Source organism: Aquarana catesbeiana, linkage group LG13, assembly GCF_042186555.1.
Source record: "Aquarana catesbeiana isolate 2022-GZ linkage group LG13, ASM4218655v1, whole genome shotgun sequence".
Taxonomy (NCBI): Eukaryota; Metazoa; Chordata; class Amphibia; order Anura; family Ranidae; genus Aquarana; species Aquarana catesbeiana.
Window position 1 is genome coordinate 197851264 of NC_133336.1, and position 288358 is coordinate 198139621.

General features: G+C 44.4%; 4 protein-coding genes across 6 annotated transcripts in view; 2 read left to right on the forward strand and 2 right to left on the reverse strand.

Moving 5' to 3' along the window:
• KIRREL1 (kirre like nephrin family adhesion molecule 1) overlaps positions 1-82906 on the forward strand; it is a 281642-nt gene extending 198736 nt beyond the window's left edge. Inside the window, exons 2-16 of one of the 2 annotated variants that reach the window (XM_073610343.1) lie at positions 11605-11751; positions 18773-18922; positions 23143-23303; positions 26392-26542; positions 37564-37669; positions 40535-40683; positions 45703-45830; positions 52775-52901; positions 56715-56815; positions 62590-62788; positions 64814-64921; positions 67384-67523; positions 72585-72656; positions 76661-76735; positions 79336-82906. In XM_073610343.1, coding sequence (XP_073466444.1) covers positions 11605-11751; positions 18773-18922; positions 23143-23303; positions 26392-26542; positions 37564-37669; positions 40535-40683; positions 45703-45830; positions 52775-52901; positions 56715-56815; positions 62590-62788; positions 64814-64921; positions 67384-67523; positions 72585-72656; positions 76661-76735; positions 79336-79806 — 2285 coding nt within the window. In that variant the 3' untranslated portion in view covers positions 79807-82906. The remainder of the gene's footprint in view (positions 1-11604; positions 11752-18772; positions 18923-23142; positions 23304-26391; positions 26543-37563; positions 37670-40534; positions 40684-45702; positions 45831-52774; positions 52902-56714; positions 56816-62589; positions 62789-64813; positions 64922-67383; positions 67524-72584; positions 72657-76660; positions 76736-79335) is intronic. The other variant, XM_073610344.1, reaches the window with a different exon arrangement.
• A 36745-nt stretch (positions 82907-119651) lies between these two features.
• Positions 119652-141779, forward strand: APH1A (aph-1 homolog A, gamma-secretase subunit). Of its 2 annotated transcripts, none has more exons than XM_073610387.1 (7): positions 119652-119838; positions 124673-124843; positions 127850-127923; positions 128884-129006; positions 129443-129570; positions 131909-132032; positions 139150-141779. In XM_073610387.1, exons 1-7 carry the CDS (start codon positions 119726-119728, stop codon positions 139212-139214), a joined length of 798 nt encoding a protein of 265 aa, XP_073466488.1. In that variant the 5' UTR covers positions 119652-119725; the 3' UTR covers positions 139215-141779. The 2 variants fall into 2 exon arrangements, with proteins under 2 accessions (XP_073466488.1, XP_073466489.1); XM_073610388.1 differs by having other exon boundaries at positions 119653-119838; positions 139197-141779.
• Positions 141780-145800: 4021 nt separating this feature from the next.
• On the reverse strand, positions 145801-242109 carry CA14 (carbonic anhydrase 14). Its single transcript, XM_073610386.1, has 11 exons — positions 241897-242109; positions 226069-226089; positions 197787-197966; positions 178805-178947; positions 158453-158548; positions 158246-158312; positions 156695-156852; positions 154714-154843; positions 152697-152708; positions 151157-151241; positions 145801-149099 (listed from the first exon to the last, which is right to left on the reverse strand). The coding sequence occupies exons 1-11, from the start codon at positions 241982-241984 to the stop codon at positions 149069-149071; spliced, it is 1011 nt and encodes a 336-aa protein (XP_073466487.1). The 5' UTR covers positions 241985-242109; the 3' UTR covers positions 145801-149068.
• A 35918-nt stretch (positions 242110-278027) lies between these two features.
• LOC141117471 (uncharacterized) overlaps positions 278028-288358 on the reverse strand; it is a 17271-nt gene continuing 6940 nt past the window's right edge. Inside the window, exons 3-6 of the mRNA XM_073610360.1 lie at positions 284813-284915; positions 283846-283936; positions 281748-281831; positions 278028-279350 (exon numbers count right to left, since the gene is read on the reverse strand). Of these exons, the coding sequence (XP_073466461.1) occupies positions 279285-279350; positions 281748-281831; positions 283846-283936; positions 284813-284915 (344 nt within the window). The 3' untranslated portion in view covers positions 278028-279284. The remainder of the gene's footprint in view (positions 279351-281747; positions 281832-283845; positions 283937-284812; positions 284916-288358) is intronic.

Sequence of the window (288358 nt, forward strand, 5' to 3'; positions counted from 1 at the left end):
GGGGTTTACAGGGAGGGTTGGTTTGAGGATTCTAGAGAAGATTAGTCTTAAGGTTAAATGGATGGGTAGTGTTGGGGTTACAGGGAGGAATTGTGTTGGGGTTACAGGGAGGGTTAGTTTGAGACTTATGAAAAAGATTAGTGTTAGGATCACAGGGAAGGCTGGTGTTGGGGAGTTACAGGGAGAGTTCATGTTAGGGTTACATGGGAGGGCTCGTGATATGGGAGGTTAGTGTTAGGGTTACATGAAGGGGTAGTGTGCGGATGCTTTAGGATATAAGGCATCACCAGAAGCTTTGTGTGAAGCTTACCATTGCTGGCGTCCCAATGCTGAAATCCAATGTATAGACCTATTATTGATCAGATGTTGGCCCAAACTTTTCCTCTACCATGAAGCATTGGGAAAACCATGTTTAGCCCCTCATTTAGGAACAGACAGATATCTTCCTAGCCCTGGTTCTGCAGACAAGATGTATACTATATTACCAAAAGTATTGGGACACCTGCCTTTACACGCACATGAACTTTAATGGCATCCCAGTCTTAGTCTGTAGGGTTCAATATTGAGTTGGCCCACCCTTTGCAGCCATAACAGCTTCAACTCTTCTGGGAAGGCTGTCCACAAGGTTTAGGAGTGTGTCTATGGGAATGTTTGACCATTCTTCCAGAAGCGCATTTGTAAGGTCAGGCACTGATGTTGGGCGAGAAGGCCTGGCTCGCAGTCTCTGCTCTAATTCATTCCAAAGCTGTTCTATCAGGTTGAGGTCAGGCCAGTCAAGTTCTTCCACCTCATCCATGTCTTTATGGACCTTGCTTTGTGTACTGGTGCACAGTCATGTTGGAACAGAAAGGGGCCATCTCCAAACTGTTCCCACAAAGTTGGAAGCATAAAATTGTCCAAAATGTCTTGGTATGCTGACGCCTCAGGTGTTCCCTTCACTGGAACTAATGGGCCAGGCCCTACCCCTGAAAAACAACCCCCACACCATAATCCCCCTCCACCAAATGATTTGGACCAGTGCACAAAGCAAGGTCCATAAAGACATGAATGAACGAGTTTGGGATAGAGGAACTTGACTGGCCTGCACCTCAACCCGATAGAACACATTTGGGATGAATTAGAGCGGAGACTGTGAGCCAGGCCTTCTTGTCCAACATCAGTGCCTGACCTCACAAATGTGCCTCTGGAAGAACGGTCAAACATTCCCAATGGTTTGGCTGATGATACCATTTAACGGTGGCCTTTTAAGAACCTTCCTCCAAAGCATAAATGACTATGTTCTACCTTGGCCTTTTAAGGACATTTTTTACCAGGCCCAGAGCACAGCTGAATACTCATTGTTATGGTCAATTATATTTTTCTATGGTGGCCTTTTAAGGACATTCTTCACCAGTTCCACAACATGGCTAATTACTCAATGGTTTATTCAATAACACTTGTTCTATGGTGGCTTTTAAAGTCATTCTTCACCAGATCCACTACATGGCTGGCTAAACAATGATTAAGCTAATGGTACTGTTCTATGGTGGCCATAAAAACATGGACGAGTGCGTCTGGGGTGGAGGAACTTGACTGGCCTGCACTGGCATCAACCCAATAGAACACATTTGGGATGAATTAGAATGGGGACTAGAATGGGGACTGAATGAGTGCCTGACCTCACAAATGCGCTTCTGGAAGAACGGTCAAACATTCCCATAGACACACTCCTAAACCTTGTGGACAGCCTTCCCAGAAGAGTTGAAGCTGTTATAGCTGCAAAGGGTGGGCCAACTCAATATTGAACCCTATGGACTAAGACTGGGATGCCATTAAAGTTCATGTGCGTGTAAAGGCAGGTGTCCCAATACTTTTGGTAATATAGTGTATGTGCGAATTTGTATATATACAGTATATGCTGTAAATGTACAATATGTAAAGCACTTCGTAAACTGAATAAAATTTAGAATAAATAGACCTTAGTTTCCCTCTAAGCTTTGCTGGCTTTTTCTGCTTCCTCTGTCAACCCTTTCCCCCATAAGCATGTATGAAAGACCTGTAATTAGATTGTCAGCTTCTGTGACGAGAAGCTGATTTGGCTGCTGCGTTAATCTCTCCGGCTCTATTGTCTGGTGCGATGCGCGGCTTCCAGCAATATGCAGGTATTAGGCTCTCTCCCAAACCTGCGCTGCCTCCCGGCCTCCTGGGACCGGGGCCCGAAACAACGGGCCTGAAAACTGGCATCTCTGCCTATTTAAAAATGCTAATGAGGAATTCAGAGGTGCCAAACAATGGAACAGGACAAAGAGAGGGGGGGGGGGCTTCACGTGGGCGATGTGGTGTAATATATCTCCGCCAGCTGACGGAGAATTTGTAAGCCTTATACGGCGATGCTGTGCTGTGCATTCTGTACATTTACAAGTCTGGCAGCTTGTCAGAAAACGGATTGGCTCAGCCGCCTCTGCCAGAAGCCGTCAACGCATTAGCTGGGCAAGTGGACCAGGCACACGTATCTGCGACCAAAGCCGCGCCGGAAAGCTTTTGTTGTCAGTTTGGCGGCTTCCAAGCTTGCCTGTTGGAGTGCGACTACAAATCCCCACCATCCTAGATGGGACTTCATAGCGTTCCGTCACTCTCCTACTACGATTAAAGGGAACGGGTCAAATCAACCTTAGCAGACATGTGCAGAACGGAAAAAAAAAAAAAATTGTTGCATTTCGATTCGTTAATTAACAAATTTTGTTTACTTAAATTCGTTTTCGGAATTTGTTTAGTTTCTTTTTTGTTTATTCATTTTCAAATTCTATTTGAATTTTCCGAATAAGACGCAATTTAATTTAACCACTGCAGCTGCGATACGGCGCTGCGTTACTTTAACTGACAATTGCGCAGTCGTGCAACGCTGTACCCAAATAAAATGTCCTCTTTTTTCCTACAAATAGAGCTTTCTTTTGGTGGTATTTGATCACCTCGGCGGTTTTCATTTTTTTGCGCTATAAACAAAAAAACATAGACAATTTTGAAAAAAAAAAATATACGGTACATTTTTTACTTTCTGCTATAAAACATATCCAATAAAAAAAAAAAATTAAAAAAATCAACTTTATTCATCAATTTAGGCCAATATGTATATGTAATATGTTAATTTTTTGCGCTATAAATGAAAAATTACCATAAAAAACAAACAAACAATAAAACATATCCAATAAAAAAATTGAAAAAAAAATCAAATTTCTTTATCAATTTAGGCCAATATGTATTCTGCTACGTATTTTTGGTAAAAATAAAGTCCCAATAAGCGTATATTGATTGGTTTGCACAAAAGTTATAGCGTCTACAAACTATGGGATATTTTTATTTCTTTTTTCTTTCTTTTTTTTTTTACTAGTAATGGCGGCGATCAGCGACTTATAGCAGGACTGTGATATTGCGGCAGACAAATCAGATACTAACTGACACTTTTTGGGGACCAGTGACACTAACCCACCAAACTGGCGTTGTTGAGAGGAGAACGTTGTTCTTTTGTTTTGTTTATGCAGTGATTAAAAAAATACTATCTAGGAGGGTTTGTAAAAAAAAAAAAAATAACACTTATGCTCAAAAAAGCTCAAAGAAGCCTAAAGTGACCCAATAAAAACATGCACAAGAGCAAAAAAAAAGACCAAGCTTCTTCAAGCTGAAATAAAAGCTCAAATGCCCGTAAAAGCTGCAGTGTGCATGACCCTAATACAGTGATCAGCGTTTAAAAAAATGCACTGTCACTGTACTAATGACACTGGCAGGGAAGGGTTTAACATCAAGGGCGAGCAAAGGATTAAATGTGTTCCCAGGGTGTGCTTGCTGACTGTTGGGTAGGGGGGGAGAGGTGCTTTCACTGGGGGAAGGTAAAAGATCTGTGTTCCTTGTTTACATAGGCAGACCGCCATTCTGCCTGTCTCCTGAATGATCTGCGCCTTGTGGGCGGGATCACGCGCATGCGCGCCCCTGACCTGTAAGTGCCAGATCATGTGCTAGATTTGTGATCTGGCACAGAGGCCACCTTGCTGCAGTATATGTGCGCAGAGCCACTGATAAAGTACAGCCAGCCCTCCTGTACTGGGCCGGGCACCATTAGTTAAAAAGGGGGGCCCGGGCACCTGCTCAGCAGGAGGGCCGGCTGTACTGTCTTATTGCAGATACTGTTCCTCTTCTTACTCCCCCTTCAGCGCTGCCAGCTTTTATTCCTCTTTCTCCCTCCAGCTGCACTGCAGGGGGATTGGTCCTAGCACATGTGCCCCTTCCATCTGCTGCCCCCCCCCCCCCCCCGTTTGTCCCTTCACCCCGCAGCACTTCTGGCTTCCCTCCTCTCCTCCCCTGCCGGCAGCTACTGCGGGCACAAAGGGAGCTGATTCAAGAGAGTGGGGGAAGGGGCTAGTAAACATGTAATTTACTGGCCCCTTCCTTTCCTGAATGAACACAGTGAGTGATCGGTACCAATCACTCCTGTGTCCATTTATCAATTAGGCATAGTAAACTGTGTTTACTATGCTTCAGTTTGTGAATGAGCAGGAAGCTTCAGAGCGTTTCCTATTCATTAATCTGTGCTGCCGAGGATGCAAAGAAAGGGACTGATAAATCTATGTCCTCAGTCACTTTCGGCCGGGAAGGGGGGGAATCAAGTTTAAATTCCGTTATTTCAGACCAATTTTTGTTTCGTTATTTCGGAGGATTCGGTTACATGCGATTTTTCGATTTGGAATGAAACGTATGTCTAAGCCTTAGCATCTCTTATATTTTTATCCTGACATCCTTTCCTGACCAAATCCTGCTGGATAAAAGAAGGGGGTGCATAGTTCTTTATAAATTCCAAACTTAATTTTAATTAGAAACTTGAATCCAGAGGAAGGCAAAAAAAATGTATTTATTATTTTTTCTCCTGGTTGAACGAGATGTGTGTTTATTCAACTTGACAGTCTAAGTGTAGCATCCTCATAGCTAGGTTACTACTGTCAGTACTTTTTTTCTCGGGTAATAGGAGCAGGTACTCCCCCCTTCCAAATTACCCCTCGTCTCCGCCTCCTACCCACCTCTGAGCACCGTCCCTTGGTTCCACCCCCTACCCACCTCTCAGTACCGCCCCTAAGGAATACAGAACCAAGTAATTTGTATGGAATTTGACACTGATAAAGCAATAAAATAGATCCTCTGCAGCCAACAACAAAAGACCCTCACATGAACCATAGCCCCCCCTCCCCGCAGCAACAAAAGATCCACCCATCAACAATAGACCCCCCCCAGAAACCTTAGAGCCCCACTCGCAAGAATAGACACTCCAGCAGCCAGCAACAATAGAGCTCTCCCTCAACAGTAGATCCCTCCCAGTAGCAATTGACCTAAGCAACAGTAGATCCTCCACCAGTAAAAATAAACCTCCCAGCAACACTAGACCCCCCCCCACAACAATAGATTCCCCCAGCGACCATAGATCCCCCAGCAGCCAGCATCAATCGACCCTCCAAAGCAATCTAGTAACCCCTTGCCATTGCATACATTCTGTGCTGGAGGTGCCGGAACTGTGCCCCCCTGCCTTCCTACTACTGTTGAGGCAAATTTTCGTTTTTGGCTCCTCTGTAGCAGAGGAGTAGTCTTTAGTTGCTTTCGGCTGTTCTGGTTTCTGCTGGTTGCAGGCTCTGCTGCTTTCCCCTGGAAGGTTCCAGAATTTAGTGGGTGAAGAAGGTAGACCCTCCCAATCTCCCTGGCAGGGAGAATGGCCAGTAGGGGGCTGAGGTGTGTATAAATAAGCTGGGGCCTGGAACAGCAGGGTCTTTGTCCTGGGTAGAAGTCCCAGCATACGGGATGTGGCTCCCTGGAGCACATAGCTGCAGTTGAGAACAAGGCTATTTGGGTCCCAGCTCCAGCTCGGGACAAATAGCGAGACCAGTCTTAGGGCCTGTGCGCTACATATATATCATAAAAGGGTCCTCTTTCATCAAAGGCTTGTTATCATTGCATGAAGCGTGTATTGGACTGATGAAACTAGAGGGACCCTGAGGGGGGAAATCGGATGATCAATGCAGATTTTGGTTAAGCAACCAAAAGTTTTTATATTAAAGAGGAACTTCATCCCTACCTAGCTAATTTTTTTTATTCCCCGTTAATCGTAATTTTTTTAACAAAAATACATATTTCCTAGTTTATGGAGTCCAGTGTTTTCTTCCAGCCCAACTTTCGTCTTTATCATTCAACTCTGGGCTCAACATCTTACTCATGCGCAGACTTGCTATGAGTTTTTGCCAGGTCTATGAGACCCGGAAGAGCTGCACAGCATGTCTGCGCGTCTGACGGACGAAACATGTTGGATGTTTTTACAGCTGTAATTCAATAAAAGGAAGACCGCTTTGGTTATGAATAAGCGCTTATGAGCGAAACATGTCAACCTTGTTCTTGTTCCCCCGCTACATGTGATTCTGCCTGTTTTTTCATATCAATAAAGCGGATCTGTTGGGGGGCGGCCGTCCGGGATCTCTATTGTTTACTGTGCAGTTTGCAAGCTGGGTGAGCACCCTCTTGGCAGGTGTGTGGGGTGCATATACTGTATATTTTGGCGTTGGGAATGTTTTTTAGGCAGATTTCTAGAGTTACTGAATGTTCCACTTTAAGTGATATTGCCGCTTGATAAATCAAGTCCTTAGTGTATCTGCATATGAAGGTTTGTACTACTAAGCTTGATCCCCAATGTATCATCCTGGGCAACTCTAAGAGGCCATACTTCTACAAGAGGTTCATAATGTTCCTCTGAATTGTTTTAAATGTTGCAATAACAGAAACTATATTCCCTCCCTGGTGTCCCTAAGTTCCCTCTGATGGGGGTTTCTGCTTCCCCTAATGCCCCCTCTGGGTATGATCCGAGCGGCCATTGTAGAACATAGCCCAATCAATAACGTGTTAGCCTCCAGGCAGCCGAGCAGTCGTTCCCTTTTTAACCTCGGAGACTGAATCAAACTGCAGCTCTCTGGAAACATGACTGCTATCGATCGGCCTGAATGTTTTCCGACTGGGAGGGGGGGTGACCCTGTTAAGGCCTACAGTTAAAGGCAATTACTCCCCATGGGCAAGACTTTGACGAGGGTTCAGTTTGATGTCTCAGCATGCTATCTGGAATGAGGAGACAGAAGGTTGATGGGGGGAACAGGACTCCTAGATGTGCTCCTTATCCGCAGTACTTTCTTTATTTTTTCTAATATTGATCATGCTAAAGTCTCTGTGCACGCTTTCATGAACATTATCAAGGCATTGCTTTCTTCTGTGTCAGTGGAAGATAAAAACTGCGGGGGGACCCTTGCATGATGAGAAACATTCTCGGCATCTTTGATGCAAGTTCCATACATATGGACAGCTGACCACTTGTCCTGACTAGGGGTCTAGATGAGCTTGTTGGAAGTCCAGTTCCAAAACCCTAGTATTATGTAGTTGGTTTCTCTTTGTAGCTATAGCAGTGTCCACTGTTCCACAAAAGCTTTTTACAAAATTTTGGAATGTGTCTGGGGGAATTTGTGTCCATTCAGCCAAAAGAACATTTGTGAGGTCAGGTACTGATGTTGGATGAGAAGACCTGGATCACAATTGGTTTTCCAGTTCAGAAAGGTGTTCAGTAGGGTTGAGGTCAGGGATCTGTGCAGGACACTTACGTTTCTTCACACCAAACTCACCATACAATGTTTTTATGGAGCTGGTCACCATTTATGAGGTCAGGTACTGATGTTGGATGAGAAGACCTGGCTCACAGTTGGTGTTCCACTTCATCCAAAGGTGTTCAGTAGGGTTGAGGTCAGGGCTCTGTGTAAGACACTCAAGTTCCTCCACACCAAAATCATCATGTCATGTCTTTCTGGAGCTGGCCAATATTTGTGAGAGCAGGTACTGATGTTGGATGAGAAGACTTGGCTTGCAATCAGCATTCCAATTAATCCCAGAGGTGTTTAAAGTGTAAATTCACCTTTACAGAAAAATATGTAAGGTGAACTTACACATGACTCCCTCCTCATCACCCCCAGTCCCCCTGACCTGTTGCGTGGCGATCTCCCGTTCTGAGCCCCGGTATAGCCGCCTCAGGGGTCTGGGGCTTAGAAATCCCCTCGGCATTCATGCATCTTCTTCCCCGCTGACAGGACAAACTACGCGGGTTCTGATTGGTCAGTGCCGACAAATTAGAATGCTCCAAAATGTCCCTCCTGACGGGCTACGTTTTGGAGATTCAGCTGCGTGATTTCTAAGGGCTGAACCTCTAACGCGGCTGTACCGGGGCTTAGAATGGGAGATCGCTGCAATCCAGGTCCGCGGGACTGGGGGTGAGGAGGGGGTCCTGTGTAAGTTCCCCTTACAGATTTTTCTGTAAAGGTGAACTTACCCTTTAATAGAAGTTAGGGCTCTGTGCAGACTTAAGTTCCTCCACAGAGTCCACCACACAAAACTGGTCACACCATGTCTTTATGGAGCTGGCTTTGTATACCAGGGCACAGTCATGCTGAGAGAGAAAAGGGTCTTCACTAAACTGTTACCGCAAGGTTGGAAGAACACAATTGCCTAAAATGTCTTTGTTTGTTGTACTATTAACAGTATCCTTCACTGTAAACACCCAAACTCAATATGAACAGGGTCTACAGCTGGGGCTAGAGCCCATAGCAGCATAGTAAAGAAAGTCATACGCTTGGGTGGGCATACACATGTATATACAGTAATATACGTGTGTGTGTGTATATATCCCCAGAGAGCCCCCCACTTACATCAGGGTCCCCAGAGAGCCCCCCCTTACATCAGGGTCCCCAGAGAGCCCCCCCTTACATCAGGGTCCCCAGAGAGCCCCCCCTTACATCAGGGTCCCCGAGAGCCTCCTCCTTACATCAGAGTCCCCAGAGAGCCTCCCCCTTGCATCAGGGTCCCCAGAGAGCCCCCAACTTGCATCAGGGTTCCCAGAGAGCCCAACTTACATTAGGGTCCCCAGAGAGCCTGCCCCTTAAAATCAAGGTCCCCAGAGAGCCTCCCTTGCATCAGGGTTCCCAGAGAGCCCCCCCTTACATTAGGGTCCCCAGAGAGCCTTCCCCTTAAAATCAGGTTCCCCAAAGAGCCTCCCCCTTGCATCAGGGTCCCCAGAGAGCCTCCCCCTTAAAATCAGGGTCCCCAGAGAGCCTCCCCCTTGCATCAGTGTCCCCAGAGAGCCCCCCACTTACATCAGGGTCCCCAAAGAGCCTCCCCTCCCCCTGGGGACCCCTGCAGAGACTCGGCAATGGGCCCCAGATTCTGGGCTATAGCCCCAAAAGCCACCCCCTAGTGATGCCACTGGTCTACAGACATTTGGCCGAATATTGTGTGCTTTACTGTCAATGTGCCTCCTGGGCAAAGTCTATCTTTGGAAATATGGAGAAAAATCATAACTTCAGGATAGCAGTTATAGGTCCTACATAAATGTCTTCCTTTCCTCTTTTAACTGCAAAAGGGACTGGGCTGGGGGGTTGGAAGAAGAAGCAGCGGCCTTGGGCACTAATGCGCTCAAAGGGCAGAACCTGCAACCCATGCTGCTGAAATATTTTACAACTTGTATGCATAGAAGGTGCTCTTTGGTCTCTTTGCCTTGGGTTCTAAAGGACCTCGTCCTGCACACTGACTGTAAACCTCCTGCGCGTCGGCAGGCCTGAGAGAGCTGAGGCAACTAGGGAATCCAGGAGGGGACTGAAGGGATTCTGTAAGTCTTCAAAGAGTGAGAGAGTCTGGGGTGCCAGGCGATCCCCTATCTAGGGGTCAGGAGGGGGCCCGTGCAACAAGGTGCTGTGTAACTAAGGCTGAGTGAACCAGGAGAGCCAGAGAGTTGTGTCTGAAGGACCAGAGCCAAGAGCAGCAGTGCCGCGAAACCAGTATAAAAAAAAAAATCTATATATATTAAAAAATCTATATATATATATACTGTATATGTCCATTTTCATTATATCTGACTGTTTAGAAATCTCATGTTTGTAACTTAACTCAAACAGCTCAATTTCCAGTACCATCTCTCTGGACATGAACAATTCTCTATAGAGTCTTAAAGGGACGTTGGCGTGACACATTAGATTTAGCGGTCTTCTGGCGAGCGCGCTAATTTCATGTGTGACTGTGTTGTGTAGGGGAGCGTAGAATACGTTAACAACTTATTAAAACGCGATAAGAAGATCAATCATTTTCGCAACACTTGGTTTACCTTTAATTCGCCGGCGACCTTAGGTGCCCCTAATTCAAAACTTACGGCAGAGCGTGTGTCACGATATGGATTATATATCCGCTGAAGCGCTTGGTTTGCTCTGCAGGCTGCATCGTCTATTATTTATCATATGAAACGTGCCACTTTTTCCCCACGGCACGGTACATTAGTTTTCAGCTAAGTAAAATTGGCGTGATCGTTTTGGGTACGGTAATAATATTAAAAATAAAGGAAGATGATCTTATCATATCGAGAAAAAAAATGTAATTATTAGACTAATACAACCTGATGCTAATATATTATCCCAAAAACTAATCCTCATCTGCATCCTAAATTAAAGCTGAACTTCGTAAGGCCTGGATGGGGCCTAGTTGACTGAGTCAGCCCCTGGCTTCTTATAGGTCTTTGATACACCAACAGCCAGATCTCCCTGTCAGAAGTCTAAAACTTTGTTCCTGTCCACATTGGAGTTTTGGGTAACCCTACTCAACTTAGTGTGTTCCAGCTTCCCTTGTTACATTTGCCAGAATATAAAATGAATAAAAAAATATCCAACAGGGATGGAGGAACCCCTCATAATGGTCATAGCAAGTGTACAGACCTGGGAACTCAGGATTAGGATGGTGGGAACCCCTCATACTGATCACAGCAGGTGTACAGACCCGGGAACTCAGCACAGGGATGTAGGAATCCCCTCATAATGGTCACAGCAGGTGTACAGCCTTGGGAACTCAGCACAAGGTTGGTAGGAACCCCTCATAATGGACACAGCAGGTGTACAGACCAGGGAACTCAGCACGGGGACGGTGGGTACCCCTCATAATGGGCACAGCAGGTATACAGGCCCGGGAACTCAGCACAGGGATGGTGGGAACCCCTCATAATGGGCACAGCAGGTGTACAGACCTGGGAACTCAGCACAGAGATGGTGGGAACCACTCATAATGGGCACAACAGGTGTAAAGACCCATGAACTCAGCACAGGGACGGTGGAAACCCCTCATACTGGGCACAGCAGGTATACAGACCCGGGAACTCAGCACAGGGATGGTGGGAACCCCTCAAAATGGGCACAGCAGGTGTACAGACCCAGGAACTCAGCACAGGGATGGTGGGAACCCCTCATAATGGACACAGCAGGTGTGCAGACCCCAGATCTCCAGATAGATAGATAGATTTTGGTGACTACTGTATATGGCCTAAAATTGGGAGGTTCTGCGCACACTCTGATGGCTCTGGAAGTCTCTGGTTCCCTTTCTGCGATTTCCGGCATCTCATTCCTGAATTATAGAACATTTCACATCCTTCTATTATTAATCAAAACTCATCATTAATATTCATTACAATGTCAGCCTGTTTTAATGAAAAAAAAAAACGGCATAATTGACCCTTCCATTTTTCTTCTTTAATTACAGCCGTGCAGTCTCGTTTCCTCCAGGAGCCAGCTGACCAGACGGTGGTGGCGGGGCAAAAAGTGGTTTTGACGTGCGTGGTGCTGAACTACTCCGGAATCGTGCAATGGACGAAAGATGGCCTGGCCCTGGGATTGGGGAACCTAAAGAGTAAGATTTCTGTTCTTCCTTCTATTGTGTGTCCCTAGGGGGACCTATTCAATAAAGCAAAGGGCAAAGTCTAGTGATCCACGATTGGCACCCAGTCACAATTCATCCTCATTTGGTTTTCTCATTAAAAATTGATTGGCTGGTGGGTAGCAACATTTCTCTTATTGTCAACGCTGCTTTGTCATCTTACTCAAAAGCATTGCAACCAGTGGCGGCTGGTGCTTAATATTTTTTTTTTTGGGGGGGGACTGCAAACAATGCTCTAATCATGTGCTTCCAAAAAAAAACCCCATTGAAATTCATGCGTCCGGCACCCTGCATGGAGATTAGAGGCCGGCGCATGGATTGGGGGGGCGACGTCCCTGCGCCCCTAATGGACTGGCCGTCACTGATTGCAACGCTTATGGAAGCCATATCATCTAAAGTGCTTATTCTGTACCTTTGATACCAATGATGGGACACTATTCCTCACACTGATACCAATGATGGGACACTATTCCTCCCACTGATACCAATGATGGGACACTATTCCCACCACTGATACGAATAATACGAATAATGGGACACTATTCCTCCCACTGATACCAATGATGGGACACTATTCCTCCCACGTATACCAATGATGGGAAACTATCCCTCACACTCTCCCACTGATACCAATGATGGGACACTATTCCCCCTACTGATACCAATGATGGGACACTATTCCTCCCACTGACACCAATGATGGGACACTACTTTTCCCCTAATACTAATCCTCCCACTGACGCCAGGACATTTTCTACTCCTACTGACCACAGTCTAGCCCCCCCTAATGTCTGAAGGACAATGTACTGGCCATTTTTTTTAGAAAGTTTGGAGACCCCTGGAGTAGAGTATAGCCCCTGAAACGAGTTGGCTTTTACACACATTTTTACAATTTATCTTGTGGACTTGAATATTATGTGACGCTTCAGTTCTAGATTTACCAATCTCTACCCAAGGTTAATTATGGACATCCGTTGACGTGTGGAAGGTTTCTGCCCAGTATTCTCCACAGTCACACCAACATCTTGGATGGCATCATTCGACCAAGCCTAAAGTTTTCAGCGCTTTCAATCCAATCTTTGAAATTTTTGACTAAGCTGTGTGCTTAGCTAAGCTTTTATATACTTCTCAATCAATAGGCTGCCTTGCTGACTACACTTGGAAGTGATAAAACATAACAGGGAAGAAGGCTGAGGATGCCTTTGAAGATGGTTTTAAAAAGCAAACAATATATCAGCCGGCCAACTTTGTTATGAAAAGGGGACAATATTCAGCTTCATTTTGTGTGTGGCACCATATAATGGCTCCCATTTGCTACCCATAAAGGTAATATCAAACATTCCCTTACACAACCCATTGCAAACCGACATTACCCTCCCACCTGCGGTTATTTGTCTTGCGTGTGGGCTGATTGCTGACGTCACCCTTTAGACCGGCTGTCCTTGTAAGCCCCCGTTACCTATCTGCCACATCTGGACAGCCTCTTTAAATCTTCTGCATCCATCCATCGTAGGCCTCTGCCACCACTCTGGAAACTACAGGCAGCAATTTATTCCCCAGTCTCGCAGGCCGGCCCGGATTCTGCTGACTAACCAAGATCCCTGCAAATACTTCATTTTGTTGGCATTCTATCCACACGTTGATGGATGTCAAGCAGGGCCTGGCTGCTCGAAACTGAGGAGGTGGCCAACGGGGATAGCAGATAACAGGAGCGGGTCAGACACGGGGGGGGGGCGGGCCCTGGCTGATCACTGCCAACCTAATAGCACACTTGAGGCGTCCACCCTTGTTTCCCAATCAACGTCACAGTAAAAAAAAAAAAAAAAATTGTCTGAGGAGCAAAAAGTAAAAATCAGCTTCTGAGGGCCCCATTTTTGCTGTCAAGTTTTGGTGAGGCTTTTTATGATTTTAAATTTGGAAATTAGTTACCTGCCCATTAAGTGTGTCCATGGACAAGGCGAGGTGGGCAGGAGGGGCAGCTGCCCTGGGCACTGTGGTATCATGTGAAGTAGGAGGTTATTGTGAGGAGTTTGGGAGGGGGAGGGATTTGTGTTGGAAGGGGGAATTTGGGGGGCAGCAGGGGGTAAGAAGAATTGTTCTAGGAGGTGAAATTTGGGAGTAGGTTGCTGGGAGTAGTGATTTAGGGGGATCTGTGTTTGAAGGGGGAATGGGGGAAGAGGATGTGTGCTTGAAGAGGTGATATGGTAGAGGGGAGATAATTGTGATAGGATGAGATTTTTTTTGGGGGGGTGGGGGGGGGATTTGTGCTAGTAGGGATCATTGGGGGGGTACTTGTGCTAAGAGGGGGGATTGGGGGAAGAGGATGTGTACTTGGAGGGGAAATTTTAAAAGTGGAGGATTTGTGCTAGGAGGGGTGTTTTTTTTTGGGGGGGGGGGGCATTTGTGCTGGGGGGATTTAGGGGATGGGGGGGGAAAGATTTGTACTGGGAGGGGGGATTTCAGCAAGGGGGCGGATTTGTACTGAGAGGAAGAGGAATTAATGCTAAGGGGGGTTATCATGCAGATTAGTGCTCAGTTTTGAGCAGTTGGGGGATTTTTGCTGACACATAATGCTCATGCATCTTGGGGTGGGGGCACAGTTTGGCATGTTCGCCCTGGGCTCTAGATGACTTTGTCCCGGCATGGAGTGTATCTAAAGCACAAATGTTTTTTCTTAAAGCTGAATTCCATGAATTCAGGTTCTTTGTAAAAGGTGAATGCACATTATTTAAGTCTAAGAAGGTGCATGACATCTCCTGGGCTTATCTCTATCATTTACATCTGACAGTTTTATTGCACTCCCAGTAGATGGCTATCACTGTATTTCCGGGAGCCGGACTTTGATGCTTCAGGTCTAAGCATCTTCAACAACATTAGAGCAGCTCCTCCTGCCCAATTACAGAAGCCTTTGTATTATGTGAACTCATTCACATAATACAAAGGCTTCTCTGAATGGGCAGCAGAGGAGAGGGAAAGGCATAGCAGCTCTTTGTGCCTCTCTCTCCTCTCTCACAGCCCCCAGTGTCAGTGTAGGCTCAAAGAGTCACAAACCTGTCAGATATAAATAATAGAGATAATTCTAGGAGATGGCATGCACCTCCTTGGACTTAAGTCATTGTGTGCCAGCACTTTGTACAAAGTGGCTGAATTCCTGTAATTCAGCTTTAAGTGTAAGAGTGGGGAGGGATTAGAACCACGTGCTTTCTGGAAAGGTTTACCTTCTCTATTTGTCCTGGTGACTGTTGTCATCGAAGGGATTGGAAATCCAGAATTTTACAGAGAGAAATCGTCCAATGGGGACATCTATGCGGGTGACAACTATGATGATATTTACACCACTTTGGAGACCTTTGTTCTAAATTCGTACTGTGTCTACAGGACTTGGACACAGATGGTTGATGGGGTTTTAACTATTTTCTACACTATCCAAAACAAAAAGAAATGTTTGGGCTTTGAATGCACCTTAAGGCAGCCATTTTCAACCAGGGTTCCTCCAGAGAATTCTAGAGGATCTTTGAGCTGTCATTGACCTCCCATTCTGCCACTTGGCAGAATGACACCAGAGATCTTTTTGGCTGTCTGTAAAGATGGCATTTAGACCCTCACCGTAAGGGAGCCGGGGTGGGGGGGGGGGGTGTATTCTTCCAACTGGCCAGGAATATATGGGCATTTGTTAATTGACACCAATAGATTGGTTTTAGCAGGGGTTCCTTGAGATCTGAAAATCATTTCAAGGGTTCCACTGGGGTAAAAAGGTTGAGAAAGCCTACTTTAAGGGCGTTGAACAGAATTGCCCAATGAAGGAACAAGGCAATTTGCATGAGGTCCTATGGCTTCAGTTCACACCAGTCCAGCTGCTTCTGCTGGTCTTCCATATTAAAAAATCCACCATTTAGCTATCCTTCTATAAAGTTGGCCATACTTGGGCTGACTAAAAAAATCCATGCTTTCCTTCATCCATGCATGGATGGAGGAATTTCCTGCTGCCAGCTGTGGGTATTGGCTGTCAGAATATGTGAAACAGTAACTTCATCTGATTGGATATATTAATTTCTTTTTTCCACCCGACTTCTTCGGTTTCTTGATTGAAATTTGTTTGGGCTTTGAAAATACTTTAAGGGCTTGTTAAGACCAGTCCTGTTGGGTTGTGTTAAGCAGCATTGCTTAACAAACGAATAAGGAATGAAGGTCTTATGGTTTTAGTTCACACTGGTCCTGCTGGTTGTCTGGGTTGAAGGACTCACCATTCAACTCTCCTTCTGTAAAGTTGGCCATACTTGGGCTGATAAAACAAATCCATGGATTTCTCCACCCATGCATGGATGGAGGAATCTCCCGCTGCCAGCAGTGGGTGTCAGCTGGCAGAATACCCAAACAGTGACTTCAGCTGATTGAATATATTAATTTATTTTTCCACCCGGCTCCTTCGATTATTTTGATGAGACAAATGGTGTTGGCAGGTCCACCCACGGATTGAATTGGCTGAAATCCGAGCCACTTATGGCCAGATTAAGTTGAAGGTGTCTCATTCCCGTCCACTGTGGGCACATCATTGTGTTGTCCTATGCTCGCCCCTATGTCGGCCCTTTTCAGTACAGTATCAAGGGCCCCCCACTGCCAGAAAAAAGAAGTGGACCTTGTCCATCATCCAACCGAGGAGAAGACATCCCAAAGAGGGACAGGAGGGGAGGGAGGGCTTTAAAGTACCTCACCTACAATTTCAAGGCCAGAAACTAAGTTCCAGTGAATAGTCCTTGGTTGACCTCAAACACGGTATATGACAATAAACTATTTGTGAGTTTATATTTGACGTGAGCGCATTAAAATTTGGTGAACATCTGAAGCCATCAATGAACAGGTATTGCTGCATTGTTACACCCGAGTTTCTAGTCTACATTATTTTGACTTGTGTAGGAGCATCCACAAGCCCCAGAGGGGAGTTTCCCACGCCTTCTTTTTCACTTTGAAAATATTTCCCACATGAAAGCTTTGGAGGTGTCACCTCGGTTAGGGGTATTCCTGACGTCCTCCCAAAGGGCGTCTCGTATAAACATCCCGTCTGACTCATAGCCTTGAGTAAACACTTTGAATGCTGGTGGACCCAACCATGTTCTGAGTCCACTTATCAACCTACGCCATCAGACAGGAGGGGGGGGCTGTTGACAAGAAAGCTTCCTGAGTATTCACTTAAATTCATTGGTGTGCCACGTGGATGGGCAAGAATGGTCATACAATGACTAAGCTGGCCAGAACTGTGACCGACAAGCTCATGGCCAACCAAGAGCCTGTAGGATAGGCTCCTGATTACATCATAACTGTGCAGCCAATCGCAGTGGAGGATAATCCGCAGCCTGCCCTAATGGCTTGTGGAGTCCTGCCCTATTGGCCTTCCTGAGTATTAACTTGAATTCATTGGGATGGCACATGGATGGGCAGAAATGGTCATACGATGGCTAAGCTGGCCACAACTGTGACCGATAAGCTAATGGCCAGTTGGGAGCCGGTAGGACAGGTTCCTGATTTCATCATCACTGTGCAGCCAATCACAGTGGAGTATAATCCGGAGCCTGCCCTAATGGCTTTCGGAGTCCTGTCCTAATGGCCTTCCTGAGTAGTCACTTGAATTGGCCCACTTAAAGGGCCAGCGGCATGGGGTTAAAAAGAAACATTGTTATACGTTGTAACAACACACTTGCACTGCCACTATAGAAAGCCCCCCAGCATGTTACGCCCCCTTTAAGCTGGCCATCACTCTGGAGGCCATTAGAACAGGCTCCCGGTTATATGCCACTGTGATTGACTGCAGAGTGGTGATGTAATCAGGAGCCTGTCCTTCTGGCCCTTAAGGGCTTATTCACACTAGTGGTTGAGGGGAAGTAGAACCTCATGCTTGAGCCACATTTTTGCTAGCCTCCAACTGCCCTCCTTCAGTTTTATAGGCTGCGGCAGTGGGGGAGGGGGTTAAACAAGCTAAGGCAGGAATTATACCCCCCACCGTTGCTTTCAGGGGGCATTGTGCCCAACAAAGGTGACCTATTCAAGAGAATTGGGCCATTCTGCAAGCACCCCACCTCCCTGGTTTGTTGGAAATTATTGGCCTCGATTGGCTGCACTATCACTTATGGCATGCTAAAATGACCCACACTAATGTTTGAGAGCCCACTTTAGCATGCCGGTCAGCATTATCAGGAGGAGGTTTACTACTGACACGTCAATACGTCCTCAGTTACTGACAACATGGCGGAGTACTTGTCGCAGGCAGGATGGCAAGGAGTTTGGGTGAACGGACAGGTATTGACATGACTATTAAATGTGCAATAAAATCTCAGGATGTTTCCCAGCAGCCTCGGCCAGATCTCACACTATCTGGTAGATGTCGGTTGAATGTAAAACCTCATCCTTTCCTGACGTCTGCAGGATTGTTCTGTCCCCCCCCCCCCCCGGTCAAGTAACGGGGATTGTATGTCAGATTGGAACAACACCATCACCTATGGGAGCCGGAGAGAACTGCAACCTATGAGAGCAGATACAGGAGAGATGAATTCCGGGCAGATATATATATACAGTATATATATATATATATATATATATATATATATATATATATATATATATATAAATATATATATATATAAAAATACCATCTGCTACAATGGAGTGTTCCTTTAAAAGAATGAGAGAGGGAGGGGCAGTACTTTGGACTAATTAGCTGCTTTGCATGCACATGCTTAGCCAAAGAAGAGAAAGCAGCAGGATGACCCAATCTGCCTCCTGCTGCTCTTTAACTGTCCAATCATGGGCTGGGGGCGGGGAGGTGACCAGACTTTGCTGTGTAACTGTAGCAGAGAAAAGTCTGGTCACCAGGCTGGCTGGCAGTGTAAATCATAGGACTGGATGGACAAAGATACAAATCCAGCTCTCGTATATGTATTTGACCTGACATTTTAGAATTTTGTGCAAATTCTGTCTTTTTTTTTTTTTTCTTTTTCTGTAGTCTGGCCTCGCTATCAGGTGGTGGGAAACGTGGATTCTGGCCAGTACAACCTGGAGATCACCAATGCCAGCATCTACGATGACGCCAACTTCGAGTGCCAAGCAACGGAGGCCGCCCTACGGTCCAAAGGAGCCAAGCTGACCGTGCTGAGTAAGGATTCCATTATTTCTATTGGTATTGATGTATTGGTACTGATTTATTGGTACTCATCTATTGGTATTGATAAGAATGTATTGGTATTGATACTGATATATTGGTATTTGTACTGATGTATTGATGTATTGGTATTGATACTGATATATTGGTATTGATGCATGGGTATTTGTTACTGGTGTCTTGGTACTGATGTATTGGTATTGATGAATTGGTACTGATGTATTGACTTTAATGCATTGTATTGGGACTGATGTACAGTATTGGTATTGATACTGATGTATTGGTACTGATACTGATGTATTGTTATTGATGTATTGGTACTGATGTATTGGTATTGATGTACTGTATTGTTATTTGTACTGATGTATTGGTATTGATACTGATGTATTGTTATTGATGTATTAGTACTGATGTGTTGGTATTGGTGTACTGTATTGGTATTATTGTATTGGAATTGTTGTGTTGGTACTGATGTATTGGTATTGTTGTATTGGTATTAATGTATTGGTATGGGTACTGATGTATTTGTATTGGTATTGATGTATGTGTATTAATGTATTTGAATTGATGTATAGGTATTGGTATCAATTAATTGGTATTTGTATTGATACTGATTTGTTGGTACTGATGTATTGGTATTGGTATTGAATGATGTATGGGTATTAATGTATTGGAATTGATGTATGGGTGTTGGTATTGGTACTGATGTATTGGTATTGTTATTGATACTGAGATATTGGTATTGGTACTGATGTATTGATGTATTGGTATTGATACTTAGGTTAGAAGCCGATTGGCTACCATGCACAGCTGCACCAAATTCTGAGTGCTCCAGTTTTAGTAAATCTCCCCCTTAGTGCCATCCAGTGGCAAAAAGCAGTATTTCCACATTAAATCAATGAAAAGCATTCGGCCGGCACAGGAAATCGCCCAATAACATTTGTTCTTTTTGTATTTGGCCACTGGATGGTGCTGGGTAACATGGGAAATATGATACTTGGGGGGGGGGGGTTGTACATTGGAAACTTGTGAGATTTTTTAGATGCATAGTAAATCAATAGAAAAAATGTATTAAAAGATATACATTTTATAAATGCATAAAAACAACGCAATTGCATTAGAAAAGACTCATACAGTACAGTCCTTAAAGGTAAAGCACAATGGTGTGGCTCCCAACATGTTTTGCTCTACAATGGGGCTTCCTCAGGTGACGCTGTCATAATGAATATCATAGCCTTCCCACGATACTGCATATTGCAGTTGATAATGGTTCAGGGGGTCAGGCAGACACCATAAGACCAAAGAACCGGACTGCAGGCAATCATGGGAGGCATTAAAGGATGTTTTGGAGGAGCCCCCAATTGTTTTTCGGATGAGCCCCCAATTGTTTTTCAGACGAGCCCCCAATTGTTTTGCTTGCCTCTATCTAGTTTAACAAATGCAACACAAAGGACCAGAGAGTCTAGTTTGCAAAAAAGATGAATACAAAGATGAGAGACTCCTATTTGGGGACACTCAGCATGATCTGAAGTCCTGTAAGGAATGTGTGTCCCTCCTCGTGGTTTCCATCTTTTTCTATTTAAAACAGAAAACACCACATTTGGCCAGTAGATGGTGCTAAGTATCCTAGAAAATAGTGTCATCTAGCGGCAAAAAGCTGTATTTCCACTTTAAGTCAATTAAAAGCATTTGTGCAGCACAGGAAATAGCCTAAGAACATTTGTGTTTTTATATTTTTTGTGCACAGAACATGCACTTTCGCTTGTCGAAAATTTTATAAATATAACTCTTACATTAATTTAATTACAAAAAAATACATTTAATGATGCATTAATGAACACAGAGCTGCATAAACATAGGCCTTTTAGATCTGGCGTCTTGCATAAGCACAGTGGTGACGGGTTCGCTTTAATCAGTCGATGCTTGGTACAAAACCTTGCTGGGTTCTCACACTGTGGAGTTTATACAGTGGAGGTGCAGCCTCCTCTATGCGGAATGTTTATATACCATTGTTGGGAGCAGCGGCGGACTTGCAGCAACCTGTTAGCAGGCAATCAGCAGCCAGCCAGGCAGGGCGAGCTGGGAGTGCGTGTCCTCCAGATTACAATGGAAGGATAGAGAGGGAGACAATTGCGCTCTTGTGAAAGCTTTCTCCTGCGTGAAATCCCTTGATTTTGTTTTCTCACCTATTTGGCTCCGAGCAAGTCCCAGCAGCCAGGAGTCTAATTACCGGCACCTCGCTGCCCTGCGTGATACTAATGAAGGCAGAGCTTACCCGCTCCCAACTACGGCTCCTCCGCCGCACTGCCCTCCTAATAGATGCCACTGATGTGCCTGGTGATCCCAGCCGCATACTAATGCCCCGTACACACGATCCGATTATCGGACGAATGATCGGCCGTTTTTTTTTGCATGCTGATCTCACGTCGAATCTGATGAGTTTACTAAAGTCACGAAAATTCCCGTACGACAGAATAAAAATTCGAAAGTGATGTCATGTGTTGTAATGCATTTATATTGCATTTTCGAACGATAGGTGTACTGATGAAACGAAAATCGTGCGATCTGGCATCGTACGAAAAAAATTTCCGTGCATGTCCGATAGAATAATATCGGATGAACTGTCCTGATCAGCTCTCGAAAGCTCTGTACTAACGATCCGATTATCGTACGATCGATTCGAATGCGGCATTTTTCGTACGATTTTCGGATCGTGTGTACGGGGCTTAAGAGGTCTATGAAGGGCCAAGGACTATGGAATAAACAGACCGCCCTCCCAATAAAAAAAAAAAATATATATATATATATATATATATATATATATATATATATATATATATATATATACACACACAAGGTCTTGTTCACACAGGTGGTAAAAACGGGCGATTAAGTCTAGTTTTTACTGCCCCTCGATTAGCCGTGGAAAGCCTAAACTCTAAAGGGACATACGTATACAGATTTAGAGCTGCAACACACAGTTGTGGCACCGTTGTGAATCATCAAAATACCGCAATATGGCTACTAGATGGCGCCGATGACCATAGTAAATAAGTATCATCAGCTCCATCTAGTTGTCATAATGGGCTATTTTTCTGCATTCATATTCTCTAGGTATACGTACGTCACAATACGAGGCCTCTTTCACATGGGGTCTTAGGGTCTTTCATATGGAGTCTTAGGGTCTAAAATACTCAGTTACTGCATTGTGAATCAGGAAAATACTGCAATATGGCCACTAGATAGAGCCAACGACCATAGTAAAAATTACTCCGTTACAAAATACTGCAATATAGCCACTAAATAGAGCCAACTATCATAGAAAAAAAATACTCAGTTACAAAATACTGAAATATGGCTACTAGATGGAGCCAACGATCATAGTAAAAGTTTCTCAGTTACAAAATACTGCAATATGGCCACTAGATGGAGCCAACGATCATAGGAAAAAATACTCAGTTACAAACTACTGCAATATGGCCACTAGATGGAGCCAACGATCATAGGAAAAAATACTCAGTTACAAACTACTGCAATATGGCCACTAGATGGAGCCAGCGATCATAGTAAAAAATTCTAAGTTATAAAATACTGCAATATAGCCACTAGATGGAGCCAACGATCATAGTAAAAAAATACTCAATTACAAAATACTGCAATATGGCCACTAGATGGAGCCAACGGTTATAGTAAAAAATACTCAGTTACAAAATACTGCAATATAGCCACTAGATGGAGCCAACGATCATAGTAAAAAATATTAAATTACAAAATACTGCAATATGGCCACTAGATGGAGCTAGCGATCATAGTATCATCAGCTCCATCTAGTGGCCATAATGTGGCTAATTTCCAGACTCCCTTTATTCTGGATGTATAAGTATATCACAATATCACAGCGCACGTTAAGGCCTCATGCACATGGGCACATGAGAGAGCCGACTACGGCTGTATGTGCATTTACATTGCTATTTGTGAAAACCCGTGCATGCGTGACATGGTGCGCCCCCCCGGACACAGACTGGCTGTGCGGCCCTACGCATGCGCTGTTTTTTGCAAGTAGCAGAATCAACCTGCGTACAGCCCCATCCAGCCACACATGTGTAAACGCAACAGAGCAGGGACGTTGGGGTATAAATTGGCCTTGCGTATTCTCTACATTAACACTATAACTATCTGATAGATGTGTAATCCTCTCTTCTTTCCATCCCCAGTTCCCCCGGAGGATCCCGTGATAGAGTCTGGCTCGGACACCCTACTCCTGAGAGCCGGGATCCCCTACAACTTGACCTGTCGAGCCGAAAAAGCCAAGCCGGCGGCCACCATCGAGTGGCTCAGAGATGGAGCCTTGCAGGAAGGAGCCGTCACCAGCACGGTGAGTAGCCCGGGGCCCCCCGCAGATCTCAGCCTGTGATCTACTCTCTACCTGTCTTTGTTCTTCCTCTTGAAATCCGGCCTTCCAGGTTGTAGCTGAGCCCCCCGGGCGTGCCACGCCGGCCCCGGTGAAACGACAGAGAGTTTTGATCTTTCTCTCCGCCGCTTCGACATGAAAGGCCTTTGTTGAAGTGCCTGCCTTTTCATTCTTCCACCCAGACACATCTGAGGTGACCAGAGCCTCTTTGCTGAACCTTATAACAGTGACTGCATTATTCCTGAAGAAGAAAACCTTGGACGCGGCTCTTTGTAGCAGATCTGAGGCGGGAGGGACGCTGCTCACCCGTCCTGCTCATACTAATGGATTCTGTACATCCATAGCCTGAATGCTTCCATGGTATTTTTCTGGGGCTATATTAAAGTGCGACCCCCCCCCCTCCCGGTGATAATTAACTGCTTTCTAATAAATGACCTCTGTCATCGGGATTCTATCTGATCAAAAGGTGCTTAAATAAGAGTATTACAAGGGCTGAAATATTCATCTTTCCTGGAGAAAGTGCTGCACCGTGATCCCTTCAAGTGTTAGGAGTGCCTACAAACTTCGGTTTGACTTGAAATCCATTTAAAGGCTTTATTTGTTAGGAACAACCAATACAGCCAACACGTTTCTGGGGAAGGCCTTCGTCTTCAATGATTTGCTGTGCAGTCAAGATTAAATAATACAGGAAGACCAAATTGAGGCTAGATTGAGGCTAGTGTGTTCTAACAGCAGTACTGGTCATATAGCCAGATAGGCAACCTCAGCACTCCAGCTGAGGTGAAGCTACAAATCTCATCATATCTCTGCCTGTGGTAGACAAGCCTGTGGCCATCAGAATCTGGCAACACCTCATGGGGTTTGTAGTTTCACCACAGCTGGAGTGCCATGGTTGCCATCTATACCCTCGCTCAGAAAATTCTGGGTGCCAGCTGTATGTCTTTGGACATGATGGTGACCCTCTTGGCATGTATGGCTCCCGTAGAGTCATGGCAGCGGAGCTCTGGAAATTGCAGGTCAGTCTTGAAGTCCTGGGCGATCTCCCTGACAAGTCACTAGAAGGGCAGCTTTCACTATAGTGGATTTCTCGTAGCACCTTGGAGAGCCACCATGCTGGGCCTGTAGTGGTGCGGTTACTTAACTTCGCCGGTGGCAAGGGAGGCTTTGGTGGCCAGCTGCTTCGGAGAGCTTTTCCATCGGTGAACTTGTGAGCAGTTTGCTTGGTTCTTGCCATAGCATGCCCTCTCTCTGCAAATCCTGCATGCCAGCTGTATGTATTTGGGCATGGTGGTGACCCTCTTGGCATGTATGGCACAGAGACTGGTGTCCTCAAGAAGTCCAACGGGATAAGCCCCTGAGGCCTCCTGCAGAGCCATGGCAGTGGAGCCATGGAAGTGCAGGTCAGTCTCAGGCTTGATTCAAACCTATGCATTTTTAGTGCTTTTTGCATTTTGCAGATTTGCACTGCAGAACGTGTTCCATAGGAAACCATGTTGAATGGACTGTAGTGCAAATCTGGGAAATGCAAAAAGCACAAAAAATGCATAGATGTGAATCAAGCCTTAAAGTCCTGGGCGATCTTCCTGACAAGTCACTAGAAGGGCAGCTTTTGTATAAGCAGTTTGGTGGATTTCTGGTAGCATAGTACCTCTTGGAGAGCCATCATGTAGGGCCTGTAGCACTGAGGCTTCCAGACTCCACCAGAAGCCAGGGCGCCCTTGAGGGTAGCTTTGTTGGCCAACTGCTTTCTGGAAGCTTTCCCACTGGTGGACTTGTGAACAGTCTGCTGGATTCTTGCCATAGATCAGACTTTCTCAACCGTTTGAACACAGAGGAACCCTTGAAAGAGCTTTCCAGCCAAAGGGAACCCCTGCTAAAAATGACTATATCTACATCTCATGATACATTAATGAAAAGAATGCGCCTTACACTAGTGATCATTGGGAATAATTACCTTCCTTACAGATAGCTAAAAAGATTACTGGTATCAGTGGGAACTTATCTGAAAGGCAGGAGTTGGTCATTTCTCAAGGAACCTCTAACAACCTCTGGAGGGACCCTTGGGTTAAATCAAACCCTGTTTGAGAAACCCTGATCTATGCCCTCTCGCCATGAATCCTGCGTGCGATCTGTATGTCTTTGGACATCACAGTGACCCTCTTGGCATGTACTGATGTCCTCCAAGAGTCCTACAAGATAAGTCCCTGAAGCCTCCTGCAGAGCCATGGCAGTGGAGCTCTGGAAGTGTAGGTTGGTCTTGGAGTCCTGGGAAATCTCCCTGGTGAGTCGCTGGAAAGGCAGTTTTCACAAGAGCAGTTTGGTGGATTTCTGGTAGCGATTCGGAGAGCCACCGTGCTGGGCCTGAAGGCATCTTGACTTTGCCGTTGGTCGGGGCGCTCTTGCAGGCAGCATTGGTGGCCATCTGCTTGCAGGGAGCTTTCCCATTGGTGGACTTGTGAGAAGTCTGCTTAGGTTCTTGCCGTAGCTCAACCTTTCTCAACCTTTCCAACACAGAGGAACGATTGAAATAACTTCCCGGTCTCAGGGAACCCTACTAAAAATGACGATCTCTACAATTCATGGTACATTAGTATGATGGTCTGTGGGAAGAATGGTCCTTACACTTGTAGTCAAAGAAAGAATTACCTTCTTACAGAGCGCTAAAAAGGTCAGTGGCGTCAGTGGGAACTCATCTGAGAGGCAGAAATTTCTCATTGCTCAAGGGACCCCTAACAACCTCTGAAGGAACCCTAGAGTTCCATGGAACCCTGGTTGAGAAACCCCATAGGTGATATCACTGCTTCTACTCTTCAAAAGAGACAAAATAATGTAATGTCAACCCCTGCACTAGAACCTGTGGTCCTGCTAAGAGGAGGACTGGTCTTTACACTGCCTGATGCTTCCCTTCAGATGGGATCTGGTGCCTAGGTCTTAACCCATGTGACCAGCACTAAGAGGAGCACACAAAAGATGATACGGGCTCCTTATGATTTAAGCATGCACAGGTCCTCTTTTTAGAAAGTTCATTCTTATCATGAATCTTGTTTTGCAGATGGTGTTGGCGGATGGAAAACTTGAAACCACCGTGAGCTACCTGTTGATAGTCCCTACGGATCAAGACATTGGCCGAATGTTCACGTGTAGGACATCGAACTACGCTATTCCGACCGGCAAGGAGACTACTATCAAGCTGGACGTCCATCGTAAGCCATATTGCCAATGATACTTCCTGTTTTATACTGTCTGTTGTTTATACAAAGAGAAGATAACCCAGACCTTTAAAGTGGATGTAAACCCGATTTTTTTTTTTTTTTTTTTATGTCATAATGTAGAGTATAAGATTTCCTAAAATTTGAGCCCAGTCTTGCCACAAAGAGTTAATCCATCTCTGAGCAATCCTCTTTTATTGTTCAATGAGAAAAAACTTGACAAACTTTGTCAAATCCTCCCCCTTGCTGTGAGTGACAGGTCATTTACATATCTTGTGCACTAGCCTAAGACATTCATTATTTTTTAATTCCCACCCCCCACTCCTTTCTTCAGCAGCTCTGCAAGGATTGGCTGTTCCACACCTCAGCATGATTTGGCATGCTGAAGTCATGTGGTTACTTTCCTGTCTTTTCACTGGATGTTAGAGATCATAGCAGAAGTTCAGTGTAAGAAATACACAGGAGAAAATGCATATTGACAAGGGGAGTGTAGAGGTGGGCGGGGAGTCTACTGACATCATGACTCCACCCACCGAGCTCCAGACAACAAACCCGCCCACAGAATCTGCAGTTTTTTGGGTCTCATAACAGACAGAGGGGAGACATTTGACAGGTGAAGATACATGCAGGAGGCGTGTATATCCTTATAGATAACCCCTATGGCAGTAGTTTAGAAAGGATGACATTGGGTTTACATCCACTTTAAAGAATAAGCCCAAATTCAGTGAAAAGCCCTAAATAGATAAATAAGGTGCCCTAGCATATTCGAAAAGGACAATAATATAATGTCAGTGCATGAGTCTCTTAACCACACCCCAAGGAGCAAAAGAAGGAAGTGATATAAAATATGGCATCCTTAGCAACTCTGTTGTATGGCATTTCTTATTGGCCATAATCCTGCTATATACACAGCACCATCTAGTGGTGGAACAAGGATAAGCACAGCCTGTATACTTTCTATATACACAGCACCATCTAGTGGTGGAAAGGGGATAAGCACAGCCCATATACTTGCTGTATACACAGCACCATCTAGTGGTGGAAAGGGGATATGCATATCCCATATACTTGCTATATACACAGCACCATCTAGTGGTGGACAGGGGATATGCATATCCCATATACTTGCTATACACATAGTGCCATCTAGTGGTGGAAAGGGGATAAGCACAGCCCATATACTTGCTTTATACAAAGCATCAGATAGTGGTGGAAAGGGATTTTGCCTAGGCTGAGATGATGTCATCCATCTACTGCAAGCAAGAGGAACCATTGCCTCAGTCTCCTCTTCCCCAGCGATCACTCAGACTGTGGGCCAAATACTTGCTATATACACAGCACTGTCTAGTGGTGGAAAGGGGATATGCACATCCCATATACTTGCTATATACACAGTGCCATCTAGTGGTGAAAAGGTGATATGCACATCCCATATACTTGTTATATACACAGTGCCATTTAGTGGTGGAAAGGAGATATGCACATCCCATATACTTGCTATATACACAGTGCCATCTAGTGGTGAAAAGGTGATATGCATATCCCATATACTTGCTATGTACACAGTCCCATCTAGTGGTGAAAAGGTGATATGCATATCCCATATACCTGCTATATACACATCACCATCTAGTGGTGGAAAGGGGATAAGCACATCCCATATACCTGCTATATACACAGCACCATCTAGTGGTGGAAAGGGGATAAGCACATCCCATATACTTGCTATATACACAGCGCCATCTAGTGGCGGTGAGGGGATATGCAGATCCCATATATTTGCTATATACACAGCGACATCTAGTGGTGGAAAGATGATATGCATATCCCATATACTTGCTATATACACAGTGCCATCTAGTGGTGGAAAGGAGATAAGCACATCCCATATACTTGATATATACACATCGCCATCTAGTGGTGAAAAGGTAATATGCACATCCTAAATACTCGCTATATACACAGCACCATCTAGTGGTGGAAAGGGGAAAAGCACAGCTTTTCCCTTTTCCACCACTAGAGCACTTTATACTCATATACTTGCTATATACAGTACAAATTGCCATCTAGTGGTGGAAAAAGAGCTTTGCCTAGGCTGAGATGATGTCATCAATCTGCTGCAGGCAGGAGAAACCATTTTCTCAGTCTCCTCTCTGCCAGGGATCAGTCACTCAGACTGTACATTGTAACTTTGTAGCAAGGTGAGAGGCTCCAGCAGGGGCTTATCTTTGTCAGACATTTGGGAACACAGCTAAGAACTACAAAGGTTTATGTCATTTCTGGGCTGGAATCTCAGTCCAGGAAGTAGATAACCCTAGCTGATGCCTGAAAAATATGGTACCGGTATTCTGGGGAGAAAAGCAGACTGTCAAGGGGAGTTCTGTGATCTCTGTGAAAGGTAATAAATACCTGGATGTGTGACCCTAATGCATTACTTGACACGCATTGCACTGAACATGATAAAATCTGATGCTAGCTCCGCTGTAATCTTGGTGATCTGACAGATCCGTATCTGATTTACGTGGCCAGCTGAGCCATTATTTATATCTTGCTTTGATAAACACTTTTAAACAATTCTCGTAATGGCTCCCCCAGTGATGTCATGGCATTTGCATTCATCAGATACTCTTCGGCGTAAGCTTCATTGTAATAATTGAAAGAGATAATGGACGGTGCGGAGGGTTTCCGCCATTACCATTATTCTGCTTGATTAAGGAAGCTAAGTAGATTCGTTAAGTCATAGTGAAGAAAAGAAGGGGGGGGGAGGGGGTTGGCGCATCTTATCTTAATACGATAGCAGGAAAGTGCTGACTATCTGATAGCGGAGCCAGCAATAATTCTCCCAGGGAGCGGGCCAAGCTGGCCAGCCTCCTATTCTCCATTGCTGTTTTCATCGATTGCCACTGGACGGCCAGATGTATCACCGAATGTTAATAGGTGGTCAGGTGACAGGGTGATTGAGACCATGGCTTCACCGCGATTCCTGCAAATAGATGACTGCATGCTGGGATACATTGTGCCATGGCAGATGGAAAGCCGCAGGATGCCTATAATGGAACCCAGATATACGATACAGTCGCCTTAAAGGCATACACCCAAATTTAGGATGTAACTTCAAACACAATCACATTTCTGAACTCCTCACCCTGAAATTGACCCCTTCTTACCTTAATCGTGGGACGCTGCTCCCTGGAGTGTCCTGTTCTTTTAAGTCAGCGCCCATCCGCCCATTCCCAATCGGAATACTACAAGTCCCATCTGCCACCGCGGCAAAAGGACTGGCAGAGCACACAGGCAGTAGTCCATCGCTATCTTCTCCTGCCCCATAACAGAAGGTCCATAGCTCTGTAAAGACCTGGGCCTGGTTGGTGTTCCTTTAATTTAGCGCCCATCCGCCCATTCCAAATGGGAATACTACAAGTCCTATCCACCCATTCCCAACGGGAATACTACAAGTCCCATCCGCCCATTCCCAACGGGAATACTACAAGTCCCATCCGCCCATTCCCAACGGGAATACTACAAGTCCCATCCGCCCATTCCCAATGGGAATACTACAAGTCCCATCCGCCCATTCCCAATGGGAATACTACAACTCCCATCCGCCCATTCCCAATGGGAATACTACAAGTCCCATCTGCCACCGCGGCAGAAGGACAGACGGAGCATGCCAGATGTAGTCTATTGCTATCTTCTCCTGCCCCATAACAAAAGGTCCAAACCTCTGTACAAACCTGGGCCTGGTTGGTGTTCCCTTAATTTAGCGCCCATCCGCCCATTCCCAATGGGAATACTACAAGTCCCATCCGTCCATTCCCAATGGGAATACTACAAGTCCCATCCGCCACCACGGCAGAAGGACTGACAGAGCACGCTGGGCAGTAGTCCATTGCTATCTTCTCCTGCCCCATAAAAGAAGGCCCATACCTCTGTACAGACCTGGTCCTGGTTGTTGTTCCTTCATTTTAGCTCCCATCCGCCCATTCCCAATGAGAATACTACAAGACCCATCTGCTACCACGTCAGAATGACTCATAGAGCACACCGGCAGTAGTCCATCGCTATCTTCTCCAGCCCCATAAAAGAAGGCCCATACCTCTGTACAGACCTGGGCCTGGGTGTTGTTCCTTCATTTTAGCTCCCATCCGCCCATTCCCAATGGGAATACTACAAGTCCCATCCGCCCATTCCCAATGGGAATACTATAAGTCCCATCCGCCCATTCCCAATGGGAAATCTACAAGTCCCATCTGCCCATTCCCAATGGGAATACTATAAGTCCCATCCGCCACCACGGCAGAAGGACTGACAGAGCATGCCGGCAGTAGTCCATCGCTATCTTCTCCTGCCCCATAACAGAAGGTCCGTACCTCTATACAGACCTGGGCCTGGATGGTGTTCCTGTAATTTAACCCCCCTCCGCCTATTTCCAATGTGAATACTACAAGTCCCGTCCGCCACCACGGCAGAAGGACTGACAGAGCATGCCGGCAGTAGTCCATAGCTATCTTCTCCTGCCCCATAACAGAAGGTCCGTACCTCTATACAGACCTGGGCCTGGATGGTGTTCCTGTAATTTAACCCCCCTCCGCCCATTTCCAATGTGAATACTACAAGTCCCGTCCGCCACCACAGCAGAAGGACTCGCAGAGCATGCCAGCAGTAGTCCATTGCTATCTTTTCCTGCCCCATAACAGAAGGTCCATACCTCTGTACAGACCTGGGCCTGGTTGGTGTTCCTTTAATTTAGCTCCTATCTACCCATTCCAAATGGGAATACTACAAGTCCTATCCACCACCACAGCAGAAGGACACACAGAGCATGCCAGCAGTAGTCCATTGCAGACTTCTCCTGCCCCATAACAGAAGATCCATACCTCTGTACAGACCTGGGCCTGGGTGTTGTTCCTTTAATTTAGCGCCCATTCCCAATGGGAATACTACAAGTCCCATCCGCCACCGCAGCAGAAGGACTCACAGAACACCAGTTGGATTATACTTAAGTGTCTGTCCAACACCTTACCAACACGTTTCACAACTATAAGGCTACTTTCAGACTTTTGCGTGTCAGTAAGGTGCGTAGACATGTGTGGTTCGTTTCGTTCTGAATCAAAATTCTGAAGAAATTTTCGTTATTCAGATGCATTCGAATCACAGTAGTAATGAATTTAAACTAAACCAAAAATCTGAAATTCTAAAGCAACTTTGAAAAAAAAAAAAACATATTGCTGATTTCCTTCAAAGACTGTGTTTATCAGTGTTAGAATAGAGCCGTCTTCCGAAATTTGAATTTAGAAAAGAATAGAGTAAAACAGAACGGAATAGAATAGAACATGAAAGAATAAAATGGAATATAAAATAGAGGAATAGATTTGGAAAGAATAGAATAGAAAGATTATATACATCTTCTTTTAGTTTTGAAAATAATAGAATAAAATAGAATAGAAAAGAATACAGTAAAACAGAACAGAATAGAGTAGAAAATAAAAGAATAGAATAAAAAATAAAGGAATATAATAGATAATAATAGAATGGAATAGAATAGAATAGAAAAGAAAATAATAGAACAGAAAAATTGAATAGAATACATTTAAATTTGAATTTCAAATAGAATAAAGAAAAAGAATAGAACAGAATTAAATAGAATAGAGTAAAACAGAACAGAAACAGTAGAACATAACAGAATAGAAAATAAATAAATTGAATAGAAAGATTATAGCCGTCTTTCGACATTCTAATTTTGAAAAACAATAGAAAGAATAGAGTAAAACGGAATAGAATAGAAAATAAAAGAATAGACTAGATTAGAACCGACTAGAGAAGAAAATATAGTAGAGAAGAAATATAGTAGAAAATATAAGACTAGAATAGAAAGGAAAATAGAACAAAAAAGAATAGAATAGAATGACTGTAACCGTCTTACGAAATTTGAATTGCGAATAGAATAAAGAAAAAGAATAGACTAGACTTAAACAGAGTAGAATATAATTAAACAGAATAGAATAGAGTAAAACAGAGCAGAAACAGTAGAACAGAATTGAATAGAAAATAAAGAGATAGTATACAATAGATCTGAATAATTATAGTCGTCTTTCGAAATTGGAATTCTGAAAAGAATAGAGTAAAACAGATCAGAATAGAATAGAAAATAAAAGAATAGAATAAAATAGAATAGAAAAGAAAATATAAAGCAATATACTAGAATGGAATAGAATAGAAAAGAAAATTATAGAACAGAATAGAATAGAATGTAACCGTCTTCTGAAATTTGAATTTCAAATAGAATAAAGAAAAAGAATAGAATAGAGTAAAATAGAACAGAAGCAGTAAAACAGAACATAATAGAATAGAAAGTAAAGAGATAGAATAGAGTAATTATAGCCTTCTTTCGAAATTCAGATTTTGAAAAGAATAGAAAAGAATAGAGTAAAACAGATCAGAATAGAATAGAAAATAAAAGAATAGAATAAAATAGAATAGAAAAGAAACTATAAAGCAATATAGTAAATGGAATAGAATAGAAAAGAAAATTATTGAACTAAAAAAAAATAGAAAAGAATGTAACCATCTTCTGAAATTTGAATTTAGAATAGAATAAAGAAAAAGAATAGAAGAGAGTAAAATAGAACAGAAGCAGTAAAACAGAACAGATAAGCATAGAATAGAAAGCAAAGAGATAGTATAGAATAGAATAATTATAGCCTTCTTTCGAAATTCAAATTTTGAAAAGAATAGAAAAGAATAGAGTAAAACAGAATAGAGCAGAAAATAAAAGAATAGAATAGAATAGAAAATAAAGGAATATAATAGAAAATATAAAAATGGAATAGGATAGAAAGGAAAATGATAGAACAGAAAAAAAATAGAATAGGCTAGAATGTAAACGTCTTCCGAAATTTGAATTTGAATAGAATAAAGAAAAAAATAGAATAGAACTAAACTGAATAGAATAGAGTAAATCGGAACATAAACAGTGAAACAGAACAGAATAGAACAGAAAATAAAAAGATTGAATAGAATGATTATAGACGTCTTTCGAAATTCGAATTTTGAAAAGAATAGAAAGGAATAAAGTAAACCAGAATGGAATAGAATAGAAAATAAAAGAATAGAATAGAAACAAATAGAATAGAAACAATATAATCGTCTTCCGAAATTCAAATTTAGAATAGAATCGAACCAGCTATTCTTCACAATGAATTTGGATCCATTCAGTATTTTCAATTTGAATCGAATACTTTTGAATACATTGGAAAAACCCGGTCAAAAACAAATAAACTAAACGAATTTTGTAACAAATATAACAAAAAGAAATGTAATAACTTAAATAATCGATCTGAAACTACAGCTCCACAGGCCTTAAGGGGAAAAGATCGACTTCTACTATTCGCAAACATGATTTTTGTTTTTTATATGTCCCCAGTCGGCCGTCAGCGTTGTTTCTCTTGATGTGCTGTCAGCTTGTCTCTGACGGTCTCGGGGGCCTGTCTCTGCACTGACAGCGGCGCGCCACTCTATTTGTACGGCGGTGCGACTTAAAAGACAATTTAGTTAATAGCATTTACCTAACCCAGGCTGATTTTATTTATTTTTCATGCATGGAGCCCCGACAACGCCGGCTGAATGCAGATGAGGCCGGGAAGACAATACGCCTCTTTGATGGTGATTTAAGAGGTCCCCCCCCCCCGCTATTTATTACTGACGGATCGGAGCCGGCCTCTCCTGAGCTCCTCTGTAGATTTACACCGGCGGATCTCTCTCTACGCCTGGCGTACGTGACGGGAGCGCGTCCATCGTTACAGCGGATCAGCAAGATCTTCATTTCTCACACAGCCTGAGCTCCTAAATCAAACGGCGGCGGAAGTCTGAGGATTTCATACTGGGAGCGCCTTTTGTGGTTTCTGTATAGGAAGAAGAAACGCGTTGGTTTCTTAAAGAGGACCTGTCCTTATAAGCTGGTTGGATGCTGTGTTGAAAGCCTATTCACACCTTGCAGCATGTGGGATGACATGCGTGCGTAGATGTGAATGCGCCCCCTATACATGTGCTGTTGTGCACTGCCGAAAAATGTGTGTTGTTTTAATTTTTATTTTGTTTTGTTTTGTTGTTTTCTTCTAGTCATTCGTTATTTGCAATTCGGAAATGTGAAAATTCGTAAATTCGCGAATTCAAAAATTCGCAAAAACGCAATTCGCAAATTCGCAATTTGTAAATTCGAAAATTTGTAAATTCGAAAATTAAAAAATTCGCAATTCGAAAATTCATAAATTCAATAATTTGTAAATTATCCACGCCTGGCCACCTCTGTGGGTGTGAACCAAGCCTTAAAAGCCCATTTATGTGTTTTTAACCTGGGAACTTTTGTAAATCAGGGGAGACAGGGGCAGAGTAGGGGGGAGGGGTCAATAGCGGCAGGCATAGCCGAAACTTATTTAATGGTAGCCAAAATAATGTCGGAGGTTGTGGTGCGCCACTGCGCATTGAAAAGTGGTGCAAAATATGGGGCTAAGAGTTTGGAAGGAAGAAATGTACCGAGATTCTTGCGAGCCATAAAGCCCATTCAGCAAGGAGCCGGCAACTGGAGCGAGAAGCCAGAAACTGGAGTAAGAAGCCGGTAACTGGAGTGAGAAGCCGGTAACTGGAGTAAGAAGCCGGTAACTGGAGTGAGAAGCCGGTAACTGGAGTAAGAAGCCGGTAACTGGAGTGAGAAGCCGGTAACTGGAGTAAGAAGCCGGTAACTGGAGTGAGAAGCCGGAAAGTGGAGTGAGAAGGCGGAAACTGGAGTGAGAAGCCGGTAACTGGAGTAAGAAGCCGGTAACTGGAGTGAGAAGCCGGAAACTGGAGTGAGAAGACGGTAACTTGAGTGAGAAGCCGGTAACTGGAGTGAGAAGCCGGAAACTGGAGTGAGAAGCCGGTAACTGGAGTGAGAAGCTGGTAACTGGAGTGAGAAGCCGGAAACTGGAGTGAGAAGCCGGTAACTGGAGTAAGAAGCCGGTAACTGGAGTGAGAAGCCGGAAACTGGAGTGAGAAGACGGTAACTGGAGTGAGAAGCCGGTAACTGGAGTGAGAAGCCGGAAACTGGAGTGAGAAGCCGGAAACTGGAGTGTGTAGCCGGAAACTGGAGTGTGTAGCCGGAAACTGGAGTGTGTAGCCGGAAACTGGAGTGTGTAGCCGGTAACTGGAGTGTGTAGCCGGTAACTGAAGTGTGTAGCCGGTAACTGGAGTGTGAAGCCGTTAACTGGAGTGTGAAGCCGTTAACTGGAGTGTGAAGCCGTTAACTGGAGTGTGAACACAGTAACTGGAGTGTGAAGCCGTTAACTGGTGTGTGAAGCCGTTAACTGGAGTGTGAACACAGTAACTGGAGTGTGAACACAGTAACTGGAGTGTGAACACAGTAACTGGAGTGTGAACACAGTAACTGGAGTAAGAATCTGGCAACTGGAGTGAGAAGCCAGGAACTGGAGTGAGAAGCCAGGAACTGGAGTGTGAATCCGGCAACTGGAGTGTGAACGCGGCAACTGGAGTGTGAACGCGGCAACTGGAGTGAGAAGCCGGTAACTGGAGTGAGAAGCCGGAAACTGGAGTGAGAAGCCGGTAACTGGAGTGAGAAGCCGGTAACTGGAGTGAGAAGCCGGAAACTGGAGTGAGAAGCCGGTAACTGGAGTAAGAAGCCGGTAACTGGAGTGAGAAGCCGGAAACTGGAGTGAGAAGACGGTAACTGGAGTGAGAAGCCGGTAACTGGAGTGAGAAGCCGGAAACTGGAGTGTGTAGCCGGAAACTGGAGTGTGTAGCCGGAAACTGGAGTGTGTAGCCGGAAACTGGAGTGTGTAGCCGGTAACTGGAGTGTGTAGCCGGTAACTGGAGTGTGTAGCCGGTAACTGGAGTGTGAAGCCGTTAACTGGAGTGTGAAGCCGTTAACTGGAGTGTGAAGCCGTTAACTGGAGTGTGAAGCCGTTAACTGGAGTGTGAAGCCGTTAACTGGTGTGTGAAGCCGTTAACTGGAGTGTGAACACAGTAACTGGAGTGTGAACACAGTAACTGGAGTAAGAATCTGGCAACTGGAGTGAGAAGCCAGGAACTGGAGTGAGAAGCCAGGAACTGGAGTGTGAATCCGGCAACTGGAGTGTGAACGCGGCAACTGGAGTGAGAAGCCGGCAACTGGAGTGAGAAGTCGGCAACTGGAGTGAGAAACCAGTAACTGGAATGAGAAGCCGGCATTGCCAGCTGAGATCCGGCAAGTTCCTAGGTATGCACATACATAGGTTAGCTATTATTTTAAATGGCGCTCGTTTCATTGGGGGCGTACCTGTAAAGAGTAGAAATAAGAGGGGAGGGGGGCAGGTCTCAAGCCGGATAAGAGGGGCAGCAGGGAGCCAAGGCATGTGGTCATGTGACCCTTCGGAGGATCAGCGCTCCAACTGGTTGCCCAGCAGAGGTCACGTGACCAAGTGCCTAGGCCACTGACGAGCCTGAAGCAGTGTTCCCTTTAAGAAAGGTTAGACATCCAGCCCATTAGGTTGGCCTCACACATAGGGGTATATTTGTAAAAAAGTATTCGCATAGCTGTTCGTCCATCGAAAACTTCATGCTAATTCGTTCTGAGCGAATGGGGCAAAATCAACTGTTCAAAGGCTATACTCTCTATAGATTGAATGTGTGAATGGGGAAAATACCTCATTATAACCACTAGATGGCGCCTCACTAGCATAAGAAGTAAGTATGCTCCTCTAGTGGCCATAATGCCATCATTTTCACACATTCGATCTGCAGGAAAATTTATCTCGAGAACATTCGATTTTTGCCCGATTCACACAGAAAGAATTCAGGACAGTGTGTTACTGGCAGGATCATTGGGTGAAAATAAAGAAGAAAAAAGCCCCCCCCCCAAAAAAAAGAAAACAAGTGCAGCCGCCGCACCTTGCAAACTTTAAAACATGACATTTTGGTGAGGTTTAGGAACGCTTTAAGGTCACCTTGGGATCCTTGTGTAATGATTTTCTCTCTCTCCCTGACAGATCCGCCAACGGTCACCCTATCTATCCAACCGCAAACCGTGCTGGAGGGAGAAAGGGTCCGCTTTACCTGTATGGCCACCGCCAATCCCACCATTAAAGGATACAGGTTAGTATATCAGCCAAATGACTTTCGTAGGGAACAGTTATACACAGGTGGCCAAAAAGCATGCAGGCGTTGCTGGGCTCCTTGGTAAATCCTTTATTAACTTTTTATTTTTTTAAATTTCGTATGTATAATCAAAAAACTTGCATAGCGTTTAATGTCAACATGGATCCTGATGGGCATCGCCACGCTTGATAAGGCTCACTGGCTTGCACTGATCTCAATGACGAATGCATCGTGAAAAAAAAAAAAAAAATCAGTTTCAAAGTTGTGAATGAGCCCCATTTTATACTTTTTTGTTTGCAAAAAGTTATGGGTGGTGAGCGGTTTCTGAAAATGCTGGATACCTGGCTCTCATGTATGATACCGCTCACTGCTGCTCTCCCTCCTTGTGCAGGGTGACTGGTCTTGTCTCCGCCCCTCCTGTAGTTCTCTACAGTGGGTGGGGCCTGCTGGGACCCTCCCACAGCTCTGCTCTCTCTCTCCTTGTGCAGGCTGACCGGTCTTGTCTCCACCCCCTCCTGTAGTTCTCCATAGTGAGTGTAGACCACTCACTGCTGCTCTCTCTCCTTGTATAGGGCGACTGGTCAGGTCTCCGCCCCCCTCCTCTATAGTGAGTGTAGACCACTCACTGCTGCTCTCCCTCCTTGTGCAGGGCGACTGGTCTGGTCTCCGCCCACTCCTGTAGTTCTCTATAGTGGGTGGAGCCTGCATCCACAGCTCTGCTCTCTCTCTCTCCTTGTGCAGGCTGACCGGTCTTGTCTCCACCCCCTCCTGTGGTTCTGCATAGTGAATGGAGACCACTCACTGCTGCTCTCTCTCCTTGTATAGGGTGACTGGTCTGGTCTCCGCCCCCTCCTGTAGTTCTCTTTAGTGGGTGGGGCCTGCTGGGTCCCTCCCACAACTCTGTTCTCTCTCCTTGTGCAGGGCGACTGGTCTGGTCTCTGCCCCCTCCTGTAGTCCTCTATAGTGGGTGGAGCCTGTTGGGCCCCTCCCACAGCCCTGCTCTCTCTCCTTGTGCAGGGTGACTGGTCTGGTCTCCGCCCCCATCTGTAGATCTCTACAGTAGGTGGGGCCTGTTGGGCCCCTCCCACAGCTCTGCTTTCTCTCCTTGTGCAAGGCGACTGGTCTGGTCTCTGCCCCCTCCTGTAGTCCTCTATAGTGGGTGGAGCCTGTTGGGCCCCTCCCACAGCTCTGCACAGGCTATGTACGGCATTGTGATGATGTCACCGCTACTTTTACAAGGTAATATCTGGTGTTGCAGAGGCCTTTGTGGCACGCAAAGCGGATTTATATCCTTTGTGGCTATTGAGGAATAGATTTTGTACCCGGAGTTCAGCTTTAAAGGCCTTCAAAGCTCAAAAAAAAAAAATCAATCTCGCTTTTCCCGTTACGATCGCTCGTCGACGGATTTACAAGTGTAACAGTGGCAGGCCTGGGCTGTCCATTAAACACCTTATCTGAGGAATTTAATGCCTTTTTATTTTACGATCCTGTTTACTGCCAACTGCTTCTGTTTTACAATCATGCATATTTAAACCAAACGGGTGTATTAATGTTTTATTTATCGCTGCCTTCAAGAGCGCCTAGTTATCCGCCGCGTGTTTGTGTAGTGCGGGCTACGAGTAGGAGACGGGCTCAGCGGTGGAGGGGAGGGAGAGACGTCCTACGGGGATATTGGCGTGCCGCGCTATAGGACGGCGCCGCTCTTAACTCCGACAACCCCGACTGCAGGAAGATGCGATAAAGCATTCAGGGCCCATTCAGGCTCGTCTGTACCTGTGCGTTGCGCCGCATTAGGACTGCAGTGATGCAACGCGCTTCAACGCCTGACACGACGTGCCTTTAACGCAACGCACAGGAACAGATTGATGCAGCGTACCGCGGTGCACAGTAGTGTGTTAGGCTCTGTATATATGCCATGCAGGTATGATGGCACATGCGCGCACCCCTCTGCGCGTTCCCGCGCATGTAATTTAGGGTGGGCTATTCATTTCAAAGAGTGAGAAATGCAAGTCCCTGACCCTTTTTTTTGCAAACGCCATGTACCCTGCGGTTTGGCGCACACATTAGCGGATGTGTGGCAGTGCCTTGGGCCCCATTCACAGCTGACGCGTTGCATTTTTTTATCTCTTTTTTAGCTCGCTTTTATAGGGCAGTTTTGGAGCGCACCATATTTACCCCCCCCCCCCCCCCCCCACCGCTCCAAAAATGCGCTAAAGAAGCTCATGCACTAATTATGGCAATTATGAGCCAAGTGCATTCTGCGACTGGAGTTTTTACGCATTTTTTACGCATTTTTGCTGTGCGGAAAATGTGCATCAAAGCGAAGTGCATGACTGCTACCCGAGATTTGGGTGACATTAAAAATTAATGCTTGTGGCGTGTTCTTTAGTGTGTTTTTTTTTTCACGCGTTTGCAGAAACGCGTGCAGAATTGTGCGTTTCTGACCATGTTTCTGCTACTCCCAGATGTGAACGGGGGCTCAACAATTATCGGTACCGCCCCATGGCTACTAAAGGCCATTGCGTTTCGTGTCGGGAAAGCGTGAAAATTTGCGTGCACACCCTATAGCAGCAAAAGTGCGTTTCTGGCCTCTTTGCTGACTTGAATAATCCCTGTAATCTGTCTAATATGTGTATTTTCTATGATCATCAGCTCCATCTAGTGGCCATAATGCAGTATTTTCCTAAATGCAGTATTTTTACAAAAAATACTGCATTATGGCCACTAGGTGGAGCTGGTGATCATAGGAAATACACATATTAGACACATAATGGGGACTATCCTTGACAGCTTATAAATAGAGCCCTAAGTGTGCCACTAAAGGATGCCACTTATTCTAATTATTGTCTTTGGTTTTTATAGGTGGGCCAAGGGAGGTGTGATCATCGAGGGAGCCAAGGAAAGCACATACGAGGCACAAGTGGATTTTACTTTTTTCACAGAGCCCGTCTCCTGCGAAGTACACAACGAAGTTGGGAGTACCAATGTCAGCACGTTGGTGGATGTACAGTGTAAGTTTTCAGTATATTATACTTGGCAAAAGAACTGAAATCCAATGAATGAAGGGGGTGGGGCCAGGGACAGTCAGGCTGCAAAGGGACAGCCAGGGACAGTCAGGCTGGGAAAGGGTGGGCCAGGGGCAGTCAGGCTGGAAAGGGGTGGGCCAGGGGCAGTCAGGCTAGGAAGAGGAGGGCCAGAGACAGTCCGGCTGGGAAGGGGTGTGCCAGTCAGACTGGGAAGGGGCGGGCCAAGGGCAGCCAGGCTGGGAAGGGGCGGGCCAGGGGCAGTCAGGCTGGAAAGGGTCGGGCCAGGAACAGTCAGGCTGGAAAGGGGCAGGCCAGAAACAGGTTGGGAAGGGGTGGACCAGGGGCAGTCAGGCTGGAAAGGGGTGGGCCAGGGGCAGTCAGGCTACGAAGAGGAGGGCCAGAGACAGTCAGACTGGGAAGGGGCGGGCCAGGGGCAGTCAGGCTGGGAAGGGGCAGGCCAGGGGCAGTCAGACTGGGAAGGGGCGGGCCAGGGGCAGTCAGGCTGGAAAGGGGCAGGCCAGAAACAGGCTGGGAAGGGATGGGCCAAGGGCAGTCAGGATGGGAAGGGGTTGGCCAGGGGCAGTCAGGCTGGAAAGGGTCGGGCCAGGGACAGTCAGGCTGTAAAGGGGCAGGCCAGAAACAGGCTGGGAAGGGGTGTACCAGGGACAGTCAGGCTGGAAAGGGTCGGGCCAGGGACAGTCAGGCTGGAAAGGGTCGGGCCAGGGACAGTCAGGCCGGAAAAGGGGCAGGCCAGAAACAGGTTGGGAAGGGGTGGACCAGGGACAGTCAGGCTGGGAAAGGGCGGGCCAGGAACAGTCAGTCTGGGAAGGGGTAGGCCAGGGGCAGTCAGGCTAGGAAGAGGAGGGCCAGAGACAGTCCGGCTGGGAAGGGGCCTGCCAGTCAGACTGGGAAGGGGCGGGCCAAGGGCAGTCAGGCTGTGAAGGGGCGGGCCAGGGGCAGTCAGGCTGGTAAGGGTCGGGCCAGGGACAGTCAGGCTCGAAAGTGGCAGGCCAGAAACAGGCTGAGAAGGGGTGGACCAGGGGCAGTCAGGCTGGAAAGGGTCGGGCCAGGGACAGTCAGGCTGGAAAGGGGCAGACCAGAAACAGGTTGGGAAGGGGTGGACCAGGGGCAGTCAGGCTGGAAAGGGATGGGCCAGGGGCAGTCAGGCAAGGAAGAGGAAGGCCAGAGACAGTCCGGCTGGGAAGGGACGTGCCAGTCAGACTGGGAAGGGGCGGGCCAGGGGCAGTCAGGCTGGGAAGGGGCGGGCCAGGGGCAGTCAGACTGGGAAGGGGCGGGCCAGGGGCAGTCAGGCTGGAAAGGGGCAGGCCAGAAACAGGCTGGGAAGGGATGGGGCTGGGGCAGTCAGGCTGGGAAGGAGCGGGCCAGGGGCAGTCAGGCTGGAATAGGTCGGGCCAGGGACAGTCAGGCTGGAAAGGGGCAGGCCAGAAACAGGCTGGGAAGGGGTGGACCAGGGGCAGTCAGGCTGGAAAGGGTTGGGCCAGGGGCAGTCAGGCTAGGAAGAGGAAGGCCAGAGACAGTCCGGCTGGGAAGGGACGTGCCAGTCAGACTGGGAAGGGGCGGGCCAGGGGCAGTCAGGCTGGGAAGGGGCGGGCCAGGGGCAGTCAGACTGGGAAGGGGCGGGCCAGGGGCAGTCAGGCTGGAAAGGGGCAGGCCAGAAACAGGCTGGGAAGGGATGGGGCTGGGGCAGTCAGGCTGGGAAGGGGCGGGCCAGGGGCAGTCAGGCTGGAATAGGTCGGGCCAGGGACAGTCAGGCTGGAAAGGGGCAGGCCAGAAACAGGCTGGGAAGGGGTGGATCAGGGGCAGTCAGGCTGGAAAGGGGTGGGCCAGGGGCAGTCAGGCTAGGAAGAGGAGGACCAGAGACAGTCCGGCTGGGAAGGGGCATGCCAGTCAGACTGGGAAGGGGCGGGCCAGGGGCAGTCAGGCTGGGAAGGGGCAGTCAGGCTGTTAAGGGGCGGGCCAGGGACAGTCAGGCTGGAAAGGGGTGGGCCAAGGACAGTCAGTCTGGAAAGGGTCGGGCCAGGGACAGTCAGGCTGGAAAGGGGAAGGCCAGAAACAGGCTGGGAAGGGGTGGACCAGGGGCAATCAGGCTGGAAAGGGGTGGGCCAGGGGCAGTCAGGCTAGGAAAAGGAGGGCCAGAGACAGTCCGGCTGGGAAGGGGCATGCCAGTCAGACTGGCAAGGGGTGGGCCAGGGGCAGTCAGGCTGGGAAGGGGCAGTTAGGCTGTTAAGGGGCGGGCCAGGGGCAGTCAGGCTGGAAAGGGGTGGGCCAAGGACAGTCAGTCTGGAAAGGGTCGGGCCAGGGACAGTCAGGCTGGAAAGGGGCAGGCCAGAAAAAGGCTGGGAAGGGGTGGACCAGGGGCAGTCAGGCTAGGAAAAGGAGGGCCAGAGACAGTCCGGCTGGGAAGGGGCATGCCAGTCAGACTGGGAAGGGGTGGGCCAGGGGCGGTCAGGCTGGGAAGGGGCAGTCAGGCTGTTAAGGGGCGGGCCAGGGGCAGTCAGGCTGGGAAGGGGCAGGCCAGGGGCAGTCAGGCTGGGAAGGGGCTGCCCAGAGTCAGTCAACCTGGGAAAGGGCTGGTCAGGGGAAGTCAGGCTCGAAAGGGGTGGGCCAGGGACAGTCAGGTTGGGAAGGGGCTGCCCAGAGTCAGTCAACCTTGGAAAGGGCTGGTCAGGGGCAGTCAGGCTCAGAAGGGGCGGGCCAGGGACAGTCAGGCTAGGAAGGGGAGGGTCAGGGGCAGTCCGGCTGGGAAGAGGTGGGCTAGGGATAGTCAGGCTATGAAGGGGCAGGCCACGGACAATCAGGCTGGGCAGGGGCGGGCCACGGACAATCAGGCTGGGCAGGGGCGGGCCACGGACAGTCAGGCTGGGCAGGGGCAGGCCAGGGATAATCAGGCTGGGAAGGGGTGGGCCAGGGACAGTCAGAATGGGGGTGGAAAGGACTAGAGGATATTGGGCACCCTCCAGCCAGGAAATGAGGCGGGCTCTATCTGACTGCAGCTTCTAATGTACATTGTGAGAAGCTCACAGTGTGCAGTGAAATCAGAATAAGCAATACAATGGATATACAGGCATTTGCATTTAAGGGATTTTATAGTCTATTGTGTCACCTTTTCTTGCTTGGAAAAAAAAATAAAAAGGTCTAAATAGACTTAATGGGGTCATGCATTGGGACATGACAGGGGTGACAAGACAAGGGGAGGAAAATGAAATGCGATGGTGATGGATGAGGGGGGAACCTCTGTAATGGAGGAGTATTCACATCATTAGAAAAAAAACTAAAAAAATACCAGGAGTGAAGAATACGTGTCAGGAAAGACACAGCGAGCGCGCTGTAATTCCACGTCTTGCAGCTTATTCTACATCAATCAGCCAGCGAGCCTCACTCTACACCATGCCTGCCAGAACAATCCCCACATCACAGCCAGCACAGCCTCATTAGCATGACAATAATTATGCGGCAGAGTGGAAGGAGAGGAATTGTTTCACTTTATTTGCTGCTGAGGAAAGAAGAATTGCTTCCTTGCGTGCCGCCAACATCGTTCCTTTTGTGTCATGTGATCAGCGGTATGTCATTATAACGGCGGCTATATACTACATTCAGGAAATGCTATAGCTGATCACATACTACGCCCATGTGATATATATATATATATATATATATATATATATATATATATAGTATATCATATCTTTTTTATTAATTATATATCATTTTGTATGTATACTGTGCGTGTGTATATATATATATATATATATATATATATATATATACACACATTATCTCACAAAAATGAGTACATCCCTCACATTTTTGTAAATATTTTATTCTATCTTTTCATGTGACAACACTGAAGAAATGACACTTGTCTACAATGTAAAGTAGTGAGTGTACAGCTTGTATAACAGTGTAAATTTGCTGTCCCCTCAAAATAACTCAACACACAGCCACTGATGTCTAAACCACTGGCAACAAGTGTGTACACCCCTAAGTGAAAATGTCCAAGTTGGGCCAAATTAGACATTTTCCCTCCCCGGTGTCATGTGACTTGTTAGTGTTACAGGGTCTCAGGTGTGAATGGGGAGCAGGTGTGTTAAATTTGGTGTTATCGCTCTCACTCTCTCATACTGGTCACTGGAAGTTCAACATGGCACCTCATGGCAAAGAACTCTCTGAGAATCTGAATAAAAGAATGGTTGCTCTACATAAATATGCACAGCCACCACGAATAATCCCTGTAATTTGCCTGTTTATTACCTATGATCGGAATTTTCATCTAGTGGCCATAATTAGGTATTTTCTTGACTGCGGTATTTACCACATTGTGGCTACTAGACAGAGCTGACGACTACAGGAAAGAAACATGTTAGAAAAGGGTTAACCTCTTGTTTTGCCTAGGAATGATGAATAATGACGATATGTTCACCTTATTCCTCGCTCCTGCAAACTTCCTCCACTTCTCGCAGCCAGTCCTCTTCCCTTCGCTGCCCGAACAATCGTGACTCTCTGATGTCCATCTCATACAATGCAGGACCAGCAGTCCTGTATTGTACTTGAGAATGCCCAGGGTCGGCCAACATTTTGGAGCAAAAGATAGTGAAGGAGAATGCTGGCTACTGGGGAGCGAGGAAGTTCAACCTTATTTATGACCCTTACAGGAAATAAAAGTACGGCTTAAAAGAGGAAATTAGAGTTTTCATCTTTTTTTTTTTTTGGAGTTCTTAAGAGAAAAAAAATCTTCTAGATTAGAAAACACATTCCTTATTCTTTTGAAGACGGTGAGGGAATCCATCTCTCTAGTGATCAGCTTTTGATATATAACGTGTTCTCGCCTCGGTAATATAGAGGGGTATGAATAAGTAATGCTCAATACCCCTGACATGGAACGGGGAATTCTATTTTAAGAGCCGGCTCTCGCCCCAGCCTCTCTTCCACTCAATGTCACTGCCTGGGGGGGAATCCTACTAATGAGGCTTCTCCTCTCTACAGTTGCCCCACGGATTGTGATCGAGCCCAAGCCTACTGTGACGGATATGGGATCTGACGCCACGCTGACCTGTTTTTGGACCGGAAACCCTCCTCTTACCCTGACGTGGACCAAGAAAGGAACGGATGGAGTGAGTAGACCTTTCAACCTTATCTACCATGGCTTCAGTCAAGGTGGGGACACCAGAAAGAGGTTCTTCTATGGTCTATACCGGGGGGTCTCCAAACTTTCTAAACAAAGAGCCAGTTTACTTTCCTTAAGACTTTAGGGAGGTCGGAGTGTGGCCAATGGGAGTAGAAAACACTCTGGCATCAGTGGGAGTAAGCAGTCCCATCTTTGGTATTCACAGGATTATTACTGCCCCATTGTTGGTGTCAGTGGAAAGAATATTGCCCCATCTTTGGTGGCAGTGGGAGGAATTGTTGGTGTCAGTGGAAGGAATAGTATCCCATCATTGATGTCAGTGGAAGGAATAGTGCCCCATTGTTGGTGTCAGTGGAAGGAATAGTGCCCAACCATTGTAGTCGGTGGAAGAAATAGGTGTAAGTGGAAGGAATAGCACCCCATCGTTGGTGTTAGTGGGAGGAATAGTGCCCCATTGTTGGTGTAAGAGGAAGGAATAGTGCCCCATCGTTGGTGTACGTGGAAAAAATAGTGCCCCATTGTTGATGTAAGTGAGAGGAATAGTACCCCATTGTTGGTGTCAGTGGAAGGAAGAGTGCCCCAATGGTGACCGTGGAAGGAATAGTGCCCCATCGTTGGTGTCAGTGGGAGGAATAGTGCCCCATTGTTGGTGTCAGTGGGAGGAATAGTGCCCCATTGTTGGTGTCAGTGGGAGGAATAGTGCCCCATTGTTGGTGTCAGTGGGAGGAATAGTGCCCCATCACTGGTGTCAGTGGGAGGAAGAGTGCCCCAAGGGCCGGACAGAGGAAAGCAAAGGGCTTCATTTGGCCTCTGGTTTACAGTATGACCAGCCTCTGGTTACATCATAGCACCCTGAGTTGTATGGGTATGGGGCCCCGAATTGTGTTCACTTGTTGGGATTATGATTGAGATTGATCAAAGCTGTAACATTGGAGGTTCCATATCTTGATACGTGAAAGTAAGTGAATAATGTGAAGGTAACGCAAGTACTCCCCTCCTCCATCTTATTTCGCATGAAGGATGTATTCCTGGAGACCCCTTTAAAACAAATCTTCACATCAACCAGAGAAAAGAAACAACATATTCAACCTTAGTATTAGGTCATTTTCCAGTTTTGTGAGGTTCCTACAGGCGTTTCAGGTCTTGGATACCCGAACGGTGGGATTTTCGTACTGTGTTCCTAGATTCTGCTTCTGTTCTGTTCACCTTTGTCTCTTCCAGCTTTTCCTGTTAAGTTGTCCATTATACAAAATACATTAAAAATCCAGCAGGGATGGTGGGAACCCCTCATAATGGGCACAGCAGGTGGGCAGACCCAGGAACTCAGCACAGGAATGGTGGGAACCCTTCATAATAGGAACAGCAGGTATGCAGACCCGGCAACCGAGCACAGGGATGGTGGGAGCCCCTCATAATGGGCACCGGAAGTGTCCAGACCCGGAACTCAGTGCAGAGATAGGGAAGTCCCTCATAATGGGCCCAGAAAGTATACAGACCCGGCAATTGAGAACAGGGATGGTGGGAACCGTCATAATGGGCACAGCAGGTGTGCAGACCTGGCAACTGAGCAAAGGGATGGTGAGAACCCCTCATAAGTGCCACAGCAGATGTGCAGACCTGGCAACTGAGCACAGAGATCTCACCAATAGAGCCCCTTAAAGATAGAGGAAACTACATTATACTAAACTAAATTAAAAGACTATGATGAATGGTAATTTCTTTCTCATCCATTGAGGAACACAGTCAGAAAGTCATATACTGTTGGGTAAAATGGCCACCTGACAGTATATGATTTCCTGAGTCCCTCTATAGATGCTAAGAAACAAATACGTTAGTACTATTTTAGTGACTTTTATTCTTGTTCACATAAAAACATTACTAGCTTACTTAGTGAGATGAAGTGCCATTACAAGGATCCTCTTTACGTTCTGCAAAATATATCAATGAGTACAATATCCTCCCATCGTTTCAAGTCCTACTGCTTGGCTTACATACAATACACCTACTTGTTGATATCCAGATTCAATTACCTTCACGTTTTCAAGTCAATATTAACAGAGGTATGAAACCACTTATCAACAGGTTTCCCAGATATTAAATCTGCTTCTTTAGGAGATGAATAAGAGGTAATAAATCTGCAAAATCACATGATTATCAGAATATCTAAAGCACACATGTACATCTAATAAAAGATGTCACTTATTTAATAACCCAACTTACAAACCTTTTTGTGCAATCCGCTAATCAGGCACTCATTCCAACAGCATCCCATGTGTTGGGTCGGGGGGTGGAAGTTCCACAGAAGATAGGAGTCTCCAAGGTTCTTCTTGTGTATTGATACCCATAAAGTCCTGTTCTCTAAATAAGTATGTTTGTAGCACACCATGCCACCATACCTCACCTTTCTCAACTAGGGCCCCCCCCCGGTCACTAAAGGTTTCTTAAGCAATTTATGCTTCTCGGAAACCATCTTTATCGCACTTACCACTGGTGTAAAGGGTCCTTCTCCAACTAACCACCCTTGTAAGGTGGACCTTCTCCCAGTGACCAAAAATCTAAAGGGGACTTTCTACCAATGACCACAAATGTAAGGTGGACCTTCTCCTACTGACCGCTAATGTAAGGTGGACCTTCTCCCAATGACCACAGATGTAAGAAGGCCCTTCTCCTATTGACCATCATTTTAAGGTGGACCTTCGCCTACTAACCACCAATGTAAAAGGGTCCTTCTGCCAATGAACTTCAATGTAAGGTGGACCTTCTTCTATTGTCACTAATGTAAGAGGGCCTTTTTGACAATGGCCGCCAATTTAAGGTGGACCTTCTCCTATTAACCAACAGTGTATGAGGGTCCATCAACTAACGAACCTCTGAAGGTCACTAGAGGTTCCTTAAGCATTGAGCAATTTTTGCTTCTTGGATATTTAACCATTCATCTTTTAAGCTGTTTCTAAAGGGGGCATTCTTCCTATAGACCACCAGTGTAATGGGTCCTTCTCCAACTAACCATCATTGTAAGATGGACCTTCTCCCAATGACCACAAATATAAGGTGTACCTTTTTCCAATGACCACAAACGTAAGGTGGACCATCTCATACTAGCCACCATTTTAAAATGGTCCTTCTCCCATTGACCACAAATGTAAGGTGGACCTTACTGACCACCAATATAAGGTGGGCCTTCTCCTAATGACAACAAATGTAAGATGGTCCCAGTGACCGCCAATGTAAGGCGAACATTCTTTTAGTAACCATCAATGTAAGAGGTCCCTTCTCCCAATGACCATCAATGTAAAGTGTAAAGTAGACCTTCTCCTCTTAACCAAAAGTGTAAAAAGGTCCTTCTCTCAGTGACCACCAATGTAAAATGGACCTCCTTCTACTGACCACCAGTGTAAGAGGGTCCTTCTCTTAATGATCGCCAATGGAATGTGGAGCTTCTTCTATTGACCACCAGTGTATGAGGATCCTTCTGCTAATGACCACCAATGGAAGGTCTACCTTCTCTTGATGGCCTTCATTGTAGAAGGACCCTTCTCGTAAGGATCGGCAATACTTCCGCTCATGTTCCCTGTTAGCAAATAACTACTGAAGACAACGAAGTCCTGTTGAAAAACATGAAATCATTTGTACTAATATATTGGGGGTAAATCGAAGATAAAATCGATGTGGTCTCTAACCAAACACTATAAGATTTCTATCTTTCTCACACATTGTTGGCTGGCTGCTGTATTCCATACGGTCTATAGTCTACACTCCCCCTCCCCCATGTTTCTGTTTTCGTTGTACAGTATCCTTGGCAGAAAAGGAGCTCAGTGATTAAAATACCTCCAGTAACACTGAGTTTGTAGACAATGCTGAGAAAACTGTAACTCGCTCACTAAAATATTGACTTTTGGAAAACTACTGAGCATTTTTGAATTTGCAGACACTGCTGAGAAAAACTCATATCTCTCACCAAAAATACTGACCCTTAGAAAACTCCTGAGCATTTTCCAACTTTGTTCACTCAGCTACTCTAACAGCTGCTGCAGAATACAGACTTGAAATATTAGGTCCTCAAGCAACCGGCAGCTTGCAACATGTTCTTGTGTATTGTTTGCATTTATTTTTAATGAGACGCGTACATCAATTTTCAGTCGCGGGAAAAAAAGAGGTCAGCATCCAGCCGCATCTTCAATAAAACCTTTTGGAGTTTCATTAAGTTCGACAAAGCAAGAGCTGTTTTTTTTTTTCTTTTTTTTGTATCTGAAATGTCTCAAGTTATGTTTGCGTTGAACTTAATAAACTTGCCCGGAGAACCGGCTAGATAATGAGCTTTTTTTGGTCCATGACTTGCTGGTCCAAGAATTGCTGTTTGAGGAGTTTCAAGTGCATCTACAAGAGAGTTTTCCCAGATTTGAGTTTGATTATCCACAGTGCAAACTAGGCAAAAATCTAAGGCAGGGTTTCTCCACCAGGGTTCCTTGGAACTCTAGGGTGCCTCCAGCGGCTGCTAGGGGTTCCTTGAGTAATGAGCAAGTTCTGCCTCTGAGATAAGTTCCCACTGACACCATTGATCTTTTTAGCTATATGTAAGGAGATAATTCTTCCCAGTGACCACCAATGTAAGGAGCATTCTTCCCACTGACCATCACACTAATGTATCATTAGTTGTAGATATCATAAATTTTAGCAGGGGTCCCTTGAGATCAGAAAGCTATTTTTAAGGGTTCCTCTGTGTTGAAAAGGTTGAGAGAGGCTGATCCAAGGCTTGGTGTATGTCCTACCATAGAACAATGGAGGATATACAATGGAGGCAGTTGGTATTTGATGATCTGATGGATCCGTGATATTATGTAGGCAGGGCCTTTCCAATGTGGGCAATACTTGCCATACACAAATAGCACTAACAGGCCTTGCTGCCACAGGGAGCCATTACGTGTACCACTTTATCGCTTATCCAGTTTTCAGCTCCACACTCTGCCCCACAAGCTCCCAAATGAAATGGTTAACCACTTCATGGGTCTACAACTATCAAGAGTTGTAGATATTGTAATTTTTAGCAGAGGTTCCCTGAGACTGGAAGGTTATTACAAGGGTTCCTTTGTATTCAAAAGATGGATAAAGTCTGGTATAAGGTCTGGTGGATGTCCTACCATATAACAATGGAGGATGTACAATGGAAGCAGTTGGTACTTGATTATCTGATGGATCCATGTTAGTTTGTAGGCAAGGCCATTCCAATGTGGGCAATAGTTGCCATACACAGACACCACTAACAGACCTCACTGACACAGGCAGCTATTACGTGTACCTCTTTAGCACTTATCCATTTTCATGCCCCACACTCTGTCCTACATGAACTGGTTAACCACTTCTTGGGCTGGCCACAAGTAATAATGGAGGTGAGTCCATTTGTAAAGACTTTACTTTTCAATGTCAACGGGGCTAACAACAGGACATACTGCATAGCTGCTAACTGTCTTTTGCTGGGACAGTCATGGATTTTAAACAGCTATCCTGACATGACTTTGTCCCAAAGAGCACAAATGTGAGGAGCATTCTTCCCATTGACCATCACACTAATGTATCATGAGTTGTAGATATTGATCTGTGATAGTATGTAGGGAGGGCTATTCCAATGTGGGAAACACTTGCCATACATGGGTACCACTCACAGGCCTTGTTGCCCTTTTTCACCTTAGTGTGTCCCCAATTCCATAGGGAGCCATTACCTGTACATCTTTAGCACCTAATCACTTCTCAGGCCACAAGTAATAATGGAGATGAGTCCATTTGCAAAAACTTTACTTGCCAAAGTCAAGGTGGGCAACATCAGGGCATACAGCATAGTTGCCAACTGTCCCGATTTTGCTGGGACAGTCACAGATTTTAAGCAGCTGTCCCAACATGACCTTTTCCCTGGCTGCTTCCCGGAAATCAAGGCCAATCGCAGACAGTCAGTTATGACACTATGTAAGTTCAAGGCATCCAATTCCAAAATACACCATGAGGTTACATATCACCTTTTTATTGGTTAAACTGGATAGACTTGTGAACTATGTAACCTCAGACTTGTAGGTTCCATATTTAGCTTCTCACCTCCAAGATTGAATGCAGTCAGAATGCAGTCAGAATGCAGTCAGAACTTTTCCCACTCAGGTCCTCTGCTTGTCCTCTGCTTGTCCCTGTCCCTCACTTCTCACGGTGTTAGGACCTCTCTAGGTATTCCCCAGCCAGGGAATACCAGACACTGGAAGGCTACACCTTTTCAGGAAGGGCCCCATCAAGTCCCATGGGGGACCAACTACAGAGCTGAGCTCCTATATCCTTGAACTCCCCATCAGAACTCCTCCCACCCTGTAAATAACTCACTATGTATTTCCTAAGGGATGGCGCCACCTAGTGGCCAAACAGGTAATACACTAACACCGCCTTATAAGTATAGACAAGGAAAATGGGATGTCTTTTCTGTGCCTATTGCAAACCTTATCAATTTCAATCAAAGGGATGAGGTGGGGAGGCAAAGCTTCTACCGTGGCTAGGGCCCTATTCTGCCATAAAGTAGATGTAAACACCAACTGAATGACAACAGCAGGCCATTTCTGCATAGTTTGTGCTGAAACGGCCACTTGTAGTCTACATGTGACCTGTAGTCTACATGTGAGCAGGAACACAGTTAATAAACAGGGACAGAGCGTTGTCACCCTTTCACAGGAAGTGCCTGAGCAAAGACCTCCATGCCAGGATCTCCAAGGAATATTTTCATTGAAGCTGCAGATTTACAAATACTAAAATAGAACTTTGCAATGATATTTACATGTCGCAGTGTATAGGAGGTCTCAGTGATTGGGTTTACATCTTCTTTGATCCGTCTCTGCTTTACATAAGTTAGTTCTGTTGGAAATTGATTCTTTTTTTTTTTTTTTTTTTGCTCTTTGCCTACAGGTGTTAAGTAACAGTAACCAGCTGTTTCTGAAGTCTGTACGTCAGGAGGATGCTGGGCAGTACATATGCAAGGCCATCGTCCCGCGTATCGGCGTGGGAGAACGAGAGGTGACGTTGTTCGTCAATGGTGAGTTGCATTAATAACTGATGTCATCAATGGGTCTCTGTGCTCCTCTATGCAATGCAGGCAGATCATGGCTGGTGGGAGGGGCCTGTACAGAGCTTCCTGAACACATCACAGCACCCTGACTCAGTACTCCTCTTAAGAGCCCTTAGCCCTGATGCAAGCAGTGGGAGGAGCCATGCAAATATCAACATACCTTGATGGGTGGGTGTCAGCCTAGAGGAGTGGGCGTTCCCTAAGGAGCCTGTATTTACATAGGTAACGCCCACATGTGATGCATGATTGAACGTACTGAAATCCAATGAATGAAAGGGAAGGCCGGAGGTCAGATTTGCAAAGAACAAATAAGGGTCAGTTCGCGAACCAAAATTTTGGTAGTGTAATATCTCGGATCTCTTCCGTCCAAGTTGTCTCTGGAAGCAACAGCAAGTTGTCCCCTGACAACAGACCGAGCTACATCTGTCAGAACTCTGGTGTTTTGTGGCAGCAACGTCCAATCACAAAGTGTTGAGAGTAAAGGAAGTCTGGCCATTGCTCCAATGATTATCGAGAGAAGACTTGCGTCTGCTTCTAGAGACAGCTTAACCTGGGAGCAGAGGAACATGCAGCTGGCTAGACTTTCTACCCGTAAGCACGTAAATCACTTTACCGCTGCCGCCGCCTCTGATACCTAACAAAATCACATCTCTCGCTGGAATTTATTAATCAATATATATTTCACTCACTCGCTGTTTAAAGGATTATGAATGGGTGAATAAAATCTATTTTATGGCGCCAATATTTTTTTTATGACATTTTTCTTTTTATCCTCCATAATATATGAGCTCTCGTGACCGTACGGCGAATGAAGATATATGATGGCTCCGTTTCTTCATCTTTCCGAGGTGTTAGTGTTTAGCTGCATAACAAAGCGCCGGTGCGGGGATTAAAGGGGCATGCCGCGTTTTTCATGTATTTTCCATTATTTAGTAAATGTATTATTAGTGTAGCAGTGGTGGTCCGTCCTTCACCCTGCCCAGCCACGCACGTGGTTTTCAGTCACTCCTCAGACATGTGGTGATCCTACATACTTCCTGTCCTAGGGGACAACAATCACTCATAGTATTGTATCTGTAGAGAATCAGCGCTATCATCCTAGGATAGGACTACAGCCCCCCCCCCCCCACCCCCACTCCCACTGCTCTATAACAAAGACGGAAGGTGTTTTGAAGTTGTTGGGAGCACACAAGATTTCTGTCAGGATCAGCAGATATTCTTTCCACTTATCGAACAGACCAAAAGAGACTAAATGCGAGAAATTCATTGATAGGCTCTATATACACTTTGACAGTCCCTTCAATCTATAACAGTCACGCCTTTACACTAAGTAGTCGTTGATCAATCTAAGGTAGGTTGTACAATAAGATCACAAGGTCTATGGCCAAATTGAGAGTTGTAAGTAACTCCATTGACTGTACATGTGTTTATCTGGTATGGCAAGTGTAAGGTAGACCTTCACCTACTAATGAGAAATGTAAGTGGGTCCTTCTCCCAATGACCAGAAATGCAAAGTGGACCTTCTCCTACTAAACAGCTATGTAAGAAGGTCCTTCTACAAATGACCACCAAAGTAAGGTGGACCTTCTCTTACTAAGCAACAAAGTAAGAGAGTCCTTCTCCTAATGACCCCAAATGTAAGGTGGACCTTCTTCTACTAACCAGCTATGTAAGAAGGTCCTTCTCCAAATGACCGCCAAGGTAAGGTGGACCCTCTCACTAGGGGTTCCTTAAGCAATGAGCATTGTTTGGTTCTTGGATATTTAAGCAATCATCTTTTAGGCTGTTTCTAAGGGGGGCATTCTTCCTACTGACCACTAGTAGTGTAAAAGGGCCTTCTCCAACTAACCACCATTGTAAGATGGACCTTCTCCCATTGACTGCAAGTGTAAGGTAGACCTTTTATCACATACCACTAATGTAAAGTGGACCTTCTCCTAATGACCACAAATGTAAGATGGACCTTGTCCTACTGACCAGGAATGTAAGGTGAACCTTCTCTCAGTGACCACAAATGTAAAGTGGACCTTCTTCTCTACTGACCACTTATATAAGGCGTAAACAGAAAAGTCATTGCTACTACCCATACACCACATAGATAGCAGAGCTCCCAGGTGCTCGATCCAAAGTCGCTGACTGAGTAGAGTAGTGTAGAAAAAATGATCCACACTCCGGTTGTTGCTCTTAAAATTTCTTCATTTTATTGAATAGCCACAGTGAACAAACGCAGATTAAGTCAGTTGATGCATTTCAGCCTATAAGGCCTTAGTCATAACTGAGGCCTTATAGGCTGAAATGCATCAACCTACTTAATCTGCGTTTGTTCACTGTGGCTATTCAATAAAATGAAGACATTTTAAGAGCAACAACCGGAGTGCGGATCATTTTTTCTACATTACTTATGTAAGGTGGCCAGTGACCACAAATGTAAGGTAGACTTTCTCCTAATACCCACCAATATAAGAGGGTCCTTCTCCCAATGACCACCAAAGTAAGGTGGACCTTCTCCTATTGACCAGCTATCTAAGGGTGTCCTTCTCCCAATGACCAACATACTAAGGCAGACCTCCTACTGACCAGCAATGTAAGAAGGTCCTACTCCAAATAAGCACCAAAGTAAGGTGGACCTCCTCCTACTGACCACCAAAGTAAGAGAGCCCTTCTTCCATTGACCACCAATGTAAGGTGGACTTTTATTAAGTGTACAGACGTCTCTCTGGTCTGGCCACCATGGCTGAACTGAGTCGGTAACCTCCTCATGTGCTTAAAAAAGTCAGAAAGAGGAAACATTTTTTTAAAATCTACTCAATAGTCTAAAATGTCTTTCTATACAGTAACAGTTAACATACTTCAGTCTTGATGCAGCGCATTAATCGTGCTGGCAGGATGAGTCCCAAAGTTGCCTGTTAATTTTTTTGGTGCCCAATTCCCCCTTCGTTGACCTCTCCAGAGAGCCTGTTTACTAGCATCCTTCGACGCGACCAAAAATATATCCGGCTAATGCGCACGCTTCACTTCTAACTGGCACGGGTAAATTATCCGCAGCCATAAAACGAGCAGATTGCGCGATAAAACAAAGAAAGGCATAAAACAAACAATGCATATTATGGATAATGTGGTAGAAAATGTGGACGGACCGCATTAATTCCTCCTGATGAGATAATGGGCAGAAAATGCCGCGGTAATCTGTCTCACAAAGACACGACTGTCTGTCCAGGGGACGAGCGTAAAGAGGCCCTTTCATCAGATGAATGGCTCCAAAATAGAACGTCCAAATTCGTGAACTAGAGCAAAACTTTCAGCTATTTTCTTTGTGCATTCAGAAAAAGAACATAAAAAAAAAAAAAAAACCTTAAAGGTATAATCTGGTTATAATTTGCCTTCCCCACCTCATCCCTGATGCAAGCAGTGGGAGGAGTTATGCAAATATCAAAATGCCTTGATAGGTGTAGGAGTGGGTGTTCCTTGGCAGGCTGTATTTGCATACAAGCCATGCCTACATGTGCAGCTGAGCCTCCACGATCGAAAAATAACGACTTTCTGCTTAGTAGTGCTGCACAATGGTTATGCCAAACGGGTTATCTTCGAAAAACAAGTGGTCTTTTTACATTTGTAGAGATTTCCATCACTTCCTGTTGCATTTTGCAGCACAGGAAGTGTTGTAAAATCTCCCCAACCAGAAACTGTTTTAACTCATCCCTACTTTATCTCATGCCATACAGACATTTGTATGGTTACATCAAGGATTCAGTGTCTCTCTTTCTCCCGGTCATCTTGCAGGTCCCCCGATGATCACCAGCGAGGGGTTGCAGTACGCAGTGCGCGGCGGGGTTGGAAAAGTCGAATGTTTCATTGGAAGCACGCCACCTCCAGACCGCATTGTAAGTAATTCTGGTTTATAATGACTTGCTGGGTTTTTTTTTCCTCCAGGCTTCGCAAATATAATGTAGACTATTCCTATCACAAAGTGCCTGCAGCTTCTCATGTGAGCAACCATATTGTCACCTGTATTAATATTAGTGAGAATGCGCCTTACGGTGGACCTTGGAGGAAAAAATGCTGTTTTGTTCCAGCAAACTATTTTAAATGTATTGAAACAACGTTGGGTGTTATATCAAGAGCCTGACCCTGCCCACTCCATGCGTTGCTCCCAGCGCGACATTCACAAAGTGCTGTTTCTGTGTGTCTGTAGCCCGCCTATACAACAGATGTTATGGAAGAACATGACTGCAGTCTCAGCATGACAACTACAGAATACAATCTGCACAGGCAAAGTAGGCTTTATGTGGCATATCTGGAGTATGGGCTGCTGTGCCTGGGCAAATGCATACATACAGGCCTGCACAAGTGTGAACCTAGACTAAAATACCATTACCATAGATTGTAACTTGAATCCAGTCTATATACATTGTTTCCACTCTAATAGCCCTGATGAAGAGGGTGAGTTCTGGTCCTTGAAACACTGTGGCTTTTTTATATAGCCTGCTACTTGATCTTACAAGTAGAACAGACCCCCACACTTTTATGCTAACCCTAGACTCTTTTTACTGTCCAGTATTATTTCAGTCACCACCCCGTACCTAAGCCCTGGTGAAGGGGGAGGTGAGTCCCTGAAACGTGTTGCCTGTACCTTCTGATTTTTTTTAGCAAGACAAATACATCTTTAATGGGCTCACTGATAACTTGTGATGCTCTCATCCTTTGCATCTGTGCAATATTACTTTAATCACTACTAGTACTCAAGCCCTGATGAAGGGGGAGGTGAGTCCCCGAAACGTGTTGCCTGTACCTTCGAATTTTTTTTTTTTAGCAAGACTCATAAATCTATAATGGGCTTACCGTTAACTTGTAATGCTCTCATTCTTTGCATCTGTCCAGTATAACTTCAATCACTGCCAGTACTCAAGCCCTGATGAAGGGGAAGACGACTCAGTAAAACACGTTTGTCATGCCTTCTGATTTTTTCCTAGCAAGACTAATAAATCTATAATGGGCTTACTGTTAACTTGTGATGCTCTCATCCTATGCATCTGTCCGGTCCTCAATCACCCCCAGTACTCAAACCCTGATGAAGAGGGAGGTGTGTCCCTGAAACGTGTTGCCTGTACCTTCTGATTTTTTTTTAGCAAGACACATTGTATTTTATGTTTTTTTTTTAGCAAGACTAATAAATCTATAATGGACTTACTGTTAACTTGTGATGCTCTCATCCTTTGCATATGTCCAGTTTCACTTCAATTGCCGTCATGCCCTGATGAAGGGGTAGGAGAGTTCCCGAACCACATTGGTCACGCCTGATTTTTTTTTTTTAGCAAGGCTTAGAAATCTATAATGGACTTACTGTTAACTTGTGATGCTCTCATCCTTTGCATCTGTCCAGTCCTCAATCACTTCCAGTACTCAAACCTTTAGAAAGGGGAGGTGAGTCCCTGAAACGTGTTGCCTGTACCTTCTGATTTTTTTTAGCAAGATGTGTTGCCTGTACCTTCAGATTTTTTTTTTTTAGCAAATAAATCTATAATGGGCTTACTGTTAACTTGTGATACTTTCATCTTTTGCATCTGTCCAGTATCACCTAAAGTACTTAAGCCCTGAGGAAGGGGTAGACGAGTCCCTGAAACTCATTGGTCGTACCTTCTGATTTTTTTTTAGGAAGACTAATAAATCTATAGTGGACTTACTGTTAACTTGTGATGCTCTCATCCTTTGCATATGTCCAGTTTTACTTCAATCACTGCCAGTACTCAAGCCCTGATGAAGGGGGAGGCGAGTCCCCAAAACTCAATGGTCGCATCTTCTGATTTTTTTAGCAAGTCTAATAAACATACAATGAGCTTACTGTTAACTTATGATGCTCTCATCCTTTGCATCTGTCTAGTATTACTTCAGTCACCTCCAGTACTCCAGAAACGTGTTGCCTGTACCACCTGATTTTTTTTTTAGCAAGACACATTGCCTGTATTTTATTTATTTTTTTATTTTTTTTTTTTTTAGCAAGACTAATAAATCTATAGTGGACTTACTGTTAACTTGTGATGCTCTCATCCTTTGCATATGTCCAGTTTTACTACAATCACAGCCAGTACTCAAGCCCTGATGAAGGGGTAGGAGAGTTCCCGAAACACGTTGGTCACACCTGATTTTTTTTTTTTCTAGCAAGACTAATAAATCTATAATGGACTTACTGTTAACTTGTGATGCTCTCATCTTTTGCATATGTCCAGTTTTACTTCAATCACTGCCGGTACTCAAGCCCTGATGAAGAGGGAGGTGAGTCCCTTAAACCCATTGGTCGCACTTTCAGATTTTTTTTTGCAAGACTAATAAATCTATAATAGATTTACTGTTAACTTGTGATGCTCTCATCCTTTCCATCTGCTTGATCTTATACTGGAATAAATTTAAACCTGGACTAATAACTGGTGTGGCGCTTCAATCTCAGATCCATTTAGCTAAAAAAACCTGGAAGAGCATCTAAGCTCCACGTTCTGCCCAAAAGAAAAATGAGGTTTGGTTTTGGGTTCCATCTTAACAACTCTGCTGTAAAGTCGAGAAAATAAGCAGTGATTTTGCTGAGGGGGACCAATTGAGTGACTAAATTCTGCTAAATGAGGGCAACCCCTTTAAATATCGGACATCAATAGCAGTTCTGGCCCTCCTGACCTGGATGGCATTATCGGCCGCCGTGCTTCCAATAAAACTCAGACCACCCCATGAGAAAAACAATATTCCGAGAAGCCGACGTTACCGTTTTTTTTTTTTTTACAGCCACTCTGATGAATGATTATTTCAATAATCACCCGTTGCTGAGGAGACAATAGCTCTCCATAATCACTGACACACCAACGGCGTTAACCAGTTAGCACAGCGACAGTGCCCCCTGCTGGTCACTGCTGTCATTACCACCCTCTGGTGTCAGCTGTGTGAGAAATGGCGCTGTCGCCGTCTGACTGCAGATGAGGTTGGGAGTTTGATGGAAGAGGTGGCATAACCACTTATAAGGAGCCAGTAGATGATATGTGAGTAATTTGGAAACCCAGAGCCCAGGCCAAAATGAAATCTGAAGACCTAGTTCCTTTCTCAGGAGATATATATATGTATATATATATATATATATATATATATATATATATATATATATATATCCTTATTCTACGCTAATTAAAGTGGAGATTTGTGCGGCATCCACAGCTGCTTCTCCGTGGAGTCCCGGGGGAGACAAGTTCTCTAAACAGCATCCACTGCGGCTGAAATCATTTTATCACAGCTTACAGAATGAAGTGTTTAGCAGAGGAAGCGACTGAGGAGAATTGATTACGGGCTTTTCAGAGATGTTAACTCTAGCCACTCCTCGCTGGCTCTGCCTAGACTTTGGAGTTAAAGGGACCCACCAGCCAAAAAAGTAAAAAAATAGGAGCATGAAATGTGTACAGAAGGCATCTAGCTGCTCAGGGTTTAGGTGTAATGTACAAGGGCACCACGCTTCCACAAATGCTCTCTGGGGTATATTGGAATAGTTTATCGTGCTTGGGTCTGTTCCCAGTCTCAACTATAACAATGTTATCCATCCATCAGGACCAAAGAGGGTTTAAGATTTGTTCCCAGTCTCAACCATCACAATTTTATCCATCCTTGAAGACCAAAGAGGGTTTAAGGTTTATTCCCAATTTCACCAATACAATGTTATCCATTCTTAAGGACCAAAGGGGTTTTAGGATCTCTTCTCAATCTCAACGATCACAATTTTATCCATTCTTGAGGACCAAAGGGGGTTTAATATCTGTTCCCAATCTCATCCATCACAATTGTATCCATCCTTGAGGACAAAAAGGGTTTAAGATCTGTTCCCGATCTTAACCATCAGAATTTTTCCATTCTTGAGGACCAAAGGGGTTTCAAGATCTCTTCCCAATCTCAACCATCACAATTTTATCCATTCTTGAGGACCAAAGAGGGTTTAAGATGTGTTCCCAATTTCAACCATCACGTTTTTTACCCATTTACAAGGACCAAAGAGGGTTTAAGATCTGTTCCCAATCTCAACCAATACAATTTTATCCATTTTTGAGGACCAAAGGGGTTTTAACATTTCTTTCCAATCTCAACCATCATAATTTAATCCATTCTTGAGGACCAAAGGAGGTTTAAGATCTGTTTCCAATCTCAACCATTACAATTTTATCAATCCATAAGGACCAAAGAGGGTTTAAGATCTGTTCCCAATCTCAACCATCACAATTGTATCTATCCTTGAGGACCAAAGAGGGTTTAAGATCTGTTCCCAATCTCAACCATCAAAATTTTATCCACCGATGAGGACTGAAGAGGGTTTGAGAGCTGTTCCCAATCCCAACCATCACAATTATATCCATCCTTGAGGACCAAAGAGGGTTTAAGAGCTGTTCCGTTCCCAATATCAACCAACACAATTTTATCTATCCATGAGTACCAAAGAGGGTTTAAGATCTGTTCCCAATCTCAACCATAACAACTTTATCCATCCTTGAGGACCAAATTGGGTTTAAGATCCTCCAGTATCTGCCCAATTTGTTTGCTATCCTCCTTCTGCCCCCATGCTTTGTTTGCTGTCTACCTCAAATCCCTGTTTCCAAAGCCTTCCCATCCAGGCCCTCTGCCCCCAACCATGCCTCCCTAATTTTCTATTTGACCTAAAGCCAGCTGTTGGTCTATCTGTCCCCAATCTTTACACTTATTATTTGGTGACAAATATTGCCTCAATCTCCCATCTTCATGAGACCCACTATCTACCACTTAGGGCTACACCATTCGAGAGCATCTGCAGGGCGTACCACATTCTACAGGCCTCATCTACCTGATATGTTCCTCAGTAATATTTACTAAGAAACCCCCTATACGATTTTTTAGATCTGATAGATTCCCACCCTGTCTCTTTGTCTTTATTGCCTTGGCTCCCTCCCTCATCCCGCCCTACGTCCTTGAACCCTATTTTGACCCATACACTCCAGCTATGGGACTTGATATCATCCCACTTACACCTGCTTTGTCTACTACACTGTCCATTGTTTCCACCTGGATTGGAGAATCCAGCGCAGCTCCTTTGGTAGTCTGAGTATGAATTTGTGGATGTCCATTCCCTTCTTACCCCTACTAGGATATTGACCTTTGAAATGCTCAGATCTTCTCATGAGATTCCATTGCAAGAACATTACTAATATCTACAGCTCCATGACTTTATTTTTTTATCTCCTGCGGTCTCAACCTTCCCCATACAGACTAACGCCATTCGAGAGCATCTGCAGGGTGTACCCACATTCTACAGGCCTTATCTCCCTGATATATTCCTCAGTATTATCTACTAAGAAACCCCCTATACCATCTTTTCACCAGCAATGGGAAGCAGAATTGGGGGTGGTGTTGGCTCCGGAGAACTGGCAGATCAATGGTATTTTTGTTTTTCAAATATTTTTGGCTAAGTGTTTCATTCACGTGCTCTATTACTATAATGGCACTTGTTACTGTTACACTGTGTAATTATTTTACTCACAATTTCACCCGCTTTTTTTTTTTTTTTGTGCAATCTGTGTGCCTACTGTATGCTTATTGGCTCTGTTTATTCTGACCAATAACAATAAAGCCTTTTGTAAAAGAAAAAAATATTTTTTCTGAATTTTAGGCCTGGGCGTGGCCAGAGCGGACCATGGAAGCGGGAACAGTGGACAGGTATACGGTAGAAAGGGCCAAAACGGAAAGCGGCGTGCGCTCCACTCTGACCATCAATAACGTCATAGAGTCAGACTTCCAGACCACATACAACTGCACAGCGTGGAACAGCTTTGGTTCAGAAACTGCCAATATTAAACTAGTAGAGGAAGGTAAGGAACTGGAAATCTTGACTGTACTCCCACATACTATGAAGTGAACCTGTGGCCAGGCTATGGATATTCAAGTAATTCCATATTCTTGAAGCGGAACTTCAAAAGGGGAAGTTCTGTTTGTTTGCACCCCCCTCTTTAACCTATTGGCAGATTTTGGAGTGGTGGAGGAGTGTATACCTGGTTTTGACAAGTACCCGCTCCCACTTCTGATGAGATCAAAACATCACAGGTCCCAGAAGAATGAGGGACCATCCAGTGGGAAGCCAGCTGTGAAGCCGCAAGGCTTTACTGCAAGTTTCCCTTAGTTAAGAAGGCGGCGCCTGGGCCCAAACCCGATTGCAGAATCTGCTCGGGTGATTACAGCGCTGGATCCCTGGTCAGGTAGGTGTACTGTATTTGTAGCTGCTGACTTTAAATTTGTTAGGGGGAGACTGTAGCTCCTCTTTAACAATCAGTAAGTGAGCTTTTAAACAAGCCCTCGATGATCTCTGTAGATGTAGGTGCTGCAGAGAAATTGATCCTCAACATTTATAAGAGGTGCATGAAAGGTTTTTAAGTCAGGTTTCTCAGCACTCTTCTGCTTCTTTTTCCCAGAGTGCCTGCTCCATGTTTACAAAGCTGCAGGCTCCTATGTCCATACTTTGCAGGGGGACCAGGGGGAGCTGAGCTGCTCAGTCACTTCCAGAAAGAATAGCAGGTGGAGCTAAGCTTCTGAATCACTGATGAGAGGGGGGAGCACGGTGAGTAGTGCTGCTGACTTCATACTGGGAAGGGGAAGCACTCCTGCTGGGAGTGGGGGGGCAGGGGGACCTGAGCTGCTCAGTCCCTGTTGGAAGGGTTTAGCATGGGTAAACTAGGAAAGGAAGCACAAGGCACCACTCTAAGTGCAGTAAGTTATGCAATTTTAATAATCAAATGGTGCATATGTACTCACAAGAGTAGGTTAAAAACAAGAATGTCGAAAATGTGGGAACAGCCGTGCGGGAGGGAGTCCATCCGTGGCAGAACGCTGGTAAAGTGGAGCGTGTTGCGCTGGTGGTAGCCGACGTTTCCTGGGCCTCAAGCACGCAGGATGCCGGGGGATGACGTCACTGACGGTGGGTCAGTAGGCAGGCGTTTGCGGAGGTCAGGCCTGAAGAAGGAGCGCATGCTCCACAAATGCGTCGCCTGCCTACTGACCCACCGTCCCACCTGAAGTGACATCATCCCCTGGCATCCTGTGTGCTCAAGGTCCAGGAAACGTCGGCTACCACCGGCGCAACCCGCTTCACTTCACCTGCATTGTACCACAGATGGACTCCCTTCCGGACGCCTGTTCCCACATTTCTGACATGCTTGTTTTTAACCTACTCTTGTGAGTACATATGCACCATTTGCTTATTAAAATTGCATAACTTACCGCACTTATAGTGGCGCCTTGTGCTTCCTTTCCCAGCCTTTTCAAGAGTTTGCTTCTCATTTCCACTGGGCTGCCTTCAAGTGCCATAGTACTGACTTTTATGGACTTTATACAGTCATTTATTTGCAATTGTTTTTTTCCATTAGTCCCTTTCATTTTAGGTGTGTAATAGTCACACCACATTTCTTGAGTTATTTCCTGGTTTCTGGCCTAGGCAAATTATGTAATGCATCCCAGGAGCCTTCAGGTGGTCCTCAGTTTTTTTCCACTGTAAACTATGTGGTCTGCAGCTTGGTTGACCACTGGAAACTGTGTGGTCCATAGCTTTGTTGTCCACTGGAAACTTGGAACCCCACCAAGGTAGATGCAAGGGCCAACTTTTTCTTTATAAGCATGGGTAAACTAAGTTACTGATTGGAAGTGGCAGAAGGGGGGGGAGCTGAGCTGCTGAGAGAACTACCTGCACAAATTTGGTGCTTCTGCTGTGAACTTTGAGAATGAATTGCACCATAGTGCCCACTCTCACGTGTGTCCATAATCTGGGCCCAGGTTAACTACAAGGTGGTCAGCATCATCAAACACGACTATGCACCTAACACAGCTTCCTTTGTCCTTTATTCCAGAAGTTGTCCCGGTGGGAACCATTGTCGCAGCGATCATTGGGTTAGGCATCCTGGTCATCATCTTCTTTGGCTTCTTCATTTTCTTCCTGTACAGACGTCGTAAAGGCAGTAAGTACCAACACAAAGGGCGGCTGACAAATGCATGAGCAACTTGCCGGCTTCCCCAGAGGAGCCAATTAGGAGGCTATGTCATATCTTGTGATAAGCGATGGATGCAATGGCTGCACAAGCTCTCTGCTGGTAAACACTTCTTCATGAAAAGGCAAGACACTTACATACTTCCCATCTTCAATGTAGCACAATGATGTGCAAATAGTTCCAGCTAATGCAGAAAAAGTCTTGGATGGAATTCAAGGTGGTTAATATATGTGATTAATTGGCTGGGGCCTTTCCAGTTTCCAGATCCTGTGAGATGAAAGTATTGATCAATGAAGAGTGAAGGATCTCCTGACTTGAGTACGTCATGGAGTATGCGGAACCCCCCATGGTGCCAAGATTCAAGTGATTTGTCAAAATTAGGGGAACCGATGTTGGTTATGTCTAGTCTGGTAACAGATAAAGAGTGTGTGCTCTGTGATATGGGTCAGAGGGAGTTACGTTGTCCCAATCTTTACCCAATATTTTCTAGAGCCGTGGAAAAAGGACATATCAACAGTGTTCTTGTTGAGTAAGATCATGATTATCATTACTGCAACATCAATGATGACTAGACATGTGCAATTTGTTTCATTGCAAATCAATCCAGGGGAAATTTGATGTATCCTCTGATATTCCGAATTACAATGGTAACGAATTTCAATGAATCCGAAATAAATTATAATGAAATGACGGTAATTATACGTATTCAAATTTGAAAGTTTATTTAAATTTAAAAATGAAGTCCAGTTCGAAAATGTGTTCAAAATTATTAAAGAACGAATCTGAAGCGTATTGTTCCGTCGTGGACGTCTCTAATGGCAGCATCTCAGTGCTGGATTGGATCATGTAAATTAAAAGTCTAGAAAAAAAATCAGAAAAGGGTTCCTATAGTCTTGACAGGGGTCTCCAAACTTTTCAGTACGAGGGCCAGATCATATATTCTACAAATATTCGCAAGTCAAAACGTGATATGATTCAAAACAAAAGATAAAGACCTTCAGGAGGACAAAGCAGTCCCACCTTACATCAGTGTTTCCATCAGAACTCCCCCACCCCCCCAAAAAAAATCAGGATCCCCATCAGGGCTCACCTTACATTAGGGCCCCCAGAAGAGCCCCCTTTACATAGAGTTTGCCTAAGGGACCACCTTTCAACAGATTCCCCATCATTAGAGCCACTCTTACATGAGGGTCCTCATCAGAGCCCCCTTACATCATGTCCCCATCAGAGGAGAAACCTGACCCTAGCTGCGTGTAGGCTGGTGCAGTCTGTTCTCTTCACTGCAGGTTGCGCTCAAACATAGTGGAGAAAGTCGGGGGAACTTGATTCCTCTATGATTTCCTTGGTCACAAGGGGGGCTGCTGTTCTATTAGATGTGGGCACTTCATGTGACTCTGGTGGCCATCATGGGTCAGACAGTCTATTTTAAGACTCTGGTTCCTTTATGTGAGTGGCTAGCATACAGGGACAGTTCTTAGAGACTGGGAAAGGTTCTAGAGAAGTAGGGACAGTGCAGGGACTACGTCTACCTCTTCTGGGAAGCCTTCCCTTTTGGATGTGGACAGGCCAGGCCGCATTCTGCTCCTCCATGGCAGATGCTGTCGGCGGCTTTTATTCTTTAAACCGCTGTTCCATTGCTATTGCCAAATTTGGACTCTGTGTGTTCTCTGCCTACCAAACAATGCTGCACCTAGCCCACATGTGGGCCAGATGCAATCCTGTAGTAGGCCTGGATTTGGCCCTCAGGCGTAGAGTTGCCACCTGTCCAGGATTCACCCGGACAGTTCGGGTTTTGAATGATGTGTCCAGGTTTCAGTCCACCTGAAACCCGCACACATTATTCAGACCAGGCTGTGGCTCCCCAATTAACCAAGATAGTCATACACAAATCTGTTGCCGCTTTGAGGTCAGGTTTGGCATCACTGAAGGGCGGGGTGATGATGTCAGCAAGAGCAATTTGGCCACACCCACTGGCGCACTCTGTGTGCTACATTACTACTCCCCTTGGGGCACCCAAATGTGTCCCAAGTCTTTTATAATCCTATAATGTTTACTGCAAAAATAAAAAAAAATTGCCCTGTGCCGCAAAAGTGTTCGGGTTTAGCTTCAAGAAAAGGTGGCAACCCTACTCAGGCGTAGTTTGGAGACCCCTGGTCTTGAGAATGGTAATCTGAATTCTGATGGGTTACCTCCAATAGTACACCATCATTGGTCCATGCATTGGCTCACTGGATGAGTCTAGTGGAACTCCATCCAAGATATAAATTTTCCAACTCAATGGATTATGCTTACCACCAACAAGCATCCTCAAATATCTATTTAACGGAGGACTTTAAACTGATCTCTGGGCATTAAGTTCAATTGCTGAATTGGTTCATAACTTTTTGTAAGTTTCTACATTAATTCAATAATGAATCCCATTGTCCCACCAGGTCGTAAGGACGTGACACTGAGAAAACTCGATATCAAGGTGGAGACAGTAAATCGGGAACCTTTAACCATGCACCCAGACAGAGAGGAGGACACGTCAAGCGTTTCCACCGCAACAAGGGTCATGAAGGCCATCTATTCAGTGAGTAGACTTTGCTTGACACCCCAGAACACGATAGCGGACATCACATGAAGTGTGAAGGTTATAATCCCACATTTATGACAGATCTTTCAAGTTCCTCAGAAATATTTTGATGTGTTTTGTAGAGTGAAGAACGTGAGGAACCATTCTTGTCTCTGTCCACCATACTCAACGTTGGTACAAAAGTTTCTTTTAGTCCATCTAACGTCATAAGTGCAAACAGAGGTGGTTGACAGACAGAGGCCAAATTCTGTACATTGTTCATATTCAGTTTCACCTTCACTGTTACGGTGAAGTTAGCAAGTCAGTCCTCTCCTTCTTGGATCAATCACATTCCAAAGACATAAATGACCACATTTTCTATTAACCTCTTCAGCCCCGGAAGGTTTACCCCCCCCTCATGACCAGGCCATTTTTTTAGCGAGACGGCACTGCGTTACATTAACTGACAATTTTGCGGTCGTGCGATGCTGTACCCAATTAAAATTGATGTCTTTTTTTCCCACAATTGGAGCTTTCTTTTGGTGGTATTTGATTACCTCTGCGGTTTTAATTTTTTGCGCTATAAACAAAAAAAGAGCGACAATTAAAAAAAAAAAAAAAAAAAACTATACTTTACTTTATGCTATAAAACATACCCAATAAAAAAATGTAAAAAATCAAATTTCTTCATAAATTTAGGCCAATATGTCTTCTGCTACATGTTTTTGGTAAAAAAAAAAAAAAAAAAATCCCAATAAGCGTATATTAATTTGCGGAAAAGTTTTAGCGTCTACTAACGATGGGATATATTTATTACATTTTTTTTATTTTTTGCACTATAAACAAAAAAAGAGCAACAATTTTGAAAAAAAAAAAACCCAATACTTTATGCCATAAAACATACCCAATAAAAAATGTAAAAAATCTAATTTCTTCATAAATTTAGGCCAATATGTCTTCTGCTACATGTTTTTGGTAAAAAAAAAAAAAAATCCCAATAAGCGTATATTAATTTGCGGAAAAGTTATAATGTCTACAAACGATGGGATATATTTATTACATTTTTTATTTTTTACTAGTAATGGGGGCGATTAGCGATTTTTTTTTTTTTTTGCGGGACTGCGACGAACAAATCTGACACTAAGTGACACTTTTTGCACTGTCACTGTATGCAATATGCACTGTGACTGTACTAATGCACTGTCACTGTACTAATGACCCATGTGTTCCCTAGGGAGTGATTTCTAACTGTGTAGGGGAGGTGCTTTGACTGGGGGGAAGGCAGAGATCCATGTTCCCGCTTAGCAGAAACACAAGATCTCCATCTTCCCCCCTCTTCACAGAACGGCAGTCTGCCTTGTTGACATAGGCAGACTGCCGTTCTGCCTCTCCTGAGAACGATTGCGGGGTGTTGGCGAAACGTCGGGGTCTGCCAGGCCCGCTGATTGGCTCCCGCTGTGTCCAATCACAGCGGGAGCAAGTTGACGCCGGCGACGTGTGTGCATGCCCCAGACCCAGTGCACAAAATCACATATAGGCGCAGAAGGGCCGCAGTATATCTGCATGGGGTGGTCCAGAAGGCGTTAAATCTAGCCTATTAAATTTTTTTTTTAAATTTAATTCTGTTGTTCCAAACTTAATTTACAGCTAAATTCAGATATTAAAAAAAAAAAATAAAAAATTTGATGCAATTATAAAATTTATTTCAACCACTTGATGAAACTTATTTTAAAAGGTAAATTCAGATAAAAAAATAAAATAAAAAATTTGATGCAAATATAAAATTTATTTTAACCACTTGACTAAACTTAATTTAAAGCTAAATTTCATATATTAAAAAAAAAAAAAAAATTGATGAAATTATAAAATTTATTTTAACCACTTGAATAGCTCAAGTGGTTAAAATAAATTTTATTTTTGCAACAAATTTTTTTTTTTTTTATCTGAATTTAGCTTTAAATTAAGTTTCGAACAACAAGGCTTCACCCCGTTTATGACCAGGCCATTTTATTTTGCTATTTACCCCTGCGCAAACGTTAACTGGTGATTGCAAAACTGTTACCCAAATGAGATTTTATATAATCTTTCCCCACAAATAGAGTTTTCTTTTGGTGGTATTTGATCACCTCCTGCGTTTTTTTTTTTTATTTTTTTGCGATATAAACGAAAAAAGACCAACAATTTTGAAAAAAAAAATTTTTTTTTTTTTTTTTTTACTTACTGCTACAAAACAATTCCAATAAATAAATAAAAAATGTAATTTCTTCATAAATTTAGGCCAAAATGTATTCTGCGTCATTTCTTTAAAAAAAAAATCCCAATAAGCATATATTGATTGGTTTGCGTGAACGTTATAGCGTCTGTAAACTATCGTATACAGTATATATTAGAATTTTTATTTTATTTTATTTTTTTATATTACTAATGGCATCGATCAGCGACTTATAATGGGACTGCTATAGTGCGGCGGCCAATCTGGCACTAACTGATGCCTGGGGGAGGGACTGACTAACTGCCACTGACATCACTAGTGACACTAATACAATGAACAGTGATAATAATATACACTGTCACTGTACTGATGACACTGGCTGGGAAAGGGTTAAACATCTGGGGGCGATCAAAGGGAGGAAAAAAAGCGGCGCATCACTGCTGTCTATAGAGAGCTCTGTATTGTTTACCTCTTTTGTCATTCGCTGAGCCGATCAATGCGTTTCGGCCATTAATCATTGGCTGGGACACGCTGACCGGCTTGTGCTGCAGCGAATGACAGCACAGCCGGGGCGTCGGCTGTCCCATCCAGCAACAATAGATTCCCCAGCGGCCAGCAACAAAGACCCCTCCCTCCACAGTAGACGCCTCCCAGCAATGATTGACCCCCCTGCAACATAAGACCCACCCCAGCAACAGTAGATCCCCCACCAGCAACAGTAGTCCTCCCCAGCAACAATAGACCCCCCTGCAATAATAAATCCCATCCAGCAACAATAGATTTTCCAGCAGCCAGCAACAAAGACCCCTCCCTCAACAGTAGATGGCCCCCGCAATGATTGACCCCCCTGCAACATAAGACCCACCCCAGCAACAATAGATCTCCCACCAGCAACAATAGGCCTCCCCAGCAACAATAGACCCCCCCTGCAATAATAGATCCCATCCAGCAACAATAGGTTCCTCAGTGGTCAGCATCAATAGACCCCTCCCTCAACAGTAGTCACCCCTTGACTCCACCCCCTACCCACCCCCGAGCACCATTCCTTGGGTCCACCCCTTCCCAATACCGCTTCTTTTAGAGAAGACAGAACCAAGTATCATTTTGTGGTGCTTTTGTATGGAATTTCCCAGTGGCCAGCATTAATAGACTCTCCCTCAACAGTAGATCCCTCTCAGCAATGATTGACCTCGCAGCAGCATAAGACTCGCCCCTGGCAACAATAGATCCCCCACCAGCAACAATAGACCTCCCCAGAAACAATAGACCCCCCTGCAAAAATAGATCCCATCCAGCAACAATAGATTCCCCAGCGGCCAGCATTAATAGACCCTCCAGCAGCCAGCAACAAAGACCCCTCCCTCCACAGTAGATCCCTCCCAGCAACAATTGACCCCCCCAGCAACATAAGACTCACCCCAGCATCAATAGACCCACCTGCAAAAATAGATCCCATCCAGCAACAATAGATTCCCCAGCGGCCAGCATCAAAAGACCCTCCAGCAGCCAGCAACAAAGACCCCACCCTTAATAGTAGATACCAGCAACGACTGACCCCCTGCAACATAAGACCCACCCCAGCATCAATAGATCTCCCGCCTGCAACAATAGACCGCCCTGCAAAAATAGACCCCATCCAGCAACAATAGATTCCCCAGCGGCCAGCATTGATAGACCCTCAAGCAGCCAGCAAAATAGACCCCTCCCTCCACAGTAGATCCCTCTCAGCAATGATTGTCCCCCTGCAACATAAGACCCACCCCAGCAACAATAGATCACCACCTGCAACATGAGACTCACCCCAGCAACAATAGATCCCCCAGCAGCAAAAATAGATCCCATCCAGCAACAATAGATTCCCCAGCGGCCAGCATCAAAAGACCCTCCAGCAGCCAGCAACAAAGACCCCACCCTTAATAGTATATACCAGCAACGATTGACCCCCTGCAACATAAGACCCACCCCAGCATCAATAGATCTCCCGCCTGCAACAATAGACCGCCCTGCAAAAATAGACCCCATCCAGCAACAATAGATTCCCCAGCGGCCAGCATTGATAGACCCTCAAGCAGCCAGCAAAATAGACCCCTCCCTCCACAGTAGATCCCTCTCAGCAATGATTGACCCCCTGCAACATAAGACCCACCCCAGCAACAATAGATCACCACCTGCAACATAAGACTCACCCCAGCAACAATAGATCCCCCAGCAGCAAAAATAGATCCCATCCAGCAACAATAGATTCCCCAGCAGCCAGCAACAAAGACCCCTCCCTCAACAGTAGATCCCTCCCAGCAACCATTGCGCCCCTGCAACATAAGACCTACCCCAGCGTCAATAGATCCCCCACCTGCAACAATAGACCTCCCCAGCAACAATAGACCCCCCTGGAAAAATAGATCCCATGCAGTAACAATAGATTCCCCAGCGCCCAGCACCAATAGACCCTCCAGCACACACCAGCACCCCTTGGCATTCAGTTCTGGAAGTTTCCTTCCTTAAAGGCACCTATATGACAGCCTAAACACCTCCCACCTCTAGTCATTATATGATGAACATGCCTCATAAAGTGGGCAAAAAAAAAAATGTCCCTTTACCTGCCCTTACTGAGCGATATTCTCCATTTGTGTCTCACACGCTTCCCCTCTCAGACACTGCAGCTCACCGTAGGAGGGTTTCATCCACCAAACAGAAGGCTGTGCTGCCAATCCAGAAATCAGTGGGTGGGGCTAGGTGGGGTCAGGTTGACAAGTTACAGTCTTACCAATCAGCAGTGACAATGCTGTTAGCCACACCCCCACAGCAAGATCACTGTAAGGCAAGCAGGCACAATCTACATTAAGGTGACAACTCTGCTCTGATTTCAGGAGCAGTGCAGCATCTTTGCCGCCCCGTCACAGGAATCTGCATTAGGTGGACTTCACTGGCAGGCTCAACAGGTATTTGTGGGACATTGCGGGGGTGGGTGGGGTTCTAACTGTAAGTGAACATGCACATATTTTTTAACCCCCTGCTGACTGCTCACAGTAAATATACTGCGTGTGGTCAGCAGGTACAAGCACAGTACAGGACCAGCCTGAAATTTATGAAGAAATTCGATCTTCTTTTTTTTTAATTGGAAATGTTTTATAACAGAATGTAGAAAATATTGTCTTTTCAAAATTTTCATTTTTTTTTTTCTGTGCACGCACAGCACATGTTTGGTGGCAGATTTCTGCTAATGATTTTGACTGAAACCTGCTGATCGGCTGTGTCCAATTACAGCACAGGGTTCTGTGTTTACAAACACACAGAGCTCCATGTACAGAGAACAGCGATATGGCTGGTTCTTCTCCCTGAAAAGCAGGGAGGAAAAAACAGCCGGATCAGTAAGTAGAGGCAGCACACATCACACATTGTTAGGCACACAATTAACCCCTTGATCACCGTTAAATGTTAACCCCTTCCCAGACAGTGTCATTAGTACAGTGACAGTGTATAGTATTATCACTGATCACTGTATTAGTGTCACTAGCGATGACGGTGTCAGTTAGGGACCCTCCCAGCTAGTGTCTGTTAGCACCAGATTGCCCGCCACCCTATCACAGTCACACTATAAGTCGATGATCACCGCCATTACCAGTATAGCGTCTGTAGCTGCATAAATTCCAGTATATACACCATCGGTTTTTGTAACGAATTTCGACAAATTCGTTAATTCGGAAACACCTGAATTAACGAAAACCCGTTTAACAAATTTTTCCAGATATCTGTAAATTTAAATATTCGAAAATTCGTAAATTTGAAAAGTTGAAAATTCGTAAAATAGTTTTTTTAACGAATTTCAACAAAATTTGTTAATTCGGAAACACCTGAATTAACGAAAACCCGATTAAAAATTTTTTCCGGATATTCGTAAATGTGAAAATTCAAAAATTCATAAATTCATAAATGAGAAAAATTCAGAAATTTGAAAATTAATAAATTTGTAAATTCAAAAATTTGTAAAATAGTTTTTTTAATGAACTTCGAAACATTCGTTAATTCGGAAACACCGGAATTAACAAAAACCCGTTTAACACATTTTTCCGGATATTTGGAGATTTGAATATTTGAAAAGTCGTATATTTGAAAATTCGTAAATTTGAAAACTCGTAAGTCCTAAAACCTAACAATTTGAAAATCTGAAATAATTAACTATTGAATTATAGGTATTGGAATTTCCTTTCAAATTTGGCTGTTAGTGAACGTAACAAATACGAATTTATCCGAAGTTACATATTATCTGAAATAATGAATGCTGTATCTAAACAAATGGAACTTAACGCATTAATAATAATAAATAACAATAAGGATAAAGAATACTTTTTATTATTATTTATTATTCGTTCCGTTCCATTTTTTTAGATACTGCATTCTTTATTTCAGATAATTTCCTAACTTCCGATAAATTTGTATTCGTTACGTTCACTAACAGACAAATTTGAAAGGAATTCCAATACCTATAATTTAAAAGTGAGTTTATTATTAGTTAGTTATTATTTAGAATTTTCGGAGTTCGTTCTTTCAAATTTTCGGATTTTCTTTCTTATTTTTGGATTCTCGAATTTACGAATTTTCGAAATTACGAATTTTCAAATTTAGGAATTTACGAATGACCCGAAAAACGAAAAAAAAAAACAACTAACTATTAAATTATAGGTATTGGAATTTCCTTTTAAATTTGGCTGTTAGTGAATGTAACAAATACGAATTTATTCGAAGTTACAAATTATCTGAAATGCTGTATCTAAATGAATGGAACGAAACGCATTAATAATAATAAATAACAATAATAATAATAAAAATTTTTTATTATTATTATTTATTATTAATTTGTTCCGAATACTTTTCACACAAACTAATTAATATACACTTATTGGGTTTTTTTTTGTTTTGTTTTTTAACCAAACACATGTAGCAGAATAAAAGCTTAAACCTCATAATTAATATAAATATGAAAGGTGAAAGGTGACCATCATCCAGAATAATTGAGAAGATTGGGACAAGGAAACCGTTCTTGGTGACCTGTTGGGGACAGGTTTCCTTGTCCCAATCTTCTCAAAGACATGTAGCAGCGTACACTTTGGCTTAAGTTTATGAAGAAATTATATTTTTTTAATTTTTTTTTTTATTATTGGATATGTTTTAGAACGAAAAGTAGAAAATTGACGACGGGCGGGATGTGCTCCCATCCTGGGAGGATGTCATATGACGGCGCCCCAGAACCGCAGCTCTCGCGAGCCTGCGGTAATCGCGGCCTTGCCGTGTTCCTAGGACACGGCGTGACCCCCATCTCGGTAAAGAGCCGACGACGTGGCTCTTTTACCCATGTGATCAGCTGTGTCCAATTACATGTAAACAAGGAAGTGCCTTTTATTGGCTCTCCTTGGCTCACACTGATAGAGTGTGAGGAGAGGAGAGCCGATCAACGGAATCTCCTATCAACAGTGCCCTGATTACAGTACAGCCCCAGCAGTGCCCATCAGTGACACCAATCAGTGCCCATTAGTGATGCCAGTCAGTGCCCATCAATGACACCAATCAGCGCCCATCTGTGACACCAATCAACGCCCATCAGTGACACCAATCAACGGCCATCAGTGACACCAATCAGTGCCCATTAGTGATGCCAGTCAGTGCCCATCAGTGACACCAATCAGTGCCCATCAGTTATGCCAGTCAGTGCCCATCAGTGACACCAATCAGTGCCCATCAGTGACACCAATCAGTGCCCATTAGTGATGCCAGTTAGTGCCCATCAGTGACACCAAACAGTGCCCATTAGTGACACCATTCAGTGCCCATTAGTGATGCCAGTCAGTGCCCATCAGTGACACCAATCAGTGCCCATCAGTGATGCCAGTCAGTGCCCATCAGTGACACCAATCAGTGCCCATCAGTGACACCAATCAGTGCCCATTAGTGATGCCAGTCAGTGCCCATCAGTTAAACCAAACAGTGCCCATCAGTGACACCAATCAGTGCCCATTAGTGATGCCAGTCAGTGCCCATCAGTTAAACCAAACAGTGCCCATCAGTGACACCATTCAGTGCCCATTAGTGATGCCAGTCAGTGCCCATCAGTGACACCCATCAGTGCCCATCAGTGACACCAATCAGTGCCCATTAGTGATGCCAGTCAGTGCTACCTTTCAGTGCCGCCACATCAGTGCCCTTCAGTGCCGCCTCATCACTGCCCATAATTGCCACCTCATCAGTGCTCATCAGTGCCGCCTCTTTAGCACACATCAGTGAAGGAGAAAAGTTACTTATCTACAAAATTTACTGACAGAAACTAAGAAACTTTTTTTTTTTCAAAATTTTTGGTCTTTTGTTTTTCATTTTTTTATTTTGTAATTAACAAAAAAATAGCAGCAGTGATTAAATACCACCAAAAGAAAGCTTTATTTGTGTGGAACAAAAATGATTTACATTTTTTATTTGGGTACAGTGTTGCACGACCGCACAATTATTATTCAAAGTGTGGCAGCGCTTATAGCTGAAAATTGGCCTGGGCAGGAATAGGGGGTAAATGTGCCCTAGTAGGCATGTGATTAAATAATAAAAAAAAACCCAGGGGTGATCAAATACCACCAGAAAGCTCTATTTGTGTGGGAAAAAATATCAATTTCATTGGGGTACAGTGTTGCATGACCGAGCAATTACCAGTTAAAGTAGCGCAGTGCTGAGTAGCAAAAAAGTAGCCCTGGTCCTGAAGGGGGTAAAACCTTTTCGGAGGTCAAGTGGTTAATAGTAGGATATGAGTTATACTCAAAGTTTTTGCTTGTTTTGTTTTTTTTTAAGATGTGTGTTATTCAGTATTTAGCATGTAAAGTGAGTTTTAGGTGTTTTGGCAACTGGCCTTATAAGTAAAAAAAAAAAAAAAAAAAAATGTGTCTCAAAATATTCTCCTATTTCTCAGTCTTTTAAGGATGACGTGGACCTCAAGCAAGACCTGCGTTGTGACACCATCGACCGAGAGGAGTACGAGCTCAAGGTGCGGCACCCGGCTCTGTTCAACCAATACAAATAAAAACCTAAACTAAGACTGGTCAATCACAGGATCTAGAGTTACCACAGGTCCCCCCTGGGTGGGACGCAGCATGGTGTAGCACTGACCAAATGATGCTGACAGCCTACTCGGCATCATCTAGTCACTAAACTAAACATCAAGTCACTAAACCAACAGTACTCCCAACTTGCACCTTGTCTTAAGCACGAAAAAAGAGTTGTCTGGCATGCAGGATAATCAAGTCATGTGTACTATTTAGTGTAATGTGTAAATTATTATACAAGACTCTATCTATTTATTATCTCTTTTCTCTTTTGTCTTTCTCTATCTCTTATGAATATGGGGGTGAAGCAAACATTTACTATACAGTTGCATACCTTTTTAGAGATTTGAGAACAATGTTTCGAAATGTGATTTATAAACTGGTCTGGTGAAGATGATCCAGAACCCCAATTACACTTCTGTGAAGTTAGGGGAGATGGTGGCAACAGATTTGTTGCAGAGAACAAAGTGGACCGCATCAGATATGGGACACTGCCGCCTACCTCGGCCTGGTGGTGGTACATAAAGCTACACTTGAACATAGCCCAGTATCCGGTGGAGACCAACTAACCTGATGGATTTCATACTGGACAGACATCAGAAGAACATATTATTCCGCGTAGCGTGCAATTGTTCGGACAGTTCCTCCAAAATGGATTGAGATGGCCTTCATGTTAACCAAAGCTTTCCGTGGATTTACAAAATATCTAAACGGACATATTGGGCTAACTCTGGTGCTCTTGAATGTAGTTTTGACTTTACTCTTGTGGACTTTTTTTTATTTATTTATTTATTTATTAGTATTGAGGACTGGCCAAGTGCTACTTTTACAGATGGACCAGATTTTGGATTCTGACTTAACCTCAGCCTTCTGTTTCAAATACCATGTAACCATCAGTGCCAAAACTAAGGGTCGGTCATCAAAGTTATATCTGCTGAATGTACAAGCGTATTTTTCCTAACCAAACAGCGACAATAAATTGGAGGGACTCACAAACACATTGTTGGTAGAGTAATACAAATGAGGGTCAAAATTTTTATTGGTTGAAATAAACTAAACACAAATGTTATCCCCAACACTTTCCAGGCTGGAGCTTGGTTCAAGAGAGAGGTAGTTTTAGTTTGCTTTCAAAAAGTTGGCAGATATTACAACCGTTTGTTTTACCCCCTCGCAGCTTTGATGACCAGACCTCATAACCATCACTTATTTTTGTAACTCTGTGATTGATGAACATCAGCCACAAGCTAACATGTTAAATAAGATGTGTTTTTTTTGTATATGTCTGTAGTCGAAAAAACATTTTTACTTGACTCTCTTAATAAATGTATGCACCTGTATAGTGACTGTTGCTTCACTTTTGTATTTAAATGCACATGCCCTATACGGCCAAAGGTTTGTGACACGCCTGACAATTACACCTATACAAGCTTGTTGGACATTCCATTCCAAAACCATGGGCATTCATATGAAGTTCACCCACTCCCTTTGCATCTCTAGACCAGCTATTCTCAACCAGGGTTCTGTGGAATCCTAGGGTTCTTCCAAAGTTTGCTAGGGGTTCCTTGAACTGTGACTGCTTGACTTCCCATGTGATGGTGCTTGCATAGGTCCCGGAGTCCACTTGGCAGGGCCATCTGCCTGAACCCATTTTAGTTGTCTGTAAGCGTGACATTCTGACCACCACTGTAAAAGGGCATTCTTCCCACTGACCACCAATGTAAGGGGCATTCTTCCCACTGACCACCAATGTAAGGGGCATTCTTCCCACTGATCACCAATGTAAGGAACATTCTTCCCACTGATCACCAATGTAAGGAACATTCTTCCCACTGATCACCAATGTAAGGAACATTCTTCCCACTGATCACCGATGTATGGAGCTTTCCTCCCACTGGCCACCAATGTAAGGGGAATTGTTCTAACTGACCTCCAATCAATTGATTTTTGCAAAGGTTCCCTGAGACCTGAAAAGTATGTCAAGGGTTCCCCTGGGGTAAAAAGGTTGAGAAAGGCTGCTCTAGAAGCTTCCACTCTTCTGTGAAGGTTCCCCAAAAGAGTGTTTCTTTGGGAATTGATAGCCATTCAACTAAAAGGGCATTGGAGACGTCAAGTATAGATGATGAATAGTCTGCATTTAAATTCATCCAAATGTGCTTAGTAGGGTTGAGGTCAGGACCCTGTGCAGGGCATTCGAGTGCCCACACACCATACTTAACAAACCATGTCTTAATGGAGCTGGCTTTGTGCACGGGGACACAGTCATTCTGCAACAGCAAAGGGCCTTCCCCAAACTGTTACCACATGGTTGGAAGAGCACAATGGTCTAAAAATATCTTTGTTATGATATAGTCATATTAGTAGCTGTGATGGTCAGGTGTCAACAAACTTTTGGGCATATAGTGTATATATTTAATTAGAAGTCAATACGCTCTTCATATGTTAGCACAGACTCCACTAGTGTTTCCTTTTTCTTTCTAATTCTATGATCATTTTTCCATCTCCATCACTGTCTGCCATTGATCATACTCCTCTTCTTCCCTAGGATCCAACCAATGGATATTACAATGTCCGAGCTCATGACGACAGGCCAACATCCCGATCTGTGTTGTACGCAGAGTACCGTAATCCTGGACCGGCACGGTTTGATGCTCGCCCTTCGTCTCGTCTTTCTCACTCCAGTGGCTATGCCCAGCTGAACACCTATAGCCGGGCTCCTACATCAGATTATAGTACAGACCCTACTCCCACAGTTACATCCGCTACTACAGATACCACCAGTCAACTTTCCTACGATAACTATGAAAAGTTTGGGACACATGCTTTCTCAACTAACGCTGGCTACCCCACATACAGGCTTGGTTACATGCAGCCAACCACAACAGGTATGGATCGAGGACCTTATGATACTTTTGACCCAGTTGGGAAGTTCACAGGAGCCACCCGTTTCTCATACACATCCCAGCATTCTGACTATGGACAGAGGTTTCAACAAAGGATGCAGACACATGTCTGAGGACTGACTTAAAGTTAAAGCCGGTGGGCAAAAAAGGGGAAAGTCAATGGGGAGACGTCTTTCAGTTATGCCTTCTCTGATACAATATCAATTCATGAGACAGCACTCTTGGAAGGGAAACAACCTCTTACCGTATCTTCTGATACTCAGGGACCTTATTGTCTTGATCTCAGAAGTCCCCAAGAAAACAGTCGAAGTTGCCCGCCAGGCAGAGCCTCGAAGTCTTGATATGGAATAAGATGCCAAACAAAAAAGCTGGCCTTTTAGCACCTGACCATTCCTTGAATACCACTGACTTTGCCGTCTGGTGTATGGCAAACACTTATGACTTAGACCTCAGTTCGGTACTGGTGAAGTTTTTCATTCCGCCAATAAGTTCCATGAATCACTTTGGTCTTTTTTCACACAAACTCATTTCTGGTTTTTAGCCATCTCCCTAACTGCCAGGAATGTCATGCCATCACCAATGAGAGGCATTTGGTCTTGCTATTGCAAGGTCTTTTGTAGGTATACATTCCAGCTGTTGGATTTAAGGAGAAGAGGAAAATGCTGATTCAATGTTAGGCCACCACCACTTTTTCGGTCAATAGTCTTCACCATCCTGGTATTTTGAATAGCAGCTGTTGGCAAAGTGGAGTGGCTAGGATTTGGACAATCAAAACACCACAATTTGGAACATTTTGTGGGTCAGTTTATAAATTCCACTATTTTTTGGGATACTGATGTTCATCCTGCTTCAGGAACACATGATCTAGAATTACTACCACGTGCTATGCTGTAATACACCTACCTGCCTGCCCTTTGGAATGGGTAACAGTGTGTGAAATTACGGAGCACTCCTTCACCCCTGTTTGTATTGTACGTGTACTTTACGAAGATCTCTGTGAAGAGACGTATACACCATTTTTATAGTTATTTTTACTTTATATTCTTGCTGCATATTTTTGCACATAATTTTTTGGGCTTTTTATTTGTAACTCGACTTTTTGACCTGTCTCATATAAAGGTATTATATTGGGCTTGTATAGGCAGTAAGAATTACCGGTTTCACAATTCCAAAATCGCCACCATTAGAGTTTGAGAAAAATACCCATGATCAAGTGGTCTAAGATCTTGGTAATATGAATGGTCATACTTAGATCTTGGTGATACGAATGGTAATACATTATACTGTATATAGCCAAAGGTATGTGGACATCCCTCAAAATGATGGGCAAAGCAAGTTCCATAAAGTACTTTGTTGAATTTGGTGTGGTCTGCATAGAGACCCACCGAACACCTTTGGGTTTGATTGGAACACCAAGCCAGGTCTTCTTCTCCAAAATCACCTGACCTGACAAATATTCTTTGGCCTGAATGGGCACAAATTCCTACAGATACACCAAAATCTTATGGAAAGCCTTCTTAGAGGAGACTGGAGACTGTTATAACCGCAAAGGGGGCCAACTCCATATTAATGGCCATGGTCTTAGAATGGGTTGTCCAACAAGCTTGTTGTTTTTGCAGGGGGACTGATTTGATACTATTACCCAAGGTTTTGAAATGATAATCTTCAACAAGCTTTTATACACGTGATTGTCTACAGACTTTGGCCATATACAGTGTACACACTAAGCAAATTCGATGGTTAGACAGATCTTTATAGTAGAATTCTGGTAGTCAATATTGCTTAGTAAACATGACTATTCATAGCAAACAGTGGATGCATGTATTGGAGAATGAAAGATGAGTTGGTACCAGCCAGCTAAAGATATGGAATCCAAAGTCTACAAGGGAACATAGGTAGGTCCTACTGAGTTCATGGTAAAAAGGCTGAAAAGTCTACAGACTACTTGAGTGTTTTTCAGCCAAAAACTATTTATTGATCACACTGAATTTTAATCCAAATTTCTAAACACTCCTGTGTAAAGGTTAGTTCCTTCAGATTAATTTATTATCCAACATACATGTTTGAGGGAACCCATTCTGCTATATGTATTAATTCCCATCTCATGCATCTCATAAATTCATTTTCTGTTGTAATTATGAGAAGACGTAGGAGACAGGAGTGGTGACACTGCCCATCCTGACGCTGATTGACTTTCAGCTAAAAATAATTTTAGTTTTTCCACAATTTGTCCTTCTCTATGGTTCCTTATGATTCTTAAACCTCAACTCCAGGCAAACAAGTAAATATACAGATGACATACCTGTATTTTACAAGAAGGGTTGGTTTGACATGAGATTTGTATTTCTGCCCATCCAGTCCTAAGATGTACACAACACAGTCCTGTCTGGCAGGACAGGAGACTTCATTTTTGGGGGTAACACTTAAGCCAGCCATAGAAAGAGCGATTTTCTTTCCTGCAACCCCTGCGTTTGTCCCTACCAGGAGAACACAGTGATTACTGCTAGCAGCTATAAAAGCTGCTAGCAATAAGCCCATGTAAAATCCGACAGGCTGGTTGTACCCAAGTTGATCAATTGATCAGTGAAATGAATAGTGATCCATCATTGGTAGCAGTGGGAGAAATAGTGCCCCATCATTGGTGTCAATAGGAGGAACAGTGCCCCATCATTAGTATCAGTGAGAGGAACAGTGCCCCATTATTGGTGTCAGTGGAGGAATGGTGCCCCATCATTGGTGTCAGTGGAGGAATGGTGCCTCATCATTGGTGCCAGTGGAGGAATGGTGCCCCATCATTGGTGTCAGTGTGAGGAATAGTGCTCCATCATTGGTGTCAGTGGGAGGAATAGTGCTCCATCATTGGTATGAGTGGGAGGAACAGTGCCCCATCATTGGTGTCAGTGGAGGAATAGGGTCCTATCATTGGTGTCAGTGGAGGAATAATGCCCCATCATTGGTATCAGTGGGAGGAATAGTGCCCCATCATTGGTATCAGTGGGAGGAATAGTGCCCCATCATTGGTATCAGTGGGAGGAATAGTGCCCCATCATTGGTATCAGTGGAGGAATGGTGCTCCATCATTGGTATCAGTGGGAGAAATAGTGCCCCATCATTGGTGTCAGTGGGAGGAACAGTGCCCCATCATTGGTATCCATGGGAGGAACAGTGCCCCAATGGCCAAATAAGGGTGAGAAAAAGGCTGCATCTGGCCCATGTGCTTTAGAGCTTTAGGAGCTTTAGATACACTTTAAATCTTTTCTTTAGTCCTAAAAATGCTTATACCAAGTGCTCAAGATATTCAAGAAGAAACATCACAAGTACAGTATGTTGACCAGCATTTAAAACTCATAACCCTACTTTGTTCCCATTATATCCAATTGTTATTTAAACCCATAGTCATGACCAGTTCAGTTACCTTTTACTTCAGGTGCCTTAACACTTGTAATGGTTAAGGGTTTGTATTTTTTACAAAGCATAAAAGAAAGAAAAAAAGAAAGAAAGAAAAAAAAAACACCTGTGTTTGCTAAGACTTGTAAAAGCATGGTACTTATTAATCCTATGGGATTCTTGATGTAAATCAATTTTATATGCTGAGCCTACCCCCCCCCCTGTAAATGGCCTTGGAATCTTATATACATGAAAAAAATACATTTACTGTGACTTATGTCTATTTAATCTGTTCCCCCTATCTTGATTTTTGCTTAGAATGAGAAAAATAAGAGAAGCTCCAAGCCAGTAGCATAACGTCCAGAAGTTATGAGTTATTTAATTAAAGCCAACACATTTTAGGGGCTTCAAATTTCCCCTTCTTGGGGCTTTAAAATAATGAAGGTAAAGGATGCTGGGCCTTCTGGTTTAGCAAAATTTTTCCAGCTGTAGAAATTTTCTGGTTTGAGATACGAGCCTGCGTATGACCCTCATCCTCTGAAAAAGCTGCCTAAGGGCTAGTCCTTCCTAATATTTGACCAATATTTTACCACAATATCTACCAAGGAACCAATGGATCTTGCGTTAACTATATAGATAATGACAAGCTTAAAAAGAGACTATAAAAAGTTACGGTAAAATACTACAATCTCATTTTTTGGTGAACAGCAAATTATGAAAATGAGGTATAAAAAAATTCCAAATATTATAGAAAAAATATTTAAAATACATTGTAAAGTTATATTAAATAGTGGTGATTTCAACCTCATAAAATTCCTTTTTTTTTTTTCGTTAGTAGAATATAGTGTATCATATTTTAACGTATATAAAAAGTCAAAACACTTTTTTTTGTATTTTAGATAGGAGAATGGTTAAAACTCCTGTCTTTTTTTGCCATCTGGGTCCCATTGGGGAGATTTACTAAACATTTCCTGTACAACAGTTGTAAAAAAAAATTGGAAAAATTGGAAAATTGTATCAAGTACTTACCGTAATTTCCCTTTCCTGACACCAACATGGCAGCATACTACCACCAGAAAAGGGAAATCACGGTAAGTACCTGTTACAGTTTTCCAGTTTTTCCAATTATTTTTAGAAATGTTACCATTTTCAATCTATTCCTGTTCTGCTGACTACTCAAAATTTTGGGATTTTCCCTCACAGTGGTCACCAGGACAAATAGAGAGGGTATATCTCCTCAACGGGGACACGGACACTAATCCTTCAACACCCCGTCCAAAATTTGCAAACAAAAAAAAAAGATTCACTTTAATATCTTGTTGCTTTCCCAAAGAGAACCTACCTGATTTCCAAAGTCTGTTTCATAAGCTTTCTGAGTTTCAGTGGCTTCATAAAAACTGTACGACCCCTTTTAATCTTCCGGAAAATCTGTTTAAAAATGTATAGTTATTGTTTTTTGTTTTTTTGTATAATTTCAACCAAATTTCTCTTTTGTACGATATCTGTTCCTTTTGCAAACAGATGCTCGTAGGCAATCATTTTTGTACAGTACGTGTGTAAATATACATATATATTTTTTATATAATATCTGTAAAATGCGAAAAGCATACACGAGTGACATTATCAGTATTATATATTTTTTGTTTTCTGAGCACACCTTTTTTTTTTTTCGTTCATTGACGTTTCTTGAGACTTTTTTTTCTTCAAGAAGAAATCTCTTCTGTTGTCCTTTCTATTAAGCCCCTTCTATTTGGGCAAACATGAGTGACGCATTCCACGGCTGGCCGTAGACTTTTGATAATAGTTGTTTTGCCTCGAAAGCAATTTAACTGCCGAAAAAGATCTTTTGTACAAAATGCAGATGCATTTTGGCACATCTGGTGAGTTGGGGTGTAGGCTGTGTGCACAGGGGTTGGGTTTCATGCTACCATCACGTAGTAAGAAAAAAAACGTTTGAAATGTTTGAAAATTTTAAACATTTGACTTTCCTTCCAGGCTTGGAATTCTAAATTAAGTTTTTCGATCAACTGAACATACTTGTTCTAGAACTGGACGCTGACCATGTACCTGTTTGTTAACACCTGACCATTACAACTACTGTATGGCTAAACATGGGTGGACATTCCTCTAAGGCAGTGGTTCTCAACCCTGTCCTCAAGTACCTCCAACGGGCCATGTTTGCAGGTTTTCCATTATCTTGCACAGGTGCTTTAAATCAGAGTCAATGGCTTGGTATTTTGGACAGCTATTTTATCTAAGAGAAATTCCCAAAACATGGCCTGTGGGGGGTATTTGAGGACAGGGTTGAGAACCACTGCTCTAAGGGACTGAGTTTGGATATTTTCAGTGAAGGGTCCTGTTACTACTCTAAGCAATTTAGACAATTGTGTGCTTCCAACCTTTGCCAATCCAGCATGACTGTGCCCAGAAAAAAAAGCTCCATAAAGACATTGTATGATAAGTTTGGTGCGGAGGAACTTGAGTGGCCTGCACAGAGCCCTGACCTCAAACCTACTGAACACCTTTGGAATTTAATTGAAACGTTGATAGCAAGCCAGGTCTTCTCATACAACATCAGTACCTGCCCTCATTAATGGTGACCTGCTTCTTAAAAACATGATTTGACCAGGTTAGTGTGGAGGAACTCAAGTGGCCTGCACAGAGCCCTGACCTCAACCCTACTGAACACTCTTTGAATGAATTGGAAAACTGAGTGTAAACCAGGTCTTCTCATTCAACATCAGTATCTGACCACATAAATGGTGGCCAGCCCCAATAAAGACATTTTCTGACCAGTTTGGTGTGGAGGAAATTGAGTGTTCTGCACAGAGCACTGACCGCATCCCTACTGAACACCTTTGGAATCAATTGAAACCACCATTGTGAGCCAGGTCTTCTCATCCAACATCAGTGCCTGCCCTCAAAAATGTTGGCCAGCACCATAAAGACATGGTTTGACCAGGTTGGTACGGAGGAACTTGAGTGTCCTGTGCAGAGCCCTGACTTCAACCCTACTGAACAGCCTTGGGATGAATTGGAATATGGACTATGAACGAGGTCTACTTGACCTCAAAAATGCTCATTTGGCTAAATGGGCATTCCTTCAGACACACTCCAACAGCCTACCCAGAAACAGTAAAGGCAGTTATAGCTACAAATAGAGGGCAAATCCATATTAATGCAGATGGCTTTGGGATTAGGTGTGATGGTTGGGTGCCAACAAACATTTGCCCATATAGTGTCTTTGAATGTTGAGAATTGGAAATCCAAGGTTTAAAGGTCAGCTCCATAGAAATCCAAAGGTCAGCTCCATAGAAATCCAGCATTTAGATGAAGTGTGAAGTAGGGGGAGGATAGCAGTCTGTAAGTTGAGTAAAACATGTTATTAGAGAATATGTAGGCCTTCATTGCTTCAAATTGCGGTTGCCTGATTGTCATTTTGCATCTCGTCCTCAATGCTTTGGGTCACCAACCCAAAAAAAGTAAACCGATAAAGGCTCTTGCTTTGTCTGAAGTTTGATCTTCATACTTGTCCACGGTCAGTGATTCAGAAAGTAATAAAGCCAGTGAATCAACATAACAATCAGCCAGCATACACATTCAAAAGCAGCCTCCATTTTTTTTCCTAAGATGCACTTAACTTAAACTCATCTTTGTGCCACCATTTCTTCCATTGGCTCCCTGAACCTTAAATTCTGATTGACTTGAATTTCCCCGGTAATATCAACTGAGTTGACAATTGATGTAGCGGAGTTTAAGAGTAGAAGAATAATACCCAGATACAGTGGAGATTGGAATACTCACCCTACATACACTATGTAATTCTTGGTGGCGTGAACCAATGCCAAAAATTGCCCATATGGTAAACAAATTACGAAATTTTTGAAGAATCATAGCACCACACAGCGGCATTACGAATTTCAACATGTCTGGACATTACAGAAACGTTTGACATTTAACTAGGTGATAAACAAAACGACCCGATAATTAGAAGGTTGAAAATTATCCGGGTGAATCAAGCTATTTTCCAGTCTGCGGAATACGCTCCATTCAGATCCGCCAAGATTTATTCTACAATTATATTAACGAATTCACAGTGTGGAAACGGCACGAATCCTGATTTGCATAAGGCCATCATTTGAACATAGCGGAGCCTTTCATTATTGGAGCAAGCCTAAATAGCAAAGTGAATAGATCAGTCAGTCTTCTAGCAGCTTACAACTGTAGCAGTTTGAACATATAAAGGAGGAATTCTCTGTTCTATAAATGAGTTACGTTCAAGGACTGCTAATCCTAAAAATGGAAGCCACTTTGAAATAAAACTCCAGATTAGCTTAAGGTAGAAATGAAAATTCCCTCTAGTTCAGTCTTTCTCAATCTTTTTTTTTTACCCCAGGGGAACCCTTGAAAAAAAATGTCAGGTCTTGAAGAACCTGTGCTAAAACCAATTCATTGGAGGTACGTAGGGAAAATGTCCCTTACATTGGTGTCCAGTGGAAAGAATGCCCACAATACAGTGGTGGTCAATAGGAAGAATGCCCCCTTACAGTTGTGGTCAAAATTCCTCCCTTACAAACAGCTAAGAAAATAATTGGTGCCATGCAGCTGGCTCTGCCAAGTGTCGTTGCCCCCTGAGCTATGCAGGCACCATCAAGTAGTAAAGCTTAAGGAACCCTTGGCAACATCTGGAGGAACCTTGGGTTCCTCCAAACCCTGGTTTAGAATAGCTACTCTAGGTCCTTTGGTCCCCTTATCTTGAACCCCCCATGTAAAAAAAAGTAACTGAAAAGATTAAGCACTGTGAGTATCATCTATACTTCTATACTTGACCTCTCCAATGCCCTTTTGGTTGAATGGGCATCAATTCGCAAAGACACATTCTTGTGGGGAAGCTTCACAGAAGAGTGAAAGCTTCTAGAGCAGCCTCTCTCAACCTTTTTACCCCAGAGGAACCCTTGAAATACTTTTCAGGTCTCAGGGAAGAAAAAATCTTTTTATTGGAGGTCAGTGTGAAAAATGCCCATTATATTAGTGGCCAGTGGGAAAAATGCCCCTTACAGTGGTGGTCAGAATTCCACCCTTACAGACAACTAAACAGGTTGAGGCAGATGGCCCTGCCAAGTGGACCCCTGGACCTATGCAAGCACCATCAAATGGTGGGAGGTCAAGCAGCCACAGTTCAAGGAACCCCTAGGAAACTTTGAAGGAACTGACATGGAATCCTAGGGTCCCTCCAGAGGTTTTTAGGTGTTCCTTGAGCTCTGGCTAATTGACCTCCCATCCGATGGTACAAAACGGGCTGGCAAGATGATATGAAGCAAAAAAGTCCTTTTCTTTCATATATGCCCATCAAAGCTAAAAGGATCCAACACAGAAAAAGGTTGATGTGTTTCAGCCCGGGTGGGCTTTAGTGATTGTTATGACTAATAAAGCCCACCCAGGCTGAAACACGTCAACCTTTTTCTGTGTTGGATCCTTTTATCTTTGTTGGGCATAAAATAAAAAAAGACTCTTTAGCTTTATACTGTGTTGCTGGCCCTTATTTTTACAGATGATTGGAACAGTCGGAGTGGCTGTGGTCCATGCACAGGTACAGCTCTCTCACATTTTTTGGATGGAAGGGTTGTAGCATCACACTCATGTATATTATACTTCCTATCTCACAGTGGCTGCAAAGTTCCAGGGACAACATCATCATATTAGATTGATAATTTGATGTCCAGTATAAGAGTGCATTCTTTCAACTGGCCACCAATGTAAGCATTCTTTAAAATGAATTTCGTAGGGGTTCCCCAAGACCTGAAAATTATTTCAAGGGTTCCTCTGGGTAAAAAAGGTTGGGATCAGTTCCGATATGTTCCCTTTACCAAAAATATGGCTTCTTTTAGCAACTTCCTTGGCACATGTGGAGTAGGAGTCAAAGGGCAGAAAAGAGGAGACTAGAAATAGCTGAATGGTGGTGTCCCCGTGCTTACTTATTCCACACACGAAATCATCGAGAAGCATCAACTTCCGATGCCAGACTAAACTTTACAGCCATAAAAAAAGCTGCTGTATGTCCCCCTCCCGAGGGGGGCCTCGGTGAACTTAAGGGGTGGTCGCCAGAAGCTGTAACAATGCAGACATCTAGTAGAATCTTTCCATAGCTTATTACATTGCAGCCTAATGTGTACTTAGTGGCAAATTCTAATTACAGAGCTGAGGAACGTGCCCTGGGGAAATCCGGGTGGCTGTGATCGGCATTAAGCGGTCAGCATTTCTCTGGATGACCGTTATCGCGGCCTCAATTGTCGTCGTGAGCCACCTTATCTCTTCTCGACGCTCGGTTAATTTAATGCTGATAACGCGCACTACGGGGGTGTACGTTAACCGCAAATATTATTAGCTATTTAACAGTGCAGACGTTTCAAAGATTGTCTTTTGAGAAGGAAAATGTCTAAGTAAGAGATTGTGTGCATGGCCTTTCTTCGTTGTTCCCTTGCTGTCATTGTTTTCCATGGCAGTCCACGGCCTCTCAATATTGAATCCCATTGGGTACACAGCTGTGGTCAAGGCATGAGTATATCTATAATCCCTAACTATACTCATATTTTAACACACATTGATAAGGTCATGCACATCCAGCTGATCCATTTTTATGCCTATGCAATAAAAAATTGAAAGGGCTTCACGTTCCCAGCAGTAGTTTGGATTTTTCTATTTATACCAATTATGGCCACTAGATGGAGCTAATGATCGTAGGAAATAAGTATTTATGTTCTATGGTCATCAGCTCCATCTAGTGACCATAATGTGGTATTTTCGGGATTCATTCTGTTGTTTAGGAATGAATACCATTCAACCTGGAGAAAAAAATAGTAATAGGATGATTAATTCTACAATTTGTTAAAATAAATGCACCCCCTACGGTCTGCTTTCACTTTGTTCTTAATAAGACTTTCAATGCATCATCTATAGTCAGAATAGAGGCTGAATGAAAAAAAATGCAAATTAAAACAAATTAAAAATTGACCATGCATTTTTCAGTTTAGCTGAGAAAATGGGAACCATGGGTGCAAGTTGTATGAATCTTGGGTGAAAACAATAGACCCGTATGTAGGTGTTGATGAATCTAAAGTCGATTGTACAATCAGATTGAAAAAAAAAATTGTATATTCTACAGCACTCATCACTGGGGCACTCAGTAGAATATCATATGGCCACTAGATGGAGCTGATGATTGTAGTAAATAGGTATTTATGTGGTTTGATCATCAGCTCCATCTAGTGGCCATAATGTGGTATTTCCCTGATTCATTTTGTTGTTTATGAATAAATAACATTCAACCTGGACAAAAAATATTTGTAACATTCGATTTTGCCCCCTCCCCCCCCCCCCCATTCCCACAGAATGAATAAAGGTGCTGTTTCACAGGATGACTAATGCTCTAATAGCACTCATCACAAGGGGCACTCGGTTGAATATCATACTCATTATTAGACAAGAGCTAATTAACCTACCAGCACATCTTTGGAGTGTGGGAGGAAAGCCACACAAGCACAGGAAGAACATGCAAACTCCAAGCAGATCGTTTCCTGACATACCTGACCAGAACCTTAACTAAGGGCCCCAGTGCTGCCTTTTGCACACATGCGTGGGGGTGCCATTAAGGGTGCCCACGCATCTTCCAAAAATTGTAATCAATAGGCTGCCCTAAAACGCGACATGTGGAAATGCACGTTGGGTTAATGCTTTCTAAAACTGGAGACTTCCTTTAAGACTTCAAGGTGTTACAGTATGTAATATGACTGCTTAGCTGGCCTATTCACTAGAGTACAAAGGGTGGAAATTGCGAAGTGCATCAATACACTAACAACCAATCACATTTAACCGTAGGCACGTTAAACAGGTAACAAAATTATTGGCTTCTGTACTTTGCATATTAGAAGAGTTCTTTAAGCCATCTGCCTACTGTGCCAATACTGTGTTGTGCAATAGGCGAGATAGACAACTGTTCACCTTCAGGCAAAATGATGTTGCCGGAGGGTTGCCCCAGGAAGAAACTGTCTATGATAAGGTTATTGCCTTCCATTAAAATGTATGTCTAGTCCATTTCTTTTCATTTTGGATAGAGTAGGGAAGAGTAAAAACAACTGCCCCCTTTATTATTTTCCTGCCTGTGCCCCATTGGGGAGATTTTCCTCCACCTCCTGTTCTAAAGATACAACAAGAAATAGGAGGACATCTCTACAAAGTGAGGAAAGTGTCCTCTTAGACCAGACATTCTCAATCTTTATAGCTCTGAGGAACCCCTAAAATAATTGTCAGGTCCTGGGGAACCCTTACGAAAATCGATTCATCAGGGGTCAATGTCGAATATGCGCCTTACATGAGTGAGAAGAATGCTCCTTACATTTGTGGCAAGTAGGAAGGATGTTCCTTACATTGGTGGTCAGTGGGAAGACTGCTCCATACATTGGTAGCCAGTGGAAAGAATGTTCCTTACATTGGTGGCCAGTGCAAAGAATGTTCCTTACATCGGTGGCCAGTGGAAAGAATGTTCCTTACATTGGTAGTCAGTAGAAAGAATGTTCCTTACATTGGTGGCCAGTGGGAAGAATGTCCCTTACAATGGTGGCCAGTGGGAAGAATGTCCCTTACAATGGTGGCCAGTGGGAAGAATGCTCCTTACATTGGTGGCCAATGGGAAGAATGCTCCTTACATTGGTGGCCAGTGGGAAGAACGCCCCTTACATTGGTGGCCAGTGGGAAGAATGCTCCTTACATTGGTGATCATGATCAGTGGGAAACATGCCTCTTACATTGGTGATCAGTGGGAAGAATGCTCCTTACATTGGTGATCAGTGAGAAGAATGCTCCTTACATTGGTGATCAGTGGGAAGAATGCTCCTTACATTGGTGGCCAATGGGAAGAATGCCGCTTACATTAGTAGCCAGTGGGAAGAATTCTCCTTACATTGGTGGTCAGTGGGAAGACTGTCCCTTACATTGGTGGCCAGTGGGAAGAATGCTCCTCACATTGGTGGTCAGTGGGAAGAATGCTGTCCTTATAGCAGTGGTCAGATGGCCTCCAATACAGACATCTAAAAGAGAAAATTGGTGGCACGGCATTTGCTTTGCCAAGTGGCATTGGTTCTAGAGTTATGAATGCACCATCAAATGGTAGGTCGATGAGCCAAAGCTCATGGAAACCTTTGCAACCTCTGGAGGAACCCTGGTTGAGAATGGCCATTTTAGACAATTGTCATAGAATCAGATGTCCCCATTAGAAGATTTTCACTCACCTCTTAACTGTCCAATTTTGGATTTCCACATTTTTGATCTAAGGCACTGATGCTTATGCTGGCTAGCCTTACCAGATTTGGAGTGTAATTTTGTTTTTATAGCTAGATACTGTATCTGCAGCTTGAGATCTAAAGCTGCCATGGATGGACTAAAATTTAGCCAGTTCGGTAGGGACCGACCAAATTTCGATCCATGGGTGGCCACTCATGACAGACAGGAAACAATCTAACCTTCAATGTCTGTTGTTGCAAAAATGTTCCACTGTCAGAATACAATGTCCCAGTGGGCAGGATTCCCCCATACACCTCACTTATGCTCATGGAGGAATCTCAATATATTTTTTCATTCAGACCTCTGGCTGATTGCAAAAAGAAAAAAAAAAGATCTATTTATGACCAGTTTAATACACCACTGCCTTTGTTAGCTAGCTCTACTAGATTTGGGTTGAAATTTGGCTCATTGTTCTCCTTACCAGAGGGAAAGCTGTCCTGGAGGACCTACAGTGCAAGGATCTCCCTACTTCTGAGGTTACTCCACCTTTCCTGTTGCTTCTTCATTATTACCCCACCATCATCTAATCACCAGTGACCACTAGGACAAATAGTGAGGGTGAATCTCCCCAGCAGGGACACAGACAGTAATAAAATCCCAAAAGAAGTTCTACCTAAACTCAAAATAAGTTTGGCCTATATGTACTCTTCAAAGAAAAAAAATGCAACTATGTGGTGCTATGAATGATCCCTCTCACCTGTACAATGCTGCTTTGTTTTTTCACTGGCTTTAAGTTAAAACTATACATTCCGATTGGCTGGCTGTCTCAAATGGTAGCTTATGACCCAGATCCCAACCCTGACCTGCCAATCAAACATTTCTAGGAATGTTCGGTCGAGTTCAAGTATTATATTCTGTTGCCAGCACTCCTCGTTCTTCTAAAATGATTGCAAATCTTTTTCCCCACACACTTGTTGTACAACACTCACTTCTGTTTTTTTTTTTCTTTTTTTTATATTATGTACTATATTTTTTAGTCTTAAACACGATATATGATATATATTTAATTTTTTTATATATATAAATATGAATAAATATAATGTAAAAAAAAAAATACCAGGTGTGTTGTGTATTTTTAAAATGATTGGTGGTGGCAATATGTCATTGTGTGAGCTTTCCCATGGACCAAATATTGGAGATGGATGGTGAGTGTGCTAATAATAACAGGTACACTTAAAGCTTCTAAAGAGGACATGTACTGTATAAATTGTGCCCAAAAAGGTAAGCAGAGGACAGAGGGCTAGTCGCTGATATGGAATGTGGCCTCCCTGCAGGTGAACCTTCCCCTTTACTGACTTACAATGCCTTGTTCTGCACTGTGTCTCTGTGTGAAGGTGGCCATGGTTTTAAGCATGAGGAATTTTATTTGAATTATATTTTGGATATATGATTGTTTCATTGGATGTTAAGACCTAGGAGTGAATTATATTCTCAGCTGCACATTTTTAATTTAGAGTGTTGCACACAGTGTCATTTGTTTTATTGCAACAGGAGTTGCATTTTTTCACCAAGCACTTATATATATTTTTTATTTTTAATTTGGATGTACATCAACACAAGGAATCACATTAATTATGATGCACTGATTGCCATAGGGTATTATGTTTTATATGCACACTCGCACTTTAAAGAAGAAGTCACTATTTATTTATTTATAGTACTACAGTACTTTGTGGTTCGTTTTCGCAGTTGGAATTGAATATAAGATACCATCATCATAGATGCACACTTCACTTGTAAAAGGAAGCTTTTATATTATATACAGTAGTCTGTGATTTTCTCCGTATCTTGTTATTGGTAAATGAGGATTGATTAACACCACATACTTTTCTTTATTTGGGTATACACTGTTCAGGGTGTGTGAGTACACTCATCTATGTTGGCAGCTTGTCATCTGTTACCACTTGTATTTGAATCTTCATTTAAGTCTATTGTGCTTTTGCGCACTAGTTCTTATTATATTTATTTTAGGACACTAAAGATGGTACTAAAGATGATTAATGGGGTAATGAAAGAGGTAGGGCAATCACAGATCTACAGAATGGATGTAGCAGAAACAGGGATATCCTTGCGCTGCAGGTCCTCGTTTACAGCTTTCCCTCCAGCAAGGAGAACAGTGAACAGGACAGTAGTGGTATCATCTGATGATTAATGGGGTAATGAAAGAGGTAGGGCAAGCACGGATCCACTGAATGGATTAAACAGAAGCAGGGAGATCCTTGCATTGCATGTCCTCAGTTGCAGCTTTCCCTCCAGCAAGGAGAACAAGGAAAATAACTGTATGACATCATCTGATGGCTGGTGGGGTATTGATAGACGTAGAGCAAGCGTAGATCCACAGAATAGATGAAGCAGAAGCAAGGACATCCTTGGACTGTAGGATTTCAGGTACAGCTTCCCCTCCAGCAAGGAGAACAGTGAGCAGGACAGTAATGGCATCATCTAATGACTGGTGAGGTATTGATGAAGGTAGAGCAAGCACAAATTTAACGGAATAAATGAAACAGAATCCTTGCACTGCAGGTCCTCAGGTAGTTTCCTCTCCATCAAGACCAAGGAAAATAACTGTAGTGACATAATCTGATGACTGGTGGGGTAACGATAGAGGGAGAGCAAGCACAGATTCACAGAATGAATGAAGCAGAAGCAATGAGATCCTTGCACTAACAAGCAGAGGCAGCAGTTCCTTGAATGATCTCACACTGCAGATATACAACTATGAGGCTCAGGCGTGCCTACAGGAACTGCATTATTTTCTTTCAAGAAGAATCCAAGACAAAAAAGAAGAGTCTTCTGGCTGGTACTGCTTAACTACAATTAACATTTCCTGATGTTCCCTCTCACATCTCATCACATCTCGCAAATCTTCACTTTTTGAGTTCAAGATCCATTTGAATATACGTAAGTGCATCAAGCAAGTTAGCACATATGTTCACCTTTTTTCTTTCTCCTGCTGTCCTAGGAGTATTAGGTATCCTACCAGTTTGAATTTCCTTCTGTTCTAACGCTATGGTGAGGTGGGCCTAAAAGTATCAGTAAGCCACAGTGCAATACAGCAGAGTAATCCTTTGGCAAAAGGACCTTTTAAGTCATCAAGTCAGAACTCCTAAAAATTGGGTCTCCTTCATGTCAGAAGTGATTGTGATTGAAGCGATGAATAAGGCAATACTGTACTGAGTTCCGATAAATTTGAATAACAAAGGGTTGTTGGTTTTAAGAAGATGCACAATAGAGTTTTCTTCAAACAGAAGGTATGTGCATGGGTCATTAGCATCACAAATCCCAGATTTATGAGGTTTGTTCCCCTATTTACGATAATGGACAGTGACATGCCAAGCATGCCTTTCTACCCTCCAGCCAACTACTGTATGCATCCAGAATGGCTGATGTACAGCACAAATACAACCTAATGTTATCTACAAACTGCACACAACTGTTCCGGGCAGGACTGTCTTTACTACTGATTGGAACCTTGGCAAACGTACATCTTCGCTCTCCAACCCATCATCCCATAAAACACACACATAGACTTATCTCAAAAACCAATACACAGGATCCCTCTATCATATTACCCCCATCATTACACAGGACCCCCCCCCATACATGTCTCCCAACTTTTTGAGATGGGAATGAGGGACACCTATCAGCAAAATTATGCAGGGCATAGGACACACCCTTTGCCACTCCCCCTTAAAGGAGAATTGTTCAAAAAATAAGATCTGTTAAACACACCAGTGCTTTTTTTTTTACCACTACTATTCGTTCATATTGGCTTTTGGAATTTACAAATGCAGCAATTTAGAAATCAGATGAAAGGTTTAGACCTGGAAAACACTTTATGACTTTATGATGGATAAAAAGTGCATTTTATATACATCTATATAGATCAGACCAAAATGAGGGACAAATGAGGAGGAATGAGGGACAGAGGGACATTGCTCCAAATCAGGGACAGTTGGGAGCTATGCCCCCATACTATCCCATCATTACACAGGACAGACCTTCTCCATCATTGCACAGGACCCCTCCCCCATACACCCATCAATACACAGGACCCCCTCCCCCATGCTACCCCCATAATTACAGAAGACCCCCTCTCCCGTACAACCTCCATCATTACACAGGATCCCCCTCCCCATATTACCCAGGACCCCTCCTCCATACTATCCCCATCATTACACAGGACCCCCCCTCCTCCACCATTAAACAGGCCCCTCCCCCATACTACCCTGATCATTAAACAGGACCCCTCCCCCATACTACCCCATCATTACACAGGATCCTCTCCCCCATACTTCCCCCATCATTACACGGGACCCCCCTCCTCCATCATACACCCATCATTACACAGGACCCCCTTCCTCCACCATTAAACAGGCCCCCTGCCCCATACTACCCCATCATTACACAGGACCCCCTCCTTCACTATTACACAGGACCCCTCCCCAATACTACCCCCATCATTACACAGGACCCGCCTCCTCCGTCATTGCACAGGACCCCTCCCCTATACATCCATCATTACACAGGACCCCTCCATCATACTATCCCCACCATTACACAGGATGACTCCCCCATACTACCTTGATCATTAAACAGGACCCCTCCCTCATACTACCCCATCATTACACAGGACCAGTTCCTCCATCATTACACAGGCCCCTCTTCCATACTATCCCTATCATTATACAGGACCCCTCCCCCATAATTACACAGGACCCCCTCCCCCATATTACCCCCATCATTACACAGGAATACCTACCTTTTTACTTACTTCAATACTTTGAGCCACTGAGCCTGAACAAGCATTTCTGATCTGCATACTCGTTTTGTATTGGTCACATACAGTAGAAAGTATTGAATCCAGAGAGTCAGCTTAAGACCCAACTCTGGGAAATCTAAAAATTCCTACTTGCAGTGGGGTTCTATCTGCACCGCAGGGGTTAACCACCTGTTTAGGAGTAGGGGAGAGTAAAAGTATTTTACTTACCGGATCCTCCACTCCTGCGGTAGATGGTGCTCCCCCCATGCTCCAGCGGCGGACTGTCCCTTGGCATCATCATGTCCAATGCAGAGCTATGGACTCTGCAGTGGTCTTGATGACCTCACGACCCAAGGAGCTACGAGGACTGGTCTAGCAGTGCAGAGGCGTGGAGGATCAGGTAAGTAGATCTTATGTTCTATGCCCCCTAGACCTAAAGCAGTTAACCAAAACAATGCAGGCACACTCAAGTTTAATATTCAGTCAATTTAATCCTAATTGTCGGTTTAAAACCAACAGATGCCGACAACCAGGATAAATTAGCAGGCGCTCAAAGATATTCCAGATGTGACTGGCTATACCCCCCTTAAAAATGGCATAGTCTGGTGATAAACACGTTCTCTGGATAAAATATATAAAAATTACACGTGTAAGTGTAAAACAAGTTAATAATGTGCAGTGATGGTGATACCTTTTATCAAAGACTCAATTACCCATAAATGGCATAACTCAAATAATAAGAATAAAATAAATCAATATATGTGTATATGTATAGTGTGATTGTATACCTTGCAGTATGCAATAATGGTGACACCCTCTAATAGTGTTACTAGTCTGAATGTGACACACTGAATAACCAACATTCCTCAGAAATAAATGAATGAGAAACAGTGATGTGATCTAACAAGTGAATCTCTCATCTGCGTGTATCACATCCCTATATAGCCAAGAGATTGACTAGATGTAATAGATCAGGGTGTGACTGGTATTATATTAGTGACACCCTTTAATAATGGGTCAATTATCTGTGTATGGTATACCGCATGAGTAGCGGACCACACAAATAAGAAACCTGCAAAATAAAGTGTTAGAGATAAAACCTCTTATAATGCAAAAATAGTGGTGGAAAAGCATATGTGTAAGTGACAGCAATAAAAAATCTTAAATATAAGTGACAGCGAATAAACAATCGTGCATAAGGTTCAATTCATGCTGCTAAATTCAACAATTCCAAAGAATAGTTCATGAATGGAACTAGCCCTTGATAGAGGCTATAAGTGATTAAAGCTGGTGACGAAAAAATATTCAATCAAATGTCCCACACAAATGATTCCTCAGTGGTAGATGTCAAAAAATGATGAGTAACTCCGTGCTCTTCCCACCTCACCACTGTGCTAGTGAATCGCACTCTCCAGACATGCACTCACCAAAATAAAATGCCAGCAATTTTCATGCAAGGCTAAACAAGCTTTCTTTACCACACTCCTGGGTAAATATTGCATCCGAAGCTCACAAGAATGATGTTCAATGGATCCACATAAAAGAAAATGAATGCTCCAATAGTGTAATTCCGCAATGAAAATTTATTAAAACTCATGCAAACTTCACACATAGCACTCACATTGTGTAAACCTTAAAACAAGCTCAAACCGTGTAATGCACAGCAAACTTCAACTTAGGTGGATTCAATAATAACAGTGGTCACGGCGGACCCGAGGTGTACAGCTGCTGGATGTCTCACCCCTCCCCTCGGGAAACCTCCGTCCCTCCGTGCGCTCGTATCCTATTCTCCTGTGTGGCCGAAAGCAAGTACGTCACAACTCACAGCCACGCCCCGACATGTTTCGTCATGGAACGACTTATTCATGGGATAGGCTGTGTTTGCTGCCACTCAACTTATATCTACTCCAAAGTATCCACCCACTGGACTACGTCATGCGCAAGCGCACACCTCGCGTCCCCGTACGCTGGATACAATGATGTTTTACATAGCAGAAAAAACTCACGGACATCAGGCACTTATACAGTTCCATTATCGAGAATGCAGTTAACAAGATAATGGATATCAGATCCAATAGTATACTTATATAAATATAACATACAAGGCTCTATAAATATACAGTTGCCGATAGTATACTTGTACAAATATAACATACAAGGTTCTACATGTATGCAGTTGCCGTTTCTTTCATTCAGCAGTTACGGTGTGTGATAGCTAGCCCACTGGTGTGTGATAACCCCCTTATAGGGCAATCTGGCTTTGCTCATTTGTTGGTCATAATCCCCAAATGATAGGGGAATATATAAATTGAAATAAGATTAAAAGATCCGTTCTCATATTTTATACTCCGTTCTGGCTATATGTCATAACCACATATAAAAAGTCAGACTGAAAAGGACAAAATATTGAATGTAATACAACTTTTATCATTACTACAATATCTAAAAAGACCTCTAATCAAACTAAATTAAAAACTAAATAAGCTCCGATGCTGAATATTGATACCAGGATAAACACCAGAAAAAGGTGAAAAGTAGTGAATATATAAACTCTATAAAATCTATAGGGATACCAACTCTAGACTACTGGCGATAGCCGGCGATATTACCTAATATTCCACACAAGACTCAATGATAACCAGGGGGAAAACGCCATTTTAAAATCATTGAGCATACCATGCATCAAAAACATATTCCCCCAGATACCAGAAAGGAGGGAAAGGGAAAATGTGTATAAAGTACACTCCCTTAATGCTTCCCTAACATGCATGGAAACCCTGGGTATAATGTCCCAAGACTACAGGGCTCTCCTAGGTGAAAAACCAACATAGGTTAGAACCTCGTATTGACATCATCCTCCCAATTATAGTATTCACAACTAAGATGGCGGATCTAGAAATCATTGATGAAGCAGTTTAAATCTAATTCAATGTTCAAACCTCTAGGAGTCAAACTCTTCATCAAAAATATCCATCTAGTTTCCCGCTGGGACAGGTCCCTCACTCTATTGGACCCTCTCCAGGAGGGATGTACAGTATCAATCCCACAAAATTGTAATAGTGATGGATCTTGCTGATGTTTCTCCTTAAAATGTAGGGAGACACTATGGTACTTGTAACCATTCTTGATGTTGGTTAGATGTTCCGAGATTCTAACTCTCAGTAGTCTCTTCGTTCTCCCTACATACAGAAGGCCACACGGGCACCACATAAGGTAAACCACATGCGTAAAGTTACATGTGACAAACTCCTTAATTTCAAAGGATTCTCCATCCCTATTGGTTACATGAGTTATTCCCCTGTGGTTGATTCTAACAGTCTTGCAACAAATACATTTTCTACAACTGTAGAAACCTCTAAAGTCAAATTTCAGCAGGTTCTTCCCAGGTGGATCCAAAATCCTTTTGACCACATGGTCCCCAAAGTTAGGGGCTTTTCTATAAATAAAGGTAGGCCGACTCGGTAACACCTCTCCCAAATGCCTATCTTTACATAAAACATGCCAATGTTTACTAAAAATATACTCAATGTCTTTATATTGGCAATGGAATCCTGAAATAAAGCCAAATTGGTGCTTGCCATCACTGGGTGCATGATCAGATTTTTTTAGGCATTGCTCCCTAGGTACTAATGCTACTTCCTGAGTGATTCTATTTAATTCATCCTCCCGATACCCTCTTTGTATGAATCTGTTTTTAAGGACATCTGCTTGCTCAAAAAAATCTTCTAATTCTGTACAATTCCGACGTACACGTAATAACTGCCCCTTTGGAATGTTTTTTATCCAAGCCGGATGGTGGCCACTTCTAATTGATAGGTAGCTGTTTCGATCAGTCGGCTTGAAATAAACCTTGGTTTTCAGTGAGTTGCCCTGTCTCTCAATGGTCACATCCAAAAAATTGACCGATATATTACTGATCTGATGCTCCAATTTAATGTTGTTAGAGTTGTTATTAAGCTCTAATACAAAATCAATGGCCGATTCCTCTGTCCCCTCCCAAATGAACAAGAGGTCGTCTATGAAACGACGGTAGAATAACAGTTGGGGTCTTCTCTGACTGAACACTTTTCTATCCTCCCACTCTGCCATAAACAGGTTGGCGAGGCTGGGAGCATATTTAGCTCCCATCGCCACGCCAACCTGCTGGGAGTAGAAGTGTCCATCACACCAAAAATAACTATGGGACATGCAAAAATCCAATGCATGTCCCAAAAATCTCTTCTGTACATCTGGGATATCCTCTCTCTTACTTAAGGCCCAATTCAGGGCTAAGGCAGCATCCGCGTGTTGAATAATGGTGTATAGGGAGGCTACATCAGCCGTTACCAAATACACTGTCGATGAGGTCTCCAATTTGATATCACTAAGCAATGTCAATAAATCACTAGTATCTTTCAAGTAAGCCCTAGTGTCCTTGACACTCGGTTGAAGAAATGTGTCAAGATATTCACCTAATCTCGCCGTGACAGAACCAATTCCATTCACAATTGGCCGAGGCGGAGGACACTGTATATTCTTGTGTATCTTAGGTAGGGTGTAGATGATAGGGATTCGACACGCGCTAGGGACAAGATATCTCTTTTCTTTAACGTTCAATGCATCCATCTTAAAACCCCAATCTACAAGAGCAGATAATTGCACCTTATAAGCGTCCGTTGGGTTTGCCGGTAATTTTCTATATGTAGTTCTATCTCCTACCAATTCCAACAATTGGTTTAGGTAGAATGTCTTGTCCAACAGAACCACACCACCCCCTTTATCAGCCGGGCGTACTATCAAATTCTTTTTTTCTTCTAGGGATCTGATGCCGTCCCTGATATAATAGGGGTTCACACCCTTACGTGGTGCTAACTTCTCAATATCACTTAGCACCAAGCTCTTAAATACCTCTATGAAATGATTGCTTGGGTTTTGGGGATTAAAGATGGATTTATTCTTTAATCCCGTGTCTATCTTATTTGTGGGTACCCTAGATCTCTCAGAGGATTCCACCGGATGACTCAGGAAGTATTTTTTAATGTTCATCTTTCTGATAAACTTGTGTGCATCAATATACACATCAAATTTATTCATTTCCCTTTTAGGGGCGCATTTTAGACCCAGATTTAGGATGTTAAGTTCCTTGTGGCTAAGCTCCATACTGCTTAAATTATAAATCCCAGTTTTTACACATCCCTCGGTCTCTTCCTTGGGTTTCTTGGATCTTCCTGCCCTACATCCTCTTCTTCTCCTTGGTTTGGCATAATTCCCTTGTCGATACCTGGGGGGGGCACCTGTTTCCCTCCCCCTCTCTGGTAGGGGCTCTTGGGATTCCTCCTCGGTGTTCCTCTTCCCCTCCCCCGTTGTCCTAAAAAAGGGGGATGGCTAGGGCGTTCTTCCCTTTCCAATGGTGAAAATCTATTGTACAAGGGGATATGGCCATACCCCTCAGAGTAATGATAGGGTGGTTGATCATATTGCCACTGCCTATATTCTTGTGATGCACTGCTCCTATGATCTCCAGAGGGTGGGTACTGGTTAGAGTATCTAGATGGGTATCCGTCCCTCCCTTGATAAGGAGGTCTGGGAGAATGATAGTTTCCTCTCCCTCCTCTCCCACGTGATACGGGTCTAGGGGAACGATGATATTCCCTTTCATACTGGTCACCCCCTACACTACGTCCTCTCTCTTTAGGTTTTGGGTTCGTAACCTCATTGTTATTTTTTACTTTATTCAATGAGTTCTTCCCAATCTTAGATTTAATCTGGGATGTGCTAGTCCCCCCAGTCGCATCACTGTTGGCACCTGGGTCAGCACTGTTGTTCTCCAGTGCGACCTGCCATGCATAAATTCTATTGGTTTTAAAATCATTGGCATCCCTATTATGCTTTTTTACCTTTTTCTTTTGAGTTTCTCGATCGATTTTTTCTAGTTTCTTCTTAATATTAATATTGAAATCCTTCATCTGGTTGGTGTCCTTCATTGGTTCTAATTTATCTTGTAAATCCTTAATTTTTTCATTCAGCATCTTCAATTTAATTTGTTTCCTTTTCAGGACCAATGCCTGTAATTCCTTTCCTGCTTTATTAAAAAATTCCAGCCATTCCTTCATGAATGACTGGTCATTAAGACCATCTTGTGGGGATACCTCCCATCTTAAACTTCTAAAGATGAGGTTCTCCCTACAATAGTGCTCAAAAGTAAATACGTCCCACCACGTTTTAATTTGCTTCTCAAGTAGACCATCAAGAGTCTTTAATAGTACTGAAAGGTCTTCCTCTTCTTCGATCATAGGTTGATCGTTAGAGAAGATAGATTCGGGGTTAAGTTGCCTATTTGTTAAAAAGTTAAACACATCCATGGCTGCGAGTGGTGAAATAAAGATAAAAACTATGACAACCAAGTGTCCTAAGTGCTCTCACCCTCTGCACGAGGAACACCTCCACCGCGCCAAAATCCCCTAAAAACTATAAAAAATAAATAAAATATGTATATAAACACTGGTGAAAGTGATAAAAATAATATGCATAAGAAATAAGGAGCTGCCCACTATAATAATCAAAGAGTAATATTCAGTCAATTTAATCCTAATTGTCACTCAAGTTTCCCAGAATTTGGTTTTCACCTGGTGATTAGTATTACATACTTACCAACATTATGGTCCCAGATCCCAGGACATTGTTAACCCTATCCATGGTCTACATTTAGTTTGCCCACTTTTTTTGGTGAGCGTACCCAAATCATATTTACTTTAAAAGTTGGTTTTGCCCAAACCCCACTTCTAAATATGCAGGGACAGCCCATTATGCCCACTTTAGGAGTTGGTCCCACCCAGAGCTTGCTTTTAAAAATGTTGGGACCTCCAACTTGAGGTTTCGATCCCATACAACTAATGCCTTGTTTGTTACTGTGCATGTATAGGGATAATTGTAGCCACGCATTCACACTCACTCAGGTTAAAATGGATGGACTGGTGTCTTTATTCAACCTTACAAATAGGGATGAGCCGAACACCCCCCGGTTCGGTTCGCACCAGAACCCGCGAACGGACCGAAAGTTCGCACGAACGTTAGAACCCCATTGACGTCTATGGGACTCGAACGTTCGAAATCAAAAGTGCTCATTTTAAAGGCTAATTTGCATGGTATTGTCCTAAAAAGGGTTTGGGGACCCGGGTCCTACCCCAGGGGACATGTATCAATGCAAAAAAAACTTTTAAAAACGGCCGTTTTTTCGGGAGCAGTGATTTTAATGATGCTTAAAGTAAAAAAAAAAAAGTGAAATATTCCTTTAAATATCGTACCTGGGGGGTGTCTATAGTATGCCTGTAAAGTGACGCGTGTTTCCCATGTTTAGAACAGTCCCTGCACCAAATGTCATTTTTAAAGGAAAAAATCTCATTTAAAACTGCTTGCGGGTTTAATGTCATGTCGGGTCATGGCAATATGGATGAAAATCAGTGAGACAAACGGCATGGGTACCCCCCAGTCCATTACCAGTCCCTTTGGGTCTTGTATGGATATTAAGGGGAACCCCGCACCCAAATTAAAATAAGGAAAGGTGTGGGGCCACCAGGCCCTATATACTCTGAACAGCAGTATACAGGCGGTGCAAACAAGACAGGGACTGTAGGTTTGTTGTTAAGTAGAATCTGTTTGTAATTTTGAACATTTTTAACGTGTTTAGCTCCAGCCAAAAAATCTTTTCTAAGCTTTTTGGAAAACATAGGGAAGGGTTATCACCCCTGTGACATTTGTTTTGCTGTCTTTCCTCCTCTTCAGAAGATTTCACCTCACTTTTTTGTCCCAATGAAAAATGTTTTTTGAAAATTTGGGTTTTTTTGTGGAACAAGGATTGGAAAGCATCAGTGGAAAGGAGAACTTGTTTTCCCATATTAACTCTTACAGGAGAGAATTTCCCTTCCTAGGGGTAGATTTCATCTCACTTCCTGTTGTCTCCTTCCGTTTACAAGTAGGAGTCGTTTGTAAGTTAGATGTTTGAAAGTAGGGTCCTGCCCTATATACTCAGCAGAAATTTGGGCCTTAGGTGTTGCTGTGGCCACAACACTGTAAGCCCTCACAGGGCCCTGCTGTGAAATATTAGATCAAGAATTGTAATTACATGCCCCTGTTGAACAGGAGCTGAAAAATTAGGCCTTAGGCACTGGTGCTGGTGCCACAACACTGCAACCCCTCACAGACACTCTAGTTGGAACGCAGGAACGAGCCCTGCTGCAAATTATTGCTTCAAAAATTGTAATTACACGCCCCTGTTAGACAGGGGCAGAAAAATTGGGCCTTAGGCACTGGTGCTGGTGCCACAACACTGCAACCCCTCACAGACACTCTAGTTGGAACGCAGGAACGAGCCCTGCTGCAAAGTATTGCATCAAAAATTGTAATTACACGCCCCTGTTAGACAGGGGCAGAAAAATTGGGCCCTAGGCACTGGTGCTGGTGCCACAACACTGCAACCCCTCACAGACACTCTAGTTGGAATGCAGGAACGAGCCCTGCTGCAAAGTATTACATCAAAAATTGTAATTACACGCCCCTGTTAAACAGGGGCTGAAAAATTGTGCCTTAGGCACTGGTGGTGGCGCCCAGAACCAAAAATGTTCTTACAAGCTATCAGCGTGATGATTGAGGAGGAAGAGGATAATTACTCAGGGATAGTCACTCAGCATCAGCATAGGCAGTCTTTGAAGGGATCTGAGATTTCAAAAAAAATTATTCGGTTACATCAGCATCAGGTGCTTGGTAGCTGGTGGTGATCCAAGACTCATTCATTTTTATGAAGGTCAGCCGATCGACCGAGTCGGTGGACAGACGCACCCTGTGATCGGTTACCACGCCTCCAGCAGCACTGAATGTGCGTTCCGAAAGAACGCTGGATGCAGGACAGGCCAGTAGCTCAATTGCATACTGTGCAAGCTCTGGCCAGTGATCCATCCTCAAGACCCAGTAACCCAGAGGATTTTCGGTGGGAAAGGTGTCCAAGTCTGATCTTGCCCCTAGGTATTCCTGCACCATGTAAAACAGACGCTGGCGATGGTTGCTGGAACCGATCATACCTTGGGGCTGCGGACCAAAAAATTGTCTGAACGCATCGGTCAGACGGCCACCTTCTCCACCGCTCCTTCTTTGACTGACCGAAGCCTCAGCAACACGTTGTCCAGAAACAGGAGTTTGTAACCTCCCAGTCTCTGGGAACGCGTTGCACAGACCTTTCTGCAAGGCCTCCCGAAGATGTTTCATCCTCTGCTCCCTCTGCGATGGCAAGATAAGGTCCGCAACCTTACCCTTGTAACGTGGATCAAGGAGGGTTGCCAGCCAGTATTGGTCCTTCTCCTTGATACCACGAATACGAGGATCCTTACGCAGGCTTTGCAGGATCAGGGAGGCCATGCAGCGTAGGTTTGCTGAGGCATTCGGTCCGGAGTCCTCTGGGTCACTAAGAACGACATGGTCCGCAGCCACCTCCTCCCAGCCACGTACAAGTCCATGTGTTTCTTGGGACTGATCCCTTAAAGACTGCTGCTGATGCTGAGTGCCAGGCTCCACCTCCATACTGACACAATCTTCCTCCTCCTCCTCTTCCTCCTCGTCCTCTTCCTGTGTGATCGGCGGGCACGCAGGAACACTGTCTGGATAAAGGGGGCCTTGAGAGCTAAGGAAGTCCTCCTCTTCCTGCCTCTGTTCTGCCTCAAGTGCCCTGTCCATTATTCCACGCAGCGTGTGCTCCAACAGGTGGACAAGGGGGACAGTGTCACTGATGCATGCACTGTCACTGCTCACCATCCTCGTGGCCTCCTCGAATGGTGACAGGACAGTGCATGCATCCCTGATCATGGCCCACTGGCGTGGGGAAAAAAAACCAAGCTCCCCTGACCCTGTCCTGGTGCCATAGTCGCACAGGTACTCATTGATGGCCCTCTGCTGCGTGTGCAGCCGCTGCAGCATGGCCAACGTTGAGTTCCACCTGGTGGGCATGTCACAGATTAGGCGGTTCTTGGGCAGGTTAAACTCCTTTTGGAGGTCCGTCAGCCGAGCACTGGCATTATATGACCGGCGGAAATGCACACAGACTTTCCTGGCCTGCCTCAGGACATCCTGTAAGCCCGGGTACCTGCCCAAGAACCGCTGCACCACCAAGTTAAGGACGTGAGCCAAACAGGGCACATGGGTCATTTGTCCCTGTCGGAGGGCAGAGAGGAGGTTGGTGCCATTGTCGCAAACCACCATTCCTGCCTTAAGTTGGCGTGGCGTCAACCACCTCTGAACCTGCCCCTGCAGAGCTGACAGAACCTCTGCCCCAGTGTGGCTCCTGTCCCCCAAGCACACCAGCTCAAGCACCGCATGGCATCTTTTGGCCTGCGTACTTGCGTAGCCCCTTGAACGCCTACGGAGCACCGCTGGTTCCGAGGAAGAGGCCATGGAGGAAGAAGAAGAGGAGGGGGTGGAGGAGAGAGGTGTGTCACAATCAGCATTTTGGAGGCGTGGTGGCGGAACAACCTCCAACACTACTGCACCTTGTCCTGCATCCTTCCCAGCTGCCAGCAGAGTCACCCAATGCGCCGTGAAACTTAGGTAACGTCCCTGTCCATGCCTGCTGGACCATGAGTCAGCGGTAATATGCACCTTACCGCTGACCGCCCTGTCCAGCGAGGCATGGACATTGCCTTCCACATGCCGGTAGAGAGCCGGAATCGCCTTCCGTGAGAAAAAGTGGCGTTTGGGTACCTGCCACTGAGGAACCGCACATTCCACAAACTCACGGAAGGGGGCAGAGTCTACCAACTGAAAAGGCAGCAGTTGAAGTGCTAGCAATTTTGCCAAGCTAGCATTCAACCGCTGGGCATGTGGATGGCTGGGAGCAAACTTCTTTCGGCGGTGCAGCAGCTGGGGCAGGGAAATTTGCCTGGTACAATCTGACGTCGGTGTACCAAAAGCAGATTGCCCACAAGTACTTGGCTGTGACACACCTAATTCTACACCTTCATTCCTCTCACTGCAGGTCTCAGAGAGGACTGAAGGTCTAGTGGGGTTGGAAATCTCAGCTGATGAGGAGCAAGGAGAGATCCTCTTTGTTCTTTGGTGTGGGTCTTTTAGATACGCTTGCCAACGAACTGCATGGCAGGTCAACATATGTCTGGTCAAGCATGTGGTACCCAAGCGGGAGATATTTTGGCCACGCGAGATACGCTTGAGACATATGTTGCAAATAGCAGCGGTGCGATCTGATGCACTCGTCTCAAAAAAGGCCCACACCAAAGAACTTTTTGAATAACGCGCAGAGACTGCAGCGCCCTGCACATGTGGAGCTTTGGGGTGTGATGCAGTCAATGTGCTGCCCTTAGGCTGGCCCCTGGAGGGCATCCTGCCTCGTTGGTGATGTGCTGCCGCCTCCTCCTCCTCCTCCTCCTCCTCCTCCTCCTCCTCCTCCTCTCTCCTATCAGGCACCCACGTTGAGTCAGTGACCTCATCATCCCCTCCCTCCTCATCACTGGAGCAAACCTGGCAGTATGCTGCAGCAGGGGGAGCATGACTGCCAGATTGCTGTCCTTCTTGGGCACCCCCTCTGTCCGCGCTCATGTTACTGCCTTCATCGAGCTCAGTATCGTCATCAGAGCCTTCCAAACGCTGGGCATCCTCCTGGAGCATGTACCCAACACTGTGGTCAAACAGTTCGAGGGAATCCTCATGAGGACATGGTGGAGCTAGGGAAGGAGTCACTGATGACATTGAGCTGAGGGAAGAGGCCGCTGCTTTGCCAGACAAAGCACCCTGGGCATGGGTGAGAGAGGATGAGGAGGATGAGGACGGCTTGGTCATCCACTCGACCAAGTCTTCCGCATGTTGCGGCTCAACATGGCCAGCTGCCGAAAAAAAGGCCAAGCGTGTCCCATGGCCACGTGCTGATGAGGATGCACCGTCTCCACGACCAGCACTAGACACAGAGCCTGCTTGCCCTCTCTTATTGGCTTGTGACTGTCTGCCTCTCCTTCTTGGCCTTCCAGACATACTAATGGCCTGTAGCTGCACTAAGCTGGGATAGAACACCTGTAATTTTCTTCAAGTAGCTTTATATACTGTAACCAGACAAGCCTGCCTGTCAGTAGGAAGATAACAGGAACGGATCTAGCTGAACACTGTGAGCAGGACGCACTGTACTAAATGTAAATAGTCTAGCTGCCTGACCGTGGTACTAATAGGATCAAATAGAACACCTGTAATTTTCTTCAGGTAGCTTTATATACTGTAACCAGACAAGCCTGCCTGTCAGTAGGAAGATAACAGGAACGGATCTAGCTGTACACTGTGAGCAGGACGCACTGTACTAAATGTAAATAGTCTAGCTGCCTGACCGTGGTACTAATAGGATCAAATAGAACACCTGTAATTTTCTTCAGGTAGCTTTATATACTGTAACCAGACAAGCCTGCCTGTCAGTAGGAAGAAAACAGGAACGGATCTAGCTGTACACTGTGAGCAGGACGCACTGTACTAAATGTAAATAGTCTAGCTGCCTGACCGTGGTACTAATAGGATCAAATAGAACACCTGTAATTTTCTTCAGGTAGCTTTATATACTGTAACCAGACAAGCCTGCCTGTCAGTAGGAAGATAACAGGAACGGATCTAGCTGTACACTGTGAGCAGGACGCACTGTACTAAATGTAAATAGTCTAGCTGCCTGACCGTGGTACTAATAGGATCAAATAGAACACCTGTAATTTTCTTCAGGTAGCTTTATATACTGTAACCAGACAAGCCTGCCTGTCAGTAGGAAGATAACAGGAACGGATCTAGCTGAACACTGTGAGCAGGACGCACTGTACTAAATGTAAATAGTCTAGCTGCCTGACCGTGGTACTAATAGGATCAAATAGAACACCTGTAATTTTCTTCAGGTAGCTTTATATACTGTAACCAGACAAGCCTGCCGGTCAGTAGGAATTTAACAGGAACGGATCTAGCTGAACACTGTGAGCAGGACGCACTGCACTAAATGTAAATAGCAGGAACGGATCTAGCTGAACACTGTGAGCAGGACGCACTGCACTAAATGTAAATAGTCTAGAAGATAACAGGAACGGATCTAGCTGAACACTGTGAGCAGGACGCACTGCACTAAATGTAAATAGTCTAGAAGATAACAGGAACGGATCTAGCTGAACACTGTGAGCAGGACGCACTGCACTAAATGTAAATAGCAGGAACGGCTCTAGCTGAACACTGTGCGCAGGACGCACTGCACTAAATGTAAATAGCAGGAACGGATCTAGCTGAACACTGTGAGCAGGACGCACTGCACTAAATGTAAATAGCAGGAACGGATCTAGCTGAACACTGTGAGCAGGACGCACTGCACTAAATGTAAATAGCAGGAACGGATCTAGCTGAACACTGTGAGCAGGACGCACTGCACTAAATGTAAATAGCAGGAACGGATCTAGCTGAACACTGTGAGCAGGACGCACTGCACTAAATGTAAATAGCAGGAACGGATCTAGCTGAACACTGTGAGCAGGACGCACTGCACTAAATGTAAATTGCAGGAACGGATCTAGCTGAACACTGTGAGCAGGACGCACTGCACTAAATGTAAATAGTCTAGAAGATAACAGGAACGGATCTAGCTGAACACTGTGAGCAGGACGCACTGCACTAAATGTAAATAGCAGGAACGGATCTAGCTGAACACTGTGAGCAGGACGCACTGCATTAAATGTAAATAGTCTAGATAGAAGATAACAGGAACGGATCTAGCTAAACTGAATACAGTGTATATATATATATGCAACACCTGGGATGCATATATATACACAATACACTGTAAGTGCAGCTAACTGACTGACTGTTCTGCCTAATCTATCTAACTCAAATCAAATGACACTGTCTCTCTATCTCTCAGCACACCGGAACACACACTACACAGGGCCGCCGTGCAGGCGGCCTTATATAGTGTGGGGTGTGTACTAAATCCCCTGAGCCATAATTGGCCAAAGCCACCCTGGCTTTGGCCAATTACAGCTCTCTCTACTGACAGCGCTGTGATTGGCCAAGCATGCGGGTCATAGTGCATGCTTGGCCAATCATCAGCCAGCAATGCACTGCGATGCCGCAGTGAATTATGGGCCGTGACGCGCCACACGAATTTAGCGCGAACGGCCCATAACGTTCGCAATTCGGCGAACGATCGAACAGCCGATGTTCGAGTCGAACATGGGTTCGACTCGAACACGAAGCTCATCCCTACTTACAAACTATGTAACTATGTATAATACCTTATATAAGGTTGATGCTGTGATCCCGGGACATGGCTCAGGACACAACATCAGTGGGACAGAGGACCAAGATGTGGGATTGCCCTGGGACACTTGGCATCTATGATATGATTAATATGGAGCCCCTGCTATAACATTCTGTACTCTTCTGGGAAGGTGTTACACAAGATTTTGGAGTGTGTCTGGGGGAATTTGTGTCCATTCATCTAAAAGAACATTTATGAGGTCACATACTTATGTTGGATGAGAAGACCTGGCTCACCATCAGTGTTCCAGGTATGGAGCTGGCCACCATTTTTGATGTCAGATACTGATATTGAATAGGAAGACTTGGTTCATAACTAACATTCCAACTCATCCCAAAGGTGTTCAGTAGGGTTGAGGCCAGGGATCTGTGCAAGCAACTTGAGTTCCTCCCACCAAACTGGTCAAACCATGTCCTTATGGTTTGGCCACCATTTCTAGGGTCCAGTGCTGATGTTTGATGAAAATTCCTGGTTCATAGTTGGGGTTCCAGTTCATTTCTATAGTGTTCAGTAGGGTTTGAGGTTAGGGCTCTGTGCCGTCGACTTGAGTTCCTCCACACCAAACTGGTCAAACCATGTCCTTATGGACTTGGGCACCATTTATAGGGTCAAGTACTGATGTTTGATGAAAATATCTGGTTCACAATTGGGGTTCCAATTTATCCCAAAGGTGTTCTGTAGGGTTGAGGTCAGGGCTCTGTGCAGGCAACTTGAGTTCATCCACACCAAACCCCTCAAGCCATGTCTTTATGATTTTGCCACCATTTCTTGTTCAAATAATTTTTATTGGAAATAAACAAGCAACTGTTACAAGCTTTTCAGTATGGGGTATTATGTACATATAGAGCAGTATGCATCTTAACAAATTAGAATAACGATGACATAAGAAGGATAAAAGCTTACAAACATTATATACTCTGTCAAGTAGCTCAAGATCCAGTAAAACTGAGCATGCTAACATTAAGAGGGACCGAGGTCCCTAATTTAGTCACAATATATCACTGGTGATTATAGACATGGGGTTGGTCTTGAAAAACAACCGAGACCAACTCAACGAAGAAAAAAGAAAAAGAGACAGAGTATAATACCCAATGTTATCAGGGATAAATAGGGGGGAAGTGAAAAGAGAGTGAAGGGCATAGAGAGAAGGGGAGCAGAAAGGAATAAGTGTGGGAGTGCTGAGAAGGGGTGGTGGGTTGGCCGAGTCGCGCGGGCACCGGTGTAGTTTCAAAAATCATAAGTGGTTATTAGAACTATCTCAGGGTTCCAGTAGGCTCTTGTCGATATTTGGGGGCAAGAAGTGTTCTATCCACGGTTGCCAAATTCTGAAGTGCTGTGGAACTTTATCTAGTATTGTTGCTTCAATTTTGCTGTGTATCATTGCCTGGGTAATCCTATTTCTCATTTCAATTATGCTAAGTGCTGGTGTCTTCCAAGCTTTAGCTATCGTTTGCTTGGCTGCTGTAAATAGGTGGAGAAGGAGACGGCGTTGAGCTCTGGTCTTGAGGTATAAGGTTGAGTAGAGCTATAGTTGGGTTAGGTTCTAGGGTAACATGGTGGAGAGTAGAAGCCATCTGGAATGTTGTTGCCCAGAAACATTGCACTAGTGGACATGTCCACCAGATGTGGATGTGAGTTCCTTTATCTTTGCAGCCCCTGAATCAGGTCTGGGGATACTCAGGTAGGAATTTGGCAATTCTGGAAGGGACCAGGTACCATCGCATAAGCACCTTGTAGTTTGCTTCTGAGGCAACAACATTTTGAGATGAATTTTTCGTGTTTGTCCATATGGAGGACCAGTCCTCTGTCTCTAGATCGATGTTTAAGTCTTTAGACCATTGCTGCGCGTAGGTGGGGAGATTTGTGGATGGTGTCGAGAGGTGGGTGTAAAGGCGAGAGATGATACCTGGTGCGTGCGGGTCTGAATCGCACATATTCTCAAACTCATAAGGGTATCCAGCCCAGAACTAGATTTTACATTTGTTTTGACATAATGAGCAATTTGGAGGTAACGAAAGCACTCTCTAGATGAAAGATGCGCTTGCGCTTGTATAACTGGAAAAGATTTTATAGAGTTACCACTAAGTATGTCACATATACGAGTCAGACCCGCCTGGGCCCAGGTTTGGAACAAGGCTGGTTCAGTGTATGCTGGGTAGAACAGTGGGTGGCCTAAAAAGGATAAAAGTGGGGAGTGTGGAGAGATCAGCTTAAAGGGGATTCGCAATCTATCCCAAAGTTTGAGGGTGCATTGTGTTATTGGGTTGGTTATAGTGCCACGTGCTGCTGGGGGGAGCCACAGTAAATTGGTTACTGTAATTGGATGGAGATCTATGGCCTCAAGGCTGACCCAGAGTGGAGTTTCAGTCTTAGAATGATATAAAATAGACTGGGCCAGTCAGGCTGCGTGGTAATAATGTAAGAAGTTGTGTATACCAAGACCTCCGTTAAGCTTGTGGCGGAGTAATACCGGCCTAGCCACTCTAGGTTTAGTGGGGCCCCAAATGTATTTAAAAACTCGGTTTTGTATGGTCCTATGATAGTAAGGGGGGATCGCTATTGGGAGTACCCTATATAGATACAGTAATTTCGGTAGCAAGGACATTTTCACAGCTGCCACTCGTCCAAGCCAGGAGACACATAAGGGCTGCCAGGAATTAAGCAAAGAAGAGAGTTGGGTTAGCATTGGGAAGTAATTGGAGTGGAATAAGTTCAGTGGATCACTGGTCAATTTAATCCCCAGGTAGGATATGGATGTTGTGGACCAATTAAAAGAGTAGTTTTGGTGAAGTAACTTGATTGCCACCATTTCTAAGGTCTGGTACTGATGTTGGATTAGAAACCTAGCTTATAATTGTCATTCTATTTCAATCCTAAGGTGTTCGGTGGGATTTAGGCCAGGATTCTATGCAAGTGACTTGAGTTATTCCACACCAAACTGGTCACACCATGTCTTTATGGAGCTTTCCACCATTTATGAGGTCAGATACAGATGAGAAGACCTGGGGGTTCTAATTCATCCCAAAGATGTTCAGTAGGGTTGAGGTCAGAGCTCTGTACAGGAAGCTTCAATTCTTCCACACCAAACACATCAAACCATGTCTTCATGGATTTGGTTTTGTACACAGGAGCACAGTCATGGTTGAACAGAAAAGAGTCTTCACCAAATAAGTTTACTAAAATAGCGCAATTGTCTAAATGTCTTTGTATACTGTGGTAATAATGGTACCCTTTAATGGAAACACCTGAACTCATTGGAAGGATGTCCACATACTTTTCCCCATTATAACGGAACGATAACCAGACATGGAAAACAAATATGGTTTGTGATACAAGAGCGCCATCTTGTGTCTATATCACTGTGATGTAGAACTTTTTCAATGCTTTAATGGGGATAACTGAAAGAAGTAGCAGGAAAGAGGTAGAAGGAGAGTTGCAGGGGTGTTCAAATACCTTTTCTTGGTGTAGCGTCAAGGAATTTAAATCTTTAGGATGAAGGTATCCTCAGTTTAGGATTAAATCTTTGCCTGCCCGGATAGGTTTCTCTCACTGACCTAGCAGCCGGAACGCAGCACGAACAAAAAGTCTCTGCCACAGACTTTGGTGGAACAAACTCATACGATCCTCTGCCGCAGGATGTAGTAGTTTTTGATGAACAGCAAACACAGTACCAGAATCTTTAAGCCGACCCGGCAGTACTTGTGTGGTAGGGCAATCTAGGATGCGTCCTCCAATTGAGTCACCAGGCCCCTCTCCAGACCAGCGCTCCGCATGGTCCCTTCCAAGACGGGTCCTCCCCTGGATTCTTCTCAATTGTCCAGCTTCTTCCCGCAGGACAGACAGCACAGAACCATCCCAGCAGTAGCAGGCCCCAGATAGATTTCTGGGCCTACCCGCCCGGCTGCAGCGGTGTAACCCTCCAAGCCGGAGGGCTACGAGATAGAACTCACTGGCACATACCTCTAGGCCAGGAGGGCCACAAGGCAAAAAGCTCCCCGAAACATGGCCTCTGCCCCATAAATACCCTCTCCAGGGATGCAACTCGGAGGACCACCTCCGCCGAGTTATCTCCGGGACAGAAGAGCACTCATACACTTCAGATTGTTGCTTTCCAACATTGACCCACGATGACAACACCCACAGGTGCAATGTGGAACTGCACGCAACACAGCCAAGCTGGAACAGAGGCTAAACTAACCTTAGATTAAACCTGAACAAAGTATAGCACAGATGATCCATTAAATTTACCTATAAGCGGTAGATTAGAAATCTACCAGCGCTACATCTATATATAGATATATACAATTTATTTTATTATTATATTATTGTTTATCATCAGACTGAGGACATCTACTGGCAGAAAGAAGTCCTGTGGGAGGAAATCTCTGGATTGGAAATCTCTGGAAAGGTGCATATTGTAGCAAAAGCTGCCTTTGTTCTTTCAAAGGGCTACTCATGGCTGCAGCTCTAAGGTTGCAGGATCATTTTCTTATGTATTATGTATTTAGTTATGTATTCTTATGTATTTATTCTTATGTATTTATTTATTATTATTATTTATTTATTATTAAATATGTATTTATTTATCTATTTATTCTTATTTGTTTATTTATTTATTTATTTATTATTACTTTTTTTAATGTATTCTTATGTATTTATTTTTTATTATTTATTTATTATTACTTTTTTTATGTATTTATATTCTTATGTATTTAGTTAAGTATTCTTATGTATTTATTCTTATGTATTTATTTATTATTATTTATGTATTTAATATTATGTATTTATTTATTATTATTATTTATTTATTATTATTATTATTATTATTATTATTTATTTATTATTAAATATTTATTGTTTTATGTATTTATATTCTTATATATTAAGTTATGTATAACTTACATATACGGTGGCAAGGCGGCTCTACTGCGCAGGATCATGTACCACCTGGTGCGTGACTATACACAGTGGGAGCTGATCGGCGGGTACCGTTAACTCGATGTCCGCCGGAAACCCGCTGATCGTTCGTTACACGGGTGGAATGGCAGTCTGGCGGAATAAGGAAAGGGATTGGTCGGCACTCAGGATGAAATCCAAAATAGTATTTTTTTTTTATTTAGTACAACAGCCATGTAAACAAGGAAGATCGCCGTTCGGTCAGGAGGGAAGGCAATGGATTCTGTGTTCCTGCAAAGCAAGGACATGGATCAATGCCTTCCCCTAGTAAAAGCACCTCCCCAAAACAGTAAGGAAGCACGGGCTAGGCACACAGTTAACCCTTTGATCGCCCCCTGATGTTAACCTCTTCCCAGCCAGTGTCATTAGTACAGTGACAGTGCATATTATTAGCACTGATCACGGTATTAGTGTTACTGGTTCCCAAAAAAAAAGTCTCAGTTAATGCCCGATTTGTCCGCTGCAATACCGCAGTCCCGCCAATAGACATGTGCAATTTGTTTTGTCCTGAATTAATTTTTTTTAATGAACTTCGACAAATTTGTTAATTCGGATATACCCGTTTAACTAAATTTTTTTTTACGAATATTCGTAAATTCGAAAATTCATAAAACTAAAAATCTGAGAAATTTGGAAATTCAAAAATTCGTAAATTTTGTAAATTCGAAAATCTAGAAATTCGGAAATCCAGAAATTCGAAAATCCAGAAATTTGAAAAAATTCGAAAAATAAGAACGAAAATTCGAAAACCCGGAAATCTGAAATAATAATTAACTATTATTAGCTTAACTGTTACTAACTATTAAATTAAAGGTATTGGAATTTCCTTTCAAATGTGGCTGTTAGGGAACGTAACAAATTATCCGAAATAACAAATTTCGCATCTAAACGAATGGAAAGTAATGAATTAATAATAATAAATAACAATAAGATAAATAATTAAAAAAAAATGTATTATTATTATTATTATTTATTATTTTTTTTTCTGTTCCATTTGTTTACATGCGGCATTTGTTATTTTTGATCATTCGTAACTTGGGATAAATTTGTATTCGTTAGTGAATGTACAGCCAAATTTGAAAGGAAATTCCAATGATAACAATCATAATAATAATAACAATATCCAAATTTTCAGGTTTCCGTTCCTTCGACTTTTCAGATTTTCTTTCTTATTTTTCAAATTTTCAAATTTTCGAATTTCTGGATCTTCGAATTTTTGAATTTACATATTTCGATCATAACGACTGACCCGAAAAAACTAAAAAAAAAAACAAAGAAAAGGAATGAAACAAAAACGAAAACTAATGGATTTTTTGACAGTGCGCGTCTAGTCGCTGATTACCGCCATTACTAGTAAAAAATCGACACCATTCGCAAGGAGATATCCAACTTCCTCCCCAACTAAATAAAAATATATTCCATCGTTTATAGACGCTACATCTCTTGCGCAAACCAATCAATATATGATTATTGGGATTTTTTTTTTTTACCAAAAATATCTAGCAGAATACATTTTGGCCTAACTTGATGAAGAAATTAGATTTTTTACATTTTTTTTAAATTAAATATGTTTTAAAGCACAAAGTAAAAAATATTGTTTTTTTTTTTTTGTTTTTTTTTCAAAATTGTCGCTCCTTTTTTGTTTATAGCGCAAAAAATAAACACCGCAGAGGGGATCAAATACCACCGAAAGAAATTTCTATTTGTGGAGAAAAAAAGGACGTCGATTTTTGTTTGTGTGCAACGTCGCACGACCGTGCAATTGTCAGTTAACCACTTCCGGACTGCCTTACGCCGATATACGTCCTAACTTTGAACAGGGATATCTTTGTTATGACAGCAGCTAGCTGCCATAACCCCGGTATCCTCTTCTTCGGCGGCCGGTCCGGTTTCCGATAATGGTGGTCTCTGCGGCGGATTCGCCGCAAGATCACTTTTATTGGCGGCGGGAGGGGGCCCCCCTTCCCGCCGCGCTTCGGTGCCCTCCGCCACTGCGCAAATACGGTGTGATGTCGGCAGCGGCGGAGGCGATCGGATGTTCTTCCTTCCTTGGCATGGAGACGAGTGAGGGGAAGAAAGATGGCCTCCACCCGTCTCCATGACAATGCAGGCCGGAAGCAATGTCATAACGTCGCTTCCGCCCATAGCTCTTAAAGGGCCATTTTTTTTTTTTTAAAATGACAATTTTTTTTTTATTGCATTTTAGTGTAAATATGAGATCTTATTTAATCATATTTAAGAGGACCTGTCATGCTTTTTTTTCTATTGTAGGGGATGTTTACATTCCTTGTAATAGGAATAAAAGTGACACAATTTTTTTTTTTTTTTAAAGAACAGTGTAAAAATAAAAAATAAAAGGTAAAATAAATAAGAAATTTTTTATTTTTTTTTAAACGCGCCCCGTCCCGCAGAGCTCGCGCGCAGAAGTGAACGCATACGTGAGTAGCGCCCGCATATGAAAATGGTGTTCAAACCACACATGTGAGGTATCGCCACGATCGGTAGAGCGAGAGCAATAATTCTAGCTCTAGACCTCCTCTGTAACTCAAAACATGCAACCTGTAGAATTTTTTAAACGTCGCCTATGGAGATTTATAAGGGTAAAAGTTTGTCGCCATTCCACGAGCGGGCGCAATTTTGAAGCATGTCATGTTGGGTATCAATTTACTCTGCGTAACATTATCTTTCACAATATTTATAAAAAAATTGGGCTAGCTTTACTGTTGTCTTATTTTTTTAATTCAAAAAAGTGTATTTTTTCCAAAAAAGTGCGCTTGTAAGACCGCTGCGCAAATACGGTGTGACAGAAAGTATTGCAACGGCCGCCATTTTATTCTCTAGGGTGTTAGAAAAAAAATGTATAATGTTTGGGGGTTCTAAGTCATTTTCTAGCAAATAAGAATGTTTTTAACTTGTAAACAACAAATCTCAGAAAGAGGCTCGGTCCTTAAGTGGTTAAAGCGACGTAGTGATGTGTCGTAAAAAAATGCAGTGTAAGTATAAGGATTACAGGAAGTCTATGATGGACTCTGACATGCTGGGCCTTGTAGTGCTCCCTCCATCAGCCACTTGCTGAGCTCCATGGAGCCTCTAGTGGCCTCGGCTTGTTAAGCAGGGACTGGCGCTTCCTCCCTTCGCCAGCAGAGGTCACGCAACACACACACACACACAGCCATACCAAAGAGCGCACGTGATCTCCCGGCGTGCGTCGGTGGGCGGAGTCGTGCGTGGCCGCTCAGTCCCTCCCTCCCCCCGGCCGCCGTAGCGGAAGGCGGAAGTGTCCGGTGTCCGGGAGATGGGGGCGGCCGTGTTCTTCGGCTGCACCTTCGTGGCCTTCGGACCGGCGTTGTCCCTCTTCATCCTCACTATCGCCCGGGACCCCCTCCGGGTCATCATCCTGGTGGCCGGGTACTGTCTCAGGGGGTTGTTATATATAAAGGGAGGGGAGGGGGGGGGATATGTTGGGGTCCCATCATGTGGGGGAGGGGTAACTGATGAATGGGGAGGGGGATATATATATATATATATATATATATATATATATATATATATATATATATGGGAGTGACTGTTGTATGAGAGGTTGGGGTGTATTGGGGGGGATATGTTGGGGTCCTATCATGTGGGGGAGGGGTATATATATATATATATATATATATATATATATATATATATGGGTGACTGGTGTATTGGGGGCTGGGTATCATGTGGGGGAGGGGTAACTGATTAATAGAGAGAGAGTATATGTGGGGGAGGGGTAGATATATATATATATATATATATATATATATATATATATATATATATATATATATATATATGGGGGTGACTGTTGTATGAGAGATTGGGGGTGGGGATATGTTGGGGTCCTATCATGTGGGGGAGGGGTATGTATATATATATATGTGCATGTATGAGAGGTTGGGGTGTATTGGTTGGGGAGGGGGGGGATATGTTGGGGTACCTGACTAATAGGGAGAGAGTATATATGGAGGTGACTGTTGTATGAGAGGTTGGGGTGTATTGGTGGGGGAGGGGGGACCGTGTTATGTGGGTGAGGTGTGTATATTGGGGGGCTCCTGTCATATGGGGGCGCTCTGTGTTGGGAGTTCCTGGGGTATCGGGGCTGAGTGTATATGAGGACAACTGTTAAATTGGGGTATATATGGGGGTCCTATCAGGGGACTATGTATATATGTATGTGTGTATATATATATATACACACACACACACACACAACTCTATACCCCCCAAGTACATACATGGGGGTCCCCAGTTATATAAAGGTTACTGGATGTCCAGTATATTGGAGTGTATAGAGTCAGGCTGGGTGTATAAAGTCACGTTGGATATATATGGGGCCCCCCCAATCATGTAGAGGGGTACTGAATATATATTGGGGTGTATAGAGTCATGGTGGGTATGTATGGAGCCCCCCCTAGTCCGGTAGAGGGGTGTTGGGTGTGTATTGGGGTGTATATAGTCATGTTAAAACTATATCAAAACCCTCTCATCCAAACCTCGTCAACTCTTTTCTACCCTTAATTCCTTACTTCAACCCCCCCACTGCCCCCCCCCCCCCTACCAACTTGCTTACCGCTCAACAGATGGCCATCCATTCAAAAAGCAAAATCAATACCAATCGCAAGGAGATATCCAGCATTCAAATTCCTCTCCAACACATCGGGTCCAACACCACACTCAATACTCTCCTCTTCCTGCCCAGTTACCACCGATTAAATTGATAAACTCCTCCGTGGCCCACCTGTCCCCTCACAATTACTGCGACCACCTTCCCGCTCTATCCAAAACTCCCCACTAATCAAGTGGTCATCAACCCTGTCCTCAGGGCTCACTAACAGGCCAGTTGTCCACATCTTCAACCTCTCCCTCTCCTCCGGAACACCTTTCCTTCCCCCGCTCAAACATGCACTGGTTACCCCCATACTTACAAAAAATAAAGAAAACCCTCACTAGACCCCACCTGTTTGAATAACTTAAGACCCATCTCCCTGCTCCCGTTTGCCTCCAAGCTCATCGAGTGCCTTTGTCCACGTCTGAATGAGTCGCTACCTCACGGGCAACAACCTTCTCAAACCCCCCCCCCCCCCCTACAGTCCGGCTTCTGTCCACAACATTCCACTGAAACTGCCCTACTAAAACTCACCAATGACCTGCTAACACCAATGGCCATTACTTCGTACTCTTAGAGCTCTCAGCTGCCTTCGAAACAGTTGACCACCTGCTCCTCTTCAGCAAACTACACTCCCTTGGCCTCTGTGATTCTGCTTTATCCTGGTTCTCCTCCTACCTATCTCAGCACACTTTCAGTGTCACTTACAACTCCATCTCCTCCGCTCCTCTTCCTCTCTCTGTTGGGGTACCCCAATGCTCCGTCCTTGGGCCCTTCTTATTCTTGCTCTACACCTCTTCCCTGGGCCAGTTGATAACCTCCCATGGCTTCCAATACCACCTCTATGCCGACGACACCCAGATCTATCTCTCCACTCCTCAACTCACCCCCTCGATCTCCTCACGGATCTCAAAATTACTGAATGACATATCGATAGGGATGTCACACCACTTCCTCAAACTCAGTCTTTCTAAAACTGAGCTTATTTCCTCCTTCCCGGTCCCCCCCATGACTTTACCATTAAGATCAACAGCACAACCATTGGTCCCTCCACACATGCCAGGGTCCTGGGTGTAATCCTTGACTCTGATCTCTCCTTCAGCCCCCACATCCAATCACTGGATAAATCCTGCCACCTTAACCTCCGCAACATCTTCAGAATTCAACCCTTCCTGACTAATGACACCACAAAGCAACTTATTCACTCCTTGATTATTTCCCTCCTCGACTACTGCAACTCTCTCCTTAATGGCCTACCCTTACACAGGCTCCTCCCCCCTTCTGTCTATTATGAATTCTGCTGCTAGACTAATACACCTCGCTAACCAATCCGTGACTGCTGCCCCTCTCTGCCAATCCCTTCACTGGCTTCCCTACCCCACCGTATAAAATTCAAAATGCTAACCATAACATACAAGGCCATTCACAACATCGCCCCCATCTACATCACCAACCTCATCTGCAGATATCGCCCTAATCGTCCCCTACGCTCCTCCCAGGACCTCCTAGATATGGATGTAGATTTATATATGTGTATGTGTATATGTTTTAACATGACTATATACCGCAAAACACACCCAACACCTCTTTACCGGACTAGGGGCACCATACATACCTGACATGAATCTACACCCCAATATATATTTAATATATATATATATATATATATACACACACACACACACACACACACAGAAAAGTGAGTACACCCCTCACATTTTTGTAAATATTTTATTATATCTTTTCATGTGACAACACTGAAGAAATGACACTTTGCTACAATGTAAAGTAGTGAGTGTACAGCTTGTATAACAGTGTAAATTTGCTGTCCCCTCAAAATAACTCAACACACAGCCATTAATGTCTAAACCGCTGGCAACAAAAGTGAGTACACCCCTAAGTGAAAATCTCCAAATTGGGCTCCAAAGTGTCTATTTTGTGTGGTCACCATTATTTTCCAGCACTGCCTTAACCCTCTTGGGCATTCACTTCACCAGAGCTTCACAAGTTGCCACTGGAGTCCTCTTCCACTCCTCCATGGGGACATCACAGAGCTGGTGGATGTTGGAGACCTAGCCAACCTCCACCTTCCGTTTAAGGATGTCCCACAGGTGCTCTATAGGGTTTAGGTCTGGAGACATGCTTGGCCAGTCCATCACCTTTACCCTCAGCCTCCTTAGCAAATTAGTGGTCGTCTTGGAGGTGTGTTTGGGGTCGTTATCATGTTGGAATACTGCCCTGCGGCCCAGTCTCTGAAGGGAGGGGATCATGCTCTGCTTCAGTATGTCACAGTACATGTTGGCATTCATGGTTCACTCAATGAACTGTAGCTCCCCAGTGCCGGCAGCACTCATGCAGCCCCAGACCATGACACTCCCACCACCATGCTTGACTGTAGTCAAGACACACTTGTCTTTGTACTCCTCACCTGGTTGCCGCCACACACGCTTGACACCATCTGAATCAAATAAATTTATCTTGGTGTCGTCAGACCACAGGACATGGTTCCAGTAATCCACGTCCTTAGTCTGCTTGTCTTCTGCAGACTGTTTTGGCTTCCTTCTGGGATGACAGCCATGCAGACCAATTTGATGCAGGGTGCGGCGTATGGTCTGAGCACTGACAGGCTGACCCCCCACCCCTTCAACCTCTGCAGCAATGCTGGCAGCCCTCATACGTCTATTTCCCAAAGACAACCTCTGGATATGACGTTGAGCACGTGCACTCAACTTCTTTGGTCGACAATGGCAAGGCCTGTTCTGAGAGGAATCTGTCCTGTTAAGCCCTTGTATGGTCTTGGCCACCGTGCTGCAGCTCAGTTTCAGGGTCTTGGCAATCTTCTTATAGCCTAGGCCATCTTTATGTAGAGCAACAATTCATTTTTTTCAGATCCTCAGAGAGTTCTTTGCCATGAGGTGCCATGTTGAACTTCCAGTGACCAGTATGAGAGAGTGAGAGCGATAACACTAAATTTAACACACCTGTTCCCCATTCACACCTGAGACCTTGTAACACCAAGGAGTCACATGACACCCGGGAGGGAAAATGGCTAATTGGCCCAATTTGGACATTTTCAATTAGGGGTGTGCTCACTTTTGTTGCCAACTGTTTAGACATTAATGGCTGTTTGTTGTGAGGGGACAGCAAATTTACACTGTTATACAAGCTGTACACTCACTACTTTACATTGTAGCAAAGTGTCATTTCTTCAGTGTTGTCACATGAAAAGATATAATAAAATATTTACAAAAATGTGAGGGGTGTACTCACTTTTGTGAGATACACTGTGTGTGTGTGTATATATATATTATTGCCCCCAGAGCCATGTTGAATATATACAGTCCCCCCAGTCATATAGAGGGGTGCTGAGGGTAAGTAGAGTATTGTGGGGTGTTTAGATCAATGCTCAGAGTATTTTGGGGGTACCCAGGACAAACAGTTACCGAGTCTGTACACTGTGTACAGGAGGTAAAGACTCATTCTGATTGTGTTCAGTAACTCGTGTATGGGGGTGCTAAGTAGGTTTTTCTGTCGGTGACCCCCCATATAGTACAATCATTGTGCAGTCTGAGCTCAGTATGTGACCTGTCCTTTGTTCTTCTCCTGCAGATCTTTCTTCTGGTTGGTGTCAGTCCTCCTGTCCTCTCTGATCTGGTTCATATCGGTCCAGGTCAGCAATAAGAATGACTCCAGCCTGCAGTATGGATTGCTTATATTTGGAGCCGCCATCTCTGTTTTGCTTCAGGAGGCCTTCAGATACGCCTACTACAGACTGCTCAAGTGAGTTTCCACGTTTCCCCTTCATATGTAGGGGTGTGTGTATATGTAGCGTGAGCTGGAGTTTGGCTTCAATTTGTTAGTGTATCTAAATCTGCTAGTACATTGAACACTCCCCCCCCCCCCCCAAATGACAATGCTGCCTACCAAAGCTGTCTCCGTTGCTCCTTCACCCAGAGTGGGGGCGCTTTAATACTTGTGGTGTAATACTGGCCAGATCAGGTGAAAACAGAGGGGGAAAATTGCCTAAAAAAAAAAAAGAAAACAAATGCAGCCTCCACATCTAATTATTGGTAATCTGTAATATATGATATTTTTGGTTTTGGGTTTAATACCGCTTTAAGTTGATGATTGTGCCGCAATTGCTTTACTCTTCATACCATCAGCCCAGTTCTATACTTGTACACTATATCACATGTACCAGGATTTGTGTTTTTCTTGTGTTTGGCCACTTTTCTGTGTCACACGGCTGAGTCAGCCCTGACCAGAAAGATACATCGGACACTTCCTGTCTCTGTTTTGCTGCTGTGCCAAACACCATGATGTAGTAAAGTGGAGGAGGGGAGGGCACAGCATTGTTTAAGGTTTATACGTTCCTGCATAGCATATTAGGGGGAAAAAGGAAGTAAACATATCAGCTGGGCTCTGTGTAGTGATTTCAGAAGGACTTCATTATAAGGAAGGAGTGTGTGTGTGTGTTTTTTTTTTTTTTTTTCGGGGGGGTTGAGGAGCTGGTGACCACAGCACGGGATGAAAGGTGAGAAGCTGGTGACCACAGCACGGGATGAAGGGTGAGGAGCTGGGGACCACAGCACGGGATGGAGGGTGAGGAGCTGGGGACCACAGCACGGGATGGAGGGTGAGGAGCTGGGGACCACAGCACGGGATGGAGGGTGAGGAGCTGGGGACCACAGCACGGGATGGAGGGTGAGGAGCTGGGGACCAGAGCACGGGATGGAGGGTGAGGAGCTGGGGACCACAGCACGGGATGGAGAGTGAGGAGCTGGGGACCACAGCACGGGATGGAGGGTGAGGAGCTGGGGACCAGAGCACGGGATGGAGGGTGAGGAGCTGGGGACCACAGCACGGGATGGAGAGTGAGGAGCTGGGGACCACAGCACGGGATGGAGGGTGAGGAGCTGGGGACCAGAGCACGGGATGGAGGGTGAGGAGCTGGGGACCACAGCACGGGATGGAAGGTGAGGAGCTCGTGACCACAGCACGGATTGGAAGGTGAGGAGCTCGTAACCACAGCACGGATTGGAAGGTGAGGAGCTGGGGACCACGGCACGGGATGGGAGGTGAGGCTCAGGGGACCACGGCACGGGATGGGAGGTGAGGCTCAGGGGACCACAGCACGGGATGAAGGGTGAGGAGCTGGGGACCACAGCACGGGATGGAGGGTGAGGAGCTGGGGACCACAGCACGGGATGAAGGGTGAGGAGCTGGGGACCACAGCACGGGATGGAGGGTGAGGAGCTGGGGACCACAGCACGGGATGGAGGGTGAGGAGCTGGGGACCACAGCACGGGATGGAGGGTGAGGAGCTGGGGACCAGAGCACGGGATGGAGGGTGAGGAGCTGGGGACCACAGCACGAAATGGAGAGTGAGGAGCTGGGGACCACAGCACGGGATGGAGGGTGAGGAGCTGGGGACCAGAGCACGGGATGGAGGGTGAGGAGCTGGGGACCACAGCACGGGATGGAAGGTGAGGAGCTCGTGACCACAGCACGGATTGGAAGGTGAGGAGCTCGTAACCACAGCACGGATTGGAAGGTGAGGAGCTGGGGACCACGGCACGGGATGGGAGGTGAGGCTCAGGGGACCACGGCACGGGATGGGAGGTGAGGCTCAGGGGACCACAGCACGGGATGGGAGGCGAGGAGCTGGGGACCACAGGATGGAAAGGGAGGTGAGGAGTGGGGGACCACAGCACAGGATGGGAGGTGAGGCGCAGGGGTTCTTAGTGTAGAATGGGGGGGGTTCAGAGTTCGGAAACATTCGGCAGTTGCTCCTCAGTTGTAGGTTGCAGTTCTTTCTAAAGCCGCTTCTACTTTACAGTAAATATACGTATGCTGTGCATCATGCAGCTTTTTTTGGCCATTTGGAATTCCATAGAGAAAGCAACAACCCTGAACAAAGACAAAGCTGACATTGATAGGGATAAACCTCACACCCACATGACGCTCAGTGCCGCGGTCAACCAATAAATGATGATGTGTATGAGATTGCCAACTCTGGTGCTCAAACAAAAGAAGCTTTTATTGTGCTTTAGAGGAATCCTATCATAGGGGAACCATGGAGGCTGATATCTTCCTAAAAATAAAATTTTTGTCTGACTGTCATACTGAACATGAACACCTTTTTGATTATTCACCTGGTACATGTAAGTCAGGATCCGGTCACATGAATCTAGCGCTCCTGTGTTAGCCAGTTCCTGCTGCAGGGGAGAGGAGAGAGTGCTGGCAACCGATGGGCCATTGAAGCCAATGGGTGACGTCACCACTTCCAGGCATTGCCAGTTGTTGTCGGTCGCGCTCTCCTCTTTCCTGTACTCACCACTGGCTGACACAGGGGATCACATGTCTGAGCTGGAGGGGTTATCCAAATATCAAAATGCCTTGATGGGTGGGTGTCAGTCTGGGGAAAGTGGGCGTTCCTAGACAGGCTGCATTTGCGTACATTAACACCCTAGGTAATTCCCACGTATGATGCGGAGTGAAATCTGAGGAACCTGTTTTAGTAGAGGAGAGTGTCCTATACAACATTGCAAGGCTGAAAGGAAGGCCGGAGTTCAGATTTAAATGATCCAGTGCACTTATGTAATTGGTGGAGATCAGAAGCGTCTGAAAGCAAGAAGGTCCTGCATGGGTTATATTTGTAAAGTAGCTGTGTATCTCTAGATCCTATATAAAGAATGTAAAAGTAGAGTTATCCTTTATTGCATGGATCAGTAAAGTCACAAGAGAGGTCATTAGACTGGCGATTAAACTTCTGTCCTATTATAGGAAAGCCATTGAGGGTCTGGCTCAGATCAGTGAAGATGGAAGATCTCCAATATCTATTCAGCAGATGGCCTATGGTGAGTAGCATACATTATTCAAATGCTTTCTTTTATGTAGCCCTCGCCATTCCGCCTCCCCACTGACGCCAGCCCCGGGGCGCCATTCCGCCTCCCCACTGACGCCAGCCCCGGGGCGCCATTCCGCCTCCCCACTGACGCCTGCCCCCCGGGGGCGCCATTCCGCCTCCCCACTGACGCCTGCCCCCCGGGGGCGCCGTTCCGCCTCCCCACTGACGCCTGCCCCCCGGGGGCGCCGTTCCGCCTCCCCACTGACGCCTGCCCCCCGGGGGCGCCGTTCCGCCTCCCCACTGACGCCTGCCCCCCGGGGGCGCCGTTCCGCCTCCCCACTGACGCCTGCCCCCCGGGGGCGCCGTTCCGCCTCCCCACTGACGCCTGCCCCCCGGGGGCGCCGTTCCGCCTCCCCACTGACGCCTGCCCCCCGGGGGCGCCGTTCCGCCTCCCCACTGACGCCTGCCCCCCGGGGGCGCCGTTCCGCCTCCCCACTGACGCCTTCCCCCCGGGGGCGCCGTTCCGCCTCCCCACTGACGCCTTCCCCCCGGGGGCGCCGTTCCGCCTCCCCACTGACGCCTTCCCCCCGGGGGCGCCGTTCCGCCTCCCCACTGACGCCTTCCCCCCGGGGGCGCCGTTCCGCCTCCCCACTGACGCCTGCCCCCCGGGGGCGCCGTTCCGCCTCCCCACTGACGCCTGCCCCCCGGGGGCGCCGTTCCGCCTCCCCACTGACGCCTGCCCCCCGGGGGCGCCGTTCCGCCTCCCCACTGACGCTGGCCCCCCGGGGGCGCCGTTCCGCCTCCCCACTGACGCCTGGACCTTTTTGTAGTCCCAATGGCCACAGTCCAGCCCCCCTAAAGTCTGAAGGACCGTAAGCTGGCTCCCTGTTTTAGAAAGTTTGGAGACCCCTGATCTAAAGAAAAATATCAGTACAGAACAGATAATAGACAAATCTTGTTTTTCTTGCAGTGTCCGGCTTCTCTTTCGGGATCATCAGCGGAGTTTTTTCAGTAATCAACATCTTGGCGGATGCGGTGGGCCCTGGAATTGTGGGGGTTCATGGCGATTCCCAGTATTACTTCTTAACTTCAGGTATGGCAGACCGGGCATGTTGGTAAGGTCACATTTAGGAGCTCATGTACTTGGGTTTTCCCAGATAGGTATTCACGATAAGACCGGAGAGCAAAGCTCCACCCACAAAGGAAACAGTCCTAAGAGTCCCCCCATTAATCTCAGTTTTAGTGTTTGCTTTGGCATGGCAGGAGCAGGTAGTGTTGCGGGAGCCGCACTTTCTCGGGTGCCTTGCTGGGATAGCGTGGCTTATCTTATATTTTATTTCTTAAAGTGGTTCTAAAGGCTGAAGGTTTTTTTACTTTAATGCATTCTCAGTGTGGAAAATAAGAGAAGATGATTGTTGGGGGTTTACATTCACTTTAACAGACTTCTCTTCTACATCACATCTTGTGTATAGCTGTGTGTTATATTAGATGGATTCGTGCTGCGATTGATTTCTTTTCTTCTGTTGCAGCATTCCTGACCATGGCGATTGTTTTCCTGCACACCTTCTGGGGGATCATATTCTTTGCCGCCTGTGAAAAGCGGAAACCATTGCACATTGTGGGCGTGGTCCTCTGTCACCTGATCACTTCCGGCGTGGTGAGTGCATGTCAAAGTTGAATAAAATTCATGAGAGGTTCAGGGATGTGAAAACCCCACACTTGCTGAACATGGGCCACGCTGCAAGTGATTGCAGCGGGCTAGATCAAGGGGTTAACCACATAAGGACCGAGCCAATTTTAGACACTTCTTGTTTACAAGTTAAAATCAGTATTTTTTGCTAGGAAATTACTTGGAACCCCCAAAAATATGGATATATATATATATATAAAGAGAGAGAGAGAGCGCTAGAGCTATATATATAGAGAGCTGTAGATATAGAGGGAGATATATAGAGAGAGGTGTGTGTGTGTGTGTGTGTGTGTGTATGTATGTGTATATATATATATATATATATATATATATATATATATATATATATATATATATATATATATATATATATATATATATATATATATATATATATATATATATATATATATAGAGAGAGAGAGAGAGAGCTCGTGGAACGATGGGCTAGAATTATTGCTCTCGCTATAACGTTTGCAGCGATACCTCACGTGTGGTTTGAACACAGTTTACGTATGTGGGCGCGACTTGCGTATACGTTCACTTCTGCGCGCAAGCTTTGAGGGACGGGGTGCTTCAAATTTTTTTTTTTTTACCTATTTTACTTTAATTTTCTCAATGTGAGATCTGGGATCACAAAGACCTCACATTTACGGTTTTTTTTTTTTTATTTATTTATTTATTTTTTAATTTGTCCCTTTTAAGGGCGGAAGTGACGTTTGACGTCGCTCCGGTCTTCCAAGGGCATAGAGGCGAGTGGGGGCCACCTTGCCCTCACTCGACTTCCTGCCCATCCATCCCGGAGGATCAGATCCTTTTTGCTGCTACCCACGGCTCCAGTAAAGGGCGGAGACTACCGGGACACGGCGGGAGGGGGCTTACCCTTCGTACCGGCGCCCTGAGAAACAATCAAAGGGTGTGGCTGGCTGGTCACAGAGGCGATAAAAGAATAGATCATCTTTAATAGCCTCTATGGCGATTCAGGACCGGTGCAATGTACTTCCGATCCAACTTCTTTTTTTTTTTTTTTTGATCTTTTGCTTTTAACCACTTCAGCCCTGGAAGGTTTACAGCCGCCACCCCCTCCTGACCAGTCCATTTTTTGCGATACGGCACTGCGTTACTTTAGCTAAAAATTGCGCGGTCGTGCAATGTACCCAAATAAAATTGATATAATTTTTTTTCCCCACAAATAGAGCTTTCTTTTGGTGGCATTTGATCACCTCTGCGGTTTTAAAGCAACAGTGTAAAAATCAAATAAGGAAAAAAAAAAATTTCAAGCGCCCCATGCATCTATATATGTGTGCAGGAGTGAATGCATACATAGGTCGCACCCGCATATGTAAACATGTGAGGTATCGCCGCAGACGTTAGTGAGAGCGATAATTCTACTGCTAGACCTCTAAACGGGTAACCTGTAAAAAAAAAAATTAAAGCGTCCCCATGGAGATTTTTAAATGCCGTAGTTTGGCGCCATTCCAGGAGCGTGCTCAATTTTAAGGCGTGACATGTCTGGCATCTATTTACTCGGCATTATATCATCTTTCATATTTTACAAAAAAATTGGGGTATATATTGTGTGGGTTTTTTTATTTTTTTGTTAAATTCATTAAAGTGTATTTTTAAAAAAAAAAAATTGTATTTAAAAAACCGCTGTGCAAATACTGTGTGACATAAAAAAAATGCAACAATTGCCCTTTTTTTTATTTCCTAGGGTGTCTGCCCAAAAAAATACGAATAAATAATAAAATAAAAAAAAATAGATATCTATATATAAAAATGTTTGGGGGTTCTAAGTAATTTTCTAGCAAAAAATAGTTTTAAACGTGTAAACAGTGCCAGGAAAAAGCCTGGTCTTCAAGAAGGTGGTCTGGCATCAAGAAGAAGGGTCCTCGTTATTAAAATAAAAAAATGTGCTAATTTTTTTTATTTTAACCTGCAGAGCATTGCAGGCGCAATCACTGCTTCATGGGTGCATTGCACAGGTCTCTGTATTGTTTACCCCCCAGCCCAATACAGAGGTACCTTCTGTTAAGGACCTGAAGGAAGTAAACAATGGACTACAAGTGCAGAGACATCAGCAAGATCTAGAAGAACCCAGTGGTTTATGTAAGAGGGGTGGGGTTGGGGAAGCCTAATTATGGGTAAAGCATGGGCCCATGAGCCCAAAGGTGGACTATACCTTAAAGCTAGACACTGCTGGTTTATAATTAAGCTGTATATAATTGTGTGCACAAAAGTAGTTGCTATTAGGATTTAATAATTTTATAAAATTTTTCCTTCTCTTTATTAAACCTTTATGTAGACATTCCTGAACCCGAGGTACGAGGCCAGCTTGATCCCCATATACATCCTCACCCTAGGCATGGGAGTGTGGGCTTTCATAGCAGCGGGCGGCAACCATCACAACATGCGCAAATGCCTCGCTTGTAAGTATAAGGTCTTTTCTAGCAGCTTGCCACTATGCTGACACAAGGTTAGAGGTCAGTTACCGTTCACTTTTTGAGGGACGGGTTTCTTTCGGGAAAACAGGGCAGCCTATCACAGCACCAACATGAAAGGCACCGGTGCCTAAGACGGGGGGTTGGAGGAGTGGCGAGAGAATATGTAGCTCACCTGCTCTGTGAATTGGTAAAGGGGATCATTTGGACCCCATAACGGTTCACTATGGCTAATCTAAAAAGAATACAGGCTTTCCATCTCACTCACGGTTTTGTTTATGTGGGTTGTCAAGCTCCAGAAGGGGTTCTGTGCTGAGCCTCATTTCATCTAAATACCTAATCTGTGGTAAACTGCAATAATTAAAGCTGAATTCCAGGATTTCAGTTCCTTTGTTTAAAAAAAAAAAAAAAGTGAAGGCACACTATGCGTTAAGTCCAAGGAGGTGCATGACCTCTCCTGAACTTATCTCTCTATTATATCGGACTGGTTTATAGCTCTGCTGGAGATGCACTTTAGACACTTAGGGCTGTGAGAGCAGAAAGGCACACAGATCAACTATGCCTACCCATCCTCTCTGTTGCCTTTTCACAGAAGCCTTTGTATTTTGTGATTGAGTTCACATAATACAAAGGCTTCTGTGATTGTATGGCTCTGCCAGAGATGCACTTCAGACACTTTGGGCTGTGAGAGCAGAAAGGCACACAGATCAGCTATGTCTACCCCTGCCCTTTCACAGGAGCCTTTGTATTTTTTGATTGCGTTCACATAATACAAAGGCTTCTGTGATTGGGCAGGAGGAAGGGAAGGGTGGGCATAGCAGCTGCAGCAACTCTGTTGAAGATGTTGAGACCTGAAAGATAAGCGTGGGACTCCTGGAAATACAGGCGATAGCTGTCTTCCGGAATGAAGACACGTTATGACTTGGGTCCAAGGGAGTGTATGACATCTGAACGTATCTCCTATTTATATCTGACAGGTTTATAGTACTTTGCAAGACGGCTTTCTGTCAGATATAAATAGGGCTAAGTTCAGAAGATGTCATGCACCTCCTTGGACTTAACTCATAATGTGCCTTCATTCCGGAAGACCGCTATATGCTGTATTTCCAGAGGCCCCAGGCTGATCCTTCAGGTCTTAGCATCTTCAATAGAGTTTCTGCAGCTTCTATGCCCACTCCTCCGCTCCTCTTGCCCAATCACAGAAGCCTTTGTGTTATGTGAACACTTTCACAAAATACAAAGGCTTCTGTGAATGGGCAGCAGAGGGGAGGAGGAGTGGGTAAAGCTGCTGAGTGTGCCTTTTTCCCCTTTCGTAGCACTGGAGTGTATCTCCGGCAGAGCCATAAACCTGTCAGATATAAATAATAGAGATAAGTTGAGATGTCGTGCACCTCCTTGAACTGAACTCAGGAATGTACCTTTACTTTTTTACAAAGTGGCTGAAGTCCTGTAATTAAGCTTTAAGGTATGAATGACAAGGGGATCTTGGGAGATTCTGAAACTGTCATTCTCTAATTGCTTCAGTTACCCGATAGGGAGCCTGGGAATGCTTATTTACTGAGCACTCCGTGGCGGGTGTCCAGTCCCCACTTATGAGGTAAAGCACTGCACCATTCCATGCTTCCTCCTGGGAGCACTGATGCTTTGGAATGTAGGTAGGCCTCTTGGAGCCCCCTTTTCCATGATGCAGGACTTGCTAGGATGCATAATCATGGACCTCCAGCAGCGGGGATACTGGTCCATATCTGTATGCCTGGTGTACTATTAACATGGGGGTTGGGGGGCTGCGGTACTCTAGAGCAGGGGTCTCCAAACCTTTTGCGCAAAGGGCAAATTTACTATCCTTCAGGGGTCAGACTGTGGCTGGTGGGAGCAGAAAATGCCCTGGCATTACTAGCAATGGTGTCCGTTGGAGGAGTTGTGCCCCATCATTGGTGTCTGTTGGAGGACTTGTGCCCCATCGTTGGTGTCAGTTGGAGGAGTAGTGCCCCATCGTTGGTGTCAGTTGGGAGGAGTAGCGCCCCATCGTTGGTGTCAGTTGGGAGGAGTAGCGCCCCATCGTTGGTGTCAGTTGGGAGGAGTAGCGCCCCATCGTTGGTGTCAGTTGGGAGGAGTAGCGCCCCGACGTTGGTGTCAGTTGGGAGGAGTAGCGCCCCGACGTTGGTGTCAGTTGGGAGGAGTAGCGCCCCGACGTTGGTGTCAGTTGGGAGGAGTAGCGCCCCGACGTTGGTGTCAGTTGGGAGGAGTAGCGCCCCGACGTTGGTGTCAGTTGGGAGGAGTAGCGCCCCGACGTTGGTGTCAGTTGGGAGGAGTAGCGCCCCGACGTTGGTGTCAGTTGGGAGGAGTAGCGCCCCGACGTTGGCGTCAGTTGGGAGGAGTAGCGCCCCGACGTTGGCGTCAGTTGGGAGGAGTAGCGCCCCATCGTTGGCGTCAGTTGGGAGGAGTAGCGCCCCATCGTTGGCGTCAGTTGGGAGGAGTAGCGCCCCATCGTTGGCGTCAGTTGGGAGGAGTAGCGCCCCATCGTTGGCGTCAGTTGGGAGGAGTAGCGCCCCATCGTTGGCGTCAGTTGGGAGGAGTAGCGCCCCATCGTTGGCGTCAGTTGGGAGGAGTAGCGCCCCATCGTTGGCGTCAGTTGGGAGGAGTAGCGCCCCATCGTTGGCGTCAGTTGGGAGGAGTAGCGCCCCATCGTTGGCGTCAGTTGGGAGGAGTAGCGCCCCATCGTTGGCGTCAGTTGGGAGGAGTAGCGCCTCAGGGGCCAGGTAAAGGCAAGCAAAGGGCCGCATCCAGCCCCCAGGCCGGAGACCCCTGCTCTAGAGGATTGCCACTCCTCTGAACTACCAGCTTTTCCCTATTATTCCAAGAATGAAACCTTACCACAGTGATAAAGTGGAATTCAAGGCAACAGAATAAAGAGCAGAGTTCAGGCAAACCTTCCAATACAAGGTTTAAGACCTTCACTTTAAAAAAAATAGTGAAACTTGCATGAAATCTTCTCATGAATTGAAAGCACATAACCCTGCCAGGAAACCTTCCTATTTTTAAAGATGGGGAGGATTTCTGTAGTTGGTAGCGAGATGCGTTCGCATAACACCGGACCGGGACTTGCTCTTCAGGTCACTCTATAGACTTGACACAAGGGGGCGGTATTGTGCTCTCTGTGGGTGGAGATGGGTTTCTGTGCACACTCTTGAGTAATGGTGGCACCGATCATGGCAGAATTTTGTTGCGGAGCCGGGGGGCAGAGATTTGGGTGGCTGCTCTATGATGAATTCCGGCTACAGCAGTATAATGTAAAAAGGTCAGACGTTCTGATTAGGATATAGAATTTCTACGGATGAAAGAAAAAAAAAAAAAAACTTGCCTTGACTTCCAGCTTACCAACTAAAGTTTGCTTTCTTCAAGGCCCCCCCTTCACATCTTCAGTATTTGGCCAAAGTTGTGTGGACACCTGACCATCACAGCAAACCGTATGTGGAAACTCCGGTGTTTCTACTACTACAGCATACAAGGACATTTTATATAATTGTGCACCTCCAGGCCTGTGGTAGGCCTCTGTGCACAGAGCCAGCTCTATGAAGACTTGAGTATGGCGTATAGACAACCTGAGTGTCCTGAACACCTTTTGACATTGAGACCCAAATCTTCTCATCCAACATCAGTACCTGACCTCACAAACTGTATTTTTGGCACAAATCCCCCCCAGATGCACTCAATTAAAAATTGAGGATGTTGTAGATGCAAATGGAGAGCGCCCATATTGATGGCCATAGTTTTGGTACTGGATGTCCTTCAAGCTCATAGAGCTGTAATGGTCAGGTGTCCAAAAAACTTTCCAACACTTTACTAAAACTTGAGAGTGTAAAATCTGGTGAAGCTCTGCCTAGAAACCAATCAGCTTCCAGGTTTTATTGCCAACGCTTAATTGAACAAGCTGACGTTAGAAGCTGATTGGCTGCCATGCAGAGCTGCACCAGTTTTAGTAAATCAACCCTAGAGTGTTTGACTCATAATATCGCATGTGGTGGTTTTGCACATCTATACCATACAATTGTGAAAGGATCCTTCATGAAGAAGCTTTGTGAAGGTGTCCTCACTGCCATGGAAGGGGCCTCAGGTGTTGTGTTTTTTTGGGGTTTTTTTTTTTTTTGTTTGGTAAATCAAATTATCACAAAGTTAACACTTGAAATGACACTTGTACCTTTTGATCCCTTTTATGTACAGGCAGTAAGTGTGAGTAAGTGTCAAGTCTCTTAACTGAACTGTTAAAAAGTGACAGGAGGTGCCTGCATATGCCTTTTATCCTCCTGAGCACCTTTGCAGAAGAAAGTTTCAGTGCCATCCATCTCCTAATATTTATTTGTTACAGGTACTAATATAGCGCTGACAAAGTGATTGTAAAGTCTCCTCCCCTTTTTTTTTTCCACTTCCCACCCGGCCACTGCATATGTACAGCCAGGTGGGCACTCTCTCCTTCTGAGTGGACATTCAGGAACGTCCCTCAGAATGAAGGGGATCACGCGCAGGCCTGCGCATCGGCGCGATCCCGATGCGCTCGTGTCACCCGGACACGGCGCATCTCAGATCGGCAGGAGGGCTCTGTGATTGGTCTTCCTGATCACATGACGGTCCTGTCCAATCACAGCCGTCATGTGATGTAAACCAGAGTCGGTTGCTAGGCAATCGTCTCTCCTCTCCTCACACATTAGTTGTTGGTGAGTAGAGCGGATCGCTGCAGCCGGCTGGTGATCAGTGAGTATGAGCTGTTTTTTTTTTTTTACAGCTTTTTACACACTGATCACCAGCATAGTAACACAATGTAGAACACAATATCCCCAAAACACATGTCCCCACATAGTAAAAACACCTGTCCCCCACATATGTCCCAGTAAAATCACATGTCCCAATGATTATCTGCGCACACATGTCTGTGATCATTTGCGTACATCTGTCCGTGATCACACGAACCAATTATTATACACTTAACGGGATTTTTTTTTTTACCAAAGACATGTAGCAGAATACATTTTGGCTTTAATTCATGACCAAATTCGATTTTATTGGATTTCTTTTAAAATAGAATAAAGAAAATATTGTGTTTTCCCAAATTTCTGCTCTTTTTTTCGCTTTTATCGCAAAAAAAATAAAAAACGGAGTCATAAATAAATACCACCAAAAGAAAGCTCTATTTGTGCGAACAAAATGATAAAAATTTCATTTGGGTGCAGTGTAGCGTGACCGCGCAATTGTCATTGAAATTGCGAGAGCGCTGAAAGCTGAAAATTGGCCTGGGAAGGAAGGGGGCGAAAGTGCCCAGTACTGATGTGGTTAAATAAACATGTTATACTTACCTGCTCTGTTGCAGGTGGTTTTGCACAGAGCAGCCCCGATCCTCCTCTTCTCTGGTCCCTCTTCACTGCTCCTGGCCTCTCCCTCCTGTCAAGTGCCCCAGCTTGCTATAGGGGCACACGAGCCGAGTCCCTGTCTCCATGCAGACATGGAGCTGCTGTTCCGCTCCCTCCCCTCTCTCTCTCCTGATTGGCTGAATTTGACAGCTGCGGGAGCCAATGGCACCACTGCTGTGTCTCAGCCATTAAGGAGGGAAAGTCCCGGGTGGCCGAGGGACTCATGGACATCGCTGATAGAGATGGTAAGTATTGGGGGGGGGGTTGAGGGGGGCTGCTACACACAGAAGGCTTTTTTATCTTTATGTATAGAATGCATTAAAGGATATCCAAGTGCCGGTTCACAGTACAGTGACTTGGGATCCGACTTGTAAGTCCTGTCCTGTAAAAGGTTCCTGTACTACTTCAAGGTGACTTCTAGGCAACCTGTACCCATAGATTTCAATGGAAGTTTCCTCCAAGTCAGATCTCCATCTATATTGAAGCGACTTTACAGGAAAAAGAAAATAATTTACCCGGGTACTCCCCACGTTTACCCAGGCAACTCCCTCCCTCCCACAGAGCTGATTATTCTGTGATTGGCCAAAGTCACCTGTCCTGGAGGCAACTTAAAGTTGCGTTGGAGTCGCCTCCAAATCGCCTTGCAAAGTCGTGCTGTAAGTCGGGGTTGCCCCTGTGAGAAACGGGACTAAAGGTGTTTTCGTTTAAAAAAAAAAAAAAAAAAAAAAGGTCATACTTGCCTCCTCTGTGCTGTTGGTTTTGCACAGAGTGGCCCCAATTCTCCTCTTCTGGGGTACCTCAGCGGCGCTCCTGGCTGCTCCTCTACTTGAGTGACACTCTCCCCTCGGGGCACACGTGCGGGCGAGCTCCCATGTCCTGCTGCGGCGTCCATTGACAGACAGCAGGACTGGGGGGGGGGGGGCGGCAGCTCTCGCGTCATTTGGATTTGATTGATAGCAGCGGGAGCCAATGGCTGCTCTATCAATGTATCCAATCAGGACCCGAGAAACCGGCTGGAGCTGGTCTGCTCGTCCCAGTCGCTGGGAAGACCGGGTTCAGGTAAGGAAAAGGGGGGGCTCTGGGGGGCTGCTGCATCACAGGAGGTTTTTCACTGTCTTGAATAGAATGCAGGAAGTAAGTATAACATGTTTGTTATTTAAAAAACAAAATGAGCCTTTACAATCACTTTTAAAAAAAACAAAAACAAACATTTGATCCTTTTACAATCGTTTTAAGTTAACTTACAAGGTCTCTGAAAAATTAAGTTGTCAGACAAGTGACTTTATTTGCCTTAATGCATCAGGACCAAATTATAAGTGTCATTTGAAGGTGGCAAAACCCCCGAGGTGTGGTGTCCTCTGATAAACCCCTCCGCTGCCTGCCAAACGCATTATAGAGAGATTAACATATGTTTTACCTACTTGGGGCCTTATTTATCAATTATTTATGCACGTTGAAAGTCTTAGAACAACCTGGATGCTATGGGCCATACAGACCGTCCAACTCCCAGTGCAGCATGGGAAGTAGTGGGTGTTTGTGTGTACCTGTGTGGGAGGGTTGTTTAGGTGAGTACACCTGAACCCATCCTAGAGGCAGCGCAGGGGTTTATCTGTCCCCCACCCCCTCCCTGTCCTCCCTCATCCAGCGCAGTGCTCGGTATTGCCCCATGGATAGGTAAAACAGGGACTGTTTTGTTTCTGCAGGGAAGCGGCAAGAGTGTAACCAGGTTATGGTCTATTCTGCTCTTCAGGTGCCCAATGAGGATTGAGACCCACCCAGCTCAGCTGCCGTGCAGCCAACAACAGACACTGAGTCACCATTCAAGTGCTCCTCTCTCACCCAGAAGCCGGCTCCCCTTCCCAAAATCTGGCCCAGGCCAGTAAGACTGTCGCTCCTTTGCCCCCTTCCTCTCGCTCCTTTGCCCCCTTCCTCTCGCTCCTTTGCCCCCTTCCTCTCGCTCCTTTGCCCCCTTCCTCTCGCTCCTTTGCCCCCTTCCTCTCGCTCCTCTGCCCCCTTCCTCTCGCTCCTCTGGCCCCCCCTCATCTTCTTTTTTTTCTCAGTTTACCTCCAGACCTCATTACGCCCTTTCTAGCCGGCGCTGGGCCTACTCAGGCTGACTGGAGCAATCTGGTATTGCTCATCTCTTCAAAACCAGTACAATAGAATCCTCTCAGACTCGCGTGCCGCTCTTACGCTGAGATGGTCAAGTCTACGGCTCATCTGTGTTCATTTATTTTTTTCCTTTTGATTTACGATGGAGACTTTCCTGCTCAGAACTGTCTGTTGTCTCGGAGAAACGTTCATTATTACTATTTTTTTTTTCTGGAAATCGATCCTTGGAACGTGGAGGCTACTGGTTCCCCTTCCCTCTTCTTATCCTGACAAGGGACAGTCGCACGCGGCTGCTCCTCAGGGACTGAATAACATGAGTTTTAATGTGGTATGTCATTTTTATGCTTGGTTTTGTTTGGGGGAGGGAGCGCAATTTGGTAACATGCCGAAAGTCGCCAAGTTCGAAACGGCATGTGGTTTATTCTATCAGACGGATCGTTTGTGTCCAGCACTGACTTAATTACAGTACTAAACAAAACTTCAAACACGTGTCAAGATAACATTGAGTGCCAGAACGCTACTTTAATTTAAAGTTTACTTATTTCTTTTTTTTCTTCTGTAAGTCAAGGATGGTGACACTCCAAGGCTGGTGGAGTTAAAGGGGCTCGAGTCTTGTCTGGTGCTAAGTTGGGATAAAAAAAAAAAAGTGCCCATTTACAAACTATCATCAAGCAAATGCTCAGGTGAGAAGTCTCAGATGGAAGCTGCCTGAGAGTTGCAGAGAGAGGTAGCTCAGTTTTTAGGACCCTTTCACACGGGGTGATCCGATCAAGTCCACCTGTCATTTTTTCACAGGGACCTGATCAGAAGGTCCATGCATTCCTATAGACATGCAGGTGTCTGTTTACACCTGCCTACATCTGATTCGGTCCCCTAAAAAAAGGCTGCATCCTCTTCCGTTTGGGGTGACCACATCGGTGGCAGCCCTGTGTAAAGTAACAGTGAAGTGCGTTTAGTCCCGGGTGCCCATAGAGCAGAGCGGGATGGAAGCCGATTGGAAACGGACCTGTCATCCGCCTTGCTACGATCAGCGGGGATCAACTCACAGATGAGAGATAAACAAATACCCAAGCTCAACTGTCTGCTCAGTCCCTCATGGCTGAAGACCGGTGCTCAAGGCAGAGTATTCACACACTCGAGTAAAAATTCCATAGAGATGAGCCAGCACCCAGTAAATTCATTAAATGTAAAGTCTTGGCTACATAAGACAGGCTGCTACAGCCGAAACGTGTTAGCGCACCTGTGATGTGACTTATATGTAGCCAATAAGGACTTTGCATTTGATGGATTTACTGGGTGCTCATCTCTACTATGGAATATCAGCTCACAGATACCCTGCTGATCGGAATGGAAGGTGCCCATGTAAAAGAGCCTCTAAGCCTCTCAAACAAGTATGTGACCAATTGCCTTTAAAGCTCAAGTCCAGCCATAGTTTTTGTTTTTTTTTTTTTTTGCTTAGAGTGGTTAATTCTTTTTTTTTTTTTTCTTTTTACATATAGCAGTTTGTTTATTTAATGTTTTAATCCATTGAGTCATTCTTGGGTCCATCCCTACTTCCTCTATTGTAGCTAACAAGAATCCCCAGTCTACCCTGTCAAATGCTTTCTCTGCATCTATTGACAGAGAATAGAGTGGGGGGGTCCATCTTTTTTTTTTTTTTTTTTTTTGTAATAATAACGGAGTTCTTACAGGGTTTTTTTAGCAGTTTGTGACCCCATTGGAGTGTCTTCATACTGCTGTGCCCCCTGCCGGGAGAACACAATAGCTCCGCAGGAGGGATTCCCCCATCAATACGGACTGTGTTGATTGGGGAATCAAGTGATTTTCTTACCTGCAACCTGTCACATCACATCATGCCCTGCCTTAGAATGTTTTAATGCTTTCTTTGTCCCTTTCGGAAAAATTTCCTCGTTTCCTGTGTGCTTTATGGGTGTTTTTGGGACAGGAAGTGAGGAAAAATGTCATGGTTGGGACACAGACGGCCATAAACGTTCTGATTCTACCTGAGGCTAAAAGTCCCTATAGACGGCTCAAATTTTGGCAAATTCCAAATTTGAGCTGTGGATGGATTTAAGTCTACTGAGCAGAGTGAAAAATGATCACCAGTGGAAGTGACTGCGTCCTATTGGGTGCAGGCATTACCATGTCTGCCTGAACAGTTAAAAGGGGAGCCACCTGTTTTGGTTGGCTGGGGTAATTGATATTTGATAAGAGACATATATTGTGGCCTTAGATTAAAAAAATAAAAAGTGGCTGGAGTTGGGCTTTAAAACCTAAATTGCACCTTTTTTTTTGACAGACTTGATATGGGTAAAGCAGGACAGTGAAATACGTTTTGTAAATGAAACCTATAGTTCATCTTATTCCATATTCCTTGTATTAGCCCTTTTAAAGATCTGCTCTACCTAAGCAGTGAGTCTTCGCTCTTTTGCTGGATGGTAGCTGTAGATAAAGCCATGGTCAGAAAGCATTCTGTGTGACCCATGGCAAAGAAGGGTAGAGTTGTATGTTAATGTTTGGGCACCCCTGGTCAAATGACTTGTGCTGTTGATTTAAAAAAAAATTAGCACTGTGGTGGAGGGTTAAGGTCAGTCATATTCACTTTTAATCCAAGAGTATCCTTTGACCATGGGTATGAAGACTTTGCTAGGACAACTTTTGAATATTTGTATTGGAGTACAGTGGAAACAGCCTTTACAATTTATAACACTGCAACGCTAGAGAAAAAAAAAGAAAATTTCAAATGTCAAGATTTCACTGCCCTGCTCCAATGACAAAGTTGGTTTTGTTTTAGTGTTTTTGTTTTGTTTTTTTTTTTTTATGTTCCTCTTTATGTAAGGTTTTCCTGTCCTCTGTATAGTATGAGGTGTTTTTTGTCAGTGGCACAAAAAAAGTTAAAGGGAACCTTTCATGAAAGAAATCTGGAGGCTGCTATTGCCCAAAATGCAAGTTTCCTGGCTTTCACATGTCTAAAAGGAGATGGCAATGGCCGCTCCCAGGTTTCTGTTAATGACAAGCTTGCCCTACAGAAAGAAGCCACGTAGTTGTCATTTGTATAATTTTTTTTTTTTTTTAAGAGAACCCAAAGATTCTTTTTTTTTTTTTTGCCGCCATTCTTGTACTATGCATTGCAGGGTCCATTGTTGCATTGAGTGAGACACCACATGTACAGATATATCATCACTGTTTTTACAGTCCTGCAATACATTTCTCCAATAAAGACAGAGCCTTGGTTAAGGCTTGTGTATGTGTCAGCTTTTATTTCTTTCTTCTCCAGTAGGAAATGTAAAAGTATGTTGACCCCCCCCCCCCCCCAAATGGAGTTCAGATGTGGAGGCTCTAACACACTGACATACCCTAAACCAGGGGTCTCAAACTGGCGGACCTCCAGCTGTTGCGAAACTACAAGTCCCATCATGCCTCTGCCAGTTATGTTTAACCGCTTGGCATCCGGAGGCCGTCATATGACGTCCTCGACTTTCGGGGCTTATATCTGAATGATGTCTGAGGCTACAGACATCATTCAGATATCGGCATTTTCAGCCGGCGATTCCGTACACCATAAGAAAGATCATAGCGGCTGTTCCGCCGCTTGATCGTTCTTACGGGCGGCGGGAGGGGACGGCCCCCCCCCCTCCCGCCGCCCTCCGGTGCTTCTACCGACTCACCTCAGCGATCGGTGAGTCAGACAGCGGATTCGCCGGCGCCGGATGTTCACCATAGAGATTTCCGGCGGACCAGATGGTCGCCGGAGTCTCTATGATCGTTCGGAGGCCGGGCGCGATGTTATGACGTCACGCCCGGCCTCTGCATTCAAAAAAACGGCGCCGCTTCGGCTGTGAAGCGGCGATCGTTTTATTTTTTTTTTATTTTAGGCTTCCCAGCCTAGAGGTGAGATGTGGGGGTCTTATTGACCCCATATCTCACTGTAAAGAGGACTGATCGTGTCATATTCCTATTACAGGGGATGTTTACATTCCTTGTAATAGGAATAAAAGTGATCAAAAAAATAAAGTGTAAAAATAAAATTTTTTAAGTAAAATTAACAATAAAAAAAAAAAAAATTTTTAAAGCGCCCCTGTCCCCGTGAGCTCGTACGCAGAAGCGAACGCATACGTAAGTCCCGCCTACATGTGAAAACGGTGTTCAAACCACACATGTGAGGTATCGCCGCGAACGTTAGAGCGAGAGCAATAATTTTGGCCCTAGACCTCCTCTGTAACTCAAAACATGTAACCAGTAAAAAATTTTAAAGCGTCGCCTATGGGGATTTTTAAGTACCAAAGTTTGGCGCCATTCCACGAGCGTGTGCAATTTTGAAGCGTGACATGTTAGGTATCTATTTACTCGGCGTAACTTCATCTTTCACACAATGCAAAAAAATTTGGCTAACTTTGCTGTTTTGTTTTTTTTTAAAGCATGAAACTGTTTTTAAAAAAAAAAAAACGCGTTTGAAAAATTGCTGCGCAAATACCGTGCAAGATAAAAAGTTGCAATGACCGCCATTGTATTCTCTAGGGTCTCTGCTAAAAAAACATATAATGTTTGGGGGTTCTATGTAATTTTATAGCAAAGAAATGATGATTTTTGACATGTAGGAGCGAAGTGTCAGAAATGGCCTGTATGCGAAGTGGTTAACTGTAAGCCTTGCAATGTCTCATGGGACTTGTAGTTTTGCAACAGCTGGAGGGCCACCGGTTTGAGACACCTGCCCTAAGCTGTGCTGTATTCCTGGTTGAGTCCTACAGGTATCCCTTCTGCTCAGCCCTGTAATTGTATCACTGAATATAAGGTGTTTTCTGATTGGTGGGGGGTGGAGATCATGATGTCACCCACCTCTTCACTTCCAGCCAATCAGAGATTACCTTACAATAATTGCTAGAAAAATGCAAGGCTGTTCCTGAATGGCTTCACTGCTGTAGAACTGACTTTCTGTATGGGTGCAGATGGGAAGTGTGTAGGATTTAGCCAGGATGTGTGATCAAGCAACTGCTCAGCAGCTTGCACAGCTAAAATGTGCCCTACCCAACGAGCATGCACATCTAAAGGGATGCCAGAGATGAGTTCTTAGTGTACACCACCCAGGGAGCATGCACATCTAAAGGGATGCCAGAGATGAGTTCTTAGTGTACACCACCCAGGGAGCATGCACATCTAAAGGGATGCCAGAGATGAGTTCTTAGTGTACACCACCCAGGGAGCATGCACATCTAAAGGGATGCGTTCTTTCATATAATTCTTGGAAATAAAATGGTTGATGACAGCTAAAAGGCTAAAGTGCAGCCTTGTTTTCTGTGTATATGTCAGTTTGTTTTTACTTGAAATTTAGTAGTTAGTTTCAATAAATTGAGATAAAACAAACATAGAACTTTCTTTGAGACTTTATTGTAGGATTACTAACAAGAACAAAACAGAAAAATAACACAGGGTGCTGATGTGATATATAGTTAAAGCCTGGTAGGCAGATCTCATAATTAAAAGTGTGAGCAGTGGTTTTCATGCCCATCGCAGCCAGTCCAACACATGATGGAAGAAGCTGGTGGATTATTTGGGTAAGAAGGCCTGCAGTTCTTTTCAATAATGAAGACCTGTATTATGTACTGTGTGTAGTATTACAAAAAAAAATTAAAATCAGATGCTCCTTTGTGATGGAGTGTATATATTGCTTTTTATACCTGGCTAAATCAATGCCAGCATCAAAAAACTCATCTATGTACAGACAATCTTCAGCAAAAGTTGAGGGGGAAAAAAAAGGGATTTTTGTACTAGTGGTGAAATCCTTTTCTCTGAGTTTATTGATGGACACTGCAGTTAATTAGATCCCGGATGAGCCCCCACCAATCTGTCTTTCTCCTCAGCTGTTCAAGGGCCCCTAGATGGTAAATAGCCCTAGGTGGGGACTTGTCTGGGATCTGAAGATCTGCTGTGTCCTTCAAGAACGGAAGATTAAAAAAAAAAAAAAGGCAATGTTTTGGGATCCCTGCCAGCTTTTTACTTGAATTATCTCTTGAAAGCATGGGCTAGTCTGGGGCCCATGTACCTATAAAGGAATACCACCTCCTAATAATGGGGTTTTTGGATCTACTGTTTAAATTAATTTCTTAAAGTCCATTGAGGGATTCAGCAATTTGAAAACATTCACATTCTACTGCTGCCTACAGGAGGATTGGGCACTGGTAAACACTGTTTTTTGGTAAATAAGGACTAAAGGCTGTTGTTGGCTCCAACTGGTCTTGCATACACACACAAATGTTGGCCAACAATTACGCACGCAGTGACGTACGGCGAGCCGATAAAGTTCAATGGTCATGTGATATCTCCATTATGACCGCTAGTTTTACAAGAGCGAGTGCTTCCAACTCTTACTTGATTCCGAGTATGCGTGGACTTTTGTGCGACGGACCTGTGTACACCTGATCGGAAAGTCCAACGACAAAAATTTGTTGGTGGAAAATTTCAGAACCTGTTAGCCAACATTTGTTGGCGGAAAGTCCGCCAACAAATGTTCGATGGAGCATACACACGGTCGGACTTTCTGCCAACAAGCTCACATTCAACATTTGTTAGCGGAAAATCTGATCGTGTGTACGTGGCATAAGTTAAAAAATTTAATTTTATTATGGACATATGACTTCAGAAACAATTGGGGCATCCAAAACACATCCACCTGAGGTGTGGGCTACACAGCAAAAAATAAATAAAAAAATCACTTAAAAAAAACAAAACTCAAGAGCCTCCTGAAGGACCAATGCTGAATCTGAATGGATGAGGTGGGACCCCCGACCAGCTAGGGGAATTTTTAAATAACAAACATATCATACTTGCCTCCACTGTGCAGCTGGTTTTGCACAGAGTGGCCCTGATCCTCCTCTTCTGGGATCCCTCAACGGCGCTGGTGGCTCCTCCTCTTCTCGAGTGCCCTGTCGGAGAAGCGTTCTCCTTCAGGACATCTGTGCGAGTGCGCTCCCGTGTCCTGCTGCTACATCTATTGACACAGACTGCAGGACTTGGCCCTGTCCCCCCCCGGCGCTCCCGTCATTGGATTTGATTGACAGCAGTGGGAGCCAAGGGCTGCGCTGCTATCAATCTATCCAATCAGGACATGAGACACCAGCCATAGCTGGTGTGCTCATCCCCGGGGTGAGAAAGGCAGGGCTTTGGTAAGTAAAACAGGGGGTCTAGGGGGGCTGCAGCATGAGAGAAGGTTTTTCACCTTAATGCAGAGAATGCATTAAGGTGAAAAACCACAAGGGTTTACAACCCCTTTAAGGAAGAGAATGCTGAGCCAACGAGAAGCTGATCAACTAGAACCCACCAAAAACAAAGAAAAAAGGCTAGCATAAGTTAGATAGACTTTCATTAGCCGAGCTGAAGAAAAGAAGTCTATCGTTCTAAGACTCTAGCAGAAAAACTGAGACATGCTGGGGAGGGGGTATATTGGGGATAGCTTAAATTTTTCTGTTTGGCAGTATCCAATCCTCTGTAGCTAGTTCTTAGTGCTCATACAAGTGGTATGGGTTCACCTTTGTTTAGAAGATGTCCTTAATGGCATTGCTGTCACATGGCACCTGCTTGTTCATAGGGGGCATACAAGGGCTAAGGGGTTTACAAACGGCATTATTAGGCTTGTACAAGGGGCCTTTAAAGTTTGTAGCACGGACTACGTGACTTTGCAAGAAGGAACAATGGAGGTTATCAGGAAGACTGGTAAAGAGCATGTTTGAGAAATGTCATGACTTGACCACCATAGCCAGTGCTGTCAGCCGATTGGCAAATACTTTCTAGGGTAAGAGGTAGTTCTTTTTTTGGCAAACAAAATTTTTTACACAAGTTGCAATAAACTAAATAATGAATAACAGGCTACACAATGGGAGCGTCCTCTTCAAGACTACCCATTCCTAAAAGTTCAGGCTGTAATGATGAAAACAAATGGGTAAGGCACTCCAAGAGCGGTCATCAACAAAAGTGATAAACTGAGGTTGCTGCCATTGAAATCAGGTTCTTTCTTATGTTACAGGAGATTATGACTGGTTGTTACAGGGCAATACAGATTCTCTAATTCCCTCCAATGACAAAATATCTGGATTCCAGGCGCATGGCAAAATGAAATCCCAACTCCAGACAAAACCTTTTTATTTTCCATAGAGGGAGAAAGGCTTCTGGGCCCTCTGCCAGGTTTTTGCTACCATCTTTTTCCTTATTTGGGAGGGAAATCTCTCAGAGAACAGAAAAAAAAACACATTTGTAGTAGAGTGGGTAAGGGTTAGAAGTCCTGTCCATGCCTTACTTTCCCGGGGACAACCATTCTATATCCACTTCTTGTTGGGGTATTGTGGCGACGGGAAGCATAAAAAAACAAATCTCTCCAATGGGGACCACAAGTAAAAATAAAACTTTGTAAAATGTTAATTCTTTTATACTCCATCCAAAACCAAAAAAAGATTGACAGGAGTTTGGTTTTAAAGTACATCTCAAGAGATTCGGCAGGACAGCCAGGCAACCAAAATGTTTTGAAAGTGAGGGCATGTTATGTGACTAGACATGCAGTGGTAAATAATGTAGGGCCTCCAAGATCATTCCAAAGAAATTAATTTTTACTATTGGCAATAGCAATCAGGTGGTCCACTTAATTTTCCAATTAAGGTACGGGATAATTAAACTGTTTAATATATACATTCATGGTGACCATTGGCTTGAGATGTCATTGGACTGGACAGGCAATGGTCAAAGAATGTGGGGCCTCCAAGAGGATCCCAAATCAAAAAAAGTTACTGTTGGCCATAGCAATCAGGTGGTCCTCTTCTTTCTCCAATTTAAGTAAGGGACAATGAAACTGTTTAAAATTACCATTCATGGTGTGCATTGACTGGAGACATCATGGGACTGGACAGGCAGTGGTCAAAGAATATAGGGCCTCCATGATCACCCCAAAGAAAAAAAAAAAAAAAAACGTTACTAAACGTCATAGCAATCAGATGGGCTTCTTCGTTTTCCAATTTAGGTACGGGACAATGAAACCGTTTAGTATGACCATTCATGGTGACCACTGGCTGGAGACGTTATATGCCTGGAGAGGAAGTAATCAAGAATGTAGAGCCTTCAAGATCTTGAAGAAATTTTACTGATGGATATAGCTAGCAGATCTTCAAGATCATCCCACGGAAGCAACTTTACTGTTGACCATAGCCAGATCATCTTCATTTTCCAACGAAATACAGAAGAATGAAACGGTTTGATACGATCAACATATGTCTATTCGGTTACTTTGATAAATAAGGCCTTTACCAGGTCCAGAGATGCAAAAGTCTATAATGGATCAGCATTATGTGCATCAGTTTTTAGGTCCAGCGTGTCAAGAAAAAACTTCACAGCATTAAAACTGGTCACAGAATCTTGGTTTACCAGTAGCATAGTGAGAGCAATTTTTAAGGCCTCCATATCAGTTTAAGGCATAATGGTTTCCAATGGCAGCTGTACTGGGAAGCCCCAAAGTCAAAAAAGTAGGCACTGTTAGGCTTTTCCTATGTGTGCAATAGGTCTCCTGTAAAGAAATAAATATATAGTTGCATTAGATGACAAATACTACAAAAAAAAAACAGTATGTATACTATATGACCAAAAACCATATGGAAACCTGACTATCACACCTATATATGAGCTTGTTGACATCCCATTCCAAAACCATGGCTGTTAATATGCAGTTGGCTTCCCATTTATTGCTATAACAGCCTCCACTCTTCTGGGAAGGCTTTCTAGAAGATTTTAGAATGTTCTTGCAGAAATATGTGCCCATTTGGCCAAAAAAAACAAACATTTGTGAGAATGTTGGATGAGAAGATCTGGCTTGCAATCGGCATTCCAGATCATCCCAATGGTGATCAGTAGGGTTGAAGTTAGAGCTCTGTGCAGGTCACTTGCGTATAAAATATTTAACGAGGTGTCTTTAAAGGTCAATTAAAATATTTTCATTAATCATTTGTTCGGGTTATTATTGTAAAATTGAATCTTAGGGAATTTCAATACTATTTTCCATTTATTGAGTGCTGGCCGTGCTGCATTTTCATGATGGGGCCGTATGGTGACTATGTGGTTTGCACTTGCTCATTCAGATGTGCAGCATTCCGGTCCGTGGTGGAGGCAGCTTCCTCCTCACCACCTGTTTTAACCCCCAAAAAGGCCAAACCACTGCGACCAATCCACTTGAATTGCACATGGTTGCGGATGGACCCATTCTATTGAATGGATCACGTTTGCCAGTGGTACTGCCCAAGGTTTGATTAGTTCCACGGCCGAAAACTTTGCAGCCTCAGCATGTGCATGGTCCAATCCAAGCTGCATGTTCTTGTTTAGGTGGGCAGTCAGGAGAAGGTAAAACCACAGCTCAACCACCTGCTTTTACTGCCCCCCATGGCCGCTTGTGTGAGCGAGCCCTTAGAGCACCGAAGTTTTGTGCTCAGTGCTCACTACAGCCATTATCTGTATGGAGTTTGTATGCTCAATATGGGTTTCCACCCCCACTTGCTGCAAATCCTCCCACAATGCAAAACCTCTATAGGGATACTTGGCTCCTAGTTGGCATTTGACTTTGGGAGGGATGTTAGAATGTAAGCTCTCCGGGGCAGGGACGGAGGTGATTGGCATTATATATACTGTAAACCTCTACAGGATATTTTGTTGCAAATTTTACACATACTGTATGTATATTGTATATACACTCACCGGCCCCTTTATTAGATACACCTTGCTAGTACTGGGAATCGGCTTTGGTAGGGACTCGGATCTAATATCCCGGAAGAGAAGAAGACTTAACCACTTATGGACCGCCTGCCGCAGTTTTACGTCGGTACTTTGAAGAGGAGTGTCATTGTTATGGCAGCAGCTAGCTAACATAACCCCGGTATCCTCTTCTTCGGCGGACAGTCTGCTTTCAGATAAAAGTGGTCTCTGCGGCGGATTCGCCATGGGATCATTTTTATCGGCGGCGGGAGAGGGCCCCCACTCTGCCGCGCTGCGGTGCCCTCCGCCACTTACCGGAGCCGTCAGCGGGGGCGATCGGATCCTTCTCCTGGCTTGACATGGAGATGAGTGAGGGGAAGATGGCCCACACCCGTCTCCATATCATTGCAGGGCGGAAGCGACGTCATAACGTCACTTCCGCCCATAGCTCTTAAAAGGGCCATTTTTTTTATTTCAAATGACAAATTTTTTTTTTTTTTTAAATTGCATTTTAGTGTAAATATGAGATCTGAGGTCTTTTTGACCCCAGATCTCATATTTAAGAGGTCCTGTCATGTTTTTTTTCTATTACAAGGGATATTTACATTCCTTGTAATAGGAATAAAAGTGACACTTTTTTTTTTTTAAAGAACAGTGTAAAAATAAAAAATATGAGGTAAAATAAGTAAGAAAAAAAAGGTGTATATATATATATATATATATATATATATATATATATATATATATATACACACATACATATACACATACACACACAGTATATATGTATTCAATTAAAAAAATTGTAGATACACCCTCTAATGACAATCTGTCAGATCTGTGCACTCAGCATTTGAGCTTAATGGCAATAGATTTCCTTACTTGATGACCATGATGATAAAGTACAGAGCTATGGAGATGAGCAGTACCCCTCCGAGAACTCCGAACACAATGGCCACAATCACACCTTAATGGAAGAAAGAGAGGATTAGGTAAAGAAGCCAGTCAGTATTGTATTACTTATAGTGAACATACTCCCAAAAAAACGTACAGGTCACAAAAAAAATCTCATACCCACGCCGGATGACAATCAGGTGTAGCCAGAGGCTACTGACTTACAGGTCATAGGATCAGGATGGTAAGAAAGCCTAAGACACTATATAAAAAAAAAATTGCAGAGCTATTCATCCCGTGACACCACACTCTGTGTAAACTGGGGCAAAATTGAATGTTACTAGGCTATTTTCTCCTCAGGTTGAATGTTTTACATTCATACAGAATAGATTTATTCAGGAAAATACCGCATTATGGCCACTAGATGGAGCTGATGATCACAAGGAATAAATACTTATTTTCTATGATCGTTAGTGCCATCTAGTGGGCATAATACGGTATTTTTCCAAACCACCCTATTTTCCTGACTGTATAACATTTGACATTATTCTAATAATTCATTTTGCCCCCATTCACAGAATAAATGATAAAGGCAGTTTTACAGAAGCAATAGCTCTGCGTTTTTTAAAATTTTTATAAATACACCCCTAAGTGCCGGTTCACACTACAGCAACTTGGGATCCGACTTGTAAGTCCTCAAGTTGCCCCAAGTCATTGGACATAAGAAATGCCATAGGCATGAACGAGAGCCATCTTAATGTACACTACTGCTCCAACTTCAGAAAAGCTTCCTGTACTACTTCAAGGCGACTTCTAGGCGACTTGTACCCATAGATTTCAATGGAAGTTGCCTCCAAGTTGCCTCAGATCTCCATCTATATTGAAGTGACTTTACAGGAAAAAGAAAATAAATTTACCCAGGTACTCCTCACGTTTACCCAGGCAACCCCCTCCCTCCCACAGAGCTGATTATTTGGTGATTGGCCACAGCCAAAGTCGCCTGTCCTGGAGGCGACTTTAAGTCATGTAAGTTGCTCAAAGTCGCGCTGAACTCGCCTCCAAATGGCCTTGCAAAGTTGTGCTGTAAGTCGAGTTCCCCTGTGTGAACCAGCACTTAAAGTCAAAATCCAGCCTGAAAAAATTTGGATAGAGTTGATAAGGGTTCTTGTTTTGTATCTTTTGTTTTTGTTTTTAATTTGTATTGTTTTATTGCTGTATTTATTCTCATTGAAAGTGGAAGTTAAAGAGAAAAAAAAATGATCCAGAAAAGACTAAACCCCTATCTATCTCTTTCCTTCCCTGCCTGCTCTGCTTAGGGGACTCTGTGTGAAGTTTCAATCAGAGTCTGAAGGCAAACAGCTGCTGCCGTGCTCTCTCTTTTAGAAAAACAGCTTTTTTTTTTATAACACAATATAAAATATCCATTTAAAAAACAAACAAATACGAAAAAAAAATCACCCAAAAAAGCAGTCACACCTCATCTGTCAACTTTCAGACATGAAGGACAAGATAAAAAAAGGGAACTTACCCGCAGACAGCCCTGCAAGACAGAAAAAGAAGAGAAAATGATTAAACTGTGGACAAGAACAAGGAAAATCCAAAAACACAATTGCTTATCAGACTATGAATAATAAACACATTACAATAACCCACAAAAAGTGGAGTCTATGGTGGCCATAGCGAGCCATCCAAATAGCTGTTACCTTCCCAGTGTAGGTTGGAGAATTAAATCTTAAAGGGCAAGTGTACATCATGTGATATTTTAGTCAGGACCTGGCTTCTTATATGTGTTCCACCATTGCAGTCTCCCTGCCTCACTGTCCTGTCCGCCTGGGAGTTTTGGGTGTCCCTGCCCTCCTTTGTGTGTTCCATTTTCTCCTATTACATTCTCCATACAAAAAGAAAACAAGAAATACAGATTTGTATGAAGGGGGTCAGTGGACAGACCCAGGAACTCAGCACCGGGATGGTGGGAACCCCTCATAATGGGTACAGCAGCCGGGATCTAAGCCCAGGGATGGAGGGAACCCCTCATAATGGGTACAGCGGGAGTGTAGCTCTGGGAACGCAGTACAGGAATAGCAGGTATGCAGACCTGGGAACTTAGCACAGAAATGGTTGAAATTCCTCATAATGGGCACAGCAGTTGGCATCTAAGCCCAGGGATGGTAGGAACCCCTCATAATGGGTACAGCGGGAGTGTAGCTCTGGGAACGCAGTACAGGAATAGTGAGAACCCCTCATAAAGGGCACAGCAGCTGTACAGACCCGGGAACGCAGCACAGGAATAGTGGGAAACCCTCCTAATGGGCACAGCAAGTGTGTAAACCTGGGAACGCAGCACAGGAATAGTGGGAACCCATCGTAATGGGCACAGCAGGTGTACAGACCTGGGAACTCAGCACTGGGATGGTAGGAACTCACACAAAGGGCACAGCAGATGTACAGACCTGGGAACTCAACACATGGATGGCGGGAACCCATCGTAATGGGCACAGCAGGTGTACAGACCCAGGAACTGAGCACATGGATGATAAGAACCCTCATAAAGGGCACAGCAGATGTACAGACCTGGGAATCCAGCACAAGGATGGTATAGGAACACCGAGGGCTGCTTTAGATAGATCACCCCAAGTTTTTCCAAATGTTGGTTAGTCTTGTAACAACATTCTACCGCTGTCTTCCAGGTGGCAGTTTTTACTTTTGAACATGTCAACAGTCCCTAAAAGTGCACTTTTTCTGTGTACAGGTAAGCCAACATAATTTGGTACCTTCCACTGGTGGCCAATGCTACAGCAAGCAAGATCGCCACCTGGGAATTCCTCTTATGAATCTTGAGGCTCACCATCTACCAGATGAACTGCCACCAGAGTAATAGGGATTAAACCATCTACTCAAACATTGATTGGATGATCTTCAGCTGGGAGCCCAAACATTTTCATACCAACACATGTTGAGGTAGAAAAGACTAACAAAATACTGTAATTATCTCGGTTGCCGATTTGAGGAAACGGACTGACTAAAGCCTACAAGCTTTAAAAGGCCCATAAGTGCATTTGGGTCTAGACCTGAACGATATTGGCTATAGCCCTTCTTTCAGTTCAGTAGTCTCCAACCATAGCTTTGTGGTTCATTGGGGGTTCCCTAAGGGCACTTCAGACACTGGTCCATTAATATACCATATATGGCTTCCAATTTAGAGAATACGAATGGGACCCGCAGCTGTGGCTGGAATACAATGGACTTCAGTAAACCTGGCATTGCTATAGTTTATCTCTGTAGCTTGTGTGAATTTAGGCCTCAGATTTTGGCGAGCCAACTGAGTTTAGGCCTCTAATTTTGGCGAGCTAGTTGTGGTTGTGGTCAAAAAGTTATTCTTGAGCTTTTGGGCTAAGCCAAATATTTCAGTTGCTTTACACATGAGCAGAATTCTGGGCATGTGAGATCCACCATTGGAAAATATGATGGACAACAAACCAAGGGCATGAGAGGTGCATAGAGGGAAAGGGGGCATGGAGTAATGGTGCCCTTATGAAGGAACATACCTTTCTCTATTACGAAGGAGGAGTACACTGTTCTCTTGTTCACTGGTTGAATGTGCCGGACATTTTTTTCTAGGACTTTGGGAGGGCGGCTGACTGAAGTAGAATGAAGTGTCTTGCGCAGTTTATCCATCTACAGAAAGAAGTGAGACAAAGTGAAAAGGTTGCATTGAGTGATGTCAGGAAACCTTGTTGACCTTGCGTAGAGGTGGCAGATCCTAAACAGGGGCCACTATGTCAATTTAGTTTTCGGCTGGGCTGTAGTTAGCGCAGACTTTTCACCTGTTTTTTTCCTAAGCTTAAAGGGTAAGTTTATCTTTACAGTAAAATCTGTAAGGTGAACTTACACAGGACCCCCTCCTCACCCCCCAGTCCCGCTGACCTGGATCGCGGCAAATCTCCTGTTCTGAGCCCCAGTATAAACGTGTCAGGGGTCCGGGGCTTAGAAATCTCCGCAGCTGAATCTCCAAAACGTACCCTGTCACGAGGGACGTTTCAGGGCTTTCTAATTGGGCGTCGCCGACTAAAAAAGCCCACGTAGCCCGTCCTGTCAGCGGGCAAGAAGACGTATGCCGAGGGGATTTCTAAGCCCCAGACCCCTGAAGCGGCTATACCGGGGCTCAGAACGGGAGATTGTCGCGCAACAGGTTAGCGGGACTGGGAGGGATGAGGAGGGCGTCCTGTGTATGTTCACCTTATAGATTTTTCTGTAAAGGTGAACTTACACTTCAAGTTGGCTTGTGATTCTCACTGTTGCCAGTAGATGTCACTGGTCATAGTACGAGATCTCATAAAGGAAACTAAGTTCTGAATATTTATATTTCCTTCAGCCAATCCAGTAGAAGGTTTATGCCAGTGGTGCATGCTGGGGAGGATATAAATATCTGGGAGAGTTCTTGTGCTCGCTCTCTTTCATGGGGCTGAGGCCTAGGGAGGTGCTGCTGAATGGAGCTCTGCTGTTAGGCTCAATAGCCTGGTTTGGGGCCTAACATGTGCTGAAGTGGTCCTGAAGCTGTCCTGCCTGGTCTGGAGGATGCTGTGCCAAGGAGGGGAACCAGGGGAGTCACCTCACTGGAGAGAGCCCAGGAAGCAGGCTGGTCTCTCAGAAGGGCCTGGTGACTCACTTGGCAATTAAATTTGGGAATGTGCTTACTGTGTTGCCGGGTTCAGCTTAAAGGATCGAACACTGTGAAACTGGACATTCATTGGCTCTGGAGAGACTGTCAGGGGTCTCAAAACTTTTCTAAGCAAAGGGCCAGTTTACTGTCCTTCAGGCTTTAGGGGGGAGGGGCTGGACTGTGGTCAGTAGGAATAAAAAAATGCCCTAGAATCAGTGCCCGACATTGGTTTTAAAGGGAGGAATACTACCCCATTGTTAATATCCATGTGAAGCATAGTGCCCCATTAATGCTGTCAGTAGGGGGAATGGTGCTCCACCCATGGCCATCTTTAATATTGATTGGACCCTGCTGGGCAAACATTTTCTTGGGCCCTCCCGAATCCACTTGTCAACTATTTTCAGGCAGTGTAGGCTCAAGGGACAGCTGCTTTGGGCCCCACAACAATGACTGGGCCCGGGGCAGCTGCCCTTTTTGCCCTGCCTTAAAGACGGAGCTCTGGCTTCATCATTGGTGTCAGTTGGTAGACTAGTGCCCCATGGGCCAGATTAAAAGCAAGCAAATGGCCCCCCTGGGCCACAGTTTGGAGACCACTGCTGTAAGTGATCTGCTACGGTATCTGGGACCCCTAAACCCTCACCTCCTTAACTGTTCTGCCATAAAACTTTAAAAATACAAAAATGCCAATATTCTTCCTCGGTCCTCACATTTTAGCCATGGACTCAGCCCTGGGGGTGAAATGATATCCCACCCGTGGCCTCTGGGAGGTGCTATCCTGCCTTTGGTGGTGTCAGAGGGGTGCCAACAGATGCATTTCCACAAGTACCGATATTTGTGTTCTCATGGAAATCCATGGTTTTACTTACCTGAGACTGGGAGATCTGGACGGGGTTGTGGAAGACGGTCCAAGTGACACTCTGGAAGCATGGCGGCGTGGTCAGGGAACCACTGTAGCGGAAATAGTGGTCAAGCTTGCTAGGCAGGAGCTCCTCCACATTGAAGGATGGAATGGTGACACTCTGATCTGCAGGAAATATCAATACAAGGTTGTCACATACTCTATATCAGTGATTCTCAACCAGGGTTCCATGGAACCCTAGGGTTCCTCCAGAGGTTGCTAGGGGTTCCTTCAGCATTGGGCAATTTCTGCCTCTCAGATAAGTTCCCACCGACACCATTGATCTTTTTAGTTATCTGTAAGGAGGTAATTCTTCCCCATGACCACAAGTGTAAGGACCATTCCTCTCACTGACCATCACACCATCATATCATGAGTTGTAGACTCCTAATTTTTAGCAGGGGTTCCTCAAGACCGAAGAACTATTTCAAGGGTTCCTCTGTGTTGAAAAGGATGAGAAAGGCTGCTCTATATATATACATACAAGTATGTGCAGCGCCTCCAAATGGCTGAGTTCAGGTACTTCCAGTGAAGTGTACCATAAATGCTACAGCATACAAATGCATTGTAGACAATTGTGCACTTCCAACCTTGTGCCCCCTCCCTCTTCTTTACATGCTAATGACCTTTTTATATAAAACCTTTCCGTTTTCATGACATATCTTATTTTAGACCGAGTGACATCATCCCTGGGTCCCTGTGCTTCTCTATGCAATGCAGGCAGATCATGGCTGGGTGGGAGGGGCTGGCAGGGTGCAGTACAGTAGACATGTGCAATTCGTTTCGTTCCGAAATACTAGAATAAAATAAAACTGAAAGAATATAGCCTTCTTCCGAAATTTGAATTTCAAATAGAATAAATTTGAATAGAATAGAAAAGAATAGAATAGAAAATAAAATAATAGCATAGAACAGAATATAACAATATAACCATTTTCCCGAAATTCGAAATAGAATTTGAATATAATAGAAAAGAACAGAAGTAGAAAATAAAAGAATAGAATAGAACAAACAATAGAATAGAATGGAAAGAAAGAAAATAATCATCTTCCAAAATTCTAATTTCGAATAGAATAAATTTGATTAGAATGGAAGTTAATTAGAATTTTAATTTGATCCGAATTTTCCGAATTCGGTCGAATTGAGTTCAATTCAACCAAATTTGAAAAATTTGAATCAATTTGAGTTCGAATAAACTAAAGTGATTTTTGAAAACGAATTAAAGAAAATAAACGAATTTAACTAAACTAATTTATGCAAATAACGAATCGAAATGAAACAAAATACATTTTTCAATCTACATATGTCTATGGATGGATGTCAGTCTGGAGAAGTGGGCGTTCCTAGACAGGTTGCATTTGCATAGGTACCGCCCACATGTGAGGCTGAGCCTCCAAGGATAAAAGAACTGAAATCCAATGAATAAAAGGGACGGAGCTCTGTCTGACTTGCTGCAGCTTCTAATGCACATTGTGAGATGCTCACAGTGTGCAGTGAACCTGTACTAAGGATTACTTACTTGCAAAGCTGACTCTCTGCAGGGCGTTGATGATGTTGGCATAGCCCGGGTTATCACTGGAGCCGGTCTGTATAGTGAGGATGGAAGATAAAAATGAGATATATCAGATGAAAGGAAGCTAAAAAAAAAAAACTTAAAAAACAAAACAGCAGCACAATGTATTGCAGAAATTCAACAATGTATTAGGTGACGAAACGCGTTGCCCACCGTGATTAGGATCCCGAGAACCGCCAATCCATTTGGCTTGTCTTTGGCTTCATTGATGTCGGTGAATTGGTCGGAGTTATAATGGACGATGTGTAACTGGATTGGGGGATAAGAACAAAGACGGAACAATTAGTATTTTTACTGCCAATAGCAATAGGTGGGCGGAGCAAAGTCTGCCCGAGCTCGCACCAATGACTCCAATGTCACAATCATCAGCTTTTGAATTTGTATACAGAGCATCCGGAAAGTATTCACAGCGCTTCACTTTTTCCATGTTTTGTTATGTTACAGCATTATTCAAAAATGGATTCAATTCATTATTTTCCTCAGAATTCTACAAACAATCCCCCATAATGACAACGTGAAAGAAGTTTGTTTGAAATCTTTGCAAATTTATTAAATATAAAGGAAAATTCCCATGTACATAAGCAGGGCTCAACATTTCAAGTCCTGAGCTACTAGCCAGGCCTCAGGGGTTACTCGCCACCAGTTGCCCCACCCAACCCCGCCCCTAATTCCGCCCCTAAACGCGCCCTCATAAAAAAGCTCATGAAATGACACTTAAATGTTTTATGCAGAATTAAGTTATAAAAATAAAAATTAACAACAACTTGGTCCGTGCCTACCAAAGCAGCCTGCCTGTGCCCACCAATGCAGCCTCTGCCCACCAAGCAGCCTGTGTCCACCGTGCAGCCCCTGCCCACTATGCAGGCCCTGCCCACCATGCAGCCTGTGTCCACCATGCAGCCTGTGTCCACCATGCAGCCTCTGCCCACCATGCAGCCCGTGTCCACCATGCAGCCCGTGTCCACCATGCAGCCCCTGCCCACTATTCAGCCCCTGCCCACCATGCAGCCCGTAGCCACCATGCAGTCCGTGCCCACTATGCAGCCCCTGCCCACCATGCAGCCTCTGCCCACCATGCAGCCTGTGTCCACCATGCAGCCTCTGCCAACCATGAAGCCCGTGTCCACCATGCAGCCTCTGCCCACCATGCAGTCTGTGTTCACCATGCAGCCTGTGTCCACCATGCAGCCTGTGTCCACCATGCAGCATCTGCCCAACATGCAGTCTCTGCCCAACATGCAGCCTGTGTCTAGGGTTACCACATCATCCCTTTAATCCAGGACACATATGAATTACACAGGTTCTGATCCTGATTTAATGCAGATAAGGCACCAAGTGAGTTTAATTACCACCTTAATCAGCCACAGAACCTGTTCAATGATTGCGTGTCATGGATTAAAGGGATGATGTGGCAACCCTACCTGTGTAAGCATCTGCCCACCATGAAGCCTCTGCCCACCATGCAGCCTCTGCCCACCATGCAGCCTGTGTCCACCACGCAGCCTGTGTCCACCACGCAGCCTGTGTCCACCACGCAGCCTCTGCCCACCATGCAGCCTCTGCCCACCATGCAGCCCGTGTCCACCACGCAGCCTACCTTTGCAGGGGAGGAGAGGAACAGGAGAGCCGCCTGGATGATCAGAGCGCAGAGAACACAGCGATAACAGTTTTCATTTCAATTGCTGTGTTCCAGCCGCTCAACATCACATACAGCCCCGCCGCCTGGCCAGGGAACTTTGATTGACAGATTGCCCGTCCCAGGAGGAGGGGCTGTATGTGACAGCGAGCGTCAGGGGACGCGGCAATGTGAAATGAAAGCTGTTATCGCTATGTTCCCTGCACTCTGATCATCCGGGCTGCTCTCTTTTCTCTTCCCCTCTGCGATTGCTGGGAGAAGGACTCCCATTCAACCAAGGCTGCCGGCGGCACCCCTCCCCCCCCCCCCGCTCACAGCCAGACAAAGCCCGCCAGCCCTCAAAATCCATTCGCAAAATGCGAGCAGGCCAGTGGAATTTTTGAGGGCTGACATAAGTATTCACAGCCTTTGCCATTGCACTCAAAATTGAGCTCAGGTGCCTCCTGTTTCCACTGATAATCCTTGAGATATTTCTACAACTTGATTGGAGTCCACCTGTGGTAAATTCAGTTGATTGGGCATGATTTGGAAAGGCACACACCTGTCTATATAAAGGTCCCACAGTTATCAGTGCACGTCAGAGAACAAACCAAGCCATGAAGTCCAAGGAAATGTCTGTAGACCTCAAGACAGGATTGTATGGAGGCACAGATCTGGGGAAGGGTAAAGAAACATTTCTGCAGCATTGAAGGTTCCAATGAGCACAGTGGCCTCCATCATCTGTAAATGATGATAAAAGACATTTGGATCTGCCAGGACTCTTCCTAGAGCGGGCCGCTCGGCCAAACTGAGCAATTGGGGGAGAAGGGCCTTAGTCAGGGAGGTGACCAAGAACCTGATGGTCACACTGACAGAGCTCCAGCGTTTCTTTGTGGACAGAGAAGAACCTTCCAGAAGAACAAAGATCTCTGCAGCACTCCACCAATCAGGCCTGTATGGTAGAGTGGCCAGACGGAAGCCACTTCTCAGTAAAAGGCACATGACCGCCCACCTGGAGTTTGCCAAAAGGCACCTGAAGGACTCTCAGACCATGAGAAACAAAATTCTCTGGTCTGATGAAATATTGATCTCTTTTGCCTGAATGACAAGTATCATGTCTGGAGGAAACCAGGCACCGCTCAATACCTGGCCAATACCATCGCTACAGTGAAGCAAGGTGGTGGCAGAATCATGTTGTGGGGATGTTTTTCAGCAGCAGGAACTGGGAGACTAGTCAGGATGGAGGAAAAGATGAATGCATCAATGTACAGAGACCTCCTTGATGAAAACCTGTTCCAGAGCGCTCTGGACCTCAAACTGGGGTGAAGGTTCATCTTCCAACAGGACAACCCTAAGCCCACAGCCAAGATAACAAAGGAGGGGCTACAGGACAACTCTGTGAATGTCTTTGAATGGCCCAGCCAGAGCCCAGACCTGAACATCTCTGGAGAGATCTGAAAATAGCTGTGCACCAACGCTCCCCATTAGGGATGAGCTTCGAGTTCGAGTCGAACTCATGTTCGACTCGAACATTAGCTGTTCGCAAGTTCGCCGAACACCGAACAATTTGGGGTGTTCGCGGCAAATTCGAATGCCGCGGAACACCCTTTAAAAGTCTATGGGAGAAATCAAAAGTGCTAATTTTAAAGGCTTATATGCAAGTTATTGTCATAAAAAGTGTTTGGGGACCCGGGTCCTGCCCCAGGGGACATGTATCAATGCAAAAAAAAGTTTTAAAAACGGACGTTTTTTCAGGAGCAGTGATTTTAATAATGCTTAAAGTCAAACAATAAAAGTGTAATATCCCTTTAAATTTCGTACCTGGGGGGTGTCTATAGTATGCCTGTAAAGGGGTGCATGTTTCCCGTGTTTAGAACAGTCTGACAGCAAAATGACATTTGGAAGGAAAAAACACATTTAAAACTACCCGCGGCTATTGCATTGCCGACAATATACATAGAAGTTCATTGATAAAAACGGCATGGGAATTCCCCCCAGGGAAACCCCGAACCAAAATTAAAAAAAAAAAAAATGACGTGGGGGGGTCCCCCTAAATTCCATACCAGGCCCTTCAGGTCTGGTATGGATATTAAGGGGAACCCCGGCCAAAATTAAAAAAAAAAAATGACGTGGGGTTCCCCCTAAATTCCATACCAGACCCTTCAGGTCTGGTATGGATTTTAAGGGGAACCCCGCGCCAAAAAAAAAAAAAAAAAACGGCGTGGGGTTCCCCCAAAAATCCATACCAGACCCTTATCCGAGCACGCAACCTGGCAGGCCGCAGGAAAAGAGGGGGGGACGAGAGTGCGCCCCCCCCCCTCCTGAACCGTACCAGGCCACATGCCCTCAACATTGGGAGGGTGCTTTGGGGTAGCCCCCCAAAACACCTTGTCCCCATGTTGATGAGGACAAGGGCCTCATCCCCACAACCGTGGCCGGTGGTTGTGGGGGTCTGCGGGCGGGGGGCTTATCGGAATCTGGAAGCCCCCTTTAACAAGGGGACCCCCAGATCCCGGCCCCCCCCCTGTGTGAAATGGTAAGGGGGTACTTACCCCTACCATTTCACTAAAAAACTGTCAAAATAGTTAAAAATGACAAGAGACAGTTTTTGACAATTCCTTTATTTAAATGCTTCTTCTATCTTCCTTCATCTTCTTCTTCTGGTTCTTCTGGCTCTTCTGGTTCTTCCTCCGGCGTTCTCGTCCAGCATCTTCTCCGCGGCGTCTTCTATCTTCTTCTCCTCGGGCCGCTCCGCACCCATGGCATGAGGGGAGGCTCCCGCTCTTCTCTTCATCTTCTTCTTCATCCTCTTCTCTTCTTCATCTTCTTCATCTTCATCTTCTCTTCTTTTCTTCTGCGGGCCGCTCCGCATCCATGCATGGAGGGAGGCTCCCGCTGTGTGACGGCGTCTCCTCGTCTGACGGTTCTTAAATAATGGGGGGCGGGGCCACCCGGTGACCTCGCCCCCCTCTGACGCACAGGACATGACGGGACTTCCCTGTGGCATTCCCCGTGACGTCACAGGGAAGTCCCGCAAGTCACCGTGCGTCAGAGGGGGGCGGGGTCACCGGGTGGCCCCGCCCCCCGTTATTTAAGAACCGTCAGACGAGGAGACGCCGTCACACAGCGGGAGCCTCCCTTCATGCATGGATGCGGAGCGGCCCGGAGAAGAAAAGAAGAGAAGATGAAGATGAAGAAGATGAAGAAGATGAAGAAGAGAAGAGGATGAAGAAGAAGATGAAGAGAAGAGCGGGAGCCTCCCCTCATGCCATGGGTGCGGAGCGGCCCGAGGAGAAGAAGATAGAAGACGCCGCGGAGAAGATGCTGGACGAGAACGCCGGAGGAAGAACCAGAAGAGCCAGAAGAACCAGAAGAAGAAGAAGATGAAGGAAGATAGAAGAAGCATTTAAATAAAGGAATTGTCAAAAACTGTCTCTTGTCATTTTTAACTATTTTGACAGTTTTTTAGTGAAATGGTAGGGGTAAGTACCCCCTTACCATTTCACACAGGGGGGGGGGGGCGGGATCTGGGCGTCCCCTTGTTAAAGGGGGCTTCCAGATTCCGATAAGCCCCCCGCCCACAGACCCCCACAACCACCGGCCACGGTTGTGGGGATGAGGCCCTTGTCCTCATCAACATGGGGACAAGGTGTTTTGGGGGGCTACCCCAAAGCACCCTCCCAATGTTGAGGGCATGTGGCCTGGTACGGTTCAGGAGGGGGGGGGGGGGGCGCACTCTCGTCCCCCCCTCTTTTCCTGCGGCCTGCCAGGTTGCGTGCTCGGATAAGGGTCTGGTATGGATTTTTGGGTGAACCCCACGCCGTTTTTTTTTTTTTTTTTGGCGCGGGGTTCCCCTTAAAATCCATACCAGACCTGAAGGGTCTGGTATGGAATTTAGGGGGAACCCCACGTCATTTTTTTTTTTTATTTTGGCCGGGGTTCCCCTTAATATCCATACCAGACCTGAAGGGCCTGGTATGGAATTTAGGGGGACCCCCCCACGTCATTTTTTTTTTTTTTAATTTTGGTTCGGGGTTTCCCTGGGGGGAATTCCCATGCCGTTTTTATCAATGAACTTCTATGTGTATTGTCGGCAATGCAATAGCCGCGGGTAGTTTTAAATGTGTTTTTTCCTTCCAAATGTCATTTTGCTGTCAGACTGTTCTAAACACAGGAAACATGCGCCCCTTTACAGGCATACTATAGACACCCCCCAGGTACGAAATTTAAAGGGATATTACACTTTTATTGTTTGACTTTAAGCATTATTAAAATCACTGCTCCCGAAAAAACGTCCGTTTTTAAAACTTTTTTTTGCATTGATCCATGTCCCCTGGGGCAGGACCCAGGTCCCCAAACACTTTTTATGACAATAACTTGCATATAAGCCTTTAAAATTAGCACTTTTGATTATTCATGTTCGTGTCCCATAGACTTTAACGGTGTTCGCTTGTTCGAGCGAACTTTTTTCCTGTTCGCATGTTCTGGTGCGAACCGAACAGGGGGGTGTTCGGCTCATCCCTACTCCCCATCAAACCTGATGGAGCTTGAAAAGAAGAAAAGAAGAATGGGAGAAACTGAAAAGTCTTGAAAAGAAGAATGGGAGAAACTGCCCAAAAAACAGGTGTGCCAAGCTTGTAGCATCATACTCAAAAAAACTTGAGGCTGTAATTGGTGCCAAAGGTGCTTCACCAAAGTATTGAGCAAAGGCTGTGAATACTTATTTTTAATAAATTTGGAAAGATTTCAAACAAACTTCTTTCACGTTGTCATTATGGGGTATTGTTTGTAAAATTTTGAGGAAAATAATGAATTTAATACATTTTGGAATAAGACTAACTAATAAAATGTGGAGAAAGTGAAGCGCTGTCAATACTTTCCGGATGCACTGTATGTTCTGTCCCACCTACTGGATATCTGGGTTTTTCTTTTTTCTGTTGCATTGAACTGTATCAGGTCACTATTCTTCTGTTGTATGCTGACATCTAGTGGTGGTTTAAGGCCACTAAGCTATTTTACTTTTGTGATTTGGTACCCCTCTGTCCTTGTGTTTAGTGCTAGTTCGTTCAGTCCCAGCTACACCTTCCTGGTTTCTTCCATGTCCCCTCAGTCAGTGTTAGTTTTCTTGCAGAGAAGGAACAACGTTTTTGTCATCTTACACTACAAAAGACTGGAAGCCCGGGCAGTAGGGGGAATGGGCACCACATGTAGTGATTAGGGTGTGCCCAAGCACACCTGGCACACCCCCTGAACTCGCCTATGTCCGTACTTCAATTACCTGAAGCAATATTACATTGGATTCAACTCTTGTGTCTTATTTAGGAGTTAAGCTGCCTGTGGATGGTGGCAAGTCAGCAGGTGACCATACTGTTCGGAGAGACTGGGTCTATGAAGGGATGTCAATGCATAACATGTGCATCACTGGGTGGCTGATGTTTCTGTGCTGAGAATGCGCTCCCAACACAGAGGCTGACCTAACAAAGACAGCTGTCGGTCCCCACTAACGATTGGTAGCTGGTAGGACTGGATCCCGATCATGCGACAGCCACAGTGGTCACATGATAGTCATTTTTACTCAAGCGTTCAGAACCTTACAAGGGGACTCCGGGGCAGGCAGGAAGGGGTTAATTATAATAGCAGCAAAGGTGGGCCAGCTCGATATTGAACCCTACGGACTAAGACTGGGATGCCATTAAAGTTCATGTGCGTGTAAAGGCAGGCGTCCCAATACTTTTGGTAATATATATATATATATATATATATATATATATATATATATATATATATATATATATATATATATATACATATATACTGTATCTTTGAAATTACTATACATTCCATTTAAGGCCCTAGTACCTATTCATCATGGAAATATCTTTTTAGGTAGAGTGGACCTTTAAAGTAGACATACACCCTAACTGCCTGACATTTTGTTAACTGAATCCCCGTGTATTGCAAAAAAAAAGACAAATTTCCAATTATTAAAATAAAATACTGTTTTGATCTTTTTTTTATCATCCTTTATTGCATCTCAGTGATGCTGATCTCCTGCAGCCTCTTTGCCAACTTCTTCTATCTACATGAACGCCAATGATGGGTTCATGGCATTTCTCAGGGTGGGGACAACAGTGGACCATATGTTGAAACAGCCAATTGTAGTCTCCATCAGAAGCCCATGTGTCAGGGTGACAACCCAGAAGAACAATTGGGAGACAGAGAAAGAGGATTGTCATCAATAACAGGAAGAACCTGAACGAGGACACTTGTGGCAGGATCACCAGGGATTATTATAGTGGAAGTTTCAGATTTTGAAATGACTTTACCATATTAGAGCCGATATGAGATTTAGTGGTTGAGTTCACATATACATTAATTTATTGAAGGTGTAGAACCATCATGAGAGGACGTTGTCATCAAAATGTAATCCCGTGTTATTGTAGCGGGTGTGCACACATACATTGTAATGGGCGAGACAGCAGAGTCAGCAGTCTGCCCCCTTCCAGACTCTTTGTAGTTTGTGTTGAAGCTGTATGGGGTCGTTGGCTGTGGTCAGTAAGCCAAATTTCTCATTGCTGGCTGAAGGGTTCCCGCAGGTTTCTAATCCATGTGGGGTTACTGAACTAGAAAACCGACCGTTGCCCGCTGTGCATCCAGATGGGTTAATTTTTACTGCATGCAAATAGCTTTTCATCTGCAGCTTAAATGTCAAAGTAAAAAGCTAGAGACTTGGGAGAACCTTCTACCCTCTCATGAGCCTGATTTGAGAAGATGATTGAGCTCTGATTGAGGTCTTCTTCAATCCATCCAAGATCCTGTCTTCCTTCTTGCGTCTGCCAAAGGACAGATGCGGAAATTGCTGGCCTTGGCATTTGCATGGGCATCAAGGTATTGGTAAAAACAGGCCATTTAGGTAACCCAACCACCCACCTAAAAAAGTTAACTGATGGCCAGAGGAGGTCTTACACATGCCGTGGCAGAGCCAAAAGCTAGAGACTTGTGGAAACCTACCTGATTTGAGGAGATGATTGATCTAGATATTCCTGGTCTTTGTCAACCCATCAAAGACCTACCACTTGTGTCTGCCAAAGGACAGATATGGAAATTTTTTGGCCTTGTCATTTAACAGGCTGTGTGGTGCAGGGTGCTTTCCTTTGGAAGCACCTATTATTTAAGTTTCATTTACATGGGCAGTAAGGGAGTGGTAAAAACAGGCAATTGAGGCCCCGCAACCACAAACCTAAAAAGATAACAGGTGGCCAGAGGAAGTCTTACACATGTCGTGGCAAAGCCAAATGCTAGGGACTCAGGAAACTTCTACCATCTAATGAGCCTGATTTGAGTAGATGATTGACCTAGGTATTCCTGGTCTTCGTCAACCCTTCCAAGACCCACCACTTAAGTCTGCCAAAGGAAAGATGTGGAAATTGTTGGCCTTGGCATTTAATGGGCTGTGTAGTCCAGGGTGCTTTCCTTTGGAGGAAACCATTTTTTAGCTTTCATTTACATGAGCAGCAAGTGGTAAAAACAGGCAGCAGAGGCCCACTGACCATCCACCTAAAAGATAACAGGTGGCTGGAGGAGGTCTTACACATGCTGTGGCAAAGCCAAAACTTAGAGACTCGGGGAAACCTTCTACCATATCTAATGAGCCTGATTTGAGGAGATGGTACCTAGGCATTCCTGGTCTTCGTCAACCCATCTAAGACCCACCACTTGCTTTTACCAAAGGATGGATGTGGAAATTGCTGGCTTTGGCATTTAACAGGTTGTGTAGTCCAGGGTGCTTTCCTTCGGAGGAACCCATTTTTTAGGTTTAATTTACACTGGCAGCATGGGAGTGGTAAAAACAGGAGGTTGAGGCCTCCCAACCGCCCATCTAAAAGATAAAAGGCGGCCGGAGGAGGTCTTACATGTGCCATGGAAAGCCAAAAGCTAGAGACTTGAGGGAAACCTACCACCTCACAAGCCTGATTTAAAGAGGTGATTGAGCTAAATATTCTTGGTCTTCAATCCATCCAAGACCCACCATTGTCTTCCTCCTTCTGTCTCTCAAAGTTCAGATGTGGAAATTACTGGCCTTGACATTTAATGGTCTATGTTAGTCCAGGGTGCTTTCCTTTGGAGGAAACTATTTTTTAGGGGTCATTTACAGGGACAGCAAGGGAGTGGTAAAACAGGAGGTTAAGGCCCTCCAACTGCTCCCACCTACAAGATAACAGGCATCCCGAGGAGATCTTACACATGTCATGGCGAATTTGACTTGGCTTGTTAAGTTTGACAGGTGGTAGACCATTGACGTTAATAGGAACGCGACACAACCGTGAGCCAAACGCTTGGTTCATGATTGCAGCTTATTATTTCAATACAAAATCCAGAATTGTCTTTTGAGTGCCTAGGAAGCCTTTGCTCTACTGCCCTCTGAAAAGTATCCACCCTGGATCAATTTCACGGGGGGCAGCAAAGACTGACACCCATCTAAAAAGGGGCCCAGTCCCCTGTACAGCAGAGCTCAGACCGGGAAAGAGAAAGAGAAGCAGGACAAGGAATGAATAGGTTGGCCTGCAGTAATAATGTAATCACAAGTGGCATGCTAATAGGAGGATAAAGCAGAGTGCAGCGAGATGAGCTTGTCAGTCTACTGCTTCTCCTTTTACTGTCCAATCACAAGCTTGAGGGGAATGACTGAGTGCACAAGGCCTGTAAGTGTTACCGAACGTCAAGGGAGATAAATCAGGTCTCTTACCCTGCCAGACAGGGCAGTGCTGTGCAATTCTTCAGCCTGGATAGACAGATATACAAATTTGGTAGGTAAGAATTAGGCCTCTTTCACACGGATGATCCGTATGTCTGTTTTTCATCCATCCGTTTTCGGATGAAAAACGGACATACAGTCATCCCTATGGAGCGTCGGATGTCAGCGGTGACATGTCCGCTGACATCCGACCCGCTCCGATCCGAAAAGTGTAACGGAGGAAAAACCTACTTTTTCCTCCGTTTTCGGATCGGATCGGATGACGACGGACACTACGGACCGTCATCATCCGATCCCCCCATAGGGGAGAGCGGCGCTCTGACAGGTCCGTCGCTGCACAGTGTGCAGCGATGCACCTGTCATCTTCCTGCTCAGCGGGGATCGGCGGAGCGATCCCCGCTGAGCAAGCGGATGTTCACGGGGCGGATCATGACTGATCTGCCCCGTGTGAAAGAGGCCATAGGGTTGTCCAGATACCACTTTTTTAGGACCGAGTACAAGTACCGATACTTTTTTTCAAGTACTCGCCGATACCGATTACCGATACTTTTTTTTTAATGTCACGTGACAGTGTTTTTTTTTTAACAGTGTTTTCTTTATTTATTTTTTTGGGGGGGGGGTGAACGGTGTATGTGTGTTTTTTTTTTTTTTTTTTTTTACAATTTTTGTTTTTTACAATAATATTTTTTTTATTCTTTATATGTTTTTTTTGTTTTTTGTTTTTTTTTTAATCAGCCCTGTTGGGGGGCTTTGGGGAGATATCAGGGGTCTTAACAGACCTCTGATATCTCCCCCTTGAGACAGAGAAAGAGACCGAGGATAGATATTCCCCAGTTCCTTTCTCTGCAGCCTCAGCTGCACTGAGAATGAATGGAGAGAAGACAGCGGCTTCTCCCCATTCATAAACTGACACATCGTAATCACAGGAGATTACAATGTTTCAGTTATGTGAATGGTCCATTCACACAGCGGAGAGAGACAGCAGAACGGAGGGGACAGAGAAGGAGAGGGGAAGGGAGGGGACAGCAGAGAGGCACAGGGAAGGAGAGGGGAATGGAGGGGACAGCGGAGAGACACAGGGAAGGAGAGAGGAACGGAGGGGGCAGCGGAGGGGGACAGAGGAAAGGAGGGAGCATGGAGGAGGATGCAGTGACATACAGCGGTGAGCGATCACCGCTGTATGTCACTAAAGCTGCTGAAAGCCACTGGGGGAGAATCTTGTAACTCCCCCACGCGCCAATCACAGCTGTCTTCTAGGTATCGGGGGAAGCATCGGGAACATTTGCCCGAGTACAAGTACTTGGGCAAATGCTCGGTATCGGTGCCGATACCGATACTAGTATCGGTATCGGGACAACCCTAGTAAGAATACATATATGTATTAATTAGTGTATATAGCTGATTGCCCGGAGTTCTGTATTATTAACTGAACTGTATGTGAAGGTCTTTCTACACTGCGTTTGGTGGTTTGGTGGCAGGCCAAGCAGAGCTCTTTGCCAGGAATACGGGGATCAATGACTCCTGCAGAGAATACATTTACTTAGCCTGAGCCTCATCTAATACTACAAAACACGCAGTAAGATTATAAGCCTCACAACAATGCTCTTAAGATATGAGAAAATTCATAAGGACTTAAAGGGCCACCAAATATTAAAAGGGGCAAGATTTCTAACATTGTTGAGTATATGGGAAGAGGGTCCACTTCCTTTTAAAGGGTCTATCTATCCTAAAGTGATATCTTGGGTATAGCTGGAGCCTGGTAGACTGAGTTATGTTCTGACTGCTTATATTCTGGGTACTACAACAACACGATCTCCTGGCTATAAATCCCAATTCTGTTTATGTCCAGCTTGGCGTCAATCAAAACACAGATCGATTCCAAGAACTGCATGAACAGTTGGAGGGAGCCATGGCCAAAATTGATGACCTTGAAAACAGGTCCAGAAGGCTGAATTTCCGGATCAGAGGCCTTCCAGAGACTTTCACTGACATTCCAGAAGCAGTACACTCTCCAATCAAAAACCTCATACCTGACATCAGAGCCCAAAAATTGGAACTTGATCGGGCCCACAGAGCCCTTGACCCCCCCTCGCTCGGATGGTCTACCTCATGACATTGTACTGAAGCCTCACTACTACAATGTTAAAGAAGAAGTCATGAGGAGAGCTCGCACCATCCCACAAATTCAAATGGGACATACAGTACAAGTTTATGCTGACATTTCTCCCTTCACTATCCAAAGAAGGCGTGCACTCAAACCCCTTCTGACTATTCTGCAACAGAAAAATATTAAATACTGGTAGCTTTTCCCCCTGAGCCTGAAATTTGAATTCAACGGCAAGCCCTTCAGATTCTCTACGCTCGAGGAAGGTGAGCTTTTGCTGAAGAAATTAGGCCTCCTGCCCACGGACCCAACCTCACCGATGCAATCATCTCCGTCCAACCTGATTAAACAGCCTCCTCCATCTAGTCCTCTCGCTTCCACGTGGCAAAAACCCAAGCACAAGAAAACCAAGAACGGCAATGCTACATGAACTGAAAACCCACTTCATTTTTTCCTTTTTCATCCCTTTTTGGGATGTGGGCACGCCTGGCCCCTTAGGCACTCATGCCCACCTGATTTCATCAATTGACTGCTTCACTGCAACTCCCACCTGCCCTGTGGTTCAAACCTGTCTTACTAGATTCAGAGCACTGCTACAGTTACCCTCAATAGGGGAGCTTTCTCTTATATGACCTGATTGGGGACATTTCCAGAACTGCCCGAATTGCATCAACCCATTTTCAGGATCTCTATACGGAATAAGACGCACCCTTCCTGTGATAACAGGACTCCAGGAGCATGGAGCATATTTGTCTCTTTTTAATTCAAACCTCCCTAGGTCCTGTAGGTGGATCTTTTTCCTGCACATAAGTCATTCTATCTTGTCTCCCACCATCAGTTACTGAGCATTGCTTTAGCCACTGCTCCACTAACACATTTAACTTTGGAATCCCCTGAGTTGCCACCTCACCCACCCCACAGGCTCTTTAATCCCCACCTTCTTTGTGAGAGGGCTCATCAATGGTATTAGAGGACGTTAACCCCTTATGATCTTACCATGTATGACCCCCTCAGTTTTTGATCCTCTCAGAGTCTCCCCTTACCTGACTAGTTACAAGTTATAGCTGGGGTGGGGAATGTACCCTACCAGGTTATATTGTTTGTTAGCAATGTTTTGGGGGTGCCGTGCACGGAACGACACCTATGCACCTCCTCCTACACTCAGAACCGTTTTTCTTTTCCTGTGCCTAGTTGGGATCTCCCCCACTAGTTCTAGCAAATAGAATATCTACCTTTATTAGCCTATATATTCATAAGGATCAGGTGGGCTTTATTACTGGGAGACAGGGTCCACATCAGATCAGAAGAGCCATAGACATAGTTTCACTACTAAGATCTGGCTGGGACAAGGGACCCCCACAGCTGGGATGCGTGCTTTCACTGGATCTCATGAAAGCATTTGACTCTGTCTCCTGGGCCTTCCTCTTTCCGATACTACAAAAATAGTGTTTTGGTCAATCCCTTATGAATATAATAGGAGCACTCTACTCCACTTCAGTAGCACCAGTTAAAATGCAGGGTTATTATTTGCATTCTTTCCCAATTTTAAATGGTACAAGACAAGGTTGCTCTTTGTCCCCATTGATTTTTGCCGTGGTCATCGAGACACTAGCTATCATCATCTGGGACAATCCGGACATACATGGACATACATGGAGTACGTTGCGGTCCACAAGCCCACAAGTGCGCTCTTTTTGCTGATGATGTGTTGCTTTTCATCACCTCACCACTTACCTCATTACCGAATTTATGCAGGGAACTCAATGACTTCGGCAAGGTCTCAGGTCTTAGGGTTAACTACTCTAAATCTTTGGCACTAAACATTAACTTACCGATTTCTACGATAGCCCAGCTCAAAGAAAGTTTCCGATTCGGGTGGGGCGAAGCAATAATCCCCTATCTAGGAATCAACCTTTCGGTGTCAATTGACAATCTCTATCGTGCAATTTTTCCCCCACTCTATCGCAAACTTGAAGAGGACTTGTCACGGTGGGGTTATCCTGGTTAGGCAGAGTCAATTCAGTAAAAATGACCCTTCTCCCACGCATCCCTTATCTATTTAGATCGCTACCCATTCCCTTCCCCAAGGATCACCTCAGGAAATTTCAATCTAAAATCATCAAATTTATATGGGGACTAAAGGGGCATAGGGTTGCCAAAGGGACCCTTTTTAAGAGCAGAGATCGGGGAGGTGTGGGTGTGCCTAACCTTCTCTGGTACCACCAGGCAGCACAACTTTCCCAGCTCTCCACTATCTACTCTAAAATTGCACACCCCGATTGGGTACACATGAAACGACAAGCTATCCCTCAGAATACTCTAGACTATATCCTTCTGATCCTTGACTAAATCTAGACCTGCCATCATGGTCCCAACTCGTTCCCACTCCCTTGCACTATGGGACTCCCTCAAGACTAATCCTCGTAATCCTGGTATCACACTGGCACCCTTTATCTCACATTTTCTGAAATCCTCTGTTTCCTCCTGGGATGGACATAAAAGCGTTCCAGTGGTGGTTAGATAAGGGGATGTATAGGATAGGACATTTTGCTAACCCTATGGGACCCCTCACTATGGCCCATTGCATTAAAAAACTCGACATGCCCAGCATGTAAAGATTTAGATACAGACAAATAGTTCACTTTATCCTGTCCTTTCGGTCCCCCAATCCCATCCCATTCTCAATCATGGAATATGAAAGGTGGTGTGGTCAGGCTGTGGAGCAGAGGGGCGGGATTACGGTGATTTACTGACCGCTTGCTGAGGCCGAGACCAAATCACTCTATATGAGAGAATGGGAAAGTGACCTGCAACACACGTTGAGTATTGAAGAATGGCAAAGGGCTTCTACTGCAGCATCTAAGGGAATTCTAAATATAGCATTAATCGAAGTGAACCTGGAAGTCCTAATGAGGTGGTATATGGTCCCCTTAAAACTCTCCAAACTCTACTCAGATTCCTCACCCATGTGCTTTCGCAATTGCGGGCATGTTGGATCCATGCTGCACATTTGGTGTGACTGCCCCAAGATCAGGGGCCTATGAAACAAGATATTTAATGTCATTGGGAAAATTACGGAATTACCAATCCAAAAGTCCCCTCAACTAGCTCTTCTAAACTTTCCTTGCCCAAAAACCCCAAAATTAGTCCAACGATTTATTATGTTCATTTTCCTTGGGACAAAGCTCACAATTGCACAGGCTTGGAAAAGACTGACTGTTTCCTTTCTCTTGGTTAAAAGAAAGATATCTTGGATCATGGCCCAGGAGAAAACAGTTAGCATCCTTCTGGACACTACCACTTAACACGATGCTATGTGGGATCCCTGGGCTAGATACATATCTCTGCCGCCCACCACTTCCCTATTGCCCGGACCTCTGTAGGTGAGAGAGTAGCGCACCGTCTTACAATGTTTCATCCCTTCCTTTTCTATCCTCTCTTTTGTCTTTTTTCCTCTTTCCTTTCCTCTTCTACACTTTTTGTTATCATCATACAGGTTCTACTACTTTGCTAATACTTGGAGACGCTACTTCAGCCCTTTCCTGCATTACGGGAGAGAGGCTTCTTCAGCGTATTACCAGAGCTCATTTCATGTAGATTAGACCTCTAGTTCGATTCCCTCCGTCTATTGGAATCCCACATGTTACTATAGCCTTAATCTCTGATCGTACTCCCAACAGACTAGGCACAGTCTTCATACATGCCACTTCGATTTTGATTCACTCTCTTTTCTCTCCTGTCTTAAGGTTTTACTTCACTTCTGTTACTATAAACCATGGTACTGGACGTTCGGCTCCGCCAGGGAGGCAGGCCTCCCCTTCCCTGCACAGCGAGGTCCCTTGAGGGGTGCTGGGGTGGAGGAGTAGCCCCTCTTACCGGAGTCGGCCTTATTGGACTTGACCTAGTACAGGCATTGCATTGGTCTATATCTTTAATATATTCTATGCTATATCTGGTACTATTTCGGGAACTGTTGCACAATGATGTTACCTGTATTTGTATTGAATTCATTTGTTGATACTTCAATAAAAAACTATTGAAATTAAAAGAAAAATCCAACATAGATGGTAGAAGTCACTAGTGAGAGTTCCCAGATCTGCACAGCAGGTGTGCAGATCTGGGAACTCAGCACAGGAATGGTGGGAACCCCTCATAATGGGCACAGCAGGTGTACAGACCTGGGAATTCAGCACAGGGATAGTAGAAGTCCCTCATAATGGGCACAGCAGGTGTGCAGGCCTGGGGAATCAACACAGGGATGATGGGAACCCCTTATAATGAGCACAGGAGGTGTACAGACCTGGGAACTCAGCACAGGGATGGTGGGAACCCCTCATAATAGGCACATCAGGTGTACAGACCTGGGAACTCAGCACAGGGATGGTGGGAACCCCTCATAATAGGCACATCAGGTGTACAGACCTGGGAACTCACACAGGGATGGTGGGAACTCCTCATAATGGGCACAGCAGGTGTACAGACCTGGGAACTCAGCACAAGGATCTCACCAATAGTCCCCAATAGATAGAGGAAACTGAGAGGTGGCTAAACTCTCCAACATCTACCAAACACTTAAATAAAAAAACTTGGCTGGACTGACCTATTAAAAGGGAACCTGTAATCTAATATATATATATATATATATATATATATATATATATAAAGGGTTGTAAATCCTCGTTTTTTCACCTTAATGCATCTTATGAATAATAGCGGTGCAGCCATTGGCTCCTGTTGCTGTCAATCAAATGCGATGACGTGGGCACCAGGGGGGGGGCTCGAGTATGGCTTTCTGTGTCTATGCACGCAAAAGCTGGTCTCTGGAGCGTGCCCGCACGGTAACCCCCAGGGAAATCACTTCTCATAGGTGGTTTCCCGATGCGGGGAGGCGCCACAAGCGGCGTTGGGGGACCCCAGAAGAGTAGGAGCGGGGCCACTCTGTGCAAAAGGTAAGCATGATATGTTTGTTATTTAAAAAAAACAAAACATGAGGGTTTAGTAACCCTTTAAGCTATCAGTGATTAAAGTGGTTGTTAACCCACTTTTACTAAATGCTGCCATCCGCTCTGTACCATTATAAGAAGTTTCCCTGTGCCAGTGTTCTGTAAAAAATACTGCACGATTGTACCTATATGAGCTCCACTCCAGGCGCACAGCCGATTCCTCTCCTCCTCTCTCCAGCTCACAGATGCAGTGGGTGGGGCCGAGCCCTCCTGCTGACGTCAGCTGGGGAGGAGGGGGAGAGAGGAGGAGATAGGAGAGAGAGGAGAGAGATGAGAGCCATGCGTCAGCTGAACTTCAGGAGCGGAGCTCATACAGGTACAATAGGGCAGATTTTTTACAGGCACAGGAAAACTTCTTATAAATTGTACAGAGCGGACGGCAGCATTTAATAACAGATTTGTGATCAGCAGGAGCAGTGGGGGGGGCGCAGGTACGAGCAGGCAGAGGAGGGGGAGGAGGACACAGACACAGGGAGAGCTGCAGATAGCAGGCCGTGGCTGACGTAATCACGCAAACAGACCACGATGTCGGGGCTCAGCAGCCATGATTATCGTGGTCTGTTTGCAGAGGGGAGGGCATAGCCAGGTAGCATCAGCCAGGTATTTTAGGGTATACAGGGGGCCAAATTACACAGAACAAGCACTGTGCTGCATAACATGCTTTAAGGGAACAGGGTCTGTTTTTTTCTGTTTTTTTGGGGGTTAACAAACGCTTTAAGTGTCTTAGTGCATTTTGAAAAATCCAACTTAAAAAAAAAAAAGTGATGCATAAAACATTACATCTGGTAAGAAATCATGCGGATGAATGCGCATGAGGTTAGTAAGATGATATCCTGTAGTTGGTTTAATCTCAACTAGCTAGCAAATGAAAGCTGAGCTGTCTCTACAGCCAATGAAGGGGGCGTTTCAAAGTTGTATATAAAATACACTATGGCCAAAAGTTTAACATCTGGCCATCCGGCCATAACACCTATTTATTGGACATCTAATTTCAAAACCATGGGCATTAATATGGAGTCAACCCAAAACGCTCCCCTACTATTCATTTGCTTCTATAACATCCTCCACTCTCATGGCCTTTCCACAAGGTTTTGGAGGTTGTCTGTAGGAGTTTGTGCTCTGTCAGCCAAAAAGAAAATTTGTGGGGTCAGGGACTGATGTTGGATGAGGAGGCTTATCCAGCTCATCCTAAAGGTGCTCAGTAGGGTTGAGGTCAGGGCTGGAGGCCCCTTGGGTTCCACCACACCAAACTGGCCAAACAATGTCTTTATGGAGCTGGCCACCATTTCTGTGGTCAGATACTGATGTTGGATGAGAAGACTTGGCTCATCCAGTTCATCCCAAAGGTTCTCGGTAGGGTTGAGGTCAGGGCTCTGTGCAGGCCACTGGAGTTCCACCACACCAAACTGGTCTGACAATGTATTTATGGAGCTGGGCCACCATTTGTGATGTCAGGTACTGATGTTGCATGAGAAGACCTTTCTCACCATCAGCATTCCAACTCACCCAAATGGTGTTTAGTAAGGTTGAGGTCAGGGCTCTCTGCAGGACATTTGAGTTCCTTCACATCAAACTCCTCAAACCATGTCTTTATGGAGCTGGTGTTGCACACAGGGGTATAGTCCTGCAGGAACAGAAAAGGGCCTTCACCAAACTGTTACCGCGAGGTTGGAAGAGCCCAATTGTTTACAGTGTATGCTGTCGTATGAACAGTCCTTTTCACCTGAACTTATTTGGAGGGGGGTCCACATACCTTTGGCTAAGTAATAGATGGGATGGTCAGGTATCAACAAACTGTTGGCCGAATAATGCTTTAAACTATAGCATAGCAGGAATGACCTTCAGGGTAAAAACTCAAAATATGTACTCCCTGAAAACAAGCTTTTTGTTGTAATCTTTCATAGAACTAAAGTAGGAAAAGATGGTTGATGATCTCTAATGACTTGTCCTTCCTTTTATATCAGCATAACTCCCAAAAAATAATATAATTTTGGATGAATAGTCAAAAGACTTTCAGAACCAGAACCTGAGAGGTCAACAAACTAGACATAACTTTGATCAAATACAATGGTGAACTCTTGGTGCTACTTTACAAAGCTCAACTCTTAGCAACAAGTAAACATGTAAAGACTGCATGCACAGAACTTAGCTCTCCCTGAGATTCTTCCCAGTAATCCATTCATTAAGTTCTCCTTGTCTACTCCTTAGATAGGAAGAGGCTTCATAAAACATGGACCTTTGAGTTAGAGAGGACTTAGTAGACGTGGACCTTTGTGTTAAGGAAGACCTGGTAGATGTTTCTAGGTACAAAAAAATGGCAACCACCCCAACCTATAATTGACCTTTCTAGGCCAGAAGACCACACCAGGGCTATGGACACTTATATCTTGTATTTAAATCTGACAATTTGTTATTTCAACAGGTTGCTCTGACTCTTCACAGAGGTCAGTAAATTCAATACTCCAGTGATGGGCTGTGTTTTTAATACAGAGTACTGACAATAAGACCTTCAGTTATAGACTCTGAGAAGAACGGCCATGGAGGGCCAAGTACTGTGTTAGTGGTGCTTTTATGATTTTGAACTGATTAATACATAAACTAAGAGTTGAATGCGTTGCATATTCTGTTGTTCAGAATGTTATTATAGTATTGGGAAATTAGGGATCCTAAGGAGAACATTGTGGTTTGAGCAAAAATGGCCAGATGCTTGGCAAAAGCTTGTTAGGACCAGAGACATGGTATAAAATGTCCACCCAGAATGATATTTTGCCACCATCGCTGCTGAATTTTAATTAATTTTATATTACGGAGAATGTAACAGGAAGAACCAGAACTCACAAAAGGTGGGTAAGAACAGTTGAAACTCCAAGATGGATCAGAAGAATGCCAGGAAGTATGGCAGATCTCGCCACTGGAGACCCCAAGAGCCTGTAGATTACTTAGCCCACCAAACCCCATAACAGAAATATAATTTTTGAAATGGCGACCTCTAATTTTTACTAATGGGTGATGGCCTGTAAGATCTCACCTCTGCAGGATAATCTTGATCATTGATGTGGTGCTCAGAGCCTCCTGGGTGCTCCTCACTCCCCCAGTGCAAATGAAGTTGTACAGCAGTAAAATTGTTCGAAAGGCCGCGGAGGTGCATCAAGGACGGCAGGGAGAGCTTAACTGAAAAAAAAAAAAAAAAAAATGTTTTCGCTCCGCTCAATGTGTATCATAAAAACTACCATGCTTTTTCCATAAAATGCGGTATTTCCTTTTTTTTTTTTGGACCTCAGTGCTGCTGAGTTAGCATGGCCGCATGTGACATGGTAACAGCACAGGAGTACTATTAAGAAACAGTTGTCACCTCCTAACAGGTTGCAGATACACAAATATTGAAGGCCTCTTTTGTTTATATCTACTTTAACTCTCCCATACATCCAGGAGTGCCAATCAGTTCCACTTACATCTAGGAGTGCCCATCTGAGTCCACCCTTACGTTCATGAGTGACCAACAGACTCTGTGTCACCATGTCTGGCACCGTGTAGATGAAGTGGGCAGGTTTTCCCTCACATCCTGTTCTGTATCACAAGTAGGCCCTTCAAATTTATACTTACCTTGTCATTACCAAAATTTCTGGGCAAACCTGGGCTGAGCTCCTAGATTCCAGCCCCAAAAACAAAAAGTGTCAAGACGTTCCTGAAACCAACCTATCTGGAGATGTTCCCCATTACGTGGAGCTGCACCACATCTTCCAGTTCTGGTGTGAAGGACCTGAAAAAAGAGAGAAACTTCTACTCCTAGCCTTACTTCATTGACCTCTTCAGAGTTTATTTGTTGCATTCCAGTAGACCAGACTGAATTTAGTATGAAGCACGGGATTGTCTGGAAACTTCTTCCTACATGAATTACATATCCTCAGCAAGCCAAGTTCCTGTGTTATTAGTGCTAATTATTACAAAGCCTCTGAGGGAGAGGCAAGGAAGATATCTTCAGATAACCTGACCACACTGGAGACCAGCTACCTAGTAACCCTTTCATCTCTTGTTTGATCTCCCATAAAGATTCCCTTTGAAACATGCTGGTGTCCACTCTCTTCTAGAGCCTGCAAGTTTTGTGGGTGACTTGTAAAACCTTTCAAGCAGATGGCTACCTGGCATAGCTGAGGCCTCTATCTGGTGGCACAAGCCTCTGTTTTGTGTGATCAAATGACCAAACTAACAAGTAGGACGAGACACTTGTGTCCTAGCTACGACCATCCCCGGGCAGCACAATCTGTAGTTTTGCAGTGATCAGTGAAGTGTGTATTGAGAGGCCAAGAAAGGCTCTGTGATCATCTAGAGACAGGGGCTCAGTCATAGTTTCAACTTCTGTAACCCTTCTCCACATGCCGCTTGGTGATGGAACCTATTGTGGTCAAGGAAAGAAGGTGAGGGTGCTGCAGCCTCTCACCTCTTGACTGGCTACAAAGTTACAATGTACAGTGGGAATGATCACTTGGGGAAGAAGACTAAGAAAATGTTTCCTCCTGCCTGCAGCAGACTTATGTAATCATCTCAGCATAGTCACTAGACTGGAAATCCAAGATGGTTTTTAATCATAAAAAAGAGAGAAATTATACTGTTGCTGTATACTGTGATGTCAGGAATGTATTCCTGCAAACTTGTAATGTTATGATAAGTCCACTTTAAGCGCTGCTTCTAGTCACTCTTTTAATTCCATCTGCCTTTTTTTGCTGAAACTTAAAAAAGTTACTCTCTGATTGGTTCCTGTGATAATAAGCTCTGCTTGTTACTGTCTGCATTTTTCTGAAAGCCTTCCCAGGATTTTACAAATATACAGAGGAAGTAACAAGCTTATTAGGTTTATTTTTATTTGTTTTGACCTATTCACTTTGGGATGGAGAGAGACATATTGTGCTTTGGGCCAATTACAAAGAAAACAGAAGCAGAAGAATTCACTGGGAACGAAGGAGAAAGAGTGCTTGGACCTGCAGCCATTACATATAGGAAGCGTTTCCTCCAAATCTATATTAGTGTCTCCATTTATGGTATAGAGCATAGGTGCTCAACCTGTGGCCCTCCAGTTGTTGCGGACCTACAAGTCCTATCATGCCTATGCCTTTGGGAGTCATGCTTGGAACTGTCAGCCTTGCAATGCCTCATGGGACTTGTATTATTGCAACAGCTGGAGGGCCACAGATTGAGCATCCATGGTATAGAGCAATTGTCTCAAAACTGAGGCCCTTCACTTTTATCCAGGCTTTGGGGCACTATTTTCATCCACTGATACAAACAATGGGATATAATACCCCCCACTGACACCAAAGATGGGGCACAATTCCTCCTAATTACACCAACAATGGGGCCCAATGACACCAATGATGGAGCACAATTCCTCCCACTGACACCAATGATGGGGCACTATTCCTCCCACTGACATCAAAGATGGCGCACAATTCCTCCCAATGACATCAACAATGGGGCCAATGACACTAATGATGGAGCACAATTCCTCCCACTGACACCAATGATGGGGCACAATTCCTCCCAATGACACCAACAATGAGGCCCAATGACACCAATGATGGAGAACAATTCCTCCCACTGACACCAATGATGGGGCACTATTACTCCCACTGACATCAAAGATGGGGCACAATTCCTCCCAATGACACCAACAATGGGGCCAATTACATCAACAATGGGGCCAATGACACCAAATGATGGGGCACTATTCCTCCCACTGTCACCAATGATGGGGCATTGTATATTCCCACTGACGTCGGGATCTTTTCTACTCCCAATGGCCACAGTCTGGCCCTCCTCAATTCTGAAGGACAGTAAACTGGCCCTTTTTTTATAAAAGTTTTTATACCCCAGGTATAGAGTAATAGACAATAAAGGGTTTGCACTGCACTCTGCATGTTCATGATTTGTGAATCGGGAAAACGAAATGGCAAACTAAATGGACAGATTTAGCCCGTTTGCCCACACGTACCTATGGCTGATACTGCATTACTACCACCACTAACTGACAGCTTCCCTTGGTGCCATCTGCACTCCAGCAACCAAAGATGCTGTATTGGCCGGCCGCCTGCATCCTAGCAACCAATTATAATAATGGTTGCTGGGACACTGGCGGCCACACAGACATTGGTGGTCCATGGTAAAAAGAAAAAAAAAGTGCAGGGTGTTCCCCCGTAAAAATACATACCAGTCCCTTACCCTAAAGAACAGGGTCGGCTACAAATTTTAAGGATATGCCACGCAAAACTAAAAAAAAATAGTGCCCCCCCCCCCCCCCCAACTTTAAAATCCATACCAGACCCTTACTTAAGCATGCAGCCTGTCTGGCAAAGAAATGAGGGGCAGTAAGTGTACACCCCTCCTCTGAACCACACCAGGCCACAAGAAGAGGAGTATACCTTTTGCTAGGGAGGCCCCTGGTAAAGCACTGTGTGCCCATGCTGATGAAGACAAGGGCTTCTTCCCCAAATCACAACCACCCTGGCCGGTGGTTGTGGTTGTCTGCAGCAGGGGAACTATTGGAATCTGGAGGCCCCCTTCACAATAAGGGGTCCTCTGATAGCCAGCCATCCCTACTACTACCAGCAATACCATTACCTAGACAAATGAGAACCCTCACAGACATATATGATCTGTATGCAGTTGTTCCCCGCAGTAGACTCGATGTTGTAGGAGGCCAGTGCCCTCTTGGTGGTCCTGCCATGCCCCCAGCACCCGGATAGCCTGTGTACCATGGTCCTAAGGCTGAAAATCATGTGAAAGAATATCACAGCCGTTGTTCCTTAAAGGCTTGCAGTTCCTCCATGCATGTGTTGTATACAACAAATGAACCCCCTTATAAGAGGCCCCTCGCAGCCTTTATTGCCCCTCTCTTATTCAGCCATTCACGGGGCCCCCCATGGCCTTTCTTTGCCTCTTTCCACATCACCAGCTTCTGTCACAATTCTTCCTCCTCCTCTCTTATCAGTCTTTTCACACCACTATAGTCAGTTCTATTTAGTTATTCTGCGCCACAATGTCACCCCCCACCACATTCCGCCCCCACGCTTATTCTATTCAGCCATTCACTATTGCTGTGCTGCCCCCCCAACCTAACCCGCCCCTCCCTGTTCTTTTTTTCTGCTGTCCCCATGGCAGCATCTCCTGACCAAGCTTCTTGTCTGCCCTGCCAACAGATCTTTCATCCTCGCCGCCAGTGCCAGGAACAAGCAATAGCTTCTTCCATCCCCGCAGATCTTCCCTCCGATATACCCGGATGACTTTGCTGTGACCCCCTTCCACCCTATCCGGACAGAGGTGGCACAAACAAGACGTGACCTTCTACACGTTGGACCTGATACCTTGGCAGTGACCATCTGTTTGCTCCACACACCTATTTTTATCAGAGCCTTCTACAGAACTGTTTTGCAGTAAGGAACCTTTTCCTTAAATCTAAGTTTTATAACTTTAAGGTGGACCTTCACCTTCTTTTTAAGATTCTCTATTTCTACTAGTTCTCCCTATCAAATGGATATCAATAGTTTATTTTTCCCCCCACTTCTGTCTTTCTTGCCTTGGTGAGCATGACACGTACTGGGATATATCAGCGTCATATACCTCAGGAGTCCTCAGGTACCTTTTTGTTTTCAAACTAACTAATAGTGGCTACGTCATAAACGGCGCCACGGATAAAATCTCCATAATGGTTCCTCTTCTATAATTCTAATAAAAAAATTTAAAAAAGGAAGAAGGAAATACCCATTCTGTGGGATTTTAACGGCAACAACACCACTGAAATATGATAAAAGAACGTTTATTGAGACATTTAAAATGGATCAAATAAAACCAAGACACAACAAAACAAATACAAAACCAAAAAGAACACATGGTGAGTTCATTGCAAGCATAAAGAAAGTGTTAGGATAGTGTTACTCTCCAAAAAAAAAAAAAAAACTCTTCGGTAATGACGCGTTTCACATTCAAGCCCTTTGTCAGGGGGTATTGGATAGGGAAATATATATTCAAATGTTTGTCAAAAGGTAAATAAGAGAATGGTGCAATGTTCAGTATTGCACCATTCTCTTATTTACCTTTTGGCAAACATTTGAATATATATTCTCCTATCCAATAACCTTGACGAAGGGCTTGAACCTGAAATGCGTTGGATACCGAATCATTTTTTTTTCTCTGGACATTGGAGAGTAATACTATCCCAATACATTTTTGTATGCTTGCAATTAACTCACAATGTGTTCTTTTTGGTTTTGTTTTGTTGTGTCTTGGTTTTATTTGATCATCATGTGTGTGATTGATCCATTTTAAATGTATCAATAAACTTACTTTTATCATATATATATATCATATAATGGTGTTGTTGCCATTAAAATCCCACAGAGGGGGTAATTCCTTATTCCTTTTTTTTTTTAATCCGTGGCGCCGTTTATGACGTAGCCACTATTAGTTAGGAAGGGTACCTAGTGAAAACAAAAAGGTACCTGAGGGCTCCTGAGTATGTGGCAACTATCTACCACTCTCTGACATGGTGAAAGTATCAAAAAAGAAAAAAAAGATCACATATTGAGCGCTCAGTGTGCACGTGGGATCTTCCTGTCAATTAAGTAAAGTAAGTAAAGTAAAGAGGTGGATTCACCTGTGTATGTCCACCATGAGTAGTGAGGAATATAAATATAAGTCTTGCAAAGAAGTAGGGATGCCCCGTGAAATAACTGACCCAACATGGCCATGTGGTCATATTAGGTCAATGTCATTGACCCAAGATGGCCATGTGGCCATATTAGAACAATGTGATTGATCCAACATGGCCATGTGGCCATATTAGGACCTTGATCCAACATGGCCATGTGGCCATATTAGGACCTTGATCCAACATGGCCATGTGGTCATATTAGGACATTGAGCCAACATGGCCATGTGGTCCTGTTAGAACATTGAGCCAACATGGCCATGTGGTCATATTAGGACATTGAGCCAACATGGCCATGTTGCCATATTAGGACATTGAACCAACACGGCCATGTGGTCATATTAGGACATCGAGCCAACAACATGGCCATGTCGTCATGCTAGGACATTGGGCCAACGTAGTCATGTTAAGACATTGAGCCAACATGGCCATGTGGCCATACTAGGACATTGAGCCAACATGGCCATGTGGCCATATTAGGACATTGACCCAACATGGCCATGTGGCCATATTTGGTCAATGTCATTGACCCAACTTAGCTATGTGGTCATATTAAATCATTGACTTAGCATGGCCATGTGGCCATATGAGGTCATTGATGTCACAAGCATCCCCAACCCTTTGTGCACATGCAGCTGTGGGAGAGGGAATACCCTTCCTGTATCTGATTGGCACAGCACTAACAGCCTCCTTCTGGGTTCAGACCAAATCCTTGCAAAGAAGTAGGCATGCCCATGAAATCACTGACCCAACATGGCTATATGGCCATATTAGTTCAATGACCCAACATTAAGTCATTAACCCAAAATGACCATGTGACCATTTTAGGTCATTGACCCAACATAGCCATGTGTCTATGTTAGGTCGGTGATGTCGTGAGCATCCCCACCCATTTTTTGTACAAGCAGGGATTACCCCCACCTGCAGCTGATTGGCCCGGCACTGACAACTTTCTTCCGTGTTCAAACTGAATCAAAGCTCATCCCTATTAAGGAGTAGCATTGGGAAAAAAAGGACTAGAATTAAAAAAAAAAAAAAAAAGGAAACAATTAAGCCACAGGGGACCACAGGTCAAATGCCGGTATGAGTTAAATTCAGATTCACAATAAATTGGGTGATGGAGAGCTTTGGACCTTTTATCAAAATTAGCCTGTACTCCATTTTTAAAAGTCTGCATACCACATGATGACTGTTATTACCTTAAGTGCCTTTGTTGATGGTAGGGTAACCACCTTTCCTAAAGGGAAATGCTTGCCTTATGTTCTTTTACCAAAAAACATTGGTAAAAAGTCCAAACTTTACTGTCCAGACCACAAAAAAACACCAGTCAGATGGGAACCCTAGTCAACAGGTTTTGTGTTCCCATGCAAGTGTATTGGGATGCCAAACCTGAAGCAGCTCAGCAGGAGGTCAACTGCACCTGTCATCGTTGACCGTGACACCATTGATCTCAGAAGTGTCTCAAAATGATACCATTGGCATAAGCCCAAAGCTTGCCTACAAAGGCCCTTACTAGCCCCAAGAGGACTCTACAGTACTGTGCCCCTCTCTGATTTAGCTTCATATTGTTACTGGGGCCTGACTTCCCCTGACATCATCTCCAAAGCCTTCCAACTGCCATTTCCCCAGCCATTGAAACCACAGCCAACTGCGCATCTGGATATACAGTATATGACTATATCACTTCTAAGCCATAACCTTAGTTGTAGAATGATGCCTGAACAAAGATGGCACCATCCTTCTGGAGATAAAAGCAGTTGAAGCCATTGTCAAGGGGGGTACTGGGATATTTGTAAGAGGTTATAGAGGACATATTACTTAGCATGCATGCTCATAACATAGAAAGGTACCTCTGATGCCACCTCCGATATTGTTCCCCCTTTACTGCTCTACCCTTTTTGTGGCTCAGCATGCATGAACGTGACCTTGCAGGCTTAGCACATTCCACGGCTCATCCTTTGCTGACGATTCAAAATGCATACAAAAATCACAGTTCACATAAACATCAACTAAAGGACCAGAAATTCTGAGAAAGTGAGCTATTACCAACAAATCGGTTCAATACTGATTGATGAATAAATTCAGGAATCTACATGGAAAAGGCCTTACAAAAGGCCAAGGTCATAAAATAATTAATTGGATGTACATTATGTGCCATTTTTAGGCTTGAAGAGGCTTAAAACTGAACTCCGGGCATAAAAACGTTCATTTTAATCTATTCCCTAATATCCACAAAGGCTTTACATCTACTTTATGTGCACCAAACACCTTTGCAAAGTCAGATACTCAAGTACAGTGACATCATCTCTGTGCCTGTGCACAGAGCAGAGCTGTGGGAGGGAACCAGCAGTCTCCACCCACTACAGAAAACTGCAGGAGGGGGCGGAGACAAGACCAGACAGTCTGCACAAGGAGAGAGAGCAGAGCTGTGGGAGGGCCCAGCAGACTCCACCTACTACAGAAAACTACAGGAGGGGGCGGAGACAAGACCGGTCACCCTGCACAAGGAGAGAGAGCAGAGCTGTGGGAGAAGCCCAGCAGGCTCCACCCACTACAGTAAACTGCAGGAGGGGCGGAGACAAGACTAGTCACCCTGCACAAGGAGAGAGAGCAGAACTGTGGGAGGGGCCCAGCAGGCTCCACCTACTGCAGGAAACTACAGGAGGGGGAGGAGACAAGACCAGTCACCCTGCACAAGGAGAGAAAGCAGAGCTGTGGGAGGGGCCCAGCAGGCTCCACCTACTACAGGAAACTACAGGAGGGGGCGGAGACAAGCCAGTCACCCTGCACAAGGAGATAGAGCAGAGCTGTGGGAGGGGCCCAGCAGGCTTCACACACTACAGACTGCCTGCAAAAAATGACAGGAGGGGGCGGAGACAAGACCAATCACCCTGCACAAGGGAAGAGAGCAGCACTTATTGAAACCTGGAAGAAATACAGTCACTAAAGCTCCCCCTAGAGGCTAATTTGTGGACTTTATGTTTTTTCAGGAAAAATATGGAAATTATGTCATCATTGGCCCTCTGTGGGTTGAGAATACTTTGTTATCCCTGAGGTCAGCTTTAGGGCCCATTCACACCAGATGTAGTTGGAATGCGTTTTTGAATGCATTCCCACTGCATAGGCAGTCAAAAGTCCTGGTTATCCTATGGGTATATCTGCACAACTCGGTGGCGTGTGTGTGGTTAGGACGGAGCTAGGCTGAGGCTGCTTTTACTTGCATGACCACATGGTTTCTCCGGAGTGTGGCAATCTGGACTTTCATTTCTTCCATCCTATGGGTATAGCTCACACCGTTACAGTGTAGAGCAGTGACACGCGCACAAACGCATGTAAATGTGTAAAAATGCATTGCATTTTTTTTCCACGTTGGGGAGATTCCTCTTCACTTTTTACTTTTGGTACAACAAGAAGTAAAGGAAAAATCTTTCCAAAGTGAAGGGAAATACCCTCTAACTATCACCAGAAATTTTAGCCGGTGATTCCCTTAAATGTAAAAGCCATCCTAGTGGCTGATTAGCTGCTAGATTGCTTTTACAGGCAGTAGGAGGGGACGTCACCCTTCTACTGCCACCCATGGGCGCCTCTCCGGGCTCTCCCGTGGGATCCTGATATCGGATGCGGCGGCGGGTTACCACAGAGCTGGCTGAAGACCAGATGGTGTCCGGCCATCTCCATGACCCTGGGAGGCCAGAAGTGACTTCCGGCTCTGGCAGATATAAACACTGCCATTTATTTTTTTCTGTAAAGGTCCTATAGACCCCAGATGTCTAAATAAAGAGGACCTGTCATTCCTTAATTCTTTCACAAGGGACATTTACATTTCTTGGGATAGGAATTAAAGTGATAAAAAAAAAAATTTTTAAAAAATGTTTTAAAAATTACATATATATATATATATATATATATATATATATATATATATATATTAAAGCAAATGCATATGTAGGCCATACCCGCATATGTAAAAGGTGTTTGCACCACACATCTGAGGTATTGCCGCGAACGTTATAGCGAGAGCAATAATTCTACCACTAGACCTCCTCTGTAACTCAAAACTGATAACCTCTAAAAATGTTTAAAGTGTCCGCTATGGAAATTTTTAAGTACCGTAGTTTGGTGTCATTCCACGAGCATGTGAAATTTTAAAGCTTGACATGTTAGGTATCTATTTACTCGGCGTAACATCATCTTTTTACTTTACCAAAAAAATTTGTTATATATTGTGTTTTTGTGCATTAAAATTTATTAAAGTGTCTTTTTTTTCCCAAAAAAATAACATTTAAAAAATTGCTGCGCAAATACCACATGACATAAAAATTGCAATGATCACCTGTTTATTCTTTTTATTCTTTAGGGTCTCTGCTAAAAAATAAATAAATAAAATATATATATATATATATATATATATATACCGGTATATATATATATATATATATATATATATATATATATATATATATATATATATATATACACACACACACACACACATACCTATATAATGTCTGGGGGTTCTGTGTAATTTTTTCAGCAAAAAAAAAAAATTAAAAATACAGGTTTTAACATGTAGGATAGAAATGTCAGGGTTGGCCTGGGTGGGCACTGGTTAAATATACTTTACAAATAATAATAAATACCTAATAGTTAGTGTTATTTTGTGGGCTTACTGTACTAGATGTCAACTGTGTTGGAAAATATCCCTCCCCCATTCCATCTCACGTTTAATAATAGACTAGGAGGAGAACCAATCTCCTGGAACATCTCTATAATTCTTGAATGTTATTAAAAACTGACTTGTGTAAACTAAACTGCTCCTTGTTTGTTCATAGTGCCTCTTTTTGCCCTATACAGGATCCGTAAATTAGATTTTAAATTGAATTAAAATAAGATTTTCAGATTATTTTGTTTTATTTATTTTTTTATTCTATTTGTTTTTTTAATTTGTTCTTCTACTTTTTACACTTTTTTGGCACTTTGGCAAATGGCAGATATGTGCCGTTCTTATGTTTTTATTCATAGTTTACAAACTATGGTATAGGAATATATATATATATATATATATATATATATATATATATATATATATATATACCTATTTTTTATTTTATTTTTTAATTTTTTTTATATTAGGCAAAGACTTATAGTGGGACAGGAATAGAGCGGCGGCCAATCTGACACTGAACAGAAAAAAGCCTAACTATAACTAAAGAAATGTAGGACTTCTTTGAAGGTACCACCAAAAAGTATATTCACTATATTGTCAAAAGTATTGGGACACCTGCCTATACACGCACATGAACTTTAATGGCATCCCAGTCTTAGTCCGTAGGGTTCAATATTGAGTTGGCCCACCCTTTGCAGCTATAACAGCTTCAACTCTTCTGGGAAGGCTGTCCACAAGGTTTAGGAGTGTGTCTATGGGAATGTGTGACCATTCTTCCAGAAGCGCATTTGTGAGGTCAGGCACTGATGTTGGACGAGAAGGTCTGGCTCGCTGTCTCCACTGTAATTCATCCAAACCTGTTCTCTCGGGTTGAGGTCAGGACTCTGTGCAGGCCAGTCAAGTTTCTCCACCCCAAACTCGCTCATCCATGTCTTTATGGACCTTGCTTTGTACACTGGTCCACAGTCATGTTGGAACAGGAAGGGGCCATCCCCAAACTGTTCCCACAAATTTGGGATCATGAAATTGTCCAAAATGTCTTGGTATGCTGACGCCTCAGGAGTTCCCTTCACTGGAACTAAGGGGCCAAGCCCTACCCCTGAAAAACAACCCCGCACCATAATCCCCCCTCCACCAAATGATTTGGACCAGTGCACAAAACAAGGTCCATAAAGACATGGATGAGCGAGTTTGGAGTGGAGAAACTTTACTGGCCTGTAAAGACACCTTTGGGATAATTTAGAGCAGAGACTGCGAGCCAGGCCTTCTCGTCTGTGGACGACCTTCCCAGAACAGTTGTAGCTGTTATAGCTGCAAAGGGTGGGCCAACTCAGTATTGAACCCTACAGACTAAGACTGGGATGCTATTAAAGTTCATGTGCATGTAAAGGCAGGCGTCCCAATACTTTTGGTATATATATATATATATATATATATATATATATATATACACACACACACGCACACACACAGACACACACACACACACGCGCGCATGTATGTTTGTGCTTTGGGGCGCACATCCAAATGCAATGGACTGCTCACACCTATGACATAAGCGTGCACACAGGGTGTGCCAGGTGTGCCTGGGCACACCCTAATCACCCAGTGTCATGCAGATTCCCCCTGTGTAGACCCCTTATACTTCACCAAAGTCCCCTAAAAGGTATCTTAAAAATATTGTAAAAAAACATTTTTTTAAATATTGTAAGAAAAAATAAAATAATAAAAATGAAACCTACTGACACCGTCCACTGCCCTACTGACACCAAACTCTGCCCTATTGACACCATCCATTGTTCTGCTGACACAATCAGGATATATATACACACATGCACACACAAGCAAATGTGTTTGAGTTTTGGGGTGCACACCCTAAGGCAGTGATTCTCAACCAGGGTTCTGTGGAACTCTAGGGTTCCTCCAGAGGTTGCTATGGGTTCCTTCAACATTGTGCCATTTCTGCCTCTCGTATAAGTTCCCACCGACACCATTGATCTTTTTAGCTATCTGTAAGGAGGTAATTCTTTCCCATGACCACAAGTGTAAGGACCATTCTTCCCACTGACCATCACACTAATGTAACATGAGTTGTAGATTTCTTATTTTTAGCAGGGGTTCCCTGAGACTGGAGAACTATTTCAAGGCTTCCTCTGTGTTGAAAATGTTGAGAAAGGCTGCCCTAAGGCAATAGGCTGTGCACACCTATGGTAGTCACTCCGTTATACGGGCTTCCAATGGTGACTGCAAGTGGGCGCTTCAACACACTTTAGACATGCATGGTCCACTATTGTCACCAACAGGAAACACACCATGATCAAAGAGGTTTGATGGCGCTTTAATTCCTCCAGATATTTGGTGATGGGGGAATGGACAATGCCTCCTCTGTAATCCAAGGAGGTATCCAGCCAGATCATGAATAGGAGAAGACAATATGGTTTTGATGACCCCCCTGTGTGATCCGCATACATACAATTGGATCTCTAATTAGGATGAGAATTAAGAATTGTTTGGCAGCCGACAGTCTTTGTTGGGGCCCCGAAAATATTTGGGTAAGGAGGGAATTGGTGGTAAATAAGGAAATTGCTCAGAAGGCTTTATGGCTACTTAAATGGAAGTCAAGACAAAAGTAAATTTACTGGTCTTTAAGGGAATGAATAAGCTTTAAATATACAAAAGATGATTGTAGTCATCACTCGTAACACAGTAGAGTATTGCAATCAATGCTTTTTTATTTGGATTAACAGTTCGATTTAGTAGACAAGCTTTTAGGTCATCTACTCTGTTCTGGTCCAACCAAAGTTTTAGCAAAATGCCAAGACAAAATCTGCAATCAAATTAAAATTTAAACTGGACAACATTTAAGGTTCAATTCACAAAGCTAAAACACCAGGATATACTGTAGATCCTTATATTAACTACATCAATAGCAGGCACTTTTACCCCCCTTCCTGCCCAGGCCAATTTTCAGCTTCTAGCACTGCCGCACTTTGAATGAAAATTGCGCTGTCTCCAATTACAACATTTTTATCATTTTTTTCACACAAATAGAGCTTTCTTTTGGTGGTATTTAAACACCACTTGGGGATTTTAAAAAATTTTTTTGCTAAATAAATGAAAAAAGACTGAAAATTTTGCAATATAGGGCGCGTTTTTCTTCATTTCTGTTATAAAATAAACAATTGTTCTTTATGAATTTAGGCCAAAATGTATTCTGCTCCATTTCTTTGGTGAAAATAACCCAAATCTGTGTATAATATTTAGTATGTAGGATAGTTACATAGATACATAGTTACATAGTAGGTGAGGTTGAAAAAAGACACAAGTCCATCAAGTCCAACCTATGTGTGCGATTATATGTCAGTATTACATTGTATATCCCTATATGTTGCGGTCGTTCAGGTGCTTATCTAATCGTTTCTTGAAACTATTGATGCTCCCTGCTGAGACCAGTTATAGAGTCCACAAACTGTGGTATATACTGTGGGGGGAAATAAGTAATTAATCCCCTGAAGATTTTGTAAGTTTCCCCACTTACAAAGAAACGAAGGGTCCATAATTGTTATAATAGGTGTATTTTAAATGATAGAGACCAGCCAAAAATCCAGAAAACACACATGATACAAATGTTATAAATGGAGTTGCAGTTCAGTGAGTAAAATAAGTATTTGATCCCCTACCAACTAACAATAATTCTGGCTCCCACAGACTGGCTACAGTATGTGCTCATGTGGTACACTGATTAGTCTTGTCAATTTAAGAAGGTGCTCCTAACATAAACTTGTTATGTATATAAAAGACACCTGTCCACAGAATCTCTTTTTTCCATTCAAACCTCACCATCATGGGTAAGACCAAAGAGCTGTCAAAGGACGTCAGGGACAAGATTGTAGACCTGCACAAGGCTGGAATGGGCTACAAGACCATCAGCAAGAAGCTTGGTGAGAAGAAGACAACTGTTGGACTGATTATTCGCAAATGGAAGAAATACAAAATAACCATCAATCGCCCTCGGTCTCGAGCTCCATGCAAGATTTCGCCTCATGGGGTGAGAATGATCATTAAAAAAGTGATGGATCAGCCCAGAACTACACGGGAGGAGCTTGTGAAAGATCTCAAAGCAGTTGGGACCATAGTCACCATACAAACCATTGGTAACACAATACGCTGCCATGGATTGAATTTCTGCAGCGCCCGCAAGATGGCACATGTACAGGCCTATCTGAAGTCTCCCAATAAACATCTAAATGATTCAGAGAAGGATTGGGAGAAAGTGCTGTGGTTAGATGAGACCAAAATTGAGCTCTTTGGCATTAACTCGACTTGCCGTGTTTGGGGGAAGAAAAATGCTGACTATGACCCTAAGAACACCATCCCTACAGTCAAGCACAGAGGTGGAAGCATTATGCTTTGGGGTTGTTCCTCTGCTAAAGGTAAAGCCCGAGTCTGCCGCATTGAGGGGCCAATGGGCGGTGCCATGTATTGTAAAATCTTGGATGAAAACCTTCTTCCCTCAGCCAGAACACTGAAGATGGGTCATAGATGGGTCTTCCAGCATGACAATGACCCAAAACATACTGCCAAGGCAACAAAGGAGTAACTCAAAAAGATGCACATTAAGATCATGGAGTGGCCTAGCCAGTCCTATATATATAAATTATGGAGCGAGCTGAAACTTCGAGTTGCCAAGAGACAGCCAAGAAACCTTAAGGATTTAGGAGGAGATCTGTAAAGAAGAGTGGACCAAAATCCCTCCTGATGTGTGCAAACCTTGTCACCAACTACAAGAAACGTCTTACCTCTGTGCTTGCCAACAAGGGTTTCTCCACCAAGTACTAAGTCATATTTTGCTTTGGGATCAAATATGATACTTATTTTATTCACTGAACTGCAACTCAATTTATAACATATAATATAATATGGGTTTTTTTTCTAGATTTTTGGTTGATATCCTGTCTCTATCATTTAACATACACCTATGATAAAAAATTATAGACCCTTCATTTCAAATCTGCAGGGGATCAAATAATTATCTTCCCCACTGTATATCCTAAAGGAAGAGCGTATATATAGGTTATAGTTATACTGTTTGGTTGGGTCCTTAATCCATAGAAGTAATGGTTTCCATACATTGGCCAAAAAGCCTCTGTATGTGGTTTAGCATAAATGGCTCTATAATATTGGGCTATACACGGCCATGCATGTGACATCACTTCCTGAGCCATGTGATCTTCATCCTCGACCATCTTGTGGTCTCCCAGTGCTCTCCAGGGCTCATTCCACATTCTTAGGCTCCAATGGCAGCTGAACCCTGCTTGGCTCTCCTACATCTGGACAGGACAATTAATGGACGAACGGACCCAAGTAAAGCAGGAGTACCACATGTTATAAGTTTTCTAACCCTTTACGTCTTCACAGGTACTGCAATCTCAGCCCCCCAAGGAAGCTTATCCTGTTCTGCAAAGGTCCATGCCTGGAAGCTGATCCTGAATGAAGTTTCTAAATGTATATGCCTGATATCACTACATTGTCTTGAAAATTGCCAATGGCCCTTTGAATAAATTTGTTTTTTTTACTGCTACACTCTGCTGTCCTTATCTTTTACTGTGTTACTAACTTAAAGGAGCCGAGGGTGTCTACAACATGCAGTACAAAATGTATGTCTATATCATAAAGTGTGACAAGAAAAATCATTGAAATGTTGGATTGTGCATGCACATCTACCCTCCAGCTGAGGTCTGTAATCAAATTTATGCCTTCAGGGTCAGGTCTCCAGGTCACTTATCTACACATGTCCTGAGCTTGATGGGAGCCAGACCTGATTAAGAGTGACAGGAGGACAAAGGTCGCATCCTTCGTCATTTTGGGTACACGGAGCCAGCTGGTTTGGAGCCTGACCTTTTCCAAACTTAGACACTAGAAGACAGGAAGAGGCATTCATTTTCCTGGAAACGTGTCACAATGTTAACATTCCCAAAAAGCATTTGGTGTTTGAAATAGCCCAAGGAGTGATCGAGTGGACAAGGACAGGTGTCAGATGTACCAAAACATAAAAATTGGTGACATCTGAAGTTAAAATAAAGGTACCAAAATGCGTTGTCAGACTCTGATAATATAATGACAAGACACTAAGTGCTGAATTGGCTACACACCAGGTGAACCCGTCACTTTGTCTCACATTGGCAGATGTGTATGGGTTGTAAAATTAATTAGACAGCTTGGTAGGACATGCCAAACATTTTTGGTATGGTCCAACGTGCTGATATGTGTGCGGACAACTGTGCAGCCATGTTTAAATGTCACAGGCTCCTCTCCAAAGTTCATGGAATATTTTTCAGGAAAGGTTCAGACAGAATTGGATTAACTTCAACAAGTCCGTCTGGCTGGTGCTGAGAAGGGTCAAAAGGACAGTTTTGTCCTAGGACTTCTGTTATTTCTAGATTGTAAGCGCTAACGAGCAGGGCCCGCTGATCTCTCCTGTATTGAATTGTATTGTAACTGTACTGTCTGCCCCCATGTTGTAAAGCGCTGCGCAAATTGTTGGCACTATATAAATCCTGTATAATAATAATAATAATAATAATTATTGTAGTACACCCCCTAAGAAGCCGCAGGTGTTCTAAGGGTTCCCCCTTAGAATACACACAGCCAGGCACACAGCATTTTCTGCACTCTTCCACTGACTCAAAAAAAAACAGTCTAGGACAGGGCTGTTAAACACAATTTCATTGTGGGCTGCATCAGAAGTATGGTTACCCTCAAAGGGACAGTTGTATCTGGGGTACGCTATGAACAATGTGCAGAGTTCAGGAGTGTGTTACATACAGAGTGCAGAGTTCAGGAGTGCGTTACATACAGAGTTCAGTGTTCAGGAGTGCGCTATGTACAGAGTGCAATGTTCAGGAGTGCGCTATGGACAGAGTGCAGTGTTCAGGAGTGTGCTACGTACAGAGTGCAGAGTTCAGGAGTGTGCTATGTACAGAGTGCAGAGTTCAGGAGTGTGCTACGTACAGAGTGCAGAGTTCAGGAGTGCACTACGTACAGAGTGCAGGGTTCAGGAGTGTGGTACGTACAGAGTGCAGGGTTCAGGATTATGCTATGTACAGTGTGCAGGGTTCAGGGGTGCGCTACATACGGAGTGCAGAGTTTAGCGGTGCACTATGTACAGAGTGCAGAGTTCAGGGGTGTGCTGTGTACAGAGTGCAGGGTTTAAGGGTGCACAATGCCAGTATGCAATCCCAGGCCCTCCCGCCCAAAGATTCTTCGCATCTCTCTCTCCTACCTTGCCCGGCTCTAGTACCTCACTGTGTAGGCGGCTCTTCTACCCATGTATTCGGCTCTAGTACCTCCCTGTGTAGGCAGCTTTGCCCTACTTTGCAGGGAGATTGTTATATATATATAGCGCCAACAACTTGCACTTTACATAATGAGGGCAGTCATTACAGTTACAATATGATTCAATACAAGAGAAATCCGAGGGTCCTACTCGTTACAGCTGACTTTGCCTATTCAGGGCACAGTGACTGATTCCCTTTAAAGCCCCTAACCCATTTATATAGCTTTCAAAAAAAGAATATGCAGGAGGTGCTCAGATTTCAGTCCTTATCCATATAGTACAGTGCTAAGGAGAATAACCATACAAAGAGTACCCTGACCTGTTAGCAAACAACACAATTGGGCTAACCTCCAGTGTGTACCCAGAACATCATGCAAAGCAAAAACAAAACAGGACGAATGCAAGGCTAGATGGTAAAGGAGTCCAAATCAGGTTAATGGTTCGCAAGTTAAAAACAGTCAACGCGTTTCAGGGGCAAAAATCACTCCCCTCAAGGGTCCAGTAGTGTCCGCGTTATAGTGCATTAACGCTTCCAAAAATGCTGGCACCACTGATAACCGACTCCCATTTAATTTAATGACTCCCTTCCCATAGAGAATTAGATAGGAAAGCTCTTTCTTGAGTACGTTCAAGCTTATGGGTAAATCTCAAGCCTTGATGAAGGGGAAGTGTTCTTTGTCCTGAAACACATTGGATATTTGATTTATCTGTGAAATTGTGAATTTGACTTTACCATTTGGTCTGATGTTCCTTCAGATTAACATAAGAACTCTTTACTGAGCCCATTCAAGTTCTTAATTAAATCTATAGCCTTGATTATGGAAGAATGTTTTTGGTCCTCGAAACACGCTGGCTGTTTTTTTATCAGTGATGAAAGTGATTGGGAATCCTTTACCACTTGGTCTGGTGCTGTTTCCATTTGATCCTAACCTATTTATAGTAATCTTTGCAGCCATTATAAAGTACCAAGGTATGGGGGATCTTCTCCCACAATGCAGTGCTCAAGCCTAGTGGCCCAATCCCAGGCCCAAGCACTTTCAAATGGAGGATCAGCAAGCAAATACATCGCCCAACATGGCGCTTACATGGGGTATTTTGAAGTGGCTGCAACATAGGAAGCCAGTGGGATTAAGAGAGATTTTGTCAATTTGCTCTAAATGGAAATAAGTGACAGGTTCTCTTTAATGAAAACATGGAGCTGGGGTTGTAATACAGTGGATCACTCCAGTGAGGAGTAGTCAGCTCCCCAATTAACGAATTAAAACTGTTTACAAGCATTTCGACCAAGGCGATTCTTGACTCTTGTTTACCTGTGTGTCCATTATTGGTGAGGGTGAAGGTAGAGTCTCCGGGAGTTCTGTAGCCCACTGGTTGTATAGGCGGTAAGGAGCTGTTGTAGGTGACTTCTCCTGTCTTTATATTGATTGGAGATTGAGCAGTTCCATTACAGTCAGGGAAGGAATCTGGCCAATGTTCTTGGCCATGGTCACCTGTGACAGAAGATACAAGACAATGCTGATCAATTTTTCAAGAGGACCATGGAAAATCCCTTTAAGGACTCCATGCAGGTGTACAAGGACTTGATCTGTCTGTCTCCCTTTTGTTTTCTCTATCTTTTTTTAGCTTTGGATGCATTGTTACATAGTTACATAGTAGGTGAGGTTGAAAAAAGACACAAGTCCATCCTATGTGTGATTATGTGTCAGTATTACATTGTATATCCCTGTATGTTGCGGTCATTCAGGTGATTATCTAATAGTTTCTTGAAGCTATCGATGCTCCCTGCTGAGACCACCGCCTGTGGAAGGGAATTCCACATCCTTGCCGCTCTTACAGTAAAGAACCCTCTACGTAGTTTAAGGTTAAACCTCTTTTCTTCTAATTTTAATGAGTGTCCACGAGTCTTGTTAAACTCTCTTCTGCTAAAAAGTCTTATTTCTATTGTAGGGTCACCAGTACGGTATTTGTATATTGAAATCATATCCCCTCTCAAGCGTCTCTTCTCCAGAGAGGATAAATTCAGTGCTCGCAACCTTTCCTCATAACTAAGATCCTCCAGACCCTTTATTAGCTTTGTTGCCCTTCTTTGTACTCGCTCCATTTCCAGTACATCCTCCCTGAGGACTGGTGCCCAGAACTGGACAGCATACTCTAGGTGTGGCCGGACCAGAGTCTTGTAGAGTGGGAGAATTATCGTTTTATCTCTGGAGTTGATCCCCTTTTTAATGCATGCCAATATTCTGTTTGCTTTGTTAGCAGCAGCTTGGCATTGCATGCCATTGCTGAGCCTATCATCTACTAGGACCCCCAGGTCCTTTTCCATCCTAGATTCCTCCAGAGGTTCTCCCCCCAGTGTATAGATTACATTCATATTTTTGCCACCCAAATGCATTAGTTTACATTTTTCTACATTGAACCTCATTTGCCATGTAGTTGCCCACCCCATTAATTTGTTCAGATCTTCTTGCGAGGTTTCCACATCCTGCGGAGAAGTTATTGCCCTGCTTAGCTTAGTATCGTCTGCAAATACAGAGATTGAACTGTTTATCCCATCCTCCAGGTCATTTATGAACAAATTAAATAGGACTGGTCCCAGCACAGAACCCTGGGGAACCCCACTACCCACCCCTGACCATTCCGAGTACTCCCCATTTATCACCACCCTCTGAACTCGCCCTTGTAGCCAGTTTTCAATACATGTAATCACCCTATGGTCCATGCCAACGGACCTTAATTTGTACAGTAAACGTTTATGGGGAACTGTGTCAAATGCTTTTGCAAAATCCAGATACACCAGGTCTACGGGCCTTCCTTTATCTAGATGGCAACTCACCTCCTCATAGAAGGTTAGTAGATTTATTTGGCAAGAACGATTCTTCATGAATCCATGCTGATTACTGCTAATGATGCCGTTCTCATTACTAAAATCTTGTATATAGTCCCTTATCATCCCCTCCAAGAGTTTACATACTATTGATGTTAGGCTAACTGGTCTGTAATTCCCAGGGATGTATTTTGGGCCCTTTTTAAATATTGGTGCATTCCAGTCAGTAGACTGTCAGTAAAAAATAGGAACAACGGTCTGGCAATCACTTGACTGAGTTCCCTAAGTACCCTCGGATGCAAGCCATCTGGTCCCGGTGATTTATTAATGTTAAGTTTCTCAAGTCTAATTTTAATTCTGTCCTCTGTTAACCATGGAGGTGCTTCCTGTGTTGTGTCATGAGGATAAACACTGCAGTTTTGGTTACTGAAGCCCCCCGATTCACTTGTGAAGACTGAGGAGAAGAATAAATTCAATACTTTCGCCATCTCCCCATCCTTTGTAACCAGATGTCCTTCATCATTCATCAGGCCACCCGCAGACCTACGTGCACTCGCAGGCCACTCGCAGACCTACATGCACTCGCAGACCTACGTGCACTCGCAGGCTACCCGCAGACCTACGTGCACTCGCAGGCCACTCGCAGACCTACATGCACTCGTAGACCTACGTGCACTCGCAGGCCACTCGCAGACCTACGTGCACTCGCAGACCTACGTGCACTCGCAGACATACGCGCACTCGCAGACCACTTGCAGACCTACGTGCACTCGCAGACCAGATTGTGGAAGGGTTACAACGCTTGTCAATTCTTCATAACTGTCTTTGGCACCAGTGGGGACATTCCTGCTGTCTATTTGTACTAGTTACCATTAGGGATGAGCTTGGTTCTGGTCCAAACCCAGAAAGAGGCCTTTAATGCCAAACCAATCAACTGTGGCCCAGGCATTCCCCGCCCAGCAAGTGCATGTAAAAAAAAAGGGCGGGGGTGCTTGTGGCATCATAGATCTAATATGGTCAAGCAGCCACATTAGGTCAATGGCATTGACCACATATGGCTGTGTGGCCATATTAGGTTAATTGCCGCAAGTGTTAGGCACTGGAAACTTCCTTCCTGACGCCAACATGGCAGCATACATATGGTATATGGATTGGTATCATGAAAGGAAAATTATGATAAGTATTTGATACAATTTTCCAGTTTCCTGGTGCCAATCCATGTATCACCATTGACTGACGCCAGGAAAGGAAAATTATGGTAGGTATTTGATACAATTTTTCATTTTCTTGGCACCAATCCAAGTACTACATGTATGCTGCCATGGTTTGGCATCAGGAAAGGAACATTACAGCAAGTATCTGAAACAATTTTCCATTCTCTGGGTTCAGACTGAACCCGAGCTCATCCCTGTTGACCTTAGTGAGCAGGGCAGAAAATGAGGGATAATCAAAAATTTTAGAGCACCCTAGAGAGCAAAAATGGGATGCGTTCTCCTAACAACCCTTTAAGATGGGAATTCTGGAGATAATTCCATACATTTCCTGTTGCAAGAAGGGAAATCTGAAATTTCACAGCTGTCCATGTAACAAAAGGTAACTCTCCACTGACATAAAAGTTTTGGTTGGACTGATCCATAATTATATTAGATACTGGAAGCTTCTTTTCTGGCGCCAACATAGCAGCATACATGTGGTACATGGATTGCCACCAGGAAAGGAAAATTACGATAAGTATTTGATACATTTTTCCATTTTCCTGGTGCCAATCCATGTACCACATGTATGCTGCCATGGATTGGCACCAGGAAAGGAAAATTATGGTAAGTATTTGATACAATTTTCCAAATTCCTGGTGCCAATCCATGTGCCACATGTATGCTGAAATGGATTAGCGCCAGGAAAGGAAAATTGCGGTAAGTATTTGGCACAATTTTCCATTCTCTAGGTTCAGGCTCCCCAATGACCGGGACAGAAAATGACGGATATTCCAAAATGTTAAAGTTCTCTCGAGAGCAAGAAGCAAGAACAAATCCTCCAACTGGGACGTCTACTCCTAGCAACCCTTTAAGATGGAAATTCTAGAGAGAATTCCATGCATTTTCTGTTGCATGAAGTGAAATCTGAAATTTTACAGCTGTCCCTGGAACAGAAGGTACGGGTTCAACCAAGTTTTTGGTTTGATTGAACTAACCCATTAAATATTGAAAATGTGTGACTGCACTAGTACCTGGGGGCTGTCATCTTCATCCTTACCGCTCTTGTGAGTGAGTTGAAAAAAAAATACCAGCAATGCCCCTTTATTTTCCAATCGGCAGAAAGGGGGGGGGGGTGTCGGTGACCAAGCTGTGCTGCTCAACTGTAGCAGTGATGAGTGAGGTCACCGACCTCGCTGTTTTGTCTGGTAGGGGTTCCTGTTATCTCAGGGCTTGATGAACACAGAATAACAGAGCTTTTAGCCGTTAAACGATTGACTTATAGATTTCAACTGCATATTTAACCATTTGACCAGTTCAGCTTTCAGCCTGGTTGAGTCATATCAGTCCCTATCAGGAGGATACGCCTGTATGAAGCAATGGCATTGCGTTTTATCTCTTTTCTATAGAAAAGACATGACAGCTGCAGGATAAACACTGAGCTCAAAACCTGGCAGATGTAAGTGCTGATTCATAATAGGAATTCCTGCAGCTTTCTCTCTTCCAAAAGTCTGACACGTACAGCAGATTTATATATAGGAAGTGAGGCAATACAGCTGACTGCAGGACTCAGTCCTCCTATCTCTGTCTGTGTCCCCATTGGAGACATTCAATCATTGTTTTTGTCCTGGTCACCATTGTCACTACTAGGACAGAAAGGGTCACCAGAGCAGTAATCAAGGGGGAATCTATCAGTGGGGACACCTTCTCAGGTGGTAACTAAGAGGGCATTTTCATTTATTTTACGCTAGCCATACACTCATAAGGCAGTACAGCCGGCCCTCCTGTAGTGGACCCGGACCCCATCATTTCTAAAGGGGGGGCCCGGTCACCTGCTGAGCAGGAGGGCCAGCTGTACTGCCTTATTGTGGACACTTGTGGATCCCCCTGCAGCATTGCTGACTTCTACTCCTCTTTCTCCTTCCAGCTGCACTGCAGGGGGAATCGGATCTAATATCTGCGCCCCCTTCCACCTGTTGCCAGGCCCCTCGTGTGCCCCACCCTCCCCCGCAGCACCCCTCCTCTCCTAATATGAGCACAGTGAGCAATTGGTACCGGTCGCTCCTGTGTCCATGCATCAGTGAAGAATTGTAAACTGTGTTAACCTCTTCAGATCCGCGCTATAGCCGAACGACAGCTACACCGCGGATCTACTTTGCCGGGAGGCCTTCAATAGAAGTCCTCCCCTTTGCATGTGCTGTGATCACCGAGTCAATGAGACTTGGGTGATCACAGATCGGAGTAAGGGACCGATCCCGACCCCTTACCACGTGATCAGCTGTCAGCCAATGACAGAAAACAGAAGATCGATAATGTTTTTTTTTTCTCCTCTGAGAAATCTGGGACTCGGGAGCGGGAGCCACCTGGGACTGCGTCACTGGAGGACTGGATGTGGTCTAGGCTCTGGGGGGAGAAGAGGACAGAGGTGAGGATGGAGGATCATGTCTGACTTTCCTGTACCTGAGCCAGCAATGGAGGAGGTCAGTGAAAGGGAGCTCCAGCCTTCAGCCAGGCCACACACAGTCTGGGGGTTGAGGGGGCACTAATGTAAGGAGGGACTGAATACAGTCAGGTAAGGAGGGACACTGATACAAAAGGTTTCCCCTTATATCAGTAACCCCCCTTACCTTAGTCTACTCACTGTGCGGAAGGTGGTCTGTGGTCACCAGAGTCTCCCCACCCCATATCAGAGTTCCTGGCATTCCCCCTTAAATCTGTGTCTGCAGGATTCCCCCTTACCATGCAAAGGGGAACTCTGCAGACCCTGATGTAAGTGGGGGGGGGGGGGGGCTCTGGTGACTAGAGACTACCTTTCATCAGAGTTCCCCTTTACACCAGAGTCCACAGCATTTCCCATTACATCATGGTCTGCAGTATTCCCCTTTACATCAAAGTCCCCCTTTACATCAAGGTCTACAGAGTTCCCGCCTTGGACTGTAAGGGGGAATCCTGCAAAATCTGATACAAGGAGAAACTAAGTGGACTATTGCGTTAGAGGGGGGTGGGGCTCTGGTAACCAGAGACCCCATTGCATCAGAGTTTCCCTTTCTATCAAGGTCTGCAGTGTTCCCCTTTACATCAGTGTCCACAGTGTTCCCCTTTTCATCAGGATCCGCAGAGTTCCCCCTTACACTGTAAGGGGAAACCTTGCAGTCTCTGATATAAAGGGGAGCTCTGTGGACTCTGATGTAAAGGGAGAATTATGTGGATTGAGATGTAAAGGAGAACTCTATGGAGGCCCCTTTACATCACAATTCCCCTTTACACCAGAGTCCACAGCATCCCCCCTTACATCAGATTCCTCAGAGTTCTCCAAATTGTGCTTAAAGCGGAGTCCCGCCAATTTTAATTTTTTTTTTCAAAGTCAGCAGCTACAAATACTGCAGCTGCTGACTTTTAAAATAAGGACACTTACCTGTTCAGGGCGCCCGCGATGTCGGCACCCGAAGCCGATCTGTCCCTCAGCTCTCGGATGCTGCTGCCGCCATCTTCGGTAAGGGAATCAGGAAGTGAAGCCTTGCGGCTTCACTTCCTGGTTCCCTACTGCACATGCGCGACTCGCGCTGCGCAATCCCACTGGTCCCTGCTGTCTTCTGGGACCTGTGTGTCTCACAGAAGGCAGGGGGGGGCGGAGAAGGCGTAGATACCCGCGGGTGACTTGGCTATCTATGCCCGGAAGTGGGAGCAAAATACCTCTATTAGACAGGTATCTGCTCCCCCCTTAATGGTGCCAAATGTGACACCGCAGGGGGGGAGGATTCCGAAAAGCGGAAGTTCCATTTTTGGGTGGAACTCTGCTTTAAGGTATAACAAAAAGGCAAAACAACATATTTCTCCTTTTACATGAAGGTCAGGTTAAAATAACCCAGCACAGAGTTCCCCCTTACATCAGGGTCCACAGAGTTCTTCCCTTGCAATGTAAAGGGGAACCCTGCAGACTCTGATGTAAGGGGGGAACTCTGTGCTGGGTTATTTTAACCTGACCTTCATGTAAAAGGAGAAATATGTTGTTTTGCCTTTTGTTATACCTTAAGCACATTGCTAATATAGCTATGTGTTTGTAGCTTAAATATTGATATTAGCACTAAAAACTGTCATTTTGGCTAACTTTAAAAAAAATAAATTTGGCTCTGTCAGTAAATTCTTTGTGTCATGTCAGTAAATTTCCCTTCGGACAGTTGGCTTGTGACAAATCTCTCAACTTCCCCCCCTGGCCAGAGTTTATTCTCAACCTTACAGTATTGAGCTTCAGAAAAAAAAAAATCAAGAAGTCAAGTGATATTTTGGGTAGGGTGGAAGGAACAACAATATGCTGTAAAACTAAATTTGTAGGATTGCTATGTATTATATGTTTGCATTTATGAAATGGTTGTAGGGCGAAGTATTGTATATTTTTTATGTAATTCTGAATATAATAAATTGATACATTTGTAACGGTACATCCGTGAGGGCTGCTAATAGACTCTGCACCCCACTGATTACCTCGACTCTGCAAATCCTCCATTACCCCTGACACCCTGGGTTCAGTCATCTTACCAACTGTTGTGGTAAATAGAGACTCACATAGTATTAAAGAAACAGTTCAAATATGTTTACTGTATTAATGAGAACACAAAATAGGTGTATATCAACTTGGTCAGTTAGCAACAAAACACTCCTACACACAGTTATTTTATCTAACTTATCAAAGAGGCGATAATATAATGCAAAGTTCCCTCAATTGGGAATGAACACAAATATTAACCACTTCCGGACCGCCGCACGCTGATATACGTCCTAATTTTGAAGAGGGATATTGTAAAGAAAATTTGTAAGTTCTGTATATAATTGTATTCTATTTTATATGTATTTCACACTGCCCTCACTGTGTACACGGCACTAATAATGTTTTCAGTACATGTTTGCATTCTTTTGAGTCCTGATTAGAATTAGCCTGCCTATGTTACGCCCCTTGTTATCATAAACGTACAATTGTAATATTAATGTGATACCTACGTAATCATGTGTAAAAAACCTTTAATTGCGTCAGAACAGTTATTTGGAAAGATGCGGAGTGTATCTTTTGTGTCTGTTCCCTACTGCAGTAGTTATTATTAATTTGGAACCACTAATCAATATGAGGATAGGAGTTGCCTATCTATAAAATGTCCAGGTCAGATATCTTTGTTATGACAGCAGCTAGCTGCCATAACCCCGGTATCCTCTTCTTCAGTCGGCGGTAATAGTTGTCTCTGCGGCGGATTCGCCACAAGGTCACTTTTTTTTATTGCATTTTAGTGTAAATATGAGATCTGAAGTCTTTTTGACCTCAGATCTCATATTTAAGTAGACCTGTCATGCTTTTTTTCTATTACAAGGGATGTTTACATTCCTTGTAATAGGAATAAAAGTGACACATTTTTTTTTTAAACGAACAGTGTAAAAATAAAAAATAAAAAGGTAAAATAAATAAGAAAAAAAAAAATTTTTTTTTAAACGCACCCTGTCCCGCCAAGCTCGTGTGCAGAAGCGAACGCATACGTGATTAGTGTCCGCATATGAAAACGGTGTTCAAACCACACATGTGAGGTATCGCCGCGATCGGTAGAGAGAGAGGAAAAATTCTAGCCCTAGACCTCCTCTTCAGTTTGGTAATGACCAGGAAGCCTCTAAGCACAGAGCACTTCCCATTTGTTCACTGTCCAGTACAGCTGAGGCTGCAAAGAAAGGGACTGATGAGTCTAGGTCCTCGGTCCTTTTCTCTGACTTACATGTTAGACATCAGAGGTCTGTTTAAACCCCTTATATTTAACCAAAGGCTCCCAACAGGGCAGTTAAAACCTCCTTGGTAACTCAAAACATGCAACCTGTAGAATTTTTTAAACGTCGCCTATGGGGATTTTTAAAGAGTAAAAGTCTGTCGCCATTCCACGAACGGGCACAATTTTGAAGCGTGACATGTTGGGTATCAATTTACTCGGCGGAACATTATCTTTTACAATATAAAAAAATTGGGCTAACTTTACTGTTGTCTTACTGTTTAATTCAAAAAAGTGTATTTTTTCCAAAAAAAGTGCGATTGTAAGACCGCTGCGCAAATACGGTGTGACAGAAAGTATTGCAACGACCGCCATTTTATTCTCTAGGGTGTTAGAAAAAAAATGTATAATGTTTGGGGGTTCTAAGTAATTTTCTAGCAAGAAAAAAAATAAAATTTTAACTTGTAAACAACAAATCTCAGAAAGAGGCTCAGTCCTTAAGTGGTTAACCTGTTCACATAGGTTTCTGTGATTGGGTGGAACGGGAGGGTAGACAGCTGGCACTATATCTTCTGTGTCAGGTTTCTCCCTTCTTCCTCCTGAACTCACAGGCCATTAAATCTTGCACAATATAAAGAAACATACAGAATATTGTATTCAAATAGGCTGGCTCCCTCTATATGAAGTCCAATGCAATGAAGGCAGATGAGAAAAAAAAGGATAATAAAAGAGTAAAGGGTATTCCTTGAAATCAAGATGTCTTCAGCTAGCCTCTTTGTGTTGTAACTAAAGTAGCAAATTTGGTTGAACCTTGGTTTATGCTTGTTGTATTGTAACTTCCTTCTTTTATGATCCTAATGATGTTATCCAATATAGCTGCTAGAATCAATAATGTGAACTAGGCATAGATGTCTGCTTTCAGTGTTCGTTATAACATAAAATCTAACTTCTGTGGGACTACAAGTACCACCAGCTGAACCATTGCGAATGATGTCTGAAAGCAGTGTCCTTAACTATGACATGGGCGATGCCCGCTCACCACTCGAACTCAATTGAGGTTGGCAGCGTTGCAGATGATGAGAAGACTCCAACAGAAACTCTCTCTCTCTGTATCCTGGCTCTGGGTAATGTCGCTTACCGTGTAGGATTGCCACTTTTTCTTTAAGTCAAACCCGAACACTTTAGCACTGCACTGCAATTTTTTTTTTCTAGTATAAACTATACATATATTTTGCTATTAAATAACATGTCTAATCATATCAAGTTATTAACAGGAGTCCCCCTTTACATCAGAGTCCACAGAGTTCCCCTTTTACATCTGAACTCGCAGAGTTCCCTTACACTCTAAGGCGGGACTCTGCAGACTCTGATGTAAAGGAGAACTCTGGGGCCTCTAACATAAGGGATGCTCTGGGAACCCTGATTTACGGGGGACCATTGAGAACTCTGATGTATGGAGAAGACTCTGATGTAAGGGGAAACACTGTGGCCTCTGGTGTAAAGGGTAACTTTGATGTAAGGGGTGCTCTGAGAACCCTAATTTGCCTTACTCGGAGGCAGGAGAGAGAAGGGGGAGACTTCAGTCACAGACAGGGATGGATGGTGAGCTCACTCACCCTTTGGCAGTCAGCACCTCTCATTCAGATGTATCTGAGGCTGCTGGACTTCAAATTTCCAGCCCCAACTTTCCTTTTCTGAGGCACAGCGCCGGGGTTTGGAGTGTGGGCAGACACAGAGGGGTAGGAGTGTTTTTGGGGGTGGAAGCTGCTGGGAAGCCATAGTCCAGTCTAAATAATGTATCTGGCAGTCTGAAACCCGGACGCATGATTCCAACCCGAACTGTCCGGGTGAATCCTGGGCAGGTGGCAACCCTAGCGCCACACCACACGGCAGCACACTGGGATCTGAAGTGCATGGGTCTCTGGATGACCCTCCGATCCGCTACAAGGAAGAAGTGATGCTGTCCGCAGAGATCCCTCTGGGTGTAGCTGTCCGTTTCCCCGCTGTGTAGGCTGCAAATCATCAGCAACTCTCTGTCACCCAGACCTCCTGTTGGCAGAGTCAAACGGCGCCCCGAGAGGCTGATATAGGCTGCGCCAGCCCCTTTTATATCCTTTCCCAGCAATCTGTACTGTCCACTCAGCATTCTGTTAATTGTAGTTCAGATAAGTCCTGCTGGCATAGTCACTTCAGCATTCTGAACTACACATCCCAAGATACTTTGCTCTAAATCCTCTCAAAGGAAAAAAGAAATTTACACATAGAGTCCAGCAAACACTAGAGGGAGCCAACCCCACATTAATAACACAGAAAATGGCTCTAGACTGTAGGCATAATAGCCAGCCCTGGCTACATTTTTTAACTCTATAATATATTCATTGGCACCTTTAAAGTCCTATGTTTAAGGATTTTCTAGGTTATTTTGAACTTTAGGGGATGATGGTGCCTATCCAGGCAACCCTGGCAACATACGTATATATCAGTGGTCTCCAAACTGCGACCCGGGGCCCAGATACAGCCTCTATTCAATCCTTGGGGCACTTTTCCTTCCACTGATACAAGACACTATTCCTCCCAATGACACCAACAATGGGGCACTATTCCTCCCATTGACACCAATGATGGGGCACTATTCTTCCCAGTGAAACCAATGATGGGACACTGTTCCTTCCACTGATACCAATGATGGGGCACTATTCATCCCACTGATACCAATGATGGGGCACTATTCCTCCCACTAACACTGACAATGGGGCAAAATTCCTGCTGCTGACACCAATGATGGGATACTATTCCTCCCACTGATACCAATGATGGGGCACTATTCCTCCCACTGATACCAATGATGAGGCACTATTCCTTTCACTGACACCAATAATGGGACTCTATTCCTCCCACTGATACCAATGATGGGGCACTATTCCTTCCATTGATACCAATAATGAGGCACCAATCCTCCCACTGACACTAATGATGGAACACTATTCCACCCACTGATACCAATGATGGGGCACTATTCCTCCCACTGACACCAATGATGGGGCACTATTCCTCCCACTGATACCAATGATGGGGCACTATTCCTCCCACTGATACCAATGATGGGACACTATTGATCTTTTATTAAAAGAATCAAGCAACCAATTTTATACAAAAGTAAAAAACAAAACCATAGTACAAAACTTCAACAGAAATCCAAGGAATACACATCCATGTTCAGAATATATACAATATATACATAATCCATTACCAAAACATTTTTAGAAAATTATTTACATAAAGCAGCAGAGAGGGCCTAAGAGGCACAACCCATCACCTATGTACGCAGCCATTTATCAAAAATTAATCCAAAAAAATAATAATCTAGGGTGATAAGAGACAGACAGCCACACCCGGGAAAGAGACTCCTGGCAGTCAGGGAGGCTCGAAACCCCTCCACGCCTTCAACCAAGCCCCCTGACTCCGCTTGTCTCTCTCGAGCACCCAAATCTTCTCCACCTCATGCAGAATGTCATAAACCACCACCTCAACAGGAAGGATTTTATGCCGAATGCTGACCTGACACCGTGCGTTCCAATTGAAATAACGGACTACTAGGCTAACTAGAAAAAGTGTATCTAAACAAAAACCACCACCAGTATTGAATGCTCCATACACCCACTCAGCATAACCCAGCCTGGAGAGGAAAGGAACACCGAGGGCCCGCCCCACCTGTTTGTACACCTCTATGTTAAAAGGGCAATGAAGCAGAAAATGGTCCATAGTATCCTCCTCACCTGTACACTCCTCCCGAGGACAGCTACGATTCATCCCACTGCGGAATTTCAAATTGCCCCGAACATAGAGTCTCCCATGGAAGCACAACCAGGCCAGATCCCTAAATTTAGGGGGCACTCTGTCCAAATTAATAAGTCTTAACCCTGCCCTCAAAACTGGGCCTGGGCAATCCCTTAAAGCCAGTGTGTCATGAAAGACTTCGCTCAAGACTCGACTCATAAGGACTTTCCTCGGAACCGATCTGAGATCTTCAGCCGACAATCGCCACTTCAGGCACGGAGCGACATAGGCTGGTAGCTGACCACGATGACCCCTGAGATTCTTCACTTGGCCACCTTCTTCCCAAAGTCGCAGAAAAGGCCTAAACCAAGATCTAAAAATGCCTACCCATCCAGGAGGTTCCACTGCAAGCATATTACCAATGTTAAACTTGAGAAAAAGCAGTGAAAAGAAAAGAACTGGGTTGACCATACCTAAGCCACCCTCCCTCCTGGATAGATAGGTGACATTCCTCTTGACGGGGTTCAGTCTGTTCCCCCACAACATCTGGAAGAACACACTACTGACCCTAGCATAGAGAGACACTGGCAAGATGCAGACAAAGCTGACATACAAGAAGATCGGAATCAGGTAAGTCTTAATCAGATCAACCCTTTCCCTCATAGATAACTTCCATCTCTTCCAGCTGACCACCTTAGTATTGGCAATTTCCAGTCTGCCTTCCCAGTTTTTGAGGCCATAATCGCCAGGTCCAAATTCAATGCCCAGAATCTTAATTCTTTCCTGGGGCACTGGAAAGGTGTCCGGGAGATCAAACCCCTCACCTTCCTTTCCCATCCAGAAAACTTCACTCTTTTCCTGATTGATCTTGGAGCCTGATGCTTCAGAATACCGTGATGTCAGAGAGACCACCTCCTCTGCTTCATCCACCCCGGTGACAATCACCGACACATCGTCCGCATAGGCAACAACCCTCAAAGGCGGCTCACCCGGGAGCCCCACTGGCACCCCACACAACATGCCGCTCTCTTGCTTCCTGATGAAAGGGTCGATTGCAAACACATAGAGCAGGGGACTCAGGGGACAACCTTGACACACTCCAGAGCCAACCTCAAAGGACTGCCCAACCCAACCATTAACAAGAGGAAAGCTTTCTGCTCCCTTATACAAGACTTTCAACCAATCGACAAAACCACCCGGCAGACCGTACTTACTAAGGAGCAACCACAGGTACTCATAGTTAACACGATCAAAAGCCTTTGCCTGATCCAATGTTAGCAAATACTTTCCCCAGCCTGCAGCCCTGCATCGCTCCAAGGCCTCCCGGACAGCTAAAACCGCTGTGAAGGTGCTCCTACCTTGGACCGAACAGTGCTGATGGCGAGAAAGCAAAGACTCTGCTACTGACGATAGGCGCCAGAAAAATATCTTTGCCAGTATCTTTCTATCGACATTAAGAAGGCTGATGGGGCGTCAATTCTCAATCATCGAAGGATCTTTACCCTTTGAAAGAAGAATCACAGCCGAGTGCCTCATGGAAGGGGGAAGTACCCCCTCTGCAAGGCAACTGTTAAAAACCTCTACCAAATGTGGGGCCAGAATAGGCTTAAAAGCTTTGTAAAACTCAGCCGTCAAGCCATCCGATCCAGGTGACTTTTTGATGGCAAGCTGTTCAATTGCCCTCATCACCTCTTCAACTGTGATCTCCTCTGTCAAATTCATCAATGGGACATCTTCATCATTTAGACCTGGAGTAGAGTCCAAAAAGCTTTGCATCTTGTCACGGTCAAGCTCTTTCCTCCCAAGAAGGTCAGCATAAAAGCATAAAAGGACCTCACGACCTCCAGAATCCCTGACCTGGACTTTGTCAAGGAACCTGTACTGTCCTTAAGGCTAACGACCGTTTTAACTGCTACACCTTGTTTGCAGTTCTGGTAAGGGTCAGGCGAGTGGTACTTCCCATAGTCCCTCTCCAGAACCAAAGAGGCATGCCGGTCATATTGACACTTCCTGAGAAGGAGTTTCACTTCGGAGATTGCCCCAGGATCTCCTCCTCTCGAGACAAGAATATCCAGCTTCCTCCGTAAACGTTGGTAATTCATGTATTTATTAAACTGCTTTCTATTGGCTAGGCCCCAGTAGAATCCAGCAATCCTCTTTTTGGTCAGCTCTCACCACTCAGCCTTGCTGCTACAAAAGTCCAGGATGGTCACCTGTGCCTGAAAGAATTCCTCAAAGGATTTTCTAACATGTTCTTCCTTGAGTAGAGTCGAATTCAATCTCCAGATGCCCTTACCCCTCTGAGGGGCGTCTGAAGCATTCAGGACCACAGATAGCATACAGTGATCAGAGAATCCTACTGCCTGCACCACTGGGGGCGAGAAAGCAGAGGTCTCCTTAAAAAAAAACCTATCTATCCTACTCTGACTATTACCTCGATGAAAGGTGAACCCAGTGTCATCCGGGAGGTGCTTAACCACTTGAGCCCCGGACCATTATGCTGCCTAAGGACCAGAGGTCTTTTTCCAATTTGGCACTGCGTCGCTTTAACTGCTAATTGCGCGGTTATGCAATGCTGTACCCAAACGAAATTTGCGTCCTTTTCTTCCCACAAATAGAGCTTTCTTTTGATGGTATTTGATCACTTCTGCAGTTTTTATTTTTTGCGCTATAAACGGAAAAAGACCGAAAATTTTGAAAAAAAATGATATTTTCTACTTTTTGTTATAAAAAAAATCCAATAAACTCAATTTTAGTCATACATTTAGGCCAAAATGTATTCGGCCACATGTCTTTGGTAAAAAAAATGTCAATAAGCGTATATTTATTGGTTTGCGCAAAAGTTATAGCGTCTACAAACTAGGGTACATTTTCTGGAATTTACACAGCTTTTAGTTTATGACTGCCTATGTCATTTCTTGAGGTGCTAAAATGGCAGGGCAGTACAAAACCCCCCCAAATGACCCCATTTTGGAAAGTAGACACCCCAAGGAAATTGCTGATAGGCATGTTGAACCCATTGAATATTTATTTTTTTTGTCCCAAGTGATTGAATAATGACAAAAAAAAAAAAAAAAAAAAATATTTACAAAAAGTTGTCACTAAATGATATATTGCTCACACAGGCCATGGGCCTATGTGGAATTGCACCCCAAAATATATTCAGCTACTTCTCCTGAGTACGGGGATACCACATGTGTGGGACTTTTTGGGAGCCTAGCCGCGTATGGGACCCCGAAAACCAATCACCGCCTTCAGGATTTCTAAGGGTGTAACTTTTTGATTTCACTCTTCACTGCCTATCACAGTTTCGGAGGCCATGGAATGCCCAGGTGGCACAACCCCCCCCCAAATGACCCCATTTTGGAAAGTAGACACCCCAAGCTATTTGCTGAGAGGCATATTGAGTCCATGGAATATTTTATATTTTGACACAAGTTGCGGGAAAGTGACACTTTTTTTTTTTTTTTGCACAAAGTTGTCACTAAATGATATATTGCTCACACAGGCCATGGGCCTATGTGGAATTGCACCCCAAAATACATTTAGCTGCTTCTCCTGAGTATGGGGATACCACATGTGTGGGACTTTTTGGGAGCCTAGCCGCGTACGGGGCCCCGAAAACCAATCACCGCCTTCAGCGTTTTTAAGGGCGTGAATTTTTGATTTTACTCTTCACTGCCTAACACCGTTTCGGAGGCCATGGAATGCCCAGGTGGCACAAACCCCCCCCAAATGACCCCATTTTGGAAAGTAGACACCCCAAGCTATTTGCTGAGAGGCATGGTGAGTATTTTGCAGCTCTCATTTGTTTTTGAAAATGAAGAAAGACAAGAAAAAACTTTTTTTTTTTTTCTTTTTTCAAATTTCAAAACTTTGTGACAAAAAGTGAGGTATGCAAAATACTCACTATACCTCTCAGCAAATAGCTTGGGGTGTCTACTTTCCAAAATGGGGTCATTTGGGGGGGTTTTGTGCCACCTGGGCATTCCATGGCCTCCGAAACTGTGATAGGCAGTGAAGAGTGAAATCAAAAATTCACGCCCCTTAGAAAGCCTGAAGGCGGTGCTTGGTTTTCGGGGTCCCGTACACGGCTAGGCTCCCAAAAAGTCTCACACATATGGTATCCCCGTACTCAGGAGAAGCAGCAGAATGTATTTTGGGGTGTAATTTCACATATTCCCATGGCATGTTTGAGCAATATATCATTTAGTGACAACTTTGTGCAAAAAAAAAAAAAAAAAAAAAAAAATTTGTCTCTTTCCCGCAACTTGTGTCGCAATATAAAATATTCCATGGACTCGACATGCCTCTCAGCAAATAGCTTGGGGTGTCTACTTTCCAAAATGGGGTCATTTGGGGGGGTTTTGAACTGTCCTGGCATTTTATGCACAACATTTAGAAGCTTATGTCACACATCACTCACTCTTCTAACCACCTGAAGACAAAGCCCTTTCTGACACTTATTTTTTACATGAAAAAGTTTTTTTTTTTTTGCAAGAAAATTACTTTGAACCCCCAAACATTATATATTTTTTTAAAGCAAATGCCCTACAGATTAAAATGGTGGGTGTTTCATTTTTTTTTTTCACACAGTATTTGCGCAGCGATTTTTCAAACGCATTTTTTGGGGAAAAAACACACTTTTTTAAATTTTAATGCACTAAAACACACTATATTGCCCAAATGTTTGATGAAATAAAAAAGATGATCTTAGGCCGAGTACATGGATACCAAACATGACATGCTTTACAATTGCGCACAAACGTGCAGTGGCAACAAAATAAATACATTTTTAAAAGCCTTTAAAAGCCTTTACAGGTTACCACTTTAGATCTACAGAGGAGGTCTACTGCAAAAATTACTGCCCTCGATCTGACCTTCGCGGCGATACCTCACATGCATGGTGCAATTGCTGTTTACGTTTGACGACAGACCGCCGCTTGCGTTCGCCTTAGCGCAAGAGCAGGGGGCGACAGGGGTGCTTTTTTTTTTTTTTTTTTTTTTTTTTTCTTTATTATTTTTTTGCTTTTTTATCTTATTTTTAAACTGTTCCTTTCATTTTTTTTTTTTTTTAATCATTTTTATTGTTATCTCGGGGAATGTAAATATCCCCTATGATAGCAATAGGTAGTGACAGGTACTCTTTTTTGAAAAAATTGGGGTCTATTAGACCCTAGATCTCTCCTCTGCCCTCAAAGCATCTGACCACACCAAGATCGGTGTGATAAAATGCTTCCCCAATTTCCCAATGGCGCTATTTACATCCGGCGAAATCTAAGTCATAAAATGCTCGTAGCTTCCGGTTTCTTAGGCCATAGAGATGTTTGGAGCCACTCTTGTCTCTGATCAGCTCTATGGTCAGCTGGCTGAATCACCGGCTGCATTCTCAGGTTCCCTGTTGAGACAGGAGAGCCAGAGAAAAACACGGAAGACGGTGGGGGGGGGGGGCATTCCCTCCCACGGGTTGTAAAGGCAGTCTAGAGGCTAATTAGCCGCTAGGATTGCTTTTACATGAAAGCCGACCGCTGGCTGAAAAGAATGATACCAAGATGATACCTAAACCTGCAGGCATCATTCTGGTATAACCACTCAAAGTTGTGAATGGCGTACCTGAAGACAAAAAAATGGTTAACAATAAAGCACAGTAAACAATAAAGTATAAATAATTACATACCTGAAAAACAAACATGATAAAACATAATAACAATAACAATAACAATAACAATAAAACACTGCAGAATAGAATACAGTAAAAAAAGAGCAGAACAATAGAGAGAGAGAATAGAGAGAGAGAACAATAAAACGACAACTATTTTTTTTTATTTTATATATATTTTTTTTTTTTTTTTACACTTTTTTTGTAACTAACTTTTATAACTGTAACCGGTTCCAGGTTCGGGTCTCTCAAAATGCGATGGCATCTTGGGAGACCCTGTGAAAGTGTGCCTAGTCTGTGCAATGCTGTACCCTACGCTAATACTCAACTAGTGTATGGTAGCGTTCAAAACATTCACCAATGCAAAGACCAGGATTGTCAGGACAGAAGGGACAATAATAGCGGGTGTCACGCCTATATCCGCGTTTGCTGCAGACACAACATCTTTTTGGGGGGGGTTCGTTGGGTAGGGGTACTCGGGAGCACATAAAAATGCCTCTCATGCAGCCGACTGCATTTCGTTGGGGGGATGTGAATGGGGGAAGTACGGGCGCTGCAGAAGTGGTGGGTTCCCAATTAGGATTGGCGAATGCAGCAGGAAGGGCACTATGGGCACGACGGGCCTGTGTTTGTCTTTTTGGTGGCAGCGGGACACTACTTGTGCTTGTCACCTCACCAGCTTGAACTGCACTTATGGGACTCGCCACGTCACCAAGTGTTACTGCAGTGCTGGTTTGACTACGACCGGGGTGTACTAGGCCGCTGGTGCTTGCCAGTTCAATAAAAAGCTTCCAAAAAAACTGTTAGCGATCGCAGGGATCAGGCCTGACTCTGCGAACGCTGCAGTTATGCGTTTAGTGTTTTGTAAGTGACAGTGATCGATCGATACTGCACTTGGGTGGGCTGGACTGGGCCGGGCGGAGGGGCAAAACGCAGGTGCTAGCAGGTATCTGGGTTGATCCCGCTAACACTGCGTTTTTGGGAACCCTAAACTGCTGGGGACGCTAGTATAGATCTGATCTGATCGGATCAGATATTGATCCGTTCAGATACTATACCACTAAAGGAGGCGTATGCTGCGTGCGTGGGTGTTAGTGGTACTGGCGCTAACCTGACGCTGCCTGGGGCCGGTGCTTGCTAGTTCACCAAAATGCTACCAAAAAAACTGTTAGCGATCGCAGGGATCAGGCCTGACTCTGCGAACGCTGCAGTTATGCGTTTAGTGCCTTGTAAGTGTCAGTGATCGATCGATACTGCACTTGGGTGGGCTGGGCTGGGCCGGGCGGAGGGGCACAACGCAGGTGCTAGCAGGTATCTGGGCTGATCCCGCTAACACTGCGTTTTTGGGAACCCTAAACTGCTGGGGACGCTAGTATAGATCTGATCGGATCAGATATTGATCCGATCAGATACTATACCACTAAGGGAGGTGTACGGTGCGTGCGTGGGTGTTAGCGGTACTGGCGCTAACCTGACGCTGCCTGGTGCTTGCTTGCCAGTTCACCAAAATGCTACCAAAAAAACTGTTAGCGATCGCAGGGATCAGGCCTGACTCTGTGAACGCTGCAGTTATGCGTTTAGTGTTTTGTAAGTGACAGTGATCGATCGATACTGCACTTGGGTGGGCTGGGCGGAGGGGCAAAACGCAGGTGCTAGCGGGTATCTGGGCTGATCCCGCTAACACTGTGTTTTTGGGAACCCTAAACTGCTGGGGACGCTAGTATAGATCTGATCAGATCAGATATTGATCCGATCAGATACTATACCACTAAGGGAGGCGCATGCTGCGTGCGTGGGTGTTAGCGGTACTGGCGCTAATCTGACGCTGCCTGGGGCGACGCATATCACCGCCGGGCGATCAGGGGGCTAAACCTTTATTAGGTAATAAACGGCGGGTGCCCTGACACTATAAAAAATAAACGAACTAACCTGCGTCACCCGTAACGGTTATACGGTGATCAGTGGTGAAAGGGTTAACTAGGGGGCAATCAAGGGGTTAAAACATTTATTAGGTAGTATATGGGGGTCCCTGTCACTATAAAACGCTGACGGCGAACCTAAATATTTACCTCACTAACTAGCGTCACCAGCGACACTAATACAGCGATCAGAAAAATGATCGCTTAGCAACACTGGTGACAGGGGGTGATCAAGGGGTTAAAACTTTATTAGGGGGGGTTAGGGGGGTACCCTAGACCTAAAGGGGGGTAATACTCACTGTCCCAACACTGTAACTGTCACAAACTGACACTATGCAGTAATCAGAAAAAAAAAAAAAAAAAAAAAAAAAAACCTGCTGGTGTCAGTTTGTGACGGGGGGGGGGGGGGGTGATTGGGGGGGGATCGGGGGGCGATCGGGGGGGGGATCGGGGTGTTTTGTATGCCTGGCATGTTCTACTGTGTGTGTGTGTGTTGTGCACTCACATTGATGTCTTCTCCCCTCGGCGCTGGAACGGAAAATACCGAGCCGAGGGGAGATGACATCATTTCCTTTGCTGCTGTTTAGCATACAGCAGCAAAGGAGTGTTCCCATTGGCCGGCGGCGATCGCGAGGGGGGGGCCACGAACGGATGGCCTCCCCCTCATCTCGGATCGCCGGGGAACAGAACGGGACCGCTTCGGGCACCGGGGGGGGGTCCGATCGGACCCCCCACCCGCGAGAGGCAAATCACGTACATGTACGTGATTTTGCCTGCCCGTGCCGCCTTGCCGACGTAAATCGGCGTTAGGCGGTCCTTAAGTGGTTAATGTGCACATCCACAACACCTGCATCCCTAACCATACTATTTAAAAAAACGCTATCATATCCCAGTCTGTCCTTGAAGTCCTTCCTGTCCTTGGGCCTAGTTACTGTATTAAAGTCACCTCCAAAGACCACTTGCCGGGATGTAAAAAGAAATGGCTTGATCCTTGTAAAAAGGCATTTCCTGTCCCACTTTGTGTGCGGCCCATAAACATTAATTAGGCGCAGGTCCTGCCCTCCCACAAGGACGTCTAAGACCATACATCTCCCAATCCCCACCTCAATAACCCGCCGGACAGTTATAATGCCAGTTTTAAACAACACCACCACACCGCCGTAAGGCTCGGCCGCAAGAGACCAGTAAGATGGACCATACCTCCACTCTCTCTTGGCCATATGAATATCTGCCAAGGAGGTGAGCCTAGTCTCTTGCAAAAATAACATTTCAGCGTCTAATTGGCTGAACAAAAAGAAGGCCATAGAACGAGCTCTTACTGACTTATTCAGGACCTTAATCCCGGCCACCACTCGCTCCCGGATGGCCCCGGAACCTTCATCCTCACCAGGGGTAGAGAGATCCCCAGCCATGGTTTGTACAGGGGCAGGTATGTTACCTGATGGCCCAGGAGATGGCTGAGAGCTTCCAGGAGGAGAGACCCCGCTGACCTCCATGGCTTCCCCAGAAAGGAGCCAGGAGAGCTGGGAGAGATTTCACTACCACTCCCCTCTCACACAGATCACCTGCAGCAGCTCCAGAGACACCTTCCTCAAGACACACCTGTGCTCCAATGATGGGTGGGGCACTATTCCCCCCACTGATACCAATGATGAGACACTATTCCCCCCACTGATACCAATGATGGGGCACTATTCCCCCGACTGATACCAATGAAGGGGCACTATTCCTCCCACTGATACCAATGATGGGGCACTATTCCTCCCACTAATACCAATGATGGGGCACTATTCCTCCCACTGACACCAATGATGGGGCACTATTCCTCCCACTAATACCAATGATAGGGCACTATTCTTCCCACTGATACCAATGATGGGGCACTATTCCTCCCACTGACACCAATGATGGGGCACTATTCCTCCCACTAATACCAATGATAGGGCACTATTCCTCCCACTGATACCAATGATGGGGCACTATTCCTCCCACTTCCTCCCTTTAAAGGACATTAAACTGGCCCTTTGTTTAGAAAGTTTGTAGACCCCTGCTATAAAATGGTTATGCTAACTGTTCTATGAAGGTGCACAAAAACTGAAGAGTTCAGCTCTTTGTTTATTCTGCTCTGTTCTCTAGAGATGAGCTTGGATGCCCTCCAACTCCTCTCAATCTATATTTCTGCTTCACGCTATTTTTTAATCCAACCAGCTTTGGGGTCATTCCCTATCCCGCAGCGCACACAAACAAAGGGGTGGGATGCTACTGATGTAGTGCCCTTATACATGCCCATATATGGTCAATGACATTGTGAAACGGGTCATTCCCCGCTCCACAGCACATGTAAACAAAGGGGTGGGATGCTGGTGATGTAGTGCCCTGATACGGACACATGCCCATTTACAGTCAATGACAGTGATTAAATATGGACATGTGTCCATCTAAGGGCACTGACATCACCAGCACCCCGCCACTTTGTTTACAAGTTCTGCAGGGGCGGGGATTAACACAGCCTGCAGCTCATTGGGTTTAAAAGTAGCACAAAGAGGAGGTTCTGATACAGATGAGGTCGGAGGACACCCTAACTCATCTCTGTACTCCTGTCAGCAGACACCTGACTGGCTCCTAGCCTCTTCCTCTCCCAGTATGAGTGCCGCTGTAAAGCTAAGATCATTTCAAGTAGGTATGCTAGCTATAGGTAAAAATAAATAAATAAATTCCTTTATATTTAAAGGAATACGAGAAAATTAGATTTTTTTTTTAATTAACTGAATAGATTTTGGAATGAAAAACCTTTCAGGCATCAATGCGAGAACTGCTGTCCCAGAATGAATAACAATGACTTAATCTAAGTTTGGAAATGCCTTTACTCTGAAACTCCTGGAGAATAGCCGGCAATAAAAGATGTCATTGCAGTCATCACTTTCGCTTTAGTGACCTCAGAAAATGAGTTAACGACCCCCTCGGATTCCTGCATTGTGTACAATGACGTTAAACTGGAGGAATTTACAATTTAAAAGGAAGGGGCTTATTTGCATTTCAATAAACCTTCTTTTTCTATGTTAACGTCCCATCAGGAAATCAAGCTGCAGTGACCTGTATAGGAACCCGAAGGAGGAGCATAGCTGCCTCCTCAACAATCATATCACCGGCCTGAGAATTTCAATCCAGCTCCAAAAACAGTTCACCTTCACAAGGGTGTCCTAAATATAACCGGCGCCAGAAATAGCCACTGCACATAATGAGAAGCATCGTTGTACAGGCTAGATATGAAGAATCAGGGGAGATAATGGAAAGTGTTATAACAGGGAATACAGCTTTAAGAGAACCTGGCAGGCTTTAGGGGCATTAGAAGTGGTTCCCACCATCCCTGCGCTGAGTTCCTAGGTCTGTACACCTGCTGTGCACATTATGAGGGGTTTCCCACCATCCCTGTGCTGAACTCCCAGGTCTGTACATCTGCTGTATCCATTATCAAGGGTTCCCACTATCCCTGTGCTAAGGTCCTGGGTCTGTACACCTACCGTGCCCATTATGAGGAGTTGCCACCAGACCTGTGCTGAGTTCCTGGGTCTGTACACATGCTGTACCCATTAAGAGGAGTTTCCAGCATCCCTGTGCTGATTTCCCAGGTCTGCACACCTGATGTGCCCATTATGACGAGTTCCCAGCATCCCTGTGCTGAGTTCCCAGGCCTGTACACCTTCTGTGCCCATTATGAGGGGTTCCCACCATCCCTGTGCTGAGTTACCAGGTCTGTACACCTGCTGTGCCCATCATTAAGGGTTCCCACCATCCCTGTGCGGAGTTTCTGGGCCTACATACCTTTTGTGCCCATTATGAGGTGTTCCCACCATCCAAGGCATATAAGGTGTCAGGGTCTGACTCAGACCACGGTGTTCTACCTCTAACTAATATATCATACATGGGTGTAACTATCCTTTAAAAGGGACCATTTTTTTTATTTTGTGTGCGATCAGATTTTTGATTTTAACCCTTCATTTATTGAAAATATGGTCACATTAGTATTTTTGATAGCTGATTTTTTCTGGCAATTCCCTATAGAGGTTAAGTGGGATGGGTTAGACTAGGGTTTTTCAACCAGGGTTCCATAAAGTCCCATGGTTCCTCCAGAGGTTGCTAGGGGTTCCTTGAGCAATGAGCAAGTTCTGCCTCTGAAATAAATTTCCACTGATATCATTGATCTTTTTAGCTATCTGTAAGGAGGGAATTCTTCCCAGTGACCACAAGTGTAAGGAGCACTCTTCCCACTGACCATCACACTAATGTATCATAATTTGTAAACATTTTTAGCAGGGGTTCCCTGAGACCGGAAAGTTTTTTCAAGGGTTCTTCTGTGTTGAAAAGGTTTTAAAGGCTTATCTAGACTACAAGAAATAGAATATAAGAAATATAATGCTGGTAGGTTAATTGGCTTCTGTCTAAAGTGACCCTAGTACATGAATGTGAGTTAGGGACCTTAGATTGAAAGCTCCTTGAGGGTAGGGACCGATGTGAATGTACAATGTATATGTAAAGCGCTGCGTAAATTGACGGCGCTATATTAGTACCTTAAATAATAATAACCATCACCAATCCAACTGCATGTAACACAGGGCCGTCTTTAGCGCAGGGCAAACGGGGCACTTGCCCTGGGCCCAATCTTTGTTGGGGGGCCCGCGCTAGCCGTGAGTTGGGGCCCCGATGACAGCTTTGCAGAGCGCACAGAGGACACGAGAGGATGTATTCCTCGCTAGCCAGCTGAGAGGGGGCGGGGCCGGGAGCTCCACTGATGCTCTGACCCCGCCCACGTGCAGCCTGTGTACTCGGAAAAGAGCTTCTGTAGTGAGAGCCAGTGATCGGAGTGGGAGTGTCAGTGGAGCTTTCGGCCCCACCCCCTCTATACTGGCTGGTGAATACAGAGGTCCGGGGGCGGGGCCGGGAGCTCCAATGACACTCCCACTCCGATCACTGGCTCTCACTACAGGCGCTCTATCCCCAGTACACAGGCTGCACGTGGGCGGGGTCAGAGCGTCAGTGGAGCTCCCGGCCCCACCCCCTCTCACCTGGCTAGCGAGGAATACATCCTCCCATGTCCTTTGTGCGCTCTGCAAAGCTGTCATCGGGGCGACAATTCACGGGTGACGTGGGCCCCCCAACAAAGCATTAGTGGAGCTCCCAGCTGCTTTAGTGAGAGCAGAGAGTGGAAGCCCCGCCCACAGTCCTGAATGTATGTAGTGAGTTTGGCTGGCCAGGTATGTCCTTACAACCATAAAATGCCTGACTATTTAAACCCTGAGCTGTGTTATTTAACTGTACAGCTGTGCATTGCTGAAAGTTCTCTGACCATCCCCTGTATAATGTCTGCAGCCTCTGATTGTCTCCTGCAGTATGTCCGCAGTCTCTGAGTGTCTCCTGCAGTATGTCCACAGTCTCTGGTAATCTCCTGCAGTATGTCCGCAGTCTCTGAGTGTCTCCTGCAGTATGTCCACAGTCTCTGGTAATCTCCTGCAGTATGTCCGCAGTCTCTGATTGTCTCCTGCAGTATGTCCGCAGTCTCTGGTAATCTCCTGCAGTATGTCCGCAGTCTCTGATTGTCTCCTGCAGTATGTCCACAGTCTCTGATTGTCTCCTGCAGTATGTCCGCAGTCTCTGATTGTCTCCTGCAGTATGTCCGCAGTCTCTGATTGTCTCCTGCAGTATGTCTGCAGTCTCTGATTGTCTCCTGCAGTATGTCCGCAGTCTCTGATTGTCTCCTGCAGTATGTCCGCAGTCTCTGATTGCCTCCTGCAGTATGTCCGCAGTCTCTGATTGTCTCCTGCAGTATGTCCACAGTCTCTGATTGTCTCCTGCAGTATGTCCACAGTCTCTGAGTGTCTCCTGCAGTATGTCCACAGTCTCTGAGTGTCTCCTGCAGTATTTACACAGTCTCTGAGTGTCTCCTGCAGTATGTCCACAGTCTCTGAGTGTCTCCAGTATTTACACAGTCTCTGATTGTCTCCTGCAGTATGTCCACAGTCTCTGATTGTCTCCTGCAGTATGTCCACAGTCTCTGAGTGTCTCCTGCAGTATTTACACAGTCTCTGATTGTCTCCTGCAGTATGTCCGCAGTCTCTGATTGTCTCCTGCAGTATGTCCGCAGTCTCTGATTGTCTCCTGCAGTATGTCCGCAGCCTCTGAGTGTCTCCTGCAGTATGTCCGCAGCCTCTGAGTGTCTCCTGCAGTATGTCCGCAGCCTCTGAGTGTCTCCTGCAGTATGTCCGCAGCCTCTGAGTGTCTCCTGCAGTATGTCCGCAGCCTCTGGTAATCTCCTGCAGTATGTCCACAGTCTCTGGTAATCTCCTGCAGTATGTCCGCAGTCTCTGATTGTCTCCTGCAGTATGTACGCAATCTCTGATTGTCTCCTGCCGTATGTCCGCAGTCTCTGGTAATCTCCTGCAGTATGTCCGCAGTCTCTGATTGTCTCCTGCAGTATGTCCGCAGTCTCTGATTGTCTCCTGCAGTATGTCCGCAGTCTCTGATTGTCTCCTGCAGTATGTCCGCAGTCTCTGAGTGTCTCCTGCAGTATTTCCGCAATCTCTGGTAATCTCCTGCAGTATGTCTGCAGTCTCTGTCTCCTGCAGTATGTCTGCAGTCTCTGTCTCCTGCAGTATGTCCGCAGCCTCTGAGTGTCTCCTGCAGTATGTCCGCAGTCTCTGATTCTCTCCTGCAGTATGTCCGCAGTCTCTGAACCTCTCCTGTAGTATGTGTATTAATGTGCCCCTTTACTTGCTCAATTATTTGAGATTGCTCCACTGCTCAGTGAGAGGTAATGATGTGCATGAACCTCTAGCAACCAATCAGCAAACAGTAGTGATCTGCTTTAATCTCTAGCAGCCAATCAGTAAGTGCTAATGATGTGCTGTAACCCCTAGCAACCAATTAGTGCGCGCTAATAATGTACATTAACCTCTAGCAACCAATCGGCAAGCAGAAATTATGTGTTGTAACCTCTAGAAACCAGCCATTGAGCAGTAATGATAGGCTGTAACATCTGGCAAACAATTGCAATCGCTGCGTGATCTGCTGCAGTAAACTGATTTTGAGTCTACCTGCTATTTTTTGTATGTCTCAGAATGGAGGGGGGGCCGCAAGAAAATGTTTGCCCAGGGCCCAATCAAAATTAAAGACGGCCCTGATGTAACAGCCAATGTGAACAAGTAAAAGGTTGGCAAAGAGGATGAAACTCTTTTACAGTGGGGTTCAGGTTTCACAAAAGTTAGTTTTTGGTGGGCTGACCACTTCATACATACAATATTTTACATTAGAGTGTCACTTCACTCAAAACTAATATGCTGGTAAGGGTCTGCGTTGATGGGCTTTTGCTAATCTCATCAAAGCCTACCTGTTGGAAGCAATTCAAAGGCAGGCCAGAAGAAGACCAACTGCACCTGTCAATCGGTTGTGAATGATCTCAGAAGCCTCTCAAACTGATGTCATTGGCAAAAGCCCAAAGCCCATCATCATTGGCCCTTATGGTTGGACACTGGTGGCCTCTCAACATCTCTCAAGGACTCTAGGTGTGAAATCTGCCCTACAGAGTTTTGCCTATTACCCATACACACAGTATGGGTGCTCAGCTGAATTTCTGCAAAATAAAACATCTAGAAACTCCAATGGTGGGTGCAAGAATCCTGCTGGCCTTGGCAGTTGGGTACAGCTGGAAACTTAAGGGCACCATCTCAGTGTAGAGTGGACCGAACCTTTAAATATACATATCAGCTTCAACAAAAGCAGTAGAACGAAACAACTTCATAGTTATGCTTGACAGTAAGATGTATAGACATGCACAGATGAAACAGGCATCAAAAAAAGAAAAACCTTGATGCGTTTCTCACATGTGCTTCGTAAGGATAACAGAGTATGAACTCACCGGTGTAGGTCCATGAAGGTGGACACACATCAAAGGCAGGTCAGAAGAAGACCAACTGCACCTGTCAGTGGGGTTGTGAATAGTCTCAGGAGCCTTTCAAATTGTTGCCATCGGCACTAGCCCAAAGCCTGTCATCATAGGCCCTTATGGTTGGACATTGGTGGTCTCTAAACATCTCTCAAGGACTCCAGATGTGAGATCTGTCCTACAGAGTTTTGCCTATGACCCACACATACAGTATGGTTGCTCATGCTGCATATTCTGCAAAATAAAAATAACTAGAAATTCCAATGATGGCAGCGGGATCCTGCTGGCCTTGGCAGTTGGTAAAGCTGGAAACTCAAGGATACCATCTGAGTGTGGAGTGGACCAATCCTTTAAATATACATATCAGCTTCAACAAGAGCAGTAGAACAAAACATTCAATGTCTTGCTCGACCGAAATATTTTTTTGTGAAAGTGTACAGACATGAACAGATGGAACAGGCATAAAAAATAAGAAACCTTGACGCGTTTTACAGGACACATTTCACACACGTGCTTCATTGTAAGGATAACAGAGTATGAGCTCACCTGTGTAGGTCCATGAGGCTCCTGAAACAAGAGAACAATAAAAGTGTTTTAGCAAGCAGTATTGACTCTAAAAAAAAAAAAACCATCAAACTTGTTAATTTCATCCCTGAGCTCAGGGTACGGTTGTTTTTCTTTTTAATAATTTTTATTTACTTTACAATAAAGTTTTTAAAAAAATACATAATTGTATGTTGTTATCCGTCAACCATGCCAAGTACCGTAAGTGTGAAATAGCTATACGGAATTTAATAAGCTATTACAATGTTCTTTAGTTAACATATTTATCACTTCAGTACCCATCCTGAGAATTGATCATGAGGCTGCTCAGTATTGAAGCTGTTACAGGTTCGTATTGTCAAATGAACCATGTTATGATACAAAAGTGTGGCAAAAAGTAAAATAAGAATAAAAGAAAATTATAAGTACAAGGATAAATCATTATTAGGTCACTCCAGAGAGACGAGCGAACATCTATACTACAAAGTCCAAGAAATCCAGAAACAAGTTTATTTTAAAGTAAAATCAGATGGAAACCATGTATGAAGCCAACATGTTTCGGGGACTAAGGCTTGCAAGGCTGAACCCCACATTGGAATGTGGGGTTCATGTATGATTTCCATCTAATTTTACACTGGAGAAAAATTGGATCTGGGCTACAACATTACGGTATGGTTTAGGGCTTAGCCACCTCTTCCACGTTAAGTGTCAATTTAAGTGTAGCACCCTCTACTTTAGGTAGGTGCTAGAAATAGGATTTGTTAGTACAGGTAAATTTAGTCTGGCCTAGCAGTAAGCTAGGCCAGCTTGTTTTGATCTGTGTGGGCTGAGAGTGGCTCAGAGTAGGCTGGTGACTCATGGGCAGCATCATCTTTCGGTTACCTCCCCTCTGTTTCTAGAGGCTTCTAGAAGGAAGGAGGGGAAGAGAGGTGAGGCTGTCTGGGGTGTATCAGGGAGCCCTGACCAATCTCCAACTAGGATTGGCAGGGGGCAGGCCTCCTTGAAATACTCAGGGTCAGCCTAGCTGGGGAGGAGAGTTCAGGTGGAAGAAATGGCTTGAGGTGCAGGCCAGTCAAAGTTCCCCCACCCCAAATTCGCTCATCCATGTCTTTATGGATCTTGCTTTGTGCACTGGCGCGCAATCATGTTGGAACAGGATGGGGCCATCCCCAAACTATTCTCACAAAGTTGGGAGCATGAAATTGTTCAAAATGTCTTGGTATGCTGACGCCTTATGAGTTCCCTTCACTGGAACGAAGGAGCCAATCCCAACCCCTGAAAAACAAACCCACACCATTAACCCCCTCCATCAAATGATTTGGACCAGTGTGCAAAGCAAGGTCCATAAAGACATGGATTAGTGAGTTGACTGGCCTGCACCTCAAGCCGATAGAACACCTTTGGGATGAATTAGAGAGGAGACTGTGAGCCAGGTCTTCTTGTGCCTGACAGTGCCTGACCTCACAAATGCGCTTCTGGAAGAATGGTCAAACATTCCCATAGACACACTCCTAAACCATGTGGGCGGCTTTCCCAGATGAGTTGAAGCTGTTATAGCTGCAAAGGGTGGGCCAACTCAATATTGAACCCTACGGACTAAGACTGGGAAGCCATTAACGTTGATGTGTGTAAAGGCAGGTGTCCCAATACTTTTGACAATATAGTGTAAAACAGAGCAAACACACTCCCAATAGTGTAAAATTCATGTAAAAAACACACAAGGAACTGTATACAGCATCCAGCAAAAAAAAAAAAAAATACAGCTCCCAGAATTCAGGGTATTGAAGCATGCATGCGCTGTGACGTCACGGCTTCTGGCTCCGCCCTACGTGCTTTGTCAAATATGATCAGGGGCATTTATATTTGCACACATTTTTTCCATAGAGTTTTCTTTTTAGAGTTATGAAACTTCTAGCTCAGCGTCTTTTTTATTTCCAATGCCATTGACAGTGGTCAGGGGGAAAACAACACAGCAGGACAGTGACCATTCCCTGCAAGGATATAGATGGGATATAAAAGCTTCACAGGGGTTTTAACCTTTTGCCACTACAGCCACCGCTTTTTTGGCTTTAGATACGTTTTCATGTTGGAAGGGCAGACCAGATTAATTACTTGTACGAATGAGGACCAGTCAAGTAGAAAAAAAAAAGGAGTAGGTTGAAACCGAACAGGCTGGGAGGACAGAGGAATATTAAAATGTTATCTGCCTGGTTACAAGTTCATAAAATATATGATGTGATATAGACTTTCTTTTGGGTAATCTCTGCCTACTATAGTAAGCACGCCACTTCTTATTACCTCTCTGAATGGGAATCCCGCGGTATTAATGATCTATCATTTATAAATCGTGGCAATCCAATTAGGAGGATCAGCAATTTGCTCGTTTTTGGTTGGCTTGGATATCTGTATACTGATAATTTTATTATTTATATTTCTGCAGCTTCTTTATCTTTTAATATTTGCCTATGTTCTATCTGGTGCCATGACCCCTGCCCTAGGTTTCCTAAATCAAGGTGTCTCCTTTCTCTTGGAACATCTTATGGAGCCACTGTTGCATGCAGGGACTTGAGTTGTTTCTCTGTACACTGTTTGCATCAATAGAAACACACAGCCACATAGCCTAGGATGGCAAAACACAACCCCTTCCAACAAACAGACTGGCGGGAGACTGCACTGTCCACTGCTAACACTTTCCTCTGAAGAGCAGGAATTCAGGGAAGCAACACTGAGCAAGGAAGAGCCAGCAGCATTGCAAGAAGTGGCAGAATCGCAAAGTTCGCAATAAACCCTGGTTTTCCACCACCATGGGGGAGGGGGGGCGCTGCAGACCATAAAGTACAGTGCACACTCCTGCAACCTGTGCAACGTGCTTGCGATTCCTTGCAGCTTCCTTAAGATTTGTTTCCGACTTGCTTGCCATTTCCGTGTGACTTCCTTGCGACTTTTGTGATTTCACATTGCTGGTTATGGCACTCAAATCTCACCAAGGTTGCAGAAAAGTAGTGCAGGAACCTTTCTTTTTTTCTGATCGCTGCGACCTAAATTGCATTGATTAGGATGGCACCCATTGAAATTAATGTGTTTTGATTTGTCATGCAACTTTATATGTCACAAGTTGCATGATAAGTCGCAGCAGTGTGAACCAGGGCTTTTAAAGGGCCCCTCTTAGGAGTAAAGGGCCCCAGGATCAGTGGGAAGGGCCCCGGGTTTGGAGGAAAGGCTCCCAGGCTCACAGGGAAGGGCCTGGGACTGAAGGAAAAGGCCCCGTGACCAATGGAAAGGGCCTTGGCAATCAGGGGGGCCTTCGTGGTTTCTTGCACCGGGGCCCTGATGGTTCTTCTAGTTACACCTCTGATTGCAAGTGCTGGGGTATGAATTTTAATAAATAGTTTAATGGGGAATATTTATTTTATTGTGCTTAATGTACATAAAAAATGTGAGGGTATAATAAAGAAGTTGTCTATACCTACACTTAGTCTGAAGACACAATTCAGTTGGTCTGTGTTATCGGTTATCACCTCTGTGACCTATCTATCATAAGCAACAGCAATGTGTTAGCTCATATCTCCGATGCCTGAAATCACTTCTACTGAAATATTCTTACAAAACGACAATGCACTAGAACCGAGAACTTCTGCATCAGCTTTCCCAGAGAGAAGAAGTCACATCTCACACGTCCTCCATTAGATCCTTCACCAGTAATCTCGTGGTAGCATAGAGAACTTATAAAAAGTGGCATTTACAAAAAAGAGGAAGTCACCCCTTCAATGTTTTTATGACTTGGCATTTTTTTTGAAAAGGCACTTCTTTGGCACCAGGGGGGAAAATTAGAAACCTGCAGCCTTCATCACGTGAATAACCCTGCAAGTCTATAGCTGTGGACAAAGAAAAGGGTCACTTTAGGGGCCCTTTGAAGAGCGATCTGCATAGCAGAGCATTTGACAAGGAATGAGTAGGGGGGCTTGTGTGGCCTACTCATCCCCTCATTTAATACCAGTGCCCCCTTCAGGGGTAGTGCTACACTGTATTTTGAAAGGTACCAACTTCCAATCCCTTTATTCTCGCCTATGAGAGAATTGCATCAGCTTGGCTTCCCCCAACCCTCGCCAACCCCACCAACAGCCTTCTGGGGCACATCACATGGCCCAGGAGTCTGTGGGACCAGTCTCATACTGCTGTCATGCTTCATGCATGAGAAAAGGGGGAGCTGGCTGTGAAACTCTAGGACAATATTTCTCAACTAGGGTTCCTCTAGACCAGTGGTCTCCAAACTACAGCCCAGGAGCCAGATCCGGCCCTTTGCCTGCTTTTATCCAGGCTTTGGGGAACTATTTTATCCACTAATACCAACAATGAGGCATAATTCCCCCCACTGGCACCAATTCTTCCCAATGACAGCAATGATGGGGCACAATTCCTCCCAATGACATCAACAATGTGGCCCAATGACCCCAATGATGGGGCACAATTCCTCCCAATGACACCAATAAGGGGGCACAATTCCTCCCAATGACACCAATGATGGACCACAAATCCTCCCAACAACACCAATAATGGGACACAATTACTCCCACTAAAATAAATGATGGGGCACTATTTTTTCCCCCACTTACGTTGGGACCTTTTCTACTCCCAATAGCCACAGTCCGGCCCTCTAAAGTCTGAAAGACAGTAAACTGGTCCTTTCTTTAGAAAGTTTGGAGACCCCATGCTCTAGACCACAGGGTGCCCAACCTTTTGAAGAGTGAGGGCCTCTTAAGCGACTTTGTAACCGGTCGCGGGCCACAATGAGCGTAGCGGGTGGATGAGAGGTCCGTGCCCACTCTGCATATGCAGACACGGACACGGCCTGCTCTACTCCATGGGCCCTCCGATACGCCCAGACGGAAGGGGACGAATCTCCGTCTATTTTTTTTTTTACTTTAGTGGATCAGAATAGAAGTAGGTGGGTGTAAACGGTACACAAGTCCGTTTACATCTGCTGCTTCATAGAGGTGAATGGAGGGTCCACCTGAAAAACGGACAGGTGGACCCGATTGGACTGATTGTGTGAAAGGGACCTAAGGCTGCTTTCACATTGATGCGCTGCGGTTTACCTGCGTTGCGGTGCAGCGTAGTGCACCTGAGGCTTTCCTGCGGGTTAGCCACAATTTGCCTTAGACTTCTATTATATCCAGCAGGTGTGGTGCACTTTCTGAAAGCACATCGAAATGCCTGCATTTAGGCGTTTTGGTGTGCTTTCAGAAAGCACACCAAACTCGCAGGTAATAACAGAAGTCTATGGCTCAGTGCAGGTAAACCACAGGTGCACTTGCGGATCAGTTTGAAAGCAGCCTAGTAACCACTGCAGAAGCGATATGCCCATATACTGTGATTTTAGAATATAAACTGACCTTTAATCTTCCATTCAGGAATCTCCCTTGCTACAGGTATTGCTGGCTGTTGCTGGCCCAGGCGGAGTGCAATTGTCATCAATCCTGTGTAGCACCCTCTAGTGTGTGCTAGGTGTAAGGTAGGTTTTGTTTTTTGTAGAATAGTGTAGGTAAATTCATTCAGCTGAGTCAGGGTTCAGTGAATCAGGGCTGGATAACTCATCCTAGCAGACTCTCTGGTGCCTCCACCTGTTTTCTGGGACATTGGAGAATGTTCTAAACATAGTGGGTGGAGGCTAGAACGAGCAGCTTGGAATATTTATGAGGACCTCAGCCGATCCCCAGTAAAGGTCTGTCAGGGGGCAGGCCACCTCATAAATTTGCATTTGTCATGCCAGCAGGGGCAGTCGGGTGGAAGATGGAGATGGAGTGCTGAGGAGGCTGATGGTGGTCCTTGAGGTGTGCCTCCTAGTCTGGGGGGGTGGGGTGACCTCGGGCCTGGGCGCTGGAAGGATCCTGCCAAAACACACGGAGGAAGCCCTTCCTGGAGGCATGGGAGCAAGAGTGAGGACAGCGGGAGGGGGTCAGCACTGCCGGGAGATCTCCTGAGAGTCAGCCGGATAGGCTGGTGAGTGTCAGTCTGGCGGACTGTGGTGGAGAAGTTAGACTGGAGGGCTAGTGAAAGTGGCAGCTGCAGCCAGGTAGGTGGCAGTGCCTGAAGAAATAGTGCTGGGATCAGTAGCCATGGGAATGATACAAGCTGGACAATGTTCTTTTGCCACACATCCAAGGGGCCTCGGGTTCCTGCCTGTAATGGGCCATTGCTTTTAATCTGACTGAGTGACTGGCAGATCTTCACATTGATCCAGCTGGGTTGCGGGAGTCAAGTGGTCCTCCCATAATCTCCCATCCCTATCCAAGTTATTACCCTCAATAAATAAACAAAACAAAAAAAAAACTAACAGTCATAGACTGTTCTCTGACTCTGGAGTGCCTGTGAAAATTTGGCGTGCCTGGCTGTGCAGGATGGGGGGATCCCAGTCATCTGCGGCCCTTAAAGGGGTGCGCTACACCTGTGATAAGAGCTGGCGCTATACAGGAAGCATCGTCTTATGCGACTCCGCTCCCTCTGCAGCCGCATGGTGCTTCCTCTAGTGCCGGATCCATTCAAAACACTGATGCTCTGGGATGGCGGGTCGGGAAACCACAATCTGGGCTTGCCGACTCAGCATCCCAAAGCAGGAGGTCGCAGTCCACATCAGAGGAGCTCATATGTGGCCCACGGGACATTTGGGCACCTCTGCTCTAGAGGTTGCTAGTGGTTCCTTGAGCAATGAGCAATTTTTGCATCTCAGATAAGTTCCCACTGACACCATTGATCTTTTTAGCTATCTGTAAGTGGGTAATTATTCCCAATAGCTACAAGTGTAAGGAGCATTCTTCCCACTGACCATCACACTAATGTATCATCATGAGTTGTAGATATAGTCATTTTTAGAAGGGATTCCCTAAGACCGGAAAGGTATTTCAAGGGTTCCTCTGTGCTGGGAAAGGATGCTCTAGGACAGTGGTCTCCAAACTGCGGCCAGGGGACCAGATGCGGCCCTTTGCTTGCCTTTATCCGGCCCTACGGGCACTCTTTTATCTGGTGATACCAACAATGGGGGCATAATTTCCTGCCAATGACACCAATATTTGGGCAAAATTCCTCCCAGTGACACCAATATTGGGACAAAGTTCCTTGCAGTGACACCAATATTGGGGCACAATTCCTCCCAGTGACACTGGAAGGTGACACCAATGATAAGGCACAATTCCTCCCAAATAACACCAAAGATTATTATTATTATTATTAGAATACAGGATTTATATAGCGCCAACAGTTTACGCAGCGCTTTACAATATAAAAAGAAGACAATACAGTTATAATACAATAAAATACAAGAGAGCTTACAATCTAATAGAGTGGGGCAGGTGGTACAAAAGGTTGTAACTGTGGGGAATGAGCTAATGGAAGTGGTAGAAGATTAGTTGGAGACGTGTTAGGCTTTCCTGAAGAGATGAGTTTTCAGGGATCGCCTGAAGGTAGCAAGACTAGGAGATAGCCGGACAGGTTGGGGTAGAGAGTTCCAGAGGATGGGAGAGGCTCTGGAGAAATCCTGGAGACCAGCATGGGAGGAGGAGATGAGAGAGTTTGAGAGTAGGAGGTCTTGAGAAGAGTGGAGAGGACGATTTGGGTGATATTTGGAGACAAGATTGGTGATGTAGCTTGGGGCAGAGTTGTGAATGGCTTTGTATGTTATGGTTAGTATAGCTAGTATTATTTTTTTACTACTGACATCAAGACCTTTTCTTCTCTCAATGGCCATAGACCAGCCTTCCTAAAGTCTGGAGGATAGTAAACTGGCCTTTGTTTAGAAAGTTTGGAGACCCCTGCTCTAGGAAGTCACAGCTGTCTCCTATATCCAAGATGGCAGCTCCGGAGAGCCGAAGCCTGGCAAAGAATACAGGTCCAGGGAAGACAGCGCTGGACTCCATGATCTGGTAAGAGTTTGCATCCTAAAAGTCGTCAGCTGCAGCATTTGTAGCTGCTGACTTTTAATTTTAAGTCAAGTTCCTTTTTAAAAAAAAAACATTTAATCCTTGGTTTGTTTGTGTGTAGGGGAGGAGTGCAGGGTATTTTTAACAAAAAAGTTAAGCCAACATCTTCTTTCACCATTGGAATTAAAAAAAAAAAAAACTCTTTTACGTGGAAAAAATTCCTTTCAAACAATACATTTCTCTGTCCCGGCCCCCGTGGACCTCCCTAATAGATGGTATTATAAGAAGGCAATCATTATCTTGTGAGCTTTGGCGTAAACTTGTACTTCGAGCTTCATCAGTTTAATCATTACACCGTCCTCATTTGTAAAAGCAATATATAGCCATGAAAGGACCATTGAACTTCCAATAATAACAATATATTACACAAAAGAGTCACCAATAACAATGACGGATATATAAAGGACCGTTGCGTAACTTTGCTGTACAGCTTATAGAGCAATGTTAGCCGCCGCGTTTAGGTTTCACGACAACTAAAGTTTTTCTTCCTTTCTCACACTTGTGTTGGATTTTTTTCTATTAGTTACCAAGTTCTAATCGGTACAAAAGGATGACCGTGTTAATGTCCAACCGGCAAGAAATTCCTCAGTCTCCATTAATTACACATCCTGGGAAAACCTCTAAGGGCTTCAAAATGTGGCATTGGACACACTTTTTTAAAGCGCTCTGAATGCCAATCAAAGCCCCTGTCACTAAATAAAATGGTCACTTTACAGTCCTGTTCACACGTTGTGTTTGCTTTGCTTCAAAAATTCTACCCCATGGTGCTTTCATGGTGCTTCAAAGACTCTCCAAAGCCTCCCCTCCTGGGGGTTACTAATGAACAGGGGATCAGTAGAGATGGGGGTTACTACTGAGTGGGGGATCAGCAGAGCTGGGGGTTACTGCTGAGCAAGGGATCAGCAGAGCTGGGAGTTACTACAGAGCGGGGGATCAGCAGAGCTGGGGGTTACTACTAGGGTGCCCACGTGTCCCGGATTGCCCGGGACATTCCCGCAATTGGCAGGTCTGTCCCGGGTCCCGGGCACCTTCATTCCGGGACAATACAGTGTCCCGGAATGGAATTGACAGAGCGAGCAAACCCCGCTATAGCGCTGGTGCTCACTCTGCCTCCAGCTCCACCTGAGACTCTGGCCACTGGTTGCTATAGCCGCCTGGCGGCTAGCAACCAGTGACCTCACAGACTGCCCAGCATGCAAAGCGGAGGAGAAGTTAACTTTCTCCTCCGCGCCTAATGCTCTCCACCATGGACGAGGCTGTCAGCGGGGCAGCCTCAAAGACACTGATCCACTGGGCACTGTCTGTTACCTGGATGTCTCCCTGCCCTGTACCGCAGAGCAGACCGAAGCCGCCTCCCCCTCCTCGGCTATTTACAAGTATGCAGAGAGGGAAGAGGGACCCGCTGTGGATTCCTGGTGCTGATCTGAGGTCTGTTCTAAGCTTATATTATGCTTATGTAGATGGACAGATAAGGGGCATGGATAGTGATCAGGAAAAGGGTAAAAAGTGCCCCCCCAGCACGTTTCTGACACCCACCTCTCCACTAGCACAAGAGGAAGGGGGGGGGTCTGTACTGTGGGGGGTTCTGTACTTAGTGGGGGGTTCTGTACCTAGGGGGTCTATAATGAGGGAGGGGGGTCAGTACTGAAGGGGGGTCTATAATGAGGGAGGGGGGTCAGTACTGAAGGGGGGTCTATAATGAGGGAGGGGGGTCAGTACTGAAGGGGGGTCTATAATGAGGGAGGGGGGTCTATACTGATGGAGAAGGGGTCTGTATTTATTTAGTGGGGGGGTCTATACTGAGGAGGGGAAGTCTGTACTGATGGAGGGGAATTTATACTTGATGGAGGGGGGTCTTTACTGAGGGGGTATATACTTAGTGGAGAGGAGGGTCCGTACTGAGGGAGGAGGCTTATACTTAGTGGAGAGGGGGCCGGACTGAGGGAGGGGGCTATAGTTAGTAGAAGGGGGTCCCAACTGAGGGAGGGGGGTCTCTACTGAGGGAAGGGGGTCTGTACTAAGGGAGCGGGGTCTATTATTACAATGTAACAATAGAAATACATTTCAAGCATGGTATTGGGATAATATAAGTGCTAAAACTACATTCAACCCCCACCCCCGTCCAAAATTGTCCCTGAATGGCAGTTTGGAAATGTGGTCACCCTAGTTACTACTGAGTGGGGTCTAGCAGAGCTGGCAGTTACTACTGAGCAAGGGATCAGCAGAGCTGGGGGGTTACTGCTGAGCAGGGGATCAGCTGAGCTGGGGGTTACTACTAAGCGGGAGATCAAAACAGTTGGGGTATTACTGAGCTGGGGATCAGCTGAGATGGGGTTACTACTAAACGCGGGATCAACAGAGCAGGGGGTTATTACTGAGCAGGGTATCAGCAGAGCTGGGAGTTATTACAGAGCGGGGGATAAGCAGAACTTGGAGTTACTACAGAGCAAGGGATCAGCCGAGCTGGGAGTTACTACTGAGCAGGGGATCAGCAGAGCTGGGAGTTACTACTGAGTGGGGGATTAGCAGAGCTGGGAGTTACTAATGACCGAGGGATCAGCAGAGCAGGGTTTACTACTGACCCGGGGACCAGCAGAACTGGGAGCTACTACTGAGCAAGGAATCAGCTGAGCTGGAGGTTACTACTGTGCGGGGGATCAACACAGCTGGGGGTACTACTGAGTGGGGCATTAACACACCTGGGGGTACTACTGAGTGAGGGATCAGCAGAGCTGGGATTTACTACAAAGCGGGGGATAAGCAGAGCTGGGAGTTACTATAGAGCAAGGGATCAGCAGGGCAGGGGGTTACTACTGAGCTGGGGGGTTACTACTGAGCAGGGGATTAGCAGAGCTGGGAGTTACTAATGAGTGAGGGATCAGCAGAGCAGGGGGTTACTACTGAGCCGGGGACCAGCAGAGCTGGAGGTTACTACGGAGTGGGGGATCAACACAGCTGGGAGTACTACTGAGGGGGACATTAACACACCTGGGTGTACTACTGAGCAGTGGATCAGCAGCGCTGGGAGTTACTACTGAGCGGGGGGTCAGCAAAGCTGGGGATACTATTGAGTGGGGCATCAACACAACTGGGGGTACTACTGAGCAGGGAATCTGCTGAATAAGGGTATTAATAAGCTGGGGATCTGCTGAAGGAGGGTACCAATGCTGAACAGGGTTCTACTGGGCATCTTTAAAATAAATAGAAAATCATCACACACACACAGGGCATCTGCCAAGCTTCATTAAAGCTTCAAAAAAGCATCACTAAAGCATCAAAAACACATCGAAAACGCATGTTGAAGCGGTAGGTGCTGTAATCTGTGTTAAAGTGTAAATGAGCTCCAATACAGTCTTAATAGAGACCTTGAAGTTCCTTCATTATGGTGATCTGGTGAGGTTTCACCTTGAAATGTTAATGGAAAAAGCAGAACAATGTTTTGACATAAGGAGCTGCTAAAATGCTAAAACCTTGTACAGAAATGCAAACAAAACAATGTACTGAGTTGAATTACTTTGGCGAGAGCCAACCCAATCATTGAAGAAGACGTCTCACTTCCATTTGTTTTAATGTGTTCTGTTCCCCAGGGGGGTAAAGTACATGTAGTAAGTCGTAGACATGTGCGCGCTGGAAGAGTTTGTTTCGTTTTCGGATCCGGTCGTAAGCTGAAGAATTCATTTCGGATGCATTCGTCCATGGACCCTATTCGTTTTTGGAATTTGTTTCGTATCTTCGGTATTGGGATTGTTTCATTCCGAATAGCATGGTTGTTAAGTAGTGGACAGCCAGCACAGTCATAATAACCAGGACTCATCTACTGTCAGAGGGATTCCCCCCTGTCAGCAGAAGGTAAACAAACAAGTGCCAGTTGCAAGAAAAAAATACGGCATGGGTTCCTCCCCAATCCATACCAGGCTCAAGGGCCTGGTATGGGTTTTAAGGGGAATCCCACTCTAAAATTAAAAAAAAAAATAATGTGCCACCCCTCGCCACCCCAAAAATCCATACCTGACCCTTGGATGCAGTGGGTGTACAGACCCAGAAACTTAGGCAAGGATGGTGGGAACCTCTCATAATGGGCACAGCAGGTGTACAGACCTGAGAACTTAGTACAGAGATGGTGGGAACCCCTCATAATGAGCACAGCAGGTGTACAGACCCAGAAACTCAGCACAGGGACGGTGAGAACCCCTCATAATGGGCACAGCAGGTGTACAGACCTGAGAACTTAGTACAGAGATGGTGGGAACCCCTCATAATGGGCACAGCAGGTGTACAGACCCAGGAACTCAGCACAGGGATGGTGGGAACCCCTCATAATGGGCACAGCAGGTGTACAGACCCAGGAACTCAGCACAGGGATGGTGGGAACCCCTCATCATGGGCACAGCAGGTGTACAGACCTGAGAACTTAGTACAGAGATGGTGGGAACACCTCATAATGGGCACAGCAGGTGTAAAGACCCAAGAACTCAGTTCAAGGAGGGTGGGAACCCCTCAAAATTTGAGCTTTCACATCCCACTTTGTGGCAATGGTAGCCAGGTAAATCTCCCCAGTGGAAAAACAAAGAGGAATAAACATCTAAAAGGTTCTAACCCTTCCCCAATCTATCCCAACAAAAAAAAAAAACAAGTTTTATCTCTGGATACCATTTAACTCTCCAGCACCCACCAAACCCCGAACCCTTAGCTTTCGGTAGATGGAGCCTTTATTTGTGTACTTTTATATGGCTCTCATTTACTCCATTAGACCCGTAGCTCACAAAGCGATTTACGGTAAACAAAGCCCAGTTGGGGGCCACACACAAAAATATATTTATTCGATAATAAATCTTCTTAGAGCTTATGGTACTTAGGAGGCCCTGTTCATGATCCAGGAAAGAATCCTGCAGACATTCAGGATAATCCCAATCTCTCCTCGTCTGATACATTCTCTCTCTGGCAAGGGACGGACTTTCCCACACTGAACAAAGAGATGACATTGCGTTGAATGGACTGGGACAGCTTGGCTCGGCACCAACCATTGCTGAATGTCCCATCTCACTGCCCTCCTTTCACCCGTTACACGTGAATTGTGTACCAACGAATCCGTGACCACTTGACGTCTTCCTATGACGAGAACATTTCAGGAAACACTCAAGATCTTGAGTGTTTCCTTTATTTTTGTAATAAAGACCTAGATAAAAATGCACTCACAAGCAACTCAGGAAACACTCAAGATCCTTTATGAATTAAAGAAAAAACGGCAGGTATACTAAAGGTGCTGGATTCGAACGCTCATAAGTTCAGGGTTGAAGAACGTCAATGGAGCTCATATGGAGTACAGCAGCTCCGGTGAGGCTGCTCTAAATTAAACAGGGTGGCCTTTATCTAGAGCAGTAAACAAAAAATTGCACAGAGCGCAAGCTAAGTGTAGCACTGTCCTAGCTATGTGGTCAAAACTAGTGGTGGCTGCATTCGGTCCAGGTCTGCTGCCACACTGTCGGTAGGAGCTCCTATTGAGAGGATTTTGGTGCACAGTACCCTGGTGGGGGGCATTGCTGGGACAAGGTCATCTAAAGCCCAGGGCACCCGTCCCTCCTGCCCACCCTTTGTCCCTGCTTTGGTGGGGAGATGTGATTGATAAGCTCTGATCTACCTTTTGCATTTGTATCTAGGTCTTTATTACAAAAGTAAAGGGTCTTGCACCAGAGCCTGCGCAATCTTCCATTTGTGAAATATAGTTTAGCTCCTCTGTAATCGGTGGTGCAGGAGTTGATTGGTTTGGCCTGCTCTGTGTTACACAGAATACTGGTCCAATTGCTTTCCCCTGCATTCAGGAAGATTCTAGAGCAGCTTGAATATTTATGGAAACCAGCCAATCCCTGGGAGAGGTGTGTCCAGAAGGTGTCTGGGGAACCCATAAATGGTCTGATGCACCAAATCAGAGCGTCTTTTGAATCCTAGGTGAGCCTTGCTGGAGGAGTTCCCTGTCTGATGGGCTCTGTGCCCCATGGGCAGTCCGCTGAGATCATTGAGGTCCCAGTCACCGCTTTGGCTGGTGGGCGGGCTAATCCCTAAAAATCTGGGGCTTCCTGTTCTTTTGTCTGGAGAAGCAGGAGGAGGCTGGATGGAAGAGAAGGCTGGATATATCCAGCCTATATCCATGGATATATATATATATAAATTAAAAACCAAAGGCTGTTAATACAAATAAAAATTGCTGTGAAAATGTATTGTCATAAAAGTTGCAAATAATTAATTATTCTATATATACCTAAATAAAACAAACAAAACAAAAAAATCTCTAATTAAATAAAAAAGCATTTTTTTTCTTATAAAGTAAAAACATTTAAAGTGATAGCACAAAAATTACTCCTTCACATCAGAGTTCCCCCTTCACAACAGAGTCCCTCCATCACATCAGAGGTCCCCTTTCACATCAGAGGTCATCCATCATATCAGAGGTCCCCTTTCACATCAGAGGTCATCCATCACATCAGAGATCAGAGTCCCCCCCTTCACATTGGAATCCCCTCTTCACATCAGAGGTCCTTCATCACATCAGAGTCCCCCCCCATCACATCAGGGTCCCCCCCCATCACATCAGGGTCCCCCCATCACATCAGAGTCCCCTCCCATCACATCAGAGTCCCCCCCAATCACATCAGAGTCCCCAGCACAGATTTCACGTCGGAGGTCATCCATCACACCAGAGGTCCCCCTTCGCATCAGAAGTCCCCATTTACATCAGAGATCCCCTTAACATCAGAGTCCCTTTTCAAGTCAGAGGTTCTCCCCTTCATCTTAGAGTCTCCCCATCACATCAGAATCCCTCCATTATGTCAGAGGTCCTCCTCCATCACATCAGATTGCCCCCCTCACATAAAAGTCCCCCCTTTGCATCAGAACTCCCCTTTCATGTCAGAGGTCCCCCATCACATCAGAGGTCCCCCATCACATCAGACTTCCCCTTCACGTCAGAGTCCCCCCTTCACGTCAGAGTCCCCCCTTCTCTTCAGATATACAGATTTGAGTCTCCCCTTCACATCAGATATACAGATTTGAGCCCCCCCCCTTCACATCAGATATACAGATTTGAGTCTCCCCTTCACATCAGATATACAGATTTGAGTCTCCCCTTCACATCAGAGTTCCAACTTCATGCCAGAAGTCCCCCTTTGCACCAGAGATCCCCTTAACATAAGAGTCCCCCCTACACATCAGAGTCCCCATCACATCAAAGGTCCTCCATCATGTCAGAGTCCCCCCTTCACATCAGAGCCCCATTTCATGTCAGAGGTTCTCCCCTTCATCTCAGAGTCCCCCTCATCACATCAGAATCTCTCCTTCATGTCCAAGGTCCTCCTCCATCACATCAGAGGTCCCCCTTCAAATAAAGTCCCACCTATACATCAAAAGGTCCTCCATCACCTCAGGGTCCCCCCCCCACCACCTCCTCCTCTCATCCATCTCTGATCCGAAGCAAACTGGATCTCGTGTTTGCGGCCCCCCAGGCGGATCCATATGGCACCCCTGGGTGCAGCGGCACCTCAGTTAATAAGCACAGTCTTAAATAACCAACTGACTTCCTCTATTAATACTCTGACTTTATCTGAATCCAATATATATTACACAGCACTATACAGGCAGCATCCCACCATTCCCATCCATCCCTTCCGCTCAAAGGAGCTTGCAATCTAACGCTCCCACCAGGGTCACACACGGGCACACTGCTGGAAGAGGAATAAGCCCTCAGTGTGTGTTATCGCAGGCGGACTCCATTAAGGTGACAGCTAAAGGAGCATGGGACACATGAAGGACGAGAAGAAGAAGAAGGAGAAGTGGATGGGATATAAGAGCCGCAATATTGACTTACCTCCCACCAGAGAGTGACAGATCGCCAGGATGAGGGCGCAGGAGCGCAGGAGCATCCCATCCATCCGGCAGGTGCTGGGAATGGACATAGCGGAGGATGAGCCTTGCTTGTTCTGCCTCGGCTGGCTGTGCACAGGAGGGGGTGGGGGGGGAAGTTTTTTGGTCCAGCAGCTGCCCCCTCCTCGCAGGAACTTGTACTGAGAACCTCCAGGCACTGATCTTATGAAGGTGGTAGAGAGAGGGCTGAGTCTGCTGAGGGGCCAATCAGACGGGCTTGGATGGGACAATTGTCTCATCAACAATACAAATCCTCCAATACAAATACTGAGAGTATCAAAGATTGGGAGATTATAACAGAGTTTCAGTTTAATTATATATATATACAAAAAAAAAATCAGTTTGAATGAATATATATATATATATATATATATAAATTCAGTTTAATTATATTAAAGAAACAATCAGTTTAATTTGATAAAAAAATACAAAAAATACAAAAATCAGTTTATTTATATTAAAAAATAAACTGTTTAAATATATATTTTTTAAAAATTCTGTTTAATTATATATAAAAAAAAGAAAAATTTTGTTTAATTATATAAAAGTCTAGGGCAGAAGTAAAACACATTTTTTTTTTAAAGCAAAAGACCAAAATAATTTTTTTGATCTTTTGCTTTTAAAAGGTAGAGGTGAGATTTGGGGTCGTCTGCCCCCTCCTGACGCTCGCCTGCATTTCATGGACTTACCGTTTTTACCAGCTCGCCCAAAAAATTATCCTATAGTTCCTCCGGCTGGCAATAGAGGTTACCAGAGACAAGATCGTCTCTATGGTCTCAGAGGACCAGAGCGACGTCATGATGTCACTTCTGGTCTAGGGCTGAAGTAAAACAATTTTTTTTTTTTTTTTTTAAAGCAAAACACCTATTTTTTTAAAAATCTTTTTCTTTTAAAAAGGTAGAGTAGAGTTTTGGGGTCATCCACCCCTCCTGGCGGACTTTACAGTTATTACCGGCATGCCCGAGAAACGATCCGACATCGGTTGGCCATAGAGGTTACCAGAGACCAGATCGTTTCTGACTGCCTCTATGACCTTGGACTTCGTGACCTCACTTCTAGTCTACGGTGGAAGTAAGCATTTTTTTTTTCTTTTAAAGTAAAAGATCAATTTTTTTTTTTTTTGATCTTTTGCTTTTAAAAGGTAAAAAGGAGAGATTTTGTCTTACTGACCCCAGATCTCTCCATAAAGAGGACCTGTCATCCTTATTTCATTTACAAGTGTTGTTTACATCCTTGTAATAAGAAAAAAGTGAAAAAAAAAATTAAAAAAAGGTAGAGTGTAAAAAAAAAGAAAAAAAATAATTATTTTAAGTGCATCCATCCCCCCGTGTTTGTGCGCAGAAATCAGAGCATACGTTAGTCGCGCATGCATATGTAAATGGTGTTTGCACCACATGTGCGGTATCACCGCGAACGTTAGATCGAGAGCAATAATTCTAGAGCTAGACCTCCTCTTTAACTCTAAATGCCATTCCATGAGCTCACGCAATTTTAAAGCGTGACATTTTACTTGGAGTAACATAATTTTTTATGTTACCCAAAATTAAGTTATATATTGTGTGTTTTTTTTTCATTAAAAAATTGTGTTTAAAAAAAATACAGTGCAACATAAAAAATACAGTGCGACATAAAAAATTGCGATGATCGCCATTTTATTCTTTAGGGACTTTGCTTAAAAAAAAAAAAAAAAAAAAATTAATATATAATATTTAGGGGTTCTAATTTTCTAGCAAAAAATATTGATTTAAACTTGTAAACAAAAAGTGCCAGAAAAGGCCCGGTCGGCAAGTGGATAGACTTGAATGGAAGGAGTTGAGATACTTCAACTCCTTCCAAGCTCCACATGAAGCTTCGATTTTGAAGTGCACACACGTTCAGGTGTGTCAAGCGTATGGGCATTCATTCATTTAATTGGCAAGAATATTAAATAAATTCTTGGCATAGGAATTTAGACATGTTCAGTGTTTTTTTTTTTTTTTTTTTTTTTGGCCAAAACCTCCCTCCTAAAAAAAAATAATAAATAAATAAAATAAATAATAAATAAAAAAATAAATAAACCCTGAACGCATTGGTGGTGTGTTCTTTTTTTCACCCTTAATGCTCCTTTTCTCTGCATGCCTACAAAGAGATAACATAGAAGTACGTTTACAGGCAGAAAAAAAGAAGGGTCAAACGCCTGTCCTGTGTGCACGAGGGCTTAGTATTGTAAGCCCTATCAATAGAATATCAAGCAAAAAAAGGACAAGACCACCATTTAGAAGGGGTTTTTTTGTTGCCCTCAAACTTGCGGCGTAATATTAAGCACGGTTGCCTGTAAGATCCCTAAAACCCATACTGCCCCTCTGAAGCTCTAGGTGCTTCTTACTGCAGAAATGATGGGATTATTTGGATTTGGGGGAGCCAACGATCAGCCGGGTCTGGGATTGCTTGCTACAAATTCCATCCGTCGTCACAGTTGAGCGTGCCGGCAGTGGCATTGTGACGTCACAATGAGTTGTTCCCCAGTTGCTCTTCCCTCTAGCCCTATAACAGAAGGCCCTTACCTCTGTGAAGAGGGACTCATGGGAGTGCACTGGCAGCAACGTGGTGACATCACAGTAAGTTGTACCCCACCTGCCTATAAGAGAAGACCCCAACCTCTGTGCAGAGGGACTCAGAAGAGTGTGCTGGCAGCAACGTGGTGACATCACAGTAAGTTGTAGGTTGAACCCCAGCCTTATAACAGAAGACCACAACCCCAGACAGAGGGACCCAGTGGAGTGCGCTGGCAGCAACGTGGTGACATCACAGTAAGTTGTTCCCCAGCTGCTCTTCCCTCCAGTTCCATAACAGAAGACCCCCAACCCCAGACAGAGGGGCTCAGCAAAGTGTGGTGGCAACAACGTGGTGACGTCACAGTAGGTTGTACTCCAGCCTTATAACAGAAGACCACAACCCCAGACAGAGGGACTCAGTGGAGTGCGCTGGCAGCAACGTGGTGACATCACAGTGAGTTGTTCCCCAGCTGCTCTTCCCTCCAGTTCCAACCCCAGACAGAGGGGCTCAGCGGAGTGTACTGGAAACAACGTGGTGACATCACAGTAAGTTTTGCCCCAGCCATCCTTCCTCAAAGCTTATAAAAGAAGACCCCTACCCCAGACAAAGGAACTCAGTGGAGTGCACTGTCAGAAACGTGGTGACATCACAGTAAGTCGCTTTTCCTCCAGCCTCATAATGGAAGGGATTCAACAGAGCATCCTGGAAGCAGCACAGTGATGTCACAGTAAGTTGTACCCCAGCTGCTCTTCACTCCAGCCCTATAAGAGAAGACCCCAACCTCTGTGCACAGGGACTCAGAAGAGTGCGCTGGCAGCAACGTGGTGACGTCACAGTAGGTTGTACTCCAGCCTTATAACAGAAGACCACAACCCCAGACAGAGGGACTCAGTGGAGTGCTCTGGCAGCAACGTGGTGACATCACACTAAGTTGTTCCCCTGCTGCTCTTCCCCCCAGTTCCATAACAGAAGACCCCCAGCCCCAGACAGAGGGGCTCAGCGGAGTGTGCTGGCAACAATGTGGTGATGTCACAGTAAGTTTTGCCCCAGCCATCCTTCCTCAAAGCTTATAAAAGAAGACCCCTACCCCAGACAGAGGAACTCAGTGGAGTGCGCTGTCAGAAACGTGGTGACGTCACAGTAAGTCGCTTTTCCTCCAGCCCCATAATGGAAGGGATTCAACAGGGCATCCTGGCAGCAGCACAGTGATGTCACAGTAAGTTGTACCCCAGCTGCTCTTCACTCCAGCCCTATAAGAGAAGACCCCAACCTCTGTGCACAGGGACTCAGAAGAGTGCGCTGGCAGCAACGTGGTGACGTCACAGTAGGTTGTACTCCAGCCTTATAACAGAAGACCACAACCCCAGACAGAGGGACTCAGTGGAGTGCTCTGGCAGCAACGTGGTGACATCACACTAAGTTGTTCCCCTGCTGCTCTTCCCCCCAGTTCCATAACAGAAGACCCCCAGCCCCAGACAGAGGGGCTCAGCGGAGTGTGCTGGCAACAATGTGGTGATGTCACAGTAAGTTTTGCCCCAGCCATCCTTCCTCAAAGCTTATAAAAGAAGACCCCTACCCCAGACAGAGGAACTCAGTGGAGTGCGCTGTCAGAAACGTGGTGACGTCACAGTAAGTCGCTTTTCCTCCAGCCCCATAATGGAAGGGATTCAACAGGGCATCCTGGCAGCAGCACAGTGATGTCACAGTAAGTTGTACCCCAGCTGCTCTTCACTCCAGCCCTATAAGAGAAGACCCCAACCTCTGTGCAGAGGGACCCAGTGGAGTGCGCTGGCAGCAACGTGGTGACATCACAGTAAGTTGTTCCCCAGCTGCTCTTCCCTCCAGTTCCATAACAGAAGACCCCCAACCCCAGACAGAGGGGCTCAGCAAAGTGTGGTGGCAGCAACGTGGTGACGTCACAGTAGGTTGTACTCCAGCCTTATAACAGAAGACCACAACCCCAGACAGAGGGACTCAGTGGAGTGCTCTGGCAGCAACGTGGTGACATCACACTAAGTTGTTCCCCTGCTGCTCTTCCCCCCAGTTCCATAACAGAAGACCCCCAGCCCCAGACAGAGGGGCTCAGCGGAGTGTGCTGGCAACAATGTGGTGATGTCACAGTAAGTTTTGCCCCAGCCATCCTTCCTCAAAGCTTATAAAAGAAGACCCCTACCCCAGACAGAGGAACTCAGTGGAGTGCGCTGTCAGAAACGTGGTGACGTCACAGTAAGTCGCTTTTCCTCCAGCCCCATAATGGAAGGGATTCAACAGGGCATCCTGGCAGCAGCACAGTGATGTCACAGTAAGTTGTACCCCAGCTGCTCTTCACTCCAGCCCTATAAGAGAAGACCCCAACCTCTGTGCACAGGGACTCAGAAGAGTGCGCTGGCAGCAACGTGGTGACGTCACAGTAGGTTGTACTCCAGCCTTATAACAGAAGACCACAACCCCAGACAGAGGGACTCAGTGGAGTGCTCTGGCAGCAACGTGGTGACATCACACTAAGTTGTTCCCCTGCTGCTCTTCCCCCCAGTTCCATAACAGAAGACCCCCAGCCCCAGACAGAGGGGCTCAGCGGAGTGTGCTGGCAACAATGTGGTGATGTCACAGTAAGTTTTGCCCCAGCCATCCTTCCTCAAAGCTTATAAAAGAAGACCCCTACCCCAGACAGAGGAACTCAGTGGAATGCGCTGTCAGAAACGTGGTGACGTCACAGTAAGTCGCTTTTCCTCCAGCCCCATAATGGAAGGGATTCAACAGGGCATCCTGGCAGCAGCACAGTGATGTCACAGTAAGTTGTACCCCAGCTGCTCTTCACTCCAGCCCTATAAGAGAAGACCCCAACCTCTGTGCAGAGGGACTCAGAAGAGTGCGCTGGCAGCAACGTGGTGACATCACAGTAAGTTGTACCCCGGCTGCCTATAAGAGAAGACCCCAACCTCTGTGCAGAGGGACTCAGAAGAGTGTGCTGGCAGCAACGTGGTGACATCACAGTAAGTTGTAGGTTGTACCCCAGCCTTATAACAGAAGACCACAACCCCAGGCAGAGGGACTCAGTGGAGTGTGCTGGCAGCAACGTGGTGACATCACAGTAAGTTGTTCCCCAGCTGCTCTTCCCTCCAGTTCCATAACAGAAGACCCCCAACTCCAGACAGAGGAACTCAGTGGAGTGCGTTGTCAGAAACGTGGTGACATCACAGTAACTCGCTTTTCCTCCAGCCCCATAATGGAAGGGACACAACAGAGCATACTGGCAGCAGCACAGTGATGTCACAGTAAGTTGTACCCCAGCTGCTCTTCACTCCAGCCCTATAAGAGATGATCCCAATCTCTGTGCACAGGGACTCAGAAGAGTGCGCTGGCAGCAACGTGGTGACGTCACAGTAGGTTGTACTCCAGCCTTATAACAGAAGACCACAACCCCAGACAGAGGGACTCAGTGGAGTGCGCTGGCAGCAATGTGGTGACATCACACTAAGTTGTTTCCCAGCTGCTCTTCCCCTCAGTTCCATAACAGAAGACCCCCAGCCCCAGACAGAGGGGCTCAGCGGAGTGTGCTGGCAACAACGTGGTGATGTCACAGTAAGTTTTGCCCCAGCCATCCTTCCTCAAAGCTTATAAAAGAAGACCCTTACCCCAGACAGAGGAACTCAGTGGAGTGCGCTGTCAGAAACGTGGTGACATCACAGTAAGTCGCTTTTCCTCCAGCCCCATAATGGAAGGGATTCAACAGGGCATCCTGGCAGCAGCACAGTGATGTCACAGTAAGTTGTACCCCAGCTGCTCTTCACTCCAGCCCTATAAGAGAAGACCCCAACCTCTGTGCAGAGGGACTCAGAAGAGTGCGCTGGCAGCAACGTGGTGACATCACAGTAAGTTGTACCCCGGCTGCCTATAAGAGAAGACCCCAACCTCTGTGCAGAGGGACTCAGAAGAGTGTGCTGGCAGCAACGTGGTGACATCACAGTAAGTTGTAGGTTGTACCCCAGCCTTATAACAGAAGACCACAACCCCAGGCAGAGGGACTCAGTGGAGTGCGCTGGCAGCAACGTGGTGACATCACAGTAAGTTGTTCCCCAGCTGCTCTTCCCTCCAGTTCCATAACAGAAGACCCCCAACTCCAGACAGAGGAACTCAGTGGAGTGCGTTGTCAGAAACGTGGTGACATCACAGTAACTCGCTTTTCCTCCAGCTCCATAATGGAAGGGACACAACAGAGCATACTGGCAGCAGCACAGTGATGTCACAGTAAGTTGTACCCCAGCTGCTCTTCCCTCCAGTCCTATAACAGGAGAAGACTTTTACCTCCGTGCAGAGGGACTCAGCAGAGTGCGCTGACAACGTGGTGATGTCACAGTAAGTTGTACCCCAGCTGCTCTTCCCTCCAGTCCTATAACAGGAGAAGACTTTTACCTCCGTGCAGAGGGACTCAGCAGAGTGCGCTGACAACGTGGTGACGTCACAGAAAGTTATAGGCCAGCTGCCCTTCCTCCAGCCCTATAACCCTCAGCAGAGCATGCCAGCAACCATGCCAGACGTCATTGTCACATAGGTGAGAATTGGGGAAGTGGCGACGTGAGAAAAAAATAATGCAAATGTGTAATGAGGGGGGGGGGGGGGATGGGGATGGGGGGGTGTTACTTGCACTTTAAATGTCTAGCTCCAGGCTTAACGATGGCGTTATCAGTATAGTCCTGCAATGTGGGCCGACATCCTCTGTCATGTTGTTTTTAGTTCCCAACCCACCCAGGGTGACATGGAGGTTATCACTTCTGACTTCCATCCTGTAGCCCCGCACATACACCACTCCTCCGCCTCCCCTTCAGTCTTGCACAGTTGTCGCGGCTCCTCTGCAGGACTGAAATTACTTACTCTGATATCACCGCACACTGTGAGCTTCTCACAATGTGCATCAGAAGCTGCAGCAAGTCCGATAGAGCACCCAGCCTCATTTCCTGGATGGAGGACGTCCACCTTTCATCCCCAGCCTGACTGTCCCTGGCTCCGCTCCCTTTCATTCATTGGACTTCACTTCTTACAATCTTGGAGGCTCAGCACCACATGTGGTGTGCAAATGGAACACCTACCTCTCCAGACTGACCTTTTCATATTTGCATAACTCCTCCCACTGCTTGCATCAGTGCTGAGGGCCCTTGAGAGGAGCGCTGTAACGTTTTCAGGAAGCATCCTGTCATTCCCTCCCACCAGCCATAATATGACTGCATTGCATAGAGAAGCACAGTGATGATGTCACCGGGTCTAAAATGACCAGCGATAATGTCACCGGGTCCTAAATGACCAGCGATGATGTCACTGGGTTGTAAATGACCAGTGATGATGTCACAAGGACTAAAATAAAGTATGGGATGAAAACAAAGGCTTTATTTAAATAATGTCATAAAAGGGGGAGGGGAGGGGGAACCAGTAAAAGGCAGAGGTGGGCTTCAATGCCCGGACGTTGGCTTGCCTTCTGTATCACGTGACTGCTGTGATTGGCTCTCAGAAGCCTCGACCGAGAGCGGGTGGCGACAGCTCAGTCAGCCTGCTGGGAGCGCACACTGAGCACGCTCCTAGCGCCATGGCTGTTTATCATGATAACGAGTCTGCTGATTTAAAATAGGACTTTGAGCCAATAAATCCATCCTAATATATAATTTACAAACTACTATACGATTGATAACGGCGTGCCGCATGTCCGCAGAGAACGCACATTAATAGATCCAGACTAATGATATAGATGTATAGATTTTGCATTGAAGTCAATGGGATGCGATTTTGCGCTGTAGTCAATAGGTGGCCTTTTTGCATTGAAGTCAATGGGACACGAATTTGCGTGGACATCAATGGGACGAGATTTTGCATTGAAGTCAATGGGACACGATTTTGCATTGAAGTTAATAAGGGGGCGTTTTTGCATTGAAGTCAATAGGATGCAATTTTGCATTGAAGTCAATGGGATGCGATTTTGCATTGAAGTCAATGGGATGCGATTTTGCATTGAAGTCAATGGGATGCGATTTTGCATTGAAGTCAATAGGGGGCCTTTTTGCATTGAAGTCAATGGGACACGAATTTGTGTGGACATCAAAGGGACAAGATTTTGCATTGAAGTCAATAGGATGCAATTTTGCATTGAAGTCAAAGGGATGCGATTTTGCATTGAAGTCAATAGGGGGCGCTTTTGCATTGAAGTCCTATTGGCAGGACGCAGATAACCATATTTTCGGCTGATAATTTTTGGTCGCCGATATATATCAGTGCTTCCCCCAGTATAACCCCTGTCAGGTTTCTTCTTTTTTTTTTTTTTTGGCCATCTGTGCCCCATTATGAAGATTTCCCTTCACTTCCTGTCCCATAGCAAAAACAGGAAGTGAGAGGAAATCCCTCCAATGTGAGGAAATCCCTTGTGGTCACCAGAACTAGTGTCCCCATTGGAAGATGTCCCCTCTATTCCTGTTCTGGGGACAACCCCAAATTTTGGATTTTCTTTCAGTTTCAGTTTAAAACAGGACAATAAGAGGAGGGTGAATCTCCCTAATGGGGACAAAGACAGCGATACAAACCCCTCTCCACTGTATTCATAACTAAAAAATAAGTAAATAAATAAAAAAAAAGGAAGAAGTTTTACCTTTAGTTACCCTTACACTTAGCCTGACCTTAAACCTGACCCCAACATTTCTCTCCGAAAGGACAGCACCATCTTTGTTCAGACAACAACCAGAATCACCATCTACTTCCAGGACTGGGATACGAGCTTAGAAATGAGGCAATCATGTAAATTCTGGGGAGGGGCGTTGCAGTTCTCGATCGTGTTCACGAACATCTGACACAGATCAGCCCCCTGCTGCAGCCTCCTAGCTTGGCACAAAGTTACAATGTACAGTCCGGGAGATCACTGAGATTGAGGAAATGCTTCCCCCCAGCTTGCAGCAGACTGATGACATCATTGCAGCCTCGGCAAAGTCACCAAACTCCTTCTTAATAATAAAGGGTTGGGATTAGTCATGTGCACTGACGAAAAATTTGTTCATTTTCATTTTATTCGTTTTTTTTTTTTTTTCCTTTTTTTGTGTCATTCGCTATGATCGCAATTTGTATATTCGTAATTTAGAAAGTTCGTTAATTTGTAAATTCGAAAATCCGAAAGAAGTAACAAATAATAATAACTAACCATTAAATTATAGGTATTGGAATTTCCTTTTAAATTTGGCTGTTAGTGAACGTAACGAATACGAATTTATCTGAAATAATGAATGCTGCTAAACAATTGGAACAGAACAGATTAATTATAAATAATAAAAGTTTTTATTATTATTGTTGTTATTTATTATTATTAATTTGTTACGTTCTATTCATTTAGATGCGGCATTCGTTATTTCGGATAATTCGTAACTTAGTGAACGTAATGAATATGAATTTATCCGAAGTTACGAATTATCCGAAATAACGAATGCCGCATCTAAATGAATAGAACGTAACAAATTAATAATGATAAATAACAACAATAATAATAAAAATGTTTTATTATTATTTATTAATTAGTTCCGTTCCATTTGTTTAGATGCGGCATTTATTATTTCGGATAATTCATAACTTCGGATAAATTCGTATTCGTTACGTTCACTAACAGCCAAATTTAAAAGGAAATTCCAATACCTACTGTATAGTTTAATAGTTAAGTTATTATTATTAGTTAGTGCTTTCGAATTTTCAGATTTTCGAATTTACAAATGTTCTAAAATAACGAATTTACGAATTGCGATCATAATAATTGACCCGAAAAACGAAAAAGGGAAAAAAAAAAAAAAAAAGAAAAACACGAATAAAATGAAAATGAACTAATTTTTTGGCAGTGCACATGTCTAATCCCAACCCTTTATTATTAAAAAGGAGTTTGGCGACTTTGCCTAAATTCCGAATTAACGAATTTGTCGAAATTCGTTAAAAAATGTAATTCGGATCAAGTTGAATTGCACATGTCTAGTTGGGATGTTGCTGTGTATTGTGACATATTGTAGAGTGCAGTGTATGTAGTTGGCTCCTGTCACCGGGATGGAGATATATACCCAGCCTCTCTATACATAGGCAGACCGTATATATTTCACTCCTCCGAGGTTCCGCTTATGTGGCGATTTGTCATGTTATGTCTTCAAAAGAGCAAATTTCATGGAGGTCAGACCCTAAAATTAGACCGCCGTGTGACTGCGAATGTTGTCACCCGACCCCGTCCATGGACGGCCCGGAATCGGTGCTCCGAGGAATAATACCGGACGGAATGTAGAGGGGAAAAAAATATTCTTGTTGCCCAGCCAATCAAATCTTCCCTTTAGTTCTATCATGTGGCACTGAAAACATAGAAGTGACAAATCTGATTGGTGGGTTCTGACCAGACACGTCTGATTGGTTGGATGAAGCGCAGCCAACATTTAAAGCTGAATTTGGGGATCAGCAAATATCATCTGAATACATTCATCATGTGTATTCTTCCCTGACCCACAGAGACCCAGTGATGACATCATTTCCATATTTATTATTATTAATATTTTATTATTAATAATAATAATAGTAAAAAAAAAAGTAATAAATAAATAAAAATAAAATATTTTAAAAATTGTAAAAAATATATACTTTTTTATTTATTTTTATTTTTTTTTAACATACTCTTACCAGTGAGTGTCTCTGATCATCGCCACACGAGTTATTTCATTTTACACCAATTTTATTAATAATAACAATAATAATAATAATTGTAAAAGAAAAAAAGTAATAAAAAAATAAAAAAAATTTTTAAAAATTGTAAAAAAATATATACTTTTTATTTATTTATTTTTTTTTTTTTTTACATACTGTTAACAGCGAGTGTCTCTGATCATCACCACACCAGTTATATAATGATGCTGTACTGCACTGGTGACACTATATATAAAAAAAAATTTAAATAATTGTTTTTTGAAATTTCTTTATTTTCCAAAAAATTGTGACAAAAAAAAAAGGGGGGTTAATTTGGGAGATATTTGTACTTTCCTGGCATTTTCTGGCCTCAAGACATTTTATTAATAATTATGAAGAAAGATTATTTGCAACATTTTTTAACAAAAACATGATGAATTTTCAGATATATATACAGTATATACCATAGTTTGTGGACGCTATAACTTTCCTTCAGACTAAATAATAAACACTGATTTGAGTTGTTTTCACCAAAGAAATGTAGCAGAATACATTTTAGCCTAAATTTATGAAGAAACATTTAATTGCAAAATTTTTTAACGAAAACAAGTTTTTTTTTTTTTTTTTTAAATCGTTTTTTTTTGCAAAAATAGAAAAAAAAAATCTGCGGTGATTAAATACCATCAAAAGAAAGCTCTATATATTATTAATAATAATGATAATTTAAAAAAAATTAAAAATAAAAAAGTAATAAAAATAAAATATTTTTACAAAATTGTAAAAAAATATATACTATTTTTTTTTTTTTTACATACTGTTACCAGTCAGGGTCCTTGATCACTGCCACACCAGTTATATGATGACGCTGTATTATCCAGGTGACAGAATGTAAAAAAAAACTATTTTTTTTTTAAACTTTCAGTCTTTTTTGCAAAAATAGTAAAAAAATCAGCGGTGATTAAATACCATCAAAAGAAAACTCTATATATTATTAATAATAATGATAATTTTTGAAGGGATCTTCCACGCATGCAATCCCTTGGATAGGATTCCTGATTGACGGATTAAAGGGGCAGTTTAGCTCCATTTGATACAAATACAGATAAGATCAGGACATTGACTTTGTCTCAGTGTTTAGTTTCGGTATCTATAAATCCTCCGGAACAATTCCCTGATTTATCACCAATTTCCTTCCTCACCCAAATTATTTACAAAGAATGTCGGCTGACAAACAATTCCTAATTCTCATCCTAATTAGAGATCCAATTGTATGTATGCTGAGCACACGGGGGGGGGATGGGGGGGCGGGGTCATCACACCGGTATCTATGTGCTGATATCTCATTGGCCGATACAATTTTGGATTACAGACGGAGACGGTTCATTCTCCCATCATGGAGTATCTGGTAGAATTGGGGTTCATGCATGGTATCCTTCAGGCATCGCAAAAAAAAAAAAAAAAAAAACCGCAGTAAAGGCCGCGTTTTTTTTTGCATGCACGTTCGCTATTAATGCATTCTGTTGTCCAGAATATTCTTTTATTCTGCTCATTAAAATGTATTAACGCACATTAAACGTGCCCAGCCTCAACACGCGTTTATGGGTTTTTTTTTTTTTTTTTCAGCCCAAGCGTTCCTCTTCAGAATGCCCAAAACTTCTATCATTTACAATTATACGATTTAGACTCTAGACATGTGCACTGCCGAAAAAATTTTGTTTTCGTTTCATTCGGGTTTTTTTTTCTTTGTTTTTCGGGTCATTCGTTTTGGTCGAAACTTGTTAATTTGAATGAAATTCGTAAATTCAGAAAAATTTTAATTCGTTATGTTCCTTTCATTGAGATGTGGTATTCGTTATTTCGATCGTTCGGAAAGATCCGGAAATTCGAAAAAGCTAAAGATAGGAACGAAAATCCGAAAATATTACCTAACTATTAAATTATAGGTATTGTAACTTCCTTTCAAATTTGGCTGTTAGTGAACGTTACGAATTTATCCAAAGTTACGAATTATCCGAAATAACGAAATAAATGAATGGAACGTAACAAATTAATAATAATAAAAAGTTTTTATCATTATTATTAATTTGTTGTGTTCAATTCGTTTAGATGCGCCATTCGTTATTTCGGATAATTTGGAACTTTGGATAAATTCGTCTTAGTTAAGAAATAGTGGCAGCATTGGCTCGTGTCCTCGCGCCAGCCGTGGTCCACAGGCCCTGAGTCCACACCTGCGCCTCTGGACCCGGCCAGAAGACAAACAGCACCATAGGTGTGTGTGCACCCCAAAGCTCAAAAACACACGTGTGTGTGATATATAGTGGGTAGTGTTGGTAGAGCAGTGGACAATGTTAGTAGGGCAGAGGTTGGTGTCAGAAGGGCAGAGATTAGTGTTAGCAGTTTATTTTTTTATATTACTTTTTTTACAATTTTATCCAATTTTTTTTCCAAATTTTTTTATTGTTTTTTTTACTTTTTTTTATTGTTTTTTTTTACAAAATTTTAAACAGTTTTTTATTGTTTTTCTTTCTTTTTTATTGTTTTTTTTACAATTTATTTATTTATTTTTACAATTTTTTTTACAATTTTTTTTAATTTTTACATTTTTTTTTCTTTTTATTGTTTTTTTATTTTTTTATTTTTTATTGTTTTTTTTTTTTACAAAATTTTAAACAGTTTTTTATTGTTTTTCTTTCTTTTTTATTGTTTTTTTACAATTTATTTATTTATTTTTACAATTTTTTTTACAATTTTTTTTAATTTTTACATTTTTTTTTCTTTTTATTGTTTTTTTATTTTTTTATTTTTTTATTGTTTTTTTTTTTTACAAGATTTTAAACAATTTTTCATTGTTTTTCTTTCTTTTTTATTGTTTTTTTTTTACAATTTTTTTTATTGTTTTTTTTTTTACAATTTTTTTTAGGAGCCCCTTTGGGGCTAAACAGACCCCTGATGCCTCACTTTTGAGACATAGAAAGGGACAGAGGACAGAACTTCCCCAGTCCCTTTCTCTGCAGCCAAGCAGAAGGGGGAATCTGCCCAGCACAGGGTCATTAGGGTGTGCCCAGGCACCCCTGGCACACCCTTTCTCTGCAGCCAAGCAGAAGGGGGAATCTGCCCAGCACAAGGTCATTAAGGTATGCCCAGGCACCCCTGACACACCCTTTCTCTGTTGCCAAGCAGAAGGTGGAATCTGCCCAGCACAGTTTATTAGGGTGTGCCCAGGCACCCCTGGCACACCCTATGCGCACACCTACGAGTCCAGTGCACTTGCTTAACACGCCCCCGAATGATGTGCGCTCTAGGCCTGGCACCCACCTTGCCTATAGGTAGCCTATAGGCAGCACCGGCCCCCGCATTCCACAGTAGTACCAGCCACCAAAGTTGACAAAGGGGATCATTTTTGCAACGCATTGAGACCTGCGGGATGTAAAACACTCTCACCCAGCCGCCTTTGTGGCTTAAGGCCAGGTTCACACCTAGCGTTGCGTTAATATGCGTTTTTTTCACAAATCACACATAGGACCCCTCATTAAATTTCAGCGGGCTTCTGTACGCACAATAAATGCACCACAGTAACTTATGTGTATTTTGGGGCGCGGTTTTTAACGCTATAAAAATGCGCATCTGATTGCCATGTTTGGGATGCCATCAACAACGAACGCCACTCCAAGCATGGCGCATGTTTTCAGCACGTTTTGCAGGCTTTTGGGTGCGTTCGCGAAACCCTCTTCTATATACCCACCAGCACTACTCTATAAAACAGGTGGGGCGCGCTGGCAAGGACGCATTTCGCTGTGACTTGTGCACTGGCACCATCTAGTGACCAAATTTGGATATTCAGGCTGTTCTACTAATACCGGAGGGGTTCATATTATATATTGTTATTTTATTCCTTTCGATCAGCCGATTTCCTCTGCAGGTTGGACATGTGTGCGGTTGGTATCAGAGACCTAAAGAGACATCATTGCTTGGGGGGGAGCCTAAAAGTAGAACTAAAGGCAGAGCTTTTTTTATTTTATTTTCTTTTTTCTTTTTTTTCTATTTCTTTTCCTTGCTCAAACATTTTATTTTATTAGACAATGTATGGTACAATACATGTAGACTTTGGTCCCATTTCTTTTATTTTAATGTGTGAAAAATGAAAAAAATACTTCAGAGGGGAAGTGTTGAAAAGAAAACTAAAGGCAAAATGATTAAATTTAACTTTTTTTATTTTATTTTTTTTTTTTTATTTTTTTTTTTTTGGGAGGATTATAACCTCTGCCATCTGTGTGTGCCATTGGGGAGATTTGACTTCACTTCCTGCCCCATAGTCAAAACAGGAAGTGAGAGGAAATCCCTCCAAAGTGAGGTGGTCACCAGTCACAACTAGTATCCCCATTGGAAGATTTTCCCCTCTATTCCTGGCAACCCAAAATTGGGATTCTCTTTAACTTTCGGTAATTACTTTAAGCAGGACAAAGAGAGGGTGAACCTCACTAATCCCTCTTCACTCGATCTGAAAAAAAGAAAAAAGAAAAACGTAAATGATCTATGAACTAATCTCTACTCTATCCAAAAAAAATGAAAAAAAAAAAAAATAAATAAATCCAATTATTAATTCTCCCTTTAGTTATCTTTTAACCACTTCCCCTCTGGAACAATTTGCTAATTTTTCACACATGAAAATTGCATTCTTGGCTAGAAATTTAATTAAAACCTCTAAAACAGATATTTTTTCCTGAAAACAGAGGCCCAGTAGATTAAAAAAATAACAGTTACAATTTATTTTTTACTTTTGTAACTGCTAAGCAAATCTGTATTTTCAGTAAAATACGCGCTAAAATAAATTTTAATTTAATAATTTTTTTTTTCCTTTTTTTGCCATCTGTGTGTCCCATTGGGGAGACTTGCCTTCACTTCCTGTCCCATAGCCAAAACAGGAAGTGAGAGGAAATCCCTCCAAAGTGAGGTGGTCACCAGTCACAACTAGTATCCCCATTGGAAGATTTCCCCTCTATTCCTGGCAACCCAAAATTTGGGATTCTCTTTAACTTTCGGTAATTACTTTTAGCAGGACAGGCAGAGAGGATGAATTTTACTAATCCCTCTTCACTCTATCCGAATTAAAAAAAAAAAAAAGACGAAATGATCTATGAACTAATCTCTCTCTACTCTACCAAAAAAAAAAAAAAAAAAATGAAAATAAATAAATAAATAAATAAAATAAATCTAATTTATTTCCATTTAGTTATCTTTTAACCACTTCAACAATTGCTCATTTTTCACACATGCCCAAGAGGGTTAAGCCAGTGCTGGAAAATAATGGTGACCACACAAAATATTGACACTTTGGGCCCAATTTGGACATTTTCACTTAGGGGTGTACTCACTTTTGTTGCCAGCAGTTTAGACATTAATGGCTGTGTGTTGAGTTATTTTGAGGGAACAGCAAATTTACACTGTTATACAAGCTGTACACTCACTACTTTACATTGTAGACAAGTGTCATTTCTTCAGTGTTGTCACATGAAAAGATTAAAATAAAAGAATAAAAAATAAAAAATAAAGAATAAAATATTTACAAAAATGTGAGGGGTGTACTTACTTTTGTGAGATACTGTATACCTACCATAGTTTGTAGGGGCTATAACTTTTGCACAAACCAGTCAATATATGCTCTTTGGGTTTATTATTTTATTTTTTACCAAAAATATGTAGCAGAATACATATTGGCCTAAATTTATGAAGAAACTTGACTTGCTACATTTTGTTATTGGATATGTGTTATAGCAGAAAGTAAAAAAATGTATATATTTTTTTCAAAATTGTCTGCCTTTTTTTGTTTATAGCACCAAAAAAAAATGTAGTGGTGATCAAATATCACCATAAGAAAGCCATTTTTTTAATTCTTTTTGTGCTATAAACAAAAAAAGGCAGACAATTAAAAAAAAAAAAAATTACTTTCTGTTATAACCCGTTTGTGTTTTTTTTTTGGTTTTTATATATATATACATATATATATATATATATATATATATATATATATATAAATGGTATTTGGGTACAGTGTTGCATGACCGCGCAATTGTCAGTTAAAAAATTGCAGTGCCAAAAAGCAAAAAAGGGGGGGGGGGGGGAATCTTCCAGAGGTAAAGTGAGTAAAGTTAAAATATAAATAGAAAAAAACCCCTACACACATTTTCTTTTTCTTAAAAAAAAAAAAAAAAAAGTACAGTGTCAAAAGAAACTTAAAGGGGTTGTAAAGGTAATTTTTTTTTTTATTTAAAATAACAAACATATCATACTTACCTTCACTGTGCAGCTCGTTCTGCACAGAGTGGCCCCGAACCTGGTCTTCTGGGGTCCCTCGGCGGCTGTTTCAGCTCCTCCCCGCAAGCATTTACCACCTTAATGCAAGCTCCCTCGCATGGTGGTGAGTGTTTGCGGGCGCGCTCCCGTGATACAGCCGGCGGCTATAGCCGCTCGCTGTATCACTCGGCCCCGCCCCCCGGCGCGCCGCGTCATCGGATGTGATTGACAGCAGCGCGAGCCAATGGCTGCGCTGCTTTCAATCCATCCACTGCAGCCAATCAGCGACCAGGCTGAGCTGCAATGAGGACGAGCAGCGAAGATTCGAGGCGTCAGGTAAGTAAAACGGGGGGGCTGGGGGCGGCGGTACTGTCAAAAGTTTTTTCACCTTAATGCATAGAATGCATTAAGGTGAAAAAATTTTTATCTTTACAACCCCTTTAAATAAAATAAAATAAATAGTAAAATAAAGATGATTTTAAACCGCTCCTGCCCCATGTGCTAATATAGCATTTTGGCTCAAGCATTTTGGAAACAACTTCCCTTGGCACCTCTGTTTTTAATCGGAAACAATTGTTTTCCAGTCTATAATACTGATTTTCTTGTTTAAACTATACCCCTGAGGAAGGAGAATGACATTTTCATTCCGAAACGCGTTGGGTACAAGAAACATTAGTTCGGTATATGTATTTTGATTTGTATGACAACACTGGAATGTTTACTTTAAACATGTTTTTTTATTAAATGTTGTGTATTTTTCATATTTCAATAAATACTTTTCATATTAGAATACATCTTTTTACCATTGTGTGCCTTAAAAGTCCGCCATTAGGGGATCTCGTTTCATTTCTTGTAAACATTGGATGTGACACAATTACATGCCCAATCACAAACCGACTCACCCTCGCTATAATATAATTATAGATCAAAATATATTATTTTTAAAAAACATTTTCGATTTTGGTCTTCGGCCACGTGCATCCTTCATTTTCGGTTTCGGTTTCAGCACCAAAATTTCCATTCGGTGCACCTCTAGTGGCAATATTAAACCCCAAACATTGGTGTCATTTGTGGCAGTAATAACCCCCAGCATTGGTGTCAGTGGGAGCAATAATTACCCCTAACATTGGTGTCAGTGGCCCTAGTAATAACCCCCAACATTGGTGTCAGTGGGAGCAATAATTACCCCCAACATTGGTGTCAGTGGGAGCAATAATTACCCCCAACATTGGTGTCAGTGGGAGCAATAATTACCCCCAACATTGGTGTCAGTGGGAGCAATAATTACCCCCAACATTGGTGTCAGGGTGAGCAATAATTACCCCCAGCATTGGTGCCAGTGGCTGCAATAATAACCCCCAGTATTGGTATCAGTGGCCCCAGAAATAACCCCCAGCATTCGTGTCAGTGGCCACAATAATACCCCTAACATTGGTGTCAGTGGGTGCAATAATAACCCCTAGCATTGGTGTCAGTGGCCCTAGTAATAACCCCCAGCATTGGTGTCAGTGGCCCTAGTAATAACCCCCAGCATTGGTGTCATGTAATGCAGTAATAACCCCCAGCATTGGTGTCAGTGACCGCAATCAGTGTTTCATATTCCCATCGCACACGTTCCTGGTATAAGCTCTTAAAGGTCGGGTGCTGCAGCAACAACCAGCTGGATACTGGTTCAAGTCACAATGTAGATATTTGCCAGCACACCAAGGATCAGCACACGGTGGCGTCCAAACGGTTTAATTTATTGCATGATCACAACACAAAAGGTGCAACGTTTCGGAGTCGAGCAGGACCCCTTCGTCAGGCATGTGATGACGAAGGGGTCCTGTGCGACTCCGAAATGTTGCACCTTTTGTGTTGTGATCATGCAATAAATTAAACCGTTTGGACGCCACCGTGTGCTGATCCTTGGTGTGCTGGCAAATATCTACATAGTGACCGCATTCAGCTCTCACTGAGCTCTGCGGAGTGTAACTTCAGCTCCCCGCCCCCTGCTGTCTGAAAGCTCAGACAAGCTGTATAAACTGTGCTCTTTGAATAGCTGTAGAGAAGACTGCAGATAAACAGGTACACTTTATGTCGGTGGACTTGTTTAATCCCTGTGTATCACCTGAGGCAAGTCACTTCACTGGGGATATGGAAGGCTTTACTACCACTTTAAGGCTCCGTTCGCACTAGTGCGACTCGTCATGTGACATTGGACACATAAAGTCGCATTACTAGTTGCAGCCCATTGATTTCAATGGCACCCTTCCCAATCTACGCGACTTAAAGTCGCAGCGACTTTGAAAAGTTTTCCCGCACTACTTTAGTTGCGAATGTCATGCGACTTGAGTGCCAGAGAGTATAAAGTCGCATCAAAGTCGCACTCGTGTGAATGGAGCCTTAGATCTGCTGTATGGGGGTCACACACTCAGAAAACTGATGCAAACCCGTTACAAAAAAAAAAAAGAAAAGAAGCGTTACTCCTGTAATAGAAGTCTATTGCCTAATTCTAGCTGTATTTTCCCTAATACAGTGATTTCCTATGATCGTCAGCTCCATCTAGTGGCCATTTTTTAAAAAATATTTCAGAAAAAAAATACCTATTAGAAAAAAAAAGAAAAGAAAAGAAGCATTACTCCTGTAATAGAAGACTAAGGGGTCTTTTTCTAAAAAAGAAAAAGGAAAATTAGGGTGAATGTAACAAGCAATTCACCCATCCTTGGCAAAATTGTGGCTGTATTTTCCTTCATACAATCATTTCCTATATCTACCTATGAACATACCGCATTATGGCCACTAGGTGGAGCTTTGATAGGAAATCAATGTATTAAAGAAAATTATAAAACACTAAGGGGGCCTATTTATAAAACAAATTTGTTGGACGAATGTAAAAAGCATTCGCCCGTCCTTGACACAATTCTGGCTGTATTTTTCTTAATACAGTGATTTCCTTTCATTTTCAGCTCCATCAAGTGGCCTTTTTTCCCCTCAAATAACTCTAGAAAATAATAATATCTCTAATAGTCAAAAAAAAAAAAATACGGCATTATGGCCACTAGATGGAGCTGACAGAAAATTATAGCCAGACCTGCAATAAAAGACTAAGAGGGCCATTTATAAAAACAAATTTGTTGTACGAATGTAACAAGCATTCGCCCATCCTTGATGAAATTCTGGACGTATTTTCCTTAATTCAATGATTTCCTATGATTGTCAGCGCCATCGAGAGGCCATTGTTTTCTCAAATTCATCAGTTTAAAAAAAATACTGCATTATGGCCACTAGATGGAGCTGATGATCATAGAAAATCACTGTGTTAAACTAAAATATGTCCAGAATTTCATCAAGGATGGGAAAATGCTTGTTACATTCCTTCAACAAATCTGATTATAAACAGGCCCCTTAGTCTTTTATTGCAGGTCTGGTCATAATTTTCTTAACACTGTGATTTCCTATGATGGTTAGCTCCATCTAGTGGTAATTTTTTTTTTCTGAAATACCTGTCAGAAAATAAAAATTCCACATTATGGCCACTGGATGGAGCTGACAGTGACAGGAAATCACTGTAGAGAAAAGTAAGAAAATGATGGCCAGACCTGGGGAAAAAAAGACTAAGGGTGTCTATTTATGAATAAAGTCGTTGGATGAATGTAACAAGCCTTCGTCCATCCTTGACGAAATTCTGGCCGCATAAATACAGTGATTTCCTATGATCGTCAGCTCCATCTAGTGGCCATAATGCAGTATTTTGTTTTTACAGCGATTTCCTATGATCGTCAGCTCCATCTAGTGGCCATAATGCAGTATTTTGTTTTTACAGCGATTTCCTATGATCATCAGCTCCATCTAGTGGCCATAATGCAGTATTTTGTTTTTACAGTGATTTCCTATGATCGTCAGCTCCATCTAGTGGCCATAATACGGTATTTTTTTTGACTGAGGCGACTGATGGAGCCGACAGTGATAATAAATCACAGTGTTAAGAAAATTACGGCCAGACCTGCAATAAAAGACTAAGGGGCCCATTTATAATCGGATTTGTTGGACGAATGTAACAAGCATTTGCCGATTCTTGATAGAATTCTGGCTGTATTTTCCTTAATACAGCAATTTTCTATCACTGTCAGCTCCATCTAGTGGCTATAATGCAGTATTTTTTTTTCTTTCTGAGGTATGTGAGAAACAGATGGCCACTAGATGGAGCTGACAATGATGGGAAATCGCCTATATTAAAGAAAATACGGCCAGAATTTCAAAAAGGCCACTCGATGGAGCTGAAAATGATAGGAAATCACTGTATTAAGAAAATTACAGCCAGAATCGTGTCAAGGACGGGCGAATGCTTTGTTACATTCGTCCAACAAATCTGATTATAAACGGCCCCCTTAGTCTTTTATTGCAGGTCTGACCAAAATTTTCTTAACACAGTGATTTCTTATCACTGTCGGCGCCATCTAGTGGCCATAATGCGGTATTTTTTTTTCTGGGCAGACCTGCAATAAAAGACTAAGGGGGCCATTTATAATCAGATAATGCGGTATTTTTTTTTTCTGACTATTAGAGATATTATTTAATTTAATTTTTTTTTTGAGTTATTTGAGGAAAAAAAGGCCACTTGATGGAGATGAAATTGATCACTGTATTAAGAAAATTACAGCCAGAATTTTGTCAATGAAGGGCGAATGCTTGTTACATTCGTCCAAAAAATGTGTTTTATAAATAGGTCCCCTTAGTGTTTTATATATATTTTTTTTAATACGTTGATTTCCTATCATAGCTCCACCTAGTGGCCATAACACTGTATGTTCATAGGTAGATATAGGAAATGATTGTATGAAGGAAAATACAGCCACGATTTTGCCAAGGATGGGTGAATGCTTGTTACATTCACCCTAATTTTTCATTTTCTTTTTTTTTTTTTTTTTTATAAAGAAACCCCTTAGTCATCTATTACAGGAGTAATGCTTCTTTTCTTTTTTTTTTTTCTAACAGGTATTTTTTTTTTCTGAGATATTTCAGAAAAAATGGCCACTAGATGGAGCTGACGATCATAGGAAATCACTGTATTAGGGAAAATACGGGCAGAATTTCATCAAGGATGGGTGAATGCTTTGTTACATTCGTCCAAGAAATCTGATTATAAATGGGCCCCTTAGTCTTTTATTGCAGGTCTAGCCGTAATTTTCTTAACAGAGCGATTTTCTATCACTGTCAGCTCCATCTAGTGGACATAATGCGGATTTTTTTTCCTGACTATTAGAGATATTATTATTTTATAAAGTTATTTGAGGGAAAAAAAGGCCACTTGATGGAGCTAAAAATGATAAGAAATCACTGTATTAAGAAAATTACAGCCAGAATTGTGTCAATGATGGGCGAATGCTTGTTACATTCGTCCAACAAATTTGTTTTATAAATAGGCCCCCTTAGTGTTTTATCATTTTTTTTAATACATTGATTTCCTATCATAGCTCCACCTAGTGGCCATAATGCGGTAATTTTCTTAACAAAGCGATTTCCTATCTCTGTCAGCTCCATCTAGTGGACATAATGCGGTATTTTTTTTTTTTCTGACAGGTATCTTAAAAAAATGACCACTAGAGGGTGCTGACGATTAGGCGGAATTTGTCAAGAATGGACGAATGCTTGTTACAGCTTGTGGCCCTATAGTGCTGCTGTGGCCCAGGGACCGCCAATTGGACAACCATTAGCAGGCTGGTAAATAAACATTCCCAAAACATTTTATAAACAACATTGTAAAAAGGAGAATTCCAGATGTGGTTTTATTCCTCTTCAGAAACCCCCTCGCTGCAATTTAATGATATGAAACAGCAGCTGGGGATCTGTGTTATTGTCTTGCGGTTGTGAGATCAGATCCATGTGACAGACACATGAACTTTTATTACTAGAATAAGGTAGTGACATTTATTGTAATTTTTTGGTACTTTTATATTACTTTATAACTTTCTGTTTGGTCACAAAATTCTGCAAACACTCTACTGAAAATTTTGGATCAGTCTGTGTTCAAAGGAGCTGACAATCTAATGTCTCCGCGGCAATCACTTACATCCTGAGCTCAGTGCGGTCAGAGGTCGGAGGTCAGTCAGTCTTCAGGTATGGTGGAGATTGTGACGTCTGTGAGCTCAGAGCCCGGTGCTGGAAAAAGGGAAGCAGGTTGCCCCACCAGGCTGTCCTCCTGGCCTAAGGAGGACTTAAAGAGGAACACCGAACAGTTGTTTTCCACCTCCTCTCTTGGCTTACTCAGATTTCACCGCACACTGTGAGCTTCTCACCATGTGCATTATAAGCTGCAGCACGTCAGGTAGAGATTTTCAAACTGGAGGACGTCCAGTACAATCTAGTCTAGGGGTACCAACATTCGCAGAGGTCCACTCAGCAGAATTTTCTTCCAGCAGAGGTCCAAATCTCATGTTCATTGTATGACTCAGATCCTTCACATCACAGCCCCCCCCCTTTAAATAGGTGTCCACAGCCCCTCCTTTACATCACAACCCCCCATCCTTTACATTACATCCTTTACATCCCCCTTTACTTCAGTGTCCTCAGTCCCTCTTCACATCACAGCCCCCCCTTTACATCAACCTTCCCCCCTTTACCTAAGTGTTCTCAATCCCTCTTCACATCACAGCCCCCCCTTTACATCAACCTTCCCCCTTTACCTAAGTGTTCTCAATCCCTCTTCACATCACAGCCCCCCCTTTACATCAACCTTCCCCCTTTACATCAGTGTCCTCAGTCCCCCTTCACATCACAGCCCCCCTTTACATCAACCTTCCCCCCTTTACTCCAGTGTCCTCAGTCCCACCTTCATATCACAGCCCCCCTTTACATCACAGCCCCCCCTTTAAATAAGTGTCCACAGCCCCTCCTTTACATCACAACTCCCATCCTTTACATTAACCCCCCCCTTTACATCAGTGTCCTCTGTCCCTCCCTTCACATCACAGCCCCCCCCTTTACATCAACCTCCCCCCCTTTACCTCAGTGCTCTCAATCCCTCCTTCACATCACAGCCCCCCTTTAAATGAGTGTTCACAGCCCCTCCATTAAATCACAACCCCCCATCCTTTACATTAACCCCCCCTTTACCTCAGTGTCCTTAATCCCCCGTCACATCACAGCCCCCTCCTTTACATCCAACCCCCCTCCTTACGTTAGTGTCCTTAGTCCCCCCCCCACATCACAGCCCCTTCCCTTTACATGAGTGTCCTCAATTCCCTCCCTTCACATTACAGCCCCCTCCTTTACATCAAGCCCCCTTACATAAGTGTCCTTAGTTCCCCCCCCCCTCTTTTACATCAAACCTTTACATGAGTGTCCTCAACCCCCCTTCATATCACAGCCCCTCTCCTTTACTTCAACCCCCCTTTACATCAGTGCCCTTAGTCCCTCCTACATCACAGCCCCCCTTCCTTTAATCAAACCCCCTCTTTACATCAGTGTCCTTAGTCCCCCTTCACATCACAGCCCCCCCTTTACATCAACCATTTGCCCCTTTACTTCAGTGTCCTCAGTCCCCGCTTCATATCACAGCCCCCCCTTTAAATAAGTGTCCACAACCCCTCCTTTACATCACAACCCCCATCCTTTACATTAACCCCCCCCTTTACATCAGTGTCCTCTGTCCTTCCCTTCACATCACGCCCCCCCCCTTTACATCAACCCCCCCCCCTTTACCTCAGTGTTCTCAGTCCCTCCTTCACATCACAGCCCCCCTTTAAATGAGTGTTCACAGCCCCTCCATTAAATCACAACCCCCCATCCTTTACATTAACCCCCCTTTACCTCAGTGTCCTCAATCCCCCATCACATCACATCCCCCTCCTTTACATCCAACCCCCCTCCTTACATTAGTGTCCTTAGTCCCCCCCCCTGCACATCACAGCCCCTTCTCTTTACATGAGTGTCCTCAATTCCCTCCCTTCACATCACAGCCCCCTCCTTTACATCAAGCCCCCTTACATAAGTGTCCTTAGTCCCCCCCCCACACATCACAGCCCCCCTCCTGTACATCAAACCTTTACATGAGTGTTCTTAACCCCCCCCTTCATATCACAGCCCCTCTCCTTTACTTCAAACCCCCCTTTCCATCAGTTCCCTTAGTCCCTCCCACATCACAGCCCCCCCTTCCTTTAATCAAACCCCCTCTTTACATCAGTGTCCTCAGTCCCCCTTCACATCACAGCCCCCCCTTTACATCAACCTTCCCCCCTTTACCTCAGTGTCCTCAGTCCCCCTTCACATCACAGCACCCCCTTTACATCAACCTTCCCCCCTTTACCTCAGTGTCCTCACTCCCCCTTCACATTACAACCCCCCCTTTACATCAACCTTCCCCCTTTAACAGCCACCCTTTACATCAACCTTCCCCCCTTTACCTCAGTGTCCTCAGTCCCCCTTCACATCATACCCCCCCTTTTACATCACAGCTGCCCTTTAACCCCCCCTGGCGGTATTCCCGAGTGTGGCTCGGGGTGAGATCATGAAAGGAAAGAAGAGAAGGGGGGGAGGGAAATAAAGGGGTCCCCCTCCCTCCTCAGTTGGAGTGGGACTTTAAAGGAAAAAGCTGAGTTTGGTAGGTGAACATCAAACAAATTTGATAAAAAATTTAACAATATTTATTGAGATAAAATTAAAATAGCATTTATCAAATACATGTATAGACATATGACCATCCAGTGGTAAATATCAGAATTCATACGTGACTAATGCCAACATGTTTCGCAAAAGGATTTTCGCTTCATCAGGGCTAGACACGATATCATTGATTCATTTAAACTGTATAAATAATGAATAATCACAAATTATGAAATGGTCATACATGAAATCGATTCAATCAATGAAAAAACATCAATTACATAGAATTATTGCTCACCTACTATTAAAATATCAAAGGAATAAAGCTATTCCCACTATTCGCCGGACATCAAACGCTGAACCACCGGCACGGATTGTCCCTGGGTGCCAGTTCCCGGAGGGACAATACCAGAAGGAGGACTGGACCGCACACTAAGGGCAATATAGGCTGGTGACCCGTACTGAAACAAAGACGGGAAACCCATGAGCTCCTCTGATTTGAAATAAATCATACATAATATTAACAATGGCCATAACGGTCAAAAAAGGGGGGTCTAGAGCATTATACGGTAATGAAGTTTTAATATGACGCCCAATCTAGTATATTACATAGAAATTATGTTTGTAATATATATAATATAGTGTATCATATAGTATAATGTTTTCAGGGACATCTGTGTCAAAGGGAGGGACTTATTTGGGATGCAGAGCATAGTCGGCCAGTTCATTGCTTCGAAAGCCCATATCTCTATAGCAGGGAGGAAGGGAGCAGTTTAACCCAGTTTTTGATAAACACTAGGTATATCATCCCTTATCTATAATATCCCAGTGTGATGATTTTAATGGGATAAATGGTCAAAATAAGGCAATGGATTAAGGTGATACAAACGGCAAGAAACCTATAATAACGGGGGTATCAGGGCTCTACTACTTATGTGTCCCTAGAGTTAAAATAGTCCCACATTCATATATACAGCCATATAGGGTAGGGCAAGGTGGGTTCATCCAAATAAAACTCGACTTACCCCTAATTCTGTAGATGGAAGGAGAGGGGCTGTGATGGCTCCTAGTTGTATAGTAGTGCGTCTGCCCGTCACGATGGATGATCGCAGGATGCGTCTATCAGATAGCACCGGCGCCTCCATCTTTTAAATGATGCGGTCCCACCGGAAGCAATCAGGTCAGGACTGACCTCCGGCATTGCTTCCGGTCCGGACGTCCCTGCCAGGATGCGCGCGCATCGAGGGGGCGGACGCATGCGCATTCCACCTCCCACGATGCGCGCGCATTGCCCATACCACGCCAGCGGTAGCAACAATTGGCATTTTCTATCTGAGGATCCAGTCATCTCAAAATATGTGGCCAATAGGCCACAAATCACATACCGGAAATCGCGGTCCATCAGAGACGCCCTAGTACACAGTCATCTGCAACCCCCAACACTCCTAGTTTTGGGCGGAGGGTGGAAATGGCACCTTCAAATGTGGACAGTGTCAATTTTGTCCATGGATAAAAGAAGGAAGCGGGTGTCCTCTTCCAAGAGGAGGCTTCCACAAATTGAAAGGCTATGCCGATTGCACCACAACGGGCATAGTATATTTAGCTATGTGCCGTTGTGGTGCATTCTATATAGGCAAAACAAAACGTCCATTATCCAGAAGGATACAGGACCATTTGTATTATTTAGACGCAGGGTTACTTTACACCCCCATTTGCAAACATATTGGTCTACGACATAGCTTTGACCCCAGCTATGTGTCCTACTTCGCTTTAGAGGTCATACCTGACTTAGAGAGGGGTGGGAACGTGGATAAAACTATACTGCAGCGTGAGGCCAGATGGATATACAACCAGTGTGCGACATGCCCGCCTGGCCTAAACACTGCGCTCTCCTTCAATCCATTCCTGTGAGGATTTTACCTGTAGCAAACTATCAAACCACCAATAATTAAGTGTAATTACATGCACTAAAAACTACCCCTTTTTTTTTTTTTTTTTCCGGTGACAGGTCCTCAATTATCTCTAACTACACAGTTTCACACACAATTTATTAATGTTTACTAGATGGCGCTATTTTCCATATATGATGGCAGAGATTTAGGATGATTAGTTCCACACCCACATAAAACAATAGACTGCTCCTTTGTCTTCCTCTGCTTTACCTAAATTATATCTGACTAGACTGGGATATTACCATGCATAGATTGTGTTTTGCTTTTTGTTTTTCATTTATGGATATTTATGTGACTCAAGGTGTTTGGTCCACTTGGACCACTGTATATGTTTGTATTCCCCCTGTTCCTGGATCACTCCCGCTGCTTATGGCGACGGACAACCTAGGTGGGAGGACTCGGACGTTCCTGCGTGCGGGGCGGAGCTATTTCTTTTCCGCCCCGATGTGCCCTTCACGCCGCTGGCGTGGTATGGGCAATGCGCGCGCATCGTGGGAGGTGGAATGCGCATGCGTCCGCCCCCTCGATGCGCGCGCATCCTGGCAGGGACGTCCGGACCGGAAGCAATGCCGGAGGTCAGTCCTGACCTGATTGCTTCCGGTGGGACCACATCATTTAAAAGATGGAGGCGCCGGTGCTATCTGATAGACGCATCCTGCGACCATCCATCGTGACGGGCAGACGCACTACTATACAACTAGGAGCCATCACAGCCCCTCTCCTTCCATCTACAGAATTAGGGGTAAGTCGAGTTTTATTTGGATGAACCCACCTTGCCCTACCCTATATGGCTGTATATATGAATGTGGGACTATTTTAACTCTAGGGACACATAAGTAGTAGAGCCCTGATACCCCCGTTATTATAGGTTTCTTGCCGTTTGTATCACCTTAATCCATTGACTTATTTTGACCATTTATCCCATTAAAATCATCACACTGGGATATTATAGATAAGGGATGATATACCTAGTGTTTATCAAAAACTGGGTTAAACTGCTCCCTTCCTCCCTGCTATAGAGATATGGGCTTTCGAAGCAATGAACTGGCCGACTATGCTCTGCATCCCAAATAAGTCCCTCCCTTTGACACAGATGTCCCTGAAAACATTATACTATATGATACACTATATTATATATATTACAAACATAATTTCTATGTAATATACTAGATTGGGCGTCATATTAAAACTTCATTACCGTATAATGCTCTAGACCCCCCTTTTTTGACCGTTATGGCCATTGTTAATATTATGTATGATTTATTTCAAATCAGAGGAGCTCATGGGTTTCCCGTCTTTGTTTCAGTACGGGTCACCAGCCTATATTGCCCTTAGTGTGCGGTCCAGTCCTCCTTCTGGTATTGTCCCTCCGGGAACTGGCACCCAGGGACAATCCGTGCCGGTGGTTCAGCGTTTGATGTCCGGCGAATAGTGGGAATAGCTTTATTCCTTTGATATTTTAATAGTAGGTGAGCAATAATTCTATGGAATTGATGTTTTTTCATTGATTGAATCGATTTCATGTATGACCATTTCATAATTTGTGATTATTCATTATTTATACAGTTTAAATGAATCAATGATATCGTGTCTAGCCCTGATGAAGCGAAAATCCTTTTGCGAAACATGTTGGCATTAGTCACGTATGAATTCTGATATTTACCACTGGATGGTCATAGGTCTATACATGTATTTGATAAATGCTATTTTAATTTTATCTCAATAAATATTGTTAAATTTTTTATCAAATTTGTTTGATGTTCACCTACCAAACTCAGCTTTTTCCTTTAAAGTCCCACTCCAACTGAGGAGGGAGGGGGACCCCTTTATTTCCCTCCCCCCCTTCTCTTCTTTCCTTTCATGATATACTTAAACTAGGGATTGGAAAAATTGTCTGAGATGTCCTTGGTATAGTCCAACCATCTTCCGCATACGCTCGGGGTGAGATCTCAATACCATTAGCGGTAACCCCAAGCCACACTTGGGATCGCATCGCTGGATCCTGGAAGAGGTTACTTACCTTGTCCCCGGGATCCCGCGATGTATTCTCGCTGTGTACGGTGGCACTGGCTTCCGTTCCCTGCGAGCGACGCTACTCAGGGGGGTGGAACCAGCGGCAAATTCAAAATGTATAAAGCACAAATACATTGTAATCCTATTGGTTTACATTACTAAATAAAATAAAATTGACCTTAGTTTGCCCCCCCCAGTGCTTTGTCCAGTGCCCCTGTCTGCAGTTTTACTGTACTTTCTGTCTGGAAACTGCAGAACGACCATGGCATCAAAAAAGCGCGCCTCTACTTCAAAAGCGGCATATGACCTGCTGGAAAACAGCGACACAAAATCGCTTGCAGAAGTGAGTGATAGCGATTCTCGGGGAAGTTCGTCATCAGGCACGGAAAGAGATTTCAGCGATGATCCTGCGACTGTGCCCAGTGATGTGCGGACTTGGTGCAGCACCCCCAAGATTCCCGTTTACCGGAGCACCCGGTATCAAAGTGGAGGTTGAAGATGACAGCCCCTTGGGATACCTCCAACTCTTTTTGACTGATGAGGTTATAGAAAGAATTGTTACGGAGATAAACCGGTACCAGGAGCAACAAGCTGCTACACCTTGGAGGTTTTCAAGGAGCAGAAAGTGGGAACCAGTGACCAAAGAGGACATCTGGAAGTTTCTGGGCCTAATTATTCTCCAGGGAGTGATGGGGAAACCCCTGCAGAAGTGGTACTGGACAACCAACAAATTACTAGCCACTCCTTTTTTTTTGGCACCATCATGTCGGAGTACAAGTTTTCTCTCATAATGAAATATCTGCACTTTCAAAATAATGAAGAATTTGATGAGACTTCTCATCCAGCTCCAAAACTGAAAAAGATTTGGGAGGTATATCAAATTATTCAGAAAAATTTCCAGCAGACCTATGTACCAGACAGAGACGTCAGTATTGACAAAAGTCTAATGGCCTACAAAGGAAGACTTGGCTGGATACAGCACATCGCATCTAAGAGAGCACGATTTGGCATAAAATCATTCATGCTCTGTGAAGCCAGCACTGGTTACATATGGAATTCGGTCCTTTACACCGGGAAAGGGACCAAATTCAACGAAAGATTCAGTAATTATGGAATGGCAACCGCTTCTGTTCTTACTTTGATTGAGCCATTGCTGAATCAGGGCTACTGTGTAACCACAAATCATTTTGACACTTCTCCAGAACTCTATGAGTTCCTTCTACAGCACAAGACGGATGCATATGGGACCGTCAGAGCTAACCAGCGTGACATGCCGCCAACCTTTGGCAATAAAAAGCTCAAGGCAGGAGAAATAGTTGCCTGGCAGAAAGGCAAAATGATGGCACTGAGATGGCGCGACAAAAAAGATGTGTGCCTAAGGCCGCGTGCACACGAGCGGACTTTTCGGCAACAAAAGTCCGACAGCCATTCCGGCGGACTTTCGTCTGACTTTTGACCAAACGGACTTGCCTACACCCGATCACACCAAAGTCCGACGGATTCCTACGTGATGACGTACGACTGGACTAAAATAAGGAAGTTGATAGCCAGTAGCCAATAGCTGCCCTAGCGTCGTTTTTTGTCCGTCGGACTAGCATACAGACGAGCGTACTTTTCGACTGGACTTGAGTCCGTCGGAAAGATTTGAAGCATGTTCCAAATCTAAAGTCCGTCAGATTTTCGACTGGAAAAGTCCGCTGAAGGTCCGATGAAGCCCACACACGATCGGATTGTCCGCTGGACCAGTCCGATAGGAAAGTCCGCTCTTGTGTACGCTGCATAATGAGTACCATTCACAACACCTCTACTGTCATGGTACATATAAAAGGTGGAAAAGACGTAATGAAACCTCAAGTCGTGATGGACTACAACAACACCATGGAAGGTGTTGACAGAGCTGACCAGGCCATGACTTTTTATCCTGCTATGAGAAAGCAACAAAAAAAATATTACACAAAAATCTTCAGGCATCTTCTTGAACAGTGCCTGTGGAATGCTTTCGGTCTTCTAAAAAAAAGTGACAGGCCTGTGGTTCATGTGGACTTTGTTTGGAAAGTTGCCAAACTTATATTCCTCAAGCACCAAACACCAACCACTGTGAATAGATCTGGACTTCGTGCTGCTGGCGCTGTGAACCTGGAACGCCTGACAGGTCGTCACTTTATGGACCACATTCCACCAACGGAAAAGAAGGCAGCACCCACAAGGATGTGTGTGGTTTGCTGCTCTAAACGTGACGACACTGGAAGGAAAATCAGAAAAGAAACCCGGTTCTACTGTCCTGACTGTGACGTCGGACTTTGTGCTGTACCGTGCTTTAAAATTTTCCATACCCGAGACGTTTACTGAAGCAATATGACCACTAATATTGCACTCTTGTTTGGCCAAAAAAAATGTCAGTGTTTTTGATTATATTATTTACTAAAATGTATTGAATAAAAAGTATTATTACTATTATATTATTATTTGTTATTATTTATAGTTAATTATTATATTATAATTTATGATTTTGTGTTTCAAACTTTATCATACCCGGGATATCTACTAGACTCTTGTTTGGACAGATTTCAGTGAGTTATTCCTAAGAATTACAGGCCTATAATATAAAACGCCAAATTTCCATGCAAAATAATGGTACCGCTTTCAGCACCTAAAATCTGAAATAATCATGCCGCCAGGGAGGTTAAATGAGTGTTCACAGCCCCTCCATTAAATCACAACCCCCCTCATCCTTTACACGAACCCCCCCTTTACCTCAATGTCCTCAATTCCCCTTCACATCACAGCCCCCTCCTTTACATCCAACCCCCCCTCCTTACATTAGTGTCCTTAGTCGCCCCCCCCACATCACAGTCCCCCTCCTTTAATCCTTTACATGAGTGTCATCAATCCCCCCCTTCATATCCCCTCTCTTTACTTCAAACCCCCCTTTACATCAGTGTCCTTAGTCCCTCCCACATCACAACCCCCCCTTCCTTTAATCAAACCCCCTCTTCACCTCAGTCTCCCCTCCACATCACAGCCCCCCCTTTACATCAACCATCTCCCTTTACCCCAGTGTCCTCGGTCCCCCTTCACATCATAGCCCCCCTTTTACATCACAGCTGCCCTTTAAACGAGTCTTCACAGCCCCTCCATTAAATCACAATCCCCCCCATCCTTTACATGAACCCCCCCTTTACCTCACTGTCCTCAACCCCCCTTCACATCACAGCCCCTTCCTTTACATCCAACCCCCCTCCTTACATTAGTGTCCTTAGTCCCCCCCCACATCACAGCCCCCCTCCTTTAGTCAAACCTTTACATGAGTGTCCTCAATCCCCCCCCTTAATATCATAGCCCCTCTCCTTTACTTCAAACCCCCTTTACATCAGTGTCCTCAGTCTCCCCTCCACATCACAGCCCCCTCCTTTAATCAAACCTTTACATGAGTGTCCTCAATCCCCCCTTCATATCACAGCCCCTCTCCTTTACTTCAAACCCCCCTTTTCATCAGTGCCCTTAGTCCCTCCCACATCACAGCACCCCCTTCCTTTAATCAAACCCCCCTTTACATTAGTGTCCTCAGTCTCCCCTCCACATCACAGCCCCCCCTTTACATCAACCTTCCCCCTTTACCTCAGTGTCCTCGGTCCCTCTTCACATCATAGCCCCCTTTTACATCACAGCTGCCCTTTAAACGAGTCTTCACAGCTCCTCCATTAAATCACAACCCCCCCATCCTTTACATGAACCCCCCTCTACCTCAGTGTCCTCAATCCCCCTTCACATCACAGCCCCCTCCTTTACATCCAACCCCCTCCTTACATTAGTGTCCTTAGTCCCGTCCCCCCCATCACAGCCCCCCTCCTTTAATCAAACCTTTACATGAGTGTCCTCAATTTCCCCCCTTCATATCACAGCTCCCTCCTTTTCATCAACCCCCCCTTACATCAGTGTCCTTAGTCGCCACCCCATACATATCACAGCCCCCTCCTTTAAATCAAACCTTTACATGAGTGTCCTCAATTCCCCCCTTTATATCACAGCCCCTCGCCTTTACTTTAAACCCCCCTTTACATCAGTGCCCTTAGTCCCTCCCGCATCACAGCACCCCCTTCCTTTACATCAGTGTCCTCAGTTCCCCCTTCACATCATAGCCCCCCTCCTTTACATCACTGTCCCCTTAACATATCACAGCCCCCCTAACATCACAGTCCCCCCCTTTACATCACAACCCCGCTTTACATCATGGTCCCCTCTTACATCATTATTTTTATTATACAGGATTTATTTATACTGCCAACAGTTTGCTCAGCTCTTTACAATATAAAGAGAGACAATACAATAAAATACAAAAGAATTAAGAGGACCCTGCTCATAAGAGCTTACAATCTAATAATTTCATCATATCTACATGCACTCACTCCAGCATTGGCTTCGCACCTAACAGGCTCCACCTACTATAAAAAAACTACAGGAGGGGGCGGAGACAAGACCGGTCACCCTGTACAAGGAGAGAGAGCAGAGCTGTGGGAGGGGCCCAGCAAGCCCCACCTACTAAATACAACTACAGGAGGGGGGCGTAGACAAGACCGGTCACCCTGCACAAGGAGAGAGAGCAGAGCTGTGGGAGGGGCCCAGCAGGCTCCACCTACTAAAGAAAACTACAGGAGGGGGGCGGAGACAAGACCAGTCACCCTGCACAAAGAGAGAGATCAGCAGTGAGTGGTCTTTATTACAGGAAGAAAGTCTCACACTGGATTACTGCAGATCTGGAAGATTTGGAAGAAATACACAAAGCACACAGGAAGAACACAAATATATCTCATTTATATTTACTTATCCCAGAGTTCAGCTTCAATGATGTAATAAAGGAATCCTAAGCTATAATATTTCGGATCGTATATATCCGCTTGGGATTTAGATTTAAATATTTTTTAAATTTCCTTTACTTATTATTATTATTATTATTATTATTATTATTAATAATATTATTATTATTATTTAATGCTCCTTGCAGATGTCCCCAACTGAATTTTTATGACTAACACCCACGGTGTCAGCTCATGCTATATTTTCCTCTGAAACAAATCACAAGTTGAACTTCCCCCATTTACTCACTTCTGTACACTCAACTCAACCTTTGATTTAGACAGAAAGCATAAAAAAAGGGGAAATAACACATTTTATTTTTACATCTACTGAGCCTCTGGTGTTTAGTTGGTAGATTTTTATCCATTCTTTTTGTAGCATCGTTAAAAAAACAAAAACAAAAAATAAATAAAAATAAAACAACTTTTATTTTATTTGTATATAACTTCATATTTTGTAGTAGAAGCATCATTTTAGTGTCATAGATTATACAAATCACAAATAAAAGTCTTATATTTACAAGAAGAGATGAAGGAATTAAAGCTACTATTGTTCCCAGGCACAAAGTAAAAAAAATGTTGGCAATCTTTTTTTTTTTATTATTATTTTATTTTTTTATGATACTCATAACAAATTGGTCTTTCATTTGGTGGTATATGGTAATGGATATAATTTTTTTTTGGATACCAATTTTTTTTTCTTAATGGATATCGATTTTTTTTTTTTTTGGGGGGGGGGGATTTTTTTTTAGGAAGAAAATCAATTTCTTTTAATCAAAGGAAATCTGGCACAACATAGTAAAAAAAAAATAAAATAAGATTAAAAAAAATGTAGCTATATATTTCTGTGCAATTACCATAACCTACCACCATAGAACAACCCCAGATAAATTCTCCTGCTCCTGATGATCTCAGTGATGCCATGTATGTCTATGTTATTTGTACACGTAGTAGGCCCCAGGAACAATAGCGTGCATTTTGCTTCTTTTTTTTTTTTCTTTTTATTCTACCTAAAAACACTGATACTGACACTAACTTACACATACTAAATATATATATTTTTTTAAATCCTACCACTGACCTTTGGCTCTGATCATGAAACTATGACCCTAACTTTGACCCTAACTCTAACCCTGACACTGACCTAGATCAAACCCTGATCTAGCTATTTTTAAAAATTTTTTTTTACTTTTCTTTGTTTACTATTTTCTCCTCTAGAGGAGAAAAAAAACACACAGGGGTGGGCTGTACAGTGGCTGATCACTGTGACAGCCAGTCAGAGGCTGATCAGCATCCTGACAGCTGTCCAGGCTGTCCACAAGGATTAGGAGGGTGTCTATGGGAGTATTTGTCCATTCTTCCAGAAGCACATTTGTGAGGTCAGACTGGACAAGAAGGCCTCACTTGCAGTTTCCGCTCTAATTCATCCCAAAGGTGTTCTACTGGGTTGAGGTCAGGACTCTGTGCAGGCCAGTCAAGTTCCTCCACCCCAAACTCGCTCATCCATGTCTTTATGGACCTTGCTTTGTGCACCGGTGCGCAGTCACGTTGGAACAGGAAGGGGCCATCCCCAAACTGTTCCAATAAAGTTGGGAGCATGAAATTGTCCAAAATGTCTTGGTATGCTTAAGAGCTCCCTTCACTGGAACTAAGGGGCCAAGCCCAACCCCTGAAAAACAACCCCACACCATAATCCCCCATAATCCCCCTCCACCAAATGATTTTGACCAGTGAACAAAGAAAAGTCCATGAAGACACGGATGAGCGAGTTCCGGGTGGAGGAACTTGGCTGGCCTCAACTCAATAGAACACCTTTGGGATGAATTAGAATGGAGACTGCGAGCCAGGCCTTCTAGTCCAACATCAGTTCCTGACCTCATAAATGCGCTTCTGGAAGAATGGCCAAACATTCCCATAGACACACTCCTAGACCTTGTGGACAGCCTTCCCCGAAGAGGTGAAGCTGTTATAGCTGCAAAGGGTGGGCCAACTCAATATCAAACCCTACGGACTAAGACTGGGATGCCATTAAAGTTCATGTGCGTGTAAAGGCAGGCGTCCCAATACTTTTGGCAATATAGTGTAGCTATGCAAATGTTCTATAAATAGACTCTTTGGGGTCTTTACATGTAACTCTTATGTACAGATATGTTGATACATTGTCTCTGAGTGTCACCTGATTTAATGCTGTCAGCACAAACCCTATTTAGGTTGCAAGAGTCTATTCCAGCATTAGCAGCAGGCGCTTTCCAGGATCACCAGATTACAGACAATACGGAGTGGAGAAAAAAAATTAAGTAGCAAACAGATGGGTTGTGCTCCGGGTGCTCATCTCAAAGCTGCATTTTCAGTTGTGACCGGAATGTACCTTTCGTGTTACTTTTCATGTTGCATGATGTAGAATAATGCACAGCTCTTCATTCTTGGGTGGTCTTTCAGTCACAATACATTTGAACACTATCATCGCCTTGAACCAAATTGCCTCTTTTATAGGCTGATTTCTGTAATAAAAAATAGTCAGAGATTAAGGAATTATGGAACATTTACTGTAAATGTGTAATTGTTAGCACTGAGCTGTGGTCCTAGGCTCAAATCCCACCAGGGACACTATCTGAATGGACTTGCCCTGTACTTTGTACTTGACTTCCCATCCTGTGCGTAATATGAGTTTGTTGGACATCCAGGTACTTTTGGATGGGCCCCGTCTTTTTATCCCTTTTCCGTATATATTCCCCTTTAGGGGAAATTGGGCAGCTGGTTGAAGAATGTGAACTTAAAGCCCAACTCCAGGAAACTTGAAAGTTCCCTCTTGCAAAAGTTAACTGCTCATTTAGGTCTAGGGAGGCATCTATATTTCCCTTCAGGGGGTCATTGGGCAGCTGGTTAAAGAGTTCTGTTGGGTACTCTTAGATTGGCCCTGTCTTTATTCCTTTTCCGTATATATATATTCTCCTTTTTGGGGGTCATTGGGCACTTGGGCAGCTGGTTGAAGAGTACCAGTGGGTACTCTTGGATGGGCCTTATCTTTGTATCCCTTTTCTGTGTATATTCCCCTTTAGGGGTCATTGGACAGCTGGGTAAAGAGTACTGGTGGGTACTCTTTGATGGGTCCCATCTTTTTATCCCTTATCTGAAAAGATTCCACCTTTGGGGTCATTGGGCAGTTGGTTGAAGAGTACCAGTGGGTATTCTTAGATGGGCCCCATGTTTGTATCCCTTTTGTATGTATATTTCCCTTTAGGGGTTATTAGAGAGCTGGTTGAAGAATGTGAACTTAAAGCCCAATGCCAGGAAGCTTGAGAATTCTCCCTTGCAAGAGTTAACAGCTCATTTAGGTCTAGGGGGCATATATATTTCCCTTTAGGGGATTAATGGGCAGCTGGTTGAAGAGCACCAGTGGGTAATCTTTGGTGGACCCTGTCTTTTTATCTATTTTCTGTCTATAGTCCCCTTTACGAGTCATTGGGCAGCTGGTTGAAGAGTACCAGTGGGTACTCTTAGATGGGCCCCATCATTTTATCCTGTTTCCGTATATACAGTATATTCCCCTTTAGGGGTCATTGGGCAGCTGGTTGAAGAGTACCGGTAGGTATTCTTAGATGAGCCCCATCTTTTTATCCTTTTTCCATATATATTGCCCTTTAGGGGTTTTTGGGAGCTGGTTGAAGAGTACCCGTGGGTACTATTAGCTGAGCCTCGTTTTTCTATCCCTTTTCCATCTATATAGCCTTTTAGGGGTCATTGGGCAGCTGGTTGAAGAGTGCCAACTTAAAGCCCCACTCCAGGAAGCTTGAAAATTCTCCCTTGCAAGGGTTACCAGCTCATTTAGGTCTAGGGGGCATTAAAAGAAAATTCACTTGCCCTATTCTCTGCTCTGCACTGCTAGACCAGTCCCCGCTACGTCTTCTCCCCTATGCTCATGCAGTCTAAGGTCCTGTGGTCTTGAAAACCATTGTAGGAAACACAGCTCTGCACTGTACATGATGATGCTGAGGGACAGTTCACCGCCAGGGCACGGAGGAGCAGAGTATTTGGTAAGTAATAGTGCTTTTACTTTCCCCTAGACTAAACAAGCAGATACAGTAATAACCATTTTTTTCAAATTTTCCAAAGTTGGGCTTTAACACAGGACTATGCATTGGATTTCCAGGCTCCCCCTTAAAGCTTTGAGAGGATCTGTATCTTGCCCACTTGGGACAATATCAAAGGATCACTACGTAGATATGTCCAAAAGTTGTGGCCACCTGACCATCACACCTTTATGAGCTTGGACATCCCATTTCAAAAAAACATAGACATTCATATAGAGTTGGCCTTCCTTCAACAACCTCCACTTTTCCTGAGAAGGCTTTCCTCAGGATTTTGGAGTGTGTGAAGGAATTTGTGCGCATTCAGTCAAAAGAACATATGTGAAGTCAGGTACTGATGTTGGGGGAGGAGATCTGGCTTGCAATTGGCATTCCAATGCATCTCAAAAGGTCTTCAGTAGGGTTGAGATCCAAAGGTCTTCAGTAGGGTTGAGATCCAAAGGTCTTCAGTAAGGTTGAGATCCAAAGGTCTTCAGTAGGGTTGAGATCCAAAGGTCTTCAGTAAGGTTGAGAGCCAAAGGTCTTCAGTAGGGTTGGGATCCAAAGGCCTTCAGTAGGGTTGAGATCCAAAGGTCTTCAGTGGGGTTGGGGTCCAAAGGTGTTCAATAGGGTTGGGGTTTTAGTATTAAACTGAACTGAACTCAGGTCCTGGTCCAATTACATTTGGTCATGTAGTAGGTGCGATGGTCAGGGTCCACAAATGTTGACTATAGTTCGTAGCTCCACCTCTTTCAATGATATTTCTACTATTTAAAAAATGCGTGAAAAAAGAGAAATGGTGAATATAATATGGTTTTATTTCATGCGTACCCCAGATCGGCATAGCGATGTCATATATACAGGATCAATATTCGGGTTTCCTTTCCTTGCGGTCGCCTCTGTTTTAATGCAGGCCTACAAAAATGCATTGAAATAAATCAGAACATGGACCCATGGGGACACGGACAGCAAAAAAAAGGTTGATAGAGGTTTAACCCTTCCCTGCTTACTAACTTTGACTTTCAATGCATCCACCAAACACTGAAATATACCATTAAACAAATATGTTTGCCACTCACAAGCCTATAATGCTGGATCACTCTTCAGGAAGACTGAGTACCAAAAGCTAGGAAGGAGCTCATTTATGCCCCAAACGACCAATGAATCCAAGAAGAAAACCTGAATTCAACCCAGGGGTAACTTTATTGATCTGGACGCAGAACTAGAATCCCCACCTGGAATGTCCTCATCTGACATATTTCACCCACAGGACCGGCCTTAACATTCATGTTCAATTTTAATGGAGTGCTGCCAGGCGTCAGCTTTTATACCTGGATTAATTGACTAAAAGAAACCAAAAATTGTATTTACCTATTGCAGGTGACACTTTAAGCACTTAGAATCGGGTTAAACATGTAAAAGGACATTGATGAGTTCGTAGTAGAGGAGGTTGTTGGAAACGTTATTACTTTTTATCTAGACTAGGGTTTCTCAACTAGAGTTCCTCCAGAGGTTGCTACAGGTTCCTTGAGCAATGAGCAATGTCTACCTCTCAGATAAGTTCCCACTGACACCACTTGTCTTTTTAGCTATCTGTAAGGACTGGAGCATTCTTCCCACTAACCTTCACACTGAGTTGTAGATATAGTTATTTTTAGCAGGGGTTCCCTGAGACCAGAAAAGTTATTTCAAGGGTCCCTATGTGTTGAAAAGGTTGAGAAAGGTTGATCTAGACCAGGGGTCCCCAAACATTCTAAACAAAGGGCCAGTTTACTATTCTTCAAACTTTAGGGGGTTAGACTGTGGCCAGTGGGAGTAGAAAATGTCATGGTGTCAGTGGAAGTAAACAGTGTCCCCTCTTTGCTATTGGGAGGGAATAGTGCCCCATCGTTCATGTCAGTGGGAGGAATAGTGTCCCATCATTGGTATCCGTGAGAGGAATAGTGTCCCATCATTGGTGTCAGTGGGAGGAATAGTGCCCCATCATTGGTATCAGTGGGAGCAATAGTGTCCCATCATTGATGTCAGTGGGAGGAATAGTGTCCCATCATTGATGTCAGTGGGAGGAATAGTGTCCCATCATTGGTATCCGTGAGAGGAATAGTGTCCCATCATTGGTGTCAGTGGGAGGAATAGTGCCCCATCATTGGTATCAGTGGGAGCAATAGTGTCCCATCATTGATGTCAGTGGGAGGAATAGTGTCCCATCATTGATGTCAGTGGGAGGAATAGTGTCCCATCATTGGTATCAGTGGGAGGAATAGTGTCCCATCATTGGTGTCAGTGGGAGGAATAGTGCCCCATCATTGGCGTCAGTGGGAGGAATAGCGTCCCATCATTGGTGTCAGTGGGAGGAATAGTGCCCCATCATTGGCGTCAGTGGGAGGAATAGTGCCCCATCATTGGTGTCAGTGGGAGGAATAGTGCCCCATCATTGGTATCAGTGGGAGGAATAGTGCTCCATCATTGGTGTCAGTGGGAGGAATAGTGCTCCATCATTGGCATCAGGGGGAGGAATAGTGCCCCATCATTGGTGTCAGTGGGAGGAATAGTGCCCCATCATTGGTATCAGTGGGAGGAATAGTGCTCCATCATTGGTGTCAGTGGGAGGAATAGTGTCCCATCATTGGTATCAGTGGGAGGAATAGTGCTCCATCATTGGTATCAGTGGGAGTAAAGAGTGCCCCATCATTGGTATCAGTTGGATGAATAGGGTCCCATTATTGGTGTCAGAGGGAGGATTAGTGTCACATTATTGGTGTCAGTGGAAGGAACTATGCCCCACTGTTGCTGACAGTGGGGGGGAATAATGGCCCCTGAGGGCCTGATGAAAGCAAGCAAAGTGCCGCATCCGGCCCCCGGGCCAAAGTTTGGAGATCACTGATGTTGACAAATACATTTTGTAAGACATTGTAGAAGACCCACTTGCCTTTGATTGTTCAATATCCATATAAACATGTTCAGTTTGCTGGGGGTCCTCACTTGTAGAGGTTAATTTGTTCTTCCTTTTCATCCTCGCACTAAAACAAAAAAAGCACAAAAAAAATGAATGACGAAACTTAATAACTTTAAATATTCAAGTCAAAATAGCATTTAATAGGTAATGTGTTGTGGTTCTCTGTACATATTATTTCCATTTTCTTTTTTTGAGTAGCACTTAATAAAGAAAGATTAAACACAATCTTTTTTTTTTCTTTTATCAAGTAAATGTGAAATATTGCATAATAATATTTTTTACCATTATTATTATTTATTTATTTTTTTTTATAGCTAGAGTGTGGTCACCGGGGACAACAAAATATGATGTGCAGAACCATCCCCTGGTTTGCCTGGGATTCATTATCTCATTCAGGGGTGTGATTCAGTGATCTCATGCCCCGAACACATGATCAGAAATTCTGCCAGCAAAAGTCGGATGTGAGCTTTTGGTCAGAAGTTCCGACCGTGTGTATGCTCCATTGGACTTTTGCTGGCAGAATTCCAGCCAGCAAAAGATTGAGGGCAGGTTCTCTATTTTTCGGTCGGAAAAGTTCCTATCCGAAAATGTGTTCGCCTGTATGCAATTCGGACGCGCAAAAAATCACGCATGCTCGGAAACAATGAACTTCATCTTCTCGGCTCGTCGTAGTGTTGTACGTCACCGTGTTCTTGAAGGTCGAAAGTTCTGAGAACTTTTGTGTGACCGTGTGTATGCAAGCCAAGCTTGAGCGGAATTCTGTCGGAAAAACCATCCAAGTTTTTTCTGACGGAATTTCTGATCGTGTGTATGGGGCATCAGTCAGTGAATCTGTTATTTTTTCATTATGACACATTGTTCTAAACTCTGTCTTATTGCTTCTCTTGCAATGTATTGTAATAAAAATTTAATTATAGAAAAAAAGATGGTAAACGCTTACCAAATGTAATTGTGTTTCTTCCACAAATAGCAAATTAATGCAATGATTGCAAGTAGGGAGAGACAAGTGGAAACAGCAATGATGATGATTTCCCATTTGCTTTCTGTAATAAAGAACAAAGTTTTATTAATTTCTAGAAAAATACAGGATATACAATAGGGAGAACAAGTATTTGATACACAGGCGATTTTGCAAGTTTTCCTACTTACAAAGCATGTAGAGGTCTGTAATTTTTATCATAGGTACTATTCAACTGTGAGAGACAGAATCTAAAACAAAAATCCAGAAAATCACATTGTATGATTTTTAAATAATTAATTTGCATTTTATTGCATGACATAAGTATTTGATCATCTACCAACCAGTAAGAAGTCCGGCTCTCACAGACCTGGTATTTTTTCTTTCAGAAGCCCTCCTGTTCTCCACTCATTATCTGTATTAACTGCACCTGTTTGAACTCGTTACCTTTATAAAAGACACCTGTCCACACACTCAATCAAACAGATTCCAACCTCTCCACAATAGCCAAGACCAGAGAGCTGTGTAAGGACATCAGGAATAAAATTGTAGACCTGCACAAGGCTGGGATGGGCTACAGGACAATAGGCAAGCAGCTTGGTGAGAAGGCAACAACTGTTGGCGCAATTATTAGAAAATGGAAGAAGTTCAAGATGACGGTTAATCTCCCTCGGTCTGGGGCTCCATGCAAGATCTCACCTCGTGGGGCATCAATGATCATGAGGAAGGTGAGGGATCAGCCCAGAACTACACGGCAGGACCTGGTCAATGACCTGAAGAGAGGACCACCTTCTCAAAGAAAACCATTAGCAACACACTACGCCGTCATGGATTAAAATCCTGCAGCGCATGCAAGGTCCCCCTGCTCAAGCCAACACATGTCCAGGCCCGTCTGAAGTTTGCCAATGACCATCTGGATGATCCAGAGGAGGAATGGGAGAAGGTCATGTGGTCTGATGAGACAAAAATATAGTTTTTTGCGCTAAACTCCACTCGCCGTGTTTGGAGGAAGAAGAAGGATGAGTACAACCCCAAGAACACCATCCCAACCGTGAAGCATGGAGGTGGAAACATCATTCTTTGGAGATGCTTTTCTGCCAAGGGGACAACACGACTGCACTGTATTGAGGGGGGGATGGATGGGGCGAGATCTTGACCAACAACCTCCTTCCCTCAGTAAGAGCATTGACGATGGGTCGGGGCTGGGTCTTCCAGCATGACAACGACCCGAAACACACCAGCCAGGGCAACTAAGGAGTGGCTCCTTTAGAAGCATCTCAAGGTCCTGGAGTGGCCTAGCCAGTCTGCAGACCAGAACCCAATAGAAAATCTTTGGAGAGAGCTGAAAGTCCGTATTGACCAGCGACAGCCCTGAAACCTGAAGGATCTGGAGAAGGTCTGTATGGAGGAGTGGGCCAAAATCCCTGCTGCAGTGTTTGCAAACCTGGCCAAGAACTACAGGAAACGTACGATCTCTGTAATTGCAAACAAAGGTTTTTGTACCAAATAGGGATGAGCTTCGAGTTCGAGTCGAACTCATGTTCGACTCGAACATTAGCTGTTCGCAAGTTCGCCGAACACCGAACAATTTGGGGTGTTCGCGGCAAATTCGAATGCCGCGGAACACCCTTTAAAAGTCTATGGGAGAAATCAAAAGTGCTAATTTTAAAGGCTTATATGCAAGTTATTGTCATAAAAAGTGTTTGGGGACCCGGGTCCTGCCCCAGGGGACATGTATCAATGCAAAAAAAAGTTTTAAAAACGGACGTTTTTTCAGGAGCAGTGATTTTAATAATGCTTAAAGTCAAACAATAAAAGTGTAATATCCCTTTAAATTTCGTACCTGGGGGGTGTCTATAGTATGCCTGTAAAGGGGCGCATGTTTCCCGTGTTTAGAACAGTCTGACAGCAAAATGACATTTGGAAGGAAAAAACACATTTAAAACTACCCGCGGCTATTGCATTGCCGACAATACACATAGAAGTTCATTGATAAAAACGGCATGGGAATTCCCCCCAGGGAAACCCCGAACCAAAATTAAAAAAAAAAAAAATGACGTGGGGGGGTCCCCCTAAATTCCATACCAGGCCCTTCAGGTCTGGTATGGATATTAAGGGGAACCCCGGCCAAAATTAAAAAAAAAAAATGACGTGGGGTTCCCCCTAAATTCCATACCAGACCCTTCAGGTCTGGTATGGATTTTAAGGGGAACCCCGCGCCAAAAAAAAAAAAAAAAACGGCGTGGGGTTCCCCCAAAAATCCATACCAGACCCTTATCCGAGCACGCAACCTGGCAGGCCGCAGGAAAAGAGGGGGGGACGAGAGTGCGGCCCCCTCCTGAACCGTACCAGGCCACATGCCCTCAACATTGGGAGGGTGCTTTGGGGTAGCCCCCCAAAACACCTTGTCCCCATGTTGATGAGGACAAGGGCCTCATCCCCACAACCGTGGCCGGTGGTTGTGGGGGTCTGCGGGCGGGGGGCTTATCGGAATCTGGAAGCCCCCTTTAACAAGGGGACCCCCAGATCCCGGCCCCCCCCCTGTGTGAAATGGTAAGGGGGTACTTACCCCTACCATTTCACTAAAAAACTGTCAAAATAGTTAAAAATGACAAGAGACAGTTTTTGACAATTCCTTTATTTAAATGCTTCTTCTATCTTCCTTCATCTTCTTCTGGTTCTTCTGGCTCTTCTGGTTCTTCCTCCGGCATTCTCGTCCAGCATCTTCTCCGCGGCGTCTTCTATCTTCTTCTCCTCGGGCCGCTCCGCACCCATGGCATGAGGGGAGGCTCCCGCTCTTCTCTTCATCTTCTTCTTCATCCTCTTCTCTTCTTCATCTTCTTCATCTTCATCTTCTCTTCTTTTCTTCTGCGGGCCGCTCCGCATCCATGCATGGAGGGAGGCTCCCGCTGTGTGACGGCGTCTCCTCGTCTGACGGTTCTTAAATAACGGGGGGCGGGGCCACCCGGTGACCCCGCCCCCCTCTGACGCACGGGACATGACGGGACTTCCCTGTGGCATTCCCCGTGACGTCACAGGGAAGTCCCGTCAAGTCACCGTGCGTCAGAGGGGGGCGGGGTCACCGGGTGGCCCCGCCCCCCGTTATTTAAGAACCGTCAGACGAGGAGACGCCGTCACACAGCGGGAGCCTCCCTCCATGCATGGATGCGGAGCGGCCCGCAGAAGAAAAGAAGAGAAGATGAAGATGAAGAAGATGAAGAAGAGAAGAGGATGAAGAAGAAGATGAAGAGAAGAGCGGGAGCCTCCCCTCATGCCATGGGTGCGGAGCGGCCCGAGGAGAAGAAGATAGAAGACGCTGCGGAGAAGATGCTGGACGAGAACGCCGGAGGAAGAACCAGAAGAGTCAGAAGAACCAGAAGAAGAAGAAGATGAAGGAAGATAGAAGAAGCATTTAAATAAAGGAATTGTCAAAAACTGTCTCTTGTCATTTTTAACTATTTTGACAGTTTTTTAGTGAAATGGTAGGGGTAAGTACCCCCTTACCATTTCACACAGGGGGGGGGCCGG

What these genes read in the sequence shown, in the direction of transcription:
- APH1A (XM_073610387.1), top strand. Translation starts at nt 119,726, where the DNA reads ATGGGGGCGGCCGTGTTCTTCGGCTGCACCTTCGTGGCCTTCGGACCG. An exon ending in GTCATCATCCTGGTGGCCGG is followed by an intron (nt 119,839 to 124,672) that starts GTACTGTCTCAG and finishes CTTCTCCTGCAG; the next exon opens with ATCTTTCTTCTGGTTGGTGT. An exon ending in GCCTACTACAGACTGCTCAA is followed by an intron (nt 124,844 to 127,849) that starts GTGAGTTTCCAC and finishes GTCCTATTATAG; the next exon opens with GAAAGCCATTGAGGGTCTGG.
- CA14 (XM_073610386.1), bottom strand. Translation starts at nt 241,984, where the DNA reads ATGTCCATTCCCAGCACCTGCCGGATGGATGGGATGCTCCTGCGCTCC. An exon ending in TCCAGATCTCCCAGTCTCAG is followed by an intron (nt 154,844 to 156,694) that starts GTAAGTAAAACC and finishes TTCTTTCTGTAG; the next exon opens with ATGGATAAACTGCGCAAGAC. An exon ending in TTTATCATCATGGTCATCAA is followed by an intron (nt 149,100 to 151,156) that starts GTAAGGAAATCT and finishes ATTTCTTTACAG; the next exon opens with GAGACCTATTGCACACATAG.